Source organism: Argopecten irradians, chromosome 7 (assembly GCF_041381155.1).
Source record: "Argopecten irradians isolate NY chromosome 7, Ai_NY, whole genome shotgun sequence".
Lineage (NCBI taxonomy): Eukaryota > Metazoa > Mollusca > Bivalvia > Pectinida > Pectinidae > Argopecten > Argopecten irradians.
The window spans coordinates 33,080,525-33,368,882 of NC_091140.1; the positions used below are offsets into that span (position 1 = coordinate 33,080,525).

General features: G+C 35.2%; 20 protein-coding genes across 28 annotated transcripts; 5 read left to right on the plus strand and 15 right to left on the minus strand.

Moving 5' to 3' along the window:
- Nucleotides 1-5,940: 5,940 nt before the first annotated feature.
- LOC138328196 (uncharacterized) lies at nt 5,941-13,428 on the minus strand. Its single transcript, XM_069274882.1, has 6 exons — nt 12,932-13,428; nt 11,857-12,198; nt 10,363-10,567; nt 10,037-10,117; nt 9,743-9,862; nt 5,941-9,462 (listed from the first exon to the last, which is right to left on the minus strand). The coding sequence occupies exons 1-6, from the start codon at nt 12,943-12,945 to the stop codon at nt 8,617-8,619; spliced, it is 1,608 nt and encodes a 535-aa protein (XP_069130983.1). The 5' UTR covers nt 12,946-13,428; the 3' UTR covers nt 5,941-8,616.
- A 2,637-nt stretch (nt 13,429-16,065) lies between these two features.
- On the minus strand, nt 16,066-29,407 carry LOC138328197 (structural maintenance of chromosomes protein 2-like). Its single transcript, XM_069274884.1, has 7 exons — nt 29,146-29,407; nt 27,509-27,613; nt 26,219-26,575; nt 18,229-18,433; nt 17,616-17,693; nt 17,245-17,364; nt 16,066-16,904 (listed from the first exon to the last, which is right to left on the minus strand). Exons 2-7 carry the CDS (start codon nt 27,610-27,612, stop codon nt 16,326-16,328), a joined length of 1,443 nt encoding a protein of 480 aa, XP_069130985.1. The 5' UTR covers nt 27,613; nt 29,146-29,407; the 3' UTR covers nt 16,066-16,325.
- Nucleotides 29,408-35,859: 6,452 nt separating this feature from the next.
- Nucleotides 35,860-40,410, minus strand: LOC138328198 (uncharacterized). Its single transcript, XM_069274885.1, has 4 exons — nt 40,198-40,410; nt 39,737-39,817; nt 37,700-37,819; nt 35,860-37,361 (listed from the first exon to the last, which is right to left on the minus strand). Exons 1-4 carry the CDS (start codon nt 40,327-40,329, stop codon nt 36,459-36,461), a joined length of 1,236 nt encoding a protein of 411 aa, XP_069130986.1. The 5' UTR covers nt 40,330-40,410; the 3' UTR covers nt 35,860-36,458.
- A 314-nt stretch (nt 40,411-40,724) lies between these two features.
- LOC138327151 (M protein, serotype 6-like) lies at nt 40,725-42,923 on the minus strand. Its single transcript, XM_069273139.1, has 3 exons — nt 42,722-42,923; nt 41,700-42,042; nt 40,725-40,850 (listed from the first exon to the last, which is right to left on the minus strand). The coding sequence occupies exons 1-3, from the start codon at nt 42,733-42,735 to the stop codon at nt 40,725-40,727; spliced, it is 483 nt and encodes a 160-aa protein (XP_069129240.1). The 5' UTR covers nt 42,736-42,923.
- Nucleotides 42,924-45,483: 2,560 nt separating this feature from the next.
- On the minus strand, nt 45,484-64,216 carry LOC138328199 (uncharacterized). The gene is given in 9 exon segments (XM_069274886.1): nt 45,484-47,063; nt 47,390-47,509; nt 49,418-49,498; nt 49,773-49,796; nt 49,798-49,972; nt 51,341-51,633; nt 52,066-52,273; nt 53,434-53,550; nt 64,072-64,216. Coding segments are annotated over 9 exon segments (2,052 nt in total). The 5' UTR covers nt 64,119-64,216; the 3' UTR covers nt 45,484-46,076.
- Nucleotides 63,529-71,933, plus strand: LOC138328201 (heat shock 70 kDa protein 12A-like). The gene is made up of 5 exons (XM_069274888.1): nt 63,529-63,678; nt 67,518-67,877; nt 68,447-68,668; nt 69,809-69,953; nt 70,576-71,933. Exons 2-5 carry the CDS (start codon nt 67,554-67,556, stop codon nt 71,634-71,636), a joined length of 1,752 nt encoding a protein of 583 aa, XP_069130989.1. The 5' UTR covers nt 63,529-63,678; nt 67,518-67,553; the 3' UTR covers nt 71,637-71,933.
- Nucleotides 71,934-73,159: 1,226 nt separating this feature from the next.
- Nucleotides 73,160-82,058, minus strand: LOC138328200 (heat shock 70 kDa protein 12A-like). The gene is made up of 5 exons (XM_069274887.1): nt 81,978-82,058; nt 80,467-80,774; nt 78,587-78,808; nt 77,912-78,038; nt 73,160-76,413 (listed from the first exon to the last, which is right to left on the minus strand). Exons 2-5 carry the CDS (start codon nt 80,770-80,772, stop codon nt 75,305-75,307), a joined length of 1,764 nt encoding a protein of 587 aa, XP_069130988.1. The 5' UTR covers nt 80,773-80,774; nt 81,978-82,058; the 3' UTR covers nt 73,160-75,304.
- A 3,297-nt stretch (nt 82,059-85,355) lies between these two features.
- LOC138328206 (heat shock 70 kDa protein 12B-like) lies at nt 85,356-92,160 on the plus strand. Of its 3 annotated transcripts, none has more exons than XM_069274896.1 (5): nt 85,356-85,492; nt 87,065-87,413; nt 87,959-88,180; nt 88,888-89,044; nt 89,939-92,160. In XM_069274896.1, the coding sequence occupies exons 2-5, from the start codon at nt 87,078-87,080 to the stop codon at nt 90,991-90,993; spliced, it is 1,770 nt and encodes a 589-aa protein (XP_069130997.1). In that variant the 5' UTR covers nt 85,356-85,492; nt 87,065-87,077; the 3' UTR covers nt 90,994-92,160. The 3 variants fall into 3 exon arrangements, with proteins under 3 accessions (XP_069130997.1, XP_069130999.1, XP_069130998.1); XM_069274898.1 differs by having other exon boundaries at nt 85,452-85,508; XM_069274897.1 differs by lacking the exon at nt 85,356-85,492 and adding an exon at nt 85,494-85,539.
- A 1,862-nt stretch (nt 92,161-94,022) lies between these two features.
- On the minus strand, nt 94,023-99,907 carry LOC138328205 (heat shock 70 kDa protein 12A-like). The gene is made up of 5 exons (XM_069274895.1): nt 99,846-99,907; nt 97,923-98,278; nt 97,039-97,269; nt 96,119-96,275; nt 94,023-95,691 (listed from the first exon to the last, which is right to left on the minus strand). Exons 2-5 carry the CDS (start codon nt 98,256-98,258, stop codon nt 94,637-94,639), a joined length of 1,779 nt encoding a protein of 592 aa, XP_069130996.1. The 5' UTR covers nt 98,259-98,278; nt 99,846-99,907; the 3' UTR covers nt 94,023-94,636.
- LOC138328207 (uncharacterized) lies at nt 99,065-108,539 on the plus strand. 3 transcript variants are annotated; one of them, XM_069274901.1, is made up of 11 exons: nt 99,065-99,339; nt 99,541-99,583; nt 100,373-100,427; nt 101,034-101,219; nt 101,876-102,061; nt 103,474-103,604; nt 104,049-104,198; nt 104,459-104,672; nt 105,034-105,144; nt 106,467-106,577; nt 107,593-108,539. In XM_069274901.1, the coding sequence occupies exons 3-11, from the start codon at nt 100,413-100,415 to the stop codon at nt 107,881-107,883; spliced, it is 1,395 nt and encodes a 464-aa protein (XP_069131002.1). In that variant the 5' UTR covers nt 99,065-99,339; nt 99,541-99,583; nt 100,373-100,412; the 3' UTR covers nt 107,884-108,539. The 3 variants fall into 3 exon arrangements, with proteins under 3 accessions (XP_069131002.1, XP_069131000.1, XP_069131003.1); XM_069274899.1 differs by lacking the exon at nt 99,541-99,583 and having other exon boundaries at nt 100,375-100,427; XM_069274902.1 differs by lacking the exon at nt 99,541-99,583 and having other exon boundaries at nt 99,065-99,325; nt 100,375-100,427.
- Nucleotides 108,540-110,097: 1,558 nt separating this feature from the next.
- Nucleotides 110,098-117,176, plus strand: LOC138328204 (myb-like protein X). 2 transcript variants are annotated; one of them, XM_069274893.1, is made up of 8 exons: nt 110,098-110,253; nt 111,455-111,929; nt 112,203-112,385; nt 112,790-113,097; nt 114,051-114,264; nt 114,630-115,031; nt 115,128-115,247; nt 115,908-117,176. In XM_069274893.1, the coding sequence occupies exons 2-8, from the start codon at nt 111,474-111,476 to the stop codon at nt 116,208-116,210; spliced, it is 1,986 nt and encodes a 661-aa protein (XP_069130994.1). In that variant the 5' UTR covers nt 110,098-110,253; nt 111,455-111,473; the 3' UTR covers nt 116,211-117,176. The 2 variants fall into 2 exon arrangements, with proteins under 2 accessions (XP_069130994.1, XP_069130995.1); XM_069274894.1 differs by having other exon boundaries at nt 112,793-113,097.
- A 1,432-nt stretch (nt 117,177-118,608) lies between these two features.
- Nucleotides 118,609-128,844, plus strand: LOC138328208 (uncharacterized). Its single transcript, XM_069274903.1, has 8 exons — nt 118,609-119,208; nt 119,650-119,834; nt 121,503-121,631; nt 122,256-122,518; nt 123,521-123,719; nt 125,317-125,421; nt 127,070-127,165; nt 127,856-128,844. Exons 2-8 carry the CDS (start codon nt 119,670-119,672, stop codon nt 128,126-128,128), a joined length of 1,230 nt encoding a protein of 409 aa, XP_069131004.1. The 5' UTR covers nt 118,609-119,208; nt 119,650-119,669; the 3' UTR covers nt 128,129-128,844.
- A 351-nt stretch (nt 128,845-129,195) lies between these two features.
- On the minus strand, nt 129,196-143,725 carry LOC138328203 (protein mono-ADP-ribosyltransferase PARP15-like). 2 transcript variants are annotated; one of them, XM_069274892.1, is made up of 13 exons: nt 143,218-143,725; nt 140,103-140,241; nt 138,931-139,161; nt 138,023-138,670; nt 137,499-137,658; nt 136,162-136,237; nt 135,498-135,596; nt 134,525-134,650; nt 133,144-133,320; nt 132,750-132,807; nt 131,287-131,556; nt 129,938-130,657; nt 129,196-129,812 (listed from the first exon to the last, which is right to left on the minus strand). In XM_069274892.1, the coding sequence occupies exons 1-13, from the start codon at nt 143,323-143,325 to the stop codon at nt 129,544-129,546; spliced, it is 3,081 nt and encodes a 1,026-aa protein (XP_069130993.1). In that variant the 5' UTR covers nt 143,326-143,725; the 3' UTR covers nt 129,196-129,543. The 2 variants fall into 2 exon arrangements, with proteins under 2 accessions (XP_069130993.1, XP_069130991.1); XM_069274890.1 differs by having other exon boundaries at nt 136,162-136,390.
- A 1,077-nt stretch (nt 143,726-144,802) lies between these two features.
- On the minus strand, nt 144,803-174,936 carry LOC138328202 (uncharacterized). The gene is made up of 15 exons (XM_069274889.1): nt 174,635-174,936; nt 170,092-170,191; nt 169,100-169,241; nt 167,237-167,482; nt 164,610-165,972; nt 163,745-163,920; nt 163,142-163,271; nt 162,100-162,406; nt 160,745-160,843; nt 159,237-159,356; nt 158,557-158,739; nt 157,392-157,497; nt 151,907-152,176; nt 150,411-151,139; nt 144,803-149,775 (listed from the first exon to the last, which is right to left on the minus strand). Exons 2-15 carry the CDS (start codon nt 170,167-170,169, stop codon nt 149,516-149,518), a joined length of 4,209 nt encoding a protein of 1,402 aa, XP_069130990.1. The 5' UTR covers nt 170,170-170,191; nt 174,635-174,936; the 3' UTR covers nt 144,803-149,515.
- Nucleotides 174,937-175,473: 537 nt separating this feature from the next.
- Nucleotides 175,474-185,584, minus strand: LOC138328209 (uncharacterized). The gene is made up of 2 exons (XM_069274904.1): nt 184,738-185,584; nt 175,474-178,181 (listed from the first exon to the last, which is right to left on the minus strand). The coding sequence occupies exon 2, from the start codon at nt 178,178-178,180 to the stop codon at nt 177,485-177,487; it is 696 nt and encodes a 231-aa protein (XP_069131005.1). The 5' UTR covers nt 178,181; nt 184,738-185,584; the 3' UTR covers nt 175,474-177,484.
- Nucleotides 185,585-194,134: 8,550 nt separating this feature from the next.
- On the minus strand, nt 194,135-210,292 carry LOC138327152 (heat shock 70 kDa protein 12A-like). Its single transcript, XM_069273140.1, has 7 exons — nt 209,827-210,292; nt 208,748-208,906; nt 201,108-201,418; nt 200,582-200,752; nt 199,874-200,033; nt 195,250-199,141; nt 194,135-194,621 (listed from the first exon to the last, which is right to left on the minus strand). The coding sequence occupies exons 2-6, from the start codon at nt 208,851-208,853 to the stop codon at nt 198,093-198,095; spliced, it is 1,797 nt and encodes a 598-aa protein (XP_069129241.1). The 5' UTR covers nt 208,854-208,906; nt 209,827-210,292; the 3' UTR covers nt 194,135-194,621; nt 195,250-198,092.
- Nucleotides 210,293-212,046: 1,754 nt separating this feature from the next.
- Nucleotides 212,047-222,018, minus strand: LOC138328210 (heat shock 70 kDa protein 12A-like). 2 transcript variants are annotated; one of them, XM_069274905.1, is made up of 6 exons: nt 221,984-222,018; nt 219,113-219,193; nt 216,859-217,231; nt 215,565-215,783; nt 214,687-214,846; nt 212,047-213,928 (listed from the first exon to the last, which is right to left on the minus strand). In XM_069274905.1, exons 3-6 carry the CDS (start codon nt 217,165-217,167, stop codon nt 212,874-212,876), a joined length of 1,743 nt encoding a protein of 580 aa, XP_069131006.1. In that variant the 5' UTR covers nt 217,168-217,231; nt 219,113-219,193; nt 221,984-222,018; the 3' UTR covers nt 212,047-212,873. The 2 variants fall into 2 exon arrangements, with proteins under 2 accessions (XP_069131006.1, XP_069131007.1); XM_069274906.1 differs by lacking the exons at nt 216,859-217,231; nt 219,113-219,193; nt 221,984-222,018 and adding an exon at nt 216,133-216,753.
- An 11,458-nt stretch (nt 222,019-233,476) lies between these two features.
- Nucleotides 233,477-239,962, minus strand: LOC138326919 (heat shock 70 kDa protein 12A-like). The gene is made up of 4 exons (XM_069272895.1): nt 239,609-239,962; nt 238,378-238,593; nt 237,266-237,425; nt 233,477-235,549 (listed from the first exon to the last, which is right to left on the minus strand). The coding sequence occupies exons 1-4, from the start codon at nt 239,915-239,917 to the stop codon at nt 234,507-234,509; spliced, it is 1,728 nt and encodes a 575-aa protein (XP_069128996.1). The 5' UTR covers nt 239,918-239,962; the 3' UTR covers nt 233,477-234,506.
- Nucleotides 239,963-246,334: 6,372 nt separating this feature from the next.
- On the minus strand, nt 246,335-262,578 carry LOC138328211 (uncharacterized). 2 transcript variants are annotated; one of them, XM_069274908.1, is made up of 8 exons: nt 262,340-262,578; nt 258,516-258,553; nt 257,947-258,003; nt 255,257-255,644; nt 253,768-253,962; nt 253,082-253,386; nt 252,318-252,820; nt 246,335-250,995 (listed from the first exon to the last, which is right to left on the minus strand). In XM_069274908.1, exons 2-8 carry the CDS (start codon nt 258,527-258,529, stop codon nt 250,682-250,684), a joined length of 1,776 nt encoding a protein of 591 aa, XP_069131009.1. In that variant the 5' UTR covers nt 258,530-258,553; nt 262,340-262,578; the 3' UTR covers nt 246,335-250,681. The 2 variants fall into 2 exon arrangements, with proteins under 2 accessions (XP_069131009.1, XP_069131008.1); XM_069274907.1 differs by lacking the exon at nt 262,340-262,578 and adding an exon at nt 258,694-258,828.
- Nucleotides 262,579-275,274: 12,696 nt separating this feature from the next.
- On the minus strand, nt 275,275-280,499 carry LOC138327153 (uncharacterized). Its single transcript, XM_069273141.1, has 6 exons — nt 280,002-280,499; nt 279,840-279,877; nt 279,238-279,297; nt 277,418-277,805; nt 275,715-275,909; nt 275,275-275,316 (listed from the first exon to the last, which is right to left on the minus strand). The coding sequence occupies exons 2-6, from the start codon at nt 279,851-279,853 to the stop codon at nt 275,275-275,277; spliced, it is 699 nt and encodes a 232-aa protein (XP_069129242.1). The 5' UTR covers nt 279,854-279,877; nt 280,002-280,499.
- Nucleotides 280,500-288,358: the final 7,859 nt, after the last annotated feature.

The window sequence follows — 288,358 nt, forward strand, 5'->3', positions numbered from 1 at the left end:
GCCTTATGAAGACATTTCCTTTGCTCCAAATCCTTTTTAATGGTTACTTTATGTTTTTTTATAGAAATATGCAAGTTTCGGTTACCATGGCAACTTCATTGAAACACAAAAATCAATTTTTTCAAGAAAATTGAATAGATCGTGTTCTCTAGTTTCTAAATATATATGGGTTGCTTCCAAAATTATCAACGGAAAATGGAGAAAAAACGCATTGAAATAAAAGTTGCATTTTTCATCAGACCCCTAAAAAATTCCTGGGAGTTAAGGGGTTAAACATAAATAAATAGTTGGAAAAAAGTGTCGCCAACTGAATGAAATCATCTTTTTGAAATCAATGTTGCCATAAATGGTCAAATTATGGTATATACAACGACTCTATTGTTTGAAATAAGCAAAACCGCCTATGTGTCAGAGACCGTTTATTTATCAATTATTTCGAATGGTCAAAGGCTTCGTTATTTTGTATCAAACTGCAAGTGGTTTCACTATTTTATACTTGCTATTTTTAGAAAGACTGTGTCAATATTCCTATTGTGACGTCACTCCCAAGTTGATATTGCGATTGTGACGTCACAATACCCCAACGTCGAGTTCTTCGGGAAGATGTAGCCATGCAGATATAACGCCCCGGTAGAATATAAAATAATGACCTCAGGCTACGCCTCGGTTATTATTTGATTATATCAGAGCGTTATAACACCAAATGGACCTCAGCAAAGGTCCATTATTGATATATATATATGTATTTTTGAGGAATTTTTTTAATGTTGTACACTACTCTGTCCATGTGATTCGTTGTTGTCATATAACATAAGGCTCGCAAAAAAAAAAAAAAAAAAACTCACTTCTTAGACTCGTTTTATTAAATCTCATATGAAAATGAACACAAATTTAAGATACTTTTTATCCCATATCTACAAATACCTACATAACAAAGAACTTAACGTCAAAATATATTTCGAAAATCCAGACCGAAAGTTTGTCCTGCCGTCCTCATAATCATGACGTCACGTCATTTTTCCTAACGTCAGTTTATTGTTTCTGACGTCAAAAATGAACTTTCAGCTAATGGAAACGCTTCAGGTCATATTACACTAGTGACATATGCGAAAATATTACACGGGCGAAATCACTGGATATCAGGCGAATTATGTGATATATGCGAGTAAAATACTTTTTTGAAATTATTTATTTCAGTGGTGAACATTCTATTCCACAACACTGCCCTCTTCATGGATAAGAAGTGGGACAAATAAAGGAAGAAAAAACAAAATTAAATGTGTGTAAGATATAAATATTAGATATTTAACTAAATACACTAAAATTGAGTGAGTTTCACTTACGCAGAGGACAGTCGAGAGTAGTGGTCTCGTGCCCTGGCATGCTTTCTCGTGTCTCCAGGGTATAAGGCTGGAGGTGAAGTCTTGTGTTTCTCTCTAGAAGACATTCTGGAAAATATTCCAGCAATGCAGTTTTAATTTACAATCATAATAAAAGGAAACGATATTTATCTTACGTATGTGAAATTACAGAATGTTCCAATTTGAATTTGAATGAAACACATTTGAATTTGAAGCAGAACACATGAACTACGTATGTCATTTTTAACGTGATATCTGGTAAAGTATGAATATTTACTCTAAAAGTTTCAAATTTAGTAATTTTGTTGTTGATTTTCAAAATTCAAAAAAAAATATAAAAAAAAAAAAAAAAAACAAACAAACAAAAAAAAACCAATATTTTGAATTATGTAATTTGTAATTCAATTCTGGGAATACATTTACATATATGGAAAAACAGATATATCTAACAACATTGAATTGTTGTTCTGAGGTGATATACACATTTTTTGTGACCTCTATGAGGTCAAAAATTCTTAAGGTTCTAACGTTTTATGATGCTCAATTAATTCAGTAAACGGCATGTATTATATTTACCGTTTGATACAAAACTTACTTTTGTAATTATAAATATATATAATTATCAAATTACATAATGCTCTCATACAGCCTTATGCATACTTATCTTTTTCCCTCTCATGACTTCAACCATCATATCACCTCAGTCTTCCTTTCACCCAAACTTACATCTCATATCAATCAACATCTCACCTAAACCACCATCTTATTTTTAGCCGCCATTTCACCTCAACCACAAATTCACCTCAACCATTCACCTCAACCACCATCTCACCTAAACCACCATCTCACCTCAACCACCATCTCATCTCAACCGCCATTTCATATCAATCACCATTTCACATCCACCCCCTTCTCATCCCAACCACCATCTCGCCTCAACCTCCATCTCCCCTGAAACACCATCTCATCTCAACCACCATCACACTTCAACCACCATCTCATCTCAACTACCATCTCACCTCTCAACCACCATCTCTCCTCAACCACCATATTCCCTTAACCACCAACTTATCTCAACCACCATCTCCCCTTAACCACCATACTATCTCAACCCACTATCTCCATCTCAACCAACCATCTCATCTCAACCTCCATCTCCCCTCAATCACAATCTCACCTCAACCGCCATCTCTCCTTATCTTTTATTTTAGATCAAAAGCTAATTTTATTGTGACATAGTTATGCCTTAGAGTTGCCAACTTACCCCTAAAGGATGTCGAAATAATTCAGCCTTTATGTTGACATAATTTAAAAAGATATCAACATGAATAAAAGAATATGTCGATTTACTCAATGTTCTTGTCGAAAGAGTAAATTCAAGATAATTACGTAGGACCTCAAGCACACCGCTACTAGTCTTGTAAATGTGACATTGATTTGTCAGTTACTTTTGCCCACATCTTAAATAAAATATGCTGACATCTGATTTGCAAAACGGGATCACCAGTTCTGTGTGTATTAAGAGTTGATTATTGACATAATTCACATTTAAGAAAGTCTAAACGCCAAAATGTATTGCAAAACATCCCGTGGAGACAGCCATTTTGTTTCACCGTCCTCGAAATCCGGACGTCAGGTCATTTTTTTCTGACGTTACTTCAGTGTTTCTATCATGACGTCACATTGTATTTCCTGTTCGGTACAGCCATTGAAGAACGCTCCGAGTTATATTACACTAGTGACATATGCAAAAATATTACACGGGCGAAATCAGTGGATTTCAGGAGGATTATGTGATGAATTTTAGACTTAATGAATACTCAAATAGGCACACGTATGAAATCAATTACAATGACATTTCTGATTTCTCTAGCATTTCTACAACTCTTCTACAATATAAACGCATATGGTATTTTACTTTCGGTTTGCATATGTATAGCACAGGATTTCTGTCGAAGGTTTGTTTTGACTTGTACAGAATACAATATATGTACTCATTCACAAATCACCTTTCATGTTGAAATATTGTTATGAATGAAGCATTATTTATACTGGTTTATAGGTGAAACTTTCAAAAATATAAAACGAATAAAATACAAATAACTTACCTTTGATTACCTTCCTGCTGACGTCAAAATCAACAGACACTACAAGCTACAAGTGTGTCGTATACAAGTGTACAACTAACTATGTCGGTTATGTTTTCTCAGTTGATATGGAAGTAAAACATGTAGACAGTGACAAACCCAAAAGGGGCCTAAAACAGGAGCTACCTAACCAATCTAACAAGAAAGAACAACATGTTTTATACGTGTTAGAAATATGAAAATCGTGGTTGTACTCAATAAGAATGGGTATTACTATGAAATTTATATTAACCCTAGCTTTCATTAATACTACTAGAAAGAAAGTAGGGGTAAATAACACAATTTTGTTCTGATCTAGATTGTCAACATAATATTGATAAAGACGTATCAAACACACACTGACAAATTGCATGATATGCATTTTGTTTTGATGTTAAGTTCATGTGTGACGTCGCATCTAAAACAAAGTTATGTTCCGTTCAAAATCGTAGAAAATACATACAGATGTCAAATAAGTTGTTTCTACTATTTTGTATGTACAGTACAATGTCAGATCTATTTGGAAGTAAAATGCCTCTTTACAAAGGGTTCTTCTTGTTAAAATATAAGATAAACAAAAATGATATGTTTATCGGTCATGGTCATCAGAGGGCCCAACTTGTCACACTTCGTTGGACTTTAATACCAATTCGTTCGTTATGAAATTTATTCAGATATCCATTACCATGCATGTTTTCGAAATCAAATGTTGATTGATTTCAAGGACAAAATAATCTTGAAAGAGGAAAAAAACGCAACGGTTTTTGTATTTTAATTTAAAAGTACTATTGTATCGCAGTAACTGTTTATATATATATATATATACTATTTTAAAATTAGTTCTACATTGTTACGTTCAGTTTCATCTTTTCCTTCAAAATTGTTTTGTCATTTTCCTACGTTGAATACTTTATGTACGTTTTCTGTCAGTGCCAACGCTATGAATTTATGAAGCATTTGTTGCCACATCGTACTAGTAATCGATATATGACACCTGAAACATTAACTGTCTATATGTACCAGATATCATCACATAAACCATATTATCAAAATGCTTAATTCTTTTAGAAATATACAAAATCAATTTGTTGCAACATGCTACTTATTAGAGGAAGGGGGTTTAAAAACTACATTTGTACTTGTAAAATATCAAATTTATGTCACACCTCAGTTTGAAACAAATCTTTCCATCTATAATCTTTATCCTAGCCGTAAGTTTGTGTACGAAATAGGTTTAACCTATGCAATTAATACCTACATGTATGTATGTAAAATTCAGGTACACAGACTACCATCCACTATATCCCAGAGGTTACTATCGCTGGTCTATCCATTAATATGGCACTAGGTAGTATAAGGTATAAAGATTGGTGTTATGGTAAAATGGTCATGTAAATCATAGCCACAAAATTGCATATATATAAAAGATTATTATTCTTTCTACTATTTACTGAATTATCTAGGACTGTGGCTTGTTTTCTGTTGACTTTACAAAATTCCATCCGGTTTATTTAAGCAGTTTCCCGAACATTATTTGTCACGAAGGAAAATTTTGGCAGAAGTAGGTTATGATACATACATAATTTACACATTGTCTATTTCATAAACTACCTATTGCAATGTATTGTTTGTAATAAATTGCTTAGCCCCTTGTATGCATTAAAGCATTGTAAGCTCTCTCTATTGCACTCGAGTTCCATTTATCTGTCTTCGTTTCAATCAATTCAAACGGTGACTAACGTAGGGACAGGCATCAAGCCCACATTAAACCCTCTTGAGGATGGTTTTTCTCGGGGTAATCCGGCTTCCCTCCATCACATAATCCTGACACGTCATGAAGTGACCCTGGTTGTTAATAAGACGATATAATAATCGAAACAAACCAAACACACTGTCCTAAAATGATTCGTTGATTGAAATACAACTTGACGCTTGGTGCAAATATGATGATCGATCGTAAACCTTTAGCAGAAATAGAAGATTTTGTTCTTGGCTCAAATGAAGTGAACACATTCTAATTGGAATTTTAGTTAATAGGTCCCGCTGACTCAGTTTAAAAATGGAATCATTATGATTTTGAAATACTCTGAAAAACATGTAATGTAATTTATAAAAAAATACACTTGTTATTAAGCTTAAATTATGAGATTTTCTTTTTTCCGACATAGAAAGAGACCAAATATTTATTCCATAATACTAATTGTCCAACATGTCGTCCCTCTCGATACTAATACTATACATACAACATGTAAATCTCCATGTATATCGCTTTATATCAGATACAGTGACCAATGGAAGGAATGTGACACAATATTTTATTGTTAGTGCCGCTGAGTAGCTTCTAGTATTATGCACGTTGTGTCACAATAATATAGTTTAATTTGATCTACTTAAAGGACTTAAAATCACAATGGCATCAAGCAATATCAAAATGTATTGGATGTGCAAAATACAAAACAAAACCAAATACGTAGTTTCAATACGATTGTGTTTTAATTGAAGGTGCACAGGCTGAAAAAAAACATACAGAGAAATATGAAATCAAAAGTAAACGTTCATTTGATATGCTCGTTATACATAAACTATTTTCACAAAACATACAGATTATTTTGGTGCTATATATATCTAGGGGCCTACATGCCTTAACGGTCACCTGAGTTCGGATACAGAATGAAATAAAGACATATATTGGCCCATCAGGCCGTTGAAGTCAGTCACTGATTTAATCAATTTGACCTTTTAATCCATGAAGAGTATTTGATTCCATTACATCTGTGACTTCAGAAGGGTTTTGATATTGTAGCCAATTTCTGAGAGCTCAGGACCATGAAATCCACAATGTTTGTAGAGGGCTTAAAGACCTTTCAATCTATGAATAGTGTTTGATTCTACCACATCTGCAAGTGGAGAAGATTTTTTTAATGAGTCAATTATAGCTTGAGTTACAGGTTTAAATATTAAAACTAGATTCGTAGCGCAATTTTCGCCCTCAGTCTGTTTTCTGCCGGTTTTTCTCCCTTTTTCCAAGACTCGGATATATATCAAACGTGATAGTGATTAGAGTCCAAACGGAGTGAAAAATATAAGAATCAATAAAAAACGACGAAATTATTATATTTGATATATTGATGTGTCATAATAGTCATATGCCTATTTAAATTGATTTGTGACTATAACATTATGAACGATTCATTCTTCTGTAACATCTGTATACAGTGATACCGTAATTATATTGAGTTTCACATTCATTTATTAAAAAACACGATATATGTTTAATATTAAAAACCCCTAAGCCTGGAATATTGAGTTTGGCTTCTTTCAAAGCAATTATCCATAAATATGAATGAAAGTCATGCACAATTTAAAAAAAGACTAATAGAACCTTACATTGATTATTTTGAACTAATACTTTAGAGAAAATAAATCATAGCGTCGACATGACATGATAATACGTCTCAATGCGTCAAAATTCTCGAAAATTGTGTCCGCAGGTATCGATAAGTGAAGGCGTATCAAGCGCCTGTGATCTATCTTTTCCTTCCTTGGTAAAAGACAATGTTATCTTTTTCCTAGAAACCACGGTATAATCATTTCAAATATGGGATAAATCCGTAATCTATACGATTTAAATCCTGTAATGCGATATCCTATTTTTAAAAAGTATGTATACTGAACGCCAAAAAAACCTTTATACACTATATATCAACAGTCCACCATCAGTATACCTTCAGGTCTAAATGACTTAGTCAGTATGACATTTCATTTGTTTGTCTATGACATCTTTCATGTAATTTTAAATGTTATCATCTGGTGGCCATTTCATACAAATCTATATTTTCTGTTTTGACAAGATGGAATATTTTATTTGTTTGACTATATATTTCTTGTAATATTAAATGTCACCATCGGGTAGCCATTTCACACAAATCTATTTTTATGTGACAAGATGGAGGATGCATAAAAGTATATACAATGAAAACTTATGTGAAACAATTGCATACCCAGAGTTTTGATGTTTTGATAATTTTATAATTTTGTTATACGGTACTTGTATGACCATTACAGATTGGACACATGCATACTCATCATATTTGGCAAGATAAACTCTGAGATTCGTTCACTGATTTATACTTTTGTATATAATCATCATTTCCACCACAATAGGCGGTGTTATTCAACTCTCAGGACATTGAATAAACACTGCAGTTGTTGATTAACAATTTGATTATACCAAACGTGGCATAAACTCTGTACGTAATCTGATTGGCTGGCACTGTGAACTTTGACCGAACTACTTATTTCTCAGTGTCACGTCATCATTGTCAACGTCATCAATAATTAAATGACGTCGTTCTATGTTGTGATCGCCGCTTGACTTCCAAACCGCTGTAGGAAAGCGTATGCGTCGCGGTCTTTGTGTCAAAATACATGACGTTTTCAAACATGTTAAACTGACCTTTAGTACTTATTATACATATTGACGGACAATAATGTACTGGCGAGTTTCGTAGATTTAACGTGTATGAAACGAACTTGATCTTGATGGTAATATGGCTTGATAATTATCTGGCGGGAAATTGACGATGCTGTGTGGTGCGAATGCTTTGTATACATGTAGTCCGACATTGAGTTTGATTTTCTGGAAGCAACTATGAAGATTTGAACTCAATAAGACGTTTTATTATTATTGTTTAACCCTAAAGATGTTCCCAATTACAATAATTTGATATCGTAGGATTCTTTATCAAACGATTACTTTTGAATACTAATTAGTGTCTTTTTGCTGATGAAAATATTACTAAACCTTATTTGCATATTTCAGTAAGGATATATTACCGTATCTCCGCCATATTTCTATCGGCTAAAAACGAATATGATTGTGGTCGAAACAGGTCACATTACTCGTGGTTGTTGAATATTGAATTTCTTCCACATTCATAAGTTATTTTTCAAAAGTTACAAACGACACTCGCTAAAGCTCGTGTCATTTGTAACTTTTAAAAAATAACTCACTCGTGTGGAATAAATTCAATATTCAACAACCACTCATTGTGTAACATCTATGTAAAAATACGTCTGTATAATGCGAATGACATGTGAGATATTGTGGCGTCACGTCTTTACTATAATCAAGCATTCGTTTCATCGTGTTTTTGAAAAATGCGTTTGTATAGTTCATAATCATAGAGCTGCCCATTGAGTTCTATGAAAGGTATGCCATTCTTGGTGACCAATTTGTTTGTTGGTGTGCTGTATCTATTTGAAATGGCTTTGCTTCCTGTAGCTCCTGTTGATTGATCATCGCTTTGCCCAGTAGGCCTTGTGGATGGTTTACGCCAACCGTACGCGTCTTTGAGACGATAATTTCCGACTTCGCCTTCAGCATTGTCTCCCTTTGGTTGGTGAGGATTTTGATAAATACGTTTGTATAGTTCGTAGTCATACATCTGTCCGTTAAGTTCTATGTATGTTACGCCATGTCTAGTAACTAATTTTTCTGGTGAAACATATTGTCTATTTTCTGGTATTGTGACCGGTTTCATTTTAGCAAACACGTCCTCGAAATGGTCATATTCATGTCCATATCCTGGAGTTTTTGTCAATCTATTATCCTGTTTAACAGAGGATTTTGTAGCTGTTTGATCCTTTGTTTTCTTGGTCTTTCCCACCACTTCAACTTCCATCTGTTCCGTAGTTGTTTTCTTCATCACCTTCACTGGCTGGACGATGCCTTTCACAAGAAGATCTCCCTTTTGATGGAGAAGTAATGGCGGCCATACGTTGTACGATACGACTGTCCCACTGTGAGTGTAAGGCTTGTAGATGTTGGTGTCGAACGTCGTGCCAACCGCAGCTTCATCTCCAAGGACAACTGGGGGATCCAATACACACATGAACCAGCATATCTCGATGCATTTGCTTACAAAATTGGGGATCTTTCTTGCATTCGATCCGAGTTTGTCAGTAAGCTGTTCCTGTAAATTAATTAAAAATCTTTGTGTAGCAAATATATAGATATACTGTTCAACATTCTTTTATATCAATTTTGCAAGCTGGAAACACAACGTAAGGAAACATTGAACATTTGTGATCCATGGTTTCTGAATTTTTATAAAATCAACATCCGTTTTCGGAACACATTGCATTTAAATCATTTTTGAATTAAAAGTGGGATAAAGTTCTCTGCTAGACAATACGCAAACAAGACACCAAATACCTTTATTAACTGATATACATTGATTTCTTTATTTGTACCTGTCTAATACTGTCTACAGTCTTAGTTGACATTTCTTTCCTTAAATCCTTCATCTGTTTGTGTATGGATTTTGGGATGTTGAGCTTCTTTTGTTTTCCCCAAACAGGTTTTGGTCTATCCTGAATCAGAACGATTGCTTACTACAATTGGAACCAACCATTTGCCATTATAGAATTAAGATACATGTACAAAAACATCGGGAAAAGAATATAATTAAAATTTTATACTTAATTTAATAATGTTCAATGACAAGTTAAAAAATGAAAAATTAAAAAGAAGGAAGAAGAACTCACAAAATCAGAAGGGTTTACCAGGACCATTTCTAGAGACTCCATCTGCATTTCGGCTAGGTTTGTACAAAATCTGTAACATGTCTGCAAATGAGGTAAACAAAATATCAAAAGCATCAATATTTCCGTCATTGAGATCCCAATTTAATCAATTAACAGCGAAAGTATATAATGCATTTAGTGCTTTAATTACTCATCTTCTTTATTTGAAATAACTGCGTACATTTCTAAATTGTCATGTAGATTTGCAATAGAATATTGATCTATCATCTGATTTTTTTCCCAAATGTAACAACAATTCTTGAAAAACATATGTTTAAATATATTACCTTTAATGTCTCGAGCAGAACTTCTACATTAATTTGTTCATTCTTTTCCATTTCCCCTAGTATCTCCATGGCGTCTGTCCATTCGTTATCGTACAGTTCGTTGTATTTCTCTGCGATCTTTGAAGGTCTCATAGGGTCACTGAGGTCAGGAGGAGTTTCAGATTTAATACCAGTTAGCGTCGGTTCAGTATCTATTGTCTTTTGTCTGATTAAATAGAAATAAGACACATCGGTTTATTCTTTATGCTACCATCATGCATTTAGGTACAGTGTATACATTCATTCCAGCTATGTTATCTATAAACCTAACAAAGGGAGGTATAGCAACAGGTTTAATTCAATAACAGGTTTCATATTATTATTCTAATTCGCATTGAAAATATTTATATAACATAGTATATATACTTCTAAGATAGTGTTAATAAACTTTAGATATGTGTCAAACCTATTATAAATATCGATGTTTCACAACGAGTGGTTATTTTATTATTTTTTTACAGTACAATTTTTATATATATATATATTCATTGCATCATACCAAATACACAGAACACTTTGGTGTTATGATAAGAGCTACTAGGGTTGGGGGCGCCATGGAGTCAACTCCTCGGAAATTATTGTCCTCACAAAGGGGGCTCTCGTTCAGCTCAGCGAGCGGCTATCTAATATGGGATATATTTCACACGAGTGAATTAGATTCTTAAAAACAGCTTTAGCGAGTGCCATTAATAACTTTAAAAAATAACTCGAACTAAACCCTCTACATGAAGACCAGATTCAGGTAAACGTTAGTTGCCGACTTATGCAAATAAGGCGCAGTGATCTCTTTATAAGCCAAATCTACTCAATGACATATTTAAAAATAAAACTGTGCAAAGAATGAAAATAACAAATAATTTCAATAATGAACAACTCTGATACATTTATACTAAATATACGTCGCATTGGAACAGAATTTGGATAGGAAATTGAACTATATACAATTCGTTGTCGAACTACGCGAGAATGTTTACGTCCATGTGTCTTCTGCTTCCCGCCAAACAGCAATCCAACAAGTGTAACCGAGTTCAAACACAACCCAAAGATAACACAGAAAATATGAATGTCAAGTCGTTTTAAGTGCTTTAAATTGGAAAGTGAGAAATGTTCCAACACAGCATACATCCAGTTTCAACAGCGGTTTGTTATGTAAAGAGCCATCGGAGTTCAAGAACATGACGACATTTGATTATTATTAGCTTGAATATATTATTTATGTTATAGAGATAAAGCACAAAGCGGTTATGATTAGAATATTCTCTGATATTTGTGTTATACCTCAATAATATAAAACATATATCCATGTCTATCCTTATCAATTAACTATAGAACAAAATTACAAATTCCCTTTAAAATCATCATGGCGTAGTATAGACCATTGGAAATTCTAGATATAAGCCAAATTGAATTATTGTATAATTGTTTTTCCTTGTCAATGGTGTCGTTTTTACTTACAGTTCCTCAGTTTTCAGCTTTAAATCAGCTTTATATTTTTCTGTCTCTTTTTCGGCCTGCTGCAATTGTGCTCGTAGTCGCATGGATTCTCTTTGCTGAACTTCCAACTTTTTCACTGCCTGTTGTAATTGTTCTGATTTGCTCCAGAGTTCGTCCTTGAGCTCCTTATATTCATCAAGTGTCGCTGTCAAGTCGACTTGTTTAAACTCCGACACGACACGAAGAAGACTATTTAGGTTGCTGGTATCATCCTGTTTCCTCAATGATTCAGAGGACGATTGCTGAACTTGATTTGACGGATTGGTTTTCGAATAATCTGTGACATATATGTCAGGTTTCCAGCTTAATAGGAATGATATATAGAATTACAAAAAAGTTGATCAATTAATTCAGTTTTATCATCATCTATAATTCAGGAAGTAGTGATGTTTCATTTCGAATCAAACGCCTGGTACAAAGAACTATATACAACGCATCTTTTACTTGTTAAACTCTACATCATCTAAATCATCTATCTGTCGGTTATTAGTGAATGTAATTATATGTCCACTGAATTGTAAAATCCTAAGCCATTTTATATCAAACTGTAATTGATTTAGCTGTAACAGTTGTACTCTTTGCATTTTCCATATTTTAGCATTAATTTGGAAACGCGAACTTGGGGTTTCAAATTTGGAGCGGTTACTATGTTTATGCATTAAACAACTCAATTCTCATGAACTTTCTTCGATTATTTCCATCAGTTAAACTTCGTGATATTAATTATATATTTATAGCTACAACTTTCTGATTCTTGTAACATTACGGAGACGAGCCATATACAAACGACCACAATAACTTACTTAGTCTCTTGTTAGATTTCTATAACTCATCCATAACAGAACACCAGCTTCAAAACAAAATGTTAATCTACTTTCGATTTGCATAGGTATAGCATTATGTACAGTATAATGAATTTATATCATAATAATACACATTCACAAACAGTCTTTCATGTTGAAATTCGGTTATGAACGAAACATCCATTTTGCTGTCGTAAGAATATTTCAAACATTTAAAAAGAAAAATAGCCTACCTTTGATTAGCCATAACTGCAGTTGAAGTAAAAATAAACAAACTCTACAAACTACAAGTGTGTCGTATACCGATATACAAGCAGTAATGTCGGTTAACTGAGTTGTCAGGGAAGTAAAAGATTTCAGCGTAGATACAAGTGTACACCTGTATGTGTGTAAGAGGTGAAGGTGAAATATTGTCACCTAAGCATGTGATTACAACTTGTATAGTCATTTAAAAAGAATATCAACGCCTAATCGACATACATAACATTTATATTTTCTATGGGTGTAGCTTATAAACAGATACATATAGATATAGTTGAGTTGGAGTCCATCTCGTATACAAAATGTCGATCCATCGACATGAATTTTGACTAAACCATAATGTTCCTAAGTATAACGACTTGCACTTAGCGGTTATAGAATGTGATGTATGTCTAAAACAATGTGATTTCAGGGATCCATATTGTTCTTAAAACTTATGTCATGAAGAAGTTTATTGAGGTTTATTTATCTTAACGAGGTTTATTGGTAAATGACCTTAGCCTCTCCACTCTTTCAAATACCTTCCATTCGACACATAATATGGACAATTTTCTACTTTCGGTTTGTATTAATCGTCACTATACCGGTATTCCTTTTGATCACTTGCACCAGTCTGTATCGAATTACATTGACTCCTATGATATGTGTCGATCGACCTATCCATACTACTTTCCAAACAAATGGCATCCCTTAAAAAAAGAAAGAGCAGAAAGATATGACATAAATGAAAACAACATATACACAATTGTTCCTAGGAAGGACATCTCAACAATTCACATTTCCCTCGGTTATTCTGCTCGATGTATAAATATACACACATACCAATGGTTACTGCATTACTCCTTTTTTCAATGCGGACACGTGTCCCTTGACATGAAGTCAAATACTTTCCGGTTAATTTGATTTCAAAGACTTGTTAGGCGAACGCTCTTTGCATCCTTCTAAACCACATGAACTTGATGTTTTGAGTATAGTAATTTATCCAGTGTAATAAATACATTACATGCTCTAGATATAAAAATCTCTACACGAGGTCAGTTGCAGAAGTCAATTTTAATTTTTTGTATAAAATCGAATGAAATCAGTTCTGTTAATTGTTAAAACATTTTCGCAATTTGGCAATCTGATTTTATCGATATATAGGTCTGGTCTAATGCTAAGGTACATTAAACCAGGTTAGTATAGGCAAAACGTAGCAGTGATTAACGTAGATGGACAATTAACGTTACTGACTTCTCCGATTTCATAGATGCATCCCCATGCGTGTTTAGAAAGGAGTTTTGCCAATATAGATTTAAGTGTGAAATGGCACAATTTAGGCGATGCATACATGTATATGCAAAATAGCCTTAAAAGAAAATATGAACTTGTAAAATGTTTATGTTATTTAAGTTAGTATTTTGAAAAAAAAATCATCCAATGCTGTTGGGTAGTTGTAAATGATCTGTAAATCACAATAAGCTAAGTAAAAAATAAACCAATCAAAAACAACCACTCATATGTATTCCATCCCCCCAACTATAAAAATAAGAAAGAAAAAATAGGCCCATTGTCACGTGAGTTCGGATACAGAATGAAACAGACATATAAGCACTATATATTGGCCAATCAGGCTTTTAAAGTCAGTAAATGATCATATCAGTTTAATTTTTTAATCTACATTTTGTGTGGAGAGTATTTGATTCCATTACATCTGTTACTTTTCCTATGAAAATGAGCAAAAAATGTTCATGTATGTGTTTTCACTTTATGAAATATAATAAATTTGACCCCAGAAATTTACAAATTTGGGAAAGGGCCTTAAGACATTTAAATCTATAACTAGTATTTGGTTGCATCAAATCTGTGAATTTAGAAGAAACTTTTGAAATTTTAGTCATTTTGACCTTTTTCGGCCCCGCCCCTCTGGCCCTTAGGGGTCAGCCGGAACTTATATGGATATGATATTAAAATGCTTTCATAGGCTAAGAATTCTAACAGAGTTTGATTCGTTTCCTATGAAAATTGAGCAAATGATACTCATAAATATGTTTTCCAGGGAAAAATCTGAGACCCCAGGGCGATGAAATTCACAATTTTGTTAGAGGGCCTTGAGACCTTTTATTCTATGGAGAGTATTTGAGTCTACTACATCAGCGAGTGGATTTTTGGCCCCTCCCACAGCCCCCTGGGGGAGGTAGGGGTGTTGGGACCATACATTTTCTAATATTGACTGGCCTTATGTCTTAGTAGATTTGTGCAAAATTTCATTGAATTTGCTTCAACAGTTTTGGAGAAGAAGTCGAAAATGTAAATAGTTTACGAACACACGACGGACAACATGCGTCTCAGGTGACCTTAAACCAATCAAAAATAACAAAAACAAAATAATAACAGTCAAAAATATGTCAGTGAATATAATTGACTTTATTATGTTAAACAGATTAATTTTATAAATATTTTGTCTTGGATAAAAAGATAGAAAGATCATAAATGAATTATTTTACATACAATTATATACATATACCACTGCAACGATAAACATATCCATGAGTCTTTATGTACAAAATAAAAAAAAACATAATGATATGGCATACAGTACAATATATTCAAGTTTCAAAAGATCTAATCTTCTATAAAATGATTTTTGTTTCATATTAACAATATAAAGTGCTTACTAATAGGTATGTCACTGTAATACTAAGTGATGCACTGAGGAATCAAACACAACCACTCCTTTTCTATATATATAATGAAAGTAATCATCATCTGCGCGTCAGTAAAATGTCTCTCTCAGAATTGTTTGAGTCTACGTCGCACCATAATAACAGCAAAGCACGTGTCTAACCAGTACCTCGACGTGTTGAATTCTAGTTGGAAGCAGTCCTACTATTAGTCACGTCTAGGCTGTCAATCTCAAATCCATTAACATATTATGCATTAGGAAAGTGAGCTATGCTAATGTTACGTAAATCTTAAGTCGACACGTTTTGATGGTTTGATTATAATCAAGTATACGATTCATCTTGCTTTCCAAAGATACGCTTGTAAAGTTGATAGTCATAGAGTTGTCCATTGAGCTATATGAAGGGTACATCATTTCTGTAGACTAGTTTATTAGATGAAAAATGAGCAACATTTTCTTGGATGTAGTTGGTTTTAGGCCTTAATATGCCATCGTTGTAGGAGTCAACGTTTGCTCTCCTTGATTCAACATGATCACGGATGTGTAGGCGATGAGAAGTATACCCCTTTCCTTGTAAATACTGCTGATGTCTTGTTGTAGTCTAAACTCGGCTTGTGATCTTGCCATAATGTATCTGTTCGGGAAACCTTTGTTTTTGTGACAGTATCACGCGTGCCGTACGTGCCTCCGTAGCGATCCAATCATCCATTTCTTGTTGATTGGTCATACGTTTTAATAGGTTTTGTGACATGATATTGTCTACCGTACACGTCTGTTTCTGGTTCGTGTCTGTCATACGCGTCTGTAACTGGTTCGTGTCTACCATACGCGTCTGTGAGTGGTTCGTGTCTGCCATTCGCGTCCACCATAGGGTCATATCCGGCGTCACCATACTCTACAGTTTCCGTCAAACGGTCAATAGAGTACGTGATAGCATGGTTTGGCCGATCCTTCGTTGATTTAGTTTCTTTCATCCCGTTAACATCCATCCGTGCCGTGGTTTTCTTCTTCATCGCCTTCACTGGCTCGACGATTCCTTTCACAAGGATATTTCCATTTTGATGGAGAAGTAATGGCGGCCATACGTTGTACGATACGACTGTCCCACTGTTGGTGTATGGCCTGTAGATGTTGGTGTCGAACGTCGTACCAAGGGAAGCTTCATCTCCAAGGACTACTGGAGGATCCAGTACACACATGAACCAGCATATTTCTATGCATTTGCTCACGAAGTTGGGGATTTTGTTCGCAAGCGATCCTAGTTTGTCAGTGAGCTGTTCCTATAAAGTAATGTAATACAATTATGTAGACAATATATATATATGAATATACTGTTTAACATTTGGTATTTCGTGAGTTTGTTTAGTATGTTCAAATATGCACAATGATGTTGTCAGTTTGAAATCATGATGAATGGCAAAATTGAACATTGTTCCAAAGTGTGATTTATTTTCCTGAATTTCTTTGAATGACATCGTCATCCCTTTTTGGAATATATCCCATTTAAAATCATTCTGTCTTTTACAAAACGATTAATATGTCAATATGAGGGACACATCATCAGCAAACAAGACATCAACTAACTTTATTTAGTGATATACATTGATTTTATAAACCTACCAGTTTAATACTGTCTATAGTCGTAGTTGACATTTCTTTCCTGCAATCCTTCAACTGTTTATGCATGGATTTTGGGATGTTAAGCTTCTTCAGTTTTTCCAAAGCAGGTTTTGGTCTAATCTGAATGATAAAGATGCATAATTATATATATACTATTGTACGTGAAATAGAAGATTATTTCAAAAATTTCTGCTATGGTGTCACCACATATTTATAACTCGCATGTTATAATCTAAAGCGATTACTACAAACGAAACCTAACATTGACAGTGACTTAAGATACGCAAAAATTAAGGGGATATATAATTTAAAGTTCGTACTTAATCATATAAAATTCATTTGAGAAGAAAAGAGAAGAAAGAATAACTCACATCATTAGGGTGTACAAGGACCATTTCCAGGGACTCCATTTGTTTTTCGGCTAGGTCTGCGCAAAATGTGTAGCATTTCTGCAAATGAGGTAAAACAAAAATTAGAAGTAATATTTCCGTCCTATAGTTATGTATATAATGCATAGAGGTAAAACAACAGAAGTCCCGTGGGCCTTTACTGACATCTGACTATTAACCCAATACCGCACAACCAAAGTATACAGTAGGGCAAAACAACTTTGCATCTTTCAATACAAAATGAGTCAAATAGACTGAAATTGTTTAAGTTTTCTCATCTAACATTTAACGGATTGTATACAATAAATTAGTTTCTGCTATATTTTGATGCCCTTCATTCCAGCATTCTCAGTCAAAATATGAGTTTACTTGACCTTTCGGTTACTGAGAAGTTGCTGTTTGAATGAAACGTTAACGTACGGCGGACGGCGCACGGCGCACAGCAACGGCCGATGCATGATGACAATAGGTCATTCTGACTCTTATATATAATGCATATAGTGGTTTAATTAGCCTTCCTCATAATGTGAAATAGCTGAGTAGATTTTTGGAATACTACCAAAGAACAAATATGTATATTGTATACTTATATTGCCTTTAAAGTCTCGAGCAGAACTTGTACATTAAGTTGTTCATTCTTTTCAATCTCGCCTAGTATCTCCATGGCGTCTGTCAATTCGTTATCGTACAGTTCGTTGTATTTCTCTGCCATCATTAAGGGCCCCATTGGGTCGCTGAAGTCAGGAGGGGTATCAGATTTGATACCAGTTGGCTGCGGTTCAGCATCTACTGTCTGTTGTCTGTATAAATAAAATAAGTCAGGCCGGTATCGCTATTCCTTATGCAAACGTCATGCTTGTAGTCAAACCTATGGTTTTTACAAACAATGATTCAATTATTCAAATCCGCACAAGGTAAAATAATATGTAACATTATTTATATATTTATATTATAAAGTAGTACAGGGTGTTTCAGAAAACATGTCCCGACTTTGATTTTTAATACAACCCAAACCGAAAATAGTCTATATATATGAAATATAAACAAACCAGACATGGAAAAATTCACACAATTGGTGTTACATATAACAACCTTCTGTAATTTCAGTTTCAAATTTTCGGAAACGACGTCATTTTATGAGCAACGTCATCTGGACATTAGCCAGAATGTCTCCTTTATTACACGAGTATTTCTTAAAAGATTTCAACAGTTATATTGATGCAAGAAAAACAATTTCATGTTTCTAGGTAACATTCAAATAAATTATCTGCAAAGAAATCACCCTTGATTCATTTCCATCGTTGACACAAATGATCTTTATGACTTTTTACCTTGTTAAAAACCAGTATATCATTGTTTTTAGTGATGTTATTAATGACGTCATGATGGTTTATTGTGAAATCATAACTGTAAATTATTGTATTCCAACAAATGGTTGTATCGTTTCCTTTCAATAGTGTCTAAGGCTTAACTTGTAATTAGGATTTTTCATAAAGAAGTTATAACAGTTTAAAGTCGGGACAAGTTTTCTGAAACACCCTGTAGTAAGTAAGTTGACGTATATGTCAACGCGATTATAAATATAGATTTTACACAGTGAGTGGTTATCGAAAGTGGAATTTATTTCACACAAGTGATTAAAAGTTAAAAACAGACGCCAGCTTTTGCGAGTATTTTTGTAACTTTAAAACACAACTTACGAGTGTAAATAATGTGTAGTGATAAGATATAAAACAAATATCAAATGCATTATACCAAACAAAAAGTTTGCATCTGCTTCCCCCAAATTACCATCAAACCGTTGTGACCACATCCAAAAGCAACCAACATGCGTTTATTATGAAACATGTTCTTCAGGATATTAAGGGATGTTATATAAATAGTTATTTAACACAACCAACGAAATCGTTACTTCACAGTTATCTTCACCAGACGTCAATGACCAGTACATGTACACCGAGGAGGTATGTTTGTGCGAGATGGAACCTCAGTGTGTAAGCATGTACGAGATGGTAACATCTATCCACGCGTATCCCATTCCTTCTACAGAAGTCAACTAGCCACTCTAATGAATGATGAGTGGCCGAGGTGACTTATGTAGATGTGCGGAAGTCTACGGGACCATCGTCTCTACTTAAACCGTGCTTGCTGCGCCGTATCCACTTCTTTCACTTGTCGCGTGAATATATTGCTTTCTTTGTCGATGATTTTAGAGTTTTGCCAATTAACTACACGATTTCCCTGTGCGTCGTGATCTGTGATAGCCGATTTTTAACACAAAGGCATGTATATGCCCTGTGTTTATACAAGCACGTATGCCTGACCTACTCATTTAAATGCGGTTGACCTCTCATTTAAATGCGATTTTTTCTTTATCTTCTTATTCATACCTACCTTCCATTACACATCTTTGACTTAAAGATGCACCACCGCTGACAAATGGTATTTTTTCACTATAAAAAACAGGAGCAGATGATTTAGTATTTTTCTCCAGTTACAAAAGTTACTTACTTTACACCATTCCCACCATTGAAAAGTTTGAGCTTATAATTTTACTACAAGTTAAAAATATGAAAAATAATTAATTGCATCCCGAAAAAATTCCGTGACACTATATCCTATATGGAATGAATTACTGATTGCGCATGCACTAAAGGCGAAATAAATTATTTTATATTATTTTTTTGTGTTAATTAGGCATATATATACACGATTAAACATCAATTATTGTTCAAACGGTTAACATCATTTATGCTCTGTCGGCGGTGGAGCATCTTTAACGAATATCTATAATGATGATTTAATCTGTGAATAAGATACCAAGAACTCATCAAAAATGTACGATAAAGTCGATATATCCGTAAAATGGTCAAGACAATTTGCATAAACTATGTTGACCGGTGGCCTTATTTCTGCCCGTCATTTGCATATGTGTACGTATCTGCGCAACTTCCGGCTGAAAGAAGGTCACACTTAAGACAAGATTTTGCCGATATTATTACGTGTAAAAAGTAATAATGTTCAGCAATTATATATAAAGCAATTGATATTAACAAAACAATCATGAACGGCAATGAGCGAGGTCTTTGTAACAAGTGTGTAAAACTAGGAAACTTGTGAAGTGAAATCGGTTGAGAGCTGGGATCTGACGCACTATTCCATACTCAGTACATACTCGCAGGGCCTACCACAATAAATATCGTACAGTAGGTCTATGTTTTACCGATATTATTTGATTAATGATATAATGACAATCCTCATCAGACTTATGCCAAATGAAGAGGAAGTTCTCTGTAATTTTTTAGAATCGCGATCGTTACAGTTTTCACGACATGCCGGAAAGTATTCTTGATACAATAGACAAAGTTGTCGTTCATGTGATGTCGATCTTATTATTTATATTATGTGAAACATTATCCAATTAAAACAACATGATTCATGGTAACCGTTTACAATATATATATATAGAATATATAAACAACAAAACTTGTCGGAAGCGACAGTTTTTTGTTTAGAGAGTGTGTCTATGACATTTTTTTGTGACACATATGTGTTAGTCACGTGATTATTCAATGCGGGAAACACGGAGAAACACAGGCATGTGTATTTGTTTACGTAATGTCTGATTGCTGAATGTAAACAAATACGGACACAGACTGCTTGGCTTACAACCGATGTTCTCCAGTGTATCAAAATATAAGCATGGTCAACATAGACTTCATGAGGACAGCAGAATACAATACAATTCTTCAATACATCGATTTATATGGCTGTTTTAAATTACGACCGGTAGGTATCAGATGCATATATGGCAAACTTCACAGTACTATTTTGAGAGATGGAATTATTTACCACGGCTGATTAATTTTTGATCTTAGCTTAGATATTTGTGTGCGTCAATTTCCAAAAGAAAAAACGTAACGTTAAATAAAATTTGTAAATTAAAGTTTAGTACCTTGTATTTAAATGTATTTAAAAGACATTACAGCATTTTTTTGCAGCAAATTAAAATTAAAACTCGGAAAATGAAGAGATAAAAAAACAATTAGGCCTCCTACTGATGTAGACTATATCAAATTATTTTTTTATTTTTGATTTTGAAATATTTGTACATCAATTAGATTAATTTACCATTCAGTCTGAGTGAGATATATCCAATTTATTATGCAGAATATATATCCTAATTATTATACTACATATGTCATCATGCAGAATGAAAATACATTCATTCCATTTGGCTGATCAATCATCATGAATATAACAGAGCTACATGTCCTCTATTATGAAGTCATTCAAACAGGCATGATTGTAGTGTGATTCTCAATTGATCCATGTGAAAATTACATGATATACGTATATGATGTCAAAATTGTTTAGAAAAAAAAAAACTTTTTATCAATTAACATTTAATATTTTTATCTGGAAATTTTTCTGTGCCATTTTAAGTTCAGAGATTTGCATTTTAAAATTTAATTTGCCTTGTATTTAGAATATAAATATTTTTTGTAATCTTCTGGTCAATGATCATAATAATCCTAAAGGTTTTATTTTCGAAGAAATGAAGAGCTTCCGAAATGTATGTTTTATTGTTTTTGAAGAAATGTACAAGAAATAAAATCTGTCTAGAATAATGGAGACTGTCATCAATGCCAACCTCACTGCATGTGTAGTCTGATCCAAATCCTTGATTTACACTGGGTATAAACTTAGCTGTTATGAAGATGTTTTTAATCAATAAAAAATGATCAGTAATTATAGCTAAGGCCTTCCATTTTATAATTGATTAAAACTCCTCCTTGGGAAGCAGTGGCCTTATGGCTATATAAATTGAGTCATCAAATTACCACGACCTGTGTTACAATTTCAAAACCTGCATCGGGCAGTTGCCTGCAGGTACTAATAGTAGGCCGATGTTTTTTTCTGAATACTATTGACTTCCCTTCACCGCTCTTCCACCTCCTTGACCTGGAAGGTCCGTTAATGAATAAAAAAAAATAATACCTTTCCTATACTGCCTCCCTACACCCCTTTTGTCAGAGGAATGGCGAGAACCATATATAAGATATTCATTTTAAAATCAAAGTTGTATGATTTTACAGTCCTTTGAATATGAAAATATAATTAACTGTTAATAAGAAATCTCAATTTCAAAAAGTGATGAATACATCTTGTACCGGTATATAATATCATTCTTCACACATGCAAGAAATATTAATGTTTTCTTTTTTATTACACTTATTTCAGGCACTGAAGTAGACCGTGATTACAGAAAGACATATGCTGTTCACAAAAAGACACTAAAAACAACATGTGAATTATTTCAAAGTTAATCTTAGCAAAGAAGAAAGAAACCAAATGAAGAAAATGAAAACTCATGGATTTTGACCAAACTTATCAACTATAAAATATTATTGTGTCTCCTCATATAAAACCTATTCAATCTTTGCATATTACAGAGTAGCCCTTGCGGGTAGACCTTTGTGATGTCATTATTTTGTGTGCGAAATTCTGGTAGATGTCTCTTAAAAGTATGACGTAATGTCTGCAAACACATGACGTCATTATCAATACCTACACACACGGACAGATAACTCTACAATATGCAAATACAAAAAAGCATTAGTCAATGTCTATACTATAAGATAATGACTGTGCTGTTATATTACAAAATATATATTTTAAAAAAGAAAGAAATAATAATTTATATGAAATACAATTCACTATTATTTAGTTGTCACTTTTGTTATTTTTTTCAGAAATAAGAGCTATTCCAGTATAACATCTTTTACAAACCCCTAAACTCCAGGTTTGCTTAGAGATTCAAACAACAGCTGTTACAGCAGTTTTTTTTAATTTCTTTTAAGCCAGAAGTTACCAAAGATGATTTTAATGAAATAACTCTTATTTAGCACCACTTGATTTTTAGACGCTTCAAAATACCCTAAGTGAGACCCCTTCAAATCCCCCTAAGGATACAACTTCAAATATACTGGTGTCTTCATTTACATACTGTAGACGTTTAAAATCCCCTTTGCGTGACCGCTTCAAATCCCCTTCGCTGTACCACTGCAAACCCTCTTAGTAGGGCCACTTCAAATTCCCTTATCGAAACCACTGGAAAACACCTGAACTGGACCACTGCAAATTTCCTCAGCAGAACCTCTTCAAATCCACTGGTAACCTCATTTAAATATTTTACACGTTTAAAAGACCCACTTCAAATCCACTTAAACTACAGTAATTACGCCTGCAGCATACCTTTTACTTTTTAGGTCACCTGACCATAGGTCATGATGACCTGTGATAGTCTTTTGTCCATTCTTGTGATCACGGTAACTTGAGTAAATTTGAACCAACTTAATGAATGAATGAGTTTGAAAATCAGCTTGATTTGACCGTAAGTTACGGAGTTATTGCCCTTTGAAATAATATTATTACGGAAATTTGTTTATATGATAACTTGAGTAAGTATGCGCGGATCTTAATGAAACTTTGTGTGTAAAATAACATCGGAGAAATCCTCGAGTATGAAAATCAGCTTGACTCGACTGTAATTTACGATGTCATTGCCCTTTGCAATAATAATTAATGAACATTGTGAACATTATAACTTGAGTAAATATGCACCAAGTGTAATGAAGCGTTGTTTGTAGATTAACATTGGGAAGATATCATAGGAGTGTGAAAATCAGCTTGATTCGACTACATGTTACGGAGTTATTGCCCTTTGCACTAATTATTATTTTTTGATCTTATGAACATGATAACTTGAGTAATGAACCAACATTGGAGAGATCTTTGACAAGTTCGAAATTCAGCGTGATTTGACATTAACTTACAGAGTTATTGCCCTTTGCAATAAAAATTAATTAACATAGTAAACACTATAACTTGGGTAAAATATGCACCGATCTTAATGAAACGTTAAAGGAGACTAACATTAGAAAGATCTCGGACGAGTTCGAAAATCAGCTTGATTCGACTGTAACTTACGGAGTTATGGCCCTTTGCAATAATAATTGTAAGTGGTTTTTGTCTTTTTATATATGTTTATTTCTTATTTTCAATTTGTTATACCTGTTTAAATGATTGTTTCTCTTTCTCAATAACCATTGGCATATGTATAAGATTTGTCTCTATCTAGAATCCAATAATTCCTTGCCAGTCACAGAAAAGTACATACATTCATGAAAAAATTGTAATAGGCCAATTTACTCCTTTCATAACAATGGTAATGGTATTACTATTAGAACCAACTTGATCAAGTAGCCTTTGTGTTTCAGTACTTTCAGTACTTTAATTTTTATCTGGGACTCCACGTCGTTCTGGTGTTCTTTAAGGTGGATTCCAAATCTTCTTCATCACAGTTCTTACATCAACTTTGTATACGCATGTTTTTTTTTTAATCCATGTTGTACCAACATACCTTTATAGTGTAAATATATTGTACTGGTCATTTACGTCTGATGAAGATAACAGTGTGCACGTGGTTATCGAAAGGTCACGAGTAATAGTTTCGTTGGTTGTGTCAAATAATTTATACGACATGCGTTTAATCTACCAAAATTATGTGAAGGGTTCTCGTACGGCAAGATATATGACTGATCAAACGAAATCATTAATATCGAGTCAAATGGTATGTTTGGATTGGAAATTGAGAAGGATAGCAACACGGCATACATCCGATTTCAACAGCGGGTTTTTATGCAAGCAGCAAGCAACGATCGAAGTTCAACAATATGACGTCATTCGAATACTGATGACCTAAACATTTTGTGACATGACACTGAGAAAAAACACTGGGCCAACGTAAAATGTCTCGATTAATCATCAAACAAGATGCCACTGGTGTAATCCCGATATATTTATTTAATACCCAGCACATTTATGCATTAACGTATTGTGGTAGCAGAGTAAGTAAAGCACGCCGTTGTTTTACCTAAATATAACAATATTATGTCTTGTCATTTTAAAAAGCATGTTATGTAATCATCGTTTAGTAATAGACAAGTATATATAGCATAAAGACTGAAATAATTTCTCTGGTTTGTTTAAAGATTTTAAACTACAATAGATCCTTTGTGTTACGGAAATAAAAAAACAACGCAAACTGCGAAATGGTTATGGTTGAGTACACTCTGATGTTTTTGGTGATATATCCATAACATAAAAATATGCAAATTAATAAAACATTATTACTAAATCTTCTGTAAAGAAACACTTCAAACTTCTAAATTCTATAAGCTGAACATCATGATGCCGTTGTATCGGCAAATGAGAGCAAGGTCATTTTTGTCATATATGGGCTGATAGAGTAAATTTTTAAATCAAAGAAAATGCTTTATGCAAGCAAAATTGAATTATAGCACAATGGAAAGGGGTTTTACCTTGTTAATAATGTCGTTTTTACTTCTAGAACATTGAGGCGATGTGCGTGAGTGGCTTTATATAGGCTAGCTCATTTGCAAATTTTTGTCCTCAGAACGAAGTTGCAAAGCATGAACCGGAAATAGCTACTTATTCACGATGCTGAAGGCGCAATACGAATAAGAATTGAATTATTGTACAATAGAAAGGTGATTTACCTTGTCAATAGTGTCGTTTTTGCTTCCAATTCCTCAGTTTTCAGCTTTAAATCAGATTTATATTTCTCTCTCTCTTTTTCGGCCTGCTGCAATTGTGCTCGTAGTCGATTTGATTCTGATTGTGTAACTTCCAACTTTTTCTCTGCCTGTTGTAGTTGTTTTGTTTTATTCTGAAGATCGTCCTTAAGCTCTTTGTAATTTTCAAGTGTTGTTGTTAAGTCGATTTGTTTCAATTCCGACACTACATGAAGAAGACTATTTAGGTTGCCGGTAACATCATGTTTGCTCAAAGATACAGACGGAGATAGCTGACCTTGTTTTGAAGGATTGGATTCAGAAGAATCTTCCTGTACACATCTGTCATGTTAAACATAAATTAAATATGGAGTTAGAAAAAAGTATTACCAACTGAATTAAATCATATTTTTAAAATCAATGTTGCCAGTTATGGTCAAATAATGGTACATGTATATAGAACGACTGTATTATTTAAAATAAGCCACACAGCCTACGTGTCATATACCGTTTAATTATCAATTGTTTTGAATGGTCAAAGTCTACATTATTTTATATCAAACCGCAAGTGGTTTCACTTTTTACACTCGATGTTTCTATTTTAAGAAATATCGTGTCAATATTCCTATTGTGACGTCACCCCCAAGTTGATATTGCGATTGTGACGTTACAATACCCAGACGTCGAGTTCTTCGGGAAGATGTAGTCGAGCTATTATCCGTGCATTTCTCTATTACTTACCAGGAAGCAAACATTTTACTATAATCATTATATCTTAAATAAAAATTACGGACCTTTGATTTGGTTCATACGATGTTATAACGCCGTGGTAGAATATCAAATAATGAACCCGGGCTACGCCTCAGTTATTATTTGATTATACCAGGGCGTTATAACACCATATGGACATCAGCAAAGGACCATATTTGATATATATTTGAGGAATTTGTAATAATGTTGTACACTTCTTTGTCCATATTTAAACCATGTCTGTTATTTAATATCGCATACCGCTATTAATGCAAAGATGTTTTTTTTTCCAGATTCGCTACTCGACGATAATATAACATACATGTATAGTGCGTAAAACTTTTTTGAAAATATTTATTTCTATGGCGAACATTCTGCTCCACATCATTGCCTTCTACATGGATAAAAAGTGAGACAAATAAAGGAGAACAAAAAATCAAAAATGTGTCTAAGATATAAATATTATATATTTATAAGGAAGAATCTAGATGCTGAATACGCTATATCTGAGTGAGTTTCACTTACGCAGAGGACAGTCGGGAGTAGTGGTCGTGTGACCTGAAAGGTTTTCTCGCCTGTTGAGTGTATGAAGCTTGAGATGAAGTCTTCTGTCTCTCTTTAGAAAACATTCTGCAAAATAGTCCAGCAATGCAGTTTTAATTTACAATAATAATAAAAGGAAACTAGTTTTGTCTTTCGTATATGAAATTACAGAATGTTACAATTTGAATTTGAAACACATTTTCTATTCATTATTCTGAAGCAGAACACATGAACTATATACATGTATGTATATACTCATGTTTTTATAGTGATATCTAGACTAAGTATAAAAGTTTCATTTAAAAATTTTGTTGATGATTTTAAAATTCTAAAAAAAAAAAACCCAACTTGTTGAATTATGTAATTCAATGGTAGTGTAATTTTCTAAGGGAAATACATAGTTAATTACATTTATGTTTAAAAACTGATAAAAAACGGTGTTATACACTTCAATTATGGACCTTTTGTGAGGTCAATGTTCTAAGGTTCAAAGGTTTTGTGCTCAGATGATGGATCATTAAACATGTATCTAATCTCATTCATTTAGTCTAAGGCGTATATACATAAAGTACGTTTAAAGCAAGTTTTATATTTTCCGACACCTACTTTTGAATTTTAGATAGTTATTCTCAAATTTAATTCTTAAATTACATTATACATGTACACACTGCTCTCATACAGCCTTATGCATAGTCACCTCTTTCCCTTTTTATGACTTCAACCATCATCTCACCTCAGTCATCCTTTCACCCCAACTTACATCTCATATCAATCAACATCTCATCTAAACCACCATCTCACCTCAACCACCATGTCACCTCAACCACCATCTCATCTCTTCCGCCATCTCATATCAATCACCATCTCACCTTAACCATCTTCTCTCCTCAACCACTAGCTCTCCTTATCATTTTATTTTAGATAAAAAACTGATTTTATGGTGGCATATTTCCGCCTTCGAGTTGCCAAATTACCACTTAAGGATGTCGAAATAATTCAACCTTTATGTCGACATAATATAAAAAAGATATCAACATAAACGTAAGAATATGTCGACTTACTAAATGTTCTTGCCGACATAGTAAATAAAGGATAATTACGTTGGAACTCAGAATCACGGCTATAAGTCTTGTACATGTGACATTGACTTGTTTTTTCTGGCGTTTCTTAGGTGTTTCTATCATGAAGTCACAATGTATTTCCTGTTCGGTACAGTCAATGAAGAACGCCCCGAGTCATATTACACTAGTGACATATGCAAAAATATTACACGGGCGAAATCAGTGGATTTCAGGAGGATTATGTTCTAAATTTTTGACTTAGTAAATAATCAAATAACCACACGTATAATATCAATTATAATGACATTTCTGATCTTCTCTAGCATTTCTACAACTCTTCTACAATAAAAAAGCATATGGTAATTTACTTTCGGTTTGCATATGTATAGCACAGGATTTCTTTCTAAGGTTTGTTTTTAATTGTACAGTATGCAATATATGTACTCATTTACAAATCACCTTTCATATTGGAATATTGTTATGAATGAAGCATTATCTATACTGGTTTATGAGTGAAACTTTCAAAAATATGAAACGAATAAAATACAATTAACTTACCTTTGATTACCGTCCTGCTGACGTCAAAATCAACAGACACTACAAGCTACAAGTGTGTCATCTACAAGTGTTCAACTAATTATGTCGGTTATGTTTACTTAGTTGATAGGGAAGGTAAAACATGTAGAACGTGACAAACTCAAAAGGGGCCTAAAATAGGAGCTATCTAACCAATCTTAGAAGAAAGAACAGCCTGTTTTATACGTGTTAGAAATATGAAAATCGTGGTTGTACTCAATTAGAATGGGTAATACTATAAAATTTATATTAACCCTAGCTTTTAATGATACTACTAGAAAGAAAGTAGGGGTAAATAACACAATTTTATTCTGATCTAGATTGTCAGCATGATAGTGGTAAAGACGAGTCATACGCACACTGACAAATTGCATGATATACATTTTGTTTTGATTTTTAGTTCGAGTGTGACGTGGTATCTAAAACCAAGTTATGTTCTGTTCAAAATCGTAGAAAATACATACAGATGTCAAATAACTTGTTTCTACTATTTTGTATGTACAGTATAATGTCAGATCTATTTGGAAGTAAAATGCCTCTTTACAAAGGGTTCTTCTTGTTAAATATAAGATATTTTGGTATCTGTAAACAAAAATAATGTCTATCGGTCATGGTCATCAGAGGGCCCAACTTGTCACACTTCGTTGGACTTTAATACCAATTCGTTCGTTATGAAATTTATTCAGATATCCATTACCATGCATGTTTTCGAAAGCAAATGTTGATTGATATCAATGACAAAATAATCTTGAAAGAGGAAAAAACGCAACGGTTTTTGTATTTTAATTTAAAAGTACTATTGTATCGCAGTAACTGTTGTATATATATATACTATTTTAAAATTAGTTCTACATTGCTACGTTCAGTTTCATCTTTCCTGCAAATTATTTGTCATTTTCCTACGTTGAGTACTTAATGTACGTTTTCTGTCAGTGCCAACGCTATGAATTTATGAAGCATTTGTTGCCACAGCCAGTAGATATTTCACGGGTGATTAGTACGATGTGTGCAAACGAAGGTAACAGTGTACCTATCGTACTAGTAATCGATATATGACACCTGAAACATTCACTGTCTATGTACCAGATATCATCACATAAACCATATTATCAAATTGCTTATTTTATTTTAGATATATACAAAATCAATTTGTTGCAACATGCTACTTATTAGAGGAAGGGGGTTTAAAAACCATTTGTAAAATATCAAATCTATGTCACACCTCAGTTTGAAACAAATCTTCCCATCATGCTCTATAATCTTTATCCTAGCCGTGAATACGAAATAGGTTTAAGCTATGCAATTAATACCTACATGTATGTATGTAAAATTCAGGTACACGGACTACCATCCACTATATCCCAGAGGTTACTATCACTGGTCTATCCATTTATATGGCACTAGGTAGTATAGGGTATAGAGAGTGGTGTTATGGTAACAGGGTCGTGTAAATCATAGCCACGTAAGCTCATCATAAGACAACATGGGAAAGTAAGGTACTATTACACACATCACAAAACATTGCATATACATAAAGGCTTATTATTCTTCCTTTGATTCACTGAATTATATAGGACTGTTGCTTGTTTTCTGTTGACTTTGCAAAATTCTATCCGGCTTATTTAAGCAGTTTCCCTGACATTATTTGTGACGAAGGAAAATGTTGGCAGAAGTAGGTTATGATACATACATAATTTACACATTGCCTAATACATAAGCTAGCTATTGCAATGTATTGTTTGTAATAAATTGCTTAGCCCCTTGTATGCATTAAAGCATTGTAAGCTCTCTCTATTGCACTCGAGTTCCATCTATCTGTCTTCGATTCAATCAATTCAAACGTTGACTAACGTAGGGACAGGCATCAAGGCCACATTAAACCCTCTGGAAGATGGTTTTTCTACGGGTAATCCGGCTTCCCTTCATCACATAATCCTGGCACACCATGAAGTGACCCTGGTTGTTAATAAGACGATAAAATAATCGAAACAAACCAAACACACTGTCCTAAAATGATTCGTTGATTGAAATACAACTTGGTGCAAATATGATGATCGTAAACCTTTAGCAGAAATAGAAGATGTTGTTCTTGGCTCAAATGAAGTGAGCACATTGTATTTGGTATTTTAGTTAATAGGTCCCACAGTTTAAAAATGGAATCATTATGATTTTAAAATACTCTGAAAAACATGTAATGTAATTTATAAGAAATACACTTGTTATTAAGCTAAAATTATGAGATTTTCTTTTTTCCGACATAGAAATAGACCAAATATTTATTCCATAATACTAATTGTCCAACATGTCGTCCCTCTCGATACTAATACTATACATACAACATGTACATCTCCATGTATATCGCTTTATATCAGATACAGTGACCAATGGAAGGAATGTGACACAATATTTTACTGTTAGTCTGCTGAGTAGCTTGTATCACTATGCACGTTGTGTCACAATAATATAGTTTAATTTGATCTACTTAAAATCACAATGGCATCGAGCAATATCAAAATGTATTGGATGTGCAAAATATAAAACATAACCAAATACGTAGTTTCAATACGATTGTGTTTTAATTGAAGTTACACAGGTTGAAAAAAAGCATGAAATCAAAGGTAAACGTTCATTTGATATGCTCGTTATACATAAACTATTTTCACAATATATACAGATTATTTTGGTGCTATATATATCAAAGGGCCTACATGCCTTAACGACGGTCACCTGAGTTCGAAGTCAGTCGCTGATTTTATCAATTTCACCTTTCAATCTATGAATAGTATTTGATTCTACCACATCTGCAAGTCGAGAAGATTTTTTTTCAAATAGTCAATTTTTACCCCTCATGCCACAGCCACCTGGAGGCATATAATTTCACAATTTTGTTTGGTTTTATGCCTTCGAAGGTTTGTGCAAAATTTCGTTGAATTTACTTCAGCAGTTTTGGAGAATTCGAAAATATAAATTGTTTACGGACACTGACTGACTAAGGGCGACGCACTTAGGACGACGGACAACGACAGACGACGACAGACAAACGGCGATTGGAATTGGTCACTGATACTTCGTCTCAGGTAACTTTAAAGTACTAACACGTATAAAAACTACGTAAATCTGCAAATATAGATCAAACGAAAAACATTTTCTTATACTTTTATTTCTTTGAAGAAAATGTATAAGAACGTGGAATTGAACAATAATAATAGTAGTACATATTTAATATTATATATTGACTACAATTTACCATGGAAGGAACGTTGTGTATAATGGTGTAGGCAATAATCTGTTACATAAGTGCGATATGTCAAATCAATTAAACTCAGAAATATGTAAACTTCTGTTCGTTATGTTCTGAGCAAGTTCACTCACAGCTCAACCACGACTACAGGTAATTTAACTGTTCAGAATATAGTGTTCATTGGAGATTCAACACATTTTGTGTATATCTACTCGCTGCAACAGTAGAAACGATACTTATCAACACTAACTTTAGCAATACCGTGAAATATGATACATTGCAATCTCAAAACGCATAGATATAATTTAAAGCACAAATAATTATTTTGATGTTGGTGCAGTATGTCTTTGGAATTTTAATCAGTTTGATCCCTATAATTTAGGCATGTGATTCGTTGTGCTTTCTAAGGATCCTTATGTATTCTGCAGCAGTTATGAACAGACCGCCTGTTTCTACATATTGCACACCTTGATAAACAAAAGTTAATACTTGCTTCTTGTAGTTTGTTGTTTTGGTTTGATAGTCATAGTCGCCTTTATTTCTTCTATTACCTTCACCGCGATCGCGGACATGCGTGTAATGGGGGTCAGTATCGTATTTCGTGACAGCCGTGCGACTTGTTGTGCTGCTGAAGTCAAATGGCTTGTGATCTCTCCATGAACTGGCTTTGATGTTGTGACATGATCGCGCCAATCGTACTTGTTCTTGTAATCGTCGTATCCTACAGCTCTTGTTAAAGGATCATCGTATATTTTAACAGATTTTGTGGTGAGTGGTTCTTGCCTACCAAATGCGTCCTTGAAAGGGTCATATCCAGCGACGCCATTGCCATATTCTAGAGATTCTGTCAATCTGTCACTCCCCTGAACAGAGTGCGTTGTACTGTAGTCTGGGCGACTCTTCATTACGTTAGATTCTCTAACCCCGTTGACATTCATCTGTTCCGCCGTAGTTTTCTTTTTCACCACCTTCACTGGCTGGGCGATTCCTTTCACAAGAAGTGATCTGTTCTGATGCAGAAATAATGGCGATCACACGTTGTACGCTACTACTCTTCCACTGTTGGTATATGGCTTGACGATGTTGGTGTCGAATGTCGAACCAACAGAAGTTTCATCTCCAAAGACAACTGGGGGATCCAATACACACATGAACCAGCAAAATTTGATGCATTTTCTTACATAATTGGGGATTTTTCTCGTAGACTAATAAATCATAGTTTGTCAGTAAGCCGTTCCTATAAAGAAATTTTAAATCATTTTGAATATTTGATATGCCTCGAGTATGTAATTGTTTCTTATTTCGTATATTCTAATATGCACAATGGAATTGGAATCACGAATTAAGTCAACATTGAACATTTTGCCAAAGTGTGAATCATTTTTTCCGTTTTTTAATTGAATCAAAATTTGTTTTTTGGAATATATCTTATTTAAAATCTGTCAAGAAGGACATTACGGTCAATTTATCTGAAATATGCATCATATATGCATACACAAATCGCCTTTCATGTAAAAGTAATACGGTTATTAACGGAACACTCATATTACTGATGTAAGAAAATTTCAAACATTTATAAAGTGTCAAAGAGTACCTCAGTGTTCCTACCACTAACCTTACTCCAAAAATAAGCGTATCAAAGCGTAGCACAGCGTATCAGAACCGACATTAGCGTATTTCTACCTAGTAATACCAACATCATTACACCTAATTTAGCGTATTATAACTTATTATAACGTATTACAGTGTACCAAACTGAACCTCCACTCCCTCATTTTTAAATACGCTAAGGTACGCTAATAGCGCAAGTATGACCGGGCCTTGAGTTGTGAGCTTAGTCCATTCAATAGCTTATAAATAAAAAAAAAATAGTTAATCTGGTGGACATCGTGAAATATAAAATATCGACCCCTCTACATGATGTTTTACTGACACCTACTATTCCTAAGTATAACGAATTGGTTGTTACAGTAGATGTAAACAATATACACCTAGCGGTTATAGAATAGTAAACAAAATTAAGCTTTCTTCAAATTTTGAACTGGTTATAATTGACCCTATAGTCGCCTCATTGTCTCAAACACATTTAATTCGACACATAATATTGATAATGTTCAACTTTCAGAAACCATCACTATATGCCTTTTGATAACTTGATCAATCTGTATCGAATGTATTTATCTTTTCAATCGTTTTATTATCATTGAATAGTAAATGCCCAATACATTACTATTATTAGAATTTTACTATCAGTCATATACTATCAATGACGATGTTAATCATTTACCCTTCATCTGTCATTCAGTTTTACACCTTCTAATTGCATAGCACCTCAGCGAACTGTACACTATTCAGTCATAGTCGATAGATGGAAATAGTGATTTTGCTGTTTCAAGCCAGTTGCCGTTCACCTGTCGGGTTATGTAGGTTCCATAGGTGTTATATAACAAGTAATAACTCATATGATATGTGTAGATCGACCTATCCATACTACTTTCCAAACAAATGTCATCCCTTAAAAACACCAAAATAAAGAGCAGAATTATATGACATAAATGAAAACAACAGAATGGAAAATAATGTTTTTAGGAAGGAGATCTCATCAATTCACATTTCCCTCAATTATTCTTCTCGATGCATAAATTACAATCACAATAAATACAGCAGCATACCAATTGTTACTGCATTTCTCCCTTTTCAAGGCGGACACGTGTCTCTTAATATGAAGTCAAGTACTTTCCAGTTAATCTGATTTAAAAGACTTGTTAGACGAACGCTCTTTGCATGACGTTGACTTTGATATATTGCCTTGCGTGCGAGTATAGTAAGTTACCCAAGGAACATGCTATAAATACATTGTATGCTCTAGATATACGAATCTCTATACGAGGTTAGTTGCGGAAGTCAATTTTTGTTTATGTAAAATGTTTGTATAAAATCGAATGAAGTCAGGTATGTTAATTGTTGAATCATTTTCGCAATTTGATTTTATCGATATATAAGTCTGCTGGTCAAATGCCAAGGTGTATTAAACACGGTTAATATAGGCAAAACGTAACAGTGGTTTACGTGGATGGACGATTCACGTTACTGACTTCTTCAATTTTATTGATAACATCCCCATGTGTGTTTTAAGGGGTTTTACCAATATAGCTTTAAGTGTGATATCACAAAAATGAGGCGATGCATATATGCAAAATACCTTTTAAAAAGCTAAAATATGAACCTATAAGTATGTTTATGTTATTTATCTCAGTATTTTGAAAATATCATCAAATCCAATGGCGTTGTTGTGAATGATCTGTAAAGCACAATAAATTAAATAAAAATAAACCAAACAAAAACAATCCACCTCCTCCTTCTCCACAAAAAAAAAAAAAAAAAAAAAGAAACAAACTTATAAAATCATAACAGTCAAACAAAATAGTCAGTAAATAAATTTGACTTTATTATGTGACAGATTAATTTTTATAAATGTTTTTTTTTCATAGATAAAGTAATTATTTTCATATACAATTATATACATATACCACTGCAACGATTAACATAACCATATGCCATACTGTACAAAATATTCAAGTTTGGAAAGATCTAATCCTCCATGATATTTTTTTATTTGTTTCATATTAATATTAAAAAAACGTTCTAACAAGTAATAAGTCACTGTTAAATTGAGTGATGCACTGAGGAACCGAACACAGCCACTCATTTTACTTATATAATGAAAAGTAATCACCATCTGCGGGTCAGTAAACTGTCCCTCTCAAAATTGTTTGAGCTTATATCGTACATAATAACAGTAAAACAGGTAACAAGTACCTCGATGTGTTGAAAGCAGTCCTACCATTATTCGAGTCTTGCCTGTGACATTATAGGCTACATTGGTTAATTATTTTCAACTACAAACATAAAATATATTGATGTTTAGGGAAACATATCGTAGTTTCGTCGCTAAAAGCCAATCTTTTATCCATTTAAGTATATTTTTATAAAGAAAACAAGCTATGTACAGTAAATTTAATCAAGCTATTCAGTGATCACGTACTGATGATAATTAGGCATGCGATTCATCGTGCTTTTGAAAAACACGTTTGTATACTTCATAGTCGTATAGCTGTCCATTGAGTTCTATGTAGGTTACGCCATTTATGTAGACTAGTTTTTTAGGTGAAAAATGCTTAACATTTTCCTGGACGTAGTTTGTAGTTTGCCTTGGTGTGCCATGGTCAATGTTAGCCCTCCTTGATTCAACATGATCTCGAATGTGTAGGCGATGGGAATTATACCCGTCCTCTTGTAAATACTGCTGATGATGTGGTGTTATGCTGTAGTCTGAACTCGGCTTGTGTTCTTTCCATAGTGTCTCTGTTCGAGATACTTTGGTTTTTGTGACAGGATTATGCCTACCATATGCGTCTCCGTAGTGGTCCAATTCTTCATTTCTTGTTGAATGGTCATATGTTTTAATAGGTTTAGTGACACGATATTGTCTACCATACGCGTCTGTGACTGGTTCGTGTCTGCCATACGCGTCCACCATAGGGTCATATCCGGCGTCACCATACTCCACATCTCCCGTCAAACGGTCATGTCTTTTAGTAGAGTACGTGATACCGTAGTCTCGCTGATCCTTCATTGCTTTAGTTTCTCTCATCCCGTTAATATTCATCCGTTCCGTGGTTTTCTTCACCACCTTCACTGGCTGGACGATTCCTTTCACAAGGAGATCTCCCTTTATATGGAGAAGTAATGGCGGCCATACGTTGTACGATACGACTGTCCCACTGTGAGTGTATGGCTTGTAGATGTTGGTGTCGAACGTCGTACCAACGGAAGCTACATCTCCAAGGACAACTGGGGGATCCAGTACACACATGAACCAGCATATCTCGATGCATTTGCTTACAAAGTTGGGGATTTGTCTCGCAATGGATCCTAGTTTGTCAGTAAGTTGTTCCTATAAATCAATTACAAATCATTGTGTAGACAATATACACTGTATAAATATACTGTTTCCCGGCCGAGTTCGTAAATATTTCTTATTCCGTATATCCTATGTGTATTATAATGTTGCAAATTGGAAAGCACGGCGCAATATAACATAGAACATTTGGCCAAAGTGTGATCCATGTTTTCATATTTCAATGAATGAAATCAAAATCCGTTTTCTGTACATTCTTTTGCATTACAAGATGGACATTACGGTCAATTTGACTTCATCAACTTTACTTCATTAAACAAGACACCAATTGCACATATCATATTTACTAATATATATTGATTTTATTAACTTACCAGTTTGATACTGTTTACAGTCGTAGCTGCCATTTCTTTCCTGCAATCTTTCATCTGTTTGAGTACGGATTTCGGAATGTTAAGCTTCTTCGGTTTGTCCCAAGCATATTTTTGTTTATCCTGAATCATAAAGAAGCATAGTTATATATGTACTATTGCACATGTGATCTTCCCTAGACTCAGAACAAGACGATTATTTCATACACCTGTGCTGTAACGTCTCCACATATTTCTAACCCGTATGTTAAAATATGATTGCTTACTAAAAACGAAAATAGAAATAGAAGTCATGACGCCACGGGTGAAACCCCAAAATCTCTGATACTGTTTTTTCTTTGCTAATTATTACATTTTCATATGTATATATCAAGATCCTGAGCCCGATTTCTCAAAAACTGACTTGAGTCAACATATTTTATATAAGTTACATAAGGAAAATTAACTTAAATTTTGACTTAAGTCTGATTTTTTCGAGAAAACGGCACCAGGTATGTGTGGAGTTCTCACCCTTGAACATTTTGAAATGGTCGCAGATTATTGAAAATTCTAGTAGTTCCTGAAGAAATCCCAAAAACCCAACATTGAGATTCATTTATATCATTTTTAGTCTTTCTCTAGGATATAAATAGATAATCATGGAGGTAAAATACAGTACATTCATCTATATAGACCACAGATTGCCATAGGCCATAGTTTAATGCTTATTTTTTACATTATCAACTCGTATTAGGGTCTCTGCATTAACATTGTTTAGGCTAGACCAGGAAAACCGTTTATCAACGACGATTTAATCCACGAGGAGATGGAACAGCCATTTTGACGGTGATCACGTCACCACGTCAACATTAGTGACGTCATAATGGTCACGTTTTGGGTGTCAGTTATGCCGTCATTTACTTCACTTTGCCTTGGTTAGTTTATATAGTAGAAGTGACGAGCAAATGTAAATATATATCCATGTGAATGCAGTTCTCATATTTATGAGCATTTTGAACATTGTTCAAGATGACATCTAAAATGACCTCTGGAATCATGTTTAATAATTTTTTAAAGATGCTCCACCGCTGACAAATGGTATTTTTTCACTATCAAAAACAGGTGCAGACGATTTAGTATTTTTCTTCAGTTACAAAAGTCACTTAGTTTACACCATCACCACCGTTGGAAAGTTTAAGCTTCTAATTTTACTTCAAGTTAAAAATATCAAAAACAATTAATTGCATCCCGAAAAAATTCCTTGGCACTATATATCCTATATGGAATGATGTACTGATTGCACATGCACCAAAGGCAAAATAAGTTATTTAATTTTTTGTGTGTGTTAAATAGACATATATATACACGATTAAACACCAATTATTCTTCAAATGATGACACTCATTTATGCTCTGTCGGTGGTGGAGCAATTGCCTAATGGTGGTGCTTTACGTTATGTGTTTAACAAATTATTAAACTTTGAAAGTGTAACATAATTATGGGACAGTCTGTACTTAGACAATAGCTAATAATTATTATGAAGCGACTGATGATAGCAGGGCTCAACAATGGCTCGCATAGTAACGATTATATAGTCTACAGAAAATTTGTACATCTTTATATCCGCCATCTTATTATTGTATTGGTGCTTGGACTACAAAGTATTTTAGAAATTAACAATAGAATCCGAAAATACCTTGCAAAAGGATACATAATTTGTGGTCGACGTTTCAAGAAACTATGAAATATTTCAATATTTACCTTTCATCTTGAACTTTTGAAAAATGAGAGTGTTAGTAAATATGATCTGTCATCTTGAATAAAGTAATTATTAAAGATTATATTCAATATATTTATCAAAAATTCGCATCCTTATATTACTTAAAGCATTATTTAACATTTAACTTTTGTACGAAAGGATAATTATTGTTATATTTATTTGAACATGTATTTGGCGTTATCTTGTCCACACCCACCTGGATCTTATTATATACATACCAAAAGGCAGTTATCTACATTTTTTGCGACTAGACTATAGAAAAAGATGAAATAATATCTCACATCATCAGTAGGGTGTACTAGAGCCATTCCCAGGGACTCCATCTGTTTTTCGGCTAGGTCTGCACAAAAATTGTAGCATTTCTGCAAATGAGGTAAAACAAAAATTCATAAGTGATATGTCCGTCAAATTTGTCGCTTAACAGCGACTTATTATTTGAAAACATTAATATAAAAATGCAACAAACATCCTTGAAAACCATATTAAATGTTAATTGTATAAAATGGTATATTATATAATTACCTTTGTTACTTTATTTCCGTCATTGAGATCCCAATTTAATCAATTAACAGCGAAAGTATATAATGCATTTAGTGCTTTAATTACTCGTCTTCTTTATTTGAAATAACTGCGTACATTTCTAATTTGTTATGTAGATTTGCAATAAAATATTGATCTATCATCTGGTTTTTTTTCCAAATGTAACAACCATTCTTAAAAAACATATGTTTAAATATATTACCTTTAATGTCTCGAGCAGAACTTGTACATTAATTTGTTCATTCTTTTCCATTTCCCCTAGTATCTCCATGGCGTCTGTCCATTCGTTATCGTACAGTTCGTTGTATTTCTCTGCGATCTTTAAAGGTCTCATAGGGTCACTGAGGTCAGGAGGAGTTTCAGATTTAATACCAGTTAGCGTCGGTTCAGTATCTATTGTCTTTTGTCTGATTAAATAGAAAAAGACACGCCGGTTTATTCTTTATGCTACCATCATGCATTTAGGTATACACTCATTCCAGCTATGTTATCTATAAACCTAACAAAGGGAGGTATAGCAACAGGTTTAATTCAATAACAGGTTTAATATTATTATTCTAATTCGCATTGAAAATATTTATATAACATAGTATATATATACTTCTAAAATAGTGTTAATAAACTTTAGATATATGTTAAACCTATTATAAATATCGATGTTTCACAACGAGTGGTTATTTTATTCTTTTTTTTCATAGTACAATTTTTTATATATATATATCCATTGCATCATAACAAATACACAGAACACTTTGGTGTTATGATAAGAACTACTAGGGTTGGGGGCGCCATGGAGTCAACTCCTCGGACATTATTGTCCTCACAAAGGGGGTTCTCGTTCAGCTCAGCGAGCGGCTATCTAATATGGGATATATTTCACACGAGTGAATTAGATTCTAAAAAAAAACAGCTTTAGCGAGTGCCATTAATAACTTTAAAAAATAACTCGAACTAAACCCTCTACATGAAGACCAGATTCAGGTAAACGTTAGTTGCCGACTTATGCAAATAAGGCGCAGTGATCTCTTTATAAGCCAAATCTACTCAATGACATATTTAAAAATAAAACTGTGTAAAGAATGAAAATAACAAATAATTTCAATAATGAACAACTCTGATACATTTACACTAAATATACGTCGTATTGGAACGAAATTTGGATAGGTAATTGAACTATAAACTATTCGTTGTCGAACTACGCGAGAATGTTTACGTCCATGTGTCTTCTGTTTCCCGCCAAACAGCAATCCAACAAGTGCAACCGAGTTCAAACACAACCCAAAGATAACACAGAAAGTATGAATATCGAGTCGTTTTAAATGTTTTAAATTGGAAAGTGAGAAATGTTCCAACACAGCATAAATCCAGTTTCAACAGCGGTTTGTTATGTAAAGAACCATCGGAGTTCAACAACATGACGACATTTGATTACTATTAGCTTGAATATAATATTTATGTTATAGAGATAAAGCACAAAGTGGTTATGATTAGAGTATTCTCTGATATTTGTGTTATATCTCAATAATATAAAACACATATCCATGTCTATCCTTATTAATTAACTATAGAACAAAACTCCTTAAAATTACGAATTCCCTTTAAAATCATCATGGCGTAGTATAGACCATTGGAAATTCTAGATATAAGCCAAATTGAATTATTGTATATTGTTTTTTCCTTGTCAATGGTGTCGTTTTTACTTACAGTTTCCTCAGTTTTCAGCTTTAAATCAGCTTTATATTTTTCTGTCTCTTTTTTGGCCTGCTGCAATTGTGCTCGTAGTCGCATGGATTCTCTTTGCTTAACTTCTAACTTTTTCACTGCCTGTTGTAATTGTTCTGATTTGCTCCGTAGTTCGTCCTTGAGCTCCTTATATTCATCAAGTGTCGCTGTCGAGTCGATTTGTTTAAACTCCGACACGACACGAAGAAGACTATTTAGGTTGCTGGTATCATCCTGTTTCCTCAATGATTCAGAGGACGATTGCTGAACTTGATTTGACGGATTGGTTTTTGAATAATCTGTGACATATATGTCAGGTTTCCAGCTGAATAGGAATGATATATAGAATTACAAAAATGTTGATCAATTAATTCAGTTTTATCATCATCTATAATTCAGGAAGTAGTGATGTTTCATTTCGAATCAAACGCCTGGTACAAAGAACTATATACAACGCACCTTTTACTTGTTAAACTTTACATATTAATCATCTATCTGTCGGTTATTAGTGAATGTAACTATATGTCCACTGAATTGTAAAATCCTAAGCCATTTTATATCAAACTGTAATTGATTTAACTGTAACAGTTGTACTCTTTGCATTTTCCATATTTTAGCATTAATTTCGAAACGCGAACTTGGGGTTTCAAATTTGGAGCGGTTCCTATGTTTATGCATTTAACAACTCAATTCTCGTGGTCTTTCTTCGATTATTTCCATCAATTAAACACTTAAATAAACGACCACAATAACATACTTAGTCTTCTGTTAGATTTCTATAAATCATCCATAACAGAACACCAGCTTCAAAACAAAATGTTAATCTACTTTCGATATGCATAGGTATAGCACGGCATTCATTTCATTATGTACAGTATAATGAATTTATATCATAATAATACACATTCACAAACAGTCTTTCATGTTGAAATTCGGTTATGAACGAAACATCCATTTTGCTGTCGTAAGAATATTTCAAACATTTAAAAAGAAAAATAGCCTACCTTTGATTAGCCATAACTGCAGCTGAAGTAAAAATAAACAAACTCTACAAACTACAAGTGTGCCGTATACCGATATACAAGCAGTAATGTCGGTTATGTTAACTGAGTTGTCAGGGAAGTAAAAGATGTCAGCGTAGATACAAGTGTACACTTGTATGTGTGTAAGAGGTGAAGGTGAAATATTGTCACCTAAGCATGTGATCACAACTTGTGTAGTCATTTTAAAAAGAATATCAACGCCTAATCGACATACATAACATTTATATTTTCTATGGGTGTAGCTTATAAACAGATACATATAGATATAGTTGAGTTGGAGTCCATCTCGTATACAAAATGTCGATCCATCGACATGAATTTTGACTGAACCATAATGTTCCTAAGTATAACGACTTGCACTTAGCGGTTATAGAATGTGATGTATGTCTAAAACAATGTGATTTCAGGGATCTATATTGTTCTTAAAACTTATGTCATTAAGAGGTTTATTGAGGTTTATTTATTTTAACGAGGTTTATTGGTAAATGACCTTAGCCTCTCCACTCTTTCAAATACCTTCCATTCGACACATAATATGGACAATTTTCTACTTTCGGTTTGTATAAATCGTCACTATACCGGTATTCCTTTTGATCACTTGCACCAGTCTGTATCGAATTACATTTATTTATTAATAATTATTACAATATTATTATTATGACATAATAAATGTCCAGCATTACTGTTATAAGAATTTGACTATCCGTTATCTATCGAAGGTATGAAACAAAAAACTTACGTTTTATCAGTCATACAATTTTTCCACCTGCTAATTGGATAACACCAGAGCGAGCTGTACTAATACACCCCTCAATATATACATTTTCAGTTATAATCGATACATAGAAATAATGATTTTGCTGTTACTAGCTTGTTGACGTTCACTTGTTGGGTAATGTAGGTTCCATGGGTGTTATATATAACAAGTAATGATTCCTATGATATGTGTCGATCGACCTATCCATACTACTTTCCAAACAAATGGCATCCCTTAAAAAAAGAAAGAGCAGAAAGATATGTCATAAATGAAAACAACATATACACAATTGTTCCTAGGAAGGACATCTCAACAATTCACATTTCCCTCGGTTATTCTGCTCGATGTATAAATATACACACATACCAATGGTTACTGCATTACTCCTTTTTTCAATGCGGACACGTGTCCCTTGACATGAAGTCAAATACTTTCCGGTGAATTTAATTTAAAAGACTTGTTAGGCTAACCCTCTTTGCATCCTTCTAAACCACATGAACTTGATGTTTTGAGTATAGTAATTTATCCAGTGTAATAAATACATTACATGCTCTAGATATAAAAATCTCTACACGAGGTCAGTTGCAGAAGTCAATTTTAATTTTTTGTATAAAATCGAATGAAATCAGTTCTGTTAATTGTTAAAACATTTTCGCAATTTGGCAATTTGATTTTATCGATATACAAGTCTGGTCTAATGCTAAGGTGCATTAAACCAGGTTAGTATAGGCAAAACGTAACAGTAATTTACGTGGATGGACAATTAACGTTACTGACTTCTCCGATTTCATTGATGCATCCCCATGTGTGTTTAGAAAGGAGTTTTGCCAATATAGCTTTAAGTGTGAATTAGCACAAATTAGTCGATGCATATATGCAAAATAGCTTTAAAAGAAAATATGAACCTGTAAGTATGTTTATGTTATTTAAGTTAGTATTTTGAAAAAAAAAATCATCCAATGATGTTGGGTAGTTGTAAATGATCTGTAAAGCACAATAAACTAAGTAAAAAATAAACCAAACAAAAACAACCACTTCTATGTACCCCATCCCCCCAACTATAAAAATAAGAAAGAAAAAATAGGCCCATGGTCACGTGAGTTCGGATACAGAATGAAACAGACATATAAGCACTATATATTGGCCAATCAGGCTCTTAAAGTCATTAAATGATCATATCAGTTTAACCTTTTAATCTACATTTTTTGTGAAGAGTATTTGATTCCATTACATCTGTTACTTTTCCTAAGAAAATGAGCAAAAAATGTTCATGAATGTGTTATCCCTTTATAAACTATAGTAAATTTGACACCAGAAATTCACAAAGGAAAGGGCCTTAAGACCTTTAAATTTATAAAGAGTATTTGGTTCCATCAAATCTGTGAATTTAGAAGAAGCTTTTGAAATTTTAGTCATTTTGACCTTTTTTGGCCCCGCCCCTCTGGCCCTTAGGGGTCAGCCGGAACTTATATGGATATGATATTGAAAGGCTATCATAGGCTAATAATTCTAACTCATTTCCTATGAAAATTGAGCAAAAGATACTCATAAAAGTGTTTTCCCTATGTAAACTATAGTCAATTTGACCCCACTCCAGGGGAAAATTTGAGACCCCAGGGCGATGAAATTCACAATTTTGTTAGAGGGCCTTGATACCTTTTATTATATGGAGAGTATTTGAGTCTACTACATCTGCGAGTTGATTTTTGGCCCCTCCCACAGCCCCCTGGGGGAGAGGGGGGTTGTTGGGACCATACAATTCCTAATATTGATTGGCCTTATGTATGAGTAGGTTTGTGCAAAATTTCTTTGAATTTGCTTCAGCAGTTTTGGAGAAGAAGTCGAAAATGTAAATAGTTTCCGAACATACGACGCACGATGCACGACGGACAACCGGCGTCTCAGGTGACCTTAAAACCAAACAAACAAAACAAAAACAAGATAATAACAGTCAAATAAAAATATGTCAGTGAATATAATTAATTTTATTATGTTACACAGATTAATTTTATAAATATTTTGTCTTGGATAAAAAGATAAATGGATTATTTTACATACATTTATATACATATACCACTGCAACGATAAACATATCCATGAGTCTTTATGTACAAAATAAAAAAAACATAATGATATGGCATACAGTACAATATATTCAAGTTTCGAAAGATCTAATCTTCTATGAAAATGATTCTTTGTTCATATACACAATAAAAAAGTGCTTTCTAACAGGTATGTCACTGTAATACTAAGTGATGCACTGAGGAACCAAACACAACTACTATTTTTCTATATACATAATGGAAGTAATCATCATCTGCGCGTCAGTAAAATGTCTCTCTCAGAATTGTTTGAGTCTACGTCGCACCATAATAACAGCAAAACACGTTTCTAACCAGTACCGCCTCGACGTGTTGAATTCTAGTTGGAAGCAGTCCTACCATTAGTCAAGTCTAGGCTGTCAATCTCAAATCCATTAACATATTATGTATTAGGAAAGCGAGCTATGCTAATGTTACTTAAATCTTAAGTCGACACGTTTTGATGGTTTGATTATAATCAAGTATACGATTCATCTTGCTTTCCAAAAATACGCTTGTAAAGTTGATAGTCATAGAGTTGTCCATTGAGCTCTATGAAGGGTACATCATTTCTGTAGACTAGTTTATTAGATGAAAAATGAGCAACATTTTCTTGGACGTAGTTGGTTTTAGGCCTTAATATACCATGGTCGTAGGAGTCAACGTTTGCTCTCCTTGATTCAACATTATCACGGATGTGTAGGCGATGAGAAGTATACCCCTCTCCTTGTAAATACTGCTGATGACATGTTGTCCTGCTGTAGTCTGAACTCGGCTTGTGTTCTTTCAATAGTGTATCTGTTCGAGATACCGTCGTTTTTGTGACAGGATCACGCTGACTGTACGTGTCTCCGTAGCGGTCCAATCTTTCAATTCTTGTTGATTGGTCATACGTTTTTATAGGTTTTGTGACACGATATCGTCTATCGTACGCGTCTGTTGCTGGTTCGTGTTGGTTATACCCTTCTGTGACTGGTTCGTGTCTGCCATACGCGGGTACGTGTCTGCCATACGCGTCTGTGAGTGGTTCGTGTCTGCCATACGCGTCCACCATAGGGTCATATCCTGCGTCACCATACTCTACATTTTCCGTCAAACGGTCAGTAGAGTACGTGATAGCATGGTGTGGCCGATCCTTCGTTGATTTAGTTTCTTTCATCCCGTTAACATCCATCCGTGCCGCGGTTTTCTTCTTCACCACCTTCACTGGCTGGACGATTCCTTTCACAAGGAGATCTCCCTTTTTATGAAGAAGTAATGGCGGCCATACGTTGTACGATACGACTGTACCACTGTGAGTGTATGGCTTGTAGATGTTGGTGTCGAACGTCGTACCAGCGGAAGCTTCATCTCCAAGGACAACTGGGGGGTCCAGTACACACATGAACCAGCATATCTCGATGCATTTGCTTACAAAGTTAGGGATTCGTCTCGCAATGTATCCTAGTTTGTCAGTAAGTTGATCCTATAAATCAATTACAAATCATTGTGTAGACAATATACACTGTATAAATATACTGTTTCCCGTCCGAGGTCGTAAATATTTCTTATTTCGTATATCTTATGTGTATTATAATTTTGCAAATTGGAAAGCACGGCGCAATGTAACATAGAACATTTGGCCAAAGTGTGATCCATGTTTTCCTTTTTCTATGAATGAAATCAAAATCCGTTTTCGATACATTCTTCTGCATTACAAGATGGACATTATGGTCAACTTTACTTCATTAAACAAGACACCAATTGCAAATATTATATTTACATATATATATATTGATAATATCAACTTACCAGTTTGATACTGTTTACAGTCGTAGTTGACATTTCTTTCCTGCAATCCTTCATCTGTTTGATAACGGATTTCGGAATGTTAAGCTTCTTCGGTTTGTCCCAAGCAGGTTTTTGTTTATCCTGAATCATAAAGAAGCATAGTATATATGTACTATTGCGTATGTGATTTTCCCTAGACTCAGAACAAGACGGTTATTTCATACACCTGTCTGTAACGTCTCCACATATTTCTAACCCTTATGTTAAAATATGATTGCTTACTAAAAACGAAAAAAGAAATAGTAGTCCTGACCATGGGTGAAGCCCCAAAATCTCTGATACTGTTTTTTCTTTGCTAATTATTACATTTTCATATGTATATATCAAGATCCTGAGCCCGATTTCTCAAAAACTGACTTGAGTCAACATATTTTATATAAGTTACATAAGGAAAATTAACTTAAATTTTGACTTAAGTCTGATTTTTTCGAGAAAACGGCACCAGGTATGTGTGGAGTTCTCACCCCTGAACATTTTGAAATGGTCGCAGATTATTGAAAATTCCAGTAGTTCCTGACAAAATCCCCAAAACCCAACATTGAAATTCATTTATATCATTTTAGTCTTTCTCTAGGATATAATAGGTAATCATGGAGGTAAAATACAGCACATTCATCTATATAGACCATAGATGCCATAGGAAGATAGTCTTATGATTATCTTTACATTAACAACCCCTTTGGGGTCTCTGCATTAACATTGTTTAGGCTAGACTAGGAAAACTGTTTATCAACGACGATTTAATCCACGAGGAGATGGAACAGCCATTTTGACGGTGATCACGTCACCACGTCAACATTAGTGACGTCATAATGGTCACGTTTTGGGTGTCAGTTATGCCGTCATTTACTTCACTTTGCCTTGGTTAGTTTATATAATAGAAGTGACGAGCAAATGTAAATATATATCCATGTGAATGCAGTTCTCATATTTATGAGCATTTTGAACATTGTTCAAGATGACATCTAAAATGACCTCTGGAATCATGTTTAATAATTTCTTTAAAGATGCTCCACCGCTGACAAATGGTATTTTTTCACTATCAAAAACAGGTGCAGACGATTTAGTATTTTTCTTCAGTTACAAAAGTTACTTAGTTTACACCATCACCACCGTTGAAAAGTTTAAGCTTCTACTTTTACTTCAAGTTAAAAATATCAAAAACAATTAATTGCATCCCTAAAAAATTCCGTGGCACTATATCCCATATGGAATGATGTACTGATTGCACATGCACGAAAGGCAAAATAAGTTATTTATTTGTGTGTGTGTGTTAAATAAACATATATATACACAATTAAACACCAATTATTGTTCAAATGATGACAATCATTTATGCTCTGTCGGCGGTGGAGCATTTGTCTAATGGTGGTGCTTTACGTTATGTGTTTAACAAATTGTTAAACTTTGAAAGTGTAACATAATTATGGGACAGTCTGTACTTAGACAATAGATAATAATTATTATGAAGCGACTGATGATAGCAGGGTTCAACAATGGCTCGCATAGTAACGATTATGTAGTCTACAGAAAATTTGTACTATTTTAATCCGCCATCTTATTATTGTATTTGGTGTTTGGACTACAAAGTATTTTAGAAATTAACAATAGAATCCGAAAATACCTTGCAAAAGGATACATAATTTGTGGTCGACGTTTCAAGAAACTATGAAATATTTCAATATTTACCTTTCATCTTGAACTTTTGAAAAATGAGAGTGTTAGTAAATATGATCTGTCATCTTGAATAAAGTAATTATTAAAGATTATATTCAATATATTTATCAAAAATTCGCATCCTTATATTACTTAAAGCATTATTTAACATTTAACTTTTGTACGAAAGGATAATTACTGTTATATTTATTTGAACATGTATTTGGCGTTATCTTGTCCACACCCACCTGGATCTTATTATATACATACCAAAAGGCAGTTATCTACATTTTTTGCGACTAGACTATAGAAAAAGATGAAATAATATCTCACATCATCAGTAGGGTGTACTAGAGCCATTCCCAGGGACTCCATCTGTTTTTCGGCTAGGTCTGCACAAAAATTGTAGCATTTCTGCAAATGAGGTAAAACAAAAATTCATAAGCGATATGTCCGTCGTCAATTTTGTCGCTTAACAGCAAAAGTATACATAGAGTGGTTTGATTTGCGATTCTCCTTATTTCAAATATGCTTAATTGTATACATATTTGGAATACTACTCCGAATATTTGATATTACATCGACTTATTATTTGAAAACATTAAATTTAATAATATAAAAATGCAACAAACATCCTTGAAAACCATATAAAATGTTAATTGTATAAAATGATATATTATATAATTACCTTTAAAGTTTCTAACAGAACTTGTTACATTAATTTGTTCGTTCTTTTCAATCTCGCCTAGTATCTCCATGGCGTCTGTCCATTCGTTGTCATACAGTTCATTGTATTTCTCTGCCAGCTTTAAGGCCCTGTTAGGATCACTTAGGTCCGCGATCCCAGGGTTGTTGTCTGTCAATTTCTGTCCCATCTCCTTACTTAATCTGTTAATAAAATACAGTACAACAATAAGTGCAATTATTATACTTATACCAATGAATATTTTACAACATTCTTCTTCTCGAAATTAATTTACATGATCATTTTAATACAGTTGTAACTAAAGCAAGCTAATACCAATATGGGAATGCATATCTATTCAAGAAAATTACCATTTCGTGTAAGGTACCGTATTCAAAAAACACCTAGCAGGAAATCCTCCAACTGCCGCATTTACTACAATGTAACGATATCAACTGCTGGATAAGCTTGATTCGGCAATACGAAATGCTTTATTCGTCGAAACGAAATCTTAATTTGTCAATACAATTCACGTTAATCTAATCCACATCTGACGAAACTTTTTTTTCTAACTTGACCACAAAATTTAAACTACCAGTGATTTTGACATCATTCAGTCAGTCCCATCAAAACGCGACATCAGATTTACCGGAACATTGTATTTTTACGATAATGATTCTCCGTATCGTGGTATCGTTTATCTTGATTCATGACAAATGTATGCATTCTAAATAATTCTTTGTTGGTGAGTGATTACTGGAATTGCCGCTAATATATTTCAAACGGCAAGAAATTGGAGTACGCTCTCATTCAGGTTTAGTGAAGGTGTCGTTTCCTTCGCAACAAAGTAGCTTCTCGCTTCATATGAAACAACGTAATGTGATTTTTTTTGGCTATCGTTTTGAATGCCATCTATTAGCAGATGATTGCAAGGTAAACATTAATGTATGGTTTGCACATGTATCTTACAGTGCAAGATTTATTTTGGTGCTCGACATGGAAAGCCGAGATCATTCGGTAAAATCTCGCACCAAAATAAACCTTGTGATGCAAGATACTAACCATTGATTCTCTGATTAACAGTCAAATCGAAAAAGTATGCATGGTATATAAAATGTTTATAAAAAAACGATTGGAAACCATAGTAATACACGACTCTTTCATATGTGGATATGAAGGAGATGGAAATTCTACCCGAAGGTCACAAAATATTGAACAAACCGAGGCTTTTAAAGAGTATATTTCTCTCATATCTCGACGTTTTATTGCAATTTTACTACTATTATCCACAGTTTTGAAATACATTCGAAAACAAAAACAACCCGACTGCGTGTCAATTCTTCATACATGAAATTTAAGCGATATGTAACGTAAATCCCTATGCTTTCATCTTTTAAAGTAAACCCAACTTAGTTTTTGAAAAAAAAATACAGAGAAAAAAGTAATTTTGTTGACGTTGCAACGTCACAAGGCTGTATTGTAGGGGTAGCCATGCAACACATCCTCAGGTGATATGAGTGTATTGCATAAGACCAGCCATTATTAGACCTGTAAGTTCTAAGTAGATATACCTCGTCAGTGCTTCACTTTTCTCATTTTCTGCATCTTCTTTTTCTTTCTTCGCTTTCCTTAGTTCTTTTTCCTTCTTTGCTAAAGCAGTTTCGTACTGTTTCAGTTCATCTTCAACTTTGTTACGTTGGTCCTGTAATTGTTGAAGTTCTCTGCACTTTCTTTCTAACCTCTTGTTTTCTTCCTCAGTATTTTTCTTTTCGTCAAGGAGAGCGTTGAGTTGATCCTGTAGTTCCTGTTCATTACGGTTGGATCTCCCAGACGTAGTCTCAGCCAAGGATTCAAGATACTTGTCCTGTTCAAAACATTTGTATTCAAATCGAATGGTTAATTTATATACATACATTCACCCTATTGTTTAGTAAAATATAAAGCAAAATGACATTATGATTTAATAGCGTTGTCAATTAACCAGATGGAGTCAAAAATGAAAATGACATAGTTTATTATATGGTAAAAATTAAGAAAGAAGTTTGCATTGGAAAAATGACTTCTGAAAAACGAGAAGGAGAAAAGAATAGAGCTGATTAAACTGTTATGTATATTTCAGTTGTAATAATATGGAACCATATGAAAATTAACAGTATTTTATTTTGATTAATATCATTGGCAAACGACAGCTAATCCACTCAATGGATAGAAGTAAATCGGGTTTTGTACATACACGAACCCTTGTAAAGAAACATGCGTCAAAAGTGTATAAAAAGCATAAATAATATATATAAACCTCTGATGCTATCTGGTCGTCATTTTTAGTCTTTCTCATAAGTTCTTTGTAAGTACTCAAAGCAGCAAGGAGATCAATCTTTTTAACCTCCCCAGCTAAATGAATTAGGTTCCTCAGATCGGAAAGTTCTGTGTTATCCATTGAAGTGTTGCTTTCATGGTTTAAAGCGTTGGACTTTTGATCACTTGCCGATCGTGATGATCTTGTCCTAGTTGTGATAACAAGTTTATGGTTAGGAGCGAGTCAAAAATAGCATACAATATCAATGCATTATTCTGATTGAAAAACGCATTTCAAATAACATGTATAAACGTTCATCATTAATTGTGTCATTGTGAGTAATTGATATGTAAAAGTCGCTTTAAATTGAACAGATCTTAAAAAATAATAAAACACATCATTAAATTATGATTTCAACAAATAAGATAAAAAAATCAAACTGCAAAAACAGCACTCAAGCAAATTTACGAATAAATGCTATAGAGATGTCACCGAAAACCTATTAATATTAATATAGAAGTTTTGTGGTAAGACATCCTGTGATTTGTTCACGCAGACGCTTATATAATGCAATATTGATTCAATATGTTCAGAATTTAAATGATCCTGATTGATTATAAACAGGGTGCGTCCGTATGAAGTAACATATGTATGATGAGATGAATTGTTCTCCCATACTTCACAGTGACTGCTAGGGAAAAGATATCTCTATCTTACACAGGGGGTGTAAGATAGCTCACACGCGCTTGAAATAACGTGATGTCATCAATACATGCGGCGTAACTGCGGCGCGCATTGTAGATGACGTCATCAATTTTGACGCATAACGACGTTCCTACGATAATGGCGCGATGGAAAAGCTGGAAACCAAGTGGAATTTCCTCTTTTTTTCTTCTAAGTATGGAAGAAAAAGAATCTTACATGGGTCTGTGAAGTGGACAGGGATATCTCAACCCTCGTGAAAGAGTTTGCCTCGGGTTGACCGGCTAAAATCTTTCACTCGGGTTGAGATATCCCTGTCCACTTCACAGATCCATGTAAGATTCTATTAATCTATTTGTTTTAAAAATAACATAAGTAATAACATTAATTAATTTAAATATAAACTTCAAAATGCTGTTTCATGCTACATATATTTAAAACAAATATTGGGTATTCAGTTCAAGATAAAATATTGACAATAAAATTATATAATACTTTGTAAGTGGGAACATTCGGTAAAGCAATTAGATAAAGAAAGGTACCCCCATAATCATTTCATGCAAGTCCTAATAAATAACAACTTTAATTGTGCTAAATTCCATCTTGAGAACTGTTGGTGCTTTTGATGCTAAAAACGCTAAATAAAACTGATTGATTTTCACTTACGCAGAGGACGGTCGGGGATGGCGGTCACGTGATCTGTCAGTGGAGGAATTAAACTGACGCGCAAGTCCAGGGTATGAGGCTGGAGGTGAAGTCTTATGTCTGTCTCTATTAGACATTCTGGAAAAAAGTCCAGCAAGGTACTTTTAATTTACAATGGTAATAAAATGAAACTATTTTTGTCTTTCGTATATGACATTACAGAATGTTCCTAGCTGCTGTTAATCAAAATTAAAAAAAAAATCAAAGAATGCCAATTATGAAATCAAAATATTTGGCAACATAGCAGTGAAATTAAATATACACCTACGTTACAATGTGCCTCTGAATATATAACTGAAACAAGCTGATTCGCATGATTTTCACCCACAGTGTATTGAGGATAGAGAAGATGCATTGATATATTAAATGTTTATGCTTTGCGCTAAAATCGTTAATCGTTGTTTGATACCGGATCTGTTGGAATCAAAACCGCGATATCAACCATGCATTTATATAAAGCACGTGATGGGACATCAGAAATATATTTATGTCTACCACACAGCATCCTTGATGCTCCAGGAGTTCCTTTCACTGTCGCCAAATCCACCTATGGACTATCTCATAGTAAAACTAAAGACAGCTCATCAGGAGAGCAGGCCTGCGGAAACTTCCTTTGAATATTACTGGGAGAGCGACGCACCAATTGAGCAACACAGACAGCCACAGTGTATCGTTATTCGATTATGTTGAAGTATATCGGAGGGAAGCTCTGCGCCAATATTAGGCTAAACGTTGGAAGACAAATCACAACACAAACGCAGACTGTAAAGCTTGTAATGGCGTCGACAAGGCGAGCGTAATATAAGGAACCAATTCCGGATAATGCGGATCCGGAATTTACTAACAATACACTGGCGCTACCGCTTTTTTCTTTCAAAGAGAGAACATCAATTATAGTATATACTTTTAAACATGAACACACTCATTGGGTAGACTGCCCTCGTGCGTGTAAGGGGATTATTCTGCCCCGGTTATTTTCACAAAAAATACACACTTAACATATTCAAAAGATCATTAGAGTTCAAAGTTACATCCGATAATTGGACAAGGAAAAGTTATTACAAAGCTACCTATTTGGCACTTAGAAAAATAAGAAACAATTAAAAGGCGTTGGAAAAACATTACTGGTACATGGTCACTAGTCACTCCATAACTAACACGTTCAATCAAAAAGGTTCACTTATTAATCAGTCACATAGTCATCCAGATACTTGGGACGTTGGATTTCCCGGCGAGGCCTGTTGGTTACGATCGGGGTTGTGAAAGTTTCTTGTCCATCGTTAAGGGTCGACTGAGGGTTGAATTCATGCGCTGGTATCTCCGATATGACGCTAGGAATTTCGGGTAGTGGTTGTGGTTGTGGAGTTAATAGCGGTTGCTCATTTTCGCGAAATGTCATCGGACTGTTTCCAATACTAGTTGGCAATGTTTCATTACACGAGTCCGAAGTGGTGGAAGGGACCTTAAACAAGTCAGAATCCTTCACGCGGTATGACGATTTACGGAGTTGAGATCCTGCAAACTTACAAATGTTACGCCACTGACCGTCACAAGATACAACGATATATCTGTCCCTTCCGTAGAACTTATTACGGTCGTCGTTCACGTACACGATGTCTCCAACGCGACTTTGCGGAGGCGTAGGCAGACAGTTGGACGGTGATTTCGACTTCTCACTATAAGGATGGTTTGCGGTTTTGAGATCGTGTTGACGCGAAATCAATTGCTGGTCGTCAACTGGGATTTGATGGTGAGTGAACTGATCTCGTTGAGTCCACATTTCACGAGCGGACAACCCTCGGTTTCGAAAGCGCGTGTTCATCCGGGACACAGCGAGTCCTAAGAGGAGAGGTGTTACTGCTGTGCACGTAGGGTCTTGTCGTAGAATTTCGTCCTCCAATTCCTGGATCGCGCGTTCGGCAACAGGATTTTTGTTTGGGTTTTTGACACGGCCGATTTCAATCCTCAATCGGTGTTTAGACAAGTCCTTGTCGTTCACGAGAGCGGAAAACCCAGGCGCGCCATCTGTTCGAATAACGGAGAATGGGCCGTCTAACGGATGCATTTCCGAGCACAAGTAGATCAGACCGTCACGAAGAGATTCGCGTCATTCGTTTTCCAATATTATCGCGGCAGTGAACGATGTGACGTACTCGCGAACCACGAGAATAAGTTGGCGTTCGCGTTTCATAACATCCGCCGCAAACATCAGACCGATTTTTGCTGGGGTATCCCCAGTGCTTTGCACCCGAGTGTGACGCTGAATTTTGCTGAGTGACGCACATTGATGACATCCGGATGTTGTTCGTTCAACTGCCTTGTCCATGTCGAGGGCGAAGAAATAGCGATGTACAACGGCTTTGAGTTGATGAGTTGACGGGTGGTCCAATTTGATATGGAGCGACGTCAGAAGACCTTCCAATACGTTGCGCGGAATGATTATTCGTTCACGCTGTGGTTCAAACGGGATATCTTTCTTCACAACCAAAAGTCCGTCTTGTGCAATTGAGGCAGATTGTAGATAACGTTTGACGTCCTTGATATTTGTGAGTTTTTTCGACGGCCGTGTCCCTTGTTTCAAGTGGGCATGTGTGCGACGCAGGTCAGAGCATTCACTCTGAATAGATATCCACGCAGGTCTGCTTATGTACGGCAGCTTCACCGATTCGTTCAACACATCTTCTGTGGTAATGTGGCGTACCACAGAGCTTTCGGTGTACCGAATGAACGAACAAACTTGACAGTTGGGCTCTTCACACTCTGTGGCATTCCGGCTAGAAAAGTCCGACGGTAAGATAGCAGCACCGGCGACATGTCTGATAGAAATTTGATATCGACTAGCGGTAGCCAAATATGTGGAGACACGCGGGCTAGCCGAGAACTCGCCCCTACACAGTTTTTCGTAAGCTTCCACACATGGTTTACTGTCTGTTAACACGCAAGCCGAAGCCGTAGACTGGATAATGTAAGGGCTGAAGTGTTTTATAGCGGAAGCAATCGAAAGGGCTTCAATTTCACAGGGAATCCATAGACTCTGATTCTGTCGCAGTTTGGCACTGAAGAAGCCGGCAAGCAGTAGTTTATTACCGCGCGCGATGTACAAAGTCGCTCCCAGACCTTTACACTTGACTGCACCGTCGGTGACTATCCACAATTGGTCGTTTGATCGCGGTAATGTTATGGACTTGTTGGTGCTCAAAGCGGTCTGAGCTTTACGGAAAGACGACAACAGTTCATCGGACCATAATATTTTGTCTTTCGACTCCCTTCCAGCAGTAGCGCTATCGAGTGGCGATATTAAAGACGAACAGCTTTTTATGACGCGTGCGAGTACCTTATAGGCTCCAACGAAATAACGCAGACCAGTGACTGTTGTCGGTGGTTCACACGAGGCGAGTGCGGCGATTTGGTGTGCCGATGCTCTGAGCGTTCCTTGACGCCAAATCCATCCGAGGATTGTGACTTCCTTTGGTGCAATTACGGTTTTGGTCGAGGAGAGATTCAAGCCAGACTTTTGTAAGGCATCCAGTAATCGACCGAAGTTTGATAGCAATTCCTCTTCCTAGTTTCCCCCGCAATAGAGATCGTCTGCTACTTTCGCAACGATTCCTTCCTGAACGAGATGACCGAGAACACGGCATGTCAATTCCTCCAAAGCCGTTTCAGAACCGGGCATACCCATGGCAAACCGGGCATAAACGCGGACGCCTCGAAACGGAGTCACTACACCACAGTACTTCATAGAGTTTTTATCAAGCGGGATCTGGTAAAACGATTTTGTCAGATCTGTGACGGCGATGTAATTCCATTGTGCGATCTGTCTCAACGTGGAGTCCACATCGGGCATGAGCGATGGTTGGGGTTTACTGTACCGTCCTACGTCGGCGAACGCGGTAACTAACCGAAAGCCACCGTTAGGCTTTTTTACGAGGAAGGATGGATTCACATACTCTACATTTACGCTCACATCCTCGGGGCGACGAAAAACGCCCAGACCCTCGAGCTCGTCAAACTTATTTTGAAGTTCATCCAACTGGTGTTTACTATATTGGAGCAGTCTTCCCTTCCTCTGAGGGGGTTGTACCGGGCCCATATTTACCGTAGCCTTCAATGGACCAACAGCGCCGTTATAACCAGAGAAGGTAGGGTTGAAGACACTATCGTGTTGACCTAACAAGTCTTGAAAGCGGGATTTCACATCTCCAGACAGAATATTATCAGGGTCTAGGTTTACACTGTCAGAATACCTAACGTTTCCGGCTTTTTGAGTTTGAGTTTTGGTTGACATGTTCATATCACTTAACGGTGGGAGCGGTTCGGGGCAAAATATCGATCGGATGTTGCACAGGTGCTCGTTTCGTTTAACAGTTTGAGGTTCAGTAGTAAGGTTGGGTATTCTGATTGTCCCTGCCACGCTAGATACAAGAGACGGTGGCGGCCAGGAAAACGGTTCATCAGTCGTGGGGTGAGGCTCTATAGAGAAAGTTTCATCAGAAGGCGCAATATCGTCAGGGAGTTTCACTTCAAGGAATTCGCCCGGCCATACAGTGGTTGTTGTGGCGACCGGAGCACGAAGAACTTGTGCACGCTGTACGATGTGTTGGTTTGATCCTCGTAGCTGGGAACCATACGTGTACGCGTAGTTATCGCCTATGGCTACTTCATGTCGAGATGGTCGGAGAGAGATGTCGTTTTTTCTCCGTAAACGGGATACCCGCGAGAACATCTGTCGCGATATTGTCCACAACAAGACCTTCGAAAAACAAATCATGACCATTGTGATGAAATGAGAAGCGCGTTTCACCGATAACGTGTAATGCGGAGATACCGTCAGCCTGACTCACGACATATGATGACTTATTTACATGTACGCCTAACTTTGCAGTTATTGACGAATGAATCATGTTGCCTGTCGCGCCGCTGTCAATCGTTAAACGAACTGTGTGATGTATATAACAGGCGTCGAGATACGGTGATTGGCGGATTTGTACCCTATTCACACTAACTTCGACACGCGCAGTATTGGAAGAATCGGAGTCTTCTTCGTCACTGGGTGCAGCATCCAAATTCATAACACATCGCGCTTTAGCGAGGTATTTTCGATCATTCAAGGGTAAAAATGTACATTTACTGAGGAAGTGTGTGCTTGGCCGGCCTGCTTCCTTACAGAGGGGGCACGATTTCGATGAAACGGTAGCGCGTGGACGCGGGGTGGGCTTGGGCGGAAACGCGAGACCTTGAGATCGAGTGTTCGATATCGCTGCTCTCATCACTTTGGCATCGTCGCTAGCTCTTATTTCATCTAACAATGAATCTAAGGCCTGCGATATTTCCGGCTTAATTGATGCAAGAGTTCGTGTTCTCAATTCGGTACCGTACCGCTGTTTAACAAGACGAGGAAGTTCAGGGTTTATTAGGCGAAGCCATGTTAAGACTGCCATGTTTTCAATGGTGGGAGACAGTTCTTCATCGTCAGCGATTTCTTGTCCGTGATGAGTGATTCCCATGTGTCGCGACGAAGTAAATTATCCTCAATAAACGCCGTTATTCTCTGAAACAGGTCTTCCGGCCTTTCATTAGCTTCGAGTGTTATTGACGCGAAATCGATAAAGTGAGCCCCGGTCGATTGAAATCCGAAGTGCAAGCGAATTGTCTGCCAGATTGACGGGAGAGAAATTGAGTTCTTCACTATGGTACTTCGTGAAATTATAGGACAAAAGTTCGCGATTTGACCCAACATCATTTCAAGTGCACTGACTTTCTGTGCACGTGTTTTCCTCCGTGCCTGGGGGACATTATTATCGTCGTCAACAAAACCTCTATGAGGAGTGTCTCTGGTCTTTTTCTCCCATTGCACGCCTTCAACAAGAAATGGGGCGAAATTAGAATCGAGTGACAACGTGTACACCAGGTTTTGCCTCCAATTTTCAAAAGAGTTTATTGTCTCCACTTTACTCAGACACCACTGTTTTGGTGCTCTATTTTGGTTCGCCATTTTTGTTGGGCGAATTGACTTACACAGTTACACACCGCGCTTGCGACCCGGGTATAATGTTTATACGCTGTGAATAAATGTCTCTTACAGTTCAAAAGTTCATCCGTTTGCTGATGAAAAGGTGTGAGTAAGAATCTCGCTGCCACCACGCCAATATTAGGCTAAACGTTGGAAGACAAATCACAACACAAACGCAGACTGTAAAGCTTGTAATGGCGTCGACAAGGCGAGCGTAATATAAGGAACCAATTCCGGATAATGCGGATCCGGAATTTACTAACAATATACTGGCGCTGCATACGTGCGATTGGTCAGTTTTTCGTCCTGAACTGCTTTCAGTTTTACTATGACATAATCCAGAGGTGGGCATTACGACAGTGAAAGTAACCCCTGCATGCCAAACTGGTAACGTGTCACTTTCCTTTCGGCTTATTTAAAGTCTGTTAAATCCTTTACAACACTATTGAATCTTTTTTAAGTTCACACTTTTCAGATTTTATGTAATTGTCTTTAAAGGTGCTCCGCCGCCGACAGAGTATAACGAAACTCATCATTTGAACAATAATTGGTGTTAAATCGTGTATATGTATGTCTAATTAATACAAAAGCAAAACCGACTTATTTAATTTGCTTTTGGTGCATACACAATTAGAACTTCATTTAATGTCGGATATAGAGCTACGGAATTAACTATTTTTGATATGTTTATCTTGAAGTAAAATTAGAAGCTCAAACTTTGCAATGGTGGTATTAATGTAAAGTAATAAGTAACTTTTGTAAGAGAAGAAAAATACTTAATGATCTGCTCCTGTTTTTGATAAAGAAAAAAATACCATTTGTAGCGGTGTAGCATCTTTAGATATTGCTAATTTAAATTATGGAGATCAAGTATGGACCAGATGTTGTCGTTAATTAGATTCTACCAAGTCAGTGAATTAGCCAAGTGAAGTAAAGTTCCTTAATTTCCTAAATATCAATTTTAACATGTAGTTGCTCAATTACACATGTCAAAATGATTATCCGGTGTGCCTTGTAAAACTTAAGTTAGGGCAATAGATTGTTCACGAGCGCGACTTCGATCCAATTGTTTCTTCACTCTATGAATATCGAATCACTGTTTCTTAGAAATGGAAACACTGATAAGCGAATAGATATGCTACAATGTATATATAGAACATCTCAATCATGACCATGTATTAATCAGCCAAAGAGAATAGTGGAAAATCAGAGTATATATCTGATATATTTACTTACAAACATAGATAATAGAGTAAACAATGTTGATCTGCATGTTACAGAAAAAAGATTTGCATACGTTGAGGTGTAGCGTGGGTTAAAGTCACACTACACGTAACTAGCAACAAAAAGTCAAGTTAAATTCGACCTTGATATTAAAGTCAGTATTTATGAAGAAATATATATAATATCTTAATAAATTTGGTACAGCATGCGCAGTTGTTAAAAGTCGATACTTGTAAACATGCCTTCATTTTAAACCGGTAGCCATGTAGTAGTTACGATTATTGCCGAACGGATATTGGAAAGTTCATGACCCTTCTCGGAAGAGTTCGGAAAGACGTTTCGTAGTTACGGTAGTCACATGACGTTCTCTGCAACGAAGTTTTGCAAACTCCCTTAGCGATGCTCAATATTGATTTGATTTTTATCAAATGTTTCCGAATCATTATCACTCATCTTGACTTCGAATTATTGCTGTCTCTGCATATTTACAACAGGATTTGTTTTCAAAATTCATTTAAACATGAAAAAAATACAGCCTATTCTGTACTTGCATATTACAGAGTTATCTGTCCTTGCGGGTAGGTATTGATTGTGACGTCATGTGTTTACGAGTGTAATATTCCCTATTTTTTTTTGGAGAAAACGACGTGAATTTCGCCTACAAAATGATGATGTCGAAATGTATACCTACCCGCAAGGGAACTGACTTTGTAATATAAAAAGACAGAATTAACTACCAGAGTCGACGTGACAGGTTTTTGTGGCATGTTTTAATTAATTAGAAGGCGTTTCTATTCTTGTTTTTGTTGGGAAGAATATACGTACCCGGCATACTATGCTTTCTAAAGACGACACCATTATCTGTCTAACAGTCTTTTGAGCTACAATAATATTGTAGCTATGTTTGTGTATGAGAGTAAAATTATTGTCATTGTCGAACTTTGCGATAAAAGGAAACTAATGTTCCTAAGGCAAAACCGCCTATACATCATCCTAGGACACTCTAGGGGTTACAATATCACTGACGTTATACCCACCCCTGAACTATCTCATACAACTGTAGGTAAACTGGAGGCAGTTCAGCAGAAAACAACTGACCAATCACAGACTTGCAGTCTGTCCTTTGAAGTTTCAGAGAGGAGGGCCGACGCCCCCCCCCACGACTTTCCAAGCCATTCAGTGTAATCCACAGTTGTTATACGTTAATTCGATTTCTTTTGGTGTGTACGAACCAAGGGACCCACATCACCTGTGTTTTTTTCTTAATTCAAGGATTGGATATATAATGGACAAAATAGTAATTCAATAGAGTATTCGAGGTGTGTCTGTATGCATGTAAAAAACCCGGCAAAAGATCCCAGAACTCTCCTATAATGTTACTTGTACATATGGATGAATTATAAACCGGAGGTGGTAATAAAAGATGAAGCAGAAGCCTTTGACTCCTTAACCACTTGGCATATTAGGTGCTCTCTGTACAATAAAAATGTTCGTTGTATTGTAACAGGATGTAGTGATATGTACCCAAACCCCCCACAACCTTCCCCACCAACCTTATCAACCAACTAGCTTATATTACAATGTGACATTCATACAATTATGGTGACAAACAAATTGTGATAAAGTACGCATTATGGGGTTTACAAATATATTCTGTGTGACTGAAAAGGGTTAATAAAGTTGAACTGTTATTTCAAATGAGGTATGTCGGTTATTATTATGAAGTTGGTCTCGCTATATCATTAGATAAATGAAATGTAAACACAGTAACGTCTAATGTTGTTATGCTGTTGAGCTACTTTCGTTTTGTGTTGTGTTAGCATTACATACCTCTTGTTTACACGTATCAGCATGTATACATATATCGCGCCTTTTAAAATAACCGTTAGTGTTATAATCGGAATATCATATATCTAAACCACAATATAATGTCGTATATGCACGAAAATTTGCATTTTTTTTAATTATGTGATAACCAATGATTTGCTTTCTTACCTGTGGTATTACTAATGGTTAGATTTACTGTAGCACTCGAATTTACTCTGTTGAATGACTTGGTTACAATGTCACATGGAAGCGGTGCTGGTGCTCACTCAATGCAGATATTGACAGTTCCGAGTATCCCAAAACAGGGAAGTTTAAAATACGGCGTACTACCTATACATATATAAGCTACCGCGCTCAAGGTGTCGGTAGACTGTATATGCCTTCATAACTACCGTCGTTTGATTACACAATAATTTAGGTCACGTGTACATCAAAAAATAAAATTTTGCTTTGGCTTCAAATTTGTTTACTAGACCATGTAATTGCCATTATGCTTTGTCGGATAAACTAAATTTTGATACAACCTGTTCACTGTAAGATGAAACATGATAAACACAGTTAAACATTGTTAATTAGTAACAATATGATTAAACTATAAAAAAAAATCAAAATTCATTTTTTCTAATATAAAAAATCAAATTTGTCAAATTTAAATAATCAATCTCCTGATGCAATGTACCTGTAAATTTGAATTCAGCATTTGAGCTTTTGGATTGCAAAAGTATAGTAGTTCGAATCCATGTAAAACAGTTGTAAATATGACAATTATCCCTTTAGTGCCCCAATTTTATAGTCATTTACTTCTCCCTTGGGTAAAAATGTGTCACTTTCGTTTCTTTCTTTCTTCGTCTAAATTGTATCTTACGGGGAAAATATCCTATTTAATACTTACTTTGTCTAATCCTGCCCCCAATATAATTGGGAACTTGGAATATTTGCATAAAATGCACTTGCCCAAGGAGGGACAAACACACATACACCCGGAATTTCCCGTTTACTATAGATAGACGACCAATGCAAATAAGTAGATACAGGCAAGTTGTGGCGAAACTCCAGAGCGAGGCTGTGTACATAGTGGACCGAGCGGTCCTCCCAATATAATGATGTTTTCTATAGCTAGTACATTGATACGATTAGGAACGGTAAGTAATAGAGAATTGAATTATTGTAGCATCTTAAGAATGTTACAATAGATCGGTGGTTATTGTCCTTGATGTCGCGATCGGCTGTACACAACAATTTCACACAAGCCATTTACCTTCCCTTATCTTTAAGAGGCTCGGTACGGGGTTATGTTGCTTATACTACTATCCACATTTAAACAATTTAATGCCTTTGTCTGTTTTTAATATAACTGCAATTTTCCATTTTCATTATTAGGAGACAAATCTGAGCAGAGTTAGAAAATGTATTGTATGCAAACTGGTTAGCGCAAATACATAGTACATTTTGTATATGCATACATTTGCATACAGGACTAAGGTGTGCAACAATTATGAATACAAATAATACTTTTGAATACTTTTGAAAATTACCTTTCTTTTGACGAACTTCCTCTTTTAGTCGTCGATTGCCCCGGCATGGCTGCAAAAATACTCCAAGGATTGCCGAAAATCCTTTGAATTTTAAAGTACTTTCGGTTTGTAGAAGCCGCGCCAAGCTAAGGTACATGTACATATATATACACACATATGAGCACATTATTTAAATTTCTTCGTGGTGACCTATATACTACAATCGTTACATCTTATGTTTGAAAAGCAGGTGTCTGTCTCAACATTCCTTTCACGATTACGGGTATGATACGTGTACATGTGTTTACCTGCAATTTGCCACTAAAAATATTTTAAAGTTAACTTTGCGGTTAGATATTACTTTATAAAAAACTAAAACATTGATACACCTTAACCGACAAAAAAGACCAAAAGGCCAATTTTGATGTCGATAAAATATCAATGTTAAGGATTTAGATGTTTGTAAAACTTACTATGCATCGCAAACAATTCGGATTCTCTTATCTGTATTTATCGTTACATGTACTTGAAAATCAATGAATATCTTGACGGACGATACGAAGTCCTAAATATAAATGTTCAATGTACAAGGGTACCGATATATATATATATATATAAGTAATAAGATAAGTAATTAGATATTATACAAATATTTCATGGGTTACTGTGCTCTAGTTCATAATATTTAACCCGAGGTGGTGGTAATCAACAAATGTTATATTGCACGAGGCCGAGTGCAATATAACATTTGTTGATTACCACCACCTCGGGTTAAATATTATGAACTAGAGCACAGTAACCATGAAATATTTGTTTTATTACATAATCACTAGTTTTTCAGTTGAATATTGTTAAGCGGATACGAAAATTAATTAACAAAATCTCAACACCGTATCGTACGGAGAAGCTTCAAATCCTATTGAAGATTGACGTATAACACACAAACGTCAGGTGGTAACTCTGGTTTGGATATGTCTTATTGTCTTCTTTCACATTATTAGACCTGCATGCAGCCTTTTAATTCAACGCATTTGCCGTGTCCGTCCTGACTCCTCTACTCGATAAACGTCTAAATGACGTGCTCGATTCGAGATCTATAACGTTAGCGCGAAATTGAGCGTGAACCTCTGTGACGTCATAATAACGTAACTCACTGTTACCCGCGATTCCTCGGAAGTTTTCTACAAAACTAGACAACAACACCGAGGTGTTCCTAAAGCCGTGCAATATAACATTTCGAACCGTGCAATATAACGTTTCCATGGAAGCGTGCAATATAACTTCGAACTGTGCAATATAACAAGGTTTTATTGAACGGTTGGGATAATAGTTGAAATCAAATTATGTAATAAATATAATATGTATCGTCAGTATACGTATACATTACACTGTATCCATTGGAAATATAATTCCGCCTTTTTTTACAAATGTTTTTATTACAAAGTAGTCGGTATTCACTTGATGTACTTTTCTTTGAATCACATAAGAAATATGACATAGACTCAATTATTGTAGTACTATAGTTCCTTTGTGAATTGTTTACGGTACCAGCTATGTCTATTGCCTGTTGAAGTTATCAAAACTAACTGGATACTTGTAGCAATTAAATTGATCTATGTAAGGTATTTACATTGTCCCTACGGTGTTCAGTCGCAATCAGTAAAATATATAAATGTATAGATTTCTGTCAGTTATCTCAGTGTATTTGCGCTCATCTGCTATCATATTTCATTCATTAACTCTCTTGGTTGCATATAATATTATTTTTATGTTAATATTAAATTGATAAAGTAACTTCCAGTACAAGTAATTGTTAATTATCAACTTTATTTCATTTTGTTTCTTTTTCTATACAATTAGTTAGAAAGGCGTCAAGTATCAACAAGGAAGAATTTGATTCAAAGTTTAAAACTTATAGTTATCCATACAGCACACACTTACGTATTTACTTCATATTTACATTGCATTATGGGTTGGAGATCATTCTGGATAGGTAAACCATTTCTTATATTTCGTCATACTTCATATATTCGGTATGACCGCATAACCAATAACGTATATTTTTATACATGCCAAAGAATTACAAACATAATGAAACATGTTTGCGAATTGACTCAATTCAGATCAAATATTCGGAAACGTTTCCTCATGTCAGTGTGACTTTAATCGATCGAAGGATGAATAGGTTTAACTTTTACATCTGTAATATAACGTCGATAAATATAAAGATATACGCAGTAGCATACATGCATTGATGAAGTTTGATCATTTTCAATAATTCCATTTTATCAATACCTTAAAGTTGTATGGTCTATCACTTTCGCTCTTTTTGTCATAGTGAAAACTGTTTAAGTGTTATACACATTTTCCCCTGTCTGTCCGAGGTTTAAACTTTCTACTTTTACCACTTTTTATAAAGTTGCAGCACTGGAAGTATTTTTAATTATAGAAGTAAAAAATCTTTTTAACGTGTACACGTCAAAAATAAACTCGAAAGATGCCGAATCATTCCGAACTCTTCCGAACATCGTCGCGACAATCTCGAAGTAACACGAGAGTTGTTAAACCAAATGTCAACAATTTTTTTCATAAACAAAACATGTGGTCGACCTCAGCAGACTGGATCTACAAAGAAAATAATGCTTGCACATTACAATATTTGATACACACAATATTGAATTACGGCAATGTGTGAATTAGATGTTTCAAATACTCGCTCTGTGGACATATACCAGCACGATTTGCTCATATTAGCCAGAAGGAAAACGTAAACAAACACATGTGCGCTTACGCTAGGTACCTGGATCACCACGTGCAGGACGTGTAGACATAAGTCACGTGGTACGATTCGGAATGCCGACAAAAGCCGAAGGTACTGAACATGGCGGTGATTGAAGGCGCTATATTCAAAACCAGGAATATATGATCCCTAGATTTCGGCGCTCTTATAGGCCGACATATTCTTTTGGGGAGCTTAAGCAATAAGTTACATGTGCATGTTCAAATATCAAATGTTTAAGCAATGTATCGTTACAGTGAAAATTACCAGAAATACAACTTTAATGGACACAGGTTAAAACTAACTTTTGTTTCTAGAATTTCTGTAGCAGGTGTAGGCCAAGGTGATGTCATTGGTCTCTAACCTTTAAGCAACGCATTAATTGTTTTCGAAGTAAATTATCCTGTCAAAGCAAAAAAGCTGAGTGAATTTGCGACGCTCAGTTTGATCCTGTTCTTGCTGCAAATTTTGCTGAATATCTTTTCATTATGCATAATGAAAAGAGAAAAGATATTCGGCAAATTTTGCAGCAAGAATAGGACCAAAATGCGGGTCGTAAATTCATTCAGCAATTTTACGTTGACAGGATAATTTACTTAATAAAAATTAATGTGTTTAATAAAACGTGGCATCAGCGTTTGTAGTTATAAGTTGTACTTTGAAACTGATTTAATAATTCTATTTCCAGGTCATAATGTAAAAAGACAAGACAATCAGAAACAAAATGGCTGCTTTACACCAGTCTGTGAAAAGGCAGAAATTGATGGTGGCTGCAATCGACTTTGGTACCACGTACTCCGGTTATGCGTTCTCCTTCAAAGAGGATTATAAGACCAACCCCCTTCAAATATCCATCAACCAAAGCTGGACTGCCGGCTCCAGAAGTCTTGTGTCCTTCAAAACTCCAACCTGCATTTTATTCGACAAAACACAAACTTTTGTAGCATTCGGATACGCAGCGGAGGATCAGTATTCCGAACTAGCTCTGGATGACAACCATGGTGACCATTATTACTTCCGGCGCTTTAAAATGAAATTAATGGAGAAAGTATGTTTATTTCTGTTATTAATGGATATACAATTATGCAGTAAATTGTAAGAAATACAACTTTACGACTTTGACGTGTACAATGCATAACACGCAATACGTTATAAGAAAGCTTCGTGTTCTGGACTCTGCTAATTTCGATAGGCTGTTTCCCACTCAATGGATGTTTGATATAGAAGACTGAAGCTAGTCTATATACATGTATCTTTGAAATTTTAAGATTTTGGTTCCGTAAACTAAATTGGACATGTGAAATTCAGAGTTGGGTATCAAATTCAATTTCCCATTAAGGACATGCTACCACAAACTATTCTTTCTAAACGTCGGTTACTCAATTCTTCAAGACAGACATATTACTAAATAAATGGAAGTAAAGATGATCTCTCATTAAAAAAAAATACAGATTTATATTACTTCTTTAAAGCAAAGATGAAATCTCCAAAGTAAATTATGAACCCCTATTCTACTCTAGTACTGACCATTATTACACAATAGCATACAATCGAGTCCCAAACAGGTACTTTGTCCACAATAAACCGTTGTTAATGCTACGATAGTTGTCGTTTTAGCCTCTCCAAAGGAACTTGTATCTGGAATCCGAAACCAAGAACAAACAAATGCCTGCTAAGACAGTATTTGGTGAATCTATAAAGTACCTGAAGGACCATTTACTAAAGACACTGGAGACCCGAGGCACAACAGTGGTCAATTCGGACATCCATTGGGTGCTGACCGTCCCCGCCATTTGGAAGGACAATGCCAAACAGTTCATGCGTGAAGCAGCGCACTATGTAAGTTGGAAGTCTGCTTTTTTTCTAAATATTCTTGACATTTTACAAATGTTTATAAGTCACGGCAAGGACTTATCCTTGGTCACAACGAAAATGAGTTGGTTTGCAGTATTTTTATCACTGATACAAGTTGTTTGATGTTGCATAACATCATGCTATTACAAGTGTCCAAATCGTGTCTGCATATTTTCATAAGCCGGTATAGTAAATGAACAGCTCACCATGTGTTTGGATAATTGTCCGACTTTTACCTTTTGTCGTCGATGAGATAATGTTTAATCTTTCACTTGTCTTTATAGGCCGGTATAGTAAATAAACAGCTCACCATGTGTTTGGATAATTGTCCGACTTTTACCTTTTGTCGTCGATGAGATAATGTTTAATCTTTCACTTGTCTTTATAGGCCGGTATAGTAAATGAACAGCTCACCATGTGTTTGGATAATTGTCCGACTTTTACCTTTTGTCGTCGATGAGATAATGTTTAATCTTTCACTTGTCTTTATTGGCCGGTATAGTAAAATGAACAGCTCACCATGTGTTTGGATAATTGTCCGACTTTTACCTTTTGTCGTCGATGAGATAACTTTGTTTGAGATAATCTTTCACTTGTCTTTATAGGCCGGTATAGTAAATGAACAGCTCACCATGTGTTTGGATAATTGTCCGACTTTTACCTTTTGTCGTCGATGAGATAATGTTTAATCTTTCACTTGTCTTTATAGGCCGGTATAGTAAATGAACAGCTCACCATGTGTTTGGATAATTGTCCGACTTTTACCTTTTGTCGTCGATGAGATAATGTTTAATCTTTCACTTGTCTTTATAGGCCGGTATAGTAAATAAACAGCTCACCATGTGTTTGGATAATTGTCCGACTTTTACCTTTTGTCGTCGATGAGATAATGTTTAATCTTTCACTTGTCTTTATAGGCCGGTATAGTAAATGAACAGCTCACCATGTGTTTGGATAATTGTCCGACTTTTACCTTTTGTCGTCGATGAGATAATGTTTAATCTTTCACTTGTCTTTATAGGCCGGTATAGTAAATGAACAGCTCACCATGTGTTTGGATAATTGTCCGACTTTTACCTTTTGTCGTCGATGAGATAATGTTTAATCTTTTACTTGTCCTAATAGGCCGGTATAGTAAGTGAACAGCTCACCATCTGTTTGGAACCGGAAGCAGCCTCACTATACTGTCAGTTCCTTCCTCTGGACAAGTTTAAAGGCAATGTGACCTTCAAAGGATCATCTTCAAAATACATGGTTGTTGATTTAGGAGGTACGATACATATCAATCATGGTTTAAGATTTATTTAGTTATCTATTAGACCATTTATTTGCTTGAAGTCTTGAAAATATCCCGTAATATTTATAACGGACAGAAATCTTTCGTAGACAAATACTACTAATTTAGAAAAGCTCTACCTGCGATGTGAATCATCGGATTGTGTTATTGCGGTTATAAAAGTAAGTGATATATATTCTCCCATATGCATAGTTGAACTTAAAACGTGTTTCTTCCGTAACAGAAAGAATATACTAGTACATATAATTGAATCAATAATTGATAATTTAAGTAAAATCGTTTTATGAATTAAAAACACAGGGCAAATAGTAAAAATGATATAATTTTCTATTTAAACACGGCGGTTAGAAAAAAAATCCAGTGAAAATAAGTAAATATTTTGTACTATCTTTTATTATTTATTGCACAAACGCAGACACTTAAAAATAGCGTACCCGAATAATCCGCATTCGGGATTATTGAAGAGTTCAGTCCTGTCGGAGTGCAATCTAAGTGTCTCAAAACGTATTGTTTACAAATAGTCGCGTGTGTAAACGTGATTGCTTCTTGTTTACATCTTGTTTGTACTTGCACGTTATATATTTGTTTCAATTAGGAGGAACGGCTGACATAACAGTACATGAAAAACAACCAGATGGATCCCTAAAGGAACTACACGAGGCAAGCGGTGGACCCTGGGGTGGCAAATATGTGGACGAGAAATTCATGGAACTTTTAATTACTCTTGTCGGCCAAGACGTCATAGACGAGTTTGCAGAGTTAAACAAGGCCGATGTCTTGGATATATATAGGGAAATCGAAACTAAAAAGCAAACAATCAAACCGGACATGACTGGGAAAGTAACAATAAAGGTTCCTGTGTCAGTTGGAGACACATATAAACAGAAAACAAAACAAAACATTAAAAAAGTCATCGAGGGATCAAGGTTTGAAGGGAAAATTACGTGGACGGGGGATAAACTACGAATGGAAGCGGATTTATTCCAGGATTTATTTAAGGACGGAAAAGATAAGTTAATAGATCATTTAGACAAGTTATTTCATGATAAAGAGGTGGCAGGAGTAACAACTATCGTGATGGTAGGAGGCTTCTCAGAATGTGAAATTTTACAGGAAGCCATGATGGATAAGTTCGGTCAAAAGCGCAAACTTGTTATACCGGAAGACGCCGGACTTGCTGTTTTAAAAGGCGCTGTGCTTTATGGTCACAAACCACAGACCATAGTTCAAAGAAAGGCGAGATATACATACGGTATCAACATTACTCCCGCGTACGATAGCAGAGAGTACTCCCCCACAAGACGCGTGACGATAGATGGTGTCGATAGGGTCAAGGACGTATTTAAGAAATATATCGAGAAATGTCAACCGCTAAGAGTAGGTGAGGCCGTCACAGGAAGACACGTGACTATCAAAAGAAATCAACGGGAAATGTTATTGAAGATTTACGCTTCAGTGGATGCCGAACCTAAATACGTCACGGACAGAAACTCGGAATTTCTAGGAAAGGTTGTGGTAGAACTGCCGGATTCTGAGGAACGCTTGACCGTCGAAGTGAGCATGATTTTCGGGGAGACTGAACTAATGGTTGAAGCTCGTACACAGAATCCAGGCCAAGCTCCCAGAATTCATCGGGCCTACTTCGACTTCCTATGAACCCTATCTTTTAATTTTAGTGTCCAATGTACACTTTATTACATTCAATGCAGTCATATGTGCAGAGCTTGTTAAAAAAGCACAATAAACATTAACTGATGTTTAAAATTTAAAAGCTAATTTGTGATTTGCAATTACTTTCAAGATCGATGATATACTCTACCATAACTAATATAGAGGATTAAAAATTCTTTCATACGGTATGGGTGGTGATTAACAGAAACTGTCCGAGAGGTGAAACGTTCAACGGTAAAATGTTTGATTTAATGTTTCCTAATTAAAGCTGCTTGTTCATCCCATCATTGTGGATTCTATTTTTGCCATGAAATTTGTAGTAGTTTATAGGTGTAGTGTCAATTTACCAAATATTCACAGTAGGGTGAAATGACTCAATATTTCCCTTAACATTTTATCCTTTTGTCATCGATACTTCCATCTGTACCGACGGATATAATTGACCTTGTGGATGGTCTGCTTTATATATGTACTTGTCCCTACATTTTGAGGGCGTGTCATCAATACTGTTTTAGCTATGATCATACTATAATTACTTGTGTAAGCATAAACATACACCGGGTGATATCCCGACAAACTAAAAAAACATCTGTATAGAGTAATATACATGTATAAGCAATAACCGTACACCTTTAGATGGATGTCATGATCATTTTAACAAACATATCAGTAGATTCTATTTGTGTAAACCAACTTTCTTTCACGGCTCCTGATTTCGCGATTTCGGTTTCAAAGCATTTTCTCGGAGATTGAGTATTCCGGATTTGAAATTGAAAATAAATCTTTTGTTCAATTTACTTGTTCAAGGATTAAGAATTGCTGAAGATATCTACTTCGCGAATTTACATTGATCGCGAAGTTCGCGAAAATCAATCGCACGCGAAAGAAAGTTGGTTTACAGTTAAATGAATTGCATAGATTTGCTGATACCTTACGGCACGTTCATACATACACAATGTACACAATACACCGTATTCACCGTAATTAGTCCCCCATCCCTATATGCGCCTCGCCCCTTTTCTGGAGAAGAGTTGAAGTTGTATAAACTCCCCCACACCACATGGATTCAATAATGTTTTACTACATTTGATGCCTCTGACATCAGCATTGTGTCCCGTATTACATGAACTTTCTTTTACATGTGAATCACAACATGATAATGCGCCTCAAATGATGAAAGACATGCATGTTTACTGTAACAAATTAATATACCATGAGTACAGAAAGGTTTACAACATGACTGACCTTCTTCGACTTCAACTTACATTTTAATTCATTAATAAATTTCGTCCCTCTTTGTTACAATTATTTTAGAGTCCTGGACGCTAATTACGGCAAATACGGCGGTATGCAAGACGTAAGCTGTCGAAATAATACTACTTTTCCATCCTGTAAAGATGTTTTATTAAAATATCACTCACTGAATAAAACACTACATTTGAACCTTTCTGCGGATTCCCTCCAAAGGATTTAGTGTGACGCATCATTGAGGAAGGATAAGTATGTTCATGGTCTTGATTTGTGAGGACAAGACTGGGACAAGATCTACAGAAATATTGCTTCAGAATTCAAATCTCATTAACGGATTCCAAAATAAGAAGATAAGCGAAAGTATAAACCAGTGTGGTAAATGCCTAAGAATATATATATGCAATCTGTTTATATAGCTTGAGTCTTGGAAGTTGTTGTTTAATTTATTCATCAAATATATTTGTCAAATGACCGTTAAGGCCTATGAGCCTTTTGCTTTTTGAATTTTATTTCTTGTATTTAACTAATGAGATAAAGATTTAATAGAAGTTCTAATACTAATATTCCAATTTGAACACATAACACTGAGTTGTTGTTGTGCTTTTCTTTGTGAAATTTTAATTTTAAATGTTAATCTTGTATTGTGGCCCTTGTACAGTATGTATTTCCATCCATTATACATTTAGTATGGACTAATATATACAGACTAACAAATCACTAAAAAGTACACATAGAAATCAACATACAAAGAGATCTATGCCAAATAAAGAAAATGACACATTTCGTTTATGTTTTCTGCCTCTTGCAAAAACATTTCATTTTATTGATAAACACTGCACAAAATAAACTTTTTTTCCCTATTTTTTTAAAACATTTTTTTATGTTAAACAACAAGGTAAAATGTAAATTTTAATTTGTAGAGAGATGCATATTTTTACAATAAAACAATTTCACATTCATATAACAAAATTGTCAGACTGCCCAAACCAATGTGTTGATCTTAAACAAATCTCTGACTGTGTAAAAACTTGTCAATAATTTAGAGCATCAACTTTATTTGATATATGTTTTTGCACAAATTTATGTTGCATATGTTACAAAATATTAATATATACAACACTCTTCAATAGTACAGCATCACAAACAGCAATGTACGTTGTGAAAATATTCGCCATGCCGATAAAAACCGGAAGAGGCGATTAGCAGATTACTGCTTACGGCTTCAGCAGCCCCGTTTGCAGGAAACACATTGTATCGTGAAATGTCAACGTCTCCATCTTTTAGGGGACTCCCATCTCCCAATCGACTTGAATTTTGAGATAAAAATAGTTCAGATTTTAAGCCGATGATTCTATACGTATTTATAATACTAACACTAGGCAATGCAAGAAAGAAATACGGTTATATTTTAATAATATGGAAAAAGTACCATGTGAAGTTCTATCTTGATTTACTAATTGACCAACTTGTATGAATTAACCATGGGCAGTTTTGGACAAGTCATTGAACTTTAACGAATTTTAAGCCCAAATGTTTTGACACCACGTCGCTTTGTTCATATGCACATAAATGCCTGTTTTAGTCCGGCTAATTTGTACGTATATACCGAGGTAGTGAGCCGTCGATATTCGATCGGTTTGTTGACGTCTTTTAAGTTTCGATCCTTCCTGCGAGGGCTATGGTAAATGTATACAAAAATCAAACGTTGATCTCTAAGACTTGTTTGACATTCGTCGTTATACATGTAGATACATGGCACTCACAACAAGCGGATCTAAAGGAGGTAAGACGCCTGCCTCCAAGGCAATCTTAAATTATTAAATCGACTGTATCTAGTATCCCATTGGCTTGGCGCAATGTTTGTATGTATCAGGAAGATAATATGATTATAACATAGCACTAATATCTGTTTAATTAACGTTGAATGTAAAAAAGGTGATTGAAATATAAATATAGCAATAAAGGTATACTGTAAACCAATTTACTTTTGCGAATTTTGCGATCCAACTAAATTCGCGAAAGTTTACCTCCCCCAATTGTCATCTGGATCATATTTATTGATAGGGATTTCCATTTAATTTTTCAATCCGATAATTTTAATTTTCGCGAACTGAAACGAAAATCGCAAGATTTAATAGTTGCGACAAAAAGCTTGGTTATAGTATTTAAATGTATCTAAGAACGATATAATATAAACTAAATCTAATTTCCTAGTCATTTCGCGAGGTGGCTTGCAGGCAAATTCAAATGCAACAAAATGATATTAAATAAATACACGATAGTTAGTGAAATCCCTTCATTGCGAATTGATGTATATTATGTAAATAGTAAAGACGCTAAATAACGCGAACACCAAGTGGTTCACAAGAGTGTAGCAGTATACATGTATTGCTTATCGGAAGTTAATGCAAAACAATATCGGCTTCCGAATTCTTTTTCAGATCGTAATCTGAGTTTTCCGATTCAGGAAATCTTAGGTTTGCAGAAACCGATGTACTATTTTCTTCACAAGCTTCACAAATGAGCTCTGTGTCAAGGAACTTCATTCTAACCTCAATGACAGTGTTTTCGCCTGCGCCTGACGACAGGGGTACGTCAATAGCTCCCAGAAGTTGAGAGAAAGGAGATGTTGTGTATCGTGGATTATCCTCAGACGAGATAAAAATCCTAACTGTCACACTTTTTGGTTTCTTGTGGAGTGGGCGGTACTTTTTCGTTTCAAATGTTTCTCCAATCGCTACTGTCTGACCGATCCCCACGTGTTTGGTGAAGATACCTCTACAAAACTCTTCGTCTCTCACGATGACTTTGTTATCAATCGGATCACCTGGTTCGAATTTCCGTGTTGTTGATATTCCATATGTAAATCTTAATACACGGTACCTCACCGATGGAGGAGAGTGTCCGAAAAGCACGGCTCCTTTTACGACTGCCAGACCCGAATCTTCAGGGATGATGATACGCTTGTCTGGAAAATTCTTCCTGATAGCATCTTGTATAAGTATACATTCAAAGAATCCACCAACCAACAGAAGGGTTGAGACGTTCTTGCATGCATCCGTCTTGAACAGATTATTGATATACCCAACGGCGCTTTTGATTGGAAGTGTAAATACATTTTTGAAAATATCTAAGTCAACAAGCAGTTTGTCAGCCGTAGTCCTGATCCTTCCCTTATACAAGGTGTGTTCAATGTGTTCCCTTATTGAGGTACCGAATTCATTTTCGCACATTTCAAATAACCGGCAAGGCATGGACATTTTAACTGGATTGCTATCAACATTTGTTATTTTTCTTTTCTTAACCTCAAAATCTTTAATTAGATCGAACGCAGACCACGTGCATTTTGTTGTGAAATTCCTCATTACATCTGTTCCGAAGATCTCAGCCAAAAACGCGAAGAAGGAGTCCTCAGTCAGAATCCCACCAAGGATTGTATCACTGTTTTGAAACATCTTTTCTTGATTTCTATCTCCAAAAGTTCTCTGAACGGTCACGTCGACACTTTTAGCTGTTAATAATAAATAAAAACGTACTATAGAACACTTACATCCTCGTAATAAAAATGTATTCAAAATGCAAAGAAATAAGACAGTAGGTTGATTAATAACTTACACACAAAATATTCAACATGTCTTCGAGATCATAAAAATCTAGATATTTAACATGATTCGCATTTGTCTGCACAATCATAACTTTCATTGATTAATTGTATACTGCAATGATAAAAACAGTTTTAATGTTTCAGAAATATAGAACCTGTACTATAAAGCTAAGTGAATATTGAATCACGTTACAGTAAAATGTCCACATTGTTTAATAACTATTTTTTACAAATGGAAATAACTGATGATTCTGATTGCAAATTCCGTGTGAAATCTTGTTAAGCAAACTGTTATAAAGATCAGTGAATTAAAAATGTGCCATATTAACAATGTCCATTAATAGCATCATTGCAATGACAAATGATTCCATTACTTATTGTGCAATACGTCTAAACTAGTCTGAAATCCTCAAACTGCGAGTTTCATTCAGCTCAATGAATATTCTCGCACTTCCAGCTACGGGTTCAAAAAGTAATACAAATGCAGTATAATAAGATTGCAAATGGCAATAACGCACTGCGTAAATCACTATACATATGTTTTTTTCCCAGTTTATCCGAGATGTAAGTAGTGCCAAGCTGAATAGATTGTTTCATGTACACTATGCAAACACTAGTGACCCGAAATAGATGCCGGAGAATACGCCTCATATTTGGCTGATTTTGATCTTATATACGTAATCATTGATAATATATCTAGGTAACATATCTCTGAGTGTGTAAATAACGACTGCGTTTACATATAAGACAGCAGAATTATTTTATATACAAATACTAAAATTTAAGACTCTTTCATATGTGGATACGAAGGATAGGAATATTCTACCAGAGGGTCGGAAAATTTTGTAAAACCCAAGGCTTGTGATCCCGAAGGTAGAATATCCCTATACAAAGCTTTGGGTTTTAAATTATTTTGTGACCCTCGGGTATAAAATCCCTATTCTTCATATCCACAAATGAAAGTGTATTTATCTCTCATACCTTGACGTTTTATTACAATTTTACAACTATGATATCCCGCCATTTCGAAGAAAAACATTACTGCAAATCAACTCTCCATACATGGAAACTTCGTTATATTTTCAATACAAATCCTATTGTTTGCATCTTTTATGGTAAAATCAGCCTAGCTTCTGTAAACAAATATTTAAACTTTACTGGGTGTAATTTAGTTGACGCCGTGACGTCACGAGGTTGTATTGCATGTAATACAGCCTCAGGCAACTTAAGTATATTGCATTAGACCAGCAGGTATTACACACTTGTAGGTGTGAGACAAAATAGTGCTTTACCGCAGCCCCTTACATTATATAGACATTCGCAAGAAATTGCTTACGGGGAAACTGTCCATAAAAGATATCTTTACTGTTAAATAATATTACATTCAGTTTGGCATATTACAAACCTCCAATGTGTAAAACCATGTATTCTGTCCCAGTTTCTTGCTTTTCTACTTCCGGAAGTGTATCGCAGAATTGAACAGCAGCTTCCGACTGAAGGGCAATGATTAGGTTTTGTTCCTTAATACCTGACTGTAATATAATATGAAATCTAAATGCATTTAAATGAAACTATAATATGAAAGAATAAAAATAATTAGTTTGCAGTGGTATTCAAAAGTGGAAACATATTGATTTTGTTTTAGGATGAATAGAACTTCATATGATAATAAATGTTAAATTATTTTTGTCTTATTTAGATAACAGTTTACATATAATAACATGTAAGTTATAGCATACAAAACAATAAAAGGTACATCTGCAGTGATAAAAATTTGGGGTCACATTGTTTTTGTTTTATTTCAGATAGAAACAAATGCAACTGTGGCGTGTGTTTTTTTTTGTTTCTGTTGTATTTTTGCTTTTATTATTTTTAAACAGTTTAAGGTGGTCTGTGGTGATTATGCAAAGAAACCATATTGATTTTTTTAGATTTTGGTTTTATTTCAGATAAAATCAAATGACATTGCGCAGTGTTTTGTTTTTTTTTTGTTGTTATTGTTGTTAATTTTAAACAGTTTTAAGTTGTCTTAGAGATAAGAGATAAAACAAATCCTTACAAGAAAATGATAATTTGGTACCTGAAGGGCTGCCTCCTGTATTATCGTCTTAGCACCGACATCCCATAGGTCTGGTACAGTGAGGACCCAACGGAAGAAATCGTCATCTACGTGTTCTATTGTCTTCCTCACATTTTCCACCATGTCATCTTTCAAGTACGTTATAATATGTGCGAATACATCCCTAGCGGGTAGACTCTTTTTGCCAGTAATATCAGGTATCGTATGGCTCCTTCTTAGTTTCTGTAGAATGGTGTATCACATACATGTTACAAGATGTTCGACTTTTTTATAAAGAAAAATATTTTGTTAATACCCCTATGGAATAATTTCTTACAAGCTCTATTGACAAAAATGCCAATAAATGAACTGTTCTGTCTAGCGGTTCAAAGAACTGTTAAAAATCAACTGTTAAAACGTGCTGTTGGAGTGACGTACATCACAATGGGGGATAACAAAACAGTTATAAACTGGGTTTTCAACCCCAGTCAACAACTGTATAATGTTGGAATTAAAAGTATTTCAAAAAACCAATCGAGTACATTCTTGACACAATATATACATTATGTATGTTGGTTTTGTATCATTGCATCTACAGTTAATAATCAAAAGTGATATTTTCATTCGATTGAAAACTACCACCATATATTTGTACCATAATATACAGTTGTTCACTGGGGTTGAGGGCAACAGATGATTTGTTGAACCCGAAGACAAACTGTAACCCGAGGCCAAAGGCTGAGAGCAACAGTTTGTGTGAGGGTCCAACAAATCATCTGTTGTCCGAAAACTCAGTGGATAACTGTTTCGATAACAGTAGATTTTAACAGGCTTTTTTTGACCGCTCGACGGAACAGTTCATTTATTGACATTTTTGGCAATAAAGTGTATATAGAAACTATTTTATAGAGGTATAGCAAAACCTTATGTTTTACCCTGAAATATGTAATAAATACATACACATTAATGAACATCACACAACCACACATTGTGCAATGTATTTTAAAGGAACCACCACGTTTCCGAAACAAAAAATATTGTTTTTCAATGCAAAACATAATGTTAAAACATCTGTAGTTATGGCCTTAAATGGACATACACCACCTAATAAAGACAAGTTTCTCTGTGTTATCGACGTTAACAATGAAGGCCCATTTCGCTGTTTTACCGTCTAGCGTACATGTAGTAATAGTCAACTACTGCCCAGTAATTAGGGCGACATCGGGAAACATAAGACGACGCGTTATGGAAATTTACATTACATTTATTACTTTCCAATTGTCTACGGATTGTTAGTAAGCAGTAAAGGGAGTATTATAGGTAGGTTAATAACTTCTTGATAGAGATGCTCCACCGCCGACAGAGTATAAATGATATTCATCATTTGAACAATAATTGGTGTTGAATCGTGTATATATAGGTCTAATTAATACAAAAAAATAATATAAAATAATTCATTTCGCCTTTGGTGCATGCGCAATCAGTACTTCATTCCATATAGGATATAGTGACACGGAATTTTTTCGGGATTCAATTAATTATTTTTCATATTTTTAACTTGAAGTATAATTAGATGCTCAAACTTTTCAATGGCAGTAATGGTGTAAAGTAAGTAACTTTTGTAACTGAAGAAAAATGATAAATCCTCTGCTCCTGTTTTTGATAGTGAAAAAATACCATTTGTCAGCGGTGGAGCATCTTTAACAAAATTATCAAGCTCGTTTCAAAATCACATCTTAAAAATTAAAAAACCGTTTCGGATTAGGTATGCACTTCTAAAAGCCATAACTATTTGTATCGAATGATCATTTACCAAATAATTCTATAAATTTGATACTATCAACTTAAAAAAAATCAGTATCTGGTCTTTTCTGGTGCAGTTGTAGTAATAGTAGACTTACCATGGTGTTGCAAAGCGTCGTTTTGAAATTTTGGAAAAAGTACCAATCATCTTGCTCATTTTCCTCGCACAGGTCTGTATATTGACATGCAGCTTCGAGACCGAAGGAGTGGAAGCTTTTATCCGGCTTCAGTAGAACACAAGTGGGCGCTTTTGGATGGATGTAGCGATTTTTTCCATCTGGCCAATCGCAATTTAGGACTATTTTTCCCGGATCACTCATGTAGTCATGCTTCAATGAATACGCATACCGCGTAGCAGTGGTCCCGATATCAATCGCAACAACGCACACTTCAGGAGACGCCATCTCTGCAATTTGCAATAATTCTGCTATTCTGTAAATATCGTAAATTCTGGATATGTGAGCATGCGGGGGATATTTAAAATATGCATCGCAGATACTTGTAGAGTTCATAAATTATCATTTGTATAAATACATAAGTAAGATAATTGTCGCATCTAATACAAAATATGCATCGTAGAGACTTGTACAATTCATAAATTATCATTTGTATGAATACATATGTAAGATAATTGACGCAGCTACATGTAATACAAAATATGCATCGTAGAGACTTGTACAGTTCACAGGAATTATTTTGAGGAATATCCACCTATCATAATATAATAATATATCTATTCATCTATCGCTAATGTTTGAATACGTTATAAAAGCGTTAGGAAAACGGGATGTTTTCTTTCAGAAATTGTTCACTGATGTGGTGACTAGGGCTACAGACATGCTTGAATGATTTTGACGAGTGCGTGTATGTGAGAGTTAGTCAACATATCCGATGAATCTATTGATAGCTCTTTATATTCATAGGGTATTACTGGTTATATAAGGCCATTATATTGTATTACGCCCACCGTGTGATGCATGTACAATGTACTTTACAAATCAAATGTAAATATTCCTTTAACTTAAGATTCAATTTTAAATGCTTATACTACATGAGTTGTATATTTGATATATTTATTATGACTATTGTGTGCATTTATCGGATTTAGTTAAGGTTTTGTCTGCAATAAACTGAATATACATGTATATATATATAAAATGTAACATGGATAACTGTATTCAAATATCATTGGGTTTGTGTGCGGATGAATTCTTGTGAAAATGCCACATAGGCTTCACGCTAAACCATAACATAGATTTATCTACTTTCGATTTCGATTGTCCTATTACGGCAAACATTTATTGGTATCAAAATGGCGAAGTTTGAGATTTTCCTGGGTATGTAAGCTATTTTGATTCGATATAAATGCAAAACTAGTAAATGTGTCAAAGAAACATCAATGAATACATCCAATGAAAGTAGCAGATTACCACATATAGATTTGTAATAACTCTCCTTCAATACCTCATTAACTTTAATATACGGAGTCTGCTGTATCGAGTGTTGATTAAACATTGTAAGATTTATTTATAAATACATATTTGCTGAAATTAACAAAATCGTGTAAATGTTTACAATGTACCATGCTGGACACAACATGTAAACTTACCTTTGAGATGGCGAAGTCACCCTCATCCATAAGCTAATTTATTCCGTAATGAGGCCTCCGAAAGGGTAACGCAAGTAGACCGTGTCGTTCAAGTTATTATTGATTGTGAGTAGCTTTGAAACTTATCTTAGGTATACTACATGTAGGTATATTCTTGGGTTACCTTTATTTTTAAGGAATTGAAAGGCTAGAGTTGAAAATTGCAATGAACGATCACGTATCAATTCCCGTTTATATAAAATTCATCTCGAACTGATGACAGCCATTTTAAATAAGAGGTCGCATATTGTCTTTTATTGTATGTTGTCTTTTTTTATTAAAACTAATAATGTTGTGTGTTAATGACATGGAACTGTAATACTAGCAGTCCCTGATATTGACAGTAATTGATATTTATAATTAATTGTATATATGTCGATAAAGTTGATATGGACATTTCAAATGATGTCTTATATTCAATTACCGTTTTATAAAAAATGATGAAAAATATCAGTGTATATTATTTCAGTATCTAAACTTGAAAACATTTTCAAATTTGAGGGGCTGATATGCACTAACGTATCCTTAATGATCTGTAGAAAATTAATTCTTTACCAGAAGACAACATCAGTACCTTACATTTACAAACGTAAGTCATTTGCCGTTCACATATAGTGGAACGAAAATTGCCTCAGAGTTTTATTGATTGTAATGCTATATTTATTTTATCACACATTATCCATGCCAATTGGTGAAGATATACAGATGAATTACCACAAACCCTTCACCTCTGGTTTCGAAACCCCTACGGAAAGTACAAATGTAGTAAGATTGTTTGTACAGTGAATGCACTTTGGTGGTTATGATAGGCAGTCCATTTTTGTCTCCATTTTCTACATCCTACGTGTCCTTAAAATGACGCCAGTTTATTAGTTGGTTTGATTGTTTGGTTATTTCACATCAATAACCAGCTGGTGTCATTTATGGACGTGTGAGGTTCAGGAGGTAGGTGTGTGTGTGTGGGGGTGGGGGTGGGGGGATGGGGCTGAGTACCAACTGATAGACCATTGACCTACAGATAATACATACATGGCGACTACTCCAGTTGATTTTGAATAAGAAACCCAAATAGGTGTTTGGAGTTTAGAGGTTTCATATCTAGGCCATCACAAACCGACGTTGTGTGATAAGATTTAAGGGCATACAAATTAAATTCTATACTCTTATACCTGCTATTTAAAAATCATGGTGAATTCTTGTCTTGTTCCCTGAGCGCTTCAGCGCCCAGGGAGTCGAAAGATATCAGCCACATTTTGTGCTGTGCTATGGGGCATTTGATTGACTGGAATTGAAGTGTGTGCACCAGCTGAGTTTCTGTAGTAACCTGAATGTTGTCATCGCAGCGTCACCCTGAGTAAGCAAGCGTTATCATCATAACACACTCATTGATGTGTACTAAACGTGTGAATGTTTATAATGTACCTGGTTGATATATTTCACAGCACCGTGCCCTTTTCAGTAATTTGAAACCCTATTGTTTTAAAAACACGGCGTTGACCTAGCTGTGTCTGAGGCTGAGGTGTTGCGTGGACAAGCAGACGATATTCAATATTACATGAATGGCTTTTATGATACTTTATTGAATGCTTACATGCATTAATTATACCAACTTGTTGAAAAGAACAAGCCTAATCTGACTTTTGCAAATTACAGCTACATTACGTTTGAAATATTCCAGCTGTTCTGATCTGCTATGTTCACAGCAATGTATGCTTCCTTGGGTCAATGCACCGGTCCAAACATGCTATACAGCTAACAGGTAATTAAGGCCCCCAACCTTAGTGCTTAACTATAGCACACTTGAACTGTTTGACTGACCTGCAGGAAACAGTCATTGTTGTGTGGAAGGTAGGAACATAAGCCACAAAATATGTAAAATGTTCGATAGCATACTTCAAAACACAACTTCTTAAGAGAAACATTTATTTTGATATCATCAGTTAATCAACAAATCACTACATTCTTGGATCTTATAATTTGCACAACCATGTAGTTTGTAATAGTCTATGTAGTTTTTACTAGTATTTTGTTATTTTTCAATCCCATTATTTTTGTGCCAAGATGTTTTTTATATCAAATACAAAATGTACTCAAATTCATTTATGTAGATTATTTACAGCAGTAATATTAATGTATGAAAAGCTTTTAAGATGGTGCTATTCAATATCATTTATTTACAGAAAACTGATCATGATAATACTAGTGCCATTTTTCATAATCTTCAATTTAAGATATTATTGTTTTCAATTGTACAAACATCCCTTTTGACAATTCCATGAAGAAAAAATAACCCATCTGTAATTGCTTTCCGTATGAAACAAACAATTTTATATCAAATATTTCATGTCTATTCAATTTTGTATTTCATTTTTGCCGAGTTATGTATTAAAGATAATATTAGTAGAAATTTAGTTTCTTAACAATGTCACTTTACTTACAGTGTATATCTTAAGCTTACTCATTGTTATATTGAATAAAAAAAATATTATTGAATACATACAATTTTTGTTCCTAATACTTTAAAAGGCTTTTCTACGATGGCCGAGAGCGGCCTGCCATTATTTTTTATAAAATAAAAATGTCATGACACTTTTAAGTCAAAAAGTGTCATGACACATTTTTTACTGTGAGGTAGAGGAATGAGAGGAATGTCAATGTGATACAGCACCGAAGGTGTAATATTTCATGCTATGTTATCGTTTTACTTCTGAATGTATATCTGGAGAAATGTTACTCAGTATCCAAAATATCTTTAACTCTTAAATGAGTGATGCTGTTAACATTATTGAAATAATATATTTGTAGCATAGTTCCCTATAATTAAACATATACTTACCATCAGAGTCTCCTGTAACGATTGATTACACTTGAATGACTTGTTAGTTTTTATTGTCTGGTACTCTAAGCTCTACGGTTAGTAATTGCAAGTGTAATGTTGGTTAATAACATATGAAATCACAATATGCATTGTAAAAAGCGTCCTATTTGACGTACATTATAGTGTAACATTCAATTATCATTTTTCCCATTTCATGTTGTGATAAATACTGTTGTTTGCCGCCTTTCATCAACTTAATCCTGCCGATTAAACCTAAAAAAAATCTGTCATGACACTTTTAAGTCAAAAAGTGTCATGACAGATTTTTTTCTATTAAAAAAATATTTGCCCGACAATTTTTGACTTAAAAGTGTCATGACAGATTTTTTTTATTAAAAAAATATTTGCCCTACACTTTCCGACTAAAAAGTTTCATGACATTTTTATTTTATAAAAAAATAATGGCAGGCCGCTCTCGGCCATCGTACTTTTCGCACGCCCAGGATTGCTTTCCTTTTTTAAAGGAGCGCAACTTGTAACATTTATTACCGTCACACTCCTGCATATAGCACAACGTAATACGAACCATGTAGGTCAATAAAAAACCAGATCACGTGATTGTCGTGGGAATTCCTAAGACGGGGTACATCAGACACATGTGAGTATATATATTTGTGAGTATTGTACGGGACCGTGTGTCTCTCCGTGAGTATTTTGATAAATGTACCTTTTTTAGCAGGTATTTGATATCATAATTGCCACTTAGTGATCAGTAAACACATTCATTTCATTGAATGTGAATTTAATCGATATACATATTTCTATTATAATTTCATTGTGAAAGTGAAAGTACATTGGGTTTAATCGTATAATCTTAATGCATTCTCTACGAAATGAGGCATATTTAAACTCTGGACAGCTTATTATTGCCTAAAGTGATTTACTTGTTATCTATATCTTTAAATATGTGTACACACAATTGCGATATAAACAGACAGTTATAGTCTGTTTCTGATAAGTGTTGTATAGAAATAATGTAGCATAATGTATATATCTTGTATAAAGAGGAAGTGTGTTTATTCTGTGCTAGGATCAATGTGATATTAGCCCATATATAGAGTATCTAAGAAAGATCTTCCTATACAGCAGGAAAATATACAAATACATGTAGGTCTATCGGTCATCTTCCGTAAAAAAGAATGAATTTCCGTATAATGATAGTGGTGCATTATGTGTTATGTAAAGGTAGTGCACGCTAGTCCGATCCCATGGCATGTAAATTTTACAGTCGGACTAGCGCCAATTGTAATGAAATAGTCTGATTGGACTAGTTGCACTTCACCCGATTAAAATTGGTAAATACTATATTTTCAAGAGCGGTGGTCAGTTGCATTTGTCAATACATTTTGAGTACATTCTGTATGCGATTATTCCTGTCTGGGTGCGTCATTTTGTGAGAATTTGCATTCACAAATGCATATACATGTATCCAGACTATAATTTGGGCCAAAAACCGTAAGCTGATCATGACTGAAGTACTGAAGCAAAACGGCTGTGTATTCATTTAATTTGGACTAGTGATTAATTAGTCGAACTAGTAAAATGTTGGGGTTTACTAGTCCAAATGACTAGCAGGGGAAAAATAACGCCACAGACGGCGCTAGGCTAAAATTGTCATATCGTATATAAGCATGCATAACTAAAACTGAACTATACTATAGTACTATCATACAATTGAATACATGAATATTTATACACATACACGAATTTAAATGACAAACAATGCATTTGAAGGTTTACTAAAATCTCAATGTGTTATGTAATGTACATTCATTTGGAGCATGAATAGTTTAACTTTTGAGAATATTGTTTTTATAGAATTACTTTTATTTATCTCAAGGTTTAGTTGAGAAATTCTACTTCTTTGCCGCGAAAAAATGAGTATTACGGAGGTCATTAGTTACTTCTCGTCAAACTATTTTCTTATCATATTTTGTGTCATCGCTTAATAGGGTTTAGTAGAATCGTATTTTTTTACATTGTATATCTCTACGATCCATAGTAACTGTAGGGCGGTTAAAGTCTTTATTTTTGATGGTACGTAAGCCAGCAAAATCGAAAAACGAATAAGTTTTAAAATTATAGAATCGGATACTTTAATTATGTGATAATTTTTTTCTAATAGTAATAAAAGAAAACTAAACTAATAATGGTGTATTTCACACAATAGTGTAACAGCGAATATGGCTTGTGATGGGACCAAAGGCAATACTGAAGGCAGAAAACCTGAACTAGTTGTGGCTTTGGATTTCGGCACCACGTACTCCGGGTATGCCTATGCCTTTCGGCGCCAGTTTGAGGCCAACAATTTGAACGTAGCGCTGAACCCGGCATGGACATCGACATCAGACGGTCTTTTGTCAAAGAAAACTCCGACGTCACTTCTTCTTGACCCACTTGGGCAGTTCTCCGCCTTCGGAACAAAAGCAGACGACAAGTTTGCAGAACTAGCAGGAGAAAACCAGCATCATGGTTGGTTCTATTTCAGACGATTCAAGATGAAGTTGCATTCTAAAAAGGTATAGTATGGATACAGTTTCAGGAGAACTTTATTTTACATTGATTAATACCTGTCCTCAAGACCGTAAATTAGTCTAAGTTCAAAACAGTGTTCAGTTTAGATTAAGACAGTCAATAATAATTGACAAAACTTACGCCATGTTTGATTGGCTAAGTCTAAATTAAAGGCTAATCTTCAGTCACAAGATCAGGACACGATCTTCCAATGGAGTTTGTGTTTGTCAATATTTCTAATCGAAAGAGTACATTTAATCTTTATCTATCACTCAGCTTGATAAGAAACAAGAAAAACCCGAAATATCTTTGAATTATCTGAAAATGATGTTATTGAAAAATGTGAAATGTTTAAATATAGGTCAACTTAGTCTAATGAAATAAAAATATCAGATTCATTATATAGTGGAAGGAAAATAATTGATGTTGACACATTTCCACAACAATGATGTGCATACGGAAACTAGCTGTTAATGAAATCATATCCAGAACTCACTCTGACAGATAGAAGCTAAACGTTTATATACACGAGGAAAATAATATGTTGTAGGAGTTGAAACGAGGACTCAAGATGAAAGATGAACTGGGTAAGCCGATGTTAGCTTCCACTGTATTTAGTTTGGCTATCCGTGGTCTGAAGGAACACTGTCTAGAAACTTTGAAGAAGAAGGAAGGCGTCGATCTATCATCCCTAGATACGGTGTGGGTACTCACAGTACCAGCTATATGGAGGGACTCAGCAAAACAGTTTATGCGCGAGGCTGCAATTGAGGTAGTTAAGTTATTGAGGGCAATATATGCATATCCTCAAATACCACATTTACCGTGATTACTGGCCAGTGCGCTTCAATAATGGTTTGTGTAATGGATTCATTATTTTAAGGAATTAGTAATCACAATGAAGAGTCAACTTGTATGATTAATATTCTTTGATAAGGGAATTGCAGTCCAGTATCCTCAATATAAAGACTCTATATATACACGTAATATACATTGATATAGTTAATGGACACTTATAATTAAAAATACATACATACGAATTCGTTAAGTATAATAAGTTTTTTGTTTTGAATGTATTCGTGGAATATAATAAAATATAGGTATGGATTTTGAAAATAACTTATATTATTTGAACTTTCAATTTTCAAGTGGTGTCAAGAAGAATATGGTGTAAGACTACTCAAAGTTCTGGTTCATTTGGTATATACGTGTACTGTAAATTTATTTTTTATATACGATTAAATTTCGCGTATTCCGCAGGCTAATATATGTCGAGGAAGTCATTCGTCGCGAAAAAGATTAGAGTACAAGGACAGTAGAACCCTGTCAGTATAAATTGGTTAGACGAAAAACACCGCGAAATTAAAATCGACTTTAAAATAAGTTGGTTTACAGTATACTTAAATTTAAATTATCGAGTTGATTATACGTATATTGCATATCCCTATAATAATTAAACTGTTCTTCCTTTGTCTACAGGCAGGCATAGATGGTCATGACCTCGTTTTGGCACTAGAACCGGAAGCAGCGTCATTGTTTTGCCAGCTTCTTCCCATCAACAAACTGCATACCAACAAGGAAACTAAGTTTACTGTGTCTCGTCCAGGTGCAATATTTATGGTTGTTGATTTAGGAGGTAAGCTATTATATCATACTATCAAGTTATCATACGTTTACTAGTTGCTAAGTAGGCGGAGTGAGGTGTCTGGGTTTCATCCTACTGTTGTATTAGTGAGTGAGTGACTTCAAACAATCTAACGTTTTGAAAACAATATATAATTTAAATATTATATTTTTGATTTGATAAACAAAAGATGAAATTGTGTTGACAAAGAACAAATAGTAATGAGCAGAAATGTTAGTACTAAATAATAGTTATATCAAATGTTAAAGATATGTCAAACATAATCATAATGCCTTGTAGAAATGCTCAATAGTAAGTGATTCTTTTCAAGAAATGGGAATACAACTTTATAACAAGTGAGAAAATGAATTTCTAAGAAGAAATATTGCTTATATTGATCATAATACTCCAGAGGTCACTATTACTGTCATTATATGCAAATATGAAGTACATGTAGCAAAACAGAGGGCTGTGTGAGACGTTGAAGTTAATCGTCATTCTATGTAAATCTCCAAATGAAGTCTCTGCAAGCCTGCGATTGGTCAGTTTATTTCCTGAAATGCCCTAGTTTTGCTATAACATATTCCATGGGGGGATATTACGACAGTGAACATTACCCCTTGAAAATCGAAGATGATATTGGCAGGAGTGAAACATATTCATTTGTTTCATATTGTTGTCCTATGCATACCCTGCTCTCCCCACTTTAAATTATTTTAAAATTTGAACAGATAGTTTTTACTACACTGCTGCATAGATGTGTATATGCTTATACATAAACTTGCGATCGTACATGTATATATATTAAAGGTATTTGTATTATGGTGGATTTGTATTAATTTCGCTTTTTATATTTTATCGCATCGGAAAAAGCTGTTATTATGTTTGCGTTCTTTGGTGTTTTAGGCGGGACAGCGGATATTACAGTTCAGCGCCGTGAGAACGACGGTAGTCTTTGTGAGCTTTACGCAGCGACTGGGGGTCCATGGGGAGGAGTGGGTGTTGACCGTCAATTTATGATTTTTATAACAAAACTGATGGGACCGGATGTGATGTCACGATTATCTAAGGAACATTCCGAGGACCTTATGGATATGTATAAATGTCTGGAGACCAGTAAACGTACAATCCGTCCCGAGAGTCATGGAAAAGTCACCATCAACATACCCTGTTCACTTACACAATTGTATAAAGACATTTACAAAGAGGATTTCGGTTCAAAATTCCCGGAAGAGTATGAAAAAAGAATCAAATTCAATCATGGTAAACTGAAAGTAGAGGTTGAAATAATCAAGGATTGTTTTACACCTGTTATCGATGAAATCATCAAACATATAAAAACCATATTGGCAGAGCCAACATGCAAAGGTATCAAAACTATCTTAATGGTTGGAGGCTTCGCTGAGTCCGAGATGGTGTCGTCTGCTATGGTAACTGAATTCCCCGACTGCCGAGTGGTGATACCGCAAGACTCCGAGACCGTCGTTGTAAGTGGCGCGGTCATATACGGTCACTCCCCTGGTAGCATTTCCACGCGTGTCGTCAGATACACATACGGTGTTAGCTACATGGTGGAGTTCGAACAGCAGAAACATCCAGAAGATAAAAAGGTAGAAAAAGAAGGCAAACCACCATTGTGTAAAGACTTGTTTGAGATATTTTGCCAGATGGGTACGCCTATAAAAACTGGTGAGGTGATATCGAAAACCTACAGTCCCGCCAGGGATGATTCAAAGATATTGGTTATAAAAGTCTACGCCTCCAGTAAAAAAGATCCAAAATTTGTGACAGACGAAGGATGTTGGAAACTAGGGAAGCTAGTGGTGGACCTTCCTGATTCCAACAATAATTCCGAGTTGGAGATCCAGGAACGGATGGTGTTCAGTGAGACTGAACTCAGGGTAGAGGCAGTGGAACCCGTATCCGGGAAAACGTTTTCGGCGCGGTTCGACTTTCTCTGAATCTTTGCATTTGGAATAGATCTTTTTGAAGGCAGACAGTATTTCAGGTTGTTGTGTGGACGGATTTTTCATTTCTTCACTGTCCTATGTGTCTCTAAATTCACTTTTCATTGGAGAAAGGTTTTAAATGTGAGAATTTTATTTTTTCACTGACTGTATATATATTTTGTTTTGCATTTTCTTGACATTGGAATTTAAAGGACGTTATAGTGTTTTCTATTTAACGTTACATGGTATGTGTATTTCTCCAGAGTGCTGTGTTAATTTTTTGATTTGATAATGTACAAATGATACAGCAAATGATCCACAAAACACATACACTGTAGCTGTAACTATAGCAACACTGTATAGTTAGCATAGTATTGCAGGGGGAAAACGTAACCTAATTAAAGAGGAACTCAACTTTTAACAGGACAACTATTTCAATTTCAATAAATTTTATTCACATATTATTTACAGTAAAAAGGATTAGATAGCAGGAAGGTCTATCTAAGTCTTCTCCTTAAGGTGACAAGTGGCAGGAAATATAGACAAATATATTATTATATATAAAAGTACACATTAATATCAATATTCAAACAAGCAAAAAAGGGGGAAGTAACCCATTAATGTTAAAACTTAATTCATATATGTTTTGCCATATTGTTACCGGTTACAATTATTTAATATGGATTGATATACAAAAAGTAATACTTAAAATAAATTTCTTGTTACCAATGTAAGTAAACTATTTATCATAAATATTTATTGACAATAGGACAACTATTTCTCTTTTCACATGCTCCTTAACTTCAGTGTGTACTTGGAATGTTTACCCTATTTACTAATTTTGTCCATATATACATTTGTATTACTCTAATTAACTATGACATAGAACATCGTGCTCTTTATTGTACATTATGGCTCCTACCATGGTATGGATGATATTTTTCTACGACGTGGGGGCCGCAGTGGCCGAGTCGTTAAGATGTCTGAACATATTCGAGTTCAAATTCCTTTTGAGGCAGTTGCCAGTTTTTTTTGGGTACTTAAGCTTTCCTCCACCAACAAGCCTGCCACACGTCATTGCATTACTTTGTCCATAGGACGTTAAACTCTTAAAACCAAACCAAAATTCTACGACGCAACATGGACGAAATGGTAAGTAGCGTGACGTTTCACCAAGCGTTTACCGTAATTACTTCTCAAAAATACCAATGAAGCAATATATCGAATTTTTGATGCACAGCACTCTTTTAATTACAGTTTACAGTAATCTATATTTCATTTCAACAAATTTTATTGCAAATAATATGCAAATGGATTTGGCAACAGGCAAAGCCTATATTAGCCATCTCCAAACAAATTTTTTATATTTCATATTAAATGATACATATACTCATAAAACATTAAGGGAATAATAACTCATTATTCAATTTTGATTACAGATCTTTCTACTGAAATGTATTGCTTAACTGTTTCTGTTGGTTTTAGTAATCGATTACATGTTTTGAAACAATCTTTTATAAAATGACATACATAAGGTGTTATATTTTCAATGATGTATTTTATAGATCTTATCTGAAAAGAAAGTAAATGTACATATTGTAATCATAGTTATACATTTAGTCTGAAATTATGTATGCAAATATATTATTAAAAATAAATTTCTATTATGGAAAACTATAAATTTGATTCTTTTATCATTTGGAAATTTTGTAATAAAATTGCTACACAATAGTCTGTATATCTGACAACTACACTATGGGGAAAGAATAAAGGTCGACAAGCAAATGATACATGATGATGTAATACCATTGATATATTTAGAGTTTATCTGATTATTGAAATAGAGGTTACACAACGAGTGGTTGTTGGATAGTGAATTTATTCCACACGAGTGAGTTATTTTTTAAAAGTTACAAATGACACGAGCTTTAGCGAGTGTCTTTTGTAACTTTAAAAAAATAATTTACGAGTGTGGAATAAATTCCATATCCAACAACCACGAGTCGTGTGACCTGTTTCTACCACAATAATATCCGTTTTTAGCCGATAGAAATACGACGAGGATAAGTACGAAATCCAACAGCAGTTTTGGTGTCAAGCAGCGATATCATAGCATAGCATGACGTCACTCGATTATTGATGACGTTGACAAAAGGTGATACGACACTGAGAAAGACGTAGTTCGGTCAAAGTTCATCGTGCCAGCCAATCAGAATGCGTACAGAGTTTATACCACGTGTGGTATAAACAAATTGTTAATCAGCAGCTGCATCGTTTATTTGATACCCTGAGAGTTGAATAACAGCGCCTATTGTGGTAGAATGGATTTTAACCAGTGTTGATAAAACAAAAGCAAAGCGATGATCGATACTTTTAGCAAGATCAAGGCCTTTATCATTGTTATTGTATTATTATTGGTTTACTGTGTCAAAAATGTTCAATCCCTTTTGAATAACATTTTGTGTTTATTATCTTTTTTCTTGTCAATTTTTATACCTTTGTATCGAGTCTGTACTACCATTTTACTTGTCCTATGTAACGCACGGCACTTCGATGGGTTTTCTTTCTCCTTGTTCTCGGGGAAAATGAAAAGTCAAATATGCATGCTAGTTTACAATTTCAGTATTTTCGTTATATCCACTCCCAGGCTATATCATAGCAAAGTAAAAGATTTCCGGGACAAAATCTGACCAATCACAGATCCACAGAGACTTTCTAGGATTTTACAGATAACTGACGCTAAATTTAAATTAGTTACCATTATTTGATCAACCAATTTCGTTTGGGGTTTACACAATTAGTTAAAAATCTTCACATCAGACTTAAATTGTCATCCGAGTGCTACTTCCGTTTGTTTTTGTCAGCAAAATTTAATTTCTTTCATTAATTAAACTTTCCATGTTTCCAGGACAAATCAAGAGGAAGCTAAATTAAATTTGCCGTTTGAATAAAAAAGTAGTTTAAGCATCCCTTGCCTTAAACGATAAGTGATATCCTTTTCGTTAAACGTTTCAAAATAATTAGCAAAGACAAGATATAAGAAGATTTAACTTGTTACATGTTTAATAAAACATAATCATTTATTTCAGTTGTGAAATGGTAGAACAGTGTAAATTGAACCAAATGTCAAACATTCAAATATTCTCCCACCTACACCATACCAAACTCTCTTCTCTTTGCTTCATATGTAATATCCTTTTTAGCCATTCTAGATATTTGGATAGTCCCCATGATACAATGTACCTCTTCAACCCTTTCCACGTTAACAAGAACGAATCATTTTCCGCCATTACTTCCTTTGACATTTACAAAAATGAGGAACTTTGATATGACTTGTTTCTTCGCACTGGTGGAACATATTCAAATTAAATTAACCCGTTTTTCCATATGTCATTTGCATTCTGTTTTGATCTTGGTATTTTTTAAAAGTAACTTCTTCTGAAGCTATCTGTAATTTACTTATGTAAGTCTGGTTAAGTCGTGGTTCAGGTCAGACTTTAATAAAACCTATCGTGTTTTAAAAGATATATGGTACAAATATGATCTATGTATTGCCATGCCATGTTTCTAGTGTTTCATTGAATTATATCACAGTAATGGTTAAACATGAAATACAATGCTTTTTTCGCTAGTCTGTATATCACAATTGCGTCTATCAATGATCCAGAAAATCAAACGTTGCCAGCAACGGCCTTCCATTTTCTTCTGAAGCTTCTACAGCAAGCTCAGTGTCACCAAAAGTCATTTTAACCTCGATGATAGTATTTTCGTTCGAGCCTGGTGATAATGGTACGTCAATTTTTCCTAAGTAGTTACATGAAGGGTCGGAGGTATATTCAGGGTACTCATCACTGGACGTGAAGATCTTAACCACCACACTCTTGGAGTCTGCATACAGAGGAGTGTACGTCTGAGTTTCAAGCGCCTCTCCGACAGGGACCGTTTGATTCACCTCAACGTGTTTTGAAAAAACGCCGCTGCATTTTTCTCTACAGTTGACTATGATCCGTTTGTCAACAGGATCACCAGGCTGAAACTTGCGCGTTGTTGATATCCCATAAGTGTACTTGGCTTTCCGTGAAATTATAGTGAGTGGATTGTGTCCAAACAGGACCGCACCTTTCACCACTGCCAAACCTGCATCTTCTGGAATGATGACACGTTTCCCTGGGAAATTCTTCCTGATGGCGTCCTGAATAAGAATGCACTCCGAGAATCCACCTACCATCAGAAAGGTTGAAACATTCCTGCAGGCTTCCTCCTTCAAAAGATCCCGGACGTGCTCCACAATGCTATTGGCTGACAGTTCAAACAGACCTCTGATGATGTTCGGATCTACCTTCAGTTTATCCCCTGTCCAGTTCATCTTCCCCTTAAAGCAGGTCTGCTTGATGTGATCCTTGAGTGAGGTGCCGAATTCCTCGTCAAATGTCTCGTTAAGCTGGAATGGCATTCTTAGTGTGACCTTGCTGCTACAGTCTCCTGTTATCGTCCTCTTCTTGGTTTCGAACTCCCGAAATAACTCCAACTCATCGCCTGTATGTTTGGTTTTAAAAATCTTCATCACATTTGATCCAACCACCTCAACCAAAAGTTGGAGGAAGGATTCGTCGACCTTTGTCCCACCCCAGGCTCCACCACTTGCTTTAAATATTTCTTTTAGGTTCCCATCTTCCAAAACCCTTTGGACGGTTATATCGACTGTGCCACCTAGGACAGTAAATAAAGAGAGTAAATAAAACCTATTATAAAACATTATGTCTCCTTTCTCTGAAAATGTTATTTTCTTCGTTTGATGGAAAAAATGGCAGTATTTTGTAATAAACATGGTTTGAAAATTATGTAAAGACACAAATATAATGTAGTTGTTTAAAATGCTTCAAGCTTTAACGGAACATATTTAGAAGCATATGCATACACTATGCAAAAGTAGGGATATTAAGCATTATAACAACCCTCCTATCAGATCATGAAAGCCAATCAATGTGACGTGATTGTCAGGTACATGGATATTTCATTGGTTGGTTATTGGCACATCACTACATAACACTGCCTGCTACTGGTAATGGCGCAGAAAGCTAACCAGAGCAACCAAAATGCGACTGACATATTATATAAGCACTAGGCTTATACATACCTCCAAGATCTAGCACCATGTACTCTGTCCCAGGTTTAAACATGCCCAAAGACGCCTGTCCGCCAACATCGAGTTTCTCGACCGGAAGTATCCTACAGTAAAGAGCAGCTGCTTCCGGTTCTAAGGCAATAGTTAAATTATGTTCCTTGATACCCGCCTGTAGAATACGAAATACAAAATGAACAGTATTAGTACACACGCTCGAATATGTAATGATAACAATAAACAAAAGCATGTATTTGTAGCAGGTTATAATTAAAGGGCCACTACCTTTCCGAAACGGCTTTTAATTTTTGAAATAGGAATGTAAAACGAGATCAATAATTTTGTAGAGTCGCAGGATTTATTAACTATACGTTTACTAGCACACTTATCATCACCTTCAGAACTGTTTAATTAGAATAAATAAAATGTTAATTTTCATAACGCGGGTCGTTTTATGTTTCCCGCCGTCGTCCTAAATGCCGCGCGGTAGTTGACTATCACTGCGCTAGACGGCAAAACAGCGAAATGAATCTCCACTGTTATCGTACATTAGACAGGAAATCTTGCATATGTTTGGTGTTGTAACCTCATCTTAAGCCATCGATATATATTTTCTTTTGTTATTAATGTTTTTAAGAAACCTTTAAATTTTGCTCCGGAAAGGTAGTGGGCCTTTAAGCATAGATAGTGTAAATAACAATAAGTCGCATTCTAGATTCCCGCTTGACGGAATTTCGCTTTAGCCCAGTCGGTAGAGTGGTGGACCGATAAATCCAGGGTCGCGGATTTGCGGAATAACAACTAAATGCGCCTATAATGTATTGATTTGTACGAAAATACCCAAAAATATTTATGTACATTGTATGTACATGTTCATTTGTACATGTCTAATAGGACAGAGATTCCAAAAGTGCAAGTGTTTGATTATCACCCACCTTTTGAGCTGCCTCTCGCATGAACTGTTTGGCACTGTCATTCCAGATGGCAGGAACGGTAAGAACCCAGTGGACATATCGATCATCGGAGATCGCGTCATAGACTCCCTTCGTTTTGGCGTGCTTTATCAAATGGTCTCTTAGAAACTTTATACCGTGTGAGAATATGTCCCTGGCGGGTAGCTCCTTCTCACCACTGATATCTGGGATCATATGATCTCGACGTAAGTTCTGTTTGATAACACAAAAGGCATTCCATGAAAAAAACATATACATAAGAAAGTTGATATACTATTGGAATTCAAAATGGTGTTCGACCCATTTGTCAATTCGCTTGGATATGAAAAAATCTTTGAAATCAGTGATTCACACTTTCTGTCTGATGGGAGAATCTCGGCTAAGGTTACAAATGTAACTTCCCTATGTCTTAATCAGACATGTGGTAGTGTGATATTTTTCATTAATAGGTAACCTTTGAACTCGGTTAAAAAAGTTTGTGGTATGAATAGTATTGAATTATAAATTAGAGTGCATTGTTTCCTTAAGTGGTCTTAATTCTTTTTTGATAACAAGTGTTACATAATTACTTTCATTTAATCTTTTGACACTTTTCGTGGATATTTTATGAAACAAACAAAAAATGCTAATGCAAACGTTATAAGATGACACCGTCAAAATTCTATGATAATCTGATAAAGTTTATCTATCCGAATTGTTCTGAAATAATTCTAGGCTGGAACCAGCTGTTCCGAAAGAGTTAGCGGTTCTGTATAAATATCAACCAGGTCATACCCGAGTGAATCACACACAAGATTCGTGTGGAAAAGATGAAACCACACGATAACTTCAAAGGTGAATAAAACACCATACGAAGAAAGACTCACCATATTATTATGTAGCGTCATCTTGAATCGTTTGAAGAAGTACCAGCCCTCATGTTCGTCATCCTGAAACAGTTCTGTGTACTTATCCTCAGCCTCGTAACCAAAGGAATGGAAGGTCTTATCAGGGTGCAGCAGAACGCATGTCGGTGCTTTTAATGAAAACAGGTTCCGGTGTCCCGCCACCCAGGTTTGGTTTGCGTTTATCTTGCTGGGATCCTTCTCAAAGTCGTGTCGGAAGGAAAACGCATACCCCGAATACGTGGTACCAAAGTCAATGGCAGCTACGAATAACCGCTCAGAGTCACACGCAACTGGGCGGGCGTATTTTGATGCCATACTGCTACGTGTACATGTGCCTATTGTATCAAGAAAAAAAGCAAGGCAAAGCTTTATCAAAACAGTATACGTAATTAATATGTTCATGCATTTAAAGTATTTTCATTTAGTAACATAATAAGGAATTAACAGCATTTTTATTTATATATCTTTTTATAAATTGATATTTTACTATCTTTATAAGTAAATATATCAGGAATACATTGTAGGAAGGACTGAGGCGGGATGAGTAGAGTTCGTAGTAAACTATCAGATTATAATTTAGTCTTTTTTTTAATACTGTGAACTATATCATAGTCGTGTCTTCTCATTTTTTCTTGAATCTTTGTATGTTGAAAGAAATAACATTTGGAGAAAAAACATTGGCAATGGAATCCATTTTAGTTTCAATCACATACAATAATGAGAAAAACGCGGTTCCTCTATAAAACGTGCATCTGCATTATTAAATGTTAATATCAATCCAAAATATGAACACGAAATAAAATTAAAGCAAAGAGTCACTAGAAAAACTAGAGTCAGCTAAGCAGGTCTATATCATAGGTTTTTCAGCCTAATTGTACGTGTAATAATGTAACTTAGGCACATACGTGTACATGTAGGTAAGTGTACGCTATATATATTAGTTATAGTTTATAACTATATGGTCTAAAATAAAACAGTTTAATATACAGTATATATATACTGTGATGTTTTCTGTTTTATCCGTATTTGGTGATAAATTATACATGTATATTCATTAAAATGCATTTACATTTATTCTTTTTCGTTTATTTATTTAAACCCTAAGGCGCCTCTTTAGTTTTGAACAACTACCGCTCCCCAGCTGGTCTTCTACCGGAAGTTAATATAATCGGATTCCCTGAATGTTGGGGAATTTGAACCAGCGACTTCTGCAACCTTGCACATTTCTAGTATTTCTCTCAACGTAGTCGCGACATCTGATATAAACCGAGAAACATCACCGTGGATTTATAACGGAAACGAAAGTGGTAGTTAGCCTACTGACAGGCCTTCCCTAACAGCCGACATTCTCGAGAAAGAGGTCCCCGATGGGGTTTCCACAGGTACAAATATAGAGGTAAGATACCAGCATTTTAATCATCCAAAAGCCATCATATGGATACTGTAACGATTCTTATTGACTATAATAGATTTGCATCTGTCTAAGTAATTGATGAATGTGTTATTGTGTAAATAAATTACTTAAATAAGAACAACTTTTTTCTACTTTCGTTTTCAACTGCTGTACCGTTAGAAACGTTATCATGTATAATTTCAGATGGATTTCCTCCAACATTTTTGTAAATTTTGTGAAGTTCATAAGTTAAGTACTTTTTATTCCATAAAAAATATCACATGATCAACTTTTTAAACAATCCTTTATATTTATTTTTGATCTTATGTCATGACCAGTTGATTACCTTCCTGGTTACCTCGAATAAAGGAAGGTTTTGGGTGTAAAGAATCTAAGAATCACGCTGAAAAATAAACGTGATTGGCATCTGTTATAATTGCTCTTTCTTTCTAATTACCGCTTATAAATTAAACCGAAGAAAATACGGATGATTAAATGCAATAACTTACCTGGTTTGTTATCTCTATTACACCTCCAATGGGGTAGATTTCTATAGTGAGGCCCTCGACAGGGTTTACTTTATATACATTGTAGTTACATTAATATTGTACACGTACAATGTATAAAGTAGGTACAAGTGTAGGTACATATGTGCACTAACTAAATTAAATCAATATTGACTTGCATAATGAGATATTTAATTCAGATTTATTTGCGATTTTTATGTTTATGATCATAATGCAACATTCATGTAATATGGTTACACTTGTATTTTAATATTACAGATGCACACTGTATCTCATGTACATGTAAGTGCATTGTACCTGTACCTTGTACAAAGATGTACCTGTAAATACATTTATGTATAGTTTAATCAACATGTATGTACATATACATGTAATATAAGTCAAAACATTACATACAGTAGTATACATGTATATATGGAGGTAGTATTTATAATGCATTTATTGCATGTACTTCTGAATTATTCATGTACATGTACATTGAATACATTTATATTTTATTATAAATTTTCAGCTTGAAGCAGGACATCATCATCAGTAACAACATCAATTATGGCAACAAAGAAGGTAAACATATGCACGACATAAGTACCATAAACATTATGAAATCAAAAATCATATACATATGTACTTCTACATAATAATGTAGTTTTCAGTTTACTCTATGGAGTTACTGTATATTAGGTTTTGGTGCCCTAAAGGCTGCCTTTCTATTACATACTGAATTAGCTTCATAATCAACTGTATACCACATCTGGTAACAGTTTATTGCTTAAGATTGAAGACCACTCGGCTCTTGTCCCTTGGGTGGATTTATTACATGTAAATAGGTTTGCATATATAACTGTAGATGAAAAAAAAACAATTCACACCATACACAGCTGATTTAATTGTCTACTTCATGTAATTGTCTTATATATGGCTTCCTAAATGTTAGTTATACTTCAGCATTGGTTGTCATATTTTTAACATGCATTGGTGTGTAACATACATTGGGTGTTCTAGCATAGCCAATGGTGTGCGTTAGCCAGAGCCTAATAGTCTACAAATATAAATACTGGAAAATATCATACATTGGGCTTATTAGCAACATATACATGATGTAATTATAAGTACTGTGCAGTGGTAATGTAAATATAGCTGTTTATTCTAATCACTAAAGTTCACTTTCAGCCACTAAGCCAAACTAGCGCACCACCTTCTTTTACACTTGAGAAGGAATTATTGACGTATGCTGGGGACCATATACAAGCTCTTCTGAACAGAAACGCAACATCGCCTCATATACAAAATGCCATTCTGGAATATAAAAATTTGCTGTTTCTTTCAAAAGAACTCCATGAAACCCATCCAAAAGAGGTAAGTATATTCAATATCAATTGATGCAACTTTTTTGTGTCTCTGATACATGTACAAGACTTTCTTATAAATAATCTTTAGAAAAAAAATATACCTGTTATGTTGAACCCAGACAATATCTGTTGTTTAAATAGGATGTCACCGGTATCAGCATATTTATCTGTTTAAAAAGGTTCTAAATTTTATAGGTTTTCATTACTTTTATGATAAAAGAATGGAAATGCTATAGATGCAATATATACACCAGAATACACTGAAATCCAAATTAGACACAGGCCAGTTTTGGCAGGTTTAATATTCAATTGAGAACTTAACAGCTTGTCAGACTAAATGAACTTGTAGATATGATGGAAGGTTTTCTCTCACATATGCCATTATAAGATAGGCCTGTCTGTATCATTCAACTTGTATTTGTTTATGATACAAGTGCCTTAATTAGCCTTATTGTGACATCACAAAGATTATTTAATGTTTCATGCATTATGATGACACTGAAAATGGTGTTTTCAAAGCCTACCCTGGGAGCAGAAAATGTACTGTTTTCATCAAAAATCTTCACCTGAATGATGAGATATGAGAATATTTTTTTTATAAATAAAATGAATAATATATTTGTACTATAAAATATTCAATCTGTCTTTTTGCATTTATTTCAGAAATGTTCAATGCTAAATGTTCCAATACGAGGAAATATACCACTCAGTGATAAAGTGATAGTAGAATATCATCAAAAGACCAAGTCATCAATTGTAGAAATAATAAAATCTGAAAAGGACACAACACAAGCTACATGTATAATGGAGCTGCATAACCTTATTTCAGTGAAACACAGACTGGAACAGGTAAATGGGCAAGTTTTCTTGTCATCTTAAGGAAGAAGATCAGAAATTTGTTACACAATTTGATAATTAAATTTCCATTGTTGTCATAATTGATTCGACTTTCTGACTAGCCGATTCTTTTTCTACATACATATATGTACGTCTTTGAAGAAAAAAATCTGACGTTATCAGGAAGTCTCAATAGAATCATCAACATTGTATATTGATTTGGAAAAATAATCCAATGGAAAATCAATAGAATCATACGTTAAAATATATTTAATTTTATCAAATAGTCTAAAAAATTAATTAAAGATGCTCCACTGACGACAGAGCATAAATGACATTCATCATTAAAACAATAATTGATGTTTAATCATGTATATATATGTCTATAATTAACACAAAAAATAATACAAAATATTTTTTTTGCCTTTTGTGCATGCGCAATCTGTACTTCTTCCATATAGGATATAGTGCTATGTATTTTTCTTGGGATGTAATTAATTATTTTTTTTTATATATTTTTAACTTGAAGTAAAATTAGAAGTTTAATCTTTTCAATGGTGGTAATGGTGTAAATTAAGTAACTTTTTTAACTGAAGAAAAATACCAAATCGTCTGCTCCTGTTTTTGATTGTGAAAAAATACCAATTGTCAGAGGTGGAGCACCTTTAAAAGCATTGATGTCACTATATTTTAATTTCATCGGGGTATGAAATAAATTTTGTTTGCAAACTTTTGTGAGAATCTGCTACATTTACATGGATTCACACAGTTTCCAAACAAAATTTCTTGCATACCCCAATGAAGTTAATAAAAAGTGAAAACAATGCTTATATATATATATATATATATATATATATAAATAAAAGATAAACAACATGTAAAACATCTGTGTAACCATGGAAACTTAAATCAAATGGATATATATTTGCGTCAAACATGTTATTTAAAAAATTACTGTTCAGTAGTAATTATTCATATGTTTAAGGGATGATGTGAAAGTGAAATCATGGAATCATTTATCAAAATCAGTCTACAAGGTTGAAACTTTATTTTTATATTATCACAGGAGTTTGACGTTCTGTCAATGACATATAGTATAAATATATATAAAAATACCCCTATATACTATATGTTTTTATATAGTATTTACCGTATTCGACCCAATAAGCGCCCAGGGCATTTAGAAAATGAAAAAGTGTCAATAAGACGAAGTTATTGCAAACCTTTACAATTTTGTATAGTTTTTGTCTTTATTTATGCCTGGGCAATTGAAATCGAGGCTTCAAAATGGGGGAAGGGCGCTTATAGGGACACGGGCGCTTATTGGGTCAAATGCGGTAGGAGTATTTTTATATATATTTATACTATATATTATTGACAGAACATCAAACTCCTGTGATAATATACTGTCTTTTATGTTTTAGCTAAGGGCTGGTGGTAATGCCATGAAGGAACCAAGACCAAAAATGGGGCGTGGTAATTCTAGAGATGATGGTTTGGAACAGCCATCCAATCCTCCACCATCAGATGTGGCTATGGATACCAGTGACAAGACGTAGGATCTTAATGTCAAGCATTCTCCAAAAATCCATCAGAAGCCGCATTTTGTCAATATACGTCATAGAATTCGAACATCATATCATTGTTTACTGACGTCAAATTTTGCTTTCACAATGAATTTCCAACGAAGAAAAGGGCCCAATATTTTATTACACTTAGTGACATTTACATTGCACAAAGTCATGATCACTGGATATTAGATTATATAATTAACCATACTGATTATTCTTTATTATATAAAGCTATATTCTAATGGGGGAATTTGTAAAGCCTTGTGCATTTCAAAACAATGAAAATATTGGGGAAAAAACCATGAAAATATGGTCCTGGTGTAAATTATCTAATTAATTCTTAATACCTATTGTTAAATGATATCTGTTACTTATAGAGCTATGATTTGATATATCAAGTGTTATACTGTAACTGTTATTATTAATAGTAAGAAGAAGGAAGCTCTGCCTATTCCACCGTCGTTAGAGACATCCACAATTCAGGGGCGGCCGATGGTGTCCATGCCTTTGATAGAATACCAACAGTTGATCCGGAAACTGGAGAGCCAGCAGCGTGATATTGACGAGATGACCAGCAGGTTGGAATGCCAAATTATGTTTCTGCTATAAAAAATACATGAAGGATATTGCTGTCTTTGCATTTCTTGTCAAATATATCAACTTTATTTATCAAATATATCAACTTTATTTATCAAATATATAAACTAGATCTTGATATTATTGATCTGATAGCCAAATAACCATGACCTGATGAATTTTAAGGAAATTATTTGATTTAATATTTCTTCTGTCTCCTTAATATCTCCCTTCATCCTTTATCTGTGATTGACCTCCACAGATTGAGTCGATTTGCCAGTAACCAAGTGACACAAGGAAATCCCAACATCGCAGATCTCAGCGATAAGAATCGACCGACTAAAATCGGCGAGAAGTTTGCAGAGCTGTACGATAACGAATGGTCGGAAGCATTTGAAGCTTTTAAGATATTATTGAAGATAAAAGATGAAGAAGATGAGCCACAAATTATAGAAGAACTTCTAAGGGTTGTAAACGTAAGTCATGGATACATTTGTAAGGGCGGTCAGTTGATTAAGCTATCAAACTGTATTAACAAGCTAGGGCTATTTTATGATGACCTCCTGTGTTATGAGTGTGAATGTCTTGTGTTTTGGGAGACTGCAGTATGTCCGCTATGTCTCCTGGTAACGTTGGAATCTTCAACATTCAACACAGTGGTGAATGCTCAACTCACAGCCAAAAACTGAGGTAGTGTCAAGACAGATGAAAGTTGATAGGAAAAAGAAGAAAGTCAGTTACAGAAAATAGAAAATATAATATCTCAAATTTAATTGTTCTTTGTAATCATTTAATCATTTGATCTACTAAAGATTGATCCAATGTTTATACTTTCAGTCAGCTCAAACGTTCTGTGCAGATGTGGCAAATGAACAACTGGAACATCTAAAGCAGGACCTTGCAAAATCAGTACTAGAAGTGTCCATTTCACCGGCTGGAGGGAGTAAGGTCAGTTCACATTAAAAATAAAACAAAAAATTTAGAAATAAAAGAAACGAAATGTTGCTTCATGAAAATTGACAATTAAGATTAACTGTCATAGGCATTTAGTAAGGCCAGGTAACATATTCAATCAAATCAGAGAATGCTGTCAATGATTTATAGCAATTTACAAAACCAGATAAATCAATCCCCTTTACAAACCGTATTCAAAATGCATATATACATTATATTTATTTCTACAAGTAATTCGGATCCTAAATTGCTTGTAAGGATCCAGTGTTATCTAGAATACAACAGTTGATATTACGTCTTTGACTCATATGTGCATGATAGGAGACTTTTTAGAATTTCTGTAAGTTATTATTTTCTAATATTCATTACCACCTTATATACAGTAACCATCAAGTCAATAATAATGTGTCGAGGTTAATATATGGTTACTTTAATCATAGAGAGATGGTATTTAATATCTGATTACTTGAATCATAGAGAGATCGAGATTGATTTATGGTTACTTTACAGAGAGGTTGAGATTAATATCTGGTAATTCTAGTCATAGAGAGATTGATATTAATATATGGTTACTTTAATCATAGAGAGATTGAGATTGATATGTGGTTACTTTAATCATAGAGAGATTGGTTACTTTAATCATAGAGAGATTGAGATTGATATGTGGTTACTTTAATCATAGAGAGATTGGGATTGATATGTGGTTACTTTAATCATAGAGAGATTAAGATTGATATGTGGTTACTTTAATCAAAGAGAGATTGATATGTGGTTACTTTAATCATAGAGAGATTGAGATTGATAAGTGGTTACTTTAATCATAGAGAGATTGAGATTGATATCTGGTTACTTTAATCATAGAGAGATTGGGATTGATATGTGGTTACTTTAATCCATAGAGAGAGATTGAGATTGATATCTGGTTACTTTAATCATAGAATTGAGATTGATATAAGATATGATGAGATTGATATTGGTTACTTTAATCATAGAATTAGATTTATCTTTAATTATAGAGAGATCGAGATTGATATCTGGTTACTTTAATTATAGAGATATTGAGATTGATATCTGGTTATTTTAATCATAGAGATATTGATGAGATTGATATCTGGTTGCTTTAATCATAGAGAGATTGAGATTGATATCTGGTTGCTTTAATCATAGATATATTGAGATTGATATTTAGTTATTTTCATCAAAGAGAGATTGAGATTGATATCTGCTGAATTTGATCATAGTGAGACTAATATGTGGTTAATTTTATCATATAATATATAGATACTCATATTAATATCTGGTTACTTTAATCACAGAGAGAAGTTAACCAAGCGAAGAGCGATAAAGCTCTGGATTCATCCGCGGAGAAATATGCAAGAAATTTTAGGAAAGAATGTGCTCTGAGATGTGTACCAGATGTCATAGATGTAAGTACTAAATATTTATAATTGTATTTGATAATCAGTTGAACAATAAATCATTTCAATAGTCTTATTTTGTTTTGCTACTTCCTGTTATCAGTTATATAGCCTTTTTGATTTTTTCCATGAAAGCCTCCCACTTGTTTGATTGTTACGAGCATGTTGCCATACTCGTTGATTATTTCTGCCATTTCGTTACCATCCTTTTGTTATGCTAGTTAATCTTTGTGCCATTATTTAACCTATGTGCAAACTATCATCGCTTCGCATTTGTTAATCGCTATCTCTTAATAGTCTTTAATGCTTCAACCTTCAACATGTTGGTTGTTTATTTCTGCAATTTGTTCAACCGTATTTTATCGTTTTAACCCTTTTGTCATCCCTGTTGAATCTTTCTGCTTGTTGTCATTTCTGCTCCATCGATGTTAGTCCTTACTATCCTTGTTTTAATTCTTTTTTATTCATTCTGTAATTGCTTCACCCTTGTTAGTCGTTATATATTAGCTTTGCTTAATCGTTGTTGATCCAATCATCCTTTACTTCATCTCGCTAGAATTGATTCATACCATTCCTTCTATATCGAAATACCGGTAATATAATCTGAAATACTCAAGATTTGTTATATAAGACTACATGTAAGTATGAAAACCATTACAAAAGGATTGCTAGCATACAGGTATTAATGAATTTTCTTACCTGGTTGTTATGTTACTTATTGGTGACATGTATAGTTAGGTCAGGAGCCTTTGTTTTGAATTTCGTCGTTTGAATATTGCAATGTAAAGAAATTTGTACAGTTTTAGAGAATTTTTGGATGAAATTGTTGTTTTCATTGATGAATCGAATTGAAATGCAATAACACGAATATGTAAACCAGTATACAAATGTATTGAAATGCAATGACTTCTTCAATTTTTACGATTTATATGTAGTACAAAAGCTACATATCTATGTACCATTTCATCTGTTTTGTAGAAAAATAGTTAATTTGTTTTTCATTGCTGAAACGTCCATTTTTTAGTTGTACAAGCGCACACAGGCCAGTCACATTTTTGATTGGGCCAGAGGACAGTATCCCCAAGAGATCCACAAGTATATAGAGCGCTGTATTGAGCTGGTATGGCTAATGAGTGTGCAGGATCCGCCCATGTACGTCATGTCGGCAGACAAAGGTGACAAAGTTAGGACAGACATGTTTACTTATTATGGTATAAAGGGCAAGGTCGTGCGAACCACAGTGTGGCCCGCAGTACTTCTACACAGGGATGGCCCCATCATCAGCAAGGGCTATGTTCTTCCTCAGGCCAAGTGATATTAATTCTGTGGTTGCATCAGATGCAAGGTCATGTTCACCACCCCGTGGGTTGGTGTCCAATGTAACGTGATGTACAAACAGAAATAGTTTGGTGTGGACATAATGAAGTTATGTATTATGGATAAAACTGAAGACAGTATACATTTAACATTTTTGTTGAAATCGATATTATGATGCGAAATGCTACAAAGAAAATGTTTTCTGTCACTACACTACATTTCTGGTAAACTTCCAGTTAGGAATAATCTAATTTGAATAATTAAACCACACGCTATTATCCATGTTGATAACGTTGCTGTTACATGTATCATGTATGTGAGTAAACCAAAACACAACTTTATAAACTAATGCGATCAATGTATTTTTAAATTCTTGGCTTTAATTTGTCGTTTTATTTGTTAATTCATCCTAATTCGTTTTTATATATGAGACAAATCTGAATGGAAAACGTAACCCTTCTAGTCCTGGTGTAGATTGAATAACGACGGGTTTGCGTGCAAAGTTTATCTTTGAAATACAAATGCATTTATTGAATTATTGAGTGAACGCCTATCTTAATTAGGCCAGATATTTAGTGTGATCAGCAGAGTTTGTAATGAAGATGATTGATTGTAAGATGGTGAACATATTTATCTAATAAAACAAAAACATTATTGTTTGTGTCACGTGTTTGATCTGTACGAGTCTGCTTTTTAGATGGGACTGATGGGACTTCAGTAGAATTCTGAAATAGTTGAATTACTTTATCAACGTGAGATTGTAAAATCATGTAACAAAATGCCCGGAATATCAGCAATGATTATATAGGCCTATTGTCAAGGTAAAACATTTCGGGACCTAATGACACGCCATTCGTTAACATCCCCACCAATATTCAATCAACGTATAACATGAATTATTAGTTTTGTAAAAGCGTGCATTTTTTAGGTTGAACACAACTCTGCATAGGATTAGTATTTAACCCCATAAAGTAAGCATAAAGTAAGCTATAAATGGGGATGATTTAATATGTGACCTTTGCAAACCTTGACACCATGTGGTTAGTTATGTTACCCATTTGCAGGGATATGTCCAAACTTTGAATTTAATTTTAATCCACTCGAAAATAATAACATTTAATTAATTAACATGACCACATCCTTTATACATATGGTGACATGTTAATGTAATTTAACTTTTAATGGAATTGTTATCAATCGGAAATCCTAATTACGAACTTCCTTGAATTTATAAGTGGATTTTCCGGCGTTTAATTGTTTCGACGATATAGTAAACAACATTCGTGATCCATGTATTATAATACAGATTTATATTTGGAAATAAATTTATGTACTATACTTATAATAATTTTGAACTTAAATTCAATCACAGTTTGCATGTTGCTGTGTCAATATTGATTTTTCAAACAGACCTTACAATCATGAAATCGTGACAAGTAAGCAGAACTGTAGGTAAGAATTTTAATTTGCTGTTCGGAGGTGTTTCGAGTTTTTCTTACTCGAAGAAGCCTGAGTAACTTTGAAGACGGATGTGGAGAAAGTTCTCAGAGATTACGAATAGTCCGTCTTTGCATATTACAGAGTTATCAGCCTGACAAATATGACGTTAAATTGTTAAAATACATGACTTAACAATCAGTACCACCGGTAAGGACAGATAACTCTGTGATATGCAAATGCAGAAAAAGGCAGAAACAGAATTTGTAATAACGAAAGTAGTTTTATGATTATGAACTTTTGACATTTTTTAGAAATATTTGAAAGACATGTCATTTTATGGACCTGGTTTACCATACAATAAACACAAAATAACTTTTCTGAACATCAATATCATTAGGGGAAGCTATTGGTAAAAGATTACTGTTCAAACAGGCATTTACTAATGAGGTCAATGTAAATGTGTCCATCGAGCCCATGCTCATGAAATAAACAATTGACTGATATTTCACCAGTAAGATATGCGAAAAGGAATCTGCTTTTGTCAGATGGAGTCGAAAACATCAGTTCGTTGAGCTTGATTCAATGTATATCATTTTACTGTAAGTAATTAGTAAACAATAAATCATGAAAAAGATACATTTTTTTCTCATCCAATACTTCATCTCAATAAATGGTCCTAGCTATATATGACCTTTTGACGGGTATATTATGTACGTACGTGTGTATCATATAGGCCTATGTGTTTACCACGAACAGCGGTGACCTACTAACATATAATCGGTCAGGCGTGTTATAGATTTTTACTTGCCGCTGCACATTTACCTTCCGTGTTGGATTCAATGTATTCAATCGGACAGACGTTTTGTTGATAAAACAATCAATTAGCTTCCAAAACTTGCGTCCTGCTCATTGCCAACATAGGAAACAGGTAAATAGAATTCACGTGTGTCATTTTAATGATATATACTAATCAAGTGCCTTATTTTAGATAGAAATCAATGTCCTATGTTAAGATAACGAGAAACGAAAGTAACATGAAAATGACATTGAATAAATGGAATTTTGTATGGTTACAATCATCATTTGATCGCTAATAATAATGTATATCTCTGTATCTTATTGATTTAGAAAAAAATCATATTCTAGGCTAAATGTGTTACATTTTTGAAAAGTACTTTCGTTTTCTATACATTTATATTAGGTTAAAAAGAGTACGTGTATACATTGATTGTCTGTCATATCATGTCCTTACATGCTTGTTATCGGGTTTACCCTGCTCAGTGAATATTTTACATTGATACCTGTCCCAAATTGTGAACTTTGTTTTCTTTTCTTAATTGCATTTTAAGGTTGGATACTCCTATATTTCAATTGATTCGAACATCCGCCCGTTACCTTCAACTTCCTATTATAAGAAACTGTTCTTTCCTACTTTTATAACATTATCTTTATAAGGCTTTTCTACTTATTCAAAAATCATCTCAGGTTTGACCGTTATTATGAACTGACGAGTTGAGTTTGCGTTTGGTGCATTACTTCGTGCTTCTTACAAAATCAATGCTTATCCAGTATGATGCTGAGAAGTTTACACATCTATATTACACTGTATAAATATGTTTATGTGTTATGATGATTTAGCAAGAAACATTAAGTAATGCACCAAACCCAAACTCTACTCGTCAATTAATAGTTTAAGCATCATTTCACTATCAACGACAGAAGAAGGGAAATAAAAATAACTCCCAAAACCGAGATGAATTTTATTATGACTAAGATGCTAATAACTTCTGTTACCATCTTCGCGTGAAATTTCCACGATTAAAGTAAAGGGTATCTCCGAGAACTGATATCAATCCCACATGTACTTGAATGTATTTAGAGTCTCTGAATAGCCGCGAAAGAACGTCGATTTACAATATAATACTCTGCAAGCATTAAAGGGAAAGGGGTTAGCCGATTAAGCGACCTTCACGTAATTAGCGGAAATCTCCTTTGGCGTAAATTTCCGTGTTTACAGTATATTAGACTTGAAGACTTGGAACCCACCTATTTATATTGATGTTACCATGATGCAAACTAAAGCGATGCTGGTACAGAAATTCTCGATAAATGACATTTGTTTCATTTAGGATATCTAAAAAAAGTGGCATGGATATCACCCAGCCCCAGGGGAGTAAGTCACCGAAACAAAGAAAGAACCAACAAGGGAAAACATCACAAAGTAGTAATCCAACGGGAATTGCAGCTGTAAAACAGCCTCGGACGTCTGCTGCTAAACCGGAGGAGCAAACTGATTGTATTCCTGATACACCACAAAGTCAACCGAGCGAATGTGCAAAAGAAGATGTGAAATCAAAGGGTAAATCAAATGATGTTAAGGAAACAACTCCGCCTGGTGAACCAAGTACTAATAAAGCTGATTCCATGGCTCCATCTACAGGATCAAGGAAACCGTCTACTGAAACAGAAGATTTAAAAGACTTCGGTAAAAGTATATTAGAAGCTCTCAACTTGCTTGGTGAGAAAGATGCTGAACAAGCCAATGAGGAGTACCAGAAGTTGATCCAACAGCAGAAACGAATCTTTGCTGAAATCTCACGCGAGGTAGGAATTGTTTTTTTTAAACCAATAAGCTCTCAATGATATATTTAAAAATGTATTGGGAATTCTATTGGGATTTGAACAAATGCATTGGTATAAGTTGCATGCTATAGTGGTAATACTTATTTAAGTCCATATGTAGTTCTAAATTCTTTTTGAATATTTTTTTAATTTATAAGTATAGTTAATAACAATAACTGCAATTTGTAATCAGTTTGATATTGTATTTTGCATTATCCATTTCATCACAATATACATATTTGTTTTGTTTTCCAGGCAATCAACCACTGGGAGAAAAACAATGATTCAAAGACTAAAGAATGTCCCGATGCGTATTTACAAGAAGATTCTAATCCATTAGCAAAGTCATTGAAAGAGGTTTATAAAAAAGATAAAAACAAAGCATTACAAGCAATGGCAGAACATCGAAGAATAAAATCATTGCTCGAAACTTTCGGTGTAAGTTACTCCAAACATTCCTTACATATTGTGATATATGCTTATTTAAAGTTACATGTGCCTCACGAATCAAGAATAGCTTTTGATATGTTTTTACCACCAAAAATTGCTAACACTGAAAATAACTAAACTTGAAATGCGTAGGTTTTAATTTTACTAAGTCGAATTATAGCTCGAAATGAATTTTGGCTGTACTGTCAAAAATCATGATATTTACGTCTACAGTAAGCAATAATAAATAATGAGATCACATGGTCACACCAAAATGACAAGTTGTTGTCCAGCATTTCATTTCATAACCTTTTCATACGTTTTATCACTCTGATGGACAGGAATGCTAATTAAGATTTCAGTTTGGCTTTACAGGTGAATATCTTTATATCTTTTCTTTTTTTGTCTTGAAGAAGGTTCGAAGGAAGCATGTTACACAAGTTGATGTATCAAAACAACAAACAAATCCTACAGAGCAGAAAGACACCAACCAACTTAAAGGTCACAATGGCGACGGAAATGGAAAAGAAAGCGCTACAACCGACGATAAATCCTCAACTAATGAATCCGATAAGACTAGCAATGACGGACAAAGGGGAGATAAACCACACTCCGGGATCATTACACCAGACGGATATACACTAATCAGTTGTAAAGAGCTGGAGACGATGCGGTACGAACTCCAAAACCAGAGGGAAAGCATCGAGGAACTAACTAGCAGGTCAGGACTACGTATTACGTAGAACCATATCATGTTAGATATAACTAGCATAATATATTTTAACGACACATTAATACCTTTCCCAGTTCATAACAATGATGTAACTAAGGTTTCCGATTGTAGATTCTATATCGAGTTTCGATTATAAATTCGTCATTATTTAGAACATTTTCAAATTATTTTATATATGTATGATTGTTTTTTTTCTTTTTCTTTTCGTCATTGTATGCGTTTTGCTTTGTTTTCCCTCTTTATCGTTTTACTTGACTGCGTTTTGCTTTGTTTTCCCTCTTTATCGTTTTACTTGACTTGAAAACAAAATCTCAATTCAGTTACGAAACAAGGCCTTGAATTTTTGGGCAAATGTAAAACACATTGCAATGCTATTTTTATTTCATTTTTTTTTTGTAGCAAATAAATTTCATGATTTTGTTGAAATACAAGATGTATCTAAAATATGATCCACTTTGTTCAGTTCGAATGCTATTATGAAATATTTCTTTGCACTTGCTATTGATATTCTTATAAAGCTGATGGATTTCATATTTGATTTTTGTTTTACAAATCAGTTATCTTTTGATTGTAAGAATTCTAAGGGATACATAGTATTGTTATGTATACTTAGTTTGACAATATATGTGATTTGAAGTACTATAAACCTACAATCGCGCGCGATTTATTTTTGCGTATTTAACGGGTGACTAGTAAGCGCAAAAATGAATTATTGTTAAAAAGAAAAGCGTTTTTGAAGTACCTGTAAATCGCAAAATTAAATCGCATTGAAAATGCCGTTGGCACGACAACGCGAAATTAGGTCACTGAGGATATATGTTATTTTACATAATTCTCATAGTGAATATAAAAATCGACATAACAGTGAATTTGACTAACGCTTCTCAAAGTTTAAAATCCATTACGAGTTGAATTTCAATTGCCTCATCTTACCTTAACAGACTGAGTGCTATTGCTAGTAACAGACTGAAGGAAGGCAACCCTAACATTGCCGACCTGAGTGATAAAAACCGTCCGACAAAACTTGGTGAATGCTTCGCCTCATTGTACGACGATGAATGGTCAGAGGCTCTGGAGGAAATTGGGGAAAAGGACACCGACGACGACGATGAGGAGGATTTGAAATCCATTCAAAAGCTTTTAGATGTTGTGAAGGTTGTATTCTGGTATTCCGCATATATCCCGGGATGAATTTCTTATAACAAAATGTTTAATGCTGAATTACCTATTTGATTTCGTTTCACAGTTGCTATTGTCCAAAATTTCTGAATCTCTGCAACTGTGAACTAAAAACGACATAAAATGCATAAAAATACTACAGAAAAAAAAACATGATAAGAAATATGAAATTGACGAAAGTTAATATCAAATATTATAGCAAAAAAATCTTTCAAACCCCTTTAATATATCAGAAATTTTACACTATGATATATAGTTTTAAGATTAAAATGTCTAGTCTAGTCAAGTATGTTCAGTTCAGAACCAAATACTTGAATACTATACTTGAAATGTGATTGTAGCTGGCTTACAAGTTCTGTGGAGATGAGGCTACTGCACAATTACATAAAATTGCCAATGGAATGAAGGATGCTGTGAGTCTTGCTCCCAGCGTTAACAACAATACGACTCAAGACAAAAAATCGAATCCTCCGACTGGAAATAAAACAGAGATCAAAACAGCCAAAACAGAACCTAAAACTGGAGCTGGTTCTCCATCTCCAAACAGAACGGCTGGTTCTCCTAACAATTCAACAAATCTACAGGCAACGGGTAAAGCTGTAAAACCGCTTAATAAAGCTGTAGATGGTAAACCAGGACAACAAGGAAAACCATCGGATGTTCAGAAAACGAAAGTATCTGGAGCCGCACCCGAGTCGACGAGATCACCCACACCCACAGGTACCAAAGATGCCGGAGTCAAGGTACATACATTAAAACTCTCATATACTTCATTTTTGCATTTCTGATCTCATTCAATATATATTAATTAGGTTGACTTTATTTATTTTTATTTTCAGGATGAGAAAGCGAAAGAGGAGGCAAACCAAATTGAATCTGAGACGTGGTCATTCGCTTTAAGATCCGCCCAAAGCTTCCGGAAGGAAACTGCCTTAAATGTTGTCCCACAAATCAAACAGGTAATTATGTTATTGGATTATTGGGTTTGAAATTTAATGACAACATCAGTCAACAAAATTGAAATGGCCAATTATTAAGTACTAGGTAACAATTCGGGTTTTAATTTCGTGACAGGTGTATCTAATATGTAATAATTTTTCATACCAAAACATGTTCCCTTACAATCAGACTCACTTTCCTTTCAATAAAAAATATCATTTTTCAAGACATGTAAACAAACTCAGTGATACAACTATAGATCTTGTTCTCTTTCTTTGGTAATGTATTACAATCGAAATTTTTGCAGTCTACTGCAGACGAATATGCTATATGAAACCTGTGTACAATTCGCTCCCAGTGTCACGTGATTGTCCATCTACACGCGACACTACTGTAGCATATTCGGGACGACTATGTGATACAGTCGAAATATACCGTGAGCAATATACCTTTCTGGTATATGCATATTTCGGTTCTAACATCTGTGGTATTAAATATATATATATACATTTTTTTGTAATTTTTAAATACTTGTACCATATGTATTGCAGAAAGTCTGTTACGATCAATAAGGCAGTAGGACTGGTCAAATATGACCGATTGATTGATTCAGGTTCTTTACACTTGTACATTGGAGTTTTAATTGTTCAACTATTAAAATTTCATAAAATACATTTCAGCTTTTCAAGGACTTCTATATCAAAGAGATGAAGCTGGAATCAGCGTCGTCACTTTCTGCAGCTATGGATAAATACATCGACCGATGTGTGGAGTTAATATGGCTGATGTCTGTCCAGGACCCGCCCATGGAGATCAAATGGGTAGAAAACGGAGCAAGAAGTGACACGAACTACTTCAAGTTCTACCAATCCAAAGGCAAGATGGTAAAGCAATGTGTCTGGCCCGCCGTGTTTCTGAGCGCCCAGGGAGGCATTGTGAGCAAGGGCGCCATCATAGGTATGGCGCCTCCAAAGGATACATAGACTACCAAAACTTTAACTTCAGTTAAGATCAGTAATTAAAATAACCAAATAGACGTAGTTAAGACTATTTGGAACTTTTGTTTGCAATCAGAGAATTTTAATCAGCAATAAGCCGATACAATCGGAAGATGTATTTTTTTTGTTATTTGTTAAATTAATTTTTGTTTTGCTTTTATCTTTTATTGACATCATGAAACTGAATTTACTACTGGTCAGGTGTATATATGTGTTGTTATCCTATGTAATGTGATGTTGGTTGATGATATGTTCATCTTCATGGTTCGTTTATCTCTCATATCTGAATTCTTCTTTCTTTCAAATATGTTTTCAATATTACTGTTATAACACGATAGTTTAAAGGCTTTCAAATTACTACCCGATTACTAAACAAATGCAATAATATATTTTTGGTGTAAATTAATTTACATATGATTTAAATTGGAGAATAAATTAAAGTTTTCTGTTCATTTAACAATGGTAGAAAAACAAAACATTAGTGTGTTTATTCATATTCTATTGTCCCTGTCTTTGCGTAAACATTATTTCATCGTTTGTTATAGTGGAAGGGAGACAACTTCTTTGGAAATTGATGGCGATCCATTATCTTATATGTTTAATGTTCATTTCAATCTTATAATTCTTAATACGCAATTTTGTCCATAAGTTTTGTCAATATATTTCCATAAATTTTCCATATTTTTCCTGAATGTCTACCGTTTTATTGCTAAGGCGTTTGTTTTCCATATGTACATTATGTTACATTGTCTAATTTCCCGGTATGTATAGTCTGTGTTGTTCCTGTACGTCGCTCTACATGAATCATTAAGTACTGTGATTTTAATTTGACTTCTGATATAATTGAGTTGACTGTTTTTGTGTTTTTTACATTTCATTGCTGCTGATTTAAGAATAATGATATCATAGCCAAAAGTTTGTACAAAGGAAATAAAGGTAATGCTAAACAAAGTTCTTGTTTGTGTTGTACATTGGAGATATATCAAGTTTTAATTATATTAATGTTTATTAACGTAATGATATATTTTTCTATTACTGGGGCTCAAAATGAGTTTTCGACAGATTTTACATGGTGCAGGTCATGTTGCAATCTGCTAAAATGTAGTTTACACTGCAACCTTTCAGTATCCTCCTTGTTGTAACGTTCAACTGAAAGAAATAAGATGTTTAGAAGTGATCATTCTCAACATTGAGAAGATTTATGATGTATCATATTTTTATTTCCCAATTTTAAGCTTCTTCATACCGTGCATATGTTTTCGTTACAATACGTCTAGTAATAAAATAGCATTCCGTGGAAGATGCAAACCTAAACTAGATAAAACTAAATGTACACTTGACCTATCTGTATCTGGTACAAGGAATATGTTGCAATGGTCTTATAAAAGCAATAGTTTCCCATTGTTGAAACTTAGGATTATACAAACTTCTCAATAAAGTAAAATGCATATACTTGTACCAATGAGGTTTTACATATTCAATTTTAAGTTCCTGTATTTTACTTATTGTATCGGAAACATGTAATCGTATGTATTTGTCTTTGATTGGAAATAAAAACACATTAGATACCATTTACGCAGAAAATAATCTATGATCATAATTATTATTGTTATTAATAGTTTAGATGTCTCAGTAAACTACATGTATATCATGGAAACCGAGAATATATGTAAACTCAATTCAAATAGGTTGATATAATTGCATATTACCACTGTTGCTGTTTCAGGTGACGTTGCCTTCAATAGATGAAATTTAAGTTACATTTTGTAACTGACAATCATGTCATCACAGAAAGATAAACCCATCAGCGGCCACTTCTAAATCTAGGTGGCAGTGTTAAGTCAGGGTTGAGCTGACAAATAACACCTTATACACATATCATGTAATAAATCAATACTCGCTGTTAACCGATATGATATTAAACTATGTTACAGATTGACATAACCATTCATACTATATTCAATGGAGACAACCTACGTCACCGGAAGTGATATCGGACACACAAAAACAATGAAAAAACGCCCGCTTCAAGATGAAAATCGGCTGAAATTATGACATAAAAGCAATGCGTCGTCTAAACCTATCGTGCGTCAAAGACAGTGTATTGTTAGAGATTCTGGGTTAGTTTTGTGACAGCAAAATCTATTTATTTACAACTTTTAACGTTTTATTGAATAAAATGTGACCGATATCCCTACTGTCGAAAAATATTGTGTAGAGGTGTTTGCATGATCTGAGCTAGTTTGACGATTATTGATAGCTTCATAGAATCTCTAACAATACATACACTGTCATTGACGCACGATAGGTTTAGAAGATGCATTGCTTTTATTTTATAATTTCAGCAGATTTTCATCCTTTTCATTGTTTTTGTGTGTCCGATATCACTTCCGGTGACGTATGTTGTCCCCATTGATCATTAATAGAAATAACTGTTTCACATTATCAGTAAATCGCATTCAAGATCTAAGCTGTAGGTTACTCTTCGCTTTAACGATGGTTAAGAACTGAGCAGCAAGTTTAGTTCGTTGAAAACTATTTTGATTATAAGACAGGGCTATATTAAATTCAAGAGACATACAAGTACATTACCAATTGATATAGAGTATTGTGCTTTTATAAAAGATACTACATTATGTACACACACGGTAAACATATAACTTGTTAATCAGAATAGATAAATAAGTTATCTGGTTTGAAAAGGTCTCCTTCAAAGAGCATTACACATGCGATATGAAAGGGGTCTACAGACATGTGTATATACACATATGCGTACGCGTCTGTTGGATTGACTTAGAGGGTTTTAAATATACAATAGAAGTATTACAAATTCTGTGAACTTTACCTACAGGCTCGATTCCGAGAAAATGAGCAGTGCCGATGTCGACAGCACGACACTCGATAACACCTTATAAACACGCATACACCTGTAGAATGAGTATTTCCAAGACAAGTGTGCGGAACAGCGACACCGATTAACAGGGTACGGAAACAATAGATTGCAATTACTAGAGTGTACATTGACATTTTTGTCAAATATATGTCGATTTGAGCTTATTATATCATTGTGGGGAACACAAAGTAGCATTAATATTATCACATCTGATTAATTTGTTTTGAATTTACACCAGGAAGTAAATCAGTGTGTGGATATTTTTAGACACAAATGAGGCTACTAAAGGGTCGACTTTGTGGAATTCTAACAAAATATCGGCTGAGAATTATAACTTTTAATTGTTATGTCCTCACAAATAGTATTGCCAAATCCGCGTCGTTAAATTGCAATTATGGTTTTAAAATAATCTGATTTTATTTCTATTTCATTATAATTATTCTATTGTAAGTTGTATGCTTAACTTATTACTTGATGATAAATACTTACTTTTTTCTATATGTTTTACCTGAGTTTGGTGTCGTATTGTAGGAGATAATCAGTATTACGTGATGGCTAGAAAAGGAAAGATTACAGATCTTATGGATTTTCTTCATAGAGTGGAGAATTATGTTCAAACTGGAAGAGGCCATCATGATATTATTACCAAATCGCATTGTCAAGACATGAAGGACATTTTACAGTCGAGTGAAAGTCATTCCGGTCCAAACAAAGTGGTAAAGTCGTAAGAAATATTTAAATATCTTCGGTCAGATTTGTAAAACATATCACCTCGTCCATATTTTAAAGTATTTTTTTTTCATTTACTATTTATACATCACGTAACTGAAAAATGGTTTCCGATTAGCTACACACATGGATACTTCGCTGAAATACTGCCCGCATCCCCTAACCTTAATAAACACGCAATATATCTGTTCCATGTTAAGATAGGTTAAGTCCGATGTCAATCATATTGACATATTACTATCTTTTTTGTCAAGATTAGAGCTACTTGGACACTAAAATTGAAATCCCCGGGTACTATTGAAGTTGCGAGATCTTACCGTGAATCTTTTATAATGTCACTATTATAATTACATGTCGTCATTATATCGTTGTGCTGGAGCAATACATCAAGATTGCAGACAGGCTGTTACTTTTCTGGAGAAATCGGTTCACTAGTAGGATCTCTTTATAATCTCTATGAAAATATACCTAGTTTAAACGAACACAGATACGCGATAATACAGTATAAAGGCTGTGATTATAACGTAACACTGTGTGGAAATGAAGATAGCATTGTGCGTATCCTGTTAAGTATTTCTATTCTAATGAAAGAAATGAAAAGGCATTTTACAAATGTAACAGTGATTATTAAACCATTGTTATTATGATGGAGAGGGCACTATTATATTTATCTATTATGGCCTGGTTGAGAGGGCACTATTGCCTCATAGTATTGTCGAGGGATGGAATAGTGCCCGATCCGAATATTATGGCCTGGTTGAGAGGGCACTATTGCCTCATAGTATTGTCGAGGGATGGAATAGTGCCCGAGCCGAATATTATGGCCTGGTTGAGAGGGCACTATTGCCTCATAGTATTGTCGAGGGATGGAATAGTGCCCTCGCCTTTCGGCTCGGGCACTATTCCATCCCTCGACAATACTATGAGGCAATAGTGCCCTCTCAACCAGGCCATAATGGGTTTAGTACATACCCTGACATGAGACTGTTTTCCATGTCATCGCAAACTTTGAGAAGCACGTCAAGCGATAGGCCTACCTCGCAACGCTATCTTCATTTCCACACCACGTTGTTACATTAAAAGTACAATATATAAATTGTGGCAGAGATATGGGATTCTATAAAAACGGGATTCAACTTCATGAAAATTAAAAGTAGATCAATATAGAACATTAGTGAACAGTCATCTGTAGAAAAACAAGATTTGCTTCCATCCCCGCACAAAACAGCCTGTCCGCCATCTTGACGTCTTGGTCGAAGCGCAACGTTATAATGACGTCATGTAATGGTGACGTCACAATACATTCATGTTCAATTTCGCGCCATTTCAATAGTGCCCGCTTGCCCGGGCACTATTGCAAATAGTATCCATGTGTGTAGCCAATCAGAATCCAGTTTTCTGTCACGTGATGTACTAATGCCTCATTATATTGTCTCATGATGGGATAGTGCTCTCGCCATCGACTATTCCATACCTCAACCGTGTTTCTGAGCGCCGCCCAGGAAGATTCGTATTATGAGTGCTATTATCACTTTTTTAATTGCGTTATAAATGGCTTTGTATTTTACCTTATTTTATTTATTTTAATATATATTTTGATAAATTTTCAACGCACGTTTATTGTTTTATCTATATTTCTAATTTGTTCATTAAAGGTTTCTACAATTAGATTTGTTCTCAATTATGTTGAGAACGGAAAAGTTGAGAAATTAACACAAGAAAACATCAATAAAGCATTGCATGAATGTAGACAGCTTTCGTCATCAACATATACAGATACTGAGGTATGTACAGTTAATCACGGCATAAGCAACAACATCGTGGTACTGCATCATCCCACTGTCACAATGTTACCTTCCATCCAATGTTGAATGGCATCGCAATTTATGCATGTATAAACGTGTGAGTGCCGTTAATAAACAAAAATTATGCTGCATGCAGAGTTTTGCAATTAGCTTAGCGTAAATAATATTTAACGAAATCATAATTGTGCGGGACACTTTTAGCATATCAAAGTGTCCATAATTCATTTCATAAAGTCAATCACGCTGGATAAGGCAGTTCAAATCAATAACATTGATAGCTTAAGATATCAAAGTTTCACATTATGTTCGTGCATCGATTATTTGAACTTGTGTGACAACCAGTAGACTTTATACTTGCACTTTCAGTAGTAATGAATAGCGAGCGAAGAGTAGTTTAATTGTGACATTGTGATTACAATGTCAATATCACTTGGTGCCCTTTTACTTATCGCGAAGTTGATAGCAAAGTTTAGGCATTTAATGAAAATTCGAGAGCATTATAAAATTAATACATTACTCTTCATTAATTAAAATCTAAAACATTCGTATGAATATTTATCCAAAAATTTATTAAAAAAAAAAACATGTTTGTTGTATGATCAGAATAAACCCAATAGTCACCAACGCACTGCCGCAGGTCCACAACATCACGCAATGCCTAGCAAGGTACACAAGCAATCATACAGTCCTCAGCACGACGCAAGATCTACCATGACATATAGAGAGGAACAGGGACAGAGAAGGGCCGACAATGCACGTACCAGGGATCAAAACGAGCACAGAACAATGACCGATTCTACTTATAGAAGAAATCGAGAAAGGACAAGAGAGGAAATGGAAGCAGAAATCAACGAACTTAGAATGAGGTAAAATATTTCGATGGACGGTGTGGTCTTTTCAAATCGTGCACTTTAAAGATATTTACTTAAGTTCTTGATAGCAAAAGTGATCTATATGTTAACAAAACAAATATGAGATGTTCTATTTTCAAGAACCAAGAGGTGTTCAGATCATTATTTGTAAGCCATTAAAGGGACAATTCACTCAGGCTAATTCTTTTACATAACCAAGAAGCAAAATATGACATAAAAGTATTGTTCTACATTTCTTATAAAACATATGACATAAAATATTGACAAATTCTTCGTCATTATTTGGTATTTTAATTGATACAGTTGTAATTACAAATCGTTGATCAATACGATTAAGCAGGTACAATATGTACACTGTACCCATATCCGAGCCAAAGTCACGCACGTTAAACAAATGAACTACATAACCACTGTGGATGTGATAAAATTATTTTTAGGCAAGACAATTCACCTAATAAGGTAAACACATAACTGTCAGAGCGATTGGAGCAGTTCTAGACAAAAGTAGCATTACTCTACGAGCAAGGGACAGGGTCCGGCATACAAGATGTTCGACCACAACGTGTAATGGCGGACAGCGAGCGAGTTTGAACATTACACACGCATTTCACCACCATGGGCTTTTCTGGCATATCACAGAAAAAGTGACTGGTCTAATTTCCATTAGAACTGGGTTTTATCCGATATAAGTATAAATTTTAATTTTTCTGAATTAGATTTTAATTTTTCTCTTAGACTGAATTGTCCCTTTAAAGCCTTCTATTCAACGAATTGTGTACATCACTAGCATCGATATGATTAATTTATTACAAGAAAGGTAATTCATTAATGTTCTAATTATGAGTATTTTTTTAAATTCTGATCTATTTATAACAAAATTGCAATGATGAACTTTTTACAAAGACGTAAACGGAGCCAACACATGTTACTGTTTTAGATAGAGTAGACGTTTTATTTATTCACTTTTCTCGCCAATGGGATTGATTCCTTCTATAGGCTAAGCAGCATTGCTGGTAGTAAGCTGAAAGACGGCAACCCTTCACTGGTTGACCTGAATGATCCTAACAGACCCACACGTATCGCCGAACAATACCGAGAATTATATGATAACGAATGGACAAACGCATTAGAGGAATTGATAAAGAGCGGTGAAAAAGAAGCACAGGCTATTTTTAAACTTGGAAAAATCCTCCAGGTAATTTGGACTGAAGCACAAAGCTAAAATTTTAGAGATCTTTACGTATACTGTATTTCTCATACGATGTAACGAATACTAGTAAATATTAATTTAGATGTACAGTGTGATCGCGGTGGCTTAAGATGTCCTCTACGTATTTTCACAAGTCATACACCTCAAAGTCGCGAATTCAAATGCCATGAGGGGCAGTACCATATTCAGTGTTTTCCTTTCCCTCATTGATGCTTTGGTCACAACCCATTCCGATTAGGCTTTGGATGTACTCCCGGCATGGATTTTTACCCATTTTAGCCCGGTTCCCGGCCTGACACCAAACATGGCCGGCCGGTGGCCGTGGCTCTCAGGCAGCATCGGGGAGGTGTCCGAAGAGTTTTAACTCGAAGCTAAAATTTCTCCGGTGTCCCGTAGGTTTTCATAACCGGCCACTTATCCTTTAAACATCGTTTAAGTATAGTTTGATGTCCGGTCGGGAATCGAGTGGCAATCACACCGCCCGACATTCGGCCGGGCGTTGTAAAATATCGTTCATTATCCGTGCGATATCCGTACGATGTCCGGAGACAAGACCGGTTATCGCCCGGACAACTTGTGATAATCGGCCGATTAGCATTAGACGTCCGGTCCGTATTCACTGCTTCGTTGACCCCCAAAAAATTATCTTTGGAAACAAACGAAGTGCGATTACCGCACGGCCTCCTTTTTTGTGTAAATCGTATTAGACCGTGCGGTTATCATACGGCGTCTGTTTCCTGAAAAATTGTAATGGTTGTTGAGGCAGCAAATACCGACGAACATCAGATCTAATGCCAATCGGCCAAACATCTAATGCTAATTAGTCGATTATCATATGATGCCGGTCAATAACCGGCCTATCCACCGGACATGGTTCAAATATCGAATGTCGGGCAGTGTGATTATTGCTCGATTCCCGGCCGGGTATTGGACGATACTTAAACGATGTTTGAAGGATATGTGTCAAGTTATGAAAATCTACGGGACACCTGAGAGATTTTAACTTCGAGTTAAGTTTTTTTTGGGCACTATGCTGCTCGAGAGCCCGCGCCCAGGCCTCTGGCCGGCCACGTCAGGTGTACGGCCGGGGTCCATGTTAAAATGGCAAAACATCATGCCGGGATTACATCCTAAGCCTAATCGGAAGGGGTTGTGACCAAAGCATTACCATACACACGTCTTTAAATCGATCAATAGTGATAGTAAAACGTCAAAGCAGTCAACCCAAATCAAACAAGATGTACAGTGCAAAAGTACCACGCCGGAAACGTACAGTATGAAAGCTGGCTGCGAAAATATGCAAATACGAAAACATCCACGTTAACAATACAATGTAAATACATAACCTTTTAAGTCATGGTAATATATATTTAAAGATAACACGTTTTGGGATTTATCTTGCATTATTTCAATGCAGACGTGTTGATTTGGTAAAGTACTGCATGCACCTTTTATACATTTTTACTATTTCAGAGTGTGAGAAAACTAGATATTAACGTTCAAAATGTAGTTGGTTTGATTTTAAGTATACAATGTATTCATACCATTTGACTGTATTGACTTCAAAATTTGTTTTTATCAGAACACATACGACATTACGAAACGTCTTTCTGAAGAGTCAACCGTAAGAATGACAGATGTGATCAAAACAGATTTAGAGAATATTGGACACACGAACGTTAAACAGGTAAAAAACTAATGCACGTGGAAATTATGGGATATATTAGCGTAAGATATCATAATACCAAACTTTCACACGAGATAAAATGTGAAACGCACTCTTCACTTCTAAGTAGATGATACCGTGATACAGATTTGGCCCAGATGTCTTGTAGTCTGTCATTAATAGAACAAACATACCTACTCTCAAGGAAGTTATGGATCTATGGTTCTATGGTTCCATCGTACTTTTCAGAAGTCAGTAACCAATTTAAGGAAGCTCCATACTTTTGGGAACTCCCATGTAATTTTTTTTCTATCAGGTCTTATTAACTTGCATTTCTCATGCAGCTTTCAAATATGTAAAGAGAAATAGGTGTTCTCGAACTTCTTTTTGAGATATTTGAGCTTGAATTATACCATCTGTGCAGATTTGCTGACTAAAAATTGAAAAATTGATAAAATTATGTTTTCTGTAATATTAGGGTGAAAGTAGTCTCAGTCCTGTTGAGATTTTGTCCTAATTTTCTTACGACAGAACACAATACAAAACTAGTGTATTTTTACAAATGCTAACGAATTTTCTTTATTTCGCAGGACCGTTTCCAAACGTAGTAATCATGTTTTGGCATATTTTCGCCCCTAAAAAATCAATGACTATGCAAAAAATGAAATGAAAACCCATGTCAATTTCACAGTATTTGTATATGATATACCAAAGCTAATATATTGTTCAAATATCATATAAAACATGGGGTCCTCGATCAAATTTCACAATTTCGCTAGCTTGAAGTTTGTAACTTACAACCCTACCCCCATTTCATCCAGTGCTAAGATGGGTCAAATTTGACCATATTTTGAAAATCAAGCTGCAAGAAAATTCCACATCAGTTCATATGTTTTTTTGTGATATTACATATGGTTTATGTCTGTTCAGTTTAATGATTTCTTTTCAAATTTTATGTTTTAAGGAAATATGTATGAGATTAATTTAGAATTCCGGAATTTCGGTCCGGCCGGGTCCTCTTTGGCATTTCCGATGTTTGAAAATCCATTTTCAATTACGACCGGGACCGCAAAACCCCAGGGATATAATCTAATTTTCTCTTCATAACTTTATTTGATTGATATAATTATTTTAAACATTCAAAAGCATACGTAGGCAATTTCCACCCATTGAAAAAATATCAAAATGGAATGTCGTAGCACATCGGAAACCATTCTGGAATTCAAAACAACCTCGGTAGCTTCCGGTCTAACGTCATGGAAATTGGCGTGGTTTTCCAAAGTATGGACCTACCTTAATAGGTGAAATATACATGTATAATTACAAAAAATATGCACCTATTCCGGTTCTCCTTTGGTAATAAGCCGGTGAAAAAAATGGTGTTAAAAAAACTTGAATGGAAAAAAAACCAATATCGAAATAAACTTGTGTATTCTTATCTACCTTAAAATGAAATGAAAAATACTCCAAATAATCATAGTTAAATTATCAAAATCAACTAAATAAGCATAGGTCGTGGAAAATCTATCATGGAATAATATCAAACATATTAAAAATAAACTATTTATTAATAGTTGATTTCATAACCTTAAGTTACTTTACAAATTGACACCATAATGTATATAAATATGCACAAGCAAATTTATATATTGAAAACTTAATTTTGTAGCCTAGTGAACCCAGAAAAGATATCAGCAATTCTATCACTGCGCATGTCAAGGCGATCAGAAAAGAAAATGCAGATATGTCTATAGAATCAGTTCAGGTAATTGCATGAACATATATTGTATACATGTGTCAAGTTAATTTGCTAACAAGTGTTTGGATAAGTTAGTTCGAATTTTTGTAATATTTAATTGAAATGGTCGTGTATCATTAATAATTATTTGTTCATATAATTTAGATAAAGTTATGGTTTTGCATTTTAAACTAGACTTTATAATTGTTATTTAAATGGAAAAAAAGGTAACCAAACGTTGGCAAATAAAACATATGGTATACGTTCACATCAATTAAAAGCATAGATACTGAATGAGCTATGAGGAAAGCAAGGAATGGGTAAACATAATTTACCACATAACTGGCCTGTCCAGCCATGTCATACATGTACAGCTATTTCATAAATATTGTATATACGTAAGGCACATGTGTAATAACACTATTATGGCGTCACATGTAGGTTTGACGTCATTATATATGTATGACGTCGCATGATTGTTTCAGTAGACGGAAACGTCACATCCTAGCCGGATTTCTGCTGTTTTTTATGGAGACGAAATTTAAAGTTTTCCATATACGTTGTATTTCTATTAATAAAAGTTGTCTGATAAATAGAATTTTATACTCGTGACTATGTGTTAAGGCTCGTGGCATAGCAAATCATTGAACTCGTTTGATAAATATCATATCACATGACCACTCATGTTAGATCCTCTATATGTCTATCTCTTTATAGAATGACTGCAGACAACAGCTACGCATGGGCTATTCCTCGTTTGTCGATAAATTCGCAATGAAATGCGCACGACTCACCTGGTTGATGAACGTACAAGATCCACCTCTGGTTCTGAAGTGGGCAAAAGAGGGAGAAAGTTTCGATTCCAAGTATTTCAATGAGTTTACAACATCTGGGGATATTGTGGTGTTTACTTCGTGGCCTGCCTTGCTGATCCAGGAAAATGGCGCTATACTTGCCAAAGGCACGGCACAACCACGAAAAAGTAAATAAACATCAAAGATAATATGTAAAGAACGGTTGTGTTATCTTACCTGATATATCTGATATTGTTTTGGTTTCATGGTTATGATGCTTGTAGAAGATGAATTTAGTCATTCTTCTAGACTTTCAGTGTGTCACCTAACCACAAAGTCGTCTAAAAATGTGTCTTCTGTCTCAATCACTTAACAACCTATATACACACGTTGTTACATGTATAATAGACTGGTGTCGAGATCAATGGCTGTCATTTGAAGCAGACGAACCTTCTTATCTCGATCCCCGACTTTCAAAAGATCACATTTACTGTAAACATACTTTATTTCAGCGGTAATTTTTATATACAGCGCTAAAGTTTGTAAAATAATAGTTCCGGTATGGAACTCTCTAATTGCATTACTTTATAGCCATCCTAATAAAACACAGGTTCCTTTTTTCGCATTTGCGCTAAATTGACTGCGCTAAAATAACTACATTTGCAGAATAAGAAATAAAGTTGCAGTGAAAAGTAAGAAAACACTTTCATCATAAATTATATGGATTCTGAAATTGTTATTGGACAGCGCAGAGACAGTAAATTGGCGTTGAAATGGCAATGCAAAATTCCGTTGCAAAAAAATGATCTTATTTGCATTATCATGTACACAAATATTTTCGTTTCTTCTCTTCACTTGTATTTAAACTTTATGCATATATCTTGATAGTGATTGTAAGCACAGTATATACTAGATGATTGTTCCATAAATGTCTATGGCATTGATATCGGAAATCATTTTGCTAATTTTAATTTAACGGTTTTGCTTTTAATACTTACAGAAAAATTTCTTTTTCGACAATAGCAGACAAAAAAACTATGTAAACCAACTTTCATTCGCGTGCGATTGCAAATAAATATCTAATCATTTACAGATTATTGATAAGAATTATTATTCAATTGTTAATTTCGGCGAATAATTATCTTGTTTTGAAATGTAAAACGCGAAATTTAATAACCGCGAAAGAAAATTGGTTTACAGTATATCTGAGCTTGATTTGTTCTATGCTAGATGTGTATTAAACAATTAACTCTTGTCACGAAATTGTTCTTAATGGTGTTATTTGTCTTCAGGCCAATACAAGATAATATAAGTGTTACCGACAAGAAAAATCTCATCTTCGATTGGTTTTTCAAATGTCCGCAAAATGAAAGTGATAAGTTCAAGTACATGTAATCACAGCGCATTAAGCGAAAATGTCGTTCTCGCGTGGGAACAAAATATCACTCAATGCGATTTCTTTATAGCAACTCGTGTCAAGGCACTTCAACGAAAGTTTCATCTCGTATAAATTGCTACGTAGCCTTTATGTTATGAATAGTTATCTTCCAATTTTGTCCTTAGTCTTGATACCGAAACATTCACGTCTTTACATGTAGCAGGTATACAATATTACTCTCTGTGATAAGTGATGACGTACTCTGGGTAACATTGTTCAGCCGTGTACACAACGAACTCTCGAAATAGCCAGTGACCGTCTCCCACGACAGAATCAAAGTGACCATGTCCATTCGTGCAGTTGTCCCGAAGACAGCTTGTTTTCCGACAAGGTGGCTTGCGATACTTTGTCGGGTTAGCGTCGTTACACACAAACATGTTCCCGAGTAGCATACGCACCAGCAGCATTTTCTTGGAGCCGTTTGACCTCTGCTGTTTATGATCTGAAAATGTTATTTCATAAATGACTTTTCTACAAATAGTATTTATCAATTATGTATTAAATGCAAGCAAAACTTTTTTTCGCTGAGTTATTCATAGGGCTAGACAAAAGTTAAAATATACCAACCTGTATACTGGTCTGCTTTTGTTGAAGTTTCAGCACCGTATATTCCCATACCAAACATGGCATTCTCATTACCCATTCTACAATCTAAACCCTGTCGAAGCACGGTCTGTAGGACATCAGGCTTCGTGCCGTGGAACATGTAGTGTTCATTAATCTCTGGAAATATATCCTCGTACAGGACGGAACCTTCCTTAGGTAATGTAGCTATAGCTCCTTTGTTTTGCACATTGATGTCTTCGAGTGGAGTCAAAACATTTGACCCTTCTTCCGCTAATATTCGGAAATACTCGTGACGCTTCGAAGCGTACCTGCTATAAAGGTCGATATGTTCGATCCTCTCGACCTTATCCACCTTAATTCTTTTGTGGCTGAGATTGACAGCATCGCGACCTTTCCCAACTAGTTTGTCATTCCACGTACTTTGTACAAGTTTACGTATCGCCTTTTTAGTAGGTCCGTCCACAGTAACCAAAGTCCATCGTTTCCCTGTCCTGTTGGTTTTGGAGAGAACTGTAAGAGGAGTACCTGCCCTGAAACTGCACCAGTATGGAGGACTTATGGGGCTGTCGTGTGCCAGGTTATACCAAGTGGAAGGGGAACATTTTAATGCCTTTCCAATTTCAGATGGCATACCACCTGATGTCGCACTCGTGAGTTGCTTCGATATTTTAGCCACTTGTGACCGTTCTCCTTTAAGTAGCATACTTGTCCCTGATGAATCTAAACGATAAGAAATAAAAAATACTTTGAACACTTTTATATAAAGGAAGTAATTTCATCAACTAACCTTTGGGTCTATGAAGTATTCGATTCCATCACATCTGTTATTTGTGAAACATTAATCATTTCCCCGCCTCTTAGTCCCATTTTGGTCAGCCAAGATCTATTTGAATATGATGATAAAGTGCTATCTCAGGCTAATAGTTCTTACGATATTTGACTCATTTCCTATAAAAATTGAAAAATAAAAGGTTAAAAGGTGTTTGCATTATAAAAATGATTACAATAGTACATTTCAACCCTCCTCAAGACATAATCTGAGACCCAAGATCCATGCAATTATCATTTTGGTATCAGAGCCTTAAGACTTTTCAAATAATTAAGTGTATTTTATTCAACCAAATATCTAAGGTGACAGGATTCGTGAAATTGTAGTCATTACGACAGCTTCTGCACATCCCCACCCAATCTATAACCAGATGGTTTTTGTTTTTTATACAAATTTGAAATTTACAATATGAAACACCAAAGATGTGGAGTACAAAGAGGTGGTCATTAATACATATTTCACTGTGATATATGCTATTCGCCTTTAAATAAAGATGAAACTAAAAGTATATACTTCTTACCAAACTCCATCTTCATTGGTAACTTTGTATGTTCCTCAGCTATTTCATACAGCTTTGCCTTGGTCCGTATAGAGATAGTCGGAATGGTAACGCGATTGGCAGATAGATATTGATCTTTTATGACCCTGGTCAGTTCCTTTGTTAACTGTTCGATCTTCCGACTACCACATGATAATTCAATTGAGCATCCAATGGTTTCCTTTGGGCTCGGTGAGTCGCTAGTCGTTGTTTTCTTCTTCTGTGTTTTCTGCGGTGATGTGCCTTTGTTTTCTATTTCAAAGTTATATTTAAAGAAAATCAATGCAATTCTATGTGCATTTTATTATCATGATATCATTATAAAATCAAAGGATGTAAAAACTCAAATGGAAAATAAATACATTTACAGTAGCATAAGCGTTCCCCTTTTGCGACAGGACTACAGTAAGATATGGTTATATCGAGCCGCTAGGGATCACTTTGTTATACGCATAAATCGTTATATGATATTATAAACACATCATATTAATCTTGACGAGACACGAAAACTACTACGTTATAGCAATAAATTAATTGTAAGCAAGTTCGTTATAACCGTGTTTTACTATAATTTCCGTTACGAAAATACTCCAACGTATCTAGTGTTCGGGAAATGTTATGAAGACTATAAATCAATGCGATATTTACAGACAAAACGCATAAGAATCAAAATCGTGCAAGAAACGACATAAAAATTCAGTGACTGAAAATTATTTAATTGGTGTTTTCAAACAGGTAAGATTAAGGTTTTTAAAACAAAATTTGTTTTCAATTAATTGGATGTTAAATGTACAGCGTCCTCATCTTGTATAGAAAACGATCAAGAGATTGATTAATTTCATTGAATCGTAAATTCTATGAGCAGAAAATAGATGTAATCGTCTTCTCAATTCTATTAATCAACTTTAAAAGCTCGCCTCTCAAATGGATGTGACGATTACTCTCATTATCAATGCACCAGACATACAAATATAGATCCTAAACCATACTAATGCATATGGATACTATTGTCATATAGTAATTGTTTCAATTTCGAAGATAAGAATTTGTTAGATAATGTTCAATACTATACTTAGTGAATAACAAAAGAAATCTAAATTGTATGCTTATGTAATAAAACTGAATGAATATTCATGAAGCCGTTTTCAGACTGACATTTTTATCAGATTTATAGGATCAATGTTATTCGTTTTGGTAAGCCTACAATAAACGTGCTTATTTCAAGTGGTCCAAGTAGTTTTATTTTAGCGCTTTTCGCCCGATACCTTTCTAGCGCTAATTCATTTTCAGTGCTAAATTATGTAAAAGAGTGTTTCCAGTAATGAACAACCGTATAACACTAATTTATGTCCACACTAATAAATCATTATTTACGATGCTTGAATTCAACTGGTTAAAATAAGTATTTTTACAATATTCATTAAATTCAAGATAAAGCATCTTACTTATTTCCTTTGCTAATTCGTCATAGGTAGTGTCATCAAACGCCACGATAGTCACTTCCTGTTGATAAAATTAATAAACTTGATGAATAATGAGGAGAACTATGTTCTTTAAAAAAAGCAATAACGTCATCGCTTTACAATAGGAATTGACATCACCTACTCCAGCAACACGTCAATTTCGACGTAACAAAATGATCGTCGACTTGTCTCAAATTATGACCTCGAAATCTCAGTTGGATGAGACTACTCGACGATAAACAGTACTTCGCCCACGTTTTGGTACATAAAAATCAAAGTATTGTAACGTCACTATAACATTTAAAGAGCTAAAATAAAGTTTAACAATCAAAAATCACATATCCTCTAATACACCCACCGTTCTCTCTCTACCTACTTTGAATTTGTTTTTTGGATCTTTCAAGAACTTGGTCGTTGTATCGACTGTAATAGCCACGGCCACGTGCAGCGGGTACTTCAGTAATTGACCACTGCCCATTATAGGAAGGGCGATAGATTCTAAGCTGAGGCTGTTTGCTTTTTCAAATACCGATTCTAGAAGAAGCGTAAAGGCCTGAAATACCAAGAAGAATTAGTCCAACTTGTGCGCTTGAAAGGGATATTGCTATATGAGAAGAAACCATCGACTATCAGATTATAACTGGTATAAATCGTCGCTACTCTAAAATAGCCTTGCAATGCTATTTAACCAGAAATTTGAAGCAGATACGGTTTATATTATACAAAATTTACATTTATGCAATACGCTGGTTCCGGGATACAAAGAACTCTTCTGGGAAGTAGATAGAAAATGTTGATTTGGTCATATGACCACGAAAAATTTAGGGCACATTTTTCTGTCATGGCGGTGATACTTATAGACGGAGAATACCAATGTGCGAGTAAAGATCATTGTTGGTAATACTTACTCGATAACGGAACTAAGATAAACTGTTATTTTTTATGTTTATTATTTGTTACTGATTTTTGTAAGAAAGTACCCTGGTAAGTTATGAAATATTTGTGGGTGAGACGTCAGATACCGTTGATTTCCAACTGTTGAGAGACAGCTCCATTTGATGCCTTAACTTACATGTCATTTCCTTGTGAAGTGTCACAGTTCATTTTTCATGTATATTTAGATTATACTTAGTACAATGTGTTTGACAATCAATGTTTAGTGTTTTGTCGTAATGTGTAATTTTCCAATTGAGAACAATCATTACATATGCCGCCTTTTTGTTTCAAATGTGCCCTAAATAAAGTCACGTGATGATGAAAGTCACATGACTAAAGTCACTGAGTGTTGTATTCCGGAAACGGCGTATTACGCGGAGTATTATATTATAAGTTAACTTTTGAACCAATTTCAGAAATATAACATACATCACATAACAAGAGTATCCGGAACTAAACGATTTCTCTTAGAGTTTCCATTATTGAGTAAAATTTTAAAACAGAATGTGATTGTTTAAATGGGTAATTAATTGACTACAGCTGCTCTGGGTATTTTAATACAATAATAAATGCTTAGGACAAAACATGTCTTTCATATCTGGATATATTTAGAAATTTTGTAGCCACAAAGTTATTAGGATAGTATACAATCATGTATTAAAATATTATCTCCTTGACAATCACATAACAATATAAACACATAAAAAGAAAAAAAATACACCAAAAATATCTAGTAAAGTTACGTTAGTATATTATAAACACTATTACAGTATTTACAAAAACAGTGACCAAGCGATCTGGATGACTGAGTGTTGCCATACCTGGTCAGATGATGAGTCCGTTCGTTTTTTGAGAACAATTGTAAAGAGGTGTTTGCAGGATAATTTACCGCCTCCACAAGCAATTGTCCCTTTACCGTCATATGCTAGCAATGCTGACCCATAAGACTGCAACAGTAAGCATAAAAAATCAACACACATAAATAATGCATTGGTTAAGTCATAAATGATAAAGGAAAATTTTTTTAACAGTTAAGTTTTAATTCATTCAAAGCTAAACTACCATATTATATCCACATTAAAGTTATTCATGTATTAAAAAACAAAATGCGGTTTATAAAGTCAATAGCATGCAATAAATGCAATTCACATAAACGAAGATCATGTATAATACAGTCACCTGGTAGTAACCTAAAGATGGTAGATATGGTATTGAGCGTTGGTAGAAGGTTTTAGATTTGAGCACTCCACATTGCATCTTCAATGGCTGTGAAATATTTACAGTTTGCACTGACATGGACTCAAAAACCATGCTTTCTAGAATTATCATTATTAGTGTATAATGATAGCACAAAACGCGCGGCGATTCTATTGTTACGGGAATAATCGATGACATAGCAACGTGGGGTCATGACCCAACTTCTGGTGGGAACATATGATTGACTCGAATCCAATCAGCTGTTCAGTCGAATTCGTTGACGATGACGGGAGAAAAACAAATATGGGTATTTAAATGAAAAAAAAAAATTAATATAATATGCAACTGCGGCGTGAATGAATGATATTAAGTTACGTGATTAACTGTAAATAAAAGGAATATATTTTTAATTTGTTGAGGTTATGAGGGTATAATGATAATGGAGCCCGTGTAAACTTTATGTAACCGGGCTTCGCCGGGGCTACATAATTTACACGTGTTCCATTATCATTATACACTCATAACCTCAACAAAATGAAAATATATTCCTTAAATAATATAACGTATACATGAAACAATGACAAAGTAATTCATTACCTGGGTCAGTTCATCCCCTCCTCTCTTAGAGTATGCTTTGGATATCATGCCTTCCTGTAGCTCGAGGCTTTCTCCAACCACATTCACTAAACCGTCTGCCTTTAAATGTCAGCAATCATATTACTTGTAAGACACAACGAACACTTATATAATTATATAAAGCCGTAAAAATAAATCATATAAAAAACAACACATGTGAGGCATACGCATTCATAAAAAATACATAAAAAAATATTCAACAATTGTCTTATTTTTATCAAGTGATATCCCTTTGATTGTTTGATTGACATGATAAATTGCAATTTACAATCTTTTCCCGAGTGACGTCCCCTTTCTTGATTAACATTGATAATTACAATAATTGCCTACCTTTTCCCGAGTGACGTCCCCTTTCTTGATTAACATTGATAATTACAATAATTGCCTACCTTTTCCCGAGTGACGTCCCCTTTCTTGATTAACATAGATAATTACAATAATTGCCTACCTTTTCCCGAGTGACGTCCCCTTTCTTGATTAACATAGATAATTACAATAATTGCCTACCTTTACCCGAATGACGTCCGCTTTCTTGATTAACATAGATAATTACAATAATTGCCTACCTTTACCCGGGTGACGTCCCCTTTCTTGAGTGACATGAAAAATTACAATAAATGCCTACCTTTTCCCGGGTGACGTCCCCTTTCTTGAGTGACAGTTTGGTGCCATTGATGGTGATACTGTCGGACTTGTCGGACCTGTTGAGGGGACGGGAACATGTACCTCTATTAGGCATGCAGTAAACCACTTGGACAGTACCATTATTAGGATCGAATAATCTAACCAACCGGATAGGGAGTTCTTGTGAGGACGGTTTTGACATAGAGTCGCTCCATGGTTTTCTGTCAACACTACCGTAAAACTAAAATTAATATCTTCACAATATTAGGGTAAGATAAATGCATTGCACAGGAAGCATTGGATTATATGATGCTAAATCTACGCGCTAAATGGCTTGACTAGTAAGCATTGGAGGCTATGCTATTATTATCTAAGACATGATATATTGTTATTGCGATGGAAGCAAGCTTCTTTTTCAGCCATTTTATTGCCATCAATGGTCTACGTCCTATTAACAGACATAAAAGGTTAAAAAAATAAAATCACAGTTCGCGAACAAAACGTCCTTTAAATAATTTAAAATCCCATTGAGATAGGCAAGTTCAACGAAATCAAATAACTTAAGATGATTTCTTAACTTCGGTAATGTTTCCCTAAGAAGAAAGTTCAGAAAAAGAGATTCCTTAAGCCAAGGAACGGAATAGTCTTGAAACAGAAACAACGTGTTCATGGTTAGGGAAAGTGAATTTTGGACAGAGCTTGTTATAAGTATCGCGCGTCAGTTGATTATCATTACCCCAGACGGTAAACAGCGGAATAAGTCCCCAATGTTATCATAAATTACACTGGGAAACTGGAATTTGTTTGGTGTTGTAATCTTATTAATCAATATAGATTTTCCTTCGTATAAGTTATAACTGTTTTAAGAAACTCTTACTTTTTTGTTTTGTAACGTAGTTGGCCTTTACAGATTTATAGAATTTTAGACAGATTTGATTGGATATATCCCACTGCAAAATCCACCAACCTATTCTAATACATTGTATGTCTTCTGATCTCTATCATATCGGATACAAATGGGATAAAAACGGCATGCTAACTAATTAGTAACACATACATTTATTATCGGATAAGTCGTTATGCAAAAAATATTAAACGGAACATGTTTTATCGACATGTATATTTTTGTATTGCTCTTGAAGGTAAATGCAACTGAATATAATGATGCCGTTTGTGTTGGCATAATATTCGAAAGAGCTTTTGATATGCAATAAAATCTAAGATTGCGCAAAATAATAAATCCACATGCACTGGCAATACACTAATCAAGGTCCATGCTATATAGTTACATACTTTCTAAAGCTGTAAGCTATTGCTCGCTTAGTATGCAAAGCTTACCTCGAAGGTTTTTCCGTTGTGCTAGTAGGTCGTTTCTGTTTCGTGGCCTTCTTCGTAAAATTGATGTCTATCTTGCATCCCTCATCTTTTTCAAACTTTTCCAAAAACTGTTTTCCAGTTTGAGATTCAAGACACACAGAAACTATCTTTTCTTCTTCGTCTGCAACAATGGATGGAAATTGTCCTCATATCAGGCTAAATACTCAATGCAATATCAACCAATCAACCAAACAAGCTAAAAGGCAGTTTTTTAATGTTGATCCTTTTGAATCAAGCACACAAAATACCATTACCACACAATTGTTGAAATATTGATTTTATCTTATTCAAACCATTGTACACGTTTTCATAGTACGGTCAACACAAACGAGTGATGCATTGGTTTAAATGTTGAGAAAATATTTACTAGGTAAGCGTACATACCATCAGCACAAATTGATGAAATATACTTTCAAAGTACAATCAACACAAATGGTTCACTCATTAATTAAAACATTTTTTTGAAAAACAAAAACCTAACTTACCATCAGCACAAACTGATGACATGTTGATTTGGGTAGTTTTCTCTTTGTCGTCAGATTGTTTCCCATGGTAACCACTAGAGCCTTCTGAGTGCGTTCCTTTGTCGGGCCTATGTGAGCGAATTCGTCCTTTGTTGGCATGTCGTCTCCCGTCTAATGGAGGTTTTCTGGAGTAATCCTTTCTGTCATTCTTTGGTGATATGTACGAGGGTGAATTTGAACTATGGCCTGCTCCATCACTAGCGGGATACGAATCAGAATCAGAAGAACTGTTATAACTGGGTGAATACGAATATAAGTCATTCACGGGGGAATACGACCCTGAAGATCGTCTCCAAGAGGAATATGGATCATTTATAGGCGAATATGAACGAGGAACATCTTCATCCCAACCATGAACCATTTCAGGGTATGGGCGATGGTCGCCCTCATGGTGTAATACCTCATCATATTGGACTGATGAACCATGACGAAAATCCCCTCTCAGGTCATCTGCACAAGAGTCTTCTTCTAAATCCGAATATGAGAATCGTCGGAAGTCATCGGATCTAAGATTATCTGCTAGTGTGTCATGGAAACAGGGAAAGTATGGTTCAAAGGTCACAGGCCTGCCAGATATCGTGTGTAATTTGGAAAATATCCGGGGCAATACTGAAACAAACAGAAATGTTGGTGTCAACATTAATTGATAGTCTCTTTTTACGATCTATAGAAATTGTCGCGGACTAGTTTGCGTTGATATTAGGAGACTGTAACATACATTCACATGTAAATAGTATTTATAGGTACTTCTCCTTGTCAATAATTTAACTGCGGTCCTGAACAGTTTTGAAATTTTGGCTAATGCTACACATGTATGTTCCTACCTTAATTAATGCGTATGCTTATGCTGCAATTAAAAAACGGAATACCTTTCTCCGTATTTCTTCGAAACCTTACGATGAGCAATTCACCCTCATTGAGTACTTCCGGTCTTGCGTCTGGCCCTACCCCCGATTTCCGGTCCAACATATATGCATAAAGTTGGTCCGGATCGATATCATCATTGTCCACAACTACTATGCCCTCAGGTCGTGTCTCAATCTTAAAGATGAACAAGTCTTCTTTTATGTTCCGTAGCTCCTCTTGGCATGTTCTGATATCTAGAACAAATAATACAAATTTGTAAATCAGGAACAATATTTGTATTGGTGATGGAAACAAATCAGAAAACAATAACCAATCAAGTAGTTTCAATCATCGTTGATACCCCATGATTTACTATCACTGTCATTATATCCATCCGTTCGACAATGTCATATTGAAACTGAAGGCTTTTCAGGAGAAAACTGACCAATCATAAAGTTAAAAAGATAATTTAAAGATTGCGAAGGACCGTCTCCATACTTCAATGTCAATGCAGTGTATCCGCAGTCGTTTGGCTCTATAGACATTTTTCTCTCTACACTGTACATATATATGTAATACTGAGACAACATTACAAATATAGATAGACAAAACTGTTTATAGAGCCAAACACCTGTGGGGTATCATTAACATTCGATCTACCGAATTATGATGCACATCAAAAAACAAACTACATTATGTACCCTGTTACAACTTACACAAACTGCCGCACAGGAATTTCTTTAATATTGCTCAGAGTAGAGAAGGCTATTGATTTATATATATATATAACTCCTAGAGTATCGAGAATGAGTTTCAGTTGTCTGGGAATATTGCATTGAGAAAACGGAATGGCTAGTGCTTGGTATCTAGACACAATAAATGCAATGATGACACAAATAAAAAGCTTAACGTACTCTGAATAAACCGCACTAAGATTTGTTGCGTTGTATCATCATAATAATAAAAACAATCTACACAAATAAAACCTTATAAAGTAATCTACTTTTTCTCTTCGAAATTCGCTAGATCCTAAGGAATCGAATGTTAATGGAAGCAAAACGAAGTTGTTTCAGCCAATCAGAAGCGACGTTACAAACGGCAACACTCTGTTTTCGTCGTGGGTGGAAACAGTAACTGTAAAAGCCAATGAAAATACTTGTTACATGCAACATTGAGTAAATAATCATGGATATACCTGTGATTGGAAACTGGAAAAGAATAATGGCTACTTTGTTGACATGGTCGTGCCGATAGATGGAGTTGACGGCATTCGAGCAGCAGTCCTCGATCACTGGTATAAGTTGGCGATCATACGGCAAGCTTGTAGCTGATGTCTAATCAAAAGGTATTTCGAAGAAATTAAACGCAATTAAATTGAGTCTTTTAACTAGTACTTAGTTATATACATCACGTACATGTATCAATCGCCTCTTAACAAGTGATAACTTGTTACTTATCTAGTACAGATTTGTGTGTGTGTGTTTAAAACTGATTTTCCTTTGTTTTTGTTTTTTTAACTGTTTTTGACGGCAGATTAAAGGGTACGTTCTATGATTGATGCATTAGTTGTGCACTATTTACAGTGGTGTAGTGCGGATATTTTTAAAGGGAGGGGTTGTTTACGGGGAAAGGGATGGGTTGGAGTGGTATGTAGGCTGGGGAGTGAGGGTTAAGTTTTCTTTTATACGAAATTAAAGTCTGTTCATATTGGATTATAGAATTACAATCTCACAAATTGTATTATGCAACCGATAATTTACTGTATGATAAAGTTATTTTTATAATGATGTTAAGCATTTATGTATACGATGTATACGCAAGTTCATAAGGAAGTGATCATGAGCTGACTTCTAAATACGGTAGAACAAAGGCTAAATATATACAAAGCCATATTTCAAACTGGAAATTAATTGAACGAGGGTGGCAAACATATTGACATATAGACAAAATGTACAAGAAGAATGCAAACTTATTTTGTAATAAATATTCGCGTATCAAATTTTATCACAATATTTGATGTCAGAGTAACATTCAATTGTGTTACTTGTACGTCCTGGGTCATCAAATATAAACCATTAAAAGTGTAATTTACGAAACTATAGCATCACCCATCTTGCACCGATGTTATGCGTCTTAATTAAGGTCAAAATTGACATTGACATCGAGTTCAAAGGTCAAACCAGATAATGTTATCGATGTAGTAATATCAGATTCAGATATATACATTATCTGTTGTACACTACAATGATATCGTTAAACGACAGGTCGATGGATAGTTCTAAGTCAGCAGTGCGTTTTTCAATCATTCGAGGGTGTTCGGCAAGGTGATAATATAAATCTGTCCATCTTATAAACAATTGAGATTAGAGTGGTAAACATCATACTCTTCACGATGCTTTAACTTATTTTTCATCTATACCACTAAAGCGACCAAACAATAAGGGTGTAACGATTAATCGCGATACAGATGTATCGCGATATTTTCTTGATAATACAATTTCGCGATACATCCATCTTGTTTTCGATACGATACGATACATTCATATGATAGTACAATTACAATAACCAGTCGTTTAGGATCATTAATCTACAAATAATAAGAAATGATAGATCAGTTTCAAAAACTTTTCATAGAAAGTATCTTAGTATTATTATACATACATTCATTAGTTTTAAAATTCGGTAAGTTTCATTTTTTACATTTAGGTTTGAATGAATACTCAATGTTATATTTGATTAAATATAGCTAATAGAAAGATTGTAGTTTATTTGTAAAGATAAGTATATCGTATCGTGATGTATCGTATCGCAACCAAATATCACGATACATATCGTATCGAGACATCAACCTATCTTTACACCTCTACTAAACATGTTCGTATAGTACCACAATAATAGTCGGTTATTTTCGAGGGGTTGATATGCTCGTAGTTTAGCGGGCTATTGCTGTGGTCGCGAAAGTGAAGAATTATATATAACCTTATAGACAATGCGCGAAATTTAGAAACCGCTAAAGATGTAATAACCAGAAAACATTTGCATCACAGTAAGCATGTATTCATGATAATTATGTACGTAATATGGCGAATATTTACAGGTGTCCAAGTACTTTTAAAGCACTCTCACTTAATTAGTTTCGCAGTAGAACTACATATTCTCGGGATGGATCTGTGTTTATTATGGTGGCTGATATGCTTATGCACGCCATGCATAAAGATTTCCGGTACATCACAAAGTTAGCTACTCAGATAAGGGGATTTTGAGTATAATTTCGTGCGGCGCATTTTTAAAAGATAACTATTTTGATACGTATATTATATCTGCGCCGCTTTTAGAAATTACCAAATCCAATCACTAATTTTAAGGAAATTTGTACATATACATTGTACGTATGCTATCAGAAGTTTTAGTTAATAAAGCCTTTTATCTCTACTTTAGCCTCTTCTATTTGTATTTTATTCTATCATCATTTAAGACTATGCCATGCTTCGATGCCATGAAAAGCAAATTTTCATGAAAAAATCCCGATAAACGCTAAATGCGTCATCAGATAAAAAAAACCCCAACAACTTAAGTTGTTTGTTTGGTTTTGGAACTTTAATTGAGATAACAGGTGATAGTCAAAGAGTTTAACCGTGTGCACTATGCCAATGTCCCAAGGAAGTAGAGAGAGACGCGGGGTGGGGTGGGGGAACGATTAAAATGAAACATAATATCATGTCCATCTAATATATTTGTATGAACAATATAAATGGATTTAAAAGCTATCTTTTTTGTCCGTTGAACCTATGCTTTTAAGATATGTAATAAAAATCATTCGGACCACACTGTATAAGTTTACGGAATAGATAAGTCACCGAATAGATAAATTTCAAAAGGGGTATTGGAGAGGAGGGGAGGTCTAGCGAAAGATATTGAGTGAGTTTATATTTCATACATGTAATAATATAACGAATCAACACATACCTTAGCAGTTAATATTATACCGAAAAATACGGAGCAGGTTTATATTTCATATATGTAATGATCTGAAGAATGAATACATGTACATACTTAGCAATTGATATTATAGCGAAAAATACGGAGCAGGTTTATATTTCATATATGTAATGATCTGAAGAATGAATACATGTACATACTTAGCAATTTATATTATAGCGAAAAATATGGAGCAGGTTTATATTTCATATATGTAATGATCTGAAGAATGAATACATGTACATACTTAGCAATTGATATTATAGCGAAAAATATGGAGCAGGTTTATATTTCATACATGTGTAATTATTATATAATGAATGAAAACATACCTTAACAATTAATATCTTATCTGTGTCAATATCTCTGATATAAATATCCAAAGGGGAACAGTCGGAACTGAGAGCGAACGCCATCTTGATCACATCATCTAAACACATTAAACAGTTCTCGATAAATTCATGCCACTTTATAAAAGGACTTAAAGAGAATCGAGAAACGCGGAAACATTTCGATCGAGTGGGAAGTAACGTAATCTGAGTCACGTCCGGACACAAACACAAATATCTATATATAAACTAAAAATTCTACTTGAATATTAGCATCCTTGTATGTTATCGTTTTTTATTGGTTTATTTTTTGTTTTGTTTGACACTTGTAATAAATATATAAGTACAAGGACCATTATGTGGGCGATACTGTATGTAAAGTGACTGCGAAAGCCGAGTCAATCATTACGTCATAGTTCTAAAAGTATAATCTCTAATCTATATAGAGGCTCACTAATTTTTTTTATTTCAAGCAATAAATTGTAAACAGTCTTTTGCATCAAATCTAGCAGTATACTCGCCTACTCACCATATACAATATATACTAGGCTGTATGTACACAATTTCATCTACATGTACATGTCCATATATATTTTTGATTACGCATAGATTTAATGCAAATTATCATTTTGTGATTTCCTATTCTTATTTTTTTTTTTTTTTTTTTTTTGCATATTTTTCAATTTCCTCTTGCTGGCCTCTTCATGATATGGCACGTGCTACAGTCACAGTAGTATGACGTACATGTACATATACAAGATGGATTCCTTTACGAGGAAATACATGTACTTTATTTACGAAATATAGACAATCGGTTTACAAAATGGACTTTGTACCACACGAATGGAGAACATCCACATACGTAAATACGTGGCGTATTTTGATAAAAATCTCGAATTATAGATGCATATACATGTACATAAAATGCCTGTTTATTATATATCTATTATATGTATATTCAATTCCTACGATACTTGAAAGTTGTTACTCTCTATTAAGAAGATAACAGTATGCAAATAAAGAAACTGAAACAGGAAATAGTGATTTCCAAATACATGTATGTCTATAATACGTATACCGGTTCATTTTTTGAGGAAAAAAAGGCAATTATTTTTTATATATATATTTTTTTTTCAAGGAAATTTTATAGCAATGCTATATAACAATTAAACATATATATACAATACAGATAGTGTCATAAACATTCATCCACACATTCACAAATAAGTTTCTTTTAACTGAAAGCATTTCCTATTTTTATAGAAGGAAATAACAGATGAGAGAAGTAATTTCGAAGAAGAAAAAGTAATTATGCAAAATTTATCATAGTGATATAATATGAAAGTGCTGAGGTTCAACAGGGTTCATTGCTTTCATCCGGATTTTTAAAAAATGTTTTATACAAAGAAATCTGAAATTTGATTATGGGTATAGACAAGTTCTCTATTTTATGTTTGACAGACAGTAGAATAATGGAAGCGAGAATCTTTGATGCAAATTGATGACTTACAAATGTATCAGTGCTTATATAACGGACAGAAGGCTAAACTAGATCAAACCTAATAAAAACAAGATTTTATCTTCATAATAACACACAGAAAGGTTTTTAATTATGTAAAGTGCATTTAATTTCCATTATGAATCATTTACAAAAAGTACCATTAATTCAGTCAACAAAATGGAAGTTCATGGATCATTATTTACATATATGAGATATACATGTCATACAACATCAGACCTATGTGTAATTAACATACATGTACATTTAAGGTAGAGAGCTGGGTTTAAGTAAAATCAACCCATAATTTATAAAATGTAAATATCCACACTGTACATTGAACATGTACAGTAAATCATTAAAAAATAAAAAAAAAAAAAGGACAAAAAAACCCCGATATGGTCCCTTCATGGAAAATTTCTTTGGTGCTGTTGTATATATATTAAATATACATATACAACTTGTAAATGGATAATCCATTGGTTATCTTTGTCTTCTATTTCATAGTTCATTTACATGTATGTATACCTTGAAAGCCATGTAGTCAAAAAATGAATTGCCACCATAATACAGTAAGTATTGTACAAACACCTCTATAGCTTATACAAATAATTCATCAAGGATCACCACCATATATATGTTCATATGCATGTACGTGGTCTAAAATACGATCTTTAATTTTCATAATTATTCTAATAATTTTAGATTATTTACAGCAGAAAGTAAAACGCCAATGTTTAGCTACTGTAACACTAACTAGTATTTTGATGATTACAATATTTCTCTTGGACTTTGATGCAAATGGATAAGTAAATTAATTGTTGTATATATATAAAAAGGGACTAATTATACACTTAATTTTAAATATTGGTTGAAGTTCATATTCAAAGAAGATCCTAAAATTTTATTTATTATATTTATTGGAACTTTCACAACAGTAACTATTCAATGCATGTACAATGTTATATATCTATTTTCTTTCATACCTATACAGGTGTAATACTGGCTGGTCCAGGGCAATACACTCATGTCGCCTGAGGCTGTATTGCATGGCTACCCATGCATTACAATAAAGCCTTGTGACGTCATGGCATCAACAAAATCTCTATTTCTTCGGTAAAATTTAAACATTTTTTTTTCACAAATGACTGGTTTGACTATAAAAGATGTACACAATGAAATTTGTGTTGAAAGTATCACACAATTTTTCATGTATGGAAAATTGACTTCCAGTTGTGGATTTCTTCAAATTCGGGATCACAAAATGTTGCAAAACCCTCGGCAAGTCTCGAGTTTTACTACATTTTGTGACCCTCGGGTAGAATATCCCTATTCTTCATATCCACAAATGAAAGAGTCATATAATATTTGTCGGCTATCTGAGCATAAGGCAGGCAGTCGGAGCTGCCATTTAGTCACTGTCATCTATCACACTAACATAACACACTCACTGATGTACTGTAACAATTAACAGAGGGACAACCTTTTTTAAATAGACATTTATATAATTTAAACCTGTAAAGAGGTCATTGAAGGCTATTAGTTTGTTTCCAACTTAGAAAAATAAAAAAATGAATGGATACATTAATCCTTATGGCTAATAATCATTAAATGAAAAATCATCTTGTGAGACCTTCTTCATTTGAACTCGGAAATATTGAAATATTTATATCTATTTAAAGTTTAATTGTTGTTTTCAAAATCTGGATATCATTATTGACCCATTAACTGTGTATAGCACACTTAACACATTGAAAAAAAGGAAAGGGCGTTTATAATTAATAGGACCAAATTTGGGCTAGCTAGCATTTCACAAAATTATTGTACAAAGCAATTAAGCCATTCATCAATTTGCTAAAGATTTGCAGATAACCTGCCTAATTATATACATCAATCTATTAGGCCAGCCTTTTGGACGTTTATGGCAGCTGCCAGGGGTCTTATTTGCCGTGAAATACTGTAGCACAATGCTATATCTCATCAATGCATATAGTAATTTTAACAGGAAAAGCACATACACTTAAATAAGATAAAGTTATTGCTGAAATATATGTAAGTTAACAATTATATTATCAGCATTCAATTAAGGGAATTGACTTGTGAAAAACAAGTTACATCTAATACTGCTAATGATAGGAAAATGAAAGGCTATTTTGAAGACAGCACTGATGCTTCTACATTTTCAGAAAGAAATTAGAGGAGAATATCTTACAACAGCTATAGAACTACAGTTAAATGTCCACTTAGAGGACAGGTTTTTATGCATATATGGCTAAATATTTGTATTCACTGTGATGTCAAATCATATAAAAATTGGGAAAATGTAAAAAACCCAGTTTTCATGGTGATCGAATCACTTTCATGCTTTCATGACCTAACAAATTTTTTCATGTCATTTGATTTTTCACTTTTCAGTTTAAAAGCTATTCTAGATCTATTCCTGTAGTTGAAAATACTAGCCTATTTAAGACTTTGCGATGATTTATTTTCATGAATTTTAATCTCGCCCAAAAATTATCTCTCTCTAGCAGAAGTAAATTATTTACATATACAGTATTTGGATCCTCCAAAAACAGGACTGGTGCATGGTCTTTATATAGAAGAACTTGCTATGACAGGTTGAAATGTAGTTAGTTTCAGAGTATATGTGAAAAATATTTCTTCTATCTTAAGGATGTACTCCTCTGAGAAGTCAAAATTTTCTTGTATTAAACCTTTTTTCTCATATAGATTTTTGGAAAGAGGGTTTCATACCATGAAAGAAAATGAAAGAAAAAACATATGTCTGTGAGCTCGTTTTTGAGCTACTGTTACTCAAATTTACCTAGTTGACAAAATATTGGATTTTATGGGAATTTTGCCGTTTTGACCATATACACAAGAGATTAAAGCCATAATTTCCTAATGAGGTGTTTGATATGTATTAATGTTGGTAGAATTGATTTTCCAGTAGTCTTCTTTTGAAATATACCAGTTTTGATCAATAAGACTAATATTTTTTCTCAGAATAACAACATATGCTACCCCTACCCCTTAATTTTGAGCTACAAAATGCACCATTTTCAGCCATTTTTGCCAAATCTAACTCTTTATAGAAAAAGTTCTGGTATTAAACTTTTGTTTATATTTTGCATATCAATAGGAAAAGGGTTGTTCTTTCAAAATCAGGCTGAAAAATGGGGGGTCCACGTGCTTACTTTTTTGCCCCACTTGAATATTTGTTATTTTTCAGTATTTTAGAGTAAACAAGAGGCCCAGAGGGCCTGTATCGCTCACCTGGTTTGTAATGCCAAGTAATGTTCTGAATACAGGTTCATTGTTTCTTTTCTAAAGGAATTTTAATATTAACCTCTAAATCCCCTATTGGGCCCCACCCCTCCCGCCCCCAGGGGGTCAGAGCCAAAATTTATACAAGTTCTGTTCCCCTTCCCCCAAGGATGTTTATGGCCAAATTTGGTCACAATCCAAGCAAAACTCTAGGACAAGAAGTGATTTATAGGATTTACCTCTATTTCCCCTATTGGGCCCCACCCGTCCTGCCCTCGGGGGGCCAGAGTCAAAATTTATACAAGTTCTGTTCCCCTTCCCCCAAGGATGTTTGTGGCCAAATTTGGTTACAATCCATGCAGAACTCTATGACTAGTAGCGATTTAAAGGATTTACCTCTATTTCCCCTATTGGGCCCCGCCCCTCCTGCCCCCGGGGGGTCAGATCCAAAATTTATACAAGTTCTGTTCCCCTTCACCAAAGGATGCTTGTGGCCAAATTTGGTTACATTCCATTCAGAACTCTATGACTAGTAGCGATTTAAAGGATTTACCTCTATTACCCCTATTGGGCCCCGCCCCCCCTGCCCCCGGGGGACCAGAGCCAAAATTTATACAAGTTCTGTTCCCCTTCCCCAAAGGATGTTTGTGGCCAAATTTGGTTACAATCCATGCAGAACTCTATGACTAGTAGCGATTTAAAGGAAATGTTGACGGACGGACGGACGGACGGACGACGGACGGACGGACGGACGGACGGACGACGGACGCCGCGCCATGACATAAGCTCACCGGCCCTTCGGGCCAGGTGAGCTAAAAATAAAAGTGCTCAAATTACCATTAAATGTAAAAATAAAGTGAAAAAAGTGAATCATTTCACACATTAATGCTCAATATTTTAATTATCACGAATCAAGTGAAGATTTACAGCAAAAAATAGCTCAATACAGCTATAAAAATGCTGGTGCAGTGATGATTTAAGTAAAAACAATTTCAGTAAAAAATGGTAAAACTTTGGCTCTACTCAAAGCAAAAAAAACACAATTTCAAAATGGCCGCCAAATGGGCCATATTTCTTAAAATCCCTGAAAAAAAAATCTGCTAAAGTTAGAACTGTAATTTTTTGACAAAATTTGCAACTGGCAACTTGCTACAGATATTGATAAAATGTATTTGAAAATCTCATAACTTCTTTGATCTTTGTCAAAACGAGACTTCAACGGGACTGAAACCTCAGAAGAATACATCCTTAAACAAAAGTGAGAAAAGGTTACTGGAGATATATAATCTGGGCTCTATAACTAAACACATCTGATGGAGTGAAAAATAATTGATAACATCTAGGATAACAGTTAGGTTCCCAGCATGATAACAAATAGTCTAAAATATTTAGAGTGATTGGCATCTAGATTCAAAGGTATACATTGTGGAAAAATGAGTATCTATAGCCATATATTGCACATCACTCTCTCTTGTATAACATGTACACAATGTCATGTGAAACAAACACATACATCACTGTCTATCACAGGCAATATCACTGTCGATCGTAAGTAATTATATACTCAGGGTAACACTGATTTTTGTCATAGACAACAAACTCCCTGAACAGCCATTTCCCATCCGCTACCACAGAGTCATATGCTTGACCATGACTAAAACATTTTGACTTGCTACATGTTTTACACGGTGGAAGACTGTAATTTTCGGCTGCTGATGTTACGTATGTGTCACCAAGCAACAGTCGAATCATCATCATCTTCCTGCTGCCTCCCAAACGCCGATTTGCTGAGGAATCTGTTAGTGAGTAAACAAAAACAGTGTTATCATGTGACAGAAAATACAGCCTTTTAAACAATGCTATCAGCCTATCACCATACATGTAAATACGTTATCTACAGAATTAAAGTCAGGTAAATTAAATATGAAATAGCATCTAAGGGGCATAACCCTCATATATGAGAACGCATATGTAGTGTCAATCACATGTCATATAATGAGAAAATAAATCTAATTATTAAACAAGCACAACCAATAATTCCTGTTGATGGGCAACAGCTGATCAAAATGATGTAAAATATATCAAAAGTCGCATTTTCTATGTTGGCACCTACCTTTTTTTTTTTTTTATTTATGTATCATAAATACACATATTTGCAATTTTTAGTCCTTAAGAAGCTGTTATTAATACATTTATTAAAACATTCATAGCATTTTCATTTGTGTAGACTGCCATTCTTACTTTGAATAGGAATATTGAGATTTTATGAAAATTAGGATTTATCTAAAAATGTATGCAAAACAATCAGAATAAAGTAAGCCTATTGTCATTATACGTTTCGTGTCGCATATCCAACCAAGGGTGGAATAAGGCCTCATACATGTTTAGGAGTAGGCCACCAAAACAAATACTAAGTACATTAAAACCCTACCAGCATATTGGTCAGCCTTGGTGGAACATTCTGCCCCATAGATACCCTTTCCAAACATCCCATCCCCTCCATAGCGAGGATCCAATCCATTCTCCGCAATTCTTTTGATCCGTTCCTCATCCGTTCCATGGAAGAAGTAATGCTCATTGATGTCTTTGAACATGTCAGTCAACAAATGACTGTTGATGTATTTAGTGGTTCTGATGGGTCCTTTGTTCTGTATCGGTAAAGACTCGAGGGGCGGGCACTTAATCTTTCCTTTTCCTTTACGCTGGAAGAACTTTCTTCTCGCAAGGGAGTAGTCTTCATACAGAGAATAGTTCTCGATTCTTTCCACCTTCCTCACCACTATCTGAGAGTGAGAAAGTCCTTGTGCATCATGTCCCTTTCCGACCAATTTAGGGTCAAACGATTTTTCCACTAATGTCTTGACATGTCCAAACGTTGTACGGTCCACAGGAATAATTTCTGTCCTGTTTGGTCGTTTAAAAACCTTTCTTAAATAGTCCATTAGACCATAACCATTCTTGAAATGGTCCCAGTACTGAGGAACTGGGGGATTCTCATACAGCTCCACCCAGTAATGTGGCGTTCCATGTTTTTCCTTAGAAGGAGGAGTGTATTTCTTAGGAGCTTGGTCTGCCATAGATTCATGGAGAGTTTTATACACATTCTTTGTAACTGAATCGACAGCATCCTTCTCGCCAAAAACTGTGATCTTCTTTTTGTCTGATAAAACAATTCAAATGAAAAATGTAAGCCTTATTATAATGGTGTAACTCATACCTTGGTTTCTTTGTATTTCTGATGTTCTTATAGCTTTAATTTTGTTGTGGTAGACAACCAAAGAAAACAAGTTTACCATGTATTAGTTGTGAATGATACTGCCTTAGAATATGAATTTATAGACAAGTGCAACTTGATGGGATCTGCTAGGACATAAAGAAGCAGGACTGTACATTCCATGGGTATATTGTAACTTAATACATGTTCAATATACAGTCAAACCTCCCAAGCAACCACCTCTGTATAAAGATCACCTGCTTATTAAGACCACTATCTAAGGTCTTCAAATGCCCATTTACAACACAGTGTAACCTGTGTATAACGACCACTTGACTATAGAGACCCATGTCACTTTGGTGATCTTTACAGGTTTTAATGTACATGACACTCAAACATGTAGTTATTATGTTATTGAAGGAGCATAAATCTATGGGCTTATCAAAATAAACATAACAATCCAATAGACAACAGGTTTTAAAGTTTTACATACTGGTGTTCAAACAAATCTATTTGAAAGTTATGATTATTGATAGCTTCCATTTTCTTTAAATTTGATCTTGTAATTGAATTGATTTTTTTTTTCAACATGGTGTAGTTCCTATTGTGATTTAAATTTTCAGATGAAAAACACAAATTTAAAAGAAACAATTACATTTTTGATAATTTTCTTATGTACGGGTAGTAAATCTAATATTACATTATTCAATTACCTGTCTCGATCTTAACTTTCACTGACTTCCCAGAGCAAAGCTGATGAATACTCTTTTTATCTACTCTGTCAGAGTGAAGTTGTATTTTTTCTTTTGCAAGAAACTTTTTCCTCAACTCTGATGAGAGAGTGCTACGCACGTCTTCTCCTTTGACCTTTGACATACAGAACAAGGTCATACTGCCAGGTAATATCATGTCTGACCTTGACCTTGAAGGTGTTGCAGCATTTGCTCCTTCCTGTCTCCCAAAGCCAGAGGAATTGACAGGAGCTAAAATATATAATATTAAAAACAATTTTGTAAATTAAATTGTGCCTAAAAGCAAAATATATTTGCATTTAGATAGTGGCAATTCCTGTATTTAAGATCAGTGGATTATGAAGTATTTCAATTTGAAGAATTTTAGTGTCCTAGGCTCGGTTAGACTGTTACACTGTAACCGGAACAAGGATGTTAATTAAGCCCCATCAATCAATCAATCAACCACGAATTTTATCACAACAACTCCAGGTAGCTCAATTACATTTGTATTTAGTTACTGGTGGCTAACTTAGACCAGTCAATAGTCTACATACTAGTATTAAGAACTGTTGTGAATTCAAAATAAAAAAAGTTTGGAAAATTAAAGAATTTAAAGGGACAATTCACTCAGGCTAATATTTTTACATAGACAAGAAGCAAAATATGGCATAAATGTATTGTTCTACATTTCTTATGAAACATATAACATAAAATATTGACAAATTCCACGTCATTGTTTAGTATTTTAATTGATACCGTTATAATTACAAATCGTTGATCAATACGATTAAGCAGGTACAACATGTATGCTGTACCCATATCCGAGCTAAAGTCACACATGTTAAACAAATGAACTACATAACCATTGTGAAGGTGATAAAATGATTTTTTAGGCAAGACAATTAACCTTATAAGGTAAACACACTACTGTCAGAGCGATTTGAGCAGTTCTAGACAAAAGTAGCATTATTCTACGAGCAAGGGACAGGTTTCGGCATACAAGATGTTCCACCACAATGTGTAATGGCCGACAGCGAGCGAGTTTGAACATTTCACACGCATTTCACCACTATGGGCTTTTCTGGCATATCACAGTAAAACTGACTGATCTAATTTCCATTAGAACTGGGTTTTTTCCGATATATGTACAAATTTTAATGTTCACTGGACTATTAGACTGAATTGTCCCTTTAACACTTCGTTAAAGGCCCACTACCTTTCCGAAACAGCTTTTAATTTTTAAAATGGAAATGTAAAACGAGATTGATAGTTTTAAAAAGTTGCAAAAGTTATCAACTTACCGGTAATGCTACACTTATCATTACCTTCTGAACATTTTAATTTAGATAGATAAAATGTTAATTTTCATAATGCGGGTCTTCTTATGTTTCCCGCCATCGTCCTAAATACCGTGCGGTAGTTGATCATCACTGCGCCAGAAGCCAAAACAGCGAAATGAAACCCAACTGTTATCAGGTATATTACACAGGACATCTTGCATAAACTTCATGTTGTAACCTCATCTTAGACCATCGATATATATTTTCTTTTGTAATTAATGTTTTTAGAAACCTTTAAATTTTGCTCCGGAAAGGTAGTGGGCCTTTAAAGGTTTTGTGCAGCCAAATTTTTTTTTTTATAATACGTTAGGATATTGCTTTGGATGAATGAAAAATCAAGTCCCACCCAACAATTCGTCTAGCTTTTAGCGCTATCGGTTGGTTTTGGTCGTGATTTACGGGTAGTGTCGACTACGGTTCAGAGATAATGAGCTAGGCGGTCACGTGGTCTTGTGATGTCTGAGTAGTCTGCAGCTACACAAGGTAAGCCTAGTAGTACTATACATCTATACAACACATACATGTATGCGTATACGTTAGATCTACAATTTGAGTTTTCCGAGTAAATGGTTATTCTAGCTTTTTTAAAATTATGATGTATATATTTTCAGTTTCAAAACATTCCATTTACACCATTTCAAACATTCAAACAAGTATATATCTAACTTTAGATTAGATAATCAGTCCAATTTGATAGCAATATCAAAATGATGTTCGGATCAGTCTGGAATGATATCTAGATAGAATATTATGTAAATTTCTGTGTAATAAAAAACAGTATAATGTAACACTATCTTTTTACGAGTAAAATCACAAAAATAAGCATGAATATATCTATAATGCATGTTTTTATTTCAAACTTCTGCCATAACGATGCAAAAACGGCACAGTTTTTGAGTAAAAATAAAATGTGAACGGTTGCCAGTTATGTGATATTGGAGTAACAGTACCTATCTTATACCGAAAATAATATGTATATCTATATTGTTGCCTTTGAAACTTTATCCATAACGTTTACTAAAAAGCAGAAATGCATCAATGATATTTCTGATATAGGTTTTATATTTACAGTATAAGTGTAGATTAAAAAAAAAAGAGGCCCAAAGGGCCTGTATCGCTCACCTGCAGGTTTGTAATGCTAAGTAATGTTCTGAATACAGGTTCATCGTTTCTTTTCTGAAGGAATTTTAATATTAACCTATAAGTCCCCTATTGGGCCCCATCCCTCCTGCCCCCAGGGGGTCAGAGCAAAAGTTCTGTTCTCCTTCCCCCAAGGATGTTTATGGCCAAATTTGGTCACAATCCATGCAGAACTCGAGGACAAGAAGTGATTTATAGAATTTACCTCTATTTCCCCTATTGCCCCCCCCTCCTGGTTCTGTTCTCCTACCCACAAGGATGTTTATGACCAAATTTGGTTACAATCCATGCAGAACTCTAGGACAAGTACCGATTTATAGGATTAACTATAATTCCCCTATTGGGCCCCACCCCTCCAGCCCCGGGGGGCCAGAGCCAAAATTTATACAAGTTCTGTTCCCCTTCCCCGAACGATGTTTGTGGCCAAATTTGGTTACAATCCATGTAGAACTCTATGACTAGTAGCGATTTAAAGGATTTACCTTTATTTCCCCTAATGGGCCCCGCATCTCCTGCCCCCGTGGGACCAGAGCCAAAATTTATACAAGTTCTGTTCCCCCTCCCCCAAGGATGTTTGTGGCTAATTTTGGTTACAATCCATGCAGAACTCTAGGACAAGTAGCGATTTAAAGAATTTACCTCTATTTCCCCTATTGGGCCCCGCCCCTCCTGCCCCTGGGGGGGTCAGAGCAAAAATTTATACAAGTTCTGTTCCCCCTCCCCCAAGGATGTTTGTGGCTAATTTTGGTTACAATCCATGCAGAACTCTAGGACAAGTAACGATTTAAAGAATTTACCTCTATTTCCCCTATTGGGCCCCGCCCCTCCTGCCCCCGGGGGGTCAGAGCCAAAATTTATACAAGTTCTGTTCCCCCTCCCCCAAGGATGCTTTTGGCCAAATTCGGTTACAATCCATGCAGAACTCTATGACTAGTAGCGATTTAAAGGAAATGTTGACGGACGGACGGACGGACGGACGACGGACGGACGACGGACGCCGCGCCATGACATAAGCTCACCTTCGGGCCAGGTGAGCTAAAAAACATTATTTAAAAATTATACTAATCCTTAAAATAGCCTATTCATTGTCGATCCTTTTGTATATCATACCGATACTTAAATAGTGTGATATATGAACATACTTAGTGATATTTAAATAAGTATACTTAGTGTGGTAATGCTGTAACCCTTCTTGTATGACTATACATGTAGATTCGAAACGGTGAAAATACATGCTTAGAATTCTTACTTATACCTTAGAAATTACAGAACATTGCTATGCCACGATTCCGTTACTACAGTACTTGGCTGGAATTATTTTTAAGGTTAAACCAGTACCTTTAGTTGCAATTAAGTTCTTAGAACCATTTTTGTTTCTAAATAAGTCAGCTTCCATTATTATTTTATCTGTGAACGACATATATATATATATGTGTAATATATATTCCTAGGTATGATCAGGGATATTTTATTTGCATTTGCTTTTACATTTTCATTTTAAAAATGGAGGTTATAATAAAATACCAAGAGCATAGATGTACGGGGTTTCTATAATTCAAATCACAATCCAATTAACGGATGTCCTAGCCTGATTGACAGTAAGACAATACCAAATACCCGATATAGTCCAACGAATAGCAAATTGCCCGCGGCAAGGTAATTACAGGTGAGTTCGATGAATGGCGTTGTGTACAGGTAAACAACATCCTGGTCCAGGTATTACATAACCATCAAACCAAAGGCATGGCTAATTATATATCTATATCGGTGTAACTATACGTATATCGATTAAAAATTGAACGCGACTGCACTATCTTAAAAAAAAAAGTTTGTTTTGCTTAATATTTCAATATCTTGATCTTTTATAATATCAAAAATAAATTCTTTTTACCACATGTTGAAACGTATTACGGTATTGTAATAAATGTGTCTCAATTTATTTGGTTAGCAATACACAACACAATGTTTGTAATGATCAATCAGCGGTGTGTATGTACGTCAAGCATCATATCCTCGATGCTTTAATCAAGGATTTCTTTACTTGTTACGTAAAATTTCATTTTACAGTCACAAACTTTGCAATTCATAATGTATCAAAGATACAGACTACAGGAAAATATTACCTAATTAAAGCTTATTCGTTGCTGAGCTCCTCGACAAAAAAAAATCCGAAACTATTATTTCTGTGCGGATATTCTTTCATAATTACACAAAGATACCTGCTATTAGAGCATAAATTAGAGTATTTGAAACATCAAATTTTACTCCTTTAGTTATTTACATTCAAGTCAAAGTTATTGTAAGATTAACTTCACTCAAAAGTAATCATAAAAAATCGTTGATCGGCTTTTCCTGTGACCGTCGATATAAGTGATAGCACATCAGTTATACATATGTAGTACAGCTATAAGCCACGGACTATTATGATGTCATACGGCTTAGAGCTAGAAAATATGCAAAATCAGGTGGTCAGAAAATTTGACCTGATATCGACGGCTTACGGGTTATTCCGGTCGCGTGCGGTACGGAGAGGTTTCTACACGTGCTAATAAAGCCATTTCCAGCATAAACTGAAATTATCATTTTTGACTGCACAAATCCTTTAATAACAAAGAAAGTATGTCAAGCTGTAGTCAGGTCATTAGACCTATGGATATGATTGGTGGAACAAAAATGCAAAAAGTGTATTCTGTATCAATTTTGTAAATCACAAGAGTTATCTGCCCTTGGGGATAGGTATTGATTGTGATGTCATGTGTTTGTGAGCGTAATGTCATATGCTTTTTGGAGAACATTACATAAATTGCGACCACAAAATAATGATGTCAAAATGGACACCAGGAACCTGCAAAGGAGCTAACTATGTAATATAAAAATTTTGCAAAGACGGAATAGTGAGGTTTGTGGTTCGAAGAAAGATATCACAAGACTAGTAAAGTGTTTTCGATGACACAGAACTAATACATATTTGCCTATATACATACCCTGAGCCTGATGTTGTTGTAAGGTACTACTTTGACCTTCCTCCCATTCAAGCTGCTTGAGGAAAACATCAAGATGTTGTTCATCATAAATAACAAGCACCACATTCTAAAAAAAAAATAAAGAAAAAATGTTTTAGTCATTTAGTCATTTAGACATCTGAAATTCTTCCTTAAACTCTCTAAAGAGGATGAGAAGTTGAGGCTACAATGTATTAGAGCAAATATTGTACAGCCTATAGGCTGACCACCTGTGATTTTTCTCCAGGGGCTCTACCTTTCCTCTTGTGAAAATAGGGTTACATCTACAAGTCTAACTCATGAAATATAGCCTGTTCCTAAGCTCTGATTTCGATGAAATTAGGAATGCATAGTGGTAATTATAAACATTAAATGGTTCTGCTTCCATATATTCCATGGGGACGTTTGAGAGCTAGGAATCAGGGACAAAACAGGACAGGACCCAATAGCTGGGAAGTGGTGACAACATACTCATTAAACATACCCCCAATATTATGGTGGAAGGATAATAGGGTACTATGGTACTGTATCCAATTAAATGTTTGCTATGTAGAATCTTCCATTGGTGCTTTGAAGCCTCTATAAATGATTTTGAAATCAAATAGTCAAAATCAACTTCACCTTTTTTTCAACATGTCAGTACTGTAAATTGTTAGCTATAATGTTACATGAGTATGTATTTAGTCAAATATAGCTACAAATGTTTCTACCCAGAAAAATGAAATGTAATCTCCAGCCCACAAATAGGTACCAATACAATCATATATTTTTACGTCTTTCTCTTCTTTGTTTTTGTAATGTCTGATTATGGCATATGCATTTAGCTTCATTGAACGCTATTTATTTATAGCCTAGCTATCAACCACGGCAACCATACATGTACATACATGTAGTTACCAGCTTTGATCTGTCTAAAATTATAAAAAGGATGTAAGTGGAGAATTGATCCTCATTTTGACTGCTTATACATGTATATATATGGTAGTATGAATTGAAATGGCAAGGAACATGTTCATTTATGGAGCTCTGATAGAATATATATTTGTTGCCAACTGCATTCATACTACCATGATATACGCAATCCAAATGAAGATTTATCATCAACTTATGTTATATATCGTAACAACTACAACCCAAAATTCCTTACTGTCAGACTGGTGCCCTGTTTACAAGCTGTAACAGCCGCCGTCACCAAACACTCCGCAATGAATGATGCAGGATACTCCAGGAGTCTCCCTGTTCCAACAGCAGGGAAGGCGATCGTTGCAGCTCTGAGTTTTCTTGCCTCAGCAAAAATCTCTTGTAGTGTTGATTGTATCTCATTCTGCAGCTGGAAGTTATAAAATAGAAGCATATATATAGGATCTTAAATTAACTTTGTTAACTTTTTATCACACAACTACAACAACATACATTTCAAAGAATCTCACGTCAACATGTGTTCAGTGGATGCCGCCATTCATCCTTGAATTCTTGAATGAAGTGTCACATCATTTTATTGTTTCTGTCATGACGTACATCACAATGAATTTCCAGTCAATGAAAATTGCTCTAAGTCATATAACATTACTGACATATGCTAACATATTACACAGGCAAAATCACTGAATATCAGGCAGATTATGTGATAGATATTAAATATTAAGAAAAATTAACATTCTCTTACTAGGTATATACTTTCGATTTTGTTGTAGACTTAAAATATTTTGAGATGCCTATATACACTAATAAAAAAACTTGATCAGATTTTTCGTTGATATTTAGCTTAGTTAATTAATCATTTAAATTGTTAATTAAGAACAAAATAAGGAGGAAAGAGTTATCTACCCTAGGTTTCTGATCGACACGCCACCGACGCAGTACCATGTGACAGACATGTTGACACAGAAGAGCTCCAGAACTTTGGGTGAAAACTACACTTCTTCCGTCATCAGCCTTTCTGAAGGACTAAAAATTAAAGTCAACAAATATTTCATTTAAAGAATAAACTAGAAATATGTCTGTTAGACATAAAGTGCTCGCTAAACATTTCCTAACCTTAATTTCCTCTATGAAATCATCCTCTGCAACAGGTGTACATAGCACTTTCGCTCATTATCATTGGGACTATTGCAAGGTGATGGTTTACACCCTTGGTGCATTGTAATAAATACTTTCCTTTACTTCATCAGAACTTTAAATGTGAAATTACTTTGAAGTTTTTTGTTACATAAAAGTGTGTTTATTATCATATTGATATTGATACGATAAATTTGTTTCGATGTTCCAAATAGTCGTCAGCTAGAACACCGTCCAGTCTCCGTGCACGTGCGCATAGTGACTTACCTGTGTCATACTTGAATGCGTTTCTGGGGTACATTAGATCTAGAGCTCAGACTGATATTTTATAATGTGTTTTTTTTATTCTGTTTCTCTCATACAAAGCTGTGTAATTTTATAAATGTTAATTAGAACTGCAGCAAATGCGGTCTATGCATGGTCAGAGGGTTTAGTAAACGATGGTGCAATGTACACCGAGGACCTAGGATGATAAATTAAATATGTGGCCGGTACTAAAAGTAATCTGTTTCGTCACTTTCTTTTATTGACTATATAAACCTGAATTGCATTGTATTGTTTCTGAAGTTTCCAAAGTCGATCAGATGCTTAGAATAACGTGAACGATGCAAGAGTTTGTATGATACACCGCTTGAAGTTTACACAAAACAAATGCGTTTAGCACTGTGAAATTTCACTGTTGTTAATTTATAGTAGATTATCGCTGACAAGTATGTCTTAATATATGTTTTTAAAAGTTTGGTGTCACTTAATCATGGTGAAATCTATTAAACGCTATAAGACACTGACTTCTGACAATAGTAGTACACTCGCACTAAAAAGATACAATGTATCATATAAAATTCTAATGTTTTCCATAACACAATAGCAGGATTATGGATATCAATTTTTTTTCACAAAATTTGAAGTTCAACTTCATAAAAAGCTGTTTTCACCTATATATGCAGAGTTAATATATATCATTTTTTCATCTTATTTATAAATCATGTTATGTTATGCAAGTTATTCAAAATGTTTTAAAACATATAACAAAATTTTTATACAATACATGTAATTGTATAACAAATGATAATTCCTGCCCAATTTAAGTTGAAAATTTAAGATTTAAAATATCTTTAATAAATAATTCCGGTGTTATAATTGCGCAATGAAAGAATTTTATTGTTTCATTATTAAACATTAATACCAGATTTGAAAATGAACATATATATATTGAATGAGTTTAATATTTTATTCTGCAAATAATTTCTTCATCATTACATGTATATGATAATTACCTTCTCTAACTGTGGACCTCCAAGTTGTAGGAACTTTTTGGAAATGAAGCTTTCTGTTAAATTCCTGGATTCTCCTAATACACTAACCAGCATGCAAGCCTACAATGGATAGAGGAAAGGTTACCGGTAATAAGTTTTAAGTTTATCATCAATTGCAAGGTTTAAAATTGGACCGATACAACATTTGATAAACAAGAGGCCCAGAGGGCCTGTATCGCTCACCTGGTTTGTAATGCCTAGTAATATTCTGGATACAGGTTCATTGTTTATTTTCTGAAGAAATTTGAATATTTACCTCTAATTCCCCTATTGGGCCCCACCATTCCTGCCCCCTGGGGGTCAGAGCCAAAATTTATACAAGCTCTGTTCCCCTTCCCCCAAGGATGTTTGTGGCCAAATTTGGTTATAATCCATGCAGAACTCTATGACTAGTAGCGATTTATAGGATTTACCTTTATTTCCCCTATTGGGCCCCGCCCCTCCTGCCCCCAGGGGGTCAGAGCCAAAATTTATACAAGTTCTGTTCCCCTTCTCCCAAGGATGTTTGTGGCCAAATTTGGTCACAATCCATGCAGAACTCTAGGACAAGTAGCGATTTATAGGATTTACCTTTATTTCCCCTATTGGGCCCCGCCCCTCCTGCCCCCGGAGGCTCAGAGCCAAAATTTATACAAGTTCTGTTCCCCTTCCCCCAAGGATGCTTGTGGCCAAATTTGGTTACAATCCATGCAGAACTCTATGACAAGTAGCGATTTATAGGATTTACCTTTATTTCCCCTATTGGGCCCCGCCCCTCCTGCCCCCAGGGGCTCAGAGCCAAAATTTATACAAGTTCTGTTCCCCTTCCCCCAAGGATGTTTGTGGCTAAATTTGGTTACAATCCATGCAGAACTCTAGGACAAGTAGCGATTTATAGGATTTACCTTTATTTCCCCTATTGGGCCCCGCCCCTCCTGCCCCCGGGGGGTCAGAGCCAAAATTTATACAAGTTCTGTTCCCCTTCCCCCAAGGATGCTTGTGGCCAAATTTGGTTACAATCCATGCAGAACTCTATGACTAGTAGCGATTTATAGGATTTACCTTTATTTCCCCTATTGGGCCCCGCCCCTCCTGCCCCCAGGGGCTCAGAGCCAAAATTTATACAAGTTCTGTTCCCCTTCCCCCAAGGATGTTTGTGGCCAAATTTGGTCACAATCCATGCAGAACTCTATGACTAGTAGCGATTTAAAGGAAATGTTGACGGACAGACAGACGGACGGACGGACGGACGACGGACGACGGACGCCGCGCCATGGCATAAGCTCACCGGCCCTTCGGGCCAGGTGAGCTAAAAACATTTTTAAACATAAACATACCCCTTCTTCTGTGATGCTTCCCTTCTTAACTGTGATTGTACATCTTCCGACTTGTATAGACTTTGTCATTCTGGGATATCGTGCAGGCTTTCTTGGTATAGAAATATCCTCAGAATCTCTACGACCATGGCTGTCTCTGCCTCCTTGCCCTTTGGACTCTCTAGTCTGATGTCTGGGCTGGTGTGGGGTATGTTGACCTCGTGGCTGACCTGTCCTTCCTGTGGCGGAATGTTTGTTACGTGGAGTGTTAGAAGGATCTAGGACTGGCATGGAAGCTGAGCGTGCCATACCTCTAGGCTCTTCATACCTAAATTTGAAAAATTAAATCATAATAATTTCAATATAGAAACACAGCTGATATTTTCTATCAGGACATATATATACAGCATATCAATGTAAACCACATGTATATACATGTGCTTGGAAAAAATAAAAAGGAGGTTGAAAATTTTGAAAACATTGAACTTATCAAGAGAAAATAAACAATGTGATGATTTAGATATTATAGAGATTATTATTTATGAACCTTTGCATGCTTCCTCATTAATAATTTGAAAGTGGGGAACAAGTGACATCACATAATAATGGCTGTATATGTTTGTTCGACAGAATTTGTTTGGCCTTTGAACTTTAGGAGTGATTCAAGTCTTCTATTATATTAATGCATTAGTTCAATCACTTGATTATTAAATATTAATAAATATTAAGATATGAAAAGAACATTACTAATTAAGTAAAACTGACTTTGAAATTAACATTTAAATTAAATATCAATTTGATAAATGAGAAACGTCATATGCTATTAACCTTTAACTTGTGTTGAATATACTTTATCGTACATTTATTTTTGGCATACCGTTATATATAAACGTACTTTGTATTTCTAGAGGTACAAGTAAATAAATGTTCATCACTTTGTATAATATAACCATATACACGGTGTACTGGGGATAACAAATGAAATAGGAACTTAGAAGAACCACATTTTCTGCCTTCCTTTAGTTAGAACAAAAATGAATTCATATCAACCACTAGATCTTACCTGGGGCCCTGTCTGGTTCCAGAAATGGGGTTGAATAGAATGACACAGGAATGTCTAATGCTGAATTGTTTTAGGAAGTCTTTACCCTTCCTTGATGAAATGCCCTCTATCATTACTGCCTTCTCATCCGCTATAAAAAACCAGTACTATTATGACAACGAAACTAGAAAGGTTTAAGACAAAAATGCTCACTCCACCTCTCCCACCTCAAAATGTAATCTTGATAGAATGGAACAGAACTTGAGATGGAACAAACATTAAAATTCCAGATAACACTAAATGCTTTCCTACTGATCTATCTGAGTTACATTGTGTCTCACACCTTGTCTCGTCATCAAAATGATAACAACGACAAAATTAAAATGCTACAAAATGTCTGCCTCTGGATTCATCTGAAGTCTACACCAATGGAGGAACGATGGTCACCATCTTGGATGTTTGATCTCGCATAAAGTATAAAGAGATATAAATACTGACAAGGTATGAGTGAGATGAGCATTACTTGGCAGTTACAGAGATTAGCCAGATGCATGTGCTTAATAATTTTTATCTGCATTAGTTAATAAATTTAGAGTTGGGGTAAAAATAAAATTATTTCATCACCTGTGAGTGGTCTTGCTTTTCCCTCTAGTCTGCTAAGATCCACACTGCCTTCCCAAATACTGTTTGTAAGGCTTTGTACCTGACCTTCTGTTTTCTTTACAAGGCTAGGACTGCCTTGTACTGTGACTAGATAAATGCCCCCCTTGTACTCATGATCCAACTGACCACCATCATGTCTAAAAATTAAAAAAAATTAATTAATTAAAAGCATTCCTCTGAATCAGAATTACACATCTTTTTTATATGATTTATCCAAAAGTAGCACAATCAACAACCTTCAAAATCCATAATGCCATATTACCTAAAAAAACTAGCTTGTCACTGCAGCTACAAAGTACATATAATTCTTCAAATTAAGCTGCAGTGGCTATTGGTATGAAGAACTTGTTCAAAAGTAGCACAATCCACAGCCTTCAAAATCCATACTGCCATATCTTCTAATAAAACTTCAAATTATCAATTTATCATTAACTTAACTTGAAGCACTATAACTAGCTTGTCATTGCAGCTATAATTTACAAAATATTTCTTCAAATTAAGCTACAGTACATGTAGCTAATTGTACGAAAAACTTTTACGATTTGCCATTATACCAGCTTATCATTGCATTGAACCCAAGACATGAGCATGTGCTGTAATTTCTATGATCTAGAATGTCATCCATACATCTGTCAGGTTGTTGTTTAGTGCCTCTATTCCGTCTTTGCATCTCACAAAGTTACCTCCCTTGTGTGAAGGTATCAATGTGTGATGTTTCTCTGAAAAGTATGAAGTTACGCTCGTAAATACCTACCTACAAGGGCAGATAACTCTGCAATATGCAAATAATCTTGGGATGATCCATGATGTCACGACAATCACTTACCTGACATCGCTCTCCATCTGCTTCAACCTATCCTGCAGACAGTAGCGGAACATCATCCCCTTGCCTCCATCCACAGAGATCGGTTTCCCAGTGACATCACTGAACTTGTCCAGTTCTCTTTTAATGTCTAGGACAACATCTGATGGTGATGATGTAACTGTAAATATTCTGATGTTTTTATCACCTTTCATGACTTTAATTCTGACAAGGTTTAGTCGTTCCCATTTCTGGACAAGATTCTGCCAAGCAGGACCAGCAAGATATTTGAAGTGGCATTCTTTGTAAGGAACATCCAAGCTCTTCACCAGTGACACCATTTTGTCCACAGCCCTCTTTGTATGATCCCTCTGGAAAGCATAGCCTCTGACATTGCTTTCTTTCGCTACACATGTCACATAGGCATAGATTTTATCACCAATCAATGCCTGCTTTGTGAAATCAGGGCTTCGCATTTCATGTTCCAGTAAAACAGCTACTTCACTGGGAACTTTGAGATCATATTGATGTATCCCCTTTAACTTCTCAAGCATTTCCTCTGTAACTCTACTAATATCTTCTTTGGTTCCTGTTATACTAACCTGTTCTTTATCTAAATTCAAGTCAATCACAACATTTTTGAATTTCCGTCCAAAACCTGAAATTTTCAGCAGGATTAACTTGTATTTGCAATGTAAACGTATATTTTTTGTCTCGGACAAACAAGGACCTGGTTCATCAGCAGACTGAATACTCCAATCATTTTTGATTTGTGGCTGCTCCTTATTTGGCTTTGTAGGAGGTATGAAATCACTGCCAATAAAGGTCAAATTCCCTCCTGATTCATCAGCTTGATGGTTATCAATTTTCATAGGCTCTGGTGAACTGTAACTTTCAGTTGGAAATGCATGGCCTTGAACTTTATCAGTACTAAAAGGACTTTTTGTCAACATCTCACTTTCATTCGAATGTGTTTGACCTTGTTCCTGTTTAATTTGACACGTTTGACCTTCATCAACTTCCGATTGAAGTTTTTGACCTTGGCCTTTTTCATTTTGAACTTGACCTTTACCTGTTTCACTTTTGGAGATACTATTTTCAAAACCCCCAGGTTTCGTAACGTCTGAAAGATCATCTTCCTCGTCAGATGAAAATGTTATCAGTGCCGGATTATCTTGTTTACCATTTTGATTTGAATCCTGTCTATCTTCTTCATCTTCATCAGAGAGTGTGTCCATGCTTTCATTTTTTGTTGCCATCAACCCATTGCTGCCCAGCTGGTTCAGGATCGTGTCATGGAACACTGGGTAGTAAGGCACAACGCTGAGAGGTTTTTTGTTGAGGATGTGTCCAGATTGACGACCTTTCATGAGGATGTTTTCCACAGCTGAAATTCAGATTTAAGCACATAAATCATTAATTCTCCATAATTCAACAGATACTTTTTGTTTAGTATACAGATGAATATGATTTCATCAAATTCCGTGTTTTAATTGAAAACAGCCTAATGTTTAAACTGAGTGAAATCTTAACTCAAGACACCCTAAGTTTAAAAGTATACAAATACAATGCACCAGGTATGTATTGGCGATATTCTGTATTTCTTACCCTTGTGGATAGGTATTGATTATGATTAGTATCATTAGTATTGACGAGTGTAACTTCATACTTTTCAGAGAAAATGATGTGAAATGCGCCCACAAAATAAAGTCGTATTAATTGATACCTGAACCCGCAACAGAGCTAATTCTGTAATATGCAAAGACGGAATACTGTCCTGATATACCCCTCTCCTTTTATATTAGGGTTTCCAATCATTTTTCTCCAAAAACAAATCCATCTTATGCATATGTTAGAAGTTGATATTCTCCTACATACCCCTGTGTTAACCTTATAGGCATAGTTGAGTTTGCATGCCATCTCAAATAAGTGCATAACAGGAGAAGATTGAGGCTAACTCTTTACCCAGCTAGCTAAACCCAGGGATGAATAATCTACCAACAGGGTTTTTGTCAGCTATTTTGGGAAAAGGACACTGAAGCAAAATATCATTGTTGTTTTTCAAAATTGAGAAAATATCAAAAGTGTAACTTTGATTTTTTTTTCCAATTTTGAAAAGTTCTTGCAAAAATATACGATCTTTGCGAAATACCTTCATCTTTTACAAGATATTAATATTATTGTCATAACTTTTCCCATCATTTGCGGGATTTATGTTTTTTTACCACAATTGGACAAATGTTAACTGCATTTGGGAAAATACAGTGCTATTTTTCAATTGGGAATGGCCATGGGTCCTTCTACCAATTAAACCCTACAAACGAAGGCCTAGCAAAAACCCTGACCAATCTAGTTACATAATTGACTTTAAATGTATTAATATACATTTTTGTATATACATATAAGTGCCGTCAAGTTTTAGTAGATATGCAGAAAACTGCAAATTATGATTTATTAGATATTAGCGCAATTTAATGGCTCAAATACTAGAAGTACCAAAATATCTTAAATTTAGCGGTGTATGTACATGAATAAGCGCTTAATAGACAGTTTGTAAAGCGCTAAAATAAATATATGATTTACAGTTATGTTTGATTTTTAACCCTACTGAACCCTGCAGAACCCTACATGTACATCATTTAGTACTTTACCTGTGGGTAGTGAGCTTGAGAAGAACCTTATTACAGTTATACCAGACTTGTGGTGGATCACCGACTGTACACAGTCCTCCGCTCCACCATTCCGAGGACTCTCAAAGAAAAGCTCCAGGGAATCCTCTGTGTGGTCCTGGTCATTCAGTAGTAACAGACCAGCTGGTAGGCCTATAAGGCTAACCTCCAATACTCTCTGGCCAAGTTTATGTTTCAATACACTTCTTTGGATCTGCTCCATCTGATCTAATAGCAAATAAATATATATATTACCTAAATTATCATTCATTTCCTGAAGAGCAGCGATAGCTGCGAAAGCGCTAGAAATTGCAGATTTCTTTTTTTTTCGTATTTTAATTCCATCACAAGGATATTCAACATTTATCTATCATATCTACCTAAATATTCATAGTATATTGAAAATTAAATAATATACTTATTATGTTATTATGTTTATTAATTAATGTTTTTCATCTAATGTATTTATCCATAGTCTCAGTTTGTAATGACAAATTAGAAGAAGATCAAAATACACAGATAGATGAGGAGCAGAATAAGGAGAAGGAGAACGAGGAATGCTGGGAAAATTAGTTGGAAGAGGAGGAGGAGTAAAAGGCAAAGGAAGAGGAGGAAAAGGAGGCAGAGGAGGAGGATGAGAATGAGGATGAAGAGGACGAAAAGGAGGAAGGAGAGGTAGAGGAGGAGGTAGATGAGGAGGGTGTGAAGGAGGAGGGTGAGGATGGAGAGGAGGAAAAGAAGGAGGAGGAGGAGGAGGACGGGAGGAGGAGGAGGAGGAGGAGGAGGAGGAGGAGGAGGAGGAGGAGGAGGAGGAGGAGGAGGAGGAGGAGAGGAGGAGGAGGAGGAAGAGGAGGAGGAGGAGGAGGAGGAGGAGGAGGAGGAGGAGGAGGAGGAGACACTGGAGGAGGAGGAGGAGGAGGAGGAGGAGGAGGAGGAGGAGAAGGAGGAGGAGGAGGAGGAGGAGGAGGAGGAGGAGGAGGAGGAGGAGAGGAGGAGGGAGGAGGAGGAGGAGGAGGAGGAGGAGAGGAGGAGGAGGAGGGAGAGAAGGAGGAGGAGGACAAGAAGGAGGAGGAGAAGGAGGAGGAGAAGGAGGAGGAGGAGGAGGAGGAGGAGGAGGAGGAGGAGGAGGAGGAGGAGAAGGAGGAGGAGACACTGGAGAAGGAGGAGGAGGAGGAGGAGGAGGAGGAGGAGGAGGAGGAGGAGGAGGAGGAGGTGGAGGAGGAGGAGGAGGAGGAGGAGGAGGAGGAGAGGAGGAGGAGGAGGAGGAGGAGGAGGAGGAGGAGGAGGAGGAGGAGGAGGAGGAGGAGGAGGAGGAGGAGGAGGAGGAGGAGGAGGAGGAGGAGGGAGGAGGAGGAGGAGGAGGAGGAGGAGGAGGAGGAGGAGGAGAGGGAGGAGGAGGGGAGGAGGAGGAGGAGACAAGGAGGAGGAGGAGGAGGAGGAGGAGGAGGAGGAGGAGGAGGAGGAGGAGGAGGAGGAGGAGGAGGAGGAGGAGGAGGAGGAGGGAGGAGGAGGAGGAGGAGAAGGAGAGGAGGAGGGGAGGAGGAGGAGGAGGAGGAGGAGGGAGGAGGAGGAGGAGGAGGAGGAGGAGGAGGAGGAGGAGGAGGAGGAGGAGGAGGAGGAGGAGGAGGAGGAGGAGGAGGAGAGAGGAGGAGGAGGAGGAGGAGGAGGAGGAGGAGGAGGAGGAGGAGGAGAATACCTGGTAAGCAAGAGGAGAAAGAGGAACGCTAGAATTAGTTGGAAGCAGCAGAGGAGGAGGAGCCGGTGAGGAGGGTGGAGGAGGAAAAGAAGGGGGAGGGAGTCGAGAAAGAGGTAAAGGGAGAAGTTGAGGAGGAGTTTGAGACTTACCTTGTACACTGTCACAGAGGACAGCAATAGCCACAGAGGATACTGGGTGGTGAAAGTGACAAACATCATCTTTAACCTCTTCATCGGTTACCACTTCTACCCAATTCACCACTGTATCTTTAGTGACAGAGGAGTGTAGATCCTAAAAATTCACAATACAAATTCTATGTGTACAGTGAAACCTGTCTATAAAGACCAATCAAGAAACAAAGAAAAATGGAGTTTTATAGTAAAGTGGTCTTTATACACAGGTCAATTTGTGTTGATATTGGCTTGGCTGGTACTTTAAGACCCTAATCAATTGTCAGATTAAGAAGGCTATGCTTTTTAATAGTATTCATACAGGAATAGTTGTTAGAGCAAGCACATTTAACTGTAATTATAGATTTATACAATAGGTGCCATGAGCATAAGTGCACATACTGTTATAACAAGGTAGTTGTCTCCCTTAGAATCACAAAGTCAGATTATTTCTTTAAATACAGGTTTTATATTCATTGTTACTCTGTAATTTCCTTTTAAATGATTTATTACTTTAAAAAAAGTTATAAGATACAATCAGCCTGCATATGAGCAAATTATTAATTAAAATTTTGATGATTTACAGGGATGTATATTTCTTTGAATGGATATACTGTTGTACACATATGAGATATTTTACAACTTTGAGGGACATAGCTATGATCATGAACATTTTATCCCTTCTGGGCATCAAATTGTCAATTATTTTGACTAACCTACAGTTTTCGGTGTTTCTTCTATCCATATTGAAAAATTAATGAGAGATATAATGATCATTTTTCCATTTGTTCTGGACTGACACTATATACCCTAGCTTATAGTGAAATTAAAACAGTTTTAAAACACTTTTAATTTCATTTTCATCTTTTTTTTTCATCCTCTTTTAGTTAAAATCGCAAATATTTTGACCCAGTTATGATATATACTGGTAATCTGCTATAGAGTACATTGTATATTGATTATACTGTTACCTTGATAACAAGTACCCCAAGCCTGTCAATAACACCCAGGGCTATGTCTGTCAATATCTCTTGTAGTGAAGTCATCATGTATAGGCTCACCAACAGGAGTCTGCATAAACAACAGAATATTATACAATAAAACATGTACTTAAAACTGAAATAAGATAGGAGAAAATGTAGCGGCCAGACCGGAATTCAAACCCGGGACCCTCCGAACACTAGCCGAGTGCTGTACTGACTGAGCTACCTGGTCACTGATGATCGACCCAGTCAAATCATGCTACAATTCTCCCTCCTTTCTCGAAGTCTTTGCCCTCAAAGACATACAAGACCCTTCCAAATACCACCACCATGGGTCATTTAGTTGGGTGCCAATTCCTTTTAAAAGTTACTATAACACTTGAAAACATGATTTTTTCTTCTCATTTATGATAGACTCCAAATTTGGAATGACTTAGACCTATGGCTAGCATGTGGAAGGCATTTTTTTCTATTTTTTTTTGTTTTTTTTTGTTTTTGGCCATGGTGAAATGACCCCCCCCCATCCCCACGCCAATTATGTCTTTCTAATTCACCTTTAACTGCCTTAAGATACAATAAAATCATATTTCTTATGATTTCAGTGAATATTAAATGTTAATTTAAAAAAAATAAGACTTTGAGAATTTCATTCTAGAAGAGAAATGGGGGTGGGGGCCAGGGGGTCAAAATACCATGGCCATGGTAAAATGACCCCCCTCCCCATGCCAATTATATCTTTTTAATTCACATTGAACTGCCTTAAGATACAATAAAATCATATATACTATGATTTCAGTGAATATTAAATGTTATTTGCAAAATACTATGACTTTGAGAACTTCATTTTGGAAGAGAAATGGGGGTGGGGGGTGTCAAAATACCATGGCCATGGTGAAATGACCCCCCCCCCCCCAACCCCCCCCCCCCATTCCCACGCCAATTATGTCTTTTTAATTCACCTTTAACTGCCTTAAGATACAATAAAATCATACATATTATGATTTCAGTGAATACTAAATGTTAATTTAAAAAAAGCTATGACTTTGAAAACTTCATTTTAGAAGAGAAAATTAATGGAGGAGGGGTCAAAATACCATGGCCATGGTAAAATGACCCCCTCCCTGCGCCAATTATATCTTTTTAATTCACATTTAACTTCCTAAAGATACACTAAAATCATATATATACTATGGGAGGGAGGGGGGTCAAAATACCATGGTGAAATGACCCCCTCCAATTTTTCATAACATTAAACAATCTAAATTACACTTAACAATTATATGAGACTTTCACTTTATAATAAATATTGCTGTTATGTCTATGGCAACTTTGATTAGGGTTTATATTACCATGGCTGTGGTATTTTCATACATGCACTACTCCTTTACCTCCAACAAACTTCAAAACTATCAAAATCAAATTATCATAAAATATCTTTTGCACATTATTCTAATCAGTAGTACATATGGATAGCCAAATCAATTTGAAAATCATAGCCATGGTGATTTGAACAACCCTAGAAAAAGGAATTGGAAAAGGGTGGGGGATTATTTCACCATGGCCATGGAATTTTGAACCCCCCCCCCCTACCTCCAACATCTAAGCTTAAATCTTTATAATCAAAGTTTCTGTTAATGATAACATTAAATATTAACTGAAATCATAATGTATATAATTGTAATAATGGAAGGCAGATAAATATCAGTTGAAAATAATTAATTGGAGCGGGAGTGGGGAGGTGGAGGGTTCACTTCACCATAGTATTTTGACACCCCCACCATCCACATCTAAGCTGACGTCCTCATAGTTTATGTTAATAATGTTCATAATGTATATGATTGTAATGTAATTGAAGGGAGATAAATGTCCTGGTATTTTGACCCCCCCCCCCACCCCCCAACCAATATGATATTTTGTTTTTATGCCATATTTGTGGAAGGGGTCTTATTTGCGGTCCAATATGGTAGCTCCGATTTATTACCATTTATGGGTAAATTACCCCTCAAGGAATGAATTCCCCTCTGGCCTAAAATTCCCTTGAAGATTTAAAAAATCACCATTTGAAGCTAAAAAATGACCATTTTTGTAACACAATTTCCCCTGTGACTTATTTTTCATTATTTTTTTTAGACTTTTGTTTGCAAATTTCTTCATATCTATCATACAGTTACTGCATATTTTCTGATAAACTCAAATTTTTCATTATTAGGCTTAAAATCTTGCTTTACTTAATCTAAAAATAAAATTAGTTGTTTTACAGTACTTTTTCAAAATGAATATAATTTTGGACAAAAATAAGAAGATTCAAATTCCCTTATATTTCGCCAAACATTTCCCCTATTTTGAAAAAGGGTAGTTTCCCCTAAAACCTAGATTGATCCCTGACAATTTATGATGGACATGATATGCAAAGTTTCTGTTTTAATACAATAGGGCATAGGTATTTAGTACGCTGATAAGTCAAAGACCCACTATAGACTAATATATAGAGAAAGGTAAGGGACTCCTCCGTGACGCAAAATTGGGTAATTTAGTTCAAAGTGTTGTAAAAAAATATCCAGACCAGATATTTCAACGGCTTTGGTCTCTATATATTAATATATAGTGGGTCTTTGACTTATCAGCGTGCTAAATACCTATGAATAGAGTATTCAGTTAAGTACATATGGAAAGCCAAAATCATTTTGAAATATAGCCAGTTAGAATTGTTGGTTTGAAAAATAAAGTGGGGACAGTTGGAAAAGTGTTGGGATCATTTCACCATGGCCATGGTATTTTGACCCTCTCCTTCTAAGTTGAAGTTCTAATAGTCATAGTTTTTTGCAAATAACATTTAAAATTCACTGAAATCATAATATATATGATTTTATTGTATCTTAAGGAAAGCTATATGTCAGTTATAAAATGAAAATGATTAATTAATTGAAGTTGGGAGGGGGTCATTTTACCATGGCCATGGTATTTTGACCCCCCCCCCCCCCCCCCCCCCCCCCCCCCCCCCCCCCCCCCCTATAATGTGATGTACTCATATTCACAGTTTTTGTAAACAACACTAAATATTAAATGAATTCATGATATTTATGATTTTATTGTATCTTTAGGCAGTTAAATGTCAGTTGAAAAAAAGTAATTGGCGTGAGGATGGGGGTGGCTATGGTATTTTGACCCCCCTCCCTCTTCCCCTTCTGAGCTTAAGTTTTCGTAGTCATTAGTTTTTTGTAACTTTATATCAATTAAAATCATAATATATATATATGATTTTATTGTATCTTCAGGCAGTTAAATGACAATTGAAAAGTAAAAACTGGAGTAGGAATGAGGGGGGTCATTTCACCATGGCCATGGTATTTTGACCCCCTCCCCTAAATTTAAGGTCTAAGTTTAAGTTCTCATTGTCATTAGGTTTTGTTAATAATACTTAATATCAACTGAAATCATAATATATATGATTTTATTGTAGCTTAAGGCAGTTATATGTCAGTTGAAAAGAATTATTGGAAAGGGGAAGGGGGGGGTGTCATGGAAGGGGGGGGGGTCATTTCACCATGGCCATGGTATTTTGACCCCGCCCCAAAAAAAAAAAAAAAAAAAAAAATTTCAACTGCTAGCCTTAGGTCTAACTTATTCCAAATTTGGAGTTTATCATAAATGAGAAGACAAAATCATGTCTTCAAGTGTTATAGTAACTTTTAGAAGGGGGATCATTCTACCATGGGGGAGTTCATTTCACCATAATGGTATTTTGACCCCGGGGTCATTTCACCATAATGGTATTTTGACCCCGTGGTTAATATACCATGATTCAAAATACCATGCTACACCGGGATTCGAACAGGGGCCCTCTGAACACTAGCCCAGTGCTCCACCGACTGAGCTACCTGGTCACCGATGATTGACTCAGTCAAATCCGGCAACAATAATGAACACTCTTACAACTATTTCAAAAAATAGAAATTATTTCATTATTATCTCATTATATAATGATGAGATATATATAAGATAGCTAGGTCATATCTATGTACATACACTGTAAAATGTATGTAAAATTAAATAGACATGACGTCCTTTCTTACATGAATCTCATCATTAGGAACGAGACCCTGTGATCAAATCTGAGCTCGGACCCAGGAACACTGAATACATACATGTATGTACAAAATTGTAGCTCATATAAAAGATCGAAGGAAATGATCTTCAGTGTGGCAATTCCAGCTACAACACAGAAAAATATGCTGTATATGTAAAAATAAATGTATAGCCTACTGTAGACTCTAGAATACATTATTTTGTACAACAATGTCCATAGATCTACATGTACATTTACTCCAACAATGTGAGAGGTACATGTATAGCACGACGAGACACATTTCATCACTACAAAAGCGTACATGTATGTCGACGTGTGTAAACTCGTCGGTATTGCCCATTAGAAGTTTCTCAATACCGACGTCTAATTACATGTACATTGTACGTACGTATATAATGCATTATTACCAAATTTACACGTGTATTCGTGAACAAATCAACTCACTTCTATTTTCAGGAAACATCATAAACACAGCCGTGTCGCTTTTCTAAATCGTCCTTCTGTAATTCCATTTATCGTAAACTCGTTATACTTTCACTTTCGCTTCCGTCTAAAAGGCTTCGATATATTGCAAGCCTCTTTAACTTCCTGACATTTTTTTCAATGCACATATATAAGTAATGTAGATCGCGTCACAGAAGTATCGTCATCAGTTGATGTTACCATATAAAACGTCTTTTTCTCGAATATCACAACTTCTCATCACGGCAATCTTCCTTATCAGGAGAAAGTACTTTCGGTTTTAAATTAAAGGTCCTGCTCTTTTAAATGCTTTAATATTGGATAACACATACAAACGTTCTAGTGACCTATACAATGTAATTATAAATAGATTTGTAAGATTTACTTCCCTTTGTACCAAAATGCGCTTGAAAAAAATCCCACTCCACCAATGCAGTGAACAAATTCGATTACCTTTTATCAAATACACAAGTCTTTAATATTTAAATAAAAATCGCCTGCTCAATGAAATATTTTTTCCAGATGTAATCCATGCATCTTGATAATTCAAAAATTGAATTTCCGAAGGGTTTTTTTTCATCCATTTTTTTAAAAATGATATACTTGTACATTTTTATTGCAGGAAGGTCGTAATAAGTGACTCGTTGTGTAGCAGGAGGGGGGTCTCGGCGAATGGGTGAGCCTTCCGTGTATAGTGGAGATGGTAATTCGCGTTGTGTTTTAGTATATATGGCTCATCACCCATTCCTCAAGTTCTCCTTCTGCAATGTTCTTTTGAGATTCCGGCGGGACACAATGGAAAGTATAACCAGAAGATGGAATAAATGTCAACAGTTTATTATATAAACATAAAGTAAACAGATAACAAAAGTAAAAAGTAGAAAAATTATCCTGGATCTAATCGGAATGGACAAAGTATTTGATTCCAGCTATAACAATTTCAGTATGTAAATTACCCATGATAAAAACTCCTGAACTGAATAGAATCATAAAATAAGGCTAACAAAAGATTCGTCAATTTACTAAACCCTAAGATATCTGTTAACAATAAAATTCCCTAAAATAGAACTAAAAGGAACAAAGGGAGATAACCTCAACAAAAGTTAGCAACAAAGGGAGACAATTCCCATAACAAATAAAATACGGTATAGGTAAACACTCGATAACGGTTTCATTTAACAAATAGCCCTGACTTATAGAATATGTGATAACAAAAATATGAATAATCAGCAATTAGACCTTCTTCTTATTAACAATAATATAAATGATTCAAAAATACTGTATATAACAATTCGTATAATAAAAATACTATTATACTTCCAAGAAAAATATATAATAAGAAATACCCCAGTTACGAAGATCCAATGAAATCTGATAATATATATATGATATTTATAGACCAATTGACTTAATCAATTGGTCTCCTGTATGCGTAATAACCACCCCCCATACAACGTACTAATTACTGACCTAATGTCCCAACTATTGACCTTTAACCCCGAGTAACAGAACAGACTGACATCCTGACCTACACACGCTGCCAGAGCACAGGTTTAATTTAGATATGGAATTTAATAACTTTGCACAACATTTACAGTGAAGTTAATAGTGGAAGTTCTGAGGGTTTAACCATTCTTATCCCTAGCGCCTAGGGCCGACCTAAACCTACTTGTCTCACCCTAGCACGCACGATACCCGTTCAACCGAGGCGCTGTCAACGCACCCTCATCCCCCACCATTCCCGGTACGACAAAATTATATATACGCTTGCCCACTGTTCGAGACCCCAAATAGAATCAATGTGCTTCTCTATAGTGTCTAGCTATCGTTATAATTATTTGTCACTATTATACACATCACTAGTAAAATAGACGGTAAAAACCTGTCTTTCTCCTAAGTAATGTAAACCCGAAATGTCTAATTCCCTTCCGTACTAGTTTCATTATAACTGACAAGTAGTAAATACGCTATATCCGGCCGACATACGCAATATCACTTCACAGCCAGCTTACTGTTTATTTATACTAGTTACAGTTGTTACACATTACCAACGGGACGATTCCCGTATTATTTTATTCAATTTCATATGTATATTCTATTTGAATTTGGAGGTAATAAGGAGGCATGGTGCACCATAGTGCCTCCATTCCGGAGACTGCTGGCACTTACCAGTGAATGGGCTGGCTCAACCAGTCCTGCAACCAATCTGCTGTATCGCGTGCGCGCACGAGTATTTATACCTGCCGCGCGGTAGAAACGATGGCCCACATTGCTTGTCGCTACTCACGATCGACCAATAACAGCGCTCGGCACATCGCTCCGAAGGTTGTAGTTTCCATCATGGCCGCCTGTAGCGCCGGTTTCGAACAACTGAAATGTACCTTGGCTCTCTACAGCTCCCTAAGACCGTAATTACTCGTAAATTAGTAACGCTTTAAATAGGTAAGCTTTATATATATTACTTGTACTCTTATTTCACCCAGAGGAGATTCTAATAGCTAGCAAATACATCATAGCCATTTCCCGCCAAAGCCTGCTCCGTTACATACCTCCCCCCAGTCAATGTTTAAAACCTTAACGATTGACTAGCTAACATCTATATATCCCAATATTACTCTGAAAGTTGTAGTTGTCAGCGTGAGTAGCTTCAAGATGTCTGCCTGTCTGATATATTTAACCATAAAAAAAAAATTATTATTACTTATTTCATCTTAAAATAATCGATAATAGTTGATAAACCTGATAATAATAATAAAAATAAATATAAAAATAATCCTCTCTCACACCGTATCATACCTGGGGGCCAATCACTCTCACTCTTACCCCATTCACTCACACATACAAATACCTCTCAAAGTCGAATCGCGGGGCTTCGTATGGGGTACGGACCACAGTGCCCCGCACCCGACGATAGCCCCGGACTCGCCCCCCTACGTCCTCAGATCCAACAACCACATCCCGGGAGTTCAGGGCGGAGGGGTCTCTCGGGGGAAAGAAGACGGTCTGCCTCATGGCATGCCGGAGCCGGGCCGCCTCCTCCCTCCCCGGGAGACTCCTCCTACTTGAACCCCCCTGTCCTTCTTCCGACTCTGTCCCGTTCCCTCCCTCTTTGGCGGATTCTGGCCGCAGCGTCCTCTGGGGTTCCTCCGCTGGGGTCGGCTTCACTGGTCGGCATGGCGGCAGCGGTGGGCGTGCCATCCTCGGGCTGATATACCTGTTATTGGCCACCTCCCTCCGGTGGATGAAGCTATCTAGTACCTGGACGGCATGGTCCCGCTGTATGTGGGCCCTGCACCTGGTGCGGCGACTAAACTGCCGCCTGCACCAGGTGCATTCCTGAAGTATCGACAGGCGCTGGTGTATGCGAGTCCAGTGCTCCATAAGCCTCTGTTGTCGCCGGAACAGTCCCAATGGGGCACAGGCTGCTACCGGACACGGCATTCCTTCCTCCTTCCACGGTTCTCTCCCATCCAACTCCTCTTCCCTCATGAATTCATTTACTTCATCTTCCTCGTACGTAATCTCCATCCTGCAACCCAAGCATAACGCCCATGATCCGCAATAGCCAAGGCTGTACAGGCTCTATTATGTTTATCCATATATATATATATATATATATTTTTTTTACTCGGGACTGCCTCGCCCCTATCAATGTTTATTTACAATCTTATCATCCCTCCTATACTCTGTGTATATACCATCCTATATAACATGTATTTATATGCGACACTATCTAGGGGAGAGGTTTAAATGCAACACGCTCAGTTCATGGTGACCTATGTCTAGCCCAATATATATCAACCTCCCATACCCCAAACTAGTAACCCTGCTCGCTTTATGGGGAGTAAATCTGTGGTGGCTTGACCGTCCGACCCACCCTAGTCCTATTCCTTACTTCTGAGGCGGGGCTATTATTCCTGTGATTGTTTTTGTTACTACTACCATCTATCGGGAGGCCTAACCTCCAATGTCCCATGAGACTCAAGTGCTGAGTCTTCCAAACCCTGGCTTATAGACAACCTCCCCCCAGACTCATGCACTGAGTCTTCCAACCAACTTACAGGAGTTCTATCCCCTAGATATGGTTTCAGCTGATCTATGTGAACATTTATTGCCCTAGCAGTGGATGCCCTTTGAATCGTATATGTCACGTCTGATAATTTATCGGTGATCAGGTAAGGACCTGTCCACCCTAATTCTAGTTTTTGACCTGCAGCTGGAGGATACCACCTCCATACCCAAGATCCCTTCCTGAGTTCTTTATCTCTTGATCCCCTGTCATAATATTTCTTTTGTCTTTTAGCAGACACATTTAACTTTTGGCTCGCCGTTTCAAACGCTGTGTTCATTGCGTGCTGCATCCATTCAACATATGCTACTGGACACGAGTTTTCTGTATCCGGCGGAAGTCCAACCATGAGATCAATGGGCAGCGTCACCTCTCTTCCCAACATCAGCCTGTTTGGAGAACAGCCTGTGCTGCTATGTTCCGAAGATCGGTAGGCTAGCATGAGATAAGGAAGATGATCGTCCCAGTCTTCTTTATTTTCGTGTGCGAAGGCCGCTAGCATCCTCTTCATTGTTCTGTTGAACCTTTCCACCAGTCCGTCAGATTGTGGTCGGTAAGGTGAAGTTCTCGTTTTTCCGACATCGAGTTTGTGACAGACAGTCTGAAACAGTTCTGACTCAAATTCCGCCCCCTGGTCAGTATGAATGAATTCAGGACAACCAAATCGGCAGAAGACCTCTGTCACCAGCTTATCGGCCACCGTGAGTGCTGTATGGTTTGGTACGGCAAAGGCTTCTTTCCATTTGGTGAAATAGTCTCCCACGACGATTATGTACGCATTGCCATTGTTGGACACCGGTAACCCGCCAAAGATGTCCACTGCCATATACTGCATTGGTCTGACTGGTCTAAATTGTTTAAGTGCCGATTTGTCTGATCCTGGCCCTGGTCTGCTCTTGGCGCAAAGATCGCACTGTTTACACCATCTGGCGATGTCGTCGGCCATTCCCACCCAGTAAAACCTTTTTTTAACTGCTGTTAATGATCTATCTCTACCGAAGTGTCCTGCCGTCCTCTTTACGTGCAATTCCTCAAAAATTTGTTTTCTTAGCTCTCGAGGTGCGATAAGCTGACTCGTTGGCAACGTGGGATCTGTCATTCTGCGACAGTAGAGTAAACCATTAGTTATTTCCAGTGTTTGTCTCATTGCGTACAAGGTTTTAACCTCATTGTTCCAATTGGTGCCTCCTTCCGGTTGATCACCGTTGTTGCTGAGGATCTCCTTAATCTTTGCAATGGCTCCATCTTGATCTTGCATATGTATTAACTGAGCATTTGTCCATACCCCTATCCAGTTTGGAGTTTCATGAGATTCATTTTCTTTTGACAGGTCCAGCGATAGCTCCTGGGGAACCACTGGATGTATATGCCGCCCGTTTGGAAGTTCCACTTCCGGTTCAGTCACCACTCCCTGTTTTGGCATGACCTCTGGTTCTATTTGTATTTCCCAGTTCAGGCCCACTTCCTGTTTGGGTTCCACTTCCGGTTTCATATCTACTTCCGGTTTGAGCTCTACTTCCGGTTTGAGCTCTACTCCCGGTTTGAGCTCTACTTCCGGTTTGAGCTCTACTTCCGGTTTGTTACAATCCGGGCAGCTACCTATCCTGCACTTCCTGATCATCTGACGTGACATAGCATCAGCATTGCCGTGTTGGGTTCCTGGCCGATAAATAATGTCAAAATCAAATGTTTCTAGTATGCTGATCCATCGTGCCAGGATGCCTTCTGGTTCCTTGAAATTCTTTAGCCAAACCAGTGGTGCGTGATCAGTTCTAACTGTGAATTTCCTGCCAGTCAGGTAATATTTGAAATGTTTGACGAATGTAACCACTGCAAGAAGTTCCCTTTTTGTTGTACAGTAATTTCTTTGAGCCCCATTAAGGGTTTTGGCCGCATAGCAAATAACTTTCTCTTGCCCGTCCTGCAACTGGGACAGTACTGCCCCTATTCCTTCCGCGCTCGCGTCAGTGTCTAAGATGAACTTGTCATTGATGGATGGAAACGCAAGTATAGGTGCCGTCAACAGACTCTCTTTAAGCTTGAGGAAGGCTTCTTGACAATGGGTGTCCCAATGAAACTTGGCATTTTTCTTGAGCAGTCTTACTAGTGGGCTGGCGATTTGTGAGAAGTTATTTACAAATTTTCTGTAGTACCCTACTAAGCCTAAAAAGCTGCGTACTTCCGCGGCGTTGCCCGGAACTTTCCATTCTTTAACTGCTGATGTTTTAATGGGATCACAACGAATCCCTTCCCCCGAAACTATGTGGCCCAAATATACTATTTCCCTCCTAAATAGTTCACATTTCTTAGGCTTGAGCTTCAAATTTGCTTGTCTGAACCGCCGAAAAACCAATTCGAGGTTGAGCAAAGTGGTTTCGAAATCTGAACCAAATACTATGACATCATCCAGGTAGCACAGACATTTTTTCCAGTTTAAACCTTTCAGGACCATCTCCATAAGTCTTTCGAACGTCGCGGCTGCATTGGCTAAACCAAAAGGCATGACGTTGAACTCAAATAATCCCAAGTGTGTAGCAAAGGCTGTTTTGTGTTTGTCGGCTCTATCCATCTTTATTTGCCAATATCCACTGGCCATGTCCAGTGTGCAAAACCATTTTGCTCCTGCCAAGGTATCTAGCGTGTCATCTATTCGTGGCAGCGGGTAGGCGTCTTTCCTCGTTACAGAGTTAATTCCCCTAAAGTCTATGCAGAATCTACATGATCCATCTTTTTTAGTAACCAGGCAAATAGGTGCTGACCAAGGACTGTCACTCGGTTCTACCACCCCCGCCTCCAGCATCTTCTGTAACTCCGTTTCTATGACTTCCTTCCTCGCTAAGGGCACTCGTCTCGGTGGGATTTTGATTGGCTTTGCTCCTTGGGTATCTATCCGATGAGCTGTCAGGTCTGTTTGACCTAACTTACCAGAAGCGTCTACAAATATGTCTTGGAACTGGATTATAAGTTTTGTGAGGGCTCCAATCTGTTCTTCCGTCAGACCTTCTGATGATCTCTCTACTAGTGGTCTCAAGTGTTCTGGTAGCTCAGATGTGTTGTTGTCGTCTGGTGTAACCTCGTGGACCTGTTGTACAGCATCCACCCTCCCTAACTGCGTATGGCGTGGGATCTTTACAGATCCCTTTCCCACATTGATCAAAGACACACACACCCTACCTCCCTTAGTACTGAACAAGCTATGCGCTAACAATAGCTGGTTGCCCTCAGTGTATTTGCTTGGTGAAACGCAGGCCAAAGTGCTGTCGACATTCCCCTCCAATCTTGCCTCTATAACCATCTCTGTCCCTGCTGGTATTCTAATAGTTTCTTTAACTCTGATACTCGCGCATGCCGGCCTATCACCATCCAGTTTTGTTAACAACAGCTGTCCCCTGCTGGTGTGTAGCTTCTTCTTGGCTACATGTAATACACCATTATACTGTTCTAGGAAGTCTGTACCCAGTAACCCGGTAATGCCCCTTATATCGGCTACAACAAACTTGTGTCTAAATTGTTTAGCGTTGATAGTGAAATCCAACGTCACCTCCCCCTTAATGCCTAAACTTTTTCCATTTGCGGCCAGGAGTACCAGTCTACTTTCGGCTAACATTTTACTGTCTACTTCTAACCGTTCTAACAACCCATGGGAGATTATGGAGACAGAAGAACCGGAGTCAATAAGCAACTGGTAATCCGCTCCATCTATATTGGCTTTTGCATATAAACATGACAGTGTTCTAGGCTTCAGCCGTACTGTCCTGGCAGTTTGCTGTATATCCTGTTCCCTGTGACTAAACTCCCTTGTAACCCCATGTTCACTAGCTAGTTTCCCCACCTTATGGTTTTGTTTTACCAGTCCCTCTACCTCAGAACGTAACTCAGACTTAGCAGTCACCATCTTGGGGTCATTTTCATCATAGGTGGAGGTATCAACTGGTATGTTTTGTTTGGCCTTATCAGACTCTGTACCTAACCCAGTGTCTATTCCCCTGGCTAAGGACGTGGCCCCGTTCTCAGCCGGCTCTAGTTTAACGCTTGTTTAGCTTGATTCTCACACTTATCAGTCATTTTTCCCGGTCTCCTAGGGCAGTTCAATTGCCTATGTTTTTTACTGCCGCAAAGGAAACACCTTCGCTGAACCCGACACCACATACCCCAAATACGCGGGAGATCAGCTCCCAACAGACCATTTTCATGTATCCAATCCTCAAACTGTTTGTCAATTTCTTGCTGGTTATGTGCCTCATTGCCGATACCGTCATCTTTAACTTTGTGTACTGTGTAGATGTTTCTTTCCTGCTTAGGTTTCCTGTTGCTATTTTCTGCTTTGTCTATAGCGTCGTACTCCGTGGCTAGGGCTATGGCTCTGTCCAGACTAGTAGGTTTGTTAAGAGCAACATATTTCTTAAGCTCGATGTTGTTAAGTCCGTCGATATACTGGTCTACCACTTGTGGTTCAAAGAAATTGAAGGGTGTCAACGGATAGGCTCGTTGGGCTAATCTCCTAACTGCATATCCATAATCGGATACACTTTCCTCCCTACCCCTACGCCTATTACGGTATTCACACCGGTGTGCTACTTCTAACTCCCTTGGGTTAAAGCGTTGTTCGATAGCCGCTTTCAGTGCTCCAAAATCAGTCATTTGCGTCACTGTAAGAGTACCTAACAGCTCCTGAGCTTGTCCCCGTAGGCTCATCGCCAACTGTGCCGCCTTCTCAGCTTGTCCCCAACCATTCCAAGCTGACACTTGCTCAAAGTGTGCTAGGTAAGCCGGCCAATCCGTAGATTTACCATCATATTTGTCAGGTTCTTTCTCGCGCCTTGTGACGGATATTCTTTTATTCCCTTGCTGGTAAGAATCGGCTTTAAAGTCTGCAGGTATTCTACCCTGTCCCCTTGTTTGTTCTTGTCTAGGACTCCAGATCTGAGTAAGTCTTTCCCTCCCCATTCTGCTCTGCATGGGGTCTATGATTGAGTAGTCTGGCAGGTATAGTTCTTTATTAAACTTTTTTCGGGTTCCATCATTTAAACTTGGCCTGGGTGTGCTATGCCTGTCACACCACTCATCCAGGTCGGACTCGTACCCATCCCGCTGTCTGGTCCCCCCAGGTATCTGTGCCCACCGCTGTCTACGTAACTCATCGGTGTCGGAGCCCAGATGTCCTAAGCTAGAAAGGCGCCTTTCCTCATGTGTAGGAACAAACCTCGGGTTGCACCCGCCCATCCCCGGATGTATATGGGAAGCGTGATGACTGTCCCTAGACAAACCTCCCCTTTTATCGACAGGTTCGTGCACACCATCTAAAAAGCTGGCACATCTCCCCTCAAGGACTGACACACTATCTCCTGTTCTAACTCCTGATGAATGCTCATGAGGCATATGAGCTTTTTCCCTTTGCCTATTTCCCATATTTGCTGGATTAATTTCACTGTCCTGTCCCAGACCTATATATTCCCGATCCCCATGTCCCTTTGTACCTACACCCTGTGCCAAATCCTCCCTTCCCCTACAGGATGCAGTGAAACCATCCGGCTCACTATCCACCCCCCTACCGAACTCATTGCCTACTTGACGCAAACCACCTGAAGTTTCATCCAGTGTATCAGGCAAGCAAATCTGCTCTCGTGCACTGTTTCTAATACTGGAGGATCGCCCAATTCCAGAATCCCTAGTATCCCATATAGGTGTCTCTGGGACCCTACTCACACTCTCGGTAAGAATGTGTAGATTGCCCTGTCTCTCAGGCACCTGTAAATCCCGACCAAAGTCTAACTTGTCTCGGTTTGCTACCGAGCCCTGCCCATTAAAGTCTACAAAATCCGTATCCCCAACGGTAGAGTTATCTCTATAGTGCAGATCAGTATCTGCATCATCCCTTGTCTCACTAAAAAGAACTTGACGTGCTGCTTGCCCTCCCCTAGATGGGCACTTATAACGGAATGCATTACTACCTCCTTCATCAAATTCTGGCTCTGTATCAATCAAACTATAATGCATAATGGCGTGTGCTATATACCTTATCTGTTCTGTCAACTTGCACTCGGCCAGGGGTTCTAAAATCAGAAAACAAAATGTGTTATTAGGGCATTTTCTCTCGGGTTTGGTTGCCAAAAAAAATCATTTGTTCGGGGATCTATACTGTTTTGTTTTATAACTTTCCATGTGTCTACACAACCAGAATCCTGGTCACAGCACCAAAATGTAGCAGGAGGGGGGTCTCGGCGAATGGGTGAGCCTTCCGTGTATAGTGGAGATGGTAATTCGCGTTGTGTTTTAGTATATATGGCTCATCACCCATTCCTCAAGTTCTCCCTCTGCAATGTTCTTTTGAGATTCCGGCGGGACACAATGGAAAGTATAACCAGAAGATGGAATAAATGTCAACAGTTTATTATATAAACATAAAGTAAACAGATAACAAAAGTAAAAAGTAGAAAAAATATCCTGGATCTAATCGGAATGGACAAAGTATTTGATTCCAGCTATAACAATTTCAGTATGTAAATTACCCATGATAAAAACTCCTGAACTGAATAGAATCATAAAATAAGGTTAACAAAAGATTCGACAATTTACTAAACCCCAAGATATCTGTTAACAATAAAATTCCCTAAAATAGAACTAAAAGGAACAAAGGGAGATAACCTCAACAAAAGTTAGCAACAAAGGGAGACAATTCCCATAACAAATAAAATACGGTATAGGTAAACACTCGATAACGGTTTCATTTAACAAATAGCCCTGACTTATAGAATATGTGATAACAAAAATATGAATAATCAGCAATTAGACCTTCTTATTAACAATAATATAAATGATTCAAAAATACTGTATATAACAATTCGTATAATAAAAATACTATTATACTTCCAAGAAAAATATATAATAAGAAATACCCCAGTTACGAAGATCCAATGAAATCTGATAATATATATATGATATTTATAGACCAATTGACTTAATCAATTGGTCTCCTGTATGCGTAATAACCACCCCCCATACAACGTACTAATTACTGACCTAATGTCCCAACTATTGACCTTTAACCCCGAGTAACAGAACAGACTGACATCCTGACCTACACACGCTGCCAGAGCACAGGTTTAATTTAGATATGGAATTTAATAACTTTGCACAACATTTACAGTGAAGTTAATAGTGGAAGTTCTGAGGGTTTAACCATTCTTATCCCTAGCGCCCAGGGCCGACCTAAACCTACTTGTCTCACCCTAGCCCGCACGATACCCGTTCAACCGAGGCGCTGTCAACGCACCCTCATCCCCCACTATTCCCGGTACGACAACATTATATATAAGCTTGCCCGCTGTTCGAGACCCCAAATAGAATCAATGTGTTTCTCTATAGTGTCTAGCCATCATTATAATTATTTGTCACTATTATACACATCCCCAGTAAAATAGACGGTAAAAAACCTGTCTTTCTCCTAGGTAATGTAAACCCGAAATGTCTAATTCCCTTCTGTACTAGTTTCATTATCACTGACAAGTAGTAAATACGCTATATCCGGCTGACATACGCAATATCACTTCACAGCCAGCTTACTGTTTATTTATACTAGTTACAGTTGTTACATACTACCAACGGGACGATTCCCGTATTATTTTATTCAATTTCATATGTATATTCTATTTGAATTTGGAGGTAATAAGGAGGCATGGTGCACCATAGTGCCTCCATTCCGGAGACTGCTGGCACTTACCAGTGAATGGGCTGGCTCAACCAGTCCTGCAACCAATCTGCTGTATCGCGTGCGCGCACGAGTATTTATACCTGCCGCGCGGTAGAAACGATGGCCCACATTGCTTGTCGCTACTCACGATCGACCAATCACAGCGCTCGGCACATCGCTCCGAAGGTTGTAGTTTCCATCATGGCCGCCTGTAGCGCCGGTTTCGAACAACTGACAGGTACTGACCGCTGACCGGTGGTTTTTCTCCGGGTACTCCGGCTTTCCTCCACCAACAAACCTGGCACGTCCTTACATGACCCTGGCTGTTAATAGGACGTAAAACTAAACAAACCAAACCAAACCAATCGAACAACTGAAACGTACCTTGGCTCTCTACAGCTCCATAAGACCGTAATTACTCGTAAATTAGTAACGCTTTAAATAGGTAAGCTTTATATATATTACTTGTACTCTTATTTCACCCAGAGGAGATTCTAATAGCTAGCAAATACATCATAGCCATTTCCCGCCAAAGCCTGCCCCGTTACAGTTGAACATTTTGTGATAGGACGGGTTTCTGTCATGGTTGCATTTATTTGTACAGTATGTATATTTGTTATTGCACTCTTCTAAGTCTTCACTTTAGTGATCTATTTATTTATCTTTGACCCAAATTCAGGGGAATGCTGCTAGGGGCTGCTTCTAAAAAAGCTTTGGTCTTGACTAGGGAGAATGGGTTAGGGACAGAGCCACGCCGTGCACTGTGGGTTGAAATATATACTTAGAGCTATGGCTAACAAGGGTTTGTGTCGTTCCAAGGGCTTAGACAACCTAGCTACATTGTAGTTCGCACAGTGTAGTAGGGGATCGTCAGGGGCTTAATTAGGGCTTAGGCATCCAAAGAAAACCTATTTACACAGTTGGTTATGTCTCTTTTAAAACATGGCTGTGATGTCATCTATTGTTATAGCTTGAGGTACGTGTAGTCAGAGCAAAGTCTGCTATTACAAATGTACCACCTACATATAATGTACTACTGTGGAATAGTTACTTTTTGCTGTGGAATAGTTTATTGTGAACTATTCCACGGAAAAATGTAACTATTCCACAGCTAAAGGTAAATGTAGAGACCAGTGAACATAGCTTAAAACATGAAGTCAGAAATACACCCTCATTCACTAAATCCACGGAGAGATAGATTAAAGATTAACCCAGGTACTTGTCAACTTTGTCGTGATATATTTGTAAACTTATTTTCATAATACCGATATATAAAATTTTCATCACTTCATTTAAGCATTGAAGTCACTATTTTTTAATTTCATCGGGGTATGAAAGAAATTTTGTTTGCAAACTGTGTGAATCCGCGTAGCGGATTCTCACAAAAGTTTGCAAAAACAATTTATTTCATACTCCGATGAAATTAAAAAATAGTGACTTCAATACTTATAATTAATTTCCCAGGCTACTTTATATATAAAATGAAATACATTTACACGTACGATTCCATTGGTTTTTTCCAAGGGATTATTTTTTCCAAATCAATACGCAACGTCAATGTTTCTATTGTGACGTCATGATAACGTCGGGAATTCCGCGCCATTCTCGGATTTTTTTTTCATAGTGGAATGAAAAAAAAATGAATAGACCCATCAGAAAGCCTGTAACAAAGAGAAAATTAATTATTCAAAAATAAATTTCATCATTTCTTTCACAGCCTCTGTATTCACAATCCAGAGAAGAATTCACTCCAACAAATCCAGAGGAGAGAAGATTAAGATTAAATTCCATGAGACAAATGCTGAATTCTCTGCCAAAATGAAATTACATATGCAATGCTTGACATGATTTTTCCATATTTCGTTATCCAAATCACTTCATAAAAATGGCATCTATCAAACAAATTTATCCCATAACTATATATGTTTCACAATGGAAAATCCATGTGATAAATTCCATAGCAGTTGTTTATCGTTTATGTTTACACACTCCAGTGTGTAAACACACATATATATTTAGCTACGGCGCCTCTGATTGGTCAACTCCAGCTTGATTCCGATTGGCTCTCAAATTCGGACTACTTTTCACAGCGCATTTTCTTTTGAATATCATTGTATTTACTGTTTAACAGGTAGTTGCTTATTCAAAGTAAACAATAGAATATTGACTAACTATTTATGCACTTTATTTTATGGCGCGAAGTTATCGCTACACATTGTATGGGGGTGAGTTTCCCTAAATGAAGACGAGAAAATGGTCACCACGGTATAAATATAGAGTTAAAGTTATGGGATAAATTAGTTCCCCGACGCGTGACTGATGGTTATCATGTTTATCTAAACTCTCGTAAGTTGATTTTCAAATTTTTAAAAGAGACTCGCTAAAGCTCGTGTCTTTTCAAAATTTGAAAATTAACTAACTGGAGTTTGATAAACATGATAAAAAACAGCCACTTGTTGAGGAACCTCTATTTAAATTTACATCCCAACACCTTTCATGAAGATAATAATCCCAAAGGAGTACTATCTAAAACACACTCTTTTGCCTCACGATGTCACTTTTTTTTCTATATATACCGGTAGTATTATGATCCAAAATAAAGGAACATTTTGTTGTTGTTTTTGTTGCTGTAAATTTTGATTAGCTCCCTCTAAGGTCTGTGCTTCATCGGAAATTTTTTTGCCCAAATCACTTTAAATCTATATGCAGAAATCATCACTTCCGTGTTCAAAATCTGCATACAGAGTTAAATATGTATGGTCCTCCATGTTGAACTGTGAAAACTAAACTGAGTAAATGTTTCAGTGTGATTACCATATAGTACCTGTGAATGGTTCTTTCAAAAAAAAAGCATGCAAATCATGATTCTTGTTTTGCGCGTGAGGTAATGAAATGAATCATGAATAGGTCTCAAGGTTTAAATAGGTAGTAAGGGTTTACCTGAAGCTGTGGAATTGTTAAACAATACCCAGTGTAATAGTTGAGAGTACCAGTGACTTTCAGTGCCATGTTTTAAGTATGAGAAACACCTCAAACTGTAGAATAGTCAAGATAATGAATAGTTCTCGGCCCTTACGGGCCTCGAACAATTCATTATCTTGACTATTCTACAGTTTTCTACTACTTTCAACTGTGGAATAGTTAACTTTTCCCGTGGAATAGTTCACAAACTATCCCACAGCAAAAGGTAACTATTTATCAGTTATGGCCTGGTTGAGAGGGCACTATAGGAGATTTCAGAAAAGATGGCGATGACGTCACACAAAGGCACATCCGGGCGCTCAAAGGTACAACTCTTATGTACACATAAACATTGTAGGAACACAGCCGCTTGCGATGTTTGTTTACATTTTATTGTAATAGATAGAACGCCAATCCGAGAACTATTGCATTATTTACATTTCAAAAAGTGTAAATAAAAATATTTTATAATAATATATGAATTTAAACTTATAGTATTCATATATTTTATACTCCATTTTCGACCGCTACGAGAAAACACGGTCGCCATTACGTATAAACCTTGACAGATATATTGCAAATATCAACTTGATATTACAAATTAAACTCAAAGTCCCTCAAAATATAATTATAAGCAATTACTGTTTTCGAAGTGTTTCTTGATAAAACACTTTATGATGTGTGATTAGTGCAAAATTAAACATTTGCTTTCGTAGATTACCCCAAGCCCACGGCAGCCATTACAGTACAGCCGAGAACCCGAATTTCGTCCATTTTCAGTGTCATTAAATTACGTATTCTGGTTATTTTTTGTCATCAATTTTGGGATTTAGTTTACAACATACAAATGAGTCAGTTTGTAGGTTCTTTTAATCATATTTTTAAACAAAACTTTGAGTATTTAGGATTCTCGAAGCCGTGCGCAATGTATCCTGGTCGGCATTTACAGTACTACGATCTGTAATTTATATCAATTTAAATGAAGTCTACCTAATATGTATTCCAATTATCTAAAAGTAATACCACTTCAGTTTGAGACTTAACACAGCCGGCAGTCCATGGCATAAAAGCGGCTGAAAATGAAATATCAAAAATATTATTTTACGAGATCGCCATATTATTTCGTCAGCCATACGTGTACGTGTAAAACAGTAGTTTAATTACTATTCGTAAGTTTGTTATGATAAAGAGTATTCCATTAAAACAACATGTACATATTAAATAACGAATATATATCTTAAATAAGTACTTTTTTTAGATAAAAGTGTTGGTAATTATTAATATGATTTATTTCCCCAACAATGCTGTGGCCTGTGGTGATCTACCAGCGACGAAGCCATACACGAGCGGCCGTGGTCTGGTCAGGTGGTTCACGTTTTGTTTATATCATATCGTATTGTGAAAAGTTTTTCATGTATAACAGAAAACATTATACATTGAAATAGATCATCTTTTCATAAACACCTTTTCACAACCTGAATTTATACGTATGGACAAAATCGGGTAGGCCTACGTGTGATGGCCCGGCAGCGCTTCGATAGGTGGCTTCGACACTAAAATTTAGCAATAAACAAATGAAAATATAAAAATGTTAACATCCGTAACCTGTGAAACAATAAGAAACCATTTCAAAATCAGAATTTGCAAGTATGAAAGCGTAAACTTTTGTCAAAGTATCGATTATGAAGCTTGGATGTACGTATCTGTTATTGTTTTTATCAGTCGCCATATTGTGTTTGTACCTTTGAGGACCCGGATGTAAACTTTCTTTGACGTCACGCAATCTTTTCTGAAATCTCCTATTGCCTCATAGTATTGGCGAGGGATGGAATAGTGTCGCAGAAATCTGTGTTTTTATAAAACGGGATTCAGCTTCATGAAGATTAAAAGTAATTCAATATAGAACAGGAGTGAACTGTCTTCTGTAGAAAAGCAATGTTTGCCTCCATCCTCGCATACAACAGCCTGTCCGCCATCTTGACGTCTTGGTCGAAGCGCAACGTTATAATGACGTCATGTAATGGTGACGTCACAATAGATTCACGTTCAATTTCGCGCCACTTCAATAGTGCCCGCTTGCCCGGGCACTATTTCAAACAGTACCAATGTGTGTAGCCAATCAGAATCCAGTATTCTGTCACGTGATGTACTATTCCACAGTAGTAGGTGAAAATAATAGACTTTGCTCCGGCTATACCTCAAGCTATAACAATAGATGACATCACAGCCATGTTTTAAGAACTATAAGAAGAGGGTATTCACAGGTTTGACATGTTAATTATCAATTATGGCCTGGTTGAGAGGCCACTATTGCCTCATAGTATTGTCGAGGGATGAGATACTATCCCATCACGAGACAATACTATGAGGCAATAGTACCCTTTCAACCAGGCCATAATAGGTTTAGTACATCAACCTCACACGAGACCCGTTCTAACGTCATCGTATCAGAAGCACGTCAAGCGACACTTCGCAATGCTATCTTCATTTCCACGCCACAATGTTACATTAAAAGTACAACATATAAATTATCGCAAAAATCTGTTTCTATTAAACGGGATTCAGCTTCATGAAGATTAAAAGTAGATCACTGAGTGAACTGTCTTCTGTAGAAAAGTTGCATTTTTTGTTTCCCGCACACAACAGCCTGTCTGCCATCTTGACGTCTTGGTCGAAGCGCAACGTCATGTAATAGTGACGTCACGATACATTCACGTTCAATTTCGCGCCACTTCGATAGTGCCCGCTTGTCCGGGCACTATTACAAATAGTACCCATGTGTGTAACCAATCAGAATCCAGCATTCTGTCACGTGATGTACTAATTATCTATTATGGCCTGGTTGAGAGGGCACTATTGCCTCATAGTATAGTCGAGGGATTGAATAGTGCCCGAGCCGAATATAAGAATATAAAATAGATAAAAATAAACACTTGGATGGATGGCAGTTTTTGCATTGCAGACAATATGTATCAGTGATCAGTGCATGTAAAGAATATCAATGACATGTCTTCTGTCAATTGACAAAAATGTAAAAAAAAAAAAAAAAAAAAAAAATGAACACATTTGATTGCAGTAATTAACAAAATTTCACTACATATGTACATGTATATGCATATGTATGTACACGTATACATGTAGCAAAGTACATTTTGCATATTCACATAAAAATCAACATCACAGAACACATTTGATTTAACAAAAGATCTATAATGTACATGTATATGTTGGCATGATACATGTACCAAAGTATATTCGCATAAAAATGAACACATTTGATTGTATTAATTGACGAGATTTCTATCTACATGTACATTTTAAATTGGTATGATACATGTAGCATAGTATATTCACATAGTGGTCACTTCAAAAGTCCATTTTCTTTGTGGTGTATAAACTACAAATAAATAGCACCAAAACTAGTATGTTATTATTACGTTATTTATATTTTTGAACATTTTGATGCATTGTGAACTGTTTCCTGGCATTTTGAGCACTTTCTAGGTTCTTTACATCTCTTATAACAGTCCAGGAAAGTTAATCTGTTCTGCCTCTCCATGACTTGCTTCAAAGCTGAAGTTCCTTTGTGAGAACTACCCCTAAAACTGTTTAGTAACCATGTTATTCAACTTTTTTAAGCCTTGCTGACTGAATCTGGTAAGTGCTCCATGTTTTCTCACCAATTCTCCTTTATGATATCTCAGGTTGTGAATGTACGGAGTGATATCTCTAGCTTGATAGCAGTATAGATACAACTCACACCAAGATATAGCTTTTTGTTCAAATTTCTCAGCATCAGGTACATCACACTTGATCAATTCATTCAATTCCCTGAAACCATCCCATAAGCTTTGTATCTTTGATGCACGGTCCGAACCTTCATAAAACTCTGAAGCATCAAAATGTTTTAAAAACTGAAGTTTTTCAGGGCCGGTAAGATCACGATATTCAAGTTTTCTACTCTCAGGATTGACTTTTAGCTCAAATGAAACTCCAAGCATTTGCAAAATGCATTCTAGATTTGAAATATGTGTGAGCCTATGTTTGTTTTCTTGTAAGCTTGTGAATGTTGAATTAGCCGTTATGTTATCCATACATCTTAAATCTGCGACAAGTAGATTGAAAAGTTTGTCTGTGATACGCAAAAACATGTGGATATGGTCAATGACTACCCGATCTGGGCCTATAGTAGCAAAAAGGGGTCTGTTCGATATAGAAAAAAGTGTCTGAACCCTTTTTTCTACCCCTTTTGTTTCCCTGTTGACATGTAGATTCATGAAATGTATAAGCTAGTCTAGCACCATTCAAGGGGTCAGTCATAGACCAAGTATGACAAAGATTCTGCTTTGCAGTCTTATCACATTTACAATAAATGCAAAAATACTGGCATGCTATTGATGGTATACCACGGACCAGGAGGAGAAATTTGTAATCCCCACTCAACAAAATCTCTATCTTGAGTTTGCGACCTTCCACTGTTATTTCTGTACTCTGCAACTGATTTACTTCATGGCAAAGGTCAGACAGAGCTATGTTAAGGTCACTATACTTTTCCGTGGTACGTGTAATCAAGAGTGGATAATTTCCATTAGCAGAGCCACTACAATTTTCATTAACAATGGTGAATGTTACATTGACAACATGGATTCTCTTTCCATAAAATGTTCCAGTAGGTACCGGTATTTCGAATTCCTTTATAACACAATTATCTTACAAGTTACAACACCGGATCATTCAGTAAATGTTGTATCATGCGAGAATTGCCAGAGCATTTTGCAAAACTCACAACTATCTGATCCCCTCTTGGTATGAATTTTTCAGTGATGTTTCCTTCCTGCGAAACAACAAAAGTTTTTAATCCTTTCCTTTCCCTTCTGTACATTCTCAGAGTATTTGTTTTGACATAACAACAGTCACCTTCAAGATTCAAGAGTCTGAAGTCCCAGTCATTTTCTAAAATTTGGGAGAGTTGATCCCTTGCACTTATAGAGAAGATGGTTTTTGTTGGTGTTATCTTAAAAATGTGCATGTATTCCTCCAACAGGTTGAATAATTCGCTGTTAAAATTCACATGTATGACAACTTTATAGTCAAATTTTCCAGAATGTTCAGGTTTTCTTTAATTACCACTTTTAGTTTCTTTACATGTACATGGGCATCATTCATTGTGTTTACTCCTTTACATAATGTAGTAGTACTAGGTTGAAGTTCTTCTGTTTTCAATCTTGTGTTATAAGAATGACTCCACCCTGAAAGACAGGAAAAATATTTTTTTATAAAATAAATCACATTGCACAATAACAATCCTTTTGTTTCCAATCAAATTCCATCATTTAATCAGTCAATCCTGGTAAGCATACTGGTAATTAAGAAAAGGTTTTTTTTGTTAAAAGTCTATAATTGACATATTACAAAGAAATATCACATACATTTGTATCAATTCCAGCAGTGCTAGTCCACTGACCTTTGATTCCATTAGTAACTTTCTAATAATGGATGGTAAATATATATAGCACAATAGAGACAACAAGAGATCCAAGAATGATCTTGGCATCCACCAATGAATTATCTATGTTTTAGCTATGCTAAAAATTTAAATGAGGTGATCACAAAGGAGGGTCTGGGTTGTTAAGTTGTATATCCTATCAACAACCACGGTCATGTAAGGGCGTACCAGGTTTGATGGCAGAAGAAAACAAGAGTACCCCGAGAAAAACCACTGACCAGCGTTCAGTACCTGACAACTGCCCACATGGGATTAGAACTTGCATCCCAGGGGTGGAGGGCTTGTGGTTATATGTCGGAACATCTTAGCCACTCTGCCACCGCGGCTACTATCACAAAGCAAATCAACTTAATTCCTTTGCATCAACAAACCTGTATAGTGGACCGTTACATATCCATCACTGTCAGGCTCTGTCAATATCTCGACAGGGTACATGTACCATCCAGCTTTCCACTGTTGTCTTGGCCGGCGCCTTTCCTTTGGCAATTCAATGGAGTTCAGATCTCCATTTTTTGAAGACAAGGGTCTAACCATCTTTATTTGAAAGTTGACTATAAATCACACAAGGTCCCACAATAAACAATTAATACACTATATGCATTGATAATAGAGTGCAATCTAAAAAAAATCATTTCAGTACTGTACGTAACACTATAATAATCATGATTGATATTATTATGCATGTAATTCTAAAATGTATCCATGCATTTTCTAATGATACGAAATATATGCAATGAATATGCATGATCAGCTGATGATAGGAGGTTTAATATGAACATTATCTATATACGACTGATTCTTTTTTTTTTTTAAAACAGATGCACGATTAAAAGCAGATGCACGTAGGTGCACGATTGATTGTTGATTGATTGATGGATTGATTGATTACAATATGATATGCTTAACATTAAAAAACCATACATATTAAACTGTTAATTGCACCTCGGGCCAAGAATGTTTCTATAGGAGACCAGACATATATATGCTCATTTAAAAAAACAATTCATGCAAAAAAGCACCTGTTAGATATAGCCTAACGTTGTGTACAGCCAGGTACAGATCTATAGATCGATGACTTGGTTCAAAATTCGAACTACACGTAATCGATGGTTCAATCACTAAGTGTAATCACGAATAATTGTGTTAATGTTACGTTACTGGTGATAAATTGAGCTATAATGCAATGCAATGTAATTAAATGCGCGTATAATCATATAAGCATTGTATGGGGTAATGTGTGGGCATATTTTACCGTGGACACCGGTGCATGCTGCAACTGCTGAGTTTTTCAAGTTTCAACTGCTTTTTCAAAATGATCAACAATAAACTACTCATTATAAACCAATCGCAAATACATTTTCTAATCAAATACTTACGCATATGAACTCACCCGCTGTCCGTTTTTATCAATGATTTGCTTTTTTCGACCACAACACATGGACACTAGAGCCGCCGCCATGTTGTCTCGTTTTTTATAGAGGGGAAATAATAATAACTCTGTTTTAAAGTATAAAATAAGTTTGATATGTAACATTTCATATTACATATTACACTTTCATAGAAGTTCATTTAACGTATCACATTTCAGTCAATGCTATTAACCGAATCACACTTTAGTCAAGACTATTAACCGAATCAAGTGTTATATCTCAACGGGTTTTTAAAGCTTCGTATCAGGCTTTATACATGTATATATACATTAATGCGGTTAAAGAAAATAATAAGAATAATTTGGCTTGAAATGACATAAATCCGGATCTTAAGACAGGTGCGTGTTGGACCCATCAATAAACCAAAACCATTAGGAAAAAATAATCTTAATCTTAAATTATCCAAAATATATTCCGGTTATACGATTTAAAGAAAACAATCAACAAAACAGTTTTTGCCTTATATTTTAAATATCTCTTTTGATATGTTTGTGGCTGTTTAATACAGAAAAGCCTCGACGAATAGAAGCTTTATGAGCCGTCCTAAAATGTTCGACTTGTCAATTTGTATAATAGATAATGTTATTTTAAAGACTATCTGAATGTTCTTTTGGATCCGCCTTTGCTGGTAAACTCGATAAAAACGAAATGACTTACCTCCAACTCACGTTTACACTACATAAAAATGTATAGGTATAGTTCTTAGAATGGGTTCCACCGTAGGAAAATTGTACTATATGTCTGTTTATTAACACAATTAACCATATGAACTCATAAGGTTAAAATCACGCATCCAATGGCAAACACATCCTGACAGAAAACATTTTAACTTACCCACAACTAATGACCGAAAATGCATGATACAAATGAGCCATCATTCATTTTTTGAAATGAAATAAAAAAGATTACCAATAAGATATATAACAGCGGTCATTTTAACGTTAAGATAGCACGTATTATACATGGTACAACAAAACCTTAAGCGGTCACCAAAGAAACCTTTAAAATGACCACTAAAACAGATGGCTGCTAAACTAGGTGCAATTAGATAATATAACTAATAAGACGATTTACATATAGGTTCTATTGGACATTATTGTATACGTGTATGACGCTAAATAGTCAATATATAAGTATGCATGGTTTGGAAATCTGAAATTTCAATCTCTATCGCAAAACGTCACATGGGTGCAACTAAAAATTTAGCCTCGTAATCAATAGGTCTGAATTTTAGACAAAATGCGGCCAAAACAGCAATAAGAAAGCCGCGACTGGCCGCTGTTTTTAGATAATAATCATAATTGGGACACATTTTCAGTGACTGATGGCCGTGTAAGGCATGGGATCGCTTAATTAGAGTTCAAAATGTATAGTGATTTTCATCGAAATGACGTTAACTGGCCGCTAAAAGCAAGTGGAAGTTTGTTAAAGCTTGTTAAAGTTTGTGTGTATCATTATCTGACACTACTATAACACCAAACTGAACTTTTATTGAAACACCTCCAGATATGAACAATGCGCCACTAAAAGTCTCTTTAGACATTGTATGTTTTGCACATGCATTGCATCACTTCACAGATCGTTTTATCTGTCTGTTACTTTAACAAGCACTCCAAAGACATTTGTGGTTTCCTGACGTAAACGGAGAGAAACAATTCATATTGAATTACATTGTATAATGTCTTTATATGTTGTACAGCAATTGTTTTAACATGGTTAAATCAACATAAAACATGTTGATGTAAAGGATTTAGCTCGGATCCGGTCTAATAACTTGATCAGAATCATGCAAAATCAAAATTAGCCGATTGTTTTACACCTGTGAATATGTCTGTTGCTTCCACCGTAATTTCCGAGCCTCCAAATATCAGCTGAACATCAGCTCCCCTTTCGAGTCCCTTTGTAGTATCGGGCATTTCAATCCTGAGGTTACCAATCTTTTTGCAGTCGTCCGTATACAAAGGGTTTTGCTGAGTTGAAATGTAAACACTGAACATCATATATGTGCTCTGTTCGTCGTGTACTCCGTAACGTAACATCTTGCCCTTGTGTCCAACCTGTATAGCATCGCCAACACTAACTTGCCACTTGAATACGTCCCGACATTTTATCTTACCTCTTGTGTTAACATACTTTCTTTTCTCATCATGTACACCTTCTATAAATTGACTATTCGACCTAATGCCGTACGTATACCGACAGACCCTCTGTGTCATAGCGGATGGGGTGTGACCGGTAATCACGGCTCCTTTCAGCACGGCCAGACCAGGCTCCGATGGGACGATCACACGTGTACTGGGGAATTCCTGTATCACCTTCTCCTGAAGGAAGGAACATTCCGAGTACCCACCCACCATGATGATGGAGGATATGTCAGCGGCGAGTGGATCTTGCATCATCTTCTTTAGATGATTCACTAAGCAACTGGAAGATGACTCGTACAGTGAACTGATGCACTGACTTGATACGCGAAGCTTGCTCTGTTTCAATAGAATTTGTCCGGATCTGGCAGCAACAAACTCGTTGGCATCTCCTGACATTTTGCCACTTTGGTACATATCTAGTAAGGAAGTAGGGACTGTAAAGGTCATGGTGTCCTGTTTCTCTGATAGTGTTCTTTTCTTTATTTCAAATGTTCTGAAAAACTCCAAAAAGTCGTCAATATGATCACGTTGAAATTTCCTAAAGACCCTTTGACCAAAGATATTTCTCAGTAACCTTTCGAATTCTTTATCGACCATGGTACCTCCCCAGTCTCCTCCGCTTGCTGCACAAACCTCTCTAAGTGTTCCAAGTTCCTGAACCTGATGTACTGTTATATCCACCGTGCCACCTGTGAGATGATATTTCATATTGGTTTGTGCTGTCATATTTTAGACATTTAGGCTGTCCAATTTACTTAATAACACTACATGTTGTTGGACGTTCAGTTCTATAAAATAGAACTATAATACTCAAAGACAAAATGTTGAGGAAATATGCGAATAGATTTTGTACTTGTGTTTGGAAAAAGCAAACAAAAAAGTAAAAAATGATTTTAGACAGAGTAAGCAATCGGTTTAATCGATTTAGTTTCTTTTTTTTTGTCACACACACTCGGTGGTTTTATAAAAGGTCTGGTTTAAAAAAAAAAGACTTGTCGAGTGTTGAGCATTCATAAATCCAACCTAGTGTAACTGTGATATCGCTGTCATATCACATTCTATAGAGCAATCAAATACTTCTATTCGACATAGAGATGGGTATATTAGAACATTCATTGTGATACGACAATGACTACGTCGAATGCCCGTCAACATGTGACGTTATCGAGAATGCAAATCACCATTACAATTCATGCATTTATGTAACAGTACTTCTGATTGAAAATATTAGTACACATAATATGGCATACTCAGGGGATGAATTAAACCCACTGCAATATCAGTGAGAGGTAAAACCAGAAATAGAGATTGCACTGAACACCTCGTGCACGTATGTTTTTCCTTTTCCCTTGCGAAAGTTCGTATCGATATTGTTTTAGAGATACCTCAATGTATATCAAAAGGGTACATGTATATCTTACCTCCTGCATCTACCACCATGTATTTTGTCCCAGGACGGAAATTCGAGAGGGTCTTACTGCCATCCCAATCTGCTGATACGTTGACATGAATGTGTTTACAGTACATTGCTGCTGCCTCCGGTTCAAGCGCCAGAAGTAGTTTGTCGGACAACATGCCGGCCTGTTATGGAGCAGATAAAGCTATTCAGTGAACTTATTCGATATAGTTAATTCTTTTTGTTAATGGTGTAAATCCTTGTAAATATTGTAAATATTTGTAGGTAAAACATAATATATCTTCCAATATTTTAATACACGGTTTCATTGAGCATATTGAGTCTTGAATATACCGCACTTGTTTGACATACTTTATGTCTTGTTTGATTGTTGGCTCTTAGCATGAGGAAATGAGCGAGACAATTATTTGAATAAGTTTTCAAAAAATCACATTTTCCCTGCCCCATCTATCGAATTCCTAAGTAAATACAAAATTTCTTAATTTTACTATTGATTCCTTGACCTACTTAACGTTTAATGTTTTTACGTTCGGTTTGTTATAACCAGAATGACGTAAAAAGGTTTTACTACTTCAAACAAGTATAACACTAGTAATACTTAGTTGTATTTGTATTTGTTTTAACTATAACTTAGTAACACTTTTTTATTTGATTTTGAATAATGAAATCAAGTTTTCAAACTTATTGTGATAAACAATTGTAAATGGGGAACCTTTACTGCTGCTTTCCTCATGAACAATTTGGCTGAGTCGTCCCAGATAGCAGGTACAGTGAGGACCCACTGGATGTCATGCGGCAGTAGATCCAGCCCCTGTTTATTACACGTCTGTAGGAGGTGATCTTTCATGTAACCAATGGCAGCAGAGAATACGTCCAAGGCAGGTTATGTCTTGCCGCCAACAGACGCCAGTTTCATATTTGCAGTGACTTCCTTCATTCAGAAACCAATTCAAATCATGTGAAAGAGCATATGAACGTGTCATGAAGTAAGTTGAATAGATGTTTATTTTTACATTGAATTTTAATTTGCTTTCAAATTATCGTTATTGCAATGACGTATGTATGCAAACCCAGTGTCACTTAGTAAAATATTTAGGTTATAACGTACGATATCAATCGTACTCAAATTCAAGGTATTACATTCACATATGTACCCTACCAATATGAACTGCATTTAAAGTTAGATCAATGTTATATTCAGAGAGTAATACTAATTCTTATGGCTTACTTTGGCCTTATAGAGCTCCATCTTGAATCTGCAGAAGAAGTACCATTTTGCCTCCTTCTCCTAGAGTCAACTCCGAATATTTGTCCTCCGCTTCGAATCCAAAACAGGAGAACTTTTTGTCCGGAGTAAAGAGTACAGCTGTGGACGTTTTCAGTGATTGTAGACATCCCGAGGTTGCAGTCCATGTCAATGATGATACTTTGTCAGGTGAGGTATGGAAATCATGAAGTGTCGAAAATGCGTATCCGGAAAATGTCGTTCCAAAGTCGATAGCAGCAGAAATGACATGGCTAGACTTTGCGGCCATGATATCTAAGATGTCTGATAAATAATAACAAAAATATAAATAAATTAATTTGCGCAGGTAGAGAAAAAACCACATTACAATTATCATAACACGGCTTATTAATTGTGTAAGAACTCAAAAATAAAACCGAAACAATATATTAATGTAAAAATAGCAGATATTTGTTTGAATGCATATGGATGAGAGTGTTTGTTTCTGTGGTTTACTGGTATGGATATTCAATTGTGTTCTACGGTCACTATTTTGTGTAATATTTTGTAGAAGAATATTATTGTTGTTTGTAGCCGGCGTGTCTATTGTGTACATCAATGGAGTTGGTGAATCATGATATTTGTTGTTGACGTATCCGGTTGCTCTGCGGTATATGCTTATCTGTTGAATGTGACTTTTGTTGTGTTGGTCCCATAGAGAACAGCTGTATTCAAAGTTTGGTCTTACAAGTGCTTTGTAAGATTTCTAGGGTCAGGATGACCTATAGTCATCATGTTTCGTCCGTGGCCGTGCGCTGTGCGCCGTCCGCACATTTTGAACTTGTTTTTAAGATCTACAACTGCGATTTGGCTGAAACTTGCCTGAAATGATCCTGACATGGTCCCGACCAAGTGTTGTTATTTGTCGGGTCGATCCGAAATCAACGATGGTCGCCACAGCCGCCATCTTGAAAATACATTTTGAACTTATTCTCATGCTCTACCAGTGCGATTTGTCTGAAACTTGCATGCTGTTATATTTCGGGTCGATCCGAAATCAAAGATGGCCGCCATCTTGAAAACACATTTTCAACTTCCTTCCAAGTTCTACCGGTGCGATTTGGCTGAAATTTGCCTGAAATGATACTGACATGGTCCCGACCAAGTGTAGTTATGTTGCGGGTCTATATGATATCCAAGATGGCTGTCACAGCCGTCACCTTGAAAAACACATTTTGAACTTTTTCCCAAGTTCTACCAGTGCGATTTGACTGAAACTTGCATGAAATGATCCTGACATGGTCCTGACAAATTGTTGTTATTTGCGAGTCGATCTGAAGTCCAAGATGGCCGCAACAGCCGCCATCTTGAAAACACCTTTTGAACTTATTCTCATGTTCTACCAGTGTAATTTAGCTGAAACTTGCATGATCATGATCCTGACATATTCCCGACCTAGTGTTGTTATTTTTAAAATCCAAGATAGCCGCCACAGCCGCCATCTTGAAAACACATTTTAAACTTTTCAAGTTCAACCGGTGCGATTTGCCTGAAACTTGAATGAAATAATTCTGATATGATCTTGTCAAAGTGTTGTTACATCTCTGGTTGATCACATATAAATCGCAGATGGCTACCATGACACCATATCTAATTAATTTCCTATATTGCCAAGGATGTCAGATGACCGTTCAGGCCCTTGGGCCTCTTGTTTTTCTATATGCGGTGAATTTAAAATTATATTGCGTTTTAAAAACCCTACATGCGACTAGCACGTTATGTCGTCTAATCGGTTTCGTAGAGTATTCACTTGTTGTTATATGATATTGAATGCATTGAAATTATGGCTGGTCACCCAAGTCGCAAAATTTAAACAAATTTTTGTTATGTCGTATCAATTGAAAGGCTGTGTAAGAATATTTCAATATACCCAATATACCAGGACATTTAATGAGGTTCAATGAAGGTGCACGAAAATAAATTGGTTGGATCTTAATGACCTGAATTCTCAAGTTACCGTTACGTAACATGCATGTACAATGTATTGAATTTAATCACCCACTTATACTCGAGCTCGTCGGTGAGATTTGTGTTTGAAAAAGGAAAGCAATATATATCGCCGTCTTAAAAACATTATGAGGGCGTCACGCACAGATACGTAACATTATCCTTAATAGCGTTCAAACAACACCTGAAAGTCAATACACTCGTGATATCTTCCATACACATGTACCCTGCATTACATGCGTATTGCACTCTTTCTGACAATGACAATTAAATACCTATGTGTTATTAATAGAATTTCACCTAGACATGATTAATTGAAATGTGTACTTAAAATCTATATTTACGTAAAACAAAATGTAATTGTCATCGTGTCGTGGAACAAACAACAGGCATACATGTACCCTTAATATAGGTTTTACATTAGATTAGCATACCGACTACTACTTAATACATCGAATATCTAAAAACTGTATCTTCCAAATGTAGTTCTGAGGCCCGGAATGGTATTTCAAGCACATATATTCCTTATACGGTTATTTCACTGTGTTATTGTTTGTTAAAACAAATTCCAATTATCCAATTGCCAGTTTTTGTATTTGCCTGTAAATTAGGTATATTGATATGATTTCAAAGAGGCAAGTATCTGTGTGTGTCATTTGATACAAGAAATTGTACATAAAGTCTTTTCAAAATGAAGGGTTCCGGAGAAAAACCACCGACAACGGTCATTACCTAGCAAATGCCCGACATTGGCTTCGAACTCACGTACAAGAGGTGGTAATATGTCGAGACACCTTAACCATTCTGCAACATTCACTTGCATAATATCAATAGTAATATACCCCACCTAATGGAAGCGTAGACATTTAAAAACATTGCACATACAAAATGCCCCAGTGGGTATACCCTATATATAAGTTCTTACTTGAATGTTGTTATATTAGACAATCAGTGTTATGTTGGTGCTTGAAATGATATCTACCATCGATGGTAGTGCACCATCGTTTACCCATTACCAGCTAAAGTTTTAACCAATGCTTACTAGGGTTTTAGCAACGTTTATCCTTTACCTACGAGGGTATTGAGCAAGATTTAGTCGTGGCCATCTACAATTAAGCTAATAACCCGTTGCATATGCCCTTGATTTCAGTTCCTTGTTACCGCCAAGGGTAAACGAGAATGTAGCAATTATAATAATTCATAAGTGTTAAAAATATCATTTAAAATCATATATATGCAATTAGGTTGAGATACATGTATCTAAAATCATGGATGTTAAAAGTATCGGTATATTACAAGTAATGGTTTACCTACCTCCTTTTCCCGTTTACCATTCGTTATGTCAGAGGTGCTATTTCTCGGAAAGGGGCCCAAAGGAGAGGGCGCATACTTGATTGTTGTTATATTAGGCAAACAAATTTATATCGGTGCTTGAAATCACATCTACAATTGATGATAGTGAGCCAACGTTTAACCGTTAACAGCTAACGTTTTAAGCAACGTTTACGTTTACCTTTGGTAGGGATTTTGCTAGAGATTTTGCCAACCTGTTTTTGTTGCCATCTAGTGTTGTAACCAAGGTTTAGGTTTAACCGCTAGGGTTTAAGCCAACGTTTGCCCGCTACCATCTGGCGTTAAGCTAATATCCTGGTGCGTAGGGTAAATGGGAAATATCAATTATTCTATTATCATTTCATTGTTAGCAAGTATTTGTAATCGTACAAAAACATTCTCATTTGGAATAATAGAAAGTGATTAATTTGCTAGAAGTCTCGATAATTTTCAAAAAATGGTTTACCTACCTCCTTTTGCCGTATAAGGTCCGTTATGTCAGAGGTGGAATTTCTCAGAAAGGGGCCCACATGAGGGGTTGTATACTTGAAACTTGTTATATAAGGCAAACAAAGTTGCATGTATATTGGTGCTTGGAATGACATTTATACTTAATGATAGTGGACCAGTATTAACCTTTAACTGTGCCCGGCGTTTGAAAATGTAATAAGTGGAAAACATAATGCAGTTTGTTAACAGACGCCTTGACCTCATGATCATATGGACACTTTTGCATTCTTTCACTTCTTTACTTTTCACAGTTTCAATAATAATATGCACATGTATACGATTTATACCGAAAACTAGCACATGCATCCTAATACAATATCGTTTTTTTTTCTGTCAGACATTGCATGTATGTTCATTTACTAACGGATTTGATACCAATTCGAGGCGGCTGACTGTCCATACTGGGATCCAACATTTGAGGCCTAAAAATATCAGGTCTGATATATTGCTAAGCATTTCCAATAGTGTCCTGGTTTTGCATGGTTCCATGATTATATTTTCTATCTACAGAGGATATTGCATGAAAGTGTAATGAGATTAAGTAATGGAGTCAATTCATTTGTAAAGTGTAAAATTTGATTCTGAAGGTATGTAAATATGTTTTTAACATGTCAGAGACATAAGAAAGAAGGGGAAGGGGTTATCACTTTGGGTCGTTTTACGGCCACTCAGTGATAAGCAAAAAATTGCATGAAGATACATTAGGGTCAATCTGAATAGCATACAATATGCAGCTGACCCTAATGTATCTTTATGCAAAATATTTTGCTTATCACTGAGTGGCCGTAAAACGTCCCAAAGTGATACCCCGCCTTTCAACAAGGCCTTTTAAGTCAGAAGCTTGGTATATTTCGCTTTATACTGCAGCTATATCGGGGCTAATGGGAGATATTTTTAATAAAAACTTTTAGGAGCTTTTTTAACTCTAAATTAATGCATGATAGTGTGGGTATACTTTTTGCCTGAAACTAGCTGTGGACAATGTATTTGTGTTTATTAATATTAGTATTTTGGAACTAGGATTATTTGATGACATTCGTTACCAATAAGTTACAATCAACGTCACTAGATAAGGGTATTTAGTACGAAACTGAAATCCTTGGTGGATCTCATGTCAAAAGTGTTGAAGTTCCCACTGCAGTTGCGCCCCTTCCATTTACGAAAAAAGCATCCAATGAAAAGCTTGTATGCTATTGTTATATGGATTGAAAATATGACAGTGCCCTTTCAAACGCACAAATTACGACCTTTGGTGGGGATCAACTTGTAGTAATGTAGGGTTTCAGTGGTCGATCCACTACTAGGTCTTCGAATTATCTCTATTTGGTAAACCACCATAAATCCTTTGTTTTGCCATATTAATTTTCAATTCAAGTTTCAATTATATGAAAACATATGTCAGTACAAAAATCAATTGTTGACATGCCATTTTCATATCTCTCACAATATAAAATGGAAACATTGTGTCACGTCAATCCTGAAAATCAATATGGATATTAAAAGCCCACTACCTTTTCGTAGCGCTTTTGATTTTTAAAATGGGAATTTAAAACGAGTGTGGTAATTTTAGTCGCAAAATTTATTGTCTTAACGTAAAAACTTAACTTATCAGCATCTTCCCAACAATTTAAATTAAATAGATTAACTGTTAATTTGGTTTATGTTTTTGTTTGGCTGACGAGTGATGCCCATCTTATATTTACAGAAGTAGGTAAGCAGCTCCAATCACACTTCCACTGTGACACTATCATTTCTTAAATTTCTAAAATTTCTAAAACCTATTCTGTCATGACAAGGATGCTCATTAAGTCAACATAGTCATATGAAATCGAAACTTGTCGAATGTTTTTCACCCGTGTTTCTGTCTGTTGCTTCCACCGTGATTTAAGAGCCGCCAAATATCATCTGTACATCAATTGCTCTATCAAGCCCCTTTGTGGTATCAGACATGTCCAATCTGAGGACGCCAATTTTCTTGCAACCATCCCAGTATATTGGGTCTGATTTTGTTGAAACATAAACTTCGTTTGATATTTTAGTGCTTGTTTCACTTCTAACGTAAAAGCCTACGCGTTTAACTTTGTGCCCTACATTTATGACATCACCAACTTTGACCAGTGTATGAAACATACCTCTACATCTTACTTCCCCTCTACTATTAACAATCTTTCGTTTCTCATCATGAAAACCATATTTAGATAGAGCTGTTCCAGCAAATCCATATGTGTAGCGACAGACCCGGTGTGTGATAGCAGATGGGGTATGACCGGTAATCACGGCGCCTTTCAGCACGGCTATGCCAGCCTCTGATGGGATGATCACACGTGTGGTGGGGAATTCCTGTTTCACCTTCTCCTGAAGGATGGAATATTCCGAATACCCGCCCACCATGATAATGGAGGATATATCAGCGACAAGTGGATATTTTATTATGGTCTTCAGATGATTCACAATGTTATCTATTGAAGATAAAGCGATCTAATGCATGAATGGGAAATGCGAAGCTTACCATTTTTCAATGTGATATCTTCAGAGTTTGAAACGCAACCACGTTGCCCTTTTTCGCCCGTTTGATTCTTATTGTAAATATCTAGTAAGGAAGCAGGAACAGTAAAATTCAAGGGGTGTTGTTGCTTTGATATGCTTCTTTTCTTCCCTTCAAATGCAGCTTCTTTTCTTCCCTTCAAATGCAGCTTCTTTTCTTCCCTTCAAATTCACTTAGAATCCCTAGAAAATCTTCAATGTTTACTGTTTGAAACATTTCGAAGAAAGAAACTGCTGAGTCAACGTTTGAATTATTTATCGACCATGGTACCTCCCCAGTCTCCTCCGCTTGCTGCACAAACTTCTTTTAGTGTCCCACCATCTTGAACCTGGTGCACTTTTATATCAATTGTGCCACCTATAACATTGTGGGATTCATCATAGTAAAAAGCTAAATAATTATCACATTACTATCCAGTACGTTGCATTTATTGAGGAGCCATAAGCAAGTAGAAAGATAGCTTGTGTGTATTGTCGAGCAATATTTGCTACTGTGAAATCATTCATTTTCGTTGTGCTGAATTTTCGTGGATTATAAAAAAATAAGATTTCTTTGGCATTTAAATTCGTGGAGAAAACCTTACAAACTACTGTTAAAAATACACAGTCGACACTGTCACCTGTACTGTGTGATCGTTCGAGCTAAACTCTACGTACCACACAACACAGTTACATCTTTACAGGTGTGACCATGTAATTATAAATATAGTCTACCAAATTTTGAAAACTATCTTTGTTTGAACAATACTTTCCTACCTTGAACTTACGCTACTCCTGAACCAGACTTTATGTAGTGATGTAGTAATAGTCCTATGAATACTTCAACTTACATGACATTTGTATACATTAATTTAAAAGATCAATTTCCGTGGGGACGTAAATTTGTTGATTTTGGTGAAAAAATGAAATCCACGAAAATTAAACCCCCACAAAAATGAATGATTTCACAGTATGCCAAGAAGTCAATAGACATTATGTCCGAGCCTGATGCCTTGCTGTGTGTCTATGGCAGAAAATTCCGCTATTAAATGTAAGTACAAAATTAGCATAACAATTCGATACGATATCTCTAAATCACATGCATTGTAAGAAGCACATTCAGACAGGTATATTTTTTATGATTTAGTGTCAGAACGTTATAGGTAACATTTAACCGATTAATCTTTTGACTTACTTTTAATACATTTTATTTCATATACACAATTGATAATTGACCGTCTGCCAAACAACATTACAACCCTATTTACGTGTGTTATTTACCTCCGGCGTCTACCACCATGTATTTCATTTCAGACAAGAATGTCGAGAGAGTTTTTCTGTTATCAAAATTAGATACCCAGCTGACATGCATAGTTTTGCAATACATTGTGCTGCTTCTGGTTCCAATGCCAAAAGAAGGGTCTCGGACAAAATCCCAGCCTGTTATTAAAAAGATAAAGACAAAAAATGTTAAAGGCCCACTACCTTTGAGGAGCAAAACATAAAGGTTTCTTAGAAATAACTAATAACGAAGGCCTAAGATGAAATTACAACACCAATCATATGCAAGATTTCCTGTGTGATATATAATAACATTGGAGAGTCATTTCGTTGTTTTGCCGTCTGGAGCAGTGATAGTCAACTACAGCGCGGTATATAGGACGACGGCGGGAAACATCAGACGACCCGCGTTATGAAAATTAACATTTTATTTATTTTAATCAAATTGTTTAGAAGATGATGATACCTGAAGTATTAACTCCAGGGGTTCCGATCACTTACGATCTCTACACCCCTGGATTATCTCATAGTAAAACTTAAGGCAACATAATGGAACAGGTAATTTAGCCATTTAATGTACATCAAAAGAGGCGTATAACGGTACACTGTCTGGCTTTGATGTTAGGCGTCGCTCTCTCTGTAGTCTTCAAAGGAATTCTTTGCTAGAATGTGATTGGTCAAGTGTTTTCCGCTGAGCTGCCTCCAATCTCACTATGAGATAGTCCAGGGGTGTAGAGATCGTAAGTGATCGGAGCCCTTAGAATATCGAGGATCAGGCGATACCAAGGGAGACGTTATTTATTTGGATAACGAAAGTTAATGTATGCCGAGCGTTAAGCAGGAGTACACTTTACCAATTTTATAGACCATGGTGTGCGATGATTAGCCGATAGAACATAGGGTTGACATGGGGTAACCGCTCATGTCACATATGTTCTTACTGTAAATCGATGCACTGAAGCTTCGATATAATCTCTCGAAGTTTTGCTTCTAAACTGTGATTTGATTTGTTTACATAATATTAATTCCTATCTCAAAACGTCGCCATTATAAGGAATAATAATGCTTTGTGTATGTACCTTCACTGCTGCCTTCCTCATAAACAATTTGGCCGAGTCGTCAAAGATAGCAGGAACAGTGAGAACCCATTGGATGTCGTGGGGTTGGAGATCCAGACCCTGATTAGAGCACGCAAGTAGAAGTTCATTTTTCAGGTATCCAATTGCTGCCGAGAAGACGTCAATACCTGGCAACTGCCCCACATGGGATTATAACTCGCGATCCAGAGGTGGAGGGCATGTGGTAATATGTCGGTACATCTTAACCACTCGGCCACCACGGCCCCACCGAGCCGCAAGAAACATATTCTATACACAATCTATGTATATACATGTATAATGGGCATGGATATTGAAATCGGAATGAGATATACACAATTGATAGCTCCCTGGCATATCTCACAGTCCATTACTCGTCAACCATATTCTACAGGTAAGTCTATTGATAATATACATACACACCAGATTATTTATTATTAATGAGACGATAAGTCACGAGGAAAGGCATTTAAAATAATGAATATATATATATATATAGTTTTTTTGTAGTATATTGTTGTATTATTTTAACGGCCATTTAATTGTTTTTTACTGTTAATGACAATCAAAGCTAAACATCACATATAAAACACATTGATAAAATGAAAAAAATGTACGTCCTTATAACTTACATAATGCTCCAAAAGCGACTCAAAGTAATCATCGATGTATCAAGCAATCCACCTCTGGATCGTGAGTTTTAGGATGAAGGCTGGCGATACTACATCAGAATACCTTATTCATAAACAAACCTTCCATTAACTGGTGACCGAAGAGAAGCTAATTCAGTACACAATGAATTCTGTTACGTACTCATTATTATCTAGAGAATTTAACAAAGGTTCAGAAAAAATCACGTGTGATCTTTTTTTGTATGTGTTGCTATTTATAATATAGTCCAATACAAATCTCTGCCATATTACTTCCCTGTTGCTATCAAAGATAACTAATTAACAAACAAACATCAACATGGAGATATTGTTAATCGGGAGCCTGTAGAATAACAATCAATTAAAATAATAAAACGAAGAGGTTATTTACATCACTGATATTAAAAATATTAATCAGATAATAATATACTTACCTTAATGTCATCTTTATAACGGTTAGTCATTTGTTCACACTGCCGTGCAGTTCTGAGAATGGGGCCCGAAGAAAGGGGAAAATGTGACACAGCTGTGTGATCAAGGTTTAATGTTCTTCATATTAGTATAATTATGTAGTGGCAGAAAAACATGGAAAATCCACATATTAATCAGATTAAGAAGTGTTTGTAGGAGACAGATAGATTACTTCTCATTTTATTTTGAATCATGAGTTTGTGTTTAGTTTGTAACAGACAATGATCATCTTACAGAACGCCATAACTACTACCATGATGGTACCACACTCTAACATCCATCCCAACAGTATCGAATTATATCAGCATATAATAACAGAAAATATTATTTAAGGATCAATTTAGATATTATATGTTGTGGCTTTCTTTTCGTGTTTAAGCTTCATACCATTATCATTCTATTCAAGTAAAACCATCATGATAATTTGATTTAATCAGGTGAACAGATTTTAAAAGACATAAGGTAATGCTACATCGTTGAATCAGTCAACCATATGGGACGTTGCGATGACGTCATGTTTCTCAAGGAAAGCATTTAAGTTGTTAGTGCAATATTCAATACATTGTATTACAGTGTTTTAATATAGGATCTTCAATGAGTTTTCATTTCACACGAGATTTTATGAGTCTTGTAAGTTTTTATTTTTGCGCACCTTGGCGAGTTGAAATTAAAACTTTGAAACGATCGATGAAAATCGTACCATGTTATGTTATACTAGTGACGTATACAAATTATTATACTGGTGAAATAACTGAATATCAACCGAATTGTTTGATCAATTATGTTTATCATACTTTTCGCACACAAATATAGAAATTACCAATTTGGCGCTAGATAATGATGAGAAAAAAATTCCCAATTCCTCGTCACATGCCAATTTTCTAAAAGTGATCAAATGACACTTTTAGCACCAAGCATGCAATTAATTTTGTGTTCGCTATGCTATAAATAAAATGCACTCAACATTTTTACTGGCTGCTGCTGAAGCTCCGTTTTTTACAGATGTGATACAGAATGAAATATATAACAGAAACCATAATTGAGAATGATTGTCAATTTATTAATTGACTACCATATCCAGAACAACTGCATAACTGAACAATTAACACAAACTTGTGTTACAAAACATTACATAATATAAACTCAATGATGAACATAAAAATAGCATCTATAAAAAGGGGTGGGGAGGGGTGGGGTGAAACGTTAATAAAAATCAAAAATTAAATTGAAATTAAGAGTATTCAAAATTATAATTTCACATTTTAGATTTTATCGTCACGTGAACACTTCATACGTTGATATCGCTGATACAGTATAATAACGTGACTCTCCACGTACTGTAAACCACATTGTTTTCGCGAGATACACATTTTCACGTAATTATATGAGAGTGTCCGAACGCGAATTGAAAAGGTCCGCGAATAATTGTATAAATGGTAACACGAAAACTCTTTATCCAGTGATAACCTGTAATCGCGATTTTACGTATTCTGGAATATATTGAAGAAATCGATTACGGGAAACATTTTTTACGCGAAAATAAAGTGGTTTACAGTTAAATCAATACCGTTCTATGTAGTCTTGGTCTTACATGTACAACGTCACCTTCGTTAATAAATTACCGGGTATTTTTATTCAATCATATACACATGGTTATGTTAGTTTTATATATATATATATATATATTCGCCATCATATCATAGATAAGTAGTTCATGCTAAAACATAGGTTCTATCAATAGAAAGTGCACTATTGAGTTTTTTTTTTTTTTACATCTAGATCATAACTCATTCATTACAAATGATTATATCATTTTTTATAGTTAAAAGCTAAATTTGGTTTTCACTGCATTCGTCTAGCAACACAAGAGACTGGAGATCGTATCTACAGTCAAGGGAGTCATCCGGTTTATATAAATTCAAAATTAGCCGAATGTTTTTTGCCGGAGTGTTTGTCTGTTGCCTCAACTGTAAGTTCAGAACTACCAAATACCATCTGAATATCAACTCCTCTGTTCAGACCCATGGTAGTATCAGGCATATCCACCTCGAGTGTGCCAATAATTTTGCATCCGTCCCTATACAAAGGATTTTCTTGTTCAGAAATATACACATCGATGCGTATGTTGGTGCGTTTTTTGTCAGCCACACAGACACGGAAACCTTGGCTTTTGTATCCAACCTTTATAACATCACCAGCACTAACTAGTCGGTTAAATGTTCCCCTGCATTTCACTTGGCCTCTGGCATCAACAAATTTTCTTTTTTCGTCGTGAATATTTTCCTTAAATCGACCATCTCCTCCAATGCCGTACGTATAGCGACAGACCCTGTGTGTGATAGCGGATGGGGTGTGACCGGTAATCACGGCTCCTTTCAGCACGGCCAGACCAGGCTCTGATGGAACGATCACATGTGTACTAGGAAATGCCTTTATCACCCTCTCCTGAAGGAAGGAGCATTCCGAGTACCCGCCCACCATAATGATGGAGGATATGTCAGCGACACGTGGATCATCCATCATCTTCTTCAAATGACTTAAAATACCATTAATGGATTCATCGAAGAGTGATTTGATGTACTGAAACGGTATGCACAGCTTGGTCTTTTTCAATTTCATAGGCATATTTTCTGAATTTGCAGCGTTGAATTTATTGATGCTTGCATAAAGTGATTGATGATTGCATATATCTAGTAAAGAAGCATGGATTGAAAAAGTCAAGGAGTTATTATTCTCAGACATAGTTCTTTTCTTTATCTCAAATGCTCTGCGGATCTCCAGGATGTCTTCGATATTTTCAAGTGTAAATGTGTTGATAACATCCTGGCTAAATATGATGCTCAGTAACCTTTCGAATCCTTTATCGACCATGGTACCTCCCCAGTCTCCCCCGCTTGCCGCACAAATCTCTTTAAGTGTCCCACCCTCCTGAACCTGATGTACAGTTATGTCCACTGTGCCACCTGTAATATTGGATATCGTATAACATTACTGTTCTGTTAATACACATTCGTCTAGCCATGACATTGCATCTGTACGATGTGTTTTCTGCATTTTTCAAAAAATGAATATGTCTTTCAAACTATTTTCTTTTCAATCTTGAAATAGTTTTTTGTGATAAAACAATGTTTGTTTGTGATAAAACAATGCTAACACCTATCTACTAAGATCATACATTTTTTTAACATTCTTGGTTTGTGACATATGCTTCGCGATGCATTTAGTTGAGTTGTAGGCACTGTGAGAAAGAGTTGAGCCATGTCCGATGGCAGGAGGTAGTTTCTGCCTATATTGAGCGTTCAGCATACCAGAAGTGCTATTACTTGTTTACCCGGTGTTAGTTTAATCTGACTCTTGATCTGAATGTCGAATGTTTTCGGTTTGCCTTCCTCGACAGTATACTTATGCGTGATAGCATTTTGAACAAGACTTTGTAGCACACCCGCAACCCAAAGAATTAAAAAAACCACATATACCAATATTTAATATTTCGAAACTAACGACTATTCGAACATGTTGGCACAAGCATTGATTCAGATAAAAGGTAAACTTAACACAAATATCAGGTTGTTTTCGAAATCAAGGAACAAAATGCGAATTTTAAAATATCTCATCTTAAAATAAAACGATTCTGTAGCTGTGCAATGACAATCGATTAGGTATCATAATCTGTCCACTTTTAAACACTTTTGCTGATATGACAAATTGTAGGAAATCTTACCTCCCGCATCTATCACCATATATTTTGTTCCATGATTAAAAGTTGAGATTGTCTTGCTTCCATCGCTCCCGGTTGACATGTTGAGATGAATGTGTTGACAATACATGGCTGCTGCTTCCGGTTCTAGTGCCAAAAGTAGTGCATCAGATGGAATACCGGCCTGTTATAGAAATTAAGTGAGGTTAAGTTTATTAGGCGTTTAGTTTAGTAGGTCTGTGCACTATATGCTTGGTCAATTAGACGAAAATAATTTATCCCAGATGGATCTATCATTCATCATAGAATAAACTACCTCGGTTGATATGAACAGATATATTGCCAATGCTTTTCCCCTCCTCCGGCATTGTATTATCCAAATCGCATAGGGAAATTTCACATGTTCCGTAGCATCAGCACAGATATCAAATTCATTAAAGACACTGTCCACAATGTTGTGTTAGGATTTATTTGAAAATGGATATGAAAAATATAAGAAGATGCAATTTTGAAACAGGAGAGGAGAAAATGTGGCAGCCAGATTAAGACTTAAACCTGGGATCCCCGATCACTAGATAGTTTTTAAACCACGGAGTTATCTGGTCACCAATATCCAATGTTTTGAGAATTGAAGTGCGCTACAATTGTAACAAACTTAAATTCTCAAAACCCACAAAACAGCACGTCGTCTTTCTTGTTTTACGGTCAGTTCCATTAGTAATATCAAAAACTGTGTGCCGAGAACAAACGTAACACAAAATTCGAATCAGATCAGAACATAACAGGTTTACAGACCACGGACGAAAGGTGATTTAAAGAACCTATCATCTGAATCTGGCCATAAATGGCAAATTTTATCTACGAGGAAACAACACTGTAAGGAGCTCTAATGTTCACGGTACCTTGATTGCTGCCTTTCTCATGAACAGTTTAGCTGAGTCGTCCCATATGGCAGGAACAGTAAGAACCCATTGGATGTCATGGGCTAGTACATCCAGGCCCTGTTTGGTGCACGTTTGTAGAAGATGATCTTTCAGGTATCCAATTGCTGCCGAGAAGACGTCGATAGCTAGCAGGGTTTTCCCATCTATGGAAGTCAGTTCCATATCTGCAGTCACATTCTGATTGGAACCAATTCATATATATAAGAATGATAATATTTATCTATTATTGCCTGGTTGAGAGGGCACTATTGCCTCATAGTATTGTCGAGGGATGGAATAGTGCCCATAATAGACCATAATAGGTTTAGTACATCACCCTGACATGAGACCGTTTTTCATGTCATCGTAATAGAAACACGTCAAGCGATACCTCGCAACGCTATATTCTTTTCCATACCACGTTGTTACATTAAAAGAACAACATATGAATCGTCGCAGAAATATGAGATTCTATAAAAACGGGATTCAGCTTCATTAAAAGTATCAATATTGAACATTAGTGAACTGTCTTCTGTAGAAAAGCAACATTTGCATCCATCCCCGCACACAACAGCCTGTCCGCCATCTTGTCGTCTTGGTCGAAGCGCAACGTTATAATGACGTCATGTAATGGTGACGTCACAATACATTCACATTCAATTTCGCGCCACTTCAATAGTGCCCGCTTGCCCGGGCACTATTGCAAATAGTATCCATGTGTGTAGCCAATCAGAATCCAGTATTCTGTCACGTGATGTACTAAATATATATATATATATAAGTGAGGTAAATATAGTTTAAGGGTATAACATATATGAAAATGTCAGTTACAGACTTACAATGTGTATTTCATTTAAATATGCTCCACCGTCCACAAATGATATTTTTTCTCCATCAAAAAGAGGAACAGACGAATTTGTATTTTGCCTCGGTTACAATATTTATATACATAACATGATTACGATTACCGTTTACTAGAGACATATATACACGATTAAACATCAGTTATTGTTGAAATGATAAGGGCCGTTTATGCTCTGTTTGTGATGGACCATTTTTAAAGTAATAAAGCGTTACGTTGTGGAAAAATCAGACATTAAAGGACGGTTGCTAAGGGTTGTTGCTAAGCAACGGTTTGTTATATTGCCATATCAAAATCTTTACAAAATCTCAAGACATTGCTTAGAACAAGTCTTCAGAAGACGAGTTTTAAGTACCGAGAAAATGTTCATAACAGGTAAATAAATGTAAATAACTAAGACTTATCGCGTACTTTGGCCTTGTAGAGATCCATCTTGAATCTTTGAAAGAAATACCATTCATTTTCCATTTCATCTGCAGCCAACTCCGCATATTTGTCTTCCGCTTGGAATCCAAAACTGGAAAACTTTTTGTCCGGACTGAACAGCACACAGGAGGGCGTTTTTTGTGACTCCAAGGCTCCTGACATGGCCTTCCATTTCATCAAACATACTTGGTTAGGTGAGGTATGGAAATCTTTAATTGTGGAAAATGCATATCCAGAAAATGTTGTTCCGAAGTCAATGGCAGCAGATATTATGTGTCTATTCGTGGTAGCCATCTTATCCGCCGAAGTCCCGATTTCAAAACATTGTATTCACTCGGGAGGTGACTTTAGACAAATTCTAAAGCATGTAGAACCCCATTTTTTAAAAAAATTGCTGACACTTCATTAGGATCCAAACATGAGGAGGCATTATCGGTGCATGGTGATTGTAGACAGGCGTGAAGATAGAGCAAAGTAACTTTGGTGTTAACACAGGTCTTACAACAGGACAAGTTTAATTTGCAGAACAGGTTTTGATTAATCAAATGGAACAAGGAATTAACACAATACCAACACGACGTCATTATATTTTTTGACTTAATTACGTTATTATGCCACTTTCATGTTCATTTGCATTGTGTACGAAAACGCAGTTTCGCATACACATGTATACAGTAAATATTTAAACACATAGTTTTTAGACACCTTGTTCATTACATGGGTAAGAATAAATATCTGACGTCATTATTTTTTTTGTTCATTGAAAGTTTATTGTTCTTATCAAGGATGTATCAATATTTCTTTAGTAACCTGGAAACAACTAACAAGTGAAATAATTGTATATGTACATTTTACAGATATTTTTTTATTTCGGAAGATCAAAGGCATTTAAAGGCCCACTACCTTTACGGAGCAAAATATAACGGTCTAAAAAACACTAATAGCATCGGAAAATATATACCAATGGCTTAAGGCTGTATTCTTCTGAGGTTTCAGTCCCGTTGAAGTCTCGTTTCGACATAGATCAAAGAAGTTATGAGATTTTCAAATAAAATTTATCAATATCTGTAACAAGTTGCCAGTTGCAAATTTTGTCAAAAAATTACATTTCTATTTTAAGCAGATTTTTTTATACTGGGATTTTGAGAAATAGCCCATTTGGCGGCCATTTTGAAATTGCGTCTTTTTTCGCTTTGAGTAGAGCCACAGTTTTACCATTTTTTACTAAAATTGTTTTTACTTAAATCATCATTGCGCCAGTATTTTTAGCTGTATCGGGCTAATTTTTGCTGTAAATCTTTACTGGGTTCGTGGTAATTAAAGTATTGAGCATAATGTGTGAATTGATACAATTTCGCCACTTTATTTTTATATTTAATGGTAATTTTAGCACTTTTATTTTTTACTCTTAAATACCGAAAAAATAACAAATTTGTAAATGGGGCAATAAAGTAAGCACACGGACCCTCCATTTTTCTGCCTGATTTAGAAAGAACAACCCTTTCCCTGTTGATATACAAAATATTGGCAAAAGTTTAATACCGGAACTTTTTTTATAAAGGGTTAGATTTGACAAAAATTGCTGAAAATGGTGCATTTTGTAGCTCAAAATTAAGGGGTAGGGATAGCATATGTTGTTATTCTGAGAAAAAATATTAGTCTTATTAATCAAAACTGGTATATTTTTAAAGAAGACTACTGGAAAATAAATTCCACAAACATCCATACATATCAAACCCCTCATTAGGAAATTATGGCTTTAATATCTTGTGTATATGGTCAAAACGACAAAATTCCCATAAAATCCAATATTTTGTCAACTAGGTATCTTTGAGTGACAATAGCTCAAAAACGAGCACACGGACATATGTTTTTCGTCCATTTTCTTTTATGGCATGGACTCCTGTTTCCAAAAATCTATATGAGAAAAAAAGTTTAATACAGGAAAATTTTGACTTCTCAGAGGAGTACATCCTTAAGATGTTATAAAACATAAGACGACCAGTGTTATGGAAATTTACATTCTATTTATTTTAATTAAATAACTTTGAAGGTGGGGATAAATGTAGTATTAACGGTAGGTTACTCTACATACAAAATTATCAATCCAATTTTAAAAATTAAAAGACGTTTTGGAAAGGTAGTGGGCCTTTAATAACCCATCAAGCTTCGGCTGCAGAACAGCAGTGACTACTTATTGGACAGTGTTTAGTATTTTTAAAATAACGTATATACAAACTTTCGTGACGGCTACATGGGAAAGTCAACACACAAAGTCTGGGGATGCGTAATTGCTACTCTATCGTCTGCAGACGTCTGCCTATTCAACAGAGAAAACAAGAACTCTCACGGTCGCTACCATACGTGGATCACATTTTCTGTATCAAAAATCTAGTATACCTCTCAGGTATCTTCGTTCTTACTGAAAAGGAAATAAGCTTTAAAACCTATTCGAGATTAGCTAATGTGAGAATTATGTTAGTATTTACATACTCAGGTAATATATTTTCGACCTGAAAATATCTTGACCTGACACCTACCTGAAAATCACATGAAATTCACAAGAAATTGAGATCAAATTCACATGAAAAAAAACTTCAGGTCAATTTCAGATCAATTTTGAAATTTCAGATCAATTTCAGGTCAAGGTTTTGACCTGAAATTGCTTTTTTGATCTTTTCCGGTATATTTGACCTGCGAAAAATCACCTGAAATTGACCTGAATTTACCTGAAGACATTATGCCTGTGTAGTATACTTATATTCGAGGTTCCACTGTTACGGTGGAATTTTGAATATATATATTAGTAAACATGTACGTGGTAACCACGGATAAGACAAGCATCAGCTATATGGGATTTATCCTGACGTTTAACTTACCCCAGTCCTGTCTATTTGTCACTAATGATAACCTACATACGTTAGCTGAGACATGCACAAATTTTGATATAAAAGAAATATGTAACAGTGGTATTTAAACGTTTTATTGAAACCAGGGTCAACACTAACGATACATAATCTTGTAGTTCCCCGATGTCGGTGAGGCATTTCGCACTTTTGTCATGAAGATTTAAAACTATCAATGTACATATGTTTATCTAAGTCGAATTGCTTATGTTTATATATGGTGATATTGATATTAAGTTAACGTTTTGATAACATGCGTGGTCATTCAAGCTCGCGCCCATTTAGATTGATGATGAAAACCCGAGTATCCGGATAAAAACTACCGACTAGCAGTCAGTACTTGGTGAAGGGCTTGTGGTTTTATGCAGGGAAACTTTAACAACTACGACATCATGTCGTTAGAGACTTTGGATGAACATACCATACACTGCCCTCCAAAAGTTCTGTTACACATGCATTTTGTATCAATAGATTTAAAAATTACAAAAAAATCAATATTCTTTTAGTTATCACGTGAATATTTTATTGTCAAAATACTTTTACAATTTTTCATGATAATGCAATGGCCCTGAGTTCATGTTTTGTAATGAAATTGGAATATTTGTTAAAAATCAAAAATATTGTTATTCTGTTAATATTTGGTATATCCTCAACGTGCTCTAAGTACTGCCTGTATACGGTCATACTTCTGATCAATGTTCTACATCTTCTAGCAGGTATCTCATCCCATGCTAGCTGCAATGCAGCTTCCAGTTCCCCAAGGTTTCCGCACTTGTGCTTGCGGACTTCCATACCAAGATCTCTCCACAGGTTTTCAAATGGGTTCAGGTCAGGGGATTGTGGGGGCCATTCCAAAGACTGAATATTGTTTTCATCCTTCCATTCAGTTACTATACGGGGTCTGTGGCATGGGGCACCATCATCCTGGAAGAAAAAGTTATTACCGTAGCCTAGCAGATGTGCTGATGGTATTGCACTGTTCTCTAAAATGTCAATGTACTTTATTCCGTTGAGATTTCCTTTCAAAGGAGTAAGATATCCAGTCCCTCGGAAAGACATAGCACCCCAAACCGTCACACCACCCCCACCAAACTTAACTGTAGGCACTACACACTCGTGATGTAATTGTTCATTCACTCTTCTTCTCACGTACGTTCTGCCATCTGTTTGGAAGAGAGTGAATCTTGACTCATCAGTCCATAGAACTGTTGACCAGTCCACCCAGGTCCAATTTGCGTGATTCTGTGCAAATGCCAACCTCTTCTGACGATGAGTAACAGTTAAAAGTGGTTTTTTGGCAGCAACACAACCCTTTAACCCTGCATTGTGTAATCTTCTCCTCACTGTTGTATTGGATGCCACAACACCAGTTTGGATCCATTCGGTTCGAAGTTCAGGAACGGTCTCCTTACGATTTCTTAGACTGGCCCGGACTAGCAATCTGTCATCCCGATCCGTAGAAATACGTGGCCGACCAGAACGTTCCCGATCCTCGTAGTTACCCGTATCTATGAATCTTTTAATAGCCCTGTACACGTTCTGTCTGTAACAAAAGAGAAATGGTCAAACTTTAAAACTGCATACCAAATTATGAACTGCAAAATCCTCAAAAGTTTCAAGGAAAACAATGATCACTTACCTGCTAGTTCCAAGTATCCTTGCAGTTTGTGCCGCCGGAACACCATTACGATGGTAAAAAACACACTGAAAACGGTCTTCTCTAGTTAATCGCTGCATTTTGTTACATGAAATTTTTCATAATTAAATCATACTTTAAGAATAACAAAAATGATGACACATGGTGAGCAGTGATTAATTTTGTCATATAAATTGAATTTCCATGGAAATACAGTCCATAAGTGAGTTTGCTTTACTATTTTTAGGCATTTGATAGGTCTGTATTAAATATGAAATAATTGAATTATTAATAAAAACACGTTTTAGGACTTAATTAGGACAATTATTTGTGTTAAAATATCAAAGTAGTATTACCTCCCTTTACTTCATTTAAAACAAATGACAAAAAAATTCTATCCCCAATAATTTTGTCAAAAATAATTTTATACAAAATTAAGAGAGTTGTAACAGAACTTTTGGAGGGCAGTGTATATATGATAATACAGATTATCTCGTTTTATAGTATTTGCAAATAAATAAAAAATATACTAAAATAGTTGGTACCTTACAAGTTTTCTGAGTATTACCTCTGGAGTACCCCGATGAAATAAATTCCTTCTTCCTTGCTGCGTCTCGCTAAGTCTCGGATAGACTTTACACTGTTGGCGAATATCAAGGACACTGCTATCTCAAGTTATTTTTTTATCTCAACCTAAACAGCATTTAAACTAAATTATTTCATCTTGAATATCTCCCAGGCAAAACTCTTACACTAAATTGCACTTATTAATGTATCCTTTAGGTATCATTTTTTCCGCACTTAAAAAAACAGACTGTGAAAAATACAGAAATAAAAAAAGTCAAATTAATCATAATTCACATGTATTCATCCTATGCTGATGATCAAGTTTCTAGACGCTTTTAAACTAACTCTATCATTGTCCGTCCTATATTCATACCTAATTAACGACAAAATTCATACTTCAAACATAACTTCTGGTTGTCGACGACATCCAAAATAAGTAGGGAAAATGACCGGTTATACTGGAATTGTACTTATATCAGTTTTTTTTTTCAAATGGACAATTCAGTCTAAGAGAACATTAAAAGTTGTACATATATCAGGAAAAAACCCAGTTCCAATGGAAATTAAATCAGTCGGTTTTACTGTGATATGCCAGAAAAGCCCATGGTGGTGAAATGCGTGTGAATGTTCAAACTCGCTCGCTGTCCGCCATTACACATTGTGGTCAAACATCTTGTATGCCGAACCCAGTCCCTTGCTCGTAGAGTAATGCAACTTTTGTCTAGAACTGCTCAAATCGCTCTGACAGTATTGTGTTTACCTTATCAGGTGAATTGTCTTGCCTAAAAAATCGTTTTATCACCTCCTCAGTGGTTATGTAGTTCATTTGCTTAACGTGCGTGACTTTGACTCGGTTATGGGTACAGCGTACATATTGTACCCGTTCAATCGTATTGATCGACGATTTGTTATTACAACGGTATCAATTAAAATACTAAACAATGACGTGGAATTTGTCAATATTTTATGTCATATGTTTCATAGGAAATGTAAAACAATACATTAATGCTATATTTTGCTTTTTGGTTATGTAAAAGAATTAGCCTGAGTGAATTGTCCCTTTAACTATTTTTCGACATTTTGAAGTAATATGTCACATAGTTGTAAAATAGTTTCAATTGTAGGATATGTTGTATTTTAAATCCAAGACATTTCATGACTTAGGTAAAAGCAAATAATGTGATATTGAAATGATATTTATTTGAAATTGTTTTATTATTTACAAATAACAAAACAAAAAATATATCACTAAAAAATAAGAAACACAGTAATTTGTAGTTTCCATAAATAGTTGAAATAATATTCCAAAATTTATTCCCGAACATGAACACTAAATACCTTACGTCCCATCCCTGTTGTTGTACTCAGACTATAACCAAACCTGACGTCACATCCCTGTTGTTGTATACAAACTATAACCAAACCTGACGTCACATCCCTGTTGTTGTATACAAACTATAACCAAACCTGTCACATAACCCCTGACGTCCACATCCCTGTTGTTGTATACAAACTATAACCAAACCTGACGTCACATCCCTGTTGTTGTATACAAACTATAACCAAACCTGACGTCACATCCCTGTTGTTGTATACAGACTATAACCAAACCTGAAGTCACATCCCTGTTGTTGTATACAAACTATAACCAAACCTGACGTCCCATCCCTGTTGTTGTCACACAGACTATAACCAAACCTAACGTCACATCCCTGTTGTTGTATACAAACTATAACCAAACCTGACGTCACATCCCTCTTGCTGTATACACACTATAACCAAACCTTACGTCACATCCCTGTTGTTGTATACAAACTATAACCAAACCTGACGTCACATTCCTGTTGTTGTATACAGACTATAACCAAACCTTACGTCCCATCCCTGTTGTTGTATACAGACTTCAACCAAACCTTACGTCCCATCCCTGTTGTTGTATAAAGACTGTAACCAAACCTGACGTCACATTCCTGCTGTTTTATACAGACTTAACCAAACTTGACGTCCCATCCCTGTTGTTGTATAAAGACTATAACTAAACCTGACGTCCCATCCCTGTTGTTGTCACACAGACTATAACCAAACCTAACGCCCCATCCCTGTTGTTGCATACAGACTATAACCAAACCTGACCTCCCATCCCTGTTGTTGTATACAGACTGTAACCAAACCTGATGTCCCATCCCTGTTGTTGTGTACAGACTATAACCAAACCTGATGTCCCATCCCCGTGTTGTATACAGACTATAACCAAACATAACGCCCCATCCCTGTTGTTGTATACAGACTATAGCCAAACCTAACGCCCCATCCCTGTTGTTGTATACAGACTATAATCAAACCTAACGCCCCACCCCTGTTGTTGTATGTAGACTATAACCATACCTGACGCCCCATCCCTGTTGTTGTATACAGACTATAACCAAACCTGACCTCCCATCCCTGTTGTTGTATACAGACTGTAACCAAACCTAACGCCCCATCCCTGTTGTTGTATATAGACTATAACCAAACCTAACCTCCCATCCCTGTTGTTGTATACAGACTATAACCATACCTGACGTCCCATCCCTGTTGTTGTATACAGACTGTAACCAAACCTAACCTCCCATCCCTGTTGTTGTATACAGACTGTAACCAAACCTGACGTCCCATCCCTGTTGTTGTATACTTAATGCTTGTTTGTGCGACGATAGTACACCCCGAATTTTAAAATATAATTAATGGAACTGTTTTTTAATGGTGCTTTTATATTTTTCACGGATGCTTATACTCAAATATATGTTTACTAAATAATTTTTCTTTGCGTGACAAACCAATGTCTCGCTTCTAGTAAAACAAGATAAACAACCGCCAAGTCGCTGCCGCCGGTTTGAATGTCATCTACAAAAGGTTACATGATATAGAGAATACATGGTTAGTATCTAACAATACAAGGTTTATTTTGGTGCGATACTTAGGAAAGCCGAGGTGAAACAGTATGGAAATACCCATCAAAGAGTTACTTTGCAATACATGCCTTTGTCATGAGCCAAGAAAAAGACGACACCGCCATACGAGATTTTCGATATCGTAAAAATGACGTCATTCCGGTGAATATGACATCACTTTTTAGCGGGACTGAATGACGTTTCATCCCCCCGAAGATTCAAATTCTTGGTCAAGTAAAAATCGTCCATCAGATATGGAGCAAATTCACATGATCGTATTGACAGATACAGCATTTCGTATGGACGGATAAAGTATATCCGGCAGTAGTTATCCGTCAGTATGTTGGGTAGTTGCAGGATAGAAATGATAGCATGGCTAATATTTTACATTACACAGTTTAATTGAATTGGTGCTCGACAAAACAAAGTCTCGTTATTGTGGCTTTCTTACAAGTCTCGAACCAAAATAAACTTAGTATTTTCAGATACTAATTGTATGTTACCAGAAAGAAATTTTTAATTCAGTTCCCGAAAAAGAACCGTGGCTAACATAACCGAATGAATAAAATTTAACACATCTATCATGCATTCTATATCGAAATCCAAATTATTGACAATGAGCCATATATGATATGCGATAGTTATACAAATAAAGTAAGGCTTGTTAGTTAGAAAGTCCCTTAACTATCTACAGGCAAGCCATAGCCAATGTGATACTAAATAGGTTGCCTAGTTTAAATAAATCTAACAACGTAGGGCATAATCACATGGTGATTGGAGATGTTTTATATAACCTAATAGCGGAAACCAATAATGACTAAAATACCTTTACCGCCGCTTTTCTCATGAACAATTTGGCCGAGTCGTCCCAGATAGCAGGGACAGTGAGGATCCACTGGATGTCGTGGGGTAGTAGATCCAGCCCCTGTTTTGTGCACGCTTGGAGAAGGTGATCTTTCATGTAACCAATGGCAGCAGAGAAGACGTCCATAGCTGGTAATATCTTGCCGTCAACAGACGCCAGTTTCATATCTGCAGTAACTTTCTTGATTTAAAGAAATGGAACATTAAAAACTATATATTTTTATATGACAATGTATAGGTTGTTAAACGATTCAAACTAATAAAGAACAGATGAGTTCATGGGGAAGTATAACGTGACGCTATCCAAATAGGGATTGGATTTCGCTTTTATGTTAACCATGCTTGTATGGAGCAATTCCTCTAAGAATATCTTCTTATATGGGGCGCGTTAGCTCCATATAAGCATGGTTAACATAAAAGTGAAATCCAATAACTATATTTACACTCACACGACTTTTTATTTATATTTTATGCAATAAAATCTCCATTTGAAAGTGACGTAATTATTCAATAAAAGTCGGTGAAAAGTGGGAGGAGCTTACTCAATTGAATAGCAAATGGTGACTCTTCACGTAAAATAGAATTATTCATCCGCGATAACAAAAAAGTTCAATATTTTAGTGTCAAATAAACATGGAAAACAAATTAAACTTCAGAGATAATTTTGTTTAATCAGATCAGAACTTTTAAGATATATTTAATTTTGCTAAAAGTTAATATATATCGTAATAACATAAAGTATTTGTACTCGGCACATGTGTGAACTCGGTGACCATTATTGAGCAGCGAGGCGAAGCTGACGCGAGCTTACACACTGGAGTTTGCCGAAATTGTCAAAACGCCAGTGTTCAAGTAACTCAATGTGTTTGAGATTGTCGTCTGACTTGACGATATTACATCCTTGGGAGCCATGTGATTATATAATCTACGCTTAGACCCATCGTCATCGATAGATGGAACAACTTCACTTGTGTTCGATGGATACATTGTATTTGTGGTGACGCGTTACTGTTAACACGTGGATTACTAGCGTTGCATGTTTTATAATACACATGATTAAATTCTCAAAGAACAAAGAAAAGAGGATATGTTTATATCTGATCTCTGCCAAAGACTCGGTCGTGGGACGAACAAAGACACAGAGGTAATGTTTACATTTGACACCCATCATTTTTAAAAAAATGAAAGCAATGCACGTCGCCCTGGTCGGGGTATTTTTTCCCGTTTCTTTATGCAATTGTTCATTTAAAAAATGTTACTCTCAGTCATATAAATATAAAACATATGTATTGTTTACATTTTTCCAAAATTCTATGAAAAAATAGTCCTTTTTCGTTAATGAATGTCTATGAAAAACAATAATATACACGTAATGTTGCGTCAAAATGTAAACAAAGCCATGTGTTTCTTTAAAAAAGTAGCCCCTTTACGTTGCATATAACATTTTCATACTCGAGTTCAAAGTTCAATGTTACCATTCAGTTATGGTGAACAAAATCGGCTAGTACTTGCGTATAGTGAACAAACTTCGCAAGTGTAAATATGTTGGAATGGTACCCAAAATGGAACGCTTTTAAAATATATGATACAGAATTTTATTTTCTGTTTTCAATCAAAACTACCAAAAGCTGTCCTGAACAAAATATAAGGTGCTGAATAGTAACTGTGACAATTTTTAGATGTCATTTTCTTTTCAGTTGCTAATTATCTGTATTTTAAAAAAAGAAATTGTGAAAAAATCCAGGAAACGATGTCGTGCGACAACCCTGAAAACACCGTGTATCTTAAACCCAGAAAAACAAATGCAAAAAGGGATATTTTTGACAGATATGTGACTTAAATCAACTAAAAAATGTTTGAACTTTCTTTTAATGAATTAAAATATTTTTATGACATCTATACACTTTTTAATCACATTTTAGCTAGGAGGTGTTCTATTTTGGGTACTCAAAACTGCTGAAACACGGGGCTAGGCATGCTTTAAGCTCTCTTTTTCAAAATGTATGCACTGCTGACAAGTAGACAAATCATGAAATTAAAACTGAAGGCATCTATTTGTGGAAAGTAAAGATAAAAATCTGGATTCATGCACACGGTAGAAATCTTTCACAATTATCTTCAAAAAGTGTTCCAATTTGGGTAGCGCCACGTTAGTGACTGTGTGTTGGTTAATTAAAGGGTCATCTTTTTCACCAGATTTTTCTTAGCATTTTGGTATCCAATTTTGCATTCAATTATAACGTTCATGCATATCTTTGTATTCTATTCAAGTTATGCTCTACAAACATTAATATTTGGACCTACAATGTAGATAATTAACACATTTACAGGAAACTTAAGCATTATCAGTTGTTATCGCTTACCATGACTTTATATAGCTCCATCTTGAATCTACGGGAGAAATACCATTCTGTTTCCTTGTCATCTAGAGTCAACGCCGAATATTTGACTCCGCTTCGAATCCAAAACAGAACTTTTTGCCTGGACTAAACAACAAAGACGTTGACGTTTTCAGTGACTGAAGACATCCCGAGGACGCAGCCAATGTCATTGATGATACCTTGTCAGGTGAGGTTCGGAAATCTTCGACCGTGGAAAACGCATATCCAGAAAATGTTGTCCCAAAGTCGATTGCAGCAGATATAATATGGTTAGTATTTGAGGCCATACTTATTTTTAAATACATATAAACCTACGTGACGGCTACATAGCCCATCCAAAACAAAGTCTGGTATATCTTCTGTAAACGTCTGTCTGTTCAACGGATAATTCCGTATTGAGAATAATAGCTCCCACGGTCGTTATGTATACCATAAGTGGGCCGCATTCCCTGCATTAGAAATTTAGTATTTATAAAATGCTGTTAAGATCTGCTGTTAAGATCATTTTTCGTTAATGAAATAAACGTAACATCAAAGTAAGCTAATTGAACAATGATTGTAATGTAAAAAAACATTTATCTAAATTTACTATAATTGTATTCGAGGTTTCCTGTTACCCGAAAAAAACCCACGAACCCCATGTATATGCACGTTTGACACGTGTGGACGCTATTCCTATCTTCTCTGTCACTACTGATAACCCAAATATGTTTCGTACACATACAGCTAATAAGATACAGGTTTAATGTGTACTAGAGTGGATATAAATGTTTATTGACACCGGGGTGTAAACGAAATACAAATATCTTCTTCCCTTAAACCGGTGAGACATTTCACGCCATTGTCATGATGAATTGTAATTGTCCATACGAAAATGATATTATAAGTTAATAATTGATTAAATATTAATAAGTAAAATTTGTTTTATATGATAAGTATAACATCATAGTCAGCACCATTTAAGGACGATGTGCCGATTTAGTAGATTGTGGATAAAAGCCATACAGTATCAACACTTGTATAAAACCACCTTAGCGGTCAGTACTTGTCAATTGCCACACATGGAATTTGAACATGCAGCTTAGAGGTTGAGGTGGTAATATACTGAAGCATCCTACACAACTCGACAACCACGAACTCGTTTGGCGAGATATATAGTGTAATTTCAATTGGATGAATATACCAGCTATAATATTATGTATTATCTTGTTTAAAATTATTTACAAACAAATTAAAAACATACTTAAAAAAGTTGATATCTTATAGGTTTCTGAGGATTACCACTCGACTAACTCGGTGGAATACATTGCTGTCTGCCTATGTCCCGGGTAGACGTTATACCGTGGGTGGATACCAAGGGCATTAGTACATATGTATATTGTTATCTCAAGTTTTTGTTTTATCTTAAACTAAACAGCATTTTAACTATCGGCATAATGTTTACATTTATGTGCCAATATAAGGCATTTATTTACAAACATATCAAATTTGCTTACTGATGAATTGCACGATCATGTATAAGAATACCGTTATGGCTGCACTTTGCAACATTAAATAGGCGTTATCTATTTTTTGTACACAAAAACATTTAATACCCTAGACATGTTATACATCTGAGGGCTGTCAAGGTTGGGGTTTTGGGGTCAGCCTTCAAAAATATAAACAAATGTCCCTACACAGGAGGACTCTCATTCACAACACCACTTACATATATGTTCTAGATGACTTATCACATTCATACCATAAACATAGATTTTTATCACAAAACAACATCACTTTCACTCAATCTTGTACAGTCTATTTATGATTAACGGATAGATAAACAAATTGGAATTTAACAACTAGACTAGAAGAACAGATCAGCATATAAATGTAGTCTATATAAAAATCATCTAATGTTTCTCATCATATACACAGTATATATATATTTGTAGAAGATATACTTATTATTTTTGTTTTAAACATTAAATATTTGTTGGATGTCCTGTCATATTAAAGTAAATTCCTGTATGTTGTTTTGTTTTTGGGCAATTGTTTTATGTATTTTGTGCATTTTCAAAAGGTATGTTTTCAATGCGGTTATGTTTAAGTTTGTCTTCTTTTTTGACATCAAAAATATATAGTAATTAATAAAGTATAATAAAGTTGATTGGAATAAAGGTATCTTTTATTTCTACATCTGCAAAACCAAATTATACCCTCTTTATGTCTAAATTCAAAGCTGTATGTGATGTATCAAAACCCACTGTGTAATATTATCCCATATTGGTTTAACTTGTGGGCAGTTCCAAAACATATGTTCATTTGACTCTATCTCTTCATTACAAAGGTTGCAAGTGTCATTTGGTATTTTATTTATCATTTTAAATATGAATTAGTTAGAAGTATTTTGTTTTGTAACCTGTATTGGAACTAGTGAATATTTATGTCTTTTGTTATTTGAAAAGAAATCTTGTAATGATGTTGCCAAACTGTCTGTGTATAGTGTGTCACATTTTCCCATTTAATCTCTGCTGTGTTCCTCAATGTATTCACTTTATTTAGTTTATCATACATATCTTTGGTTCCTTTTGTGTTTTTTTAGTATAATCTGAATGTGGTGAGGTAAAAACGGTCTATAAAAGGCTGTTTTAGTTGCATTTTGATTTTGTTATGTCTACAATAATGTTGAATTGATCGACACAGTCCCTTAAATAATAAGAAATTATCTGACAATATAATTCAAAAGTGTTTTTAAATTCTTCAAAATTCACAAAAGTGTCATTTTCAGTAGTGAGGTCACAAACATTTCTTACCCCCTTTTCATAGCATTCTTTACAGAAAATTGCTTTATTGTCTATTTGAAAGAAGCTATTGTACAACAATGGAGATTTTGATATTTCATAAAAAATTCTGTGATTTATTTGCTAATGTAACTTTATTCCAGGCTGTAAACACATCTTTCCAAAAAGCATTTCTTGTTTCCAACTTATTTAAATAATTAGACCCAAAGTCATAAATGTAGCTAATATTACAGTTTTGCCTTTCAAAAACATTGATCCATTCATTAAATTGTGAGATCAGAACTCTACGTATCCATGTTGTCATAAGTCCAGTAATAAAATTTTCTACACTTAACATTTTCAATCATCCTTCAGTATAACTTCAATATTCAATATTTGACTGACAAATGAAGTTAAAAAGTTTGGTATTTAGTGTTTAAATGAAGTTTCTGTTTGGATCTGGTATATATATATAAAGAAATGATTCAATATTGGAATAGCTAGTGTCTTTATGACAGTTATTCGACCTATTGGTGTTAGTAATCTTCGTGACCATTGTTTCAAAATATTATCAACATTCCCCATTGCTTTTGTATAGTTGATTTCAGGCAAAAGATCTAAATTCACCGAAAAATATATTCCTAATAATGTAAACTCTGTTTTTCCCCAATGCAATTTCCATCTATGAATTTTTTTTATCCAATCCATATGCGAAGGTTTTCTCTCTATTTACTTAAAGACCTGAAATCTGAGCATATCGCTCTAAAGTATTTAATGTTTCTTTAAATTTCGTTTCTGAACCATTAAGGATGAATGAGGTATCATCAGCAAATTGTGAAAGCTTATGTTCCTTTTTATGAATATTTATCCCTTTTATATTTTATTGTTTTTCACTAGAATAGCTAAGATTTCGGCAACAATAATAAAGATATATGGAGATACCGGATCACCTTCTCTGCCACCTCTATTCATTGGGGAAAAGTTCGACAGAAAGCCGCTTTATAATATGGCTGATGATGTATGCTTGTTAAAAGTTTTGGTCTATTGTTTAATGCCTGGTCCAAAATAAAAAAAAACAATTTTATTGCCTTTTCTATGAATTGCCATGCCAGGCGTTATCTTTGTTGTTAAATAACCTAGTTTTACTTGTTTTTTATGAAGGCAATATCTTTCATCTATATTTATTAATTAAAAATTAGACAGGTAAGTTGTCAGTAAAACATCATTCTTACCGAAGAACGTTTATATATGTTATATAGTTTGTCATCCTCGATACGCAAGGGGTTCCGATCACTTACGATCTCTACACCCATGGTCTATCTCAGAGTAAAACTGAAGGCAGCCCAGACGAAAAAAATCTGAACCAATCACAGGCCAGCAAACATTTCCTTTGCAGACTACAGAGAGAGCAACGCCCAACTTCAAATTCACACAGTCAACAACAGTGTGTCGTGATATGGCTCTTTTGATGTGCATCAAAAGACTAAATTACCTGTTCTGTTATATTGGCTCCATTTTTACTATGAAATACTCCAGGGGTGTAGAGGATCGAACACCTGGAGTATCGAGAATGATATTTTGTCCTTAACAACCCCACTTATGACCGAGTATAAGTCTTAAATAGAATATAATGGCAGATTTTACCCCCATTTTATCGCCATTACTTGTTTACATAATGAAAATATTACATTTGACTAGATCTCCATAAATCATTTGCTTCCGAAACGCCGATAAAATTTGGAATACTTTGTTTTGGGTATTATTAAGTCAATAACAATTTTAATCAATTTACCTGGAAATGAATCAAATGTTTTTTTAAACATTCTCATGCGTATACAAGATACACTATTAGCTTTTTTAATTTTTAACTTTGATCTCTAAGGATAGAAAAACCAAATAATGGAGACAACTCATATTTTGTCATGCATAATCTACTGTAATATAATCAAGGAAAGGCTGAATTTATATTTCATTGTCAATTTCAAGTGATTATAATTTAAAAGTGCATGAATGCATACCGTGAGAGTTGATAGAATATAACTCTCACCGAACTGACGACAACTGAACCTGAGGTCTCATCCCCAATAACTGATCGCTATACTATGTATATAATGATGTGGGTTAAGCAGAAAACGGTTTTTCAATGAAATAGTTGACAAACCATCTTTTTTTATTTCAAAACAAAACGTTCGCCACACCGACCCACTGTAACATTGTTGCTATCATGTTTATCTTACATATCTTACAACAATATTTTGCTTTAAATGACCTGAATAAATGTCTTTCAATTCAGGTATTATTCTTTCGATATTATTCCAATTGATTGTGTTGTTCTGGCCTTCACATACTGTACTTATTGTATAGTTTCTGGGCCATTTCCCATTTTACTTAAAACCTTGAGTCACTCCAGCCCTTTTTGCATATTATGACTGATTAAAGTTATATGTGCCGTATTTTTCATACTCATAAATTAACATGAGCTTTTAATATGTTATCTACCTCTAAAATTACCAACATTTTGAGAATTGCAGTACTTCCGATGCATTGGTTTTAATTCTACTATTACAAATAAGAGCTGAAAATAATTTTAGCAGTACTGTCAAAAATCATTACGTTTACATCTAAGGTGAAGTGCAATAAGTACATACAGTCAGATGATGAAGCCAAATTGTGGCCTACAATTTTATTTCACATTTTGTTCAGTGTCAGTAATAAGACTAGTTTAAAGTGATTTCAACAGGAAGTTTCCGTTTAAATACACACTAGACATACAAACAACAGTTTTACAGTACATCATTTCTGTGTTGTAACTATAACGTTTATAACGCATCTGAGGCCATTTCAATGATCTTCACGGTTTAATTCATCAAACCTTATGGTTTTCAATAGATTAATGCAGAAAACAAATCCAAATTTTCGCTCAGTTACGACACAAACAACTTTAATAATGTGTCTATCAGAGCGGATCGTTCTTTCTCCTGACTCCTGCCAGTCGGAAATTTGATAAAATCTTTCACAAGACTGGACAGAGCTCTTGTAATACACCGCACAATCCTGCTAATGGTGGGCTGCGAAATCTTGTTCAAGGAATCGCCAATCAACTGCTGGAACGCGCCGGTACTAACATCTGCAATAGAGGCGGAAGCGCGAGGCTGCGTTTCGTACGATGTGTTATAACATTTTCTACTAGATCTACAATAAAAATGTTCTTGGTTAAACCTAAACCGATTGAACACTTCATCCTCGTTTAAAGTTTCTAAGGGGTTTGCCCTGTCCACGAATACCCTTGGTCTTGGAAGAACACGTTCCCTTAATTTACGTGCACATATCTACCTCCTGTCACCTTGTCAACTTATTTGATCTTGAGCATTGATGAAACTATACTCAAGGAAAGTTGAGAACGTACTCGAGATTCTGAGCATAGAATCGTTGTTTAGATATATATTTCAACATGAATCACAAGCATGTTTTATTCAATAACTTCAAACAGGAATGTTTTGTCCCAATGCATTTCTGCCTTTCAATGCGTTAAAATTAACCCTTTAATGTAGAGTGATTATGTATTTAAAACTGTGATTTTCACATTGTCAAAGGAAATCGAAATTCACAGAAAACCTTTGCCCTGTGTCTATATCCGATGCCTCCACATTGATTTCAGAACCACCAAATACCATCTGACTACTCACTCCTCTGTTTAGTCCCTTTGTGGTATCGGGCATGTCCACAACGAGCAGGCCAAGCTTTTTGCAGCCATCGTGATTTACATATGCTGGATTTGGCTGCAGAGAAACATAAATTTGGATGATTATTTTGGTACTGGTTTCATTTTTGACCTGAAAGACCAAGCGTTCACCCTTGTGTCCAACCTTTATTACATCGCCAATTGTGACTTGCTTCTCAAATGTTCCACTGCACCTTACCTTTCCTCTAGCATCCACATATTTTCGTTTCTCATCATGGACACCCTTCCGAAATAGAGAATTCAATCCAATGCCATAGGTGTAGCGACAGACCCTGTGTGTGATAGCGGATGGGGTGTGACCGGTAATCACGGCTCCCTTCAGCACGGCCAGGGCACCTTCTGGTGGGACAATCACACGTGTGGTGGGGAATTCCTTAATTACCCTCTCCTGAAGGAAGGAACATTCCGAGTACCCACCTACCATGATGATGGAGGATATGTCAGCCACACGTGGATCATCCATCATCTTTTTCAGTTGATTGACGATGCCTTCAATCGAGGATTCGAAGAGCGATCTGGCGCACTTGGATGAAATAAGTAGCTTATTCCTTTTAAAGACGATGTTTTCATCATATTCAACAGCTGTTGGCGACTTAAAACCTTGTCGTGTTTCTAACAAGGATCCAGGGACCAAAATGGAAATGGAACCGTCAGGTTTATCAAACACAGTTCTCTTTTTCTGTTCCAAATCCCTAAGAATATCCAGAGAGTCATCGATATGTTCACGTTGGAACGTGTCGAAAATATCATGACCGAATATCTTTCTCAGTAAACTTACGAAGTCTTTATCGACCATTGTTCCGCCCCAGTCTCCCCCGCCTGCTGCACAAACTTCCCTCAACGTCCCACCGTCCTGAACCTGATGTACTGTAATATCCACTGTGCCACCTAAAATATGATTATATTCTAGTAATAATATGCTTATTGCATTTAAATGCTAGGAGTTTCCTTTTTTATTGCTTATTGGTTCATCAAATAAAAACCGCATAAATGCAAATGCATTGTCACACATGTAATCGTATCATAGACGTATTTCATACAAGAATATTTACGATGATCAACCTTATTCTCACTTATGCAGCAGGCAATATATTTTAGTTCGCGTCATATACGATATTGGTGTATAAACAGTCCAGTAAAATTACGAAAAATATAGGCCTAACCTCCAAATAATTGCAACATGATTTGTTTTCTACTTTTTGGGCTGGATGATCTTAGTATTTTAACACCAAAATTGATATGTTTTGAAAGAACAAAAAAAATAGAAAATCGAAAATAGAAAAAATCGCAATTTTAACCTTTTCAATAGTACTAATTATGCAAGATTTAAAGGATTAGCTTTTCTTTGATATCAATGCATTACCGATAATATATTAGCCAGAAATAAAAACAACTAAATCTAAACCCTTCAAGTTGACTGATCGTGCTAATTTGAAGTGTTTTTATACGTAGATATTGAACAAAACACCCATTTCGGTAGCTAATGTTTCGTAAAATTGAAAAGCAAATGCTTCAAAGTATGTTGTATTCTTTTTTTATATATTCTGTACTTGCTATTTTGATCAACTGTGGTAAAAACGGTATAGATATGCACACATTCGATTGTCATATGATTTTGCTTGTAAATCAGAACAGTGATGATGCTCAGCGATGAAATTAAAATATAACTTTTATTTTATTTCATTATCTTATTGGACATTATGTGCCCCCTCAATCCAGTTCCATTACGTAAAAATAAAAAAAAAATGTCTGACCTTTGATTTTTTGAAGTTTTTGGTAATACACCCAAGGAAATGTATGTCCTTATAACGTTCTTGCCATACAATAATTTGGTAATATCTCATGATAACCATTTGAATTTATATTTCGCTTCAAAGTTGGCAAATATCCCAATTTATCTGATTTTTTCCCAAGAAAAACACAAATTCCTTTTTTTCTTGTATAAACAAAGTCACATCTGTATGAAAAACAAAGAAAAAATTATGTTGCAACTATTTTGGGGTAAAACATGTGAACACTCTTATTATTATAGTTTTATCATAATTATAATTCTTGTTTGATTTGAGTTTACTTTAAGCCTTCTATTGAAGGAACACTGTAATATATTCAGCACGTAATATTGAATCAAATTTATTACTGGTAAAACAGAAAAAAAAGAAAAAAAGACTTATATACTTCTATCTAATTAAACTTCATAGTCGTTAACAAATGCTATTAAGCTATGTTTTTGATTACCATACCACATCCAATATTTCTATATTAAAACAATGTACCATGGAAAGCAACAAAATAGTTGTCGTCTTGTTAAACACAACGCGGAACTAACAATCAATGTGTAGTCAACATAAACACTCAATTTGAATAGTGTATGATAGTTTATAACAACGAATAATTCATATGACTACAGTTTTGAAAAACGAAACGATTTCAGCATATTTCTACATACGAAATCAAACATTTAGTTAAAAAACAGATTTCTCTGGTCACACAAGAAACAAAAAAACTGTGGTTATAGCATCAAACGCATTGCATTTATGTAAAACAACTCTCCTACGATGATTTAAGGCATTCAATTACAAGTCGATTTAAAGACATCGTTCTTACCCCCAGCATCTACAACCATGTTTTTAGTCCCAGGTTTGAAATTCCCGAGAATAGTGTTGTCCATACTGCTGCCGTGCTCAGTGGCAAGGATACTTTTACAGTAGACGGCTGCTGCTTCTGGTTCCAGTACCAAAAGTAGTGTCTCGGACAATATACCGGCCTATGGTATAAATTAATTAAAGGATTGATCTTTACTTTGTGTTGTGTACTGGTGTGTAACTGCATTTATTGGACAGACATTTTAAATAGCGCGCGTTAGCATTTCAACCGACTTTTTCTTATAAATTTAATGTTTTGATAAAATAATTTTTTTTCAACGTTATACGATTGATGTAAAAGCCGGTCAATCGATAGAATCGCGGAACATCTGACTCCAATTTGGCGGGAGATGTTGTCAAGTTGAGAAAATGCATACAAAATTAGTTCCACAATCACACAAACTTTTTTTTATTCCCTCGATGCAATATTTCTCAAACATGTTATTCTCTGAAATGAAATTTATGTTCAAAGTTTTTTATACTGAAGAATCGAAAATACAGAAACAACAGGCCAAATCTGATGCGCAATAATACTACTTGCGGAAGTCAGTGTTTTGGTGTATGTATTCTTGCGCGACAACCGAGTGTGTTAACACAAGTGTAAACGATTTTTATTGTGTTAAGGTTATATAAAAAAGAAAAAAAAGAAAATGTATAAATGTAAATAAAAAAAGAAATCAGTATGGAAATCTGGCAAAATAAACAAATCATTGAATATATTTATCAGTTGAATTAATTAAGTTATTGATTAACTTATACACTATGTACCTTTTTCCCTTTTCGTTATCAATAAGGGCATAAGTTGCATCGGATGTAAGATGTATGTATCTATTAAATTATTTTGTACTTTGTAATTGATTTATGAATTTACATTAATATTCTTTTAATTTCAAAAAAAGTAAATTTATTGAAATAAAACAGAATAGCGAAATCGTAATCTTAAATTCAAGTGGATGAATACTAAATTTCTCATTTGTGATTCTGGTCGTATTGTTAGTGTCCATAGCAACGTAGTTTATCCTTTTTAGTTAAGAGTTTGTTATCAACTTTTAAAATTGAAAGAGTTTAGTATACCTTTACTGCCGCCTTCCTCATAAACAATTTGGCTGAGTCGTCCCAGATAGCAGGGACAGTTAGGACCCACTGGATATCATGAGGTCGGAGATCAAAGCCATGGTTACCACATGTCTCCAATAGTTGGTTCTTCAGGTACTCAATAGCTGCCGAGAAGACATACATAGCGGGCAGGGTTTTTCCGCCAAACGACTTGAGTTCTATGTCTTCAGGAGCCTTATTATATAAAGAAAATATACTACACCATAAAGATAATATATTATCAGATAGTTAATATTTGATGTTTTTCATATTTTTTTCTATACATAAAGTATTAACATTAAGTATGGCAATCGTAAAGAACACAAATAACTGCAACAATTCCAAACTAATTAAATATATTGTTTTAGAAAATGTTATTATATCAAAAATGTCAAAATTATATTCTCCATGTAACGTGTGCATTGATGGATCTAGATCCACGTCCAAATACGTGGTGAATGTACGACGTTGGAGCGGGGAATACTGTCATAACGTCTCGAGCGCTTATCACAATTGGTTCGTGTTAGCAAGAGTAAAGAAAAACTGGAATATATAGATATGAAATATTCAAAAAAATCAAACCAATTGTAACATTTATACAAAAATAATATTTTTTTTTATCCAAATGCTAAACATAATGTATACGTAATTGGTGTTGAATGGAGGGGACATATATTTGCATACATTTATAGTATGGAGATTCTGTATCAACAACATATGATACATCAATCTGGTTTGTTAATTAAATATAAATGTTTTTTGTAGATTGTTATGTTCTAAAATTCACAGCTTAAAAGTATGGATTTGGTAATCAATATTAAATGGTAATTTTGCGAACTGCATTTTATTTTTATATTTTTATTTATCATTATCAATTTATCGTTCAAGCAATTTTCATTTGGCTGGTGCAACGTTTAGAGTCACCCAAGCAGAGTGCTGATATATACGCAGGCATAAATTGCATATCTTTTGACAATGCGTTTAATGGCAGCGAGTGGCGTCTTCATTTACGTAAAGTGCCGACGGCTCCCGATTGTTTCGATACTATTCGGAATATCGCTGTCGTAAGAAAACAATTCTAACATTGATTACGCTTTAATATTGTGTTTTTCAAATGATGAAAACTAAAGTATGCATAATGGGGTGATTTCTTTTTTATTGTAGTGTTGATTCTAAATGACGGTAATATTACGAAGTGGTTTATTCTCACCTTGGTTTTGTAAAGTTCCATCTTGAATCTTCGGAGAAAATACCATTCTTTTTCGTTCTCCTCTTCGGCCAAATCAAAATATTTGTCTTCCGCTTGAAATCCGAATTCAGAAAATGTATTGTCGGGGTTGAACAACACACACGTGGAAGTTGTCAGAGACTGTAGATATCCAGATCTTGTATTCCAAACAGGGCATGATACTTTGTCAGGACTTTGGCGAAAGTCTCCCCGGGTTGAATATGCATATCCAGAAAATGTTGTTCCAAAATCGATTGCAGCCGAAATGATATGATTTGTTTTTCCATCCATATCATGATCACGACAAGTCGGAATCAGCCTAAACAACGGTAACAATAGTACAAGTAAAGTAAGGAATTTCAATTTCCAAATATTTTATTAGCAAAAGATGTTATATATATATCAATTAGATTAGCCTATCTTAGTCTTCCCCTGATAATGGTAGTACAAACAATCGATTATATAAAACGTGGTAAGGCTTATGAAAATAAGGGGAGGTAACGCCTTGGTGAGGAACGATATAATGTTTACCATATTTATTGTATTTCTGTAAATTAATAGTTCCATTTCTATTATAATAACTGAAAGCTGTGATATGATTCTTAATATACTTGATAATATGTATATTTTGCGATATTGGTCATATTCACCACAACAGATACAGGCAATTAAGTAAGGAATGTGGTGGAAAGTTACATTCACCGTTTTTTTGCGGCGACCTAATTTCGCGTTCTAATGTCAAAACGCCTTTTGATTTTCGTGATCTACAGTTCCAAAACCATAATACTTATAAAAAAAAAAACATCCACTGCATTTTAAATTCTGGTATTGTAATCGCCAGCGTAATAATGACATACTTATATGATTTGGTTAACAGTAGAGGTGTATAGTAGTTATCAATCAAAGATTTGAATTATTTTATAGTGTTAACATTTAAAATATTAGTGGTGCGATAAAACTATGTATTGTTTGTGCCATGTGTATATCCTTTTCACAGAATATCTCTAAGAGTTAATTTTAATGTTGACTGCGTATACAATAATATGAACGCGGTTGCCAACGAACATAACCATTTATAGTAATGTGGTTTATAGAATATAAAATGTCAGCTGCCAACTGAGCTCATACTTATGTATATACGCAGGTAAAATGAAGATCAGTCCTTACATTGACAACACTGATTTAGTTTTATGGCAGAATAAAACTGACTGGTAACTACGGCTGTCGTGTTTGCTAAGATAAAAAGACTGAGTGTAGATTATATGCATAAGAAGAGGAATATATAAATAATTACAGCGATTCTATACAAAAAATAAACTTTTTTTTAAATCAAACTAAAACTGACTCCAGTTCCCATTTGGTTTTTTGCGGTTTTTTGTTGTTCGAATCAATGTATTTTCTTATTTCCAATGACTGAAGTTATCACGCCTAACGTGACATTCGACCGTGACATCCGTTAGATGTCACCCCACTAGGAATCGAAGCCATACTCAAAGATAAATACGCTAATACTTGTCATTCACCCTATGGTACTTACCAGTTACTTACTTAATGCATTCATAAGGATAACAATGGAGATAATTAACCAATGACTTACCAAATCTGCCTCGGGGACAATCATCTTCTGATGCTGTATGTAACAGTTAGGTTAAAGGTTTGGACTCCAAATCAAAACTTGATGATTAGACAATAAATAACGGAACTAATGCTGTTAATTTCATATAAAATTAAGATACTCAAATTAAATGCAAAACATGAAAACATACCTAGCTAGCTAATGACCATCGGCGATGAGAGTATAAAAGTTTTGAAGTATTAATGTATGCAGTCTGATACATTGATATGATCAAATCGTTAATCAGTTTTATTAGTTTGTTTACGTTATGCATATATGTATTTCTACATTAGGATATGCACCTATATACAAGAACACTGATATTAAACTAGATAATATTAAATATGGACAGGAGAAGGCAATATCTGGCATGATTAACTTCATGAAGTGGTTAGTTTATCTAAGTTTATCTAAAAGCCCATGCTTGTTTTTCTAAAGTATTCAGTCCTGTCACCTGCTGTTATCTTGTGACATAATAAAAACAATTATTTTGCTCGACCGGTGTTATTAGGCGAGTGATGCAGACATTTGTTTGATGTAATTTTGTTTTACAGGTCACAGAGTTATCTGCCCTTGCGGGTTATGTATCGGTTGTGACCTCATTCTTTTGTTGAAGAAACTCATGTGGTTTTCTCTGAAAAAACCGTTTAAACTAAAGTCAGGTTATTGAAAATAACATGTATAATGAACCCATCAACCCATTCGTGCTATTTTATGTTAAATATATACTAATTTTATGTACATCGTTCTTATTTCGACACCCATATAATAAAATAACAATAAAACACCTTCTCTATTGTTATACCAGTGGTGATTAGTTAGAAATGGAGGTTTTGTGGTCTATACAATACCTAATTCTACGAACATAATGTTTTATTTTATTGCACTGCTATAACAATTTGGATTTATTGCCATCTTAAGTAATATACGGTCACCATGTTAACCTCGTTACCACCAACCTTATCTGTAAAAATCAATTGTGAAGAAAAAAATATTTTTGTTTCTTGCAGAAATAATGATCTGGTATCACGTCTGAAAATGTATGTTTTATATTTTTTGTTGGATATTTTCATACATAAATCGGATTTACCTTAGACGAACGATGTGGTTTTTTTCGTATAAAGAATGTGTTAAAAATACTATAAATCTAGATAAGAAATAAGGTTCCATGTCGCCAACAGAAGGTGAATAACAACACCGGGGTACCGTTACTCGATAAAACAAGTACAGCTGTAACAAAGAAGACAAGTTTTAGAATGTTCAGTTACTTTTGTTAAAAGAGTTGTTTCCCTTTAAAAGTATATATTAGCCTTAATGTGAAATTTCCATGCCATAGAGTCCTGTGTGTTGATAAATTGACCTCTTAATGAAGTTGTTGTTCTAGTTATTCCCTTCTCGGTTACGTTTTATTATGTAGAACGAATGACAGCATTGAATCGTGAAGCATGTGATAATCCAGATAGATTGTCAGTGATGGTTTACAAGGCCATAATGTGAATTTATATGTTATGCATAAATAGCATACCTTTAATTCGTTCCATATGATGTGATAACGCCCGCCCTAGTATGATTTCAAATTATGAACAATGTTTGCTTCGTGCTGAGTGATATAGAAATACATGGAGAATAGATCGACAACTTCCCGAAGAACTCTACGTCAATGGCCAACATCCTTGCAGATACAGGAAATGTACATTGTATATTCATAAATGAAGCTATATCTTTTACAATATGTCAAAAATAAAGATAGGTGATTTTTTTCTGGAAGTGATTTTGTTATTTTTCTAAGAATATCAATACAACTATAAAATTCATTCCCAATTTGTAATAACCTGAAACATTCCAAATTATTATATATCAATTATGGACATTTGTTGAGGTAAATATGGTGTTTTATCGCCCGAGTAGAATGAATAGTAACCGAAGGCTTCGCCCGAGGGCATTATTTTAAATCCTACACAAGGACGATATAACATAATATGGACCGAAACAAAAGTCCTTGATTTTTATATCAGATATGTCGTTTCTTCAGATTAAACATTTGTTAAAGAAACTACATGTCTAATATAGAAATTAGGAACCTTTGTTTCGGTCTATACTGTGTTTACCGTCCTGAAAGAATTTACAATAGTGACATCGGGCTAAGAGTGTTGAATGGTGATATTTCCATTTAATATCAATATCATGATCATATATCCAGGTAAAATGTAGGCATATCTACAGTTATGATACAGATTAAAATCGGTATAGCAACATAATGCTACTAGGCTATTCCGTTAAAATGTAGAATCTCCCTACACAGCTGTTTAAAACCATCGATACAATGATACATATAACTTGATACATACGAGATCCTTCCTGTCATGGCCCAAATTCTAAGTGAACTTAATATGATGCTTTTCAAGAAAGAAAATTGAAATGCCCTTTTATAATTCCAGCTATGCAATTAAATTAAATAGTGACATATCACTGTATAGCATTTAAATTCGAGTGATCAAAGTTTTCGCGGAGATTAAATTTCGCGTTTCGAATATAAATTCCAAAAAATGTTTGAACAATTCTTCTTACATTGTAAGTACATCAATGGAGTTCTGAATCTTTCGATGGTATTTAGAATTTTCCTATCTATGTGAAACCACGAATAATACGAAAATAGATATCCGCGAAAGTTAGCCTCCATACACTAAACAAAGACGATGATTGCTGTTTTATATCTGTTTCGGACATGCTCTGTAACACAAAAGACATAAAATGTTGAGAATTTGAATCGACATTTTTCTTTTTATGTATTCACACTAATTTACATGTATAACATAATATCAACAAAAAAAAAAAAAAAAAAAAAAAAAACCCTTTATGTTACATATGTATACAGGCATTACAATTCAATAAAAATGAAAACTTTATATCAATACATTTTCGGTAAAACGTTGACATAATATGAAAATTTATTTTTACTAACAAATAACATATGTGATGCACCTTAAAATTATATTCTGGTATTTCAAAATGTGGCATTTACATAAAGAATATACCATAAATAATATCATCTCGTTTTTCCGCATTAAAGATGTTCTATCGCCGACAGAGCATAAATGATACCCATCATTTTAACAATAATTGGTGTTTTATCGTGTGTATATAATGTCTATTTAGGAAAACAAAAACTCAAATAATTTATTTTGCTTTCGGTGCAAGCGCAATCAGTAATTTATATATATATTTTCGGGATGCAATTAATTATTTTAAATATTTTTATCTTGAATAAAAAAATTGGAAGTTCAAACTTTTCAACGGTGGAAACGGTATAAAGTAAGGGTAACTTTTGTAACCGAAGAAAAAATACTAAATCGTCTGCTCCTGTTTTTGATAGAGAAAAATAGGAAAAATATCATCTGTCAGTGGAGGAGCATCTTTAAGTCAAAAATGCTTTTTCATTTTTGTAGGATGATCCTTTGGCTTTCCATATTATATCATATTGGTGATTTATCGAAAAAGAAAATACAAAGATGTATTGTTTAAAAACAAAATGTTCTTAATCTGTAAAATTTAGAGAAACGTTATCGAAGGCTTTTCTCTCAATTAATTTATCTAAACCATGCATATTAAAGAATGTGTTTTGAGATCCAATTAAAGGCCCACTTCTTTCCCAGAACAAAACATAAATGTTTCTTAAAGGCATTTAAAACATCAGATAATATATACTGATGACCACAGATGAGGTTCCATAACCAAATACATGTATATGCAAGATTCCCTGAGTAATATAAAATAAGAGTCATTTCAATGTTTTGCCGTCTGGCTCAGTGGTAGTCACCTATCGCACGGTATTTAGTACGACGGCGGGAAACATAAAACAACCTGCGCTTTAAAAATTAATTTTTACTTATTTTAATCAAATTGTTCAGAAGGTCATGAAACGTGTAGTATTAACGGTTAGTTTATAACATTTGCGACTCTACAAAATTATCAATCTTGCTTTACATTTACGTTCAAAAAAATAAAAAGCCGTTTCGTAAAGATAGTGGGCCTTTTATATCAAAATGATATTAAAATATAAACACAGCAAGCTTTAGAGTAAAAATACGAGGGTACACGTACATATCAATATTTGGATAATGAAGTTAAATGGTTATAACAATAAATACCTATTAATTGTCTTGCCTTTAAAAGTAGGGTTTCTTTCTTTAACATTGTATATTGCATACCCTAATGACCCCTGGTAATCTCGATACTGAAAGTGCATCGAGCTATTGATGCTATCACAGGTTTACGTACGTTTAGACTATCGAAAAGACATATCAAATAATTGAGCCTATCATGAAGGGACTTTTAAAGATGTTCCACCGTTGACAAATGGTATTTTTTTCACTATCAAAAACAGGAGCAGACGATTTAGTATTTTTTCTTCAGTTACAAAGTACCTTACTTTACACCATTACCATCATTGAAAAAATGAGCTTTTAATTTTACTTAAAATTTAGAAATAAAGACAATAAATAATTGCATCCCGAAAAAATTACGTGGCACTATATTCTGTATGAAATGAAGTGATATTTGCGCATGCACCAAAAGCAAAATAAATATTTTTATACATGTCTTACTTTTTGTGTTAATGAGACCTATATATACACACGATTAAACACCAATTGTTGTCAAAATGGTGAGTATCATTTTTGCTCTATCGGCGGTGGAGCATCTTAAATGCGTCGCATAACAATTATTACTACAAAAGTAATATAGCGAAATGCACAATGCTTTAAAAAAAATACTTTACTTAAAGCGACTAATACCTCTTCATACTTGTAATCTGCAAATGTATAATAATCTTTTATACGTCATGTGTAACTTACCATATCTATCACCATTATTTTATTACACCCAGTCTCTTTCCGTTCAGATTAAAGACATCTACTGCATCTGAATGATCTCTTAACGTGATCACGATAGTGGGAAATGCGACAGAAAAATATAGCTGGGTTAATAGCAGAATTTGCGGAGATACCGAAGTCACTGAGAAGTATTAAAATGTCCGGATCATAATAATAACTCATAAACCATATAACCCTAACCATGTAAGGCAGAATACACATATAACCCTAACCATGTAAGGCAGAATACACAACACAGCTGTCACACTCATCAGGATCAGTGTTATATAAGGCTTCTGATCTAACTTTCTCTTTTTACATGCCGAAGATTTACGCCGTGCAAATTCCGTACGTTTAGCTTTCGTTTGTGTTGCGGATTGCGATACAGTCGCAACTGCCTTTGAGGGAGATATTGAATATGATTTCTAGAAATAGACGTGGTTAGGACTGTTATGCATTCCATATAGTTCGTATACAATTGATATCAATCGAGAACAGTTGCTGTGCAAGTTCAGGTGGTATTTAAAGATATCGACCTAGTTTAGATTTTACATACTTTCAAAATATGTTATTTATCCAAAAAGTAAAATAAAATGACGCCGTTTATTAAGCCACTCTTTATTGGTCAATGAGACATGAGAGATCGCTGATTATGCTTGACCATAAACAGCTTATTCAGGCGGACAGGCAACGGACGGACGTTAAGACGAACGGACGATGCACAGACGGACGAATGCACAAACGGTGATGGAAGTTGTACAGTCACCTGCCGATTTCGTCGAATTTATACAAATAATGAGGTTAAAGACAGGTTGTCTGGGTTATGATGTTTTCTGAAATGGCAAAGTATAATACAAATGTAGTATGGGACGTGAAAGCCAGAGGAAACATTGACCGAGTTTAGCATGATCCACTGTATCATCTTTGCTTTGTTGCTCTGTATTCGCGGACTCCCCATGTTCACCTTGAGTTGATGTTTTTTATGATTTGCAGGACGTACACCTGTGCGTTGTGCCTGGCTCTTCAGAAAAGAAATAACAAAGGAATTCGCTGTAGTAATTCCTATTACTGAGACCGACAGGAATATTATGTTCGGATACCCAAGTACTTGATAGTTTGATGCAAAGAGATTAATGTCAATACACTCTTGATTCTGTCTATTGTTTTCGTATAAAGCAACGAACACAACACTGTTGTAAGCAATATCGGGACTACACACGACGAAATCACGGCAAACTTCTTCCAACAAAATTTCTGATGGAAGATCGGATGTGCAATTGACGCATACTGTACAAGAGAAATAAGCAGGAGTATCGCTAATGACGTTGCCACCGTACGAACCCAAGAAGCGCTTGAAGAAAACATAATAGGTAATGTTTACTGCCGATCACTTCCCGCCAAACCACAGCAACGCCTAGTAACAGATCAGCTATGTTTATCGGTATTAGATATATCACACATGTAGTCTGGTATGCCCTGCGATGAAAGGTGACGAATAAAAAGTAAAAGTTTAAGACAAGTACACTTTAGCAAATAAGGCATCTTGACGACACGAACAACTCAGCAAAATTGTGTAAGCTACCGGATGTAGCAGGTGGTGTGTAAGTATGCTATTCGACAGATGGTTAATGGAATGGGTGTAATCATATTAAAGAAGATCAGTAAGTCACCAGGTATTCGTGAAGGGACTTAACGATGCGTCCATAGATTTCGAAATGCATGCTAAGACTTACTCATCGTGATAAAAATACCATAGTAGCAATATATAACTAGATAACGATGAGAATATAGACTAAAGGTGTTTATATATATTAAGCTCCTTACAGATAAATGTTACATCTGCACAGTCTATGTTTTGTTTTATGTTGACATATAAGAACCATAACAAACTAAACAAATGCATTTTTTTTAATTTCTGTGTAAAATGATCAATGCTGCAGAATACCTTTTAAAGCTATTTTTTTCAAAGAAGAACATAGTTTCCTATGTATTTTACTATTTTGAGTCCATCTACAAAGATATGCAAACTTTAGGGAAACCATAACGTTAATGTTAGAAGACAATTTATTCTAAAAATTGTCAAACTCTAATTTACCTGTACAACATGAGGAAAGATACGTTACCATTTGGTAGTCCGCACTTTATTCTGCCTATTGTTTATATATATGATCAGTGAGTACTAGAGAGTACTCGAGGGTCAATGCCTAAAGAACTGGGTAGACCTATTCACCCGTGTTCAAGTAAAAAAGGGCAAACTTCTGGATCAATGGCTGTACAATTAATTTGGCACTCGCTACTTCCTGCTTAGGCATAGAATATTATAGAGGATTAGACTATACGGTTTTAATTAACTTATTTTGATTAACATCTTATTAGCATTAGCTGAAGTATGGTGTTAAAGAATAGTACAGACCAATGCAAATTATTGGTAGATGATATCACCGCAGATATATTAGCTGAAGTAATATATGATAGGCTGGTATTAAGCGACACACATATTGATACTGTCCATAACAAAGCCATGAGGCACATAGACAAGATAATCCCCATTGTTATTAGCAGTTAGAGCTCGAGGTTAAAGATCATCAGGCAAAAAGACTATCTGCAAAATGAAGCTTGAAGAATAATACAATAATACAATTAAAAATGAAAAAAATATGTATTTTACACGATGACTTAGAATATTATTATCATTATATACATTACGTTTATGTATATCTATATTCACATGACTTCTGAAAAGAAAATTAGTATTTTTTTAATTTTTATTTTACAATCTTATTTAAATTAGACTTTTAATTCGTATCCATTACGATGCTCTACGATACTCTCCAATACAAGATCTAACAGCTCTCTGTTCGGGGTCAACTCAGCATGACCCCTATGGTTAACGAATCAGCGTGTCTACTACCTACGACATCTTCGGTGTGGTTGTATATAAACGGCAACCAGTACGTCGTCACGAGATGGTCCATACTACGTCAGGGGTCATGCTGAGGTAAACCCGAACGGGGAGTTGTTAGAATTTGTATTGAAGCGCATCGTAGAGTATCGTAGTAGCTCGGAATTACAAGTCCAGTTTTGATTATATTGCTGGTGTTATGAATGCGATTGTATCCTATCACTTAAAGTAGAAAATAATCCAAACGTTTGTTACATACTAATATCGAATATCTCCACGCGAGTAATTTGTGTAATTTAAACAGTGTCGCTTACAACAAGTGTGTCTATCATGAAAATAGAAACATAGTGAAATGATTAGTTAAATATACAAATCACGCCATTCTTTCGAATATATTCAAATTTACACTCTGTAAAAAAAGGGGAAGATTAACCGGCTGTGATGATCCGTTGATGGTTTCTTATAATAATTGTTTATTAAAGCAAACAAATAAAAGAAACTACATACCACTGAGACTGACTACAAACGAAATTTTGCTGCTAAAACGAAAACATATTTGTAAAAAAAGACATTTTAGGGAGAAAGAAAACAAGATGGAACTTTAATTTATTTTATCAGGTACTGATATTTGTCAGGACAAATCGTGAAGAACCAAACAAAAATGTCGTCATCAAATATGAGGTTTCAATACAGATGAAATTGATATGGAAAGTCTTACTGTAATTGGAAATAATTTTCAATTCAAGTTGTCACTCTTTAATTAAAAAGAGGAAACCTGTGGTATTTATTTGTCACAGATAATGCTTTCTCTTTTTCATCGCATAATTATATTTGCCCTTTAAGTATTTGCATTTTGGCATGTCACACGAGCAAAATTATATTAAGCCCAATGTTCTGGCGAAACCGGTAGACAGAAATAAAATCACATTATTATCCTTAGCTTTTTTGCGATTGAATCTTTATCTTTAAAAACAAAATATAGTCCAACAGTTTTGATGGATACCAAATCGCTATTTCTACGTAGAAAAACAAATAATAATAAAAAATCCTTGACCTACATACCATGCACCAAGTAATTAAGCAATAATTCCATTTCTTCGTGAATTAAGCTTGTTAAATTGATTAATTTGTTTTATTTGGAAATAATAGCATCCTCAACGTTTTCTGAAAATTTTGGACAGGATCGAAACGAATCGGGCAAGATCGGAGTACATTTAATTTTTAAATGTACACGGACGAATATCACGATACAGAAGTTACAATAGAATCACTTATGAAAGGTTAGCTTGTTTATATCATAATAATTATAATTATGATAATAGATCTTCAATTAATAGATGCTCTTAAAGTTATGTCATATTTTTGTCATACTATCACCCGCTTAATTTTGTATGGTACATATGTATAACGAAATTATGACAGATTTTAACGGTTCCAACTATTCCAACTAATGAACTTCTACTATTTAGTCTATTGTGTCTTGTGGGTAAGTATCGATTATGAAGCCATTAATTCACGAGTGAAAATTATGTCTTTTTAACAGAAAAAAACCCATGAGACATCACTCAGAGAATGATGACGTAAATATTAGTAATTAACAAGAGCAGATAACTCGGTAATATACAAATACCGAATACTTCACTGCGTGGTGAGAATAACTCACACATTTAATTTTCAAAGTCTTCGGTTCTTAGTTCTCGTCCCTCTTGGTACACTGTCTCCAGTACCTCTGCAAAGATTGTTTGTTCGACATCTCTCAGGGCTTTACATAGAATGGTTATCTTCGTTCTTGGGGAGGACCTCTCTATTTCCTGACTCCAGAAATTCAATAACGCCAATTTTGATGTGAAGTTATCGTTATACTTCTCGCGGAAAGTTGTGATTTTGTTCAAACGAAGACCAAGCACTAGCATAAGTTCTGTCGTCTTTAGCACCGTCATTTCCCTTGCTAGAACACTCATGCTTCTGTCCGTGAATATCTCTAAAGAACATTTGAAATAGAAATATATTTGAGTTAAATATTTCATTAACCACATACAAATATACACATGTAATTAATCTTTCTAAACAATCAAAAACAAAAAGGTAGTCTGACCACCAGATTCTATAGAATTGATTCTAATGCTCTTTCATATGCGGGTATTATAGTTGTATTGCTTGTAATTATCACCTTCACAAACTCTCAAAAACATACAATGTGTGAATATGGATGATTATATATGATGATTCAGATCCATGGAAGCACCAATATAATATTGACATAGCGGTGCTGCACGAAATATCACACATTTTGAAAGAACCGCCACAGTCAACGACATGTTTTAATCTTTCGGGTACTGTTGGAAAACCGAGTTGTATCACGTGGTCAATATCGCCACTACCTTTACAAATCGGAATAGATCGGGACAGTTCGGATACTTCCGAGCTATTACACGTTAAAAATCAAAATTTTGATTTAATTGTTTAATAACTGTGCGAATATGAACTTTATAAATGTTGGTAAATATCGAAAGTTTGAAGACAGAGAAGACAGAGAAGATAGAGAAAATTATGTAGAACACTTTAAATACTTATTCTATACCAAAACTACAGCAGGTCCTAGACCATCCAACTTTAAGAATAAGGACAATCTACCTGAGGGTAACACAATGAAGTAATTTGTGATTATGTGGGTACATCCTTATCCTTAATAACGGTATATGTAATGATATTTTCTCTCTCGTTCCTTGCCGTTATCATTACAATTTTCACTAAAAGATACCAGGCCATTTAAAAAACAAATGCTGTAAGACGTTCTAAAGCTAAGAAGCTACTGTATGCATCAACAGCGTGCGGTATTTTAACACAAATCCACATGATTTATAAATATAACGTACAAATTGTTGGCGAAAACATTATCAGCAGTCCTCAGATGATATGCATGTATTGTATACGATATATTGGTACAATACCCGTGTCTACCAGAGAAACTAAATTCTCAGTTGAGTTTTATTACATTAAATCTCCTCTTCGTTTGAACTGCCTGAGGACAAACACTACCATGAAATAAAATAATCACGGTTTTGATATTCTAGAAACTTACTAAAAGCCGAACAAAACACTTAATGCGCAGTCACAATATGTAGTTGGACGCATAAATGGACGATTTATAAAATAGCTTATGATATATCAAATTTATATTCTAAATGAAGTTTTTCGAAAGTCTTGAAGGATCATTCTCGAAAAGCCAAAACAAAAAATCATTTTTTTCCAAATAGATACAACTCTGTATGCGTCCATTATTAAGTATATTATAAATCCTACCTTTATTTTGTATTACAGGAACCGGCATTTGATCAGGTGTAAGTTTGAAGTAGGCTGTATGAACGACGTAATCGCCGATATGATACTGAACAGTCGTCATGTCGCTCCTAGCCTTTTGGTTTTTTACAATCGGGAAGTGGTTGTAGATTTCAGAGGCGCTTTGGTCATAATACACGACGAGGGAATCTATCGGAACTGTTACATCAGTTGAAATCAGGCTACTCTCCGGCAATATAATTTTCGTTTTGCTTCTGTTTCCCATTGGTACAGACGGAGAAACTGTATCCAACAACTCAAAATGATTTTCGCGTTCGCGAAGTTCCTTATTTCTCTTTTCCCACTTCCTCTCCGGAACAACGTCGACCCAAAGATGTTTTTCTGGTCCTCCTCCAGAGAGAAATGTTAATATTCTACATTGGTCTTTGCCTAAACCAAAAGTAGTCATCAACGACTTGCTGTTCGTCGAATGATTCTCTGTTGGTGGCGCAATGAAAATTCCTACGCTGCAAAAAAGTATGCAGGCATACAGATTTTGGATATAAAAAATGAAGTTCATTGTATTTGTATGTTTTATACAACATTTATTAATTCTGACCTGATGGTTGTTCGAGACTTAGGTAATTGTGAAAAAAATACTCAATTCACATATAGCGGACTACTGACCACCGATACCTTAATTGACCGAAGACAAGTAACTGAATTCATTGCCAGTATCTTAAATATAAATGTGTTTGCAAAATTTAAGTCCTATAAAGAATATTTACCGATTCAATGTATCCATCTGCACTTCATACACATTGTTTCCTGTCACGTCTTCCGTTGGGACTTGTTTTATTTTAACCCCTAATTTCACCCTTACATTGCCGTCGTCGTCACATTCAAACAAGTGCGTAGTTGTAGAGCCATCTATGTTGATCACTGGATCTACCTCTAGTCGAACTGTGATCTTTCTTCCGAAGGACTTCGTGTGAGGGACATGCACAATATTAGACACGCCTGTGATCGAGCTTAGGGAACCCATCTGCTTTTTTAGCCTCTTTCGTTTGTATTCATCTTCAAGAGATATTGTCTACAATGTATAAGGACAGGTGGCGTAAGTCATGGCAGTAGGGAGTCATCAGTGTTCGCTTTCGTGTTTTATATACAGCTAGAGATAAATAGTTTTTTTCTTAAAAAGCCGAAAAAAAGCCCAATGCATTTAATTTATTAATGATCGGCTGTTCATACTGCAAACCTTGTAAACTTGAAAATATCTTCCTTGAATATCTAAGCTTGAATATTGGTGTGTCGACGAGACGATGAAAAATATAAAAAAAATAATGAGTACACCTTTACAACTTAATAATAACTTTGACGTCGATGCATTAAATCCTTCCTTTATATTTGATTTTTTGATAGTGGCGTTGACATTTGATAATGAAGTTCTGTAAAAAGTGTTCTTAAAACTTACAGTTATGCTGAGTTTTTCATTGTCACCCACAGCCCCTTTTGGGAAAATGACCCGCTGGTTTCTGCAATATTCATTTGCATACTCATATCCCTGGGGTGGTATGGTGATTTCCTCCGATATGTACCGCATTGTGAAGAATATTGTTTCTGTGGTAACAATTTCGCACATATTTACTTCCACTGTAGCTTGTCCAACCTGTAAAACGAGAAATACATCGATGCATCATACACACATGTTAAGATTCATTGATGAAATTCAAATTAGTTCACTATGGGGTCCCAAGTCGATAGTATTCGATTTGCTAAACAGACGAACATGATTAAGACTCCTGCACAAGTAAACAACATAAATACACTAAGGACAGATAACAAAAGTTACGTGCTCTTGACGATAATGCACTTTAAACTAACTTTCTTTCTAGTGCGATTTACTTTCGACAATTGCGCTTTCAAAATAAACAGTAAGAAACAGTAATTCACAAATTTACATTGAAATGCAAATCAGTATATTATTTCTGCGAAAGCTGTACACTACAAACGTATTTTGATGCAAAAATCTTAAAAGGACTATATAGGGTTTGGGCGTTTTTTGGTTCGCAAATCTGTCACATTTTTAACGTTTTATTTAGAAATTAGCTTGTTGGATTTTACTTAGTATGTTCCATCGTGCAATTTCAGTTGCAATTGTTACTATTCGAAATATGCAAAGTATATGACAATGTGGAAATTTTAACAATGATGACCATCTGTCGCTATCTTTTTTATTTAGAAAACATGGAGCGCATCCTGAACACACTTTTAGTATTTTTTATAAATGTATTGGAAATGCATACAACCTATTCTCACTAAATATCAATTTTGTTCAATTATGCACTCTATAGTTTTATAGACAAAAACTTTACGAAAGTACACATTTTCATAATTTTTTCGTTATTTGGATGGTTACTATGGCAACTACTGCTTATTATAGTTGCAACAGAGATATACTAAATATTTAAAATACAACAAATTAATCATTAAATAACAGTTTTGAAAATTTTATGGATATTGGGGCCAAAAAGGGCCGATACCATACATAGTTTTATTTAAAACAGTAGATTTACTCTATATTTAATTTGTTTATAAAACGTATCACACTAAATAACTGTTTTTATGATATTTATATCCTTCCTTTTGTTTAGTAAGAGTAACTATGAAGTATTACCTCTGTCACTGAATTCATTGTATAGCCGATAGTGCCCTAACATGACCGCTATATTGCGTTCCACAAGTGATGCCTACTGTAAATTGAATAATTTTGAATAAGAAGTTTGAACCTGCCGCAAAAATAAATCACTGGGGAAATATGTTACGCATAGGTACAACAGAACCATTGGAGTCTGATCCGCAAAACAAACTCACAATTATATAGTCGTTAGGAAACAAAAATATTTCGACGATAAGAAATAAATTGCTTGCGGTAGCGCATGCCCACAATAATGAAACAATACCTTTTGTTCTATTTCTGTTTTGATCCATTCATTTCCATTGTACTGATGAAGCGTGTAGATAACGAGATTTTTCACTATTTGAACTTTCATGGATAATTTGATAAAGTCTTTAGTTTGTCCATTCTCTGATGCACTGTCGATTGTTGGATAGATATATGTTACTTCATCCAGCTGTTTGGAGTTGTATTTAAACTGAACAATATCACTTGGTGTGGTGTCAGTTTGCGTTGTTTGCCTAGATTTCTCTTCTGTGGAACTGTCCTTAACTTCTCGAACCTCAATGTTAAATGTTGTTGAAACAACTTCTTCCCCCTGGTCAATTGTGATTTTTGGAAAACCTTCATTCCGTTCTTCGTTTGTCCAAGGCTTTATGATCACAAACGCCTTCCTGTTAAGCAAAATAGATAATTAAATTATCGTTTCGTATTTTGGGTTATCATGTGGATATTGTTTCGAATCAGGGCCGCATAGGCTGAGTGGTTAACATGTCTAGTCCCAACACTTCATTTGGGTGGGGAGTTCGAATCGCTGGAACAGTTGCCAGGTACTGACCGATGGTCAGTGCTTTCCCCATGTTTTCTGGCTTTTGAAATGACCAATGCTGTTAATAGGACATTAAACTTATAAAACGAAACTAAATCCAAGCTTCCGAATAGCAATGAGTGAATATTATGTGAAGAAAAACCGTAAAGTGGATGCAGTAGCTTCATGTAATGTTTTGGAATAGGATATAAAAGACAACGCTTGTTTATATTCAATATAAATGATATATTTTCATCATATAATACAGTCGTGAAAGTCGTGGATAACCAATCATCACTAATATATATTGCATTAAAACAATAAATTAAAAGGCGTTTTTGAGGTTATTTTTACATTAATGTTCAAATGTTGAATGTATACGGATTAAAATACACAGTGTATCTGGCCACATTTATCTAATTACGATGACCTTTTTAATTAGTTATTAGCAATAAGACAGATGGCTGTATATGCATCAGTAGATTAGTTTGGCATGGTAGAGTATTATATACCTAATTATCCTTAACATTTCAATACAGGTATGATGGTTTCACATTACCACCACCTCGGCTGTTAGATATTGTCTATACAAATTCTACCAGGACAGTGGTGTCGTGCCATGTCTGATAGTAATCATATCGTTTATGTATATTAAAACAAAATCGCCTTTGGAAATCAATTCGTTGGAGCACAGTTAGTACATTGCCAATGGATAATAATATAGATTAGTAAGCGACATGAATCATCATTAATGGAGTTTGGTCGCGGATATTTTATATACTTTGGGCCGTTTTGTGGTCATTCACAAATAATAAAAATGGTTTTCATGAACATAGCTTAGAGTCTGCTGCATATTGTATGCTGTTAAGATTAACATTTCCCTGAGTTTATAATAGTTCAGTTTTAACACAGAATTAATTAAATATTATAGTAAAATAGATATTGTAAATTTCATATAAAGTCACAAATAGAAAACTAAAGAAGTAGGTCACATTGACTTAGTTAAGCATTTGATCTATTTGAGAATTTAGAACTTAAGCAGCTGAAACCTTTTTAGATCTTACAATGATTAGACAGATTGAGGTTGGTATTTAGTACTGCATGTCGAATTTGACATTACCTGGTTAAGATGATTACATCCTAGGTCAACATGGGCTGTGTGACAAGCATAAAATTAGGTCATATTATTTGATATATAATATCGTCTGTCAACCTGGCATCTTCTGGATTTTCCATGTTTAAATGATGATTTAGTTTGTTTTATGAGATAATCTCAAGTAACATTACATGATGTAATGGTTTGTTTTATTTGTTTTTTTTTTACAAAATTAATGTAATATTTTAAATTCTAGCTAAGTGTGCAATCTACATCCTATCCCAAAACATAACTTGTTAAAGGCCCACTACCTTTCCGAAACGGCTTAAATTCTTTGGAATGGGAATGTAAAACAAGATCGATAATTTTGTAGAGTCGCAAAAATTATTAACTTTCCGTTAATACTACATTTATTATCACCTTCTGAACGATTTGATTAAAATAAATAACATGTTTATTTTCATATCGCGGGTCGTATTATGTTTCCCGCCGTCGTCCTAAATACCGGGCGGTAGTTGACTATCACTGCGCCAGACGGCAGAACAGCGAATTGACTCTCCACTGTTTTCATATATTACGTAGGAAATCTTGCATATGTTTGCTGTCGTAACCTTATTTTAGGTCATCGGTATGCATTTTCTGATGATATTAATGTTTTTTTAAGAAACCTTTATATTTTGCTCCGGAAAGGTAATGGGCGTTTAAGGCTACCATGTACATGTAACATTATCTCCGCCCCATAGTGGTTTGGTTTCCATTTCAAAATTTCAAAATTGATTTTTTTAGATAAAACGATGTCAGTATTATAGCCATATTATGAATGACCATTTTTTATATTTAGCTGTTTTGCACTCGTACCTTAGTTTGGACGAATTGAAAAGATAAAAAAAACACTCTCTCTTAGACTAAATTGTGACACTGAAATATGCAGATGATTAAATCAGACGTTATCAAGTTAGTAAAGCACTTTCGTTAGTTAAGGAACACATTAAGAATCAATAAAATATAATCATTTATTTGTATAATTAACTTTCAAAAAACTAATAAATTCTAATCAGTTTTATATACATACCTTTGAGAGCTCTTGTCATTTTCCTTACCTTCGCCATTTAGCTTGTCGGGTTTTGATCTGAAATGAGTAAATGGTTTGTTAGAAACAACTGAGGTAGCACCACTATACACGTTCGGTTTCAATTGTTTCATTGATTATATAGGGCAAATGAATCGAAATCATACGATAGAACATCATCCTTTTATCAAGAAATCAAGTTTACCTTTTATAGTGAGAAATAACGATTAAAAATGGAAACTTCTGAATCAGTTTTGATGTAGGCAGTTATATAAAACCAAATAATTTTTTATAAATATTTTAAAGCAGAACTTTAACCGTTTTAACAATGTGTACAATATATATTGTGTTCTAGCTTACCGTATTGCATTATTCAAGATATATCTTCATTAGAAACATTTTGCCTATATATAATGTTTAATAAATCACGTCAATAAAAGTGTTAAATATTGCATAAAAGAAATTAAGGGATGAGCAAATGATTAAAATAACGTGTATAAATAGCTATATATCAGTTCAAGATATCTTAACACATTTATTAAAACGCAACTTTAACACATTCAGTTACTTACGGTTTGTTGCCCATAGCTTCAAATATCCTAAATCATGTCTGAAATAGATATTCATACCAAAATTGCAGTCCATATTTATATGTGTGTGTGTAAAAATATCGGGAGTATGAAAATTAAAAACATAGATAGCTCACTTCTCAGTTTTTGTATCGTAATTAAAAAATATAACCCTACTTACCTTGACGTGTTTTACCGTAAGGAACTATCTGCCATTTACAATTTCAGCATATAAGCAGATATTCACCGTTATTGATTTGTTTTAAGTGACAAAGAGGCTCAATTGGATTGGTTTAATGACTGATTAAAATAACAAAACTGACAAAAACAAAACCTTAACCAGTTAAATGTAGACTGATCCGTAATTAAATACACGCTATTGTTATATCTACAACAAAGACATTTGATTGACGTAAGTCACGATTGGCATCCCGGAAGTTATAAACTATTGAAGGAGTTACACTATGGTGTAAGCTATCATATCAAACGACTATGGAGTTTACGATTTGAATGAAGAGGGACGTAATCACAGAAGACTGATTAAAACATTCAAGCAAAGATTAATGCATTTATATTTTTATTCACATTAATAAGGGCGCGTAGCCCTTAAGGGCACGAAGTGCGAAGCACTTCTCAGGTAACACATACATGAAAATATAAGAAAAAACACAATTTTCCAAATTCAATCCTAAACATTGACAGCTTCAGTTTGCGGCCGCCATTATTTACCCACTGTAAAAAATCCCATCAGCGTGATTGCAATGCTTTGAAGTCAGCTCATGATAGAATTGAGCGGTTCAAACGCTTTTGTGATCAGACGAACGTAATCTTCGTCCGACAGAAACTCTGTACTATCGCTCTTTACTTGCAAGCGTTCAAGTGATTTGGAGGAACCACATAGATTTTCGCCTCACTAAAGACACTTAGTCCCCAACATAAAAATAAATTTGACGTTTCGACCTAATACAAAAATTGTAAATAGTAACTTAGGGTGTGCTAATTTTAAAGCCCCATTATGTTTTGGTGTGAAAAAAATATCGTCATAAAGTACCAAACTTTGCTGAATAGTAGAGCATATATCCTATTGAAAATATCCGCTAATAAAAAATGCCCAACATATCCATGTTTTTCAAAAACAATAGAAAACCCCTCTTCGGAGAGGGGAAAATCCGTAGTTCCGCCCCAGAGCCAAAACAATCTAGTACGCATGCGTAGGCACATAAAAAGTGGGATTTCCCTAACAAACTTCAACATCATGCATGGCGAACGCAACTCGCCAAACTTATACGTGTCAGCGAACACACATGCGTCTGTTGGAACGTGGTGAAGAGGGAGACCAATTCTTCAAACAACGACAATTTAGCGGTCAAGTTGCTCGATTGCGATCGCCTGCACGTTACGAACCCACGCATTCCACGCGTGGACCTAAAATTCATGTTGTACATGTAACTTATGTATTTACATGTAGTTTCTATATAAAACTATTTAAAAAGTGTTTGTTCTTGAATGGAAAGCAACTAATTAACAAAATTATAATTACTATTTTATTTGCTGATCTTATGTATTTTGTATTAACGATTTATAGATGCCTATATGGCCTAATCTGGCTTTATTGAAATGTACATCGAAACCGAACACACGTTTGTGTTACCTGATGAGGCCTCCCATGGGGTGGCTCGACAAAACTCGTAAACAAATGAAAGTAAACACAAACACGCCATGTCGTTACCTGCTATATAGATCTTACACTTTGGTTCTTTGTCTAACAATACAGCGATGTATACATCTGGTAAGCCCACATGTTCTACCCCATCGAAGACCGAACATAAACTTAGACCAGTGTATCGGCATTATCAGATATATCCATGACAAGTGATCATGATCATGAATTACTAACTGAGTACAATCCACATTGTAGCATAAAATTATTAGTATGAACTTTAAAATTACTACATGCAGAAACATAATTATGTTTATGTTACATGTAAAGATACATGTATATGAACCACAGGTGTTTGGCTCTATTTTTTCTACACACACACACATATATATTTTTTCTACACAAACACATATATATATATATGTGTGTGTGATACTGTGTCAGTATATAAAGAGAGAAAAATGTCTATAGAGCCAAACACCTGTGAATGAACCACATGTAGGCCTATGTGATTCATATCATCTCATAATTCACTGCATGCACGGGACAGGAAAAGGAATGCATGTACAAAATGTAGAATAATTTGGTTTGATTGAATAGTACTAAGAAATGAAGTATAAAAACAGTCAGTTAATGATTTCTATACAGTTCATCAAGTGAACTAAAATCTGGTGGAAAAGTATACCAGAAAAGCTAAAGAAACCCTGGATCAGTCCTTCATTAAAAGAAGAGAACATGGGAAAAATATCCGTTTTAATAAGACTGGTAAAGTCCTAGCAGGTATCACGAACCTATTTTTCTTACATATTTTATTTAGCGCATAAACGTTTAGACTTGCTCCATAAATCGAACTTTTTCTATGAAAACAAATAGGCTGAATGCTAATAAACATTCACGTTCGGCGTAAAATGGAATGCACACTCGTGAAATTAGAGAAATTTCAGTTTCAATTCCCTTTTCCTTTTTACTACGTACATGTATACCGTACTAAGAATTACGTACTGGCGGAAATTGATAGTCCGCCAGGTAGCATCATGGGTCAAAATAATATATGTTGTGTCTTTTTAATGATGAAATAGTCTGACAATATTTATATCCCCTTAGTTCACTCTAATACTGACGTTTGTACGAATGTAAATGCGAGTCTTTGATTACTTTAATTCGTTCCGTGGTCATAAAATTGTAGGCATACATGTATATTTAAAAATGTCCATACGATAATTAAGACTCATGCACCTGGTAATCAATACTTGATGTATATACACACGTACTCTGATGAAATGTATGATGATCCTTTTCTAACCACACGAAACGTAATCGAGAAACATTTAATCAGTTAATTATACAGAAATGAAATCTCACAGGTATCGGTATATAGCCCCCCGGTTGGAATATATACCAGAAAATTTTTACATGTATAATTGAAAAAAAACCATAAAGGAGGTAATAGCAACGGTATATATGTCAATTAAGTTCTGGGTCCTAACAAACACATATATGTTGGGTACATGAATACTGAGAATAGATATGTATAGATGTAATATACGATATGTATACTATCGTATATATGTGCAGTAACCGTGTTGATAACGAGCAAAGTAATATATATGATACAGACATGTCTCAACATACAGATTGACGTATCTCGACTAGCACCGATTCCAGTAATCTTTCATCTACATGTACTATCACATATTTCATAGACATAAGAATATCGTTATAAGATACCCAAAGAAGAAATAGAAAACAGTTATACATGTATATAGTAAGCTATAAGACCACCTCTTTACGTATGTTCTAAGTATTTAGATATACTGTGCTCTCCTTACTCTCAAATTATGAATAGATTAGTAGTATAATGATATTTACTTATCAATATATAGTTTGGGATAAATACTGTATTTATCTCAAATTATTACACGAGAGGAAAGTTAAAATCAACCGATCATTACCAAAATTGACACGGCCACGTGTTTATATTGGTACGATAAAATACCCCATATGGTGCCCCATGTACGCATTTCACTATTTACATCCACTATTTTTCGATTAATACGTATTCTGTATTAAGCTTTATATAAAATATATGTAACCTTTGACAGGACACATTTATAATTTGTGAAATGTATCATATACTAAAACAATTATAGAACATTGTATTGCTCACCGTTTGCTCAAAACTGCCCTCTCTCTCGGCCATGCGTGTTTTTGTTTACTATCCGGGTACCGAACATACGTATACACGAGGTATTTTTAACTATGCAAATCAACCCGTTCTATTTTAAGAATTCTTTACTAATTGATAATTGCGTAATTATCTTCATTGGAAAGAAACCAAATGAAGAACCTTTCATAAGGGATGTTAATGTATATTTTAGCAAAGTTTGGTGAAAGCATAATGGGACTTTAATGAATATATTTGCTTTTTAAAATTATAAGATAAATCATTTAATAAAATTTGAATCAAACGAAATGTTGAATGTTAAATGTTCAAAAAGCATGAGGCGAAACGTCTGGTGCGAATTCAGAAAATAAAATACGGTGTGTTAAATTAAATGAATACATTTGTATTATTTGAATAACGAAATGCATTGATTAATAAAATTCGAATCAAACTTAATCATGAATGTAGAATACTAATTGGCTATTTGGCGAAACGTCTGGGACATGTCGACTCAAAGGCCAATTTTGTGTCGAAACGTGTTACATTCATGTCGTCTGCTACACCAGTCTTATGCTGTACACTATTCAGCTTGTAATCAAGATTTTGAGTAGACTTGTAATGTTTTCTAAACATATTTTTGTGATTAAAGAGTCAAGTTTATTTCCAAAACGTTCATCATTGCCCACTGGAAACTTTATCAACCATCATCTGATTACTTTTCTCATTTTTTGAAAATATATATTTGGTTCATTCTAGTACATTTCATCGTTACCCATCATATCTTACATATTTTTTCCGATCTTAGTGTACCATTGGTCAAAAGTCCTGCGAGGGAGCGCTGAATACAAACAAATCAAATGTATCCACCCCGCAGGGAGGGCGTTAGAAATGTACATGCTGCCCCCATTGCATGATCGTTAAAGTCGACTAAATTTAGAATCTTATCTCTTCTTTCTTCTTAAGTTACTTTTTTCCTTTCTAACGTCTCCCTTGACACCACCTCACTTTTGGCCTTTGGTTGAGCGCTCGCCGCACCGAGGAAGGCTCTGGGTTCTGTCCCCTGGCCAAAACACACCAAAGTCTATAAAAGTGGTAGTATTTGCTCCTGCTTAGCGCTTAGCATAACGGGAGTGGGACGACTGGTTCGCCCGTTGTCAGTGTAATGTGAACGGGTAGGGTGTGTTGCTTGGTGTTTTTGGCGGTATACTTGAGTGATATAGCACTATAAAAAGAGGAACAGTTCCACTAAAAAAGACACAACACGAATATATTACAGTCTCCCAAAACACGCACCTCGCACACATACATAAGAAGTCAATTAATCAAACAAATGATCCACCCATGTAGGAGAGATGAACCTCAATTATGATCATGTTTATTCCAAAGAGGGTGATGTTAATCTTACGCATCGCAGACCGTGTCAACCAACTCATCGCGTAGTTGATGTACCAGGTGATGGGTATTGTTTCTTTTCGTGGGTCAGTTACTAATGCATGGAAATTTCAATCACTAAAAAAACCCATAAAACTGGGATTTCTTTAAGGATTATGTTTCTCTTCACCATGACCACCAGTAAATAGTTTAATGTACGAAGATTTACTGTACAATCAGCACTTGAATGGTTAAAAAAACCATAATCCATCCAAGCACCTTGGTAAACGAATATAGATTGTGTCATAGGGTTGATACACCTCTTACAAGGGCTTGATCTCAGGATATTCAACGTTTACAAAGGCTATGTGAAAGAACCATGAATAAAAATTATGAAAATTGTCTTCTCATGAAGCTTTCAAGGCCTTGTTAAGGAAACTTGAAACTTGACAGCGATTGAAGTGTAAACATATGTCAAAGTTTTGTAGATATGTACTATATCTACACCTATTTTCAACGAATATCATCTCGCACATTTTGAAATTCATTGTTTATTTCAAGAAAAAACATTCTGTCAAGTTTATCTGTCGTCAGGTTTGGGACTTCATACTATGACAGTATTCACTTGTGTCTTATTGTATAAATTCTGTCAATTTCTATATTTGATTACTCAAACATCTGTCTGCGCCCTTCAGTCATATGACGATATTTTGCCACAGAGTAAAAGAGAAAGAATAGAGAGAGTAAGAGAGTAAAAGAGCAGAAATATTGAAATATCTAAAGGTGTTCCTGATCTCCCTTCTTCAATGACTTTTATTTGTTTACATATGTGCGTAATTTTATCCATAAACTTCATACAAAATCTTATCATTTTATAAGTAACGTCACTTAACAGATATATACTTATATACCAAAAATACGACTATTTCGAGTACAAGATATCAGTATTACCTATCTTTACCTATGTACGAATTAAGACAAAACATAACGTAATCATGAACCGCGACGAATGCAGTATGCACAGGTCAGCATATTATAATATGTAATTTTAATATTTTTCATAAAAAGCAATAAGGTAGAATACAGTAATATTGTTAAGTCGCTTTAGAGAGTTCCACTGTAGAATGACCAAGCACATAAGACGTTACAGTAGCGTGGTTACGTTATCTATTGTATAATCTTGTCAAAAAACAATTTCGTTAACTACACGGTAGTTATTTGTGGTCTTTGTTTAACTCGTGTAACACCTACTCGGGTATGGATACAGCGTACATATATCGCCTGCTTAATCGTTTAGCTATATACGAATAGGAATACCAGCAGTATAAATTCAAATAGTGACAAAGTCGTGAAAGTTTGCCAATATGTTTTGTTTTATGTTTCAAATGGAATGTAGAACAACGCAGTTTTTTTTCCAAAAGGAATGTAGAACAACGTAGGTATGCCATGCCCTCTTCCGGGAGAGGGTTAATATAGGCATATCCTGTTCCCAATTGTAATACTACAATAAAAATATTCTGAAATGAAAAAGGCATGCCAGATTTTGCTTCGTATTACAATTAGCCTCACTGAACTTTATTATAAAGTGAAGAGAATTCAGTTTTGTTCATTGATTCATTTGAAATATGCTGTCTTGAATCGCATTGGCACAGAAATCATTGATGAATAATCTAGGAAATTACCACAGCGAACAAAAAAACACATATATAAATGATCAAAGGATTCGTATTTTAAGACAGAATGTGATAACGCTATTTATATGAACAGCATTTATCTGCATGAAAGACAGTAAAGGTATAAAACTTTTATTTTTAATTTTGAAGATTTTTAGGAATTGTATCGTGGCTAAGAGACTTGATATATGGCCTAACAATCTGATATGCAAGCTTGACCTACATAATTTTGTAAAATAAGTTCCAGATACCGACACTGGCAGATTATTCGAGAGTATCCGAAGATAAGTCTAGTGTTAGTGTAATATAAACCAAGAAAGGCCTGCGGATCTATTTCAATATTTTGATTTGAAGTGAAAAAAGAAATATCCACCGAGGTGAGAAATTAACAAATCAAACACAAAATGTATTCGACAAAAAGTTTCAAATGAAAGAAATACTTAAAATCCATTGCTTTGGAACGATGGTACAATCACTTGCTGTATTCTGTTAAATATCTTACAGAGTAATGATCGAATATTTTTTCCGGGTTTTTTTGTAATAGTTTTTACAGATAGTCTGCATTGAGTTCCTTCTGATGTAAAACAAATTCCTGTAGCCCACGGGCATTACGCATGAAATTAAGGCCAGACTGGAAATCCACTTTAATAATAAAAATGTAATCAAAGCAACGTATCGAAGTGACAATTGTTGCAAATAAAATAAAGAAAACATGTATTCATGGAAGTAATTTTGCTCGTACTGATTCTCCAGAAGGTGGTGTTGGCATAAATTCCGAACAATATGGCTTTAATTTATTGGTGATATCCAATCACTAAACCCCATGGTATGTTTAATACTCAAACTTCATATCAAAAGCTAGCAATGCAATTTCAAAAGCATTCGATAAGTATTAAAACATTGTGGCATCCCGTTTTAGAAGACAACCATTTCTTTATCTCTCTCCGAGCACTCCGTACTTCTTAACCTGCAATATCACTTTTGTACATACTGAATTTCAACTTGTGAAAGTCACTACCTGTGATCTCTATATATTTTCGCTCATTTCGCGCCTTCTATTGAGATTGTATTTCGTTCTTAAAGTGGGTGTTCTGATTGGAACACAATTTTGTTCTACCTCCCAACGGTCAGTGCATGGCAGCAACTGAGTTTCGAGATGACAACCAAGTGATGAAGGGCTATTAGTAATTGGTGATCAGCTATCAAATAAATGCATTCAAATTCAATTTATTTGGATTATGGATGCATACATGTACTTATAAAATAATTTTAAACGACAATAGTTAGAAATATAGCTTGAAGGTTAAAGGATACTGCATATGGGTGAAACTTTAAAAAGCGTCATAAATAACGTGATTAAAAGGAAGATGGTGACTTGAGGAGTAAGCTGTTTCCTTTACAAAAGCTATGTAGCCGGAAATTTTGAATAGATACGTTTTACATTACACAAATTGTAAACTATGCTCCCTCTAGAAAAAAGTTAATATGCCAAGTTAAAGAATACACAAACACAGCAAAATTGATTTGAAATTTATTTAGATTATCATTATCTTACAATATAATTATAAGTGTGTCACTATTTTGCTTCTAATTGGCTGATACAATGACGTAATATCTTTTTGAAAAAATAGTCCCTCAAATAATATGGAATTACAAATGTATGAAGCGATTACACACACATGTACCTATTATATAGATTGAATTAAAATATTCTCAGTACAGGTAGAGTACATCAACATTTCTGTGTTTTATCTCAATAACATGCCAAAATAACTTATTCAAGCTATTATAAATATTACACATCAAGAAAACAAGAATTGTTGTTAAATCTATGACCGCAGATAATTTTAAATATGCTGTGAATAAAACAATGTCAACAATCTCGGTCACGTATACCTGGAATATGATCACTGCCTGAACTTTAAGCAAGACACAAAAGATAGAAGTTATATATAGGCACTTGATTTAGTTAATCAAAACAGCTATAATACAGACAAAAGGCACCTTATATAGGACTGCTTGTCTAAAAGATATAAATAGGTTTTAGGTACATGTTAACTTATGTATGCTGATTGCAAACACGATAGATTAAAGATAAAGTTTAAAACGCGTCAAGTTGATAATGTAACTTATTTCTTATCAGAGGGCTGATATTTTGTTTGTGCATACTACATACAGTTATCTGCCATTGTGATGTATTGACTATTTAGGGGCCACGGTGGCCGAGTGGTTAAGATGTCTCGACATATTACCACAAGCCCTCCACCTCTGGGATGCGGGTTCGAATCCCATGTGGGGCAGTTGCCAGGTACTGACCGCTGGTCGGTGGTTTTTCTCCGGGTACTCCGGCTTTCCTCCACCAACAAACCTGGCACGTCCTTACATGACCCTGGCGGTTAATAGGACGTAAAAATAAATAATTAAAAAAACACTATGACGTCATCATTTTGTGATGAAGATTTACAAATAAGAGATGACGGTTGCATTAGATGTCACATTTCAATTAAGTTTTGGCTGTTACCATGATTATAAAGAAATATTTAAAACCAATATTTTTTTAAAATGTTTTGATTTAGCGCTGTATTTGTCCTCCTTTAGCTGTAGCAAAAATGTTTTAAGCTATAATGTTGGCTACCTTTCAACTTGCATATCGATTTTTGAAGAGAACATGCTCAAAATTGATAACAAATGATTTGTTTTGGCACTGAAGTGTTACCATGGCCACTGAAATCGAGCCTACACAAAATGCATTTTTTTCTGCTTATAGAAACATTTATTTGGGTCTCCAGTGGAATGAAACATGGACAGATATCTTTCATTATATGTTGTACAACGTTTTGTTTGACTCATTATCTGTTAACAACATAAAAATATTTATATTTATGCACGGGTCTTATCATTTGAGATGAGTTTACATGTATAATATTCCATATCATTTTTTCTCTATTTCGTCACGATTGATTCTGAAACGATTCCTATGATATGTCTGCACATGGTCTGCTATCCACGTCAGCATCATATATTTCTTTCTCTTCGTCACATATACCAAACAGTGTTTTAAAATTCATTATTCCTAAGATAAATTGAACAACTTTCTTGTGTTAATTCTATCTATATTTATGTCGTTCGAGAAATTCAACTCAGAATCGATGCCCATTTCTATCGTATAAGTGCTTGCTTTGTACCGATCGATAACGTCAACATAATAAATTGTACCGGACCGCGGTTTCCGGTTATTAGGACTATCTGATTTTTAAAGGCAATAGAAAGCTTTTTTTGGCACGTTATGAATAACAAATTTGTGTATTTTGATCAGTTGTTGTTTTAGCTTTCTTGGTATGTATGGAAAATAAATATTTTGATGATTTTGTATTACGATTTCGTCGAAGTTTACTGTGATGTACACATGTCACTTATTACATGTATTTATGATACGAGAAAGTTAGTATTAAAAAAGAATTCTTTGAGGTGGCCTTACTCATTCCATATGGTTGTTGAGTTGTTACTTGTAAGTCTGTAGATGCATAAAATTAGCTACACATAAAACTGACATTATCATCTACAAAAGAAATAGAATTATTTCTCGCTACTTGTTGCATAATTCGAGATACTATGTCGAATCTTGCTCCGGCGTTTACGCTGTCTGACACATGACGTCAACAATTTAAAAATGATCGGAATTAAGTTAGCATGATTTTTTCAACTCACTGAAATAGAAAAAAAAGAACTTTACCAAATGATATTTTCTGAAATAAAAGTTGTTGTCTATTATCTGTAGTTTTACAAGATGTACACAGTATCCCGATAGCTCAACAAATAAGGGAGATATAGACATTTTTCTAACACCGACATGAAAATGCGTAGTAATGCGTAGTTGAGAGTTTAGGAGTTAAAAGCATAATATACGTAATTTTTCATTCTTGTTTGTAGTTAATCACAAACTATTCGAACATTGTACCAATGAACTACATTATTCTATGCAGATAAATCTATGAAATCGAACAGTCAAAAATCGTCTTGTAAACATTCATGTACCTGCCATCTTGAAACAGTCGCAATTGCAAAACTGACAATTACCGAAGCGTTCGGTTTTGCACTTATAATATACAGCAGTAAGTATATGCACCAGTGCTAACAGGGATATTTCAAATTCTATACATATGATGTTCCTATGTGTTTGTTTCGAAATGCATGTTAAGACTTTATCATTGGTTTCGTGATTAAACAATCATATAGCAATATGCAATCCAATAATGAACAAAATATACCCCAAGAGTTTACATAGACCATAAATGTTTCATCAAAAAATTGTAAGTTTTGTTTTACGTTGACATACAAAGGACCATTTAAAACCGAACATATTCGTTTTCCTTTTATTCCCGTAAAATCAAACTTTTTCGAAAACACAAAGTAGAGCATTTTTTTTCTTTTTAAATATTATTCTAAGTCAATCTTACAAAGATATACAAAGGAGTCACTGGAATAATCGTTAGAGAAGTACCTTACTCTAAAACTGTACATATTCTACCGGTACAGCTGAAGGACAAATACTTTTTCTTTCATACCTACGGGTGTAATACTGGCTGGTCTAGGACAATACACTCATGCCGTCTGAGGCTGTATTGCATGGCTACCCATGCAATAAAGCCTCGTGACGTCACGGCATCAACAGAATTTCTATTTCCTCGGTAAAATTTTAACAATTTTTACACAAACTTTACTGGTTTTACAATTAAAGATGAAAACAACGGAATTTTTGTTGAAAAAAAATCACGTAATATTTTATGTTTGAAAAATTTACTTTCAGCCGTGGATTTCTTTGAATTTATTTCAAAATGGCGAGTTATTATAGTTGTAAAATTGCAATAAAACGTCGAGGTATGAAAGAAAAATACTCTTTCATAAGTGGATATAAAGGATAGGAATATTATACCCTCGGGATCACAAAATGTTGCAAAACCCTCGGCAAGCCTCTGGTAAGCCGAGGGTTTTACTACATTTTGTGACCATCTGGTAGAATATCCCTATCCTTCATATCCACATATGAAAGAGTCTTATAATATTCGACTACATGTCCATCAGGCGTTGCTTAATGTTTAATATGTACATTGTATATAATGCTAACGAGCGGTAGGTATTTAAATTGTTAACACCCAAACGAGCTTTAAGTGCCATTCATCTGTGCAGTTGTATAACAAAGGAACTAATTCTGGATCAATTACAATCCAATTAATTTGGCACTCACTACTTCCTGGTTTGTGTATATAACTTTATAGACGATATGTTTTGTTTACTAATGTTAATTGATAATTCTTGTAAATATTCCGTCTTTGCATATTACAGAGTTAGTTCCCTTGCGGGTAGGTATCGATTGTTCCGTCATTATTTTGTGAGCACAATTCACGTCGTTTTCTCCGAAACGTATGACGTTACGCTCGCAAAAACATGACGTCACAATCAATACCTATCCGCAAGTGCAGATAACTCTGTAATATGCAAGTTCGGAATTATCGATTGCAAGAAAAACACCTGAAAACTTATGCATAATGTGCCTTTAAGCGACATTTAATTATAATGCAAAGCACTTATAATACCATATCAGTAAATGTAGGCACCAATGCTAACAGGGATATTTTAGATCTAATACATATGATGTTTCTCTTTGTTTTTTTGTTTTTTTTTTTTCGAAATGCTTGCTATGACTTTGTTATCAGTTTCGTGATTAAACAATCACATGACAATTAAAAATCATATGATTAACAACAATATATAGGCCATGGGCTAGGAGGGTCCCACATGCACACCCCTCAAAAAAAACCTCCGACCCAATATTTTTCTGAACCCTTATGACCCACTGATCATAAATCAAAATGTTAACATTGCATAAGTTGGGATGAACTTCCGGTTATGACGTCATCAAGATGGCCGCCATCTCAATTTTCACTAAAAAATGAAAAATAGTCATAACATTGACATTTTTCAACTAAAGTAGACAAATGAGGTATCAAAATGACCACAATAGAACAAGAAATACATATCAGGACCAAAACATCCAATATATGTAGTGATTTCCACGCAGGAAATGGAAAAATCTGATTTTAAGCTCAAAAATGGTGATTTTTCAGCAATTTTTTAAAATTTGGCTTGACGCAGCAAAAAATGTTTCCCAACAGCAAACTATTATTTCTAATAAGTTCTTTGACCACTTATCAATCAGTTTAAGCAACGAAATCAACAAAAACCAATGTTAACATCGCATAAGTTCCGGTAATGACGTAATCAAGATGGCCACCATCTCGAATTTCACTAAAAAATGAAAAATAGTCATAGCATTGACATTTTTCAACCAAAGTAGACAAATGAGGTATCAAAGTGACCACAATAGAACAAGAAATACATATGAGGACCAAATAATCCAATATATGTAGTGATTTGTACAGAAGAAATGAAAAAATACGATTTTAAGCTCAAAAATGGTGATTTTATAGTAAATTTTTCATACTTGGCTTGACGCAGCAAAAATGTTCCCAACAACAAACCATTACTCGTCATCAGTTATTAAAACTCCTATCAATCAGTAAAAGCAACAACAACAACAACAAAAATATACAGAAATGCAAAAAAGAATTATTGTTATACCCTCAATTTTGTAGATTAGCAGCCTCTCAAAAATAGTTATTACAGCACAATACCTACTGATAGCGTAACAAATGTAACCTAAGCTAAGCCTTTGTTTCCGTTCATATCATTAACAGTTTCCAAAACGTTTGTGTCTTTGAAAATGAGCAGATCCGTTGTTTATTTCCAATGCATAGCATTAGCAAAATGTCAGATGGTTACCTATCCACTGAAGAGACTCTGCATATCTGGTAGCTGGTACATGCAGTCCGAATCAGAATAATCGAGATATCAGTATCCAATTCGTCGAAAGCAGAGCGTCGTCTTCGATGTCGATGAGCTGATGTGACACTACATAACCAATGTTGTTCTAGCCTGTCATCTTTTGTGACCCACCCATGCCCAGAGTTCATATCAGGAACAACAGGATCAGGGATGTGGGACCTCTTTCAGATTCTAACATATCGTTTGTTTGTTTGTTTGTTTGATTAATTAATTAACGTCCTATTAACAGCTATGGTCATGTAAGGACGGCCTCCCATACATTGTACATGCGGTGTGTTGCGTGTATGTTGTGCGAGGTGCGTGTTTTGGGAGACTGCGGTATATTTATGTTGTGTCTTCTTGTATAGTGGAACTGTTGCCCTTTTTATAGTGCTATATCACTGAAGCATGCCGCCGAAGACACCAAGCAACACACTCCACCCGGTCACATTATACTGACAACAGGCGAACCAGTCGTCCCACTCCCTGTGTACTGAGCGTACGTTTATTCTGTTTCAGACTTCTGCGGCATAATAGAAATTACACCAGATCCACATTCTTCGAATGGTGGAATTGGTTCTCCTTAGCACATAGCTCCATAATTCGTATGAAGTACTATTCATCAATCTTGTGGACACTCATGCAACCATAAATGGCACAGGTGATATCATCGGTCATTAATGAGGCCATAAATGTTAAATGCTTTCTATTGGTCTGACTTTTCCCACTCCCTTGAAGGTGCTGGTTGTGTCACATCTGGTGTATGCGTAAAGAGACCATTGAAGATTCTCCGGTAAAAAGTTCTCAACAGTGCTTTCCAGACTTGGCAAAAAGTGAAACTTCACTGCAGACCTCATTTATGACCTCAAAGAATCCACCTGTGCAACCTATGGTCACTGAGGTTCACAAGAATTAGGAATTGTGCTTCATACGAATTAAGGAGAACCAACTCAACCCTCCGCAGAATGTGGATCTGGTGTCTTTTCCATTATGCCGGGGAAGTCTGGAACATCATTTACGATATGTGAATCTAGGTGAAACTATGTTGGAAACTGGAAGAGCTCCCACATCCCTGAATCCGATGTTTCTGATGTTAATTCTGACCATGGACGGGTGACAAGTTAGAACCACGATGGTAACCCGGTAATGTGATGTCACATCATGTCATCGAGGTCGAAGACGACACTCTGGCAAGAAAGCACGCACAACGAAAATGATTATCATTAAGAACTAGTGAAAGAAATATGTGACACTGTAGTAACCATCTTATATTTCCTTACGTTATGTACACAGAAAATAAACAATGGATGTGCTCATTCTAAAAGGCACAACACGTTTCAAAAGGTGTCATGGTATTCACGAAATTTTAATTTGATACCCTATAGCTATTAGTTGGCGTTTTGCTGTAATAATTCAGTTTGAGAGGCTACTAGTCTACAATATTTCGAACATGAAAATGGATTATTTTGAAGTCCCACCTAGATATTCAGCCAACTTTAAATTCAAATTTGTTAAGATATAAATCGTCAATAACCAATGTTAGTTTCAGAAAATTCCAAGACACCAGGAAACTGTAGTGTCAGCGGTTTGGAAAAAATAACAATCATATGCCGCATTCGGTGATGTTTTGTAAACCAAATGATGGTATAACAACAATTCTCTTTTGCATTTCTATATATTTTTGTTGTTGTTGTTTTAACCGATTGATAAGAGGTCAAATAACTGATTACGAATGATAATTTGTTGTTGGGAAACAATTCTGTGGCGTCAAACCAAATATGAAAAAAATGCTGAAAAAAATACCATTTTTGAGCTTAAAGTCGTATTTTTTCATTTCCTGCGTGGAAATCACTACATATATAATAGATTTGTCTACTTTGGTTGAAAAATGTCAATGTTATGACTATTTTTCAATTTTTAGTGAAATTCGAGATGGCGGCCATCTTGATGACGTCATAACCGGAAGTTCATCCCAACTAATGCAATGTTAACATTTTGATTTTGTGATCAGTGGGTCATAAGGGTTAAAAAATATTGGTTCGGAGGTTTGGGGTGGGGGGGGGGGGGGGGTGCATGTTGGACCCTCCTAGCCCATGGCCTAATACCTAAGGTGTTTATATGCACTCCATATAGATAAACGTTTCATAAAAAAACTGTACGTTTTGTTTTATGTTGACATACAAAGAACCATATAAAACTGAACACATTCATTTTCCTTTTATTTCTGTGAATGAGAATCAATACAATAGTATATGGTAAGATCTAACTTTTTTTTCGATAACGCAAAGTAGAGCATAGTTTCTTTTTTATTTATTATTCTAAGTCAATCTAAAAAGATAGATTTAAATGTTTCATCTAAATATTCTAATTGTTTTACGTTGACATATAAAAACTATATCAAACTGAACATATTCGGTATCCTTTGAATTTGTGTGAAAGAGGATCAATATTATAGTACACCCAAATGAGCTTTAAGTGCAATTCACATGTGCATTTGTATAACAAAGGAACTAATTCTGGATCAATGACTATCTAATGAATTTGGCACTCGCAACTTCCTGATTGTATATATAACTTTATAGACGGTGTGATTTTAATTAACTAATGTTAATTGATATCTGATCAGCGTTAACCGAATTATAGTGTGATAGATCTATACTGATAAAATTCAAACCACTGGTAGATAATATCACCAGAAATATTCTCCTCAATATAATATACAATTGGCCGATATTTAGCGACAATTATATTAGTATTGTTACAAAGCCATGAGGCAAATAGACAATCCCTGTTGTTATAAACAGTCAGAGCACGAAATTAAAGCCCATGGAAACTCTATTCATTTTGCACATATGAAGATAATGCTTGCTCTGTTGAATCGCATGATTATGTTTGCCTTTAATGTATATGCATTTTTGGAGTGTCACAAGAATAAAATTTAACACAACTATTTTGGCAGATACAGAATCGTTTTTGGATTTCATCTGCAAATGAATATTGATCGAGGAATTTTTACAGTCTCTTTTGGTCGCATTCGTCCTCTAGAGATAGTGTCTCAAATGTAGGAAAAACAGTAGTGATGTAAGCCACTCTTTAATTTACGGCGGTAAATATAGATATATCGTTGTTTCTTTTAATTTGTTTTTCATTAAAAGCCTAATTTAAATACAATGCAATTGATTCATTAATGATAAGCTGTCCATATTACAAAACATATAAACTTGAATTTTTTGTAAATCCAAAGTTATTGTCTTCCTTGAATAGTTTCTTTAGCTTGAATATTGGTGTGTCGACGATGAAAATATAACAAAATGATTTTTACTACATAATTACACCTTTATAATAGAATTGGCGTCGATGCATTACATCCTTCTTCAATATTTGAAAATCAATATTTTTCATTACATTTTTTTTACTTTTGATAATGGAGTTCATTACAAGATAAAACTTACAGTTATGCCGAGTTGTTTGTTGTCACCCACAGCTCCTTCTTGGAAAGTGATCCGCTGGTTTCTGCAATACTCATTTTCATGCTCATATCCCTGGGGTGGTATGGTGATTTCCTCCGATATGTATCGCATTGTGAAGAATATTGTTTCTGTGGTAACAATTTCGTACATATCTACTTCCACAGTAGCCTGTCCAGCCTGTAAAACGCGAAGTACATCGATGTATCATCAACACGGCTAATTGCTGAAATTCAAAAAGTTCACTATGGAGTCCCAAGCCAATTGTATTGGATTTACTGCACAGACGAACATGATTCAGATTCCTGCACAAGTAAAGTAATGTTAAAGAACCTTTAATATTTTTTGCTGTATGCTTAGATATGGTTTTCAGATGTTTATTGAATATTTTATTGCAATGGTTGGTTATCTAAAACGACAGGAAAACGTGGGGAATACCTACCTAAAAATGATAAAAATAGACCATCATATTCTATTTTTGGAACACAAAACGAAAGCTGGCCGAAAGCGAGGTTGTAATGAACAACTAACTTGCTGACATGACAAAGAGTGTTAGATTTCCACATTTTAAGAGTATTTTCTACAGTAATTTACGATGGTTGACAAATGAAGTTTAAGCCATATTTGTTAGTATTTGTTATAGAACAATTTGTATTTAGCGTAAGAATGTTAAGTCAAATGCCAAACGAGACCTTTCATTCGACAGGGCACCGCGAAGGGAGGTTCCTGACTTATTGCACATATGTACATCACGCAAGTATAAAGTGGGGAGTTGCTCCCGTCTTTTACTTACTTTCCCAATCGCGCACGTTACTGACTCTAGACGTACACTGTTTTCTATCGGAATTCGTTTGTGTTCGCTTCACCCACGTTTTTGACCCACCATTTTGTAAACACTCAATTTAATGTGTGCAGTGCATTGTGGGAGGTCACTAAAGTTCAACACTTTTATACTATAGTTACAAAATTCGACCGGACCGGTTCAAAATACATAAAGATGGAATTTCCATTATAATTATTTAATTTGACACATTTGCACAATAACTGACATATATTACTTAGTAAGGCATCTGACACGTCTTAAATATGTATTTTACTCAAATTTACATGTTTTTTAGGTTCATGAAATTGAAAAGTTATGGGTTTTTGGCAATGATGTACATTTTGAACTTCAATAAATCATTCTGAAAAAGGTTATCTCTGCGAACGTGTTTTCATAGAAAAATCGTGAAATTTAACATAAATAAAAGAAAGTGTGTTTGCAGTAAGTATGCTACAATTAGTTTATTGATGGAACTCATCTCGTTAAATAACCCTCATAGTATTTTGTTATTTTATAATATATATCCTTTTATTGATAAATTAGGTGGAATTGTGAAACATATTACCCCTGCCACTGATTTAATGGTATATTCTATAGCACCCTACCGCTATATTCGCTATATTGTATTCGAAACACACGTGATGTCTACGGTAAACCTACATTTGCTTGCGATGTTATTTCGCGAATTTTGCAAGAAAATGGATTCTGCCGCGAAGATAGATCACAGCGAAAACATTAAACGCATAGGCACAATAAAACTATTAACTATAGAAACCGTAGATTAATTAGGAATAAAAACGCGAAATTATGTCGCCACAAAATAAGTCATTTACATTCTCGCATGCCCACAATAGGTAAACAATACCTTTTGTTCTATTTCCGTTTTGATCCATTCCGTCCCATTGTACTGATGAAGCGTGTAGATAACGTGGTTTTTCACAATTCGAACTTCCATGGATAGTTTGATGAAATCGTGAGTTTTGCCACACTCCGATGTGATGTCGATACCTGAATGGATGTATACCACTTCATTCAATTGTTCCGAGTTGTATTGAAACTTAAACATATCACTTGGTGTGGTGTCAGTTTCCGTTGCAAGCCTAGAATTCACCTCTGTGGTACTGTTCTTAATTTCTCGAACTTCAATGTTAAAGGTTCGTGACACATATTCTTCTGACTTGTCAATATGGATATTTGAAAACCATTTATTCTGTTCTTCGTTCGTCCAAGGCCTTATGATCACAAACGCCTTCCTGTTAACCAAAATTGATATCTAAATTATCGTTTCATGTTTTGAATAACTGTGAGGATATATTTTCGAATTGGAGCTGCGGTTGTTGAATGATTAAGCTGTTCCGACATCACAACAAGCTCTCAACCTTCGTGTGGATCAATTGCCAGGTACTGAAAACTGGTCGGTGGTTTTTCTCAGTGTTCTCTGGCTTTCCTCCACCAACAGATCTAGCGCGTACTTAAATGACCCTGGTTTATAAACTAATAAAATGAAACTAAAACCATGTTTAATCGCAATTCACATGGACACGATGACAAGGATAAAATTAGGCCATATTTAATGAATGAGATCGTCTGTCAACCTCGCATTTGTTGTTTTATTTCATGTGTAAATAATGATTAAGTTTGTCTTATAAGAGAATCTCAAGTAACATTACATGATTTAATATTTGGTTTTACAAAATAATATAATATTTTTAATTCTAACTAACTGTGAAATATAACTCCTATCCCAAAACATAACTTGTTAGGGCCACAATGTAACATCATCGTCGACCCGTGGTGGTTTGGTTGCAATTTCAAAATGGTTTAACGTGACGCTACCCAATTTGGAATGCTACCCAAAATGGAATATTTTTAAAACATGTGATACAGAATGTTCAGTTTACAATTTTATCTAGCAATAACTGTTCTAAACAAAAATGAAGGTGCTGAAAATTAACTGTAACAATTTGAATATGTGATTTTCTTTCCAGTGGCTTATCATCTGTATTTGAAAATGAAAATAATGAAATTTTGAAAAACTTCGGGAAACGATGTCGTGCAACAACCCTAAAAACACCTTATATTTTAATAAAATAAACGATTGCTGAATCAAATAAACTAAAAACTGTTTGAACTTTCTCTAAATGAATTCAAAAATTTTTTATCATGCATGAGTATTTATTAATCAAAATCTATTTAGGAGGTGTTCCTTTTTGGGTACTCAAACCTGTTGAAATACAGGGCTGGACCGGCCATACTTCCAAGCTCTTTATTTATAAATATATGCACTACTTACAAGTAAACAAATCATGAAATTAAATATAAAAGCACCTATTTGTGGATTATTAAGAAAAAAATCTGGATCCAAACAAAAGAAAGATTTTTTTACAATAATCTTCAAAAAGTGTTCCAATTTGGGTAGCTTCACGTTACAAGATGAAATCAAAAGATGCCTATTATGGCTAAGATGATCAGCTTGTGTTATTTAGCTGTTATGCACTCGTACCTAGTTTTTTGATGAACAAATAAGATTCCCAAAGTCAGTCCCTCTAAGGATAATCTGACACTTGAGTATACGGATAACTTAATCAGACACTGTTAAAATACGAACACCATTTCGCTAGCTAAGGAACACTTTAAGAATCAATATGATATAACCAATCTAACCTAATAGTTATATATACCTACCTCTTCACGTTCTTGGATCTAGGTTGCAGAACTGGGGGTATTGGTGGGTCGGGTGTTGATCTTAAATGAGTAAATATTTTGTTAGAGACCCCTAAGTTAGCACCACTATAAAGCAATTGTTTCATTGATAATGTAGATCAAATAATATAGATCGATATCACAGAGAAAGAAAACTTTCATTATGAAATTGTGTTAACAAGAAATAACGGTTGACTAAGAAAACTTAATTTTTGATGTAGGAAACAGAATACTTCACAACATCCACACATTTCATAATTGCATAAAACCTGAATTAATTATAGTAGCATTTATAAAACAATTTCAACTTTTTAACAATGCATACAGTTTATCTATTATTATGTATTATATTAATATTGAAGCTTAAATAATTACAATCACATTTTTGAGATATATCTTCATTAAGCCTATTTGTCTAATGATGATGGATAAAGTATACAGTATAAAAAATATATAAAAGAGAAAATATGTCACCAATGTGTTAAATATTGCGTGAGACCAGATAATTAAAACCGGTGTGTACAAGTAGTTATTAACCAGTTCAGACTATCTTAACAAATTTGATAAAATGCAATCTAACTTACACGCTGCAGCCCATGGCAACAATTACCCGAAATCATATCTGAAAAAAAAATGATAGTTTGAATGTATGTGAAAATAACAAGAGGGTACGGATTATAAATATAGATAACACAGTTAGTAGTTATTGTTAATCGTTACATAATTAAAAACATAAAATTTCTTACCTGGAAGCGTTATACCATAAGGAGTCCTCTCTGCCGTTTCAGATGAAAGCGTATAAGCACATCCGCATCAAGATGTTTTAACTGACCAAGAGGTTTTATTAATTTAATGTCTAATGGAAATACATCTTACACAAAACCAAAACCTTTACGAGTTAAATGTAAACCGATCCTTAATAAAATACACGCTAGTGGTATACCTACAACAAAGACATTTGATTGACGTAAGCCGGGATTGACATCAAGGAAGTTATAAACTATCGAAGGAGTAACACGATTGTGAAAGCCACTATAAGAATGAAAAGGACGTAATCACGGAAGACTAGTTAAAGCAAGCAAAGGTAAATGCATTTATATATTTCATTCATAAATTGATACGATATTCAGGCCTAAAGTAAAAGAGCAGAAATATTGAATTTTGTAAAAATGTTTCTGATGTCACTTCTTCAATAGCGTTGCTTCACCTTTTTTCACATGTTTGCTCAATCTTATTCGTAAACGTTATACATAGAGAAACTGGCATACGTTTCTCTTCGTATTGGATTAATAATAAAAGTTGAGAATTTCGCATATCATGAATCTAATATGAAGGGACACACATGACGAATTCTATTTCTGCCAGATGATCTACAATCAATCAATCAGTTTAGATTCGGAACGTATCACCACAAACCAATCGATGGTTAAGTACCAATGCGCCGTAATAAAAAGTGCGAAAAATGTCCAGTTTATTTAAAGTATTAAGTTTATCATGTACTTCAATACCAAACACGGCAGTCATATGCTCAAGATATTGTTATCGTTTCATTAGTAACGTAATTTAATAAATAAAGACTAGATATTTGTAATAAATGTTTATCAAAAAGATACAAGATACCAGTATTACCAATTATTTACCAGTGTACGAATTAAGATAAAACATATAACGTAATAATGAATCGCGTCTGATGCAGCATGTGCTGCTAATGATATTACAATAAGTAATTTTAATATTATTCGTATATTATATATATGTATATTATATCAAATGCATAGAAATAACACAGTAATATTCTATATTCAGCTAAGCTTCAGAGGTTTCAATTTTAGAATGATCATATACATAAACCAGTGTTGCGTACTGACTATGGCAGATCAGTTTGATTTACATCGTGGGTAGAAATATGATCTATTGCCAAAGCTCCGTTACAAAATCTGTATGAATATACCGATCGTGACAGGTGTTGTGACAGATTAAGGTACACTGAATACAAGCATGAATACAATAAGTATAAAGACATTAAAAATTACCTTATCAAATTATAAAACCGTGAAAATCAAATACATCTGTAAATATTTCAATAAAATATAACATTGATATACATGTATACATTAATGACAGTGTTGATAGGTCATGTAGTCTAAGCGTGCATTAAAATTTGTGCCAGAAAAGCCGATCGTCCAAAATGTTAAAAGTCTCCCGCTATCCTTCATTATACAATAGTGATGCGGTGCGTTTTATGCCGAATCATGACCCGCTAGAGGAGCAAAGCAATATCTTCTAGCAGTTCTCAAGTCGAGCAAAAAAAAAACCAACTCAGATCTTACTTTAACGGTAGTGAATACCTTATTTGGTGCATAATCTTTTCAGAAAAACAATTTCGTCATTTCCTTGATAGTTATTTATTGCATTTGTTTAAAGATGCTCCAACGCCGAGAGAGCATAAATGATATTCATCATTTGAACAATAATTGGTGTTTTATCGTGTATATTTATGTCTAATTAACACAAAAAATAAAACAAAATTATTTATTTTGCCTTTGGTGCATGAGCAATCAGTACTTCATTGCATATAGAATATAGTGCCACTGAATTTTTTCGGGATGCAATTAATCATTTTGTTTATTTTCACTTGAAGTAAAATTAGAAGCTCAAATTTTTCAATAGTGGTAATGGTGTAAATTAAGTTACTTTTGTAACTGAAGAAAAATACTAAATCGTCTGCTCCTGTTTTTAATAGTGAAAAAAAAACATTTGTCAGCGGTAAAGCATCTTTAACTTGTGTGACACCCGTTCGGGTGTCGATACAGAGTACATATTGTACCTGCTTTTTTAGCTATACGATTAGGTATTCAGCGGTATAAATTGAAATAGTAACAATGTCGTGGAATTTTGTCCATTTGATGTGTTTTATGTTGAAAAAGCTGAATATTTTGTTAGATATAAGAATTACCTTTCAATCCCTTTCGAAATGTCATTAACTTGAAATAATCAATAATTGTGTTTATATTGTTATCTGTTTTAGAACTCCACACACGATGACTAATGCAACGGAAAGAGTTGAAGAGGACACTGACAAATGTAGAATTTTAGTGTATCTACTGAAGAGAGACAATATGAAGCATCTTTGGTCGGATATTGTTCCCGAAGAAAGATGGAAAAAAAGAGAAAAGGAATTGAACACACAGGCAAATATGATTTTGTTGAGGAATACTGTGTCAGAAAGAGTGTCTATTATAAACTCAGGTCGTGTGAGAGTTTCGTTATCAAATGATAGCAAAGTGGTAGCCGCTCCTGCGGTTCCAACGAATGCCAATTTTCTATCTATGATCGGAATGCTACTGCCATATTCAATCATTTTCCGATCGTTCAAAATAAGAACGCAGCAAGTGAAAAAGCAGTTGTTGAATATGAATCCGACACCAGGCCCAAACGTCAGCTATGCAAAATATACTTTAATGCAGAAATGTACTTGCAACTCTGACACCGGTTTATCCGTCACATAACTTATTTGCAGTATATGCAATAAAACACCAACAATGCTACACTTTTCGATTGTATGTTTGGATATTCACGACCAAATGTAATATCTACATTGCTCTGTTTGAAAAGATGGGATAGTAGAAACATGTAGATTGTCCCGAACAAGAGATTGGACGCTAAATACGGGGTTTCGTGATCCCGAAACGACATAGGTTAAGTATAGTTTACCGTCGATTAGTCCCACCATCCGCTGATTAGGATGTGATTTTTTGACATCATACTAACCGGAAAGTGGGACTAGTCGACAGCAAATTCCACGTCGTTTTGGGATCTCGAACCCCCCAAATTTGGTGCACCGTTATTTCCTGCGTATTACCAGCGCCGGGATATAGTCCGCGTGAACGACGAGGATTCAGGGATCCCCTATGATTAAAATAAATTCAATACATCAGCACTAACAGACAGATTGTTTGCGGGTATCCGCCGATAAAAACTCTGGGAGAGCGAGTGTAGTTTTAAACAATTGCGTACGGGTCTATTATGAAATGTTTAGAATTGAGGTTAAAAAGGAACACTGATGTGTTCATAGGCGTGGGAAGCCTAAAATGTGTTTGCTGTTTTCTGTCAAAATAGTTTCTTGTGGAATAGTTTACATAGTTTTTTGTTTGTTAAAATTGTCATAAATATTCTGGATCGGCAGATAGTCCGCGCATCTTCTAATGTAAAAAATTGTACGGCATTCGCAGGATGTAACGGCGTACCCCAAATACTGGAAATCCTAAATAACAAAAATATCAATAAGTAAAGCAACTTACAAATGTATAACATTGACAGTGATTTGCAAATAAAATATTAAATAAATGTGTATTATGTCGCCTTTTTTTATTTTACATCGTAGTTCAAACGCCTGAGAAGATCTATTTCAACTATCTCACCTATATGCAATTTATTTTAAAACAATATATCTTTTTAAAATTATATTTCATGCGAATTTCACTGTAACGATATGTCGCTTAAACATTTGAAATTTAAACAAAGACATGCAACTTGATGATTTAGCTCCCCAAGAGCATACATGTAAGTCGGCATATACGAGAGCCGAAATATAAAAGCATATATACATATATATATACATCTGCATTTGAATAAAGCGCCTTCAATCGCCGCCTTGTTCAGAATTTCAAATCTAGCACGTGACTGAAGTCGACACGACCTACACATGGTGAGCGAGGTTACTAGCGAACGTGCACATGTGTTTGTTTTCCTTCTGGCTATTATGAGCAAATCAAGTTGGTATATGTCAAAAGAGTGCGTATTTTAAACATCTAAATTACATATCGTCGTACATATTGTTTGCGTATGTATTGAATATCGTAATGTGCAAGCATTAATTTCTTTGTATATTCAGTCTGTTGAGGTCGGCTAAATGTTTTGTATATGAAAAATTGTTGACATTTTCTCTTGGTTTCACAACTCTTGATGATTCGGCATCTTTAGAGCCTATTTTTCTCGTCTACAACTTTTTTTTTTACTTTATTATTAAAAAATACTTCCAATGCAGCAACTTTGTAAAAAATGGTAAAATTAGAAAGCTTAAACCCCAGACAGACTGAGAAAAAAGTATGTAAGACTTAAACAGTTTTCACTATGACAAAAAGAGCAAAAGTAATAGACCATACAACTTTAACTTTCACAGTTTACTCTACACATACACATATCACACTTATTTGTAACGGGCTTTATCATAGGCTTGCAAATACGTTATCAGTCCATAAAAGGGAAACAACGATATCACCGTTTATAACGTCGCTTCTAATTGGCTAATACAATTACGTCACAATTTATGAGAAAAAAAGTCCTTGTTATTATGAAATTATGAAGTGATACTATACAGTAGATAGTGAATTAACAGATTCGCAGTATATTTAGAGTACAGCAATATTGCTGTGTAATATCTCTTTAACATACCAACAGAATTTATTCAAGCCAATTCTGAAATAATACACATACAAAAAACAATGCTTATAATCTCAGTCACAAACATGTTTACCTGATAATAAACGTCAGTACATTAACTGTCCTGGCGACTGCGAATGGAATGTTGCGCCGGGGTTTTGTAATATCATATTTTTCAAGGAAAACAGCGTAAATTTCCATCACAAAATGGTGACGTCATAGTCAGTACATCACAAGTGCAGATAACTCTCTGTAATATGCACAAAAAATATCAGCACTCTGATCAGAAGTAAGTGCTGTTATCACCTTGAGGCGATTTAATCTTCATTCCTTAATTAAACGTTTGCAATATGCATACAATACTGTACATGTAACTAAAACCTATCGATATCTGTTAACACATCCGTGTAAGGTGCCCGTTGTCTGTTTTATAGCTTTTATAAAATTTAATTAAATGTCTATAAATGACTTACATTTCTTGTATCTTGATTAGCGTTCAGCAATGATCTAAATCCAGGTATTAAATGCGAACTGAAATACACAACGTAAAAAAGGCATTAAATGAATATAAAAACGGTTTCTAAATCATAAATTTCATTAACATTCGTTAACATAAAATGTGTCCTTCCCGAATTTTGCAAATTACACTTGATTAATGTAAATGTTACTATTTTAGAATGAGGTATTTCAACTTGACACTTTTCTTAAATACAAGCTGAAATACACAACGTTTTCCTCTTTTCTCATGATTCATGACTTACCTATTATCACCAGAACATGAGAAGATCATATTTAAATTATTTCCCTATGCATAGTTTACAATATTTTTTATTATTTCGTTGAACCCCAATTATTGATACGTATCAACCATTATCTTTTAAACTAAACAAATTGAAATTAAGAACCCTACATTCTATGAAAAAGTTTATATTTAACAACCAAAAAAGAAAAATCATAATGTTATTTTTTCTCTTATTAGCAAGCAATTCGGAGTGCAACTGGGTTTTCTGTCTATATATCGATGAATCAAATAATAATTACGTTCAATTCTTTAATGGATTGAATGTTCTTATATAATTTTTTCTTCTTCTGTAAAGAGATAAGCATCGACCACATCAGTCCAAAGCATCCTAAACATATGAAAATCGATTTCGCAGGATATCATAACATTATAGATCGTTTAGATAAATGTATATAAATAAAACTAGATACATAATTATGAAAACATAAGTATAATGCTAGGTAATTAAATAGTTTGAATAGTTCAATAGTAAGCCAATGGTGAAAGTTAAAAGTTTGCTTTGGTATAGACTGTTTCACCTTTGCAGTGGACGGTTGTTCCATCGAAGTAAGAGCAGTCTTGTCTTGCTTTCACCTTGACGTGTTAATATATTTTGAAGGAGTCTCACATAGACTACTTAGATGACACTGGAACAAGGTCTTATATGTGATTGAATTACCATTGGGATAAAAAAAATACATCTATTAGTTAAATGTAAGACGATCCTTAATTAAATTTACTCTATTGTTATACCTCGAACAACGACATTTTGTCACGTAGACACGATTGGCATCCCGGAAGTTGTAACACTATTCCAGTATGTTACATTTTTGTGTAAGTCATCATATTAAACGTCTATACAAGTTTACGCTTTGACTGAAAAGGGACCTATACTCATAACAGACAAGTAAAAAGAAAAGGTAAATGCATGTATTTTTTTTTTCTTCTCATCATTTCGATATAAACATGAAGTTTAAAAGTAACAGACCAGAAATTCAATTGTGTAGTACGTTTCTGGTCACTTTTCTTCAATAAGTTTGTATTTTTAACACGATAATTATGTATGCATTTTTTTTCTCAAAAACATCGCACATATTATCGTTGTTTTATTAGTAACGCCATCCATTAACTGTACGCTATCATGAATCTCGCCTATGGTGCTGCATACTATATTCCAATTTTCCAAATTGTTGCCGGTTCTGATACAACTTTTCTACCACTCTTTAGTTCATCTATTTTGTTTACTCTAGTAATCAACCATGCGCATGCGTACAGTTTCGGAAACCCAAAATATCCATCAGACATCGATAATAAAACAAGGATTTCCTTTTATAATGTATAAAGGTATTTTAGTATATAAATGGTTAAGTTTTTTCCCTTTTACTTGGTTTTGTAAATTTAATACATTAGGTTTGGACCGACATTTTTTTCTCAAAAGTTACCCAATTTAAAGGGACTATAACTTTAAATTTTACCGTTGAAAACAGAAGCCAAGCGCTATGCAACTTCTTATGCATCATAAAACTATTAAAAACTAGTAAAACTAATCGTTCAGGTCTCACCTAACATGCATAAATTTCCGTCCGTAAGCAGTATGTGCGCGTCCGTGGGAAACAGAAACTAAAACAACATTGCGGATTATCATTCGAGAAAACTGTGACTTGACAGATAATGCACGCTCATGCTACATGTACAAGTACATAATAATGTACATGCATGCATTTAATGTAGCCGTGTCAGTAAATAGGAGATGTAGATCTCAGACATCTGATACAGACATCTCCCCTAGTTGCAAAGTGTCAGATTTCATAATTTCGCTTCTTTCAAAGATTTATTGAAATTCTCTTTTTTTTGCTAAAAAGGGTTCAGGTTCGATGTTCTGTACGAGTACTGTACACATGTACAAGTGGAAAGTGTGATTGAGCCCAATAGGGGTAATTTTCGATTTTATTAAGATAAACAAACCTCGTTGTGGCTTGACCCCTTCCTCTTGCCTCGACCACGTGCACGCCCACGCCCTCTTATGACCAGAGAGCTATCTGACGAGGTAGATTCATGGTCATTCAAGACTCCATCTTGTGAAGCTGGTGATAGTGTATCAATTCATTTACCATTTTCATATATTCATACTACACTACATCAAAAATAACACCCATTTGTATGGATTACTTATTTTGAAAATAACTAATTATCCGAAATCCTCGTTTGTAATAAAACATCAGTGATTAGTTAATATGACATTTTAATAAGTTTAATTAACTTGACTAAAATAAACTTGAAATCTTTTTAAATAGGATTTCTACTAAACCGGTGTATGTGAGGTCGCCACGATATATAGCTAAACGCTTCTGCAATTTAAATGACAAACCCATGTACCAATAATTTATCCATTTAGAACCCCACTGCGTGTACAGTATAATGCATGTTTCTCGCAAGCAATACTAATAATTCACAATCAATTATTTGTACCCTCACAACGGACCCCCTTGATAACACATACATCGATGTATACAAGCTGTTGTTATCATTTCGACACACTATACAAGATTAGTTTTTAGCAGAAACGTGTGTTTGTTTATACTTAGTGACCTCTTTCCGACAGATGTATGTGCATGTACCAGCTAGCGCGCATGCTCCTCCTGCCCACGTATGATATCTTCTGCTTTCTCCGTTCGGTTGATGGCAAACATTTTACCGACTTTAAACATTAAATATTAATGCTGGTCGGTATTTTTCAATTTTGCAATTGCGAGAAAGTGTAAATTTGCGGATATGCAATAAGTTGCATAACGTTCGTCTTGTATGCCGAATCCTAGAACTACTCAAATCCGTCTTACAGTAGTGTGTGTTACCTAATGTGGTGCGTAACCATGTCTGATA

Bases quoted from the DNA above. Each gene is read 5' to 3' on its own strand.
- LOC138327151 (XM_069273139.1), bottom strand. The intron at 40,851-41,699 runs GTAAGTAAAAAC...CATATTAGATAG, and splicing joins AGCTGAAAACTGAGGAAACT to CCGCTCGCTGAGCTGAACGA.
- LOC138326919 (XM_069272895.1), bottom strand. From the start codon at position 239,917: ATGGATGGAAAAACAAATCATATCATTTCGGCTGCAATCGATTTTGGA. The intron at 238,594-239,608 runs GTGAGAATAAAC...TTATATAATAAG, and splicing joins TGGAACTTTACAAAACCAAG to GCTCCTGAAGACATAGAACT. The intron at 237,426-238,377 runs GTATACTAAACT...TTTATACCATAG, and splicing joins TGAGGAAGGCGGCAGTAAAG to GCCGGTATATTGTCCGAGAC.
- LOC138328197 (XM_069274884.1), bottom strand. From the start codon at position 27,612: ATGTTTTCTAAAGAGAGACAGAAGACTTCATCTCAAGCTTCATACACT. The intron at 18,434-26,218 runs GTAAATCACCTT...TTATTTATACAG, and splicing joins AAAACGACACTATTGACAAG to ACAACAGACAGTAGATGCTG. The intron at 16,905-17,244 runs GTAGGTTTATAA...ATTACTTTATAG, and splicing joins CTATAGACAGTATTAAACTG to GAACAGCTCACTGACAAACT.
- LOC138328209 (XM_069274904.1), bottom strand. From the start codon at position 178,180: ATGGAGATTACGTACGAGGAAGATGAAGTAAATGAATTCATGAGGGAA.
- LOC138328203 (XM_069274890.1), bottom strand. From the start codon at position 143,325: ATGTGTTTAGATGATGTGATCAAGATGGCGTTCGCTCTCAGTTCCGAC. The intron at 133,321-134,524 runs GTATGGCAACAC...TTGGTATTTCAG, and splicing joins CGGACTCATCATCTGACCAG to GCCTTTACGCTTCTTCTAGA. The intron at 130,658-131,286 runs GTAAGAAGTATA...CTTATCGTTTAG, and splicing joins ACCAATGAAGATGGAGTTTG to ATTCATCAGGGACAAGTATG.
- LOC138328207 (XM_069274901.1), top strand. The intron at 102,062-103,473 runs GTAAATGGGCAA...TTTATGTTTTAG, and splicing joins TGAAACACAGACTGGAACAG to CTAAGGGCTGGTGGTAATGC. The intron at 105,145-106,466 runs GTCAGTTCACAT...CTTTAATCACAG, and splicing joins CACCGGCTGGAGGGAGTAAG to AGAGAAGTTAACCAAGCGAA.
- LOC138328208 (XM_069274903.1), top strand. From the start codon at position 119,670: ATGGCTAGAAAAGGAAAGATTACAGATCTTATGGATTTTCTTCATAGA. The intron at 119,835-121,502 runs GTAAAGTCGTAA...TGTTCATTAAAG, and splicing joins ATTCCGGTCCAAACAAAGTG to GTTTCTACAATTAGATTTGT. The intron at 123,720-125,316 runs GTAATTTGGACT...TGTTTTTATCAG, and splicing joins AACTTGGAAAAATCCTCCAG to AACACATACGACATTACGAA.
- LOC138327153 (XM_069273141.1), bottom strand. The intron at 277,806-279,237 runs GTAGGTATATAT...TTTGGTTAACAG, and splicing joins AGATCCAAGAACGTGAAGAG to GAAGGCGTTTGTGATCATAA. The intron at 275,317-275,714 runs GTAAGTTTTATC...CCTACATTTGAG, and splicing joins ACAAACAACTCGGCATAACT to ACACTATCTCTAGAGGACGA.
- LOC138327152 (XM_069273140.1), bottom strand. From the start codon at position 208,853: ATGTATTGCAAAACTATGCATGTCAGCTGGGTATCTAATTTTGATAAC. The intron at 201,419-208,747 runs GTAAATAACACA...ATTATTTATCAG, and splicing joins CATGGTGGTAGACGCCGGAG to ACATCTTAGATATCATGGCC. The intron at 199,142-199,873 runs GTAAGATATACA...ATCATCTCACAG, and splicing joins CATGGTGGTAGATGCAGGAG to GTGGCACGGTGGATATAACA.
- LOC138328200 (XM_069274887.1), bottom strand. From the start codon at position 80,772: ATGGCGTCTCCTGAAGTGTGCGTTGTTGCGATTGATATCGGGACCACT. The intron at 78,809-80,466 runs GTAAGTCTACTA...ACCATTCTACAG, and splicing joins CGACGCTTTGCAACACCATG to AAACTAAGAAGGAGCCATAC. The intron at 76,414-77,911 runs GTTTGTAATATG...TATTATTAACAG, and splicing joins CATGGTTTTACACATTGGAG to CTAAAAGTGTCGACGTGACC.
- LOC138328202 (XM_069274889.1), bottom strand. From the start codon at position 170,169: ATGATGACTTCACTACAAGAGATATTGACAGACATAGCCCTGGGTGTT. The intron at 162,407-163,141 runs GTAAGATCTAGT...TTTCAAATTTAG, and splicing joins GGAACCAGACAGGGCCCCAG to GTATGAAGAGCCTAGAGGTA. The intron at 149,776-150,410 runs GTAGGGTTTTAA...ACTCACTAACAG, and splicing joins CAAGGCTGACCAATATGCTG to ATTCCTCAGCAAATCGGCGT.
- LOC138328205 (XM_069274895.1), bottom strand. From the start codon at position 98,258: ATGGCATCAAAATACGCCCGCCCAGTTGCGTGTGACTCTGAGCGGTTA. The intron at 97,270-97,922 runs GTGAGTCTTTCT...GTTATCAAACAG, and splicing joins TGACGCTACATAATAATATG to AACTTACGTCGAGATCATAT. The intron at 95,692-96,118 runs GTATGTATAAGC...TTACTGTCCTAG, and splicing joins CATGGTGCTAGATCTTGGAG to GTGGCACAGTCGATATAACC.
- LOC138328201 (XM_069274888.1), top strand. From the start codon at position 67,554: ATGGCTGCTTTACACCAGTCTGTGAAAAGGCAGAAATTGATGGTGGCT. The intron at 67,878-68,446 runs GTATGTTTATTT...TTGTCGTTTTAG, and splicing joins AAATGAAATTAATGGAGAAA to CCTCTCCAAAGGAACTTGTA. The intron at 69,954-70,575 runs GTACGATACATA...TGTTTCAATTAG, and splicing joins CATGGTTGTTGATTTAGGAG to GAGGAACGGCTGACATAACA.
- LOC138328196 (XM_069274882.1), bottom strand. The intron at 10,568-11,856 runs GTAAGTAAAAAC...CTATTTAATCAG, and splicing joins AAGCTGAAAACTGAGGAACT to ACAAAAGACAATAGATACTG. The intron at 9,863-10,036 runs GTGAGTTCTTCT...GTTCTGATTCAG, and splicing joins TGGTAAACCCTTCTGATTTT to GATAGACCAAAACCTGTTTG.
- LOC138328198 (XM_069274885.1), bottom strand. From the start codon at position 40,329: ATGAGACCTTTAAAGATCGCAGAGAAATACAACGAACTGTACGATAAC. The intron at 39,818-40,197 runs GTAATATATTTA...CCTCATTTGCAG, and splicing joins TTCTGCTCGAGACATTAAAG to AAATGCTACAATTTTTGTGC. The intron at 37,362-37,699 runs GTAAGTTAATAA...ATTGATTTATAG, and splicing joins CTGTAAACAGTATCAAACTG to GAACAACTTACTGACAAACT.
- LOC138328206 (XM_069274896.1), top strand. From the start codon at position 87,078: ATGGCTTGTGATGGGACCAAAGGCAATACTGAAGGCAGAAAACCTGAA. The intron at 87,414-87,958 runs GTATAGTATGGA...AATATGTTGTAG, and splicing joins TGAAGTTGCATTCTAAAAAG to GAGTTGAAACGAGGACTCAA. The intron at 89,045-89,938 runs GTAAGCTATTAT...TTGGTGTTTTAG, and splicing joins TATGGTTGTTGATTTAGGAG to GCGGGACAGCGGATATTACA.
- LOC138328211 (XM_069274908.1), bottom strand. The intron at 255,645-257,946 runs GTATGTATATAA...TTTGCTTAACAG, and splicing joins AATGACAAGAGCTCTCAAAG to GAAGGCGTTTGTGATCATAA. The intron at 250,996-252,317 runs GTAGGATTTATA...AATGTTCTTTAG, and splicing joins TCCTGTAATACAAAATAAAG to AGATATTCACGGACAGAAGC.
- LOC138328210 (XM_069274905.1), bottom strand. From the start codon at position 217,167: ATGGCTACCACGAATAGACACATAATATCTGCTGCCATTGACTTCGGA. The intron at 215,784-216,858 runs GTACGCGATAAG...GGTTCCAATCAG, and splicing joins TGGATCTCTACAAGGCCAAA to AATGTGACTGCAGATATGGA. The intron at 214,847-215,564 runs GTACCGTGAACA...TTTCTATAACAG, and splicing joins TGAGAAAGGCAGCAATCAAG to GCCGGTATTCCATCTGATGC.
- LOC138328204 (XM_069274893.1), top strand. From the start codon at position 111,474: ATGGATATCACCCAGCCCCAGGGGAGTAAGTCACCGAAACAAAGAAAG. The intron at 114,265-114,629 runs GTTGTATTCTGG...ATGTGATTGTAG, and splicing joins AGCTTTTAGATGTTGTGAAG to CTGGCTTACAAGTTCTGTGG. The intron at 115,248-115,907 runs GTAATTATGTTA...AATACATTTCAG, and splicing joins TTGTCCCACAAATCAAACAG to CTTTTCAAGGACTTCTATAT.